The sequence below is a fragment of the Calonectris borealis genome, chromosome 12 (assembly GCF_964195595.1).
Source record: "Calonectris borealis chromosome 12, bCalBor7.hap1.2, whole genome shotgun sequence".
NCBI lineage: Eukaryota > Metazoa > Chordata > Aves > Procellariiformes > Procellariidae > Calonectris > Calonectris borealis.
Window position 1 is genome coordinate 3,227,176 of NC_134323.1, and position 288,358 is coordinate 3,515,533.

The 288,358-nt window shown below is 37.7% G+C and overlaps 5 protein-coding genes and 1 long non-coding RNA gene across 21 annotated transcripts; 4 read left to right on the plus strand and 2 right to left on the minus strand.

Moving 5' to 3' along the window:
- The first annotated feature begins 3,423 nt into the window (after positions 1 to 3,423).
- On the plus strand, positions 3,424 to 28,557 carry LOC142087168 (receptor-interacting serine/threonine-protein kinase 2-like). Of its 6 annotated transcripts, XM_075161041.1 has the most exons (14): positions 3,424 to 3,535; positions 5,130 to 5,217; positions 6,012 to 6,177; positions 8,454 to 8,607; positions 10,942 to 11,097; positions 11,239 to 11,387; positions 13,250 to 13,299; positions 14,417 to 14,578; positions 15,345 to 15,430; positions 16,968 to 17,036; positions 17,792 to 17,957; positions 18,860 to 19,012; positions 20,343 to 20,644; positions 25,693 to 28,557. In XM_075161041.1, the coding sequence occupies exons 2-14, from the start codon at positions 5,184 to 5,186 to the stop codon at positions 25,747 to 25,749; spliced, it is 1,704 nt and encodes a 567-aa protein (XP_075017142.1). In that variant the 5' UTR covers positions 3,424 to 3,535; positions 5,130 to 5,183; the 3' UTR covers positions 25,750 to 28,557. The 6 variants fall into 6 exon arrangements, with proteins under 6 accessions (XP_075017142.1, XP_075017143.1, XP_075017145.1 ...); XM_075161042.1 differs by lacking the exon at positions 5,130 to 5,217 and having other exon boundaries at positions 6,016 to 6,177; XM_075161044.1 differs by lacking the exon at positions 25,693 to 28,557 and having other exon boundaries at positions 6,016 to 6,177; positions 20,343 to 22,023.
- A 7,021-nt stretch (positions 28,558 to 35,578) lies between these two features.
- On the plus strand, positions 35,579 to 65,809 carry SLC7A6 (solute carrier family 7 member 6). Its single transcript, XM_075161061.1, has 10 exons — positions 35,579 to 35,636; positions 41,329 to 41,901; positions 45,680 to 45,805; positions 47,633 to 47,777; positions 50,327 to 50,450; positions 61,207 to 61,310; positions 62,370 to 62,466; positions 62,718 to 62,867; positions 63,602 to 63,785; positions 65,174 to 65,809. Exons 2-10 carry the CDS (start codon positions 41,370 to 41,372, stop codon positions 65,266 to 65,268), a joined length of 1,557 nt encoding a protein of 518 aa, XP_075017162.1. The 5' UTR covers positions 35,579 to 35,636; positions 41,329 to 41,369; the 3' UTR covers positions 65,269 to 65,809.
- Positions 65,810 to 67,225: 1,416 nt separating this feature from the next.
- Positions 67,226 to 73,217, minus strand: SLC7A6OS (solute carrier family 7 member 6 opposite strand). Of its 2 annotated transcripts, none has more exons than XM_075161059.1 (5): positions 73,030 to 73,217; positions 71,719 to 72,096; positions 69,629 to 69,829; positions 68,684 to 68,813; positions 67,226 to 68,211 (listed from the first exon to the last, which is right to left on the minus strand). In XM_075161059.1, exons 1-5 carry the CDS (start codon positions 73,186 to 73,188, stop codon positions 68,090 to 68,092), a joined length of 990 nt encoding a protein of 329 aa, XP_075017160.1. In that variant the 5' UTR covers positions 73,189 to 73,217; the 3' UTR covers positions 67,226 to 68,089. The 2 variants fall into 2 exon arrangements, with proteins under 2 accessions (XP_075017160.1, XP_075017161.1); XM_075161060.1 differs by having other exon boundaries at positions 69,629 to 69,826; positions 73,030 to 73,188.
- Positions 73,210 to 95,652, plus strand: PRMT7 (protein arginine methyltransferase 7). Of its 10 annotated transcripts, none has more exons than XM_075161050.1 (19): positions 73,210 to 73,296; positions 73,944 to 74,116; positions 74,940 to 75,006; positions 76,326 to 76,475; positions 77,917 to 78,025; positions 78,365 to 78,477; positions 79,689 to 79,930; positions 80,073 to 80,250; positions 81,402 to 81,529; positions 82,336 to 82,477; positions 82,972 to 83,055; positions 84,293 to 84,340; positions 86,105 to 86,194; positions 86,862 to 87,023; positions 89,446 to 89,520; positions 90,310 to 90,470; positions 91,606 to 91,702; positions 92,276 to 93,641; positions 95,334 to 95,652. In XM_075161050.1, the coding sequence occupies exons 2-18, from the start codon at positions 74,022 to 74,024 to the stop codon at positions 92,432 to 92,434; spliced, it is 2,100 nt and encodes a 699-aa protein (XP_075017151.1). In that variant the 5' UTR covers positions 73,210 to 73,296; positions 73,944 to 74,021; the 3' UTR covers positions 92,435 to 93,641; positions 95,334 to 95,652. The 10 variants fall into 10 exon arrangements, with proteins under 10 accessions (XP_075017151.1, XP_075017158.1, XP_075017150.1 ...); XM_075161057.1 differs by having other exon boundaries at positions 74,940 to 74,976; XM_075161049.1 differs by having other exon boundaries at positions 73,278 to 73,855; positions 73,948 to 74,116.
- A 2,445-nt stretch (positions 95,653 to 98,097) lies between these two features.
- LOC142087173 (uncharacterized) lies at positions 98,098 to 132,677 on the plus strand. The gene is made up of 5 exons (XR_012675353.1): positions 98,098 to 98,364; positions 117,110 to 117,214; positions 118,399 to 118,550; positions 124,168 to 124,217; positions 130,168 to 132,677. It is a non-coding gene; the product is annotated as an uncharacterized LOC142087173 (long non-coding RNA).
- Positions 106,062 to 169,206, minus strand: SMPD3 (sphingomyelin phosphodiesterase 3). Its single transcript, XM_075161062.1, has 8 exons — positions 169,107 to 169,206; positions 140,901 to 142,525; positions 128,733 to 128,808; positions 121,748 to 121,903; positions 118,372 to 118,461; positions 117,464 to 117,527; positions 111,946 to 112,108; positions 106,062 to 111,272 (listed from the first exon to the last, which is right to left on the minus strand). The coding sequence occupies exons 2-8, from the start codon at positions 142,236 to 142,238 to the stop codon at positions 111,171 to 111,173; spliced, it is 1,989 nt and encodes a 662-aa protein (XP_075017163.1). The 5' UTR covers positions 142,239 to 142,525; positions 169,107 to 169,206; the 3' UTR covers positions 106,062 to 111,170.
- Between the last annotated feature and the right edge of the window lie 119,152 nt (positions 169,207 to 288,358).

Below are 288,358 nucleotides of genomic sequence, written 5' to 3' on the forward strand. Positions count from 1 at the left end.
AATATCAAAGTGTAGTATTCACTGAACATGCGTCAGAGACTTTGGTATTTGGGTCATCTTAATGCTTCGGTCTTCTGGTACTGTGTCATTCTTTTATTGTGTATACTTGCTCTATTAATATTTTGTCTTATGCTGTGGTCCTTTAATGCTGCTTCTTGTAAAACTCCCATTTTGTTTTAAATTTGATTGTAACTGGGTTCACTCTGCGTGACTATTATGAGGGGAAGACCTATAAACCACTCATGTCTTAAACCGTGTTATCTTTTACGCATCACTATTATTCCTACTTTCAGGATGTTAAGATGTTAAGAACATGTTTGTGTTCCCTATATACTGTCTTAGCTTGTGAGTGAGCCACAAAAACAAGTTTGGATTGAAGAAGCAAATGTTCTAGTTCTTCTTGTATTGTTATGGTTATGTTTTAAAAGACCTTCTTTGGACACTGAAAAGTTTGAATACGGTGGTTTTTTTACAGTTCGTTCTTTGACACTCAGAGCCTCAGAGTTTTGTCTTCTGAATGAAATAAAAACTGATCTTTGGGTTTTTTAGATCCATGGCTCTTCTGAAAGACTTGGGCTGTCATTCAGCATGAACAAATGTACATATGAGAAATAACATACTGTGTCTGAATTCCTCCTGCAGTTATAGTCAGACACTGTCTGCTATGTGTAATTCCAATGATGCTGTGATGGCTGGATTTGCTCACTAAATAAGGACCATTATGTGAGCGTCTGCAGGATTCATCTTAAGTGCTCTTCAGATTACCTTCCTGTTCGTTGTTGTTTCCCCTTGCATATGGTTGGAAATGCACTCAGTGGTATTTCTGTTAGGATCTCAGTCTTTCCTGTCCTTGATGATAGCATGCAGTCCCTAGGCATCAGGCAGCTACTGTTTTCGGCAAGAGTTGTCTGTACTTCTCCAGTATCTATGTATTTAGGTATCTGTATGGCAATGAATGAATTCTACGCATAGGAGATTAGAAAAATTCAATGTCTGTCTTACCCATTCCTTACAGGAAGGTTTTTTTGTAACTATTTTCCATAATTGAAAAAAAAACCAAACCAGCAACTTACTGACAGTCAAACTAAACTTTAGTTTTCTTAATTTTGTCTAATTACTGCACAAGACAGCCCTTGTGTGAGCATATAGAGGTTTTCTCCTTGCCTATTATTCATAAGCTTTCGTATTATGTGAGAAGCTTTGAATTTCTCTGGATAAATTACATGTGGGTAAAATACTAACTGATTATTTTTAATTAACATCTTTAGTAATAATGATGTTTAATTAGTTCAGACCTGCACTGCAAATTGGCCTGTACGTTTCTGGTTTCTCCAAATATGGATTAAAATTAAGCTTTATAGTTTTATACTGAGGTTTTTTTAAGCTGAAAACAATAATGAAAAGGAGAAAACAAATGCAGGATTGTTCTAGTACTCTGCTTCCCCAGCACGTGATATTCTAAAAATACAGAAGTACCTAAGACTACTTTAAGTATTTAAGAATTTCTGCAAAATTAAGTCCTTCAAACTGTCTACAAAGCTCCCCCTAAGAAGTTTCTTTAATTAGTTGTAAGGATTTTGAACAGCTGTGATTCTGCTGCAGTACAGTCTGAGCCTGACGGGCTAATACTTTAAACAGGGGAAAACATTTTTAATGTACTTTTTATGGAGTGTAGACTATGGATACAAATGAATGCGTTGTTGATAAACCAAAGCCAAGGGGAGGAGGATACTGTGGCCACAGCAACTTGACGTGCTTCCAGCCTTCTCCAGGACTGTTACAGCCCACTTGTTTTACCTTTGCTACTTCAGCTCCCTCATACTAATTTCACTTTTGGAGGGGTGTGCTGGGCAGAGAAAGCTGATGCTGGTCAGATAGCTACAGCTGTCAGGAAATAACGCATTGTACATGCAGGCGTACTCCACGCTTCCTATTTGTAGTGTGCTTCCCCTCAGGCCACAGAGCCCTAGCCACATGATTTTTAGATATAAGGGACTTTCCTGTGATCATAGGAGGATTAGGTAACTGCCTTACTGCTTGTTCCCTCCTTGTTGGGGGGGTTAGGATTTGATCCAAAACCAACAGAAGTCCATGGACAGAACCTCATTGACTGACACGGGTTTTTAAAGTCAGACTCTATAAATAAAGACAGTCTTCATGGAGTGGAAAGTTTGAATAAATGTGATCCTGAAATGACTGCTTTCTCCTAAAGTCTCCACCATGCACCCAGCAGTCCCATCAACCTTCAGTGTGAATGTATATGCCGGGGGCCTAACAGGAACACAATTAGGCCTTACAGAGTTTTCACAAAATTAAAGATATTCTGGACTTTTAGCATTTTCTAGCCCAGCCTCCTGCCCAAAGCAGGACTACCAGCAGTGCTGGATCAGGTCAGCCATGGCCTTGCCTAGCTGAATCTAGAAAACCTTAAAGGATGGAGACTCTGCAACCTGGGTGGCCCATTCCAGTACTGCATTACCCACCTGGTGAAAAACTTTTTCTAGCATCTGGCTTGAACCTCTGAAGTAGAGACATCTGCCTGTGCCACTGATCGTTGTCTGCCACTATGGAGAAGAATTTGGCTCTATCTTCATAACTAACCTTCAAGTAGCTATAGGCTCAGCCTCCTTCACCTAACTAAACAAGACTGGCTCCCTCAACCTCTCCTTGTAACGTATGTGCTCTAGGGCCCCATCTTGGTAGCTGTCTACTGCATCCTCTCCAGTTTTTCAACATTTTCTTTGAACTGAGGGCCCTAAAGTTGACCACAGTATTTCAGATGCAGCCTCACCATTTCTGAGTACTGAGGCATAATGACTTCTCTCACTTTGCTGATTGCATTTCTAACGTAGCTCAGTATGCAATTTTCCCCACTCGTGATAAGAGCCCACTGTTGGCTCATGATCAACTTCGCTTCCACCATAACCCCTACATCCTTTTCAGCAGGGCTACTTGACAGCCGATTGATCCTTACTACTTCTTTGCAATCTAATGTTACCCCTATGCTTACCTACCCTCTAACCAGAAAACCAGCATTTTTCATCCTGTTTTAAGATCAACTTGACTTAAAAAGTTTAAAGGGATTTTGTACTTGTGCTGTTCGCGTGATCTACTGCAGAGATAAGCACCAGTTGCACAATCTGCACCAGTTGTACAGAAGCTCTACATGCTTCTGTATCTGGGCTGTATCCAATACGGTGTTTTTCTGTTACATAGCTTTCCCTCTTGGCATTCCTCATTGTGGAAAAAGCAGATATCCAACCTCTTTTTCTAATTGCTCTCATTAATTACAGGCGGTTACCAAATCAGTCTGTGAAAACCCATCTGCAGTCACTAATGAGTTACAGTTTGTATCTCCAACCAGGAAATTTTAGACATTTGCAGGCAGCCAATAAAAGGAGAGATCAACAACGCAGCTGACTCAGGGCAGGAAAGCTTGAGCTGTGTTTGAATGCAGTTCAAAGCCGACTCGCACTTGGTAGCTGCAGCAGTTTCACTCCATCGTCCCATAGTTTTTATGCCCGTATTTCCAGAGGTAAGTTGATTTTTGTTTCCAATTTCTTCTACTGAGACATCTGAATATTAACACAACATAGAGTTTCTTTCATACTAAGGAAAACATCTTCGCTAAGAATTACTTTTTTAAAATTGGCTTTAAAATTAGAAACCTGAAATAAATGGTTTTATAGCAGTCTCCCTCCTGCCCCTGCCTGCCCAAATAGGGGAATATGACAAAGTTGTCCAAGACTTTTAGTGTCTTACCAAAAAATAGCACGAAACCCTTCACTGCAAAGCTCACCTAAGAAATATTGGTTTTGTGGTTTGATAGTGAGTTTTTAAAAAGGGTTTAGGAGAAAAAGCATCCAGAAGAGCAGAATTATTGAAAAAATGGCTTTGGTACCAAACTTGCGATCTAGGAGGTAGAGAGAGACTTTGTTATCTGTAATTCCATGATAGTCCCATATTCCGTGATTAATCCCTCCAACTATTTTAGGAATCTGGGTAGCACCCTGGATAAATAAAAGATATCTCATTTTAGGGTTAAACTCTTTTGGAGATTATCCGCAAATCACTCTAAGTCTAGGTGTGGAAACAGATGTACAAACTCAGACACAGGGACAATGGTGCTTGGCATGTCATGGTTTGTAGCAGAGAAAGATTGAAGTGGTTTTCATTTTGTTTTTAGAAAATCTCTAGTTAAATTAGCTTTTGCAAATCCAAAATAGGAGCTGATGGCTAGGTTTTATTTTTATCTAAGTAGTCAGTTAGCAAGAGTTTAAAAAACTGTTACAGCTTTACTTGACTCAATTTTAAATAGAAGCAGATACTTTCAGGAATGGTTTAGATCCTATATTCATTGTTTAATCTTCCTTGTACTATGTTGAGTAAATTATTTTGGCTATTTAAATGATTATTTATCATAGTATATAATAAAAATGAGACATAACTTTGCTACTGCCAGCCTTCTGATTACCTCCTTTATATTTAGGATTTGTAGATCTGTGTGGTCTGTCTTTGCAACTTTAAAAGATAAATAGCTCATTTGGAAATTCATCTTCATTCAGAGCAATCTTTTCAGATTTTATTAAACTCTTAACCTGTCTGTCAGCCTCATACCATATTGGATTTACTCTTTAAGGAAACTCTAAGTGAGGCACCTAAGGCAGCTATTGCTTTCAAACTACAATAACAAAAACAAAAAAGTCAACTGTGCTTTCCTATCAAAATCAAATACTGTTAAAGCTGAACTGGTAAATAAGCTGCTGAATTTTTATTTGCATTTTGATTGTAGTTAGATGCGAAACTGAGCTTAGTACCCCTCTGTGATTGTGAAGGTACCTGCATGGCACAGCTTAGATACTGAGATTAACCAAAAATAAGTTGGTCATGAACTAGAAGCAGTTCAGCCATAAGCATAGGCTAATTTATCTTCATTTTTTTGTTTCTACTTTACTCATGGAGAACAAGTGATCTGCTTGAAGTCAGATTTTCAGGCCTTCTGCATCCCAGGAGCTCTTTTTGTAGAGCCCGTTTTCTAGAATGACATAATTCACACTCAGCAGTCCTTACTGGTTACTTCAAATTTTTGGCCCTGTTACTTCAGTTTTCCCATGTGTTTTCCTTTCTAGCCCTGGTCTACTGGAGCCTGAAGGGAGTATTCCAGTTTGAGTTCTTCTGACTCAATGACCACTGATCTTGCAGTAATCCTTACCAAAGGTTTTATCCCATCTGTTTTCTTTGTTTGCTCATTTTCCTCTTTCACCACTGACTTTTGGTTATTCTGTAGTCTAACGTAGCTTCACAGATGTAATTTAAAATGTTACTCATGTAGTAACACAGTGATGCTTTGCCGAAGTTCTCTCTAATCCATGTGCATTGCCATGCAACGTGTCTCAAACATTCAGATGGCCCTAGAAAGTTACAGTACAGACAGAGTATTGGCCAAATTAGCAGCTGCTATAAAGACACAGGTCCATTTAGCAGAGTTCTGCCAGCTAACAGCAGCAAGAAATTTGTCTTTTACCTTGCTTTTGCATTGACATGTGATGTTCTGTTAAAGAAGATATGCAAGAACAATGCAGAACAGACTTGCATGGGTTACTGAATTGCTTTTTTTCATGAAAAGCTGGGAAACTGTATTTCTGTCTAGCATGTAACTGTAAGATGCTAGTTTGTCGTCTACATAGTTCAGTATCACTTTAAAATCACATTTTGTATTATAAATAATGGTTCCACATTTCAAAGTCATCAGATGGAAACAATAATGAGCAATTAATTAACACCTTGCAGCCTCAGATGGCAAGCTATGGTCCAGACACTCCTTTGCAATTAGTGCATTTTTCCTGTCTTTATGAGGAAAGTCTGACACAGAGTGGTAAAAGGAAGCCTGTTGGATTAAGGTAATAGTTATTTGGGAAGTAAGGGGTGGTGCAACTTCACTGTACTTTGGTACTAGTGACAAATAGTAGTCCTTAAAACTTTCTTCTTTTCTGCCATTTTTTTTTCCCAAGCCAGCCATCAAGAAATGGCCAAATCATTACCTGTAGTAGCCCAGGAAGATTTGGATAGCTTTACCTTGACCAGGGCAGGCTCAGGCTTTGCACTCAAAGCCTTTCATATTTCTTGGAACACTCACATCTCGGTGAAGCTGCTGACCAGCCAGGACACTACAGAGAGGTACGTGTCTTATTTGGCCAACTAACCACGCAAGTGGGCAGCACAGATCTGCAGCGATGGCACCAGCATGAATCGTGGCATGCCCAGGATCATCTGATCCCTAAACATCTCCATTCCTAGAAATCCCAACTAGCCAAGAGGCAACTTGGAGGCCTCTTCTCAGTTATACTGAGAAACAAGCTCTATGGTTTTTTACAAATTTTTATAAAGTAGAAATTATTCCTGAAGTCATTAAATAATAGTCTACTATAATAATGTCTACAAACCCTGATCAGTAATACTCATCATGCTATGGTATTACATCTTTCTGGAGGTTTCCGAAGAGATCTCAGTTGAATTTAATCTAAAACAGCATGTACAGGTGACGGCGTAGAGAAATGGGAGGAGGGAGGGATAATGGTCAGGGTTTCAGGGCAGTGAGACGTGTACATGTCGTAATTATAAAAACAAGCAGTGACTGATGGGCGTCAGCCTACTAACCACAGAATTCCAGTGTGCAACACAACCACAGAAAGTTTCCAAGAATAACCACAAGCTACTTCTGATGAAGCAAGACCAAAGCATTTTAGGGAATGCACTGACCTGACTGTTTATCAAAAAAGGAGTGTCTGATGTGCAGCTACGGACTAGCTACTCTTGTTAACTGAGAATGCTGCCATGCAGGTGGCTTTTGTTAAAAGTAAAATACAAAAGTGTCATACTTGAATACGTAGTGTTTAATTTGTTCCATTAAAAAGGCAGGGGAGGAAAAAGCAGTATTTCATACAAATATTTTTAAATTGACAGTTTAAATTGTCAGTGATACTTCATAAACCAAATGCTGCCAGAATTTGGGAACAGTTAAAATTTTTAAGGTGGTTTTTTTGGGGGGGAGGGGAGGGAGGGAGGAGTTGCTTGGGTTTTAGATAATGGAAGTCCAACAGTTTTGTAATTGTAACCAATGTTATTTGTTTGGTAGCTTGTTTAAAGAAAAAAGTTTCCTTTGTCCCCTGTCCACATTTTCTTTAAATCAAACAAACAAACCCTAAAACAAAACAGTTCAAGTTACAGAAATCAACATTTTACTTTGCTTTGAATTTAACATGCTATCCTGATTTGGCACCTTTTCACTCAAACTTGCTCCCTAAAACTAAAGCCACTGTTCTGCTTTTCTCTTTCTACCATTCTGATCTCTTGTTTACACTACCCAGTGTATAGGAAAGCTGGGAGAATAAACTGTGTTTTACTCTGGCTGCAAAATGTTTAACTGTGTGCTGATGATAAATATTTAGATTTGTGGAAGTAAGTGTTAAAACAAGTGGGACTGTGAATTACTTCTAGTGATTAGTTTACAGGCTTGTGAATCAACACAGTACATATGAGAAACTGAAACTAAAGTCTCAATGTAAAGGCTGATTAGAATAATGAGAATGAGCTCCAGGTCTGTTGAAATCAACTGAATTTTGGATGAATTTCAATGAATTTTCAGCTCACAAGTACCCTAGAGTAAACAGATCTTTCAAGTCAAACATACAATTAACAAAAATTGAACCTGTAGCAGAAGTTCAGTTACTTCCATGAAAATGCACAATTGAATTAACAGTTCAGTGTTTCCTGTGCACAAAGGAGTAACTGTTTTAAGTCCTTAGACAACAAAACTTTATTCTTCTGATGTTGATCAAAGCAAACTTTGTTACCTCTGTAAATAAACTGTTTGAATTCAGGTCTACAATCCAACCACAGCTGAGCTTGAATCAAATTTGGCAAAGTCACTAGAGTGGTACTGCTTACATGAAATCTGAATTTGGCTTCACTTTTATATCATGCTATCACATGCTATGATATCTGATGGGACCATGTTATATAAATGATATATGATAAGCATGAAAGATCATAATTTCCTTGTAAATGTGGATGTTACTAATAGCAAAAGGATATAATACAAGTTCATGGGGACAGTAAGAGGAAAAAACTTGATTTTTCTTAATCTAGCATTTCATATAATTCAGCTTTCTCCTGCATTCGCACTTCAATCCTGCTTTAAACTGTGCTCTTATGTTCATATTAAAGCATCCAGAGGTCTTTCTTGTTATATTAGAAAAACACACTACACAAAAGATTGCTTCATTTTCTTAGAATTGTTTGGAAAATGATATAATATTGGTTTTATTGGTAAAATTATATTAGCTTGTATTCAACCATATGGTTATCTCTCATTTCCATATCCTACACTATCTCATCTCTAGCTGAAATTCCCTTCAGTCTGATCTGCCTCTAACCCTTGCTATTTTTCACAGGGAGTGGAAGTTACTACTTCAGGATATAGTAAATGTGAGACGCTATGAGTCTGAACATCTCCTGCCTTCTCTTGGGATTTACCAGTACCATGGACTTGTGGGGATAGTGACTGAATGGATGAACAATGGATCCCTCCACTCGCTCGTCCATGAGGTACATAAAAGAAGTCATCTTTTATAGGACTGTCGTGGTTTAACCCCAGCCAGCAACAAAGCCCCACACAGCCACTCGCTCACTCCCCCCTGGTGGGATGGGAGAGAGAATCGGAAGGGTAAAAGTGAGAAAACTCGTGGGTTGAGACAAAGACAGTTTAATAGATAAAACAAAAGCCGCGCGTGCAAGCAAAGCAAAACATTCACTGCTTCCCATCGGCAGGTGTTCAGCCATCTACAGGAAAGCAGGGCTCCATCATCTGTAATGGTTACTTGGGAAGAGAAACGCCATCACTCCAAATGTCCCCCCCAGCCAGCTCCCCCCAGTTTTTTTGTTCAGCATGACATCATATGGTATGGATATCCCTTTGGCCAGTTGGGGTCAGCTGTCCTGGCTGCGTCCCCTCCCAACTCCTTGTGCACCTCCAGCCTCCTTGCTGGCGGGGCAGTATGAGAAGCTGAAAAGTCCTTGAATTAGTGTAAGCACTGCTCAGCAACAACTAAAACATCAGTGTGTTATCAACATTATTCTCATCCTATAACAACCATAGTAGTGATGATATACAGATTTATATAGCAATTAACATCATACAATTCAAATCATTGGCTATTCTCACCCAAAATCAAATCCCCTTGAGGTACACATTGGACTTCCCTATCCTTCCGCATTATCTACCAAGTGCACCCAGGTCCTTGAGCATCTTCCTCTTGAGGATACTGAATAGTGTTGAACAGGGCTTGGTAGGCATAGGCCAGGCCCCAGCATGTTGTGGTGATTGGTGTCTCTGGAATTGCCAGGGTGACAGCATAATTTTTCCAAATATTTTACTAGTTTTTCAGGATTCTGCACTTGTTCAGGGGTGAAGTTCCAAAACATTGGAGGTGCCCACTGTCCTAGGTACTTGCCCATACTATCCCACACACCCTGCCACTCATAACTATCCAGCCTTGGGGCAGATCTCTGGGTGGTATTCCTAAATAGTTGTTTAACCTTAAACAAGACCTGAAACATATTCAGGAGACGTAGCAATAGGAACATGCTGGTTTGAACATCCCAAGGATCCTCAAAATTCTCAAGAGCTATTGTAACTAGGAGAAGAAGGAGAAGTTGAAGGAGTGGGGCAAAGTGTCTCCCTTTGTGTCCCCCATAAATTGGCTCACCAAGGAGAAAAGGTAAAGTGTGTAATTATTAATAGTTTCTGAGAGATGGTTCCCGAAGTATGGAGATGACGGCAATGCCGAGTACAAATACGAGATTAGTCTCACAACCAGTAATTTTATCATATCATAAGCCAGTGTTACACAGTACAGCAAAATTATAACCTTAATCCAGCACCCAGAGATGATAAACAGCACAACAGGGAATGTAAACAGCAAGTAAGGTGTTACTTAAGACAACTCTGAGAACAAGCACAACAACTCTGAGAGAAAATAAATCAAGATTGCGACCAGAAACTGTTAACCTAACAATGAATGCTTTTAACAAGTTTGTTTTAACATGCTCTGGTCAGATCTGTCATTATCTCAACCCTTCAGGCCCCATGTTGGGTGCCTGAAGGAGTCGGGAAAAGTCTATTGTCCTAGTTTTGGCTGGGATAATTTTCTTCCTAGTAGCTGGTATAGTACTGTGTTTTGGATTTAAGATGAGAATAATGTTGATAACACACTGATGTTTTAGTTGTTGCTGAGCAGTGCTTACACTAAGTCAAGGACTTTTCAGCTTCTCATACTGCCCCGCCAGCAAGGAGGCTGGAGGTGCACAAGGAGTTGGGAGGGGACACAGCCAGGACAGCTGACCCCAACTGACCAAAGGGATATCCATACCATATGACGTCATGCTGAACAAAAAAACTGGGGGGAGCTGGCTGGGGGGGACATTTGGAGTTATGGCGTTTGTCTTCCCAAGTCATCGTTACGTGTTATGGAGCCCTGCTTTCCTGGAGATTCCTGAACACCTGCCTGCCAATGAGGAGTAGGGAACGAATTCCTTGTTTTGCTTTGCTTGCACGCGCGGCTTTTGTTTTATCTATTAAACTGTCTTTGTCTCAACCCACGAGTTTTCTCACTTTTACCCTTCTGATTCTCTCTCCTATCCCACCAGGGGGGAATGAGCAAGCGGCTGGGTGGGGCTTTGTTGCCGGCTGGGGTTAAACCAGGACAGAGACAAGATTAATTACAAGGTCAGCCAAAAGAGAACAACCAGCATGTAAATTATGGACAGTAGTCACAATCAACCTGTTCTTTAGCTTCTGTATTGTACTTCCGTTTATTGTCAAATGAAAATGTGAATAGTAACAATTTCACACTACCAAAACCTGTATTTTGTGTTACTTAGCATCAACTGTACCCAGAGCTTCCATTTCCCTTACTCATAAGGATCCTGTTGGATGTGGCTGAAGGGCTGCATTACCTTCACAGCCTCGAGCCTGCTTTCTGCCACTGCAGCCTGAAACCTTCCAATGTGCTTTTGGATATGCAGTACAGAGCCAAGGTGGGAGCTTCTACTTTTAGCCTATTAATGTAAAATCCAGTGATTGTCCTATTGTTGCATGTATTTATCCTAATAGTCAACATTTAATACCAAGACTTGAGGTATTGTTACTAAAATTTACTTTTTCTCCCATCTCTGTAGATATCAGATTATGGTTTAACCAACTGGAGGAAATGGCAACTGAGGTCAAACCTGCAGAACTGCAATCAGAGAAACTGCCAGGATTTAGTGTACCTCCCTCCTGAAATACTTGAAGGCAGCCTTCCTTCCCAGGAAGGTGATATTTACAGGTGAATGGGATTTCTAAGGGCAGGTCACACCTAGTCCTTGCTACATTCTACAATGTTGCTGAAATGCTTATTTTCAAAGACACTACAGTAAAAATGCCAGATCTACATAATGCAGTAGGATAGTGTTCCACATAAGGCCAACTACAGCAGTGAATTAAATCTGAAATTCCCCATATTTGGTGAATAATATACCAAGGTTAAGAACTGTTCTCAAAGGTCATCGTATAAATATTTATATAATGGAACTAAATGTTTAAAAAGTGTAACATAGCTGCCGAAACTTTTTCATATACATTTAGAAACCTAATAAGTACAATTCACATGGTTTCTAAGTGTGAACTGTTGTTGACTTTAGTTTCAGGAAGAACTGTTGATGCCTAGTTGAGACCTAGGTAAAAATAAGACCTTTTTCTCAATAGTGTCCCATTAAGATCCTATGGAATCTCTGCTGGAAAAATTTACTGAACCACTCAAGCATTCATAGTTTTTAACTAAGGTGATTTATACAAAGGAAGATGATTACCTACTGCCACATCTCCCTTTTGGATATGTTACATGCTTCATAGTTGCCTCAATAAATGAGACCACCTCAAGTTGCAACTATTGTCTGTATGGACATTCATCTTTACAACTGGCATACAGAGCCTGTGGACTAGCATTATAAGTAACTTTTAAGCATGACCACACTTCTGCTCTCAAAGCTTTTATGGAGGCAACAAATTTAAACTCCTGCTTTATTGTCACAGAAGCAGGCTCTAAGATGAGTCAAAAAATGCATACACTTAAGGAGACCTATAAATGATGTGACTAATCTGATGTTGTTCATAAATACAAGATTTTTGTGCAGGAAGAGTGGCGGCTTACTTTCAGGTGGCATAATTCATTTTCCAGCATCTCACTCTTTTATACAATTTTAGATACTCAGATGTGACTCAGTACATGAGATAGGTGCATGTCTAGACAGTGGTACAATAGAGAAAACAAAAGTATGTGTCATATATGAAATATTACTTAAGTACATGTAAGTTACATGTGTGTCCACATTACATTAATACTTTTCTAGAGGGTATTTAAGTAAAAGCACTTTCAGATTTTATGTGCAAATAAGGCAGAAGAGGAGGTTCTTTTAAACATTGTACTTCAGCACTACAGCAAGACATATGAGTAAGCAGATAAGTTTATCCTAGAACTGCTTCTTCCCCCTTTGATTGTTTTGCTTCTGACTCATCGATAGCCTGCTTTCTCTCTTCCAGCAACCTCCTTGCTTCTGCCTTTGGTTTTGCAGATTGAGCTTTTTATCAAATTGTATTTTATACCATCTGAGTTGTGGGTTATATGTGTCGATCTATGGTATCACTGGAATACTTCCTAGGATGTTAGAAAAGGAAAAAGGCATTTGGAGCTCCATCAAAATTTGCTGAAGAAAATAGACACACAGTGGGTCAGAATCAAGTTTTTGGTAGGTTAACTGATGCACTTGTCAGTACCCGCTGAAAAGTCCAACTCTTTCAGTTGCTATTTAAATTACTTGAAAACAAAACAAGAGAAAAGAGAACAGAAGGTTCTGAAATTCACAAGAGCAAATGGAGATAAGCAACCTGAAATGTAATTCTAATTGATCCTATGTTTAAATAAAATTTTTTAAAAATTAATTCTGATCTATTATTTTATAAGAACAGTTCAGTTGAAAACTGAAACTTAATAATGCAGGAAAAAGGATCTCATCAAATTAGGAAAGACTTGGATAGACTTTGTCTTGAAAAACTCCTTTCTCTTAAACCAATAAACTTGCTCTTGGAAATGAGAACATAGATATGAATTGAAAACTGATGAATGGTCCTTCGCTGTTCTTTTTTTTTCAGTTTTGGAGTACTGTGTTGGGAGAGCCTAAGCAGACGGAAACCTTTTCAAGGTATTTATGCTCTTGTTCATGTCAGACTTAGTGTTGCCCTAATCTTTTCCACAAATTCCCTTATTGTAGGGAAATTATGATACAAACAGCACTGTCTTTTCAGATGTCCCTTTGCCTTATATTACTGTTACAGCACGTAGTTCCACGTTACAGGATGTAAAGATTAGAATCCCTCAACAAATCCTCAGTGTTTCCAAAGAAGCTGATCTTTCTGCAGGGGAAAGGTGTAGCTTCTTACCCCACTCGTATCATCTCTTTGTGCTTGCTGAAGCACTCTGTTGCCGAGTTGGGTTTTCCACTTATCTTTAGTGAGAAAGAATACCACTTTATATTTGACAGTTGTCATTTTAAAATTAGGGAACATTTTAGTGACAAGCAGCTAACTGAATGAGCAGAATGCTCATTTTTAAAGTTGCCGTGAGTTTCAAATCCTGATCAAGAAATGCCAATTCATGCTGAATTCTTTTAAGCAAGCAGGGAATCTTACTTTCTTCGATGAAAGTGTGAGCAGTTTTAAAGAACTTAGTTTGCAAAGCATTGTATAATAATTGTCACAGTCTAGGAATGATCCCTGTTTCATGGAGGTGGAGATCATTGCAAGGCTTCTTTGCTATGGGCTCAGTTCTGCATGGCAAGACTGCAGGACTCCTGTATTTTACAGGCTGAGGACCTTTTAGAAATACTGCGTAGAATAGTATTTTAATGTTCATACAGCTTATGGCTGCCATCTTGTGGCTGCTCAAAGTAGTTGGTGGTTTTTTTTTTTTCCCCAATAGGAGTTATATTCTTATAATGCAGGTGTAAGTCTTTATATAAAACTGTGTGCCTAGAATATACCCATAATAATTACATGTATTCCTGAGGTATCTGTGCATGTAGTTTACAATTACATTTGTGAGTTATTTTTTGAACAGAGTTCTTTATCCTGAAATGTCCGGTTGCAATAAGTAGCAATAGTTATTGTTAAAGGTTAGCATATCTAAGAGTGTTAATATATTTTTGCTTTCAAAAAAGCAGTCTTTGTTTTAGAATATTCAAAATAACTTATGCTGAATGTCATTTTAAGAGAGTTCTGAGGTCTAATATTTTGGCAGTGACATTTTCCTATAAATTGCAGGTCAAACAACCCTGCTGGAAATTTTGACAGGAATCCACAGCAGTTTGCGGCCTGGCATTTCAGCAAAGTTTATACCAAATAATTTGCCTGAGAGGAATAGACTGTTGCACCTTATTGCTCTGTGCTGGCATCAAGAACCAGACTGTAGACCACGTACTGCAGGTAAGGTTCAGGATTCGCTTTCTTTGCGAGACTTATAATGGAGATAGTCTTGCTGGGAACATTGCTCTAGCACTCTAAATCAATGACAGAACAACTGAAGTGGAAGTATCTTTAGATCATCAAAGTATTGTAGATGGTCTTTCTAACTGAAGCTTCCTACCTAGAAGCTCCTAGAAATGGCTTGTTTATCTCCAAAATTGTGTTTAGTATAAAGTAAAAATGAGTACAAATAAAGGAAAGAATATTATCAGCTATATATACTAGTTTAACAAAGATCAACCTGTCTTCAGCATTTCTTGATTCCAATGCATAACCAGTTCCCTTTGAAGTGTGCTATCATTGTTTACTTTAGTGGAATTGTTATGTTTATCATCTGTTTCTAAAAAGATAGCCAAGAACTGTTAAAATTGTGACATTTGGGGACTTTTCAGCAAATTTTCAAAGTTGAATTGCTGAGGAAGCAATTTGCATATAGCTTTATTGTGATAGATTTATACAGTCGTGTAAATCTTTTGCAAGTAAGTTCACTGCATCTGTGTGAACATCTAAGAAAATGTGATTTTAATGTGACTGTAACTGTTCTTTAAAATCAGTTCAAAAAGGAAACCAAGAAGAGGTATGAGGTGGAAGTTGTATTAAACTAATTCCATCTAGTTCATCCAGCTACTCAACATAATAGTAAAGTTAGTTGCAATACACTGATGCCTAAATATATACACACCTTCATACGCAATGTGGTATTTAAAATGCTTTATTACCCCTGCAGAATGTGTAGACCTTCTAAATGGAATTGTGACTAGTATAAATAAGGAGGCAATTTCCACTGCAATCTACAATCTGATGGATGCAAAGGTTAGTGCCAAATTAAGTTTTGTTCTCCTACAAGGACATTACTTGATTCTTTCAGTTGCAATCTTTGTAGTCCAAAACCAGGAAAGGTTTTGTCTTCATTGTTTTATTGGACATGCCAGAGAGCTGGAGAGTACCCTTTGGCACTTCAGGTTCACTCAGGAATTGTAGAAAATGGATGTTGTGTGGTTCTCTAGAAACCATGTCAATTGTTACCTGAGATTATAAAAATATGATAGCTTCTTTCCAGTCACCAGCTGTAGTCAGACTGGTAAGCCCATGTGAGTCAGAACAAATATCAGCCTCAAGCAGATCAGATTAGGGCTAGAATCAAGGACAATTTGTGTTGTATGTACTGGTAAGAAGATATTTATTCCAGAACCTGGACAGCATTAGTGCCTGCTGCAGCAATACTAGTACCAGCGCTTTTTTTGTATGCTTCACTGCTTCTAAATTGACGTGCTTCAGGCACAGACACTGCTCGTTCTAGGGTCTAAGAGAGTTCCCTGATACCACAGGAATGGATGGGGAACGGCCAACAACTGAGGGATACAGCTAACTCCCGTATATGTCTACATTGCCATGGGAAATCTGGCACAAATCTGACTGCCGCAAATATAGCTATATCCTATCTAGTTAACTTAGATAGTCATAATGGGAAAACTAGCGACACATGCTTCAGCCCTTGAACAAGTATTCTGACTCCATTTACACCCATGCTGTGTTGTCAGTTTCATTGCTGTGCTTATGTGAGTTGTTTATGTTAATGCATGCTGGATTATTTCTACATGTTGCAATCTCATTCTGGGATTATAGAACAGACTTGATCAATGTTTTAATAGGTGGCATAGTTATAGTTCAAGTCATTTTTTCTACTGTTGAAGTTTATTTAGGATTGTACTGCCAAATATTCCATAATCTAATGCTTCAATCTCCCTTGAGCAAGGTTTTATTTTTCTATTTACTAAATTAGCAAAGAGCACTATTTATTGTTCAAACAACTGAACTGATAATATGTCCAAAATGACTGTGAAAATGCTAGTGGGGATTCTTGAAAATTGATTGATTCGTAAGTGTTGAAATATAAAAACTAAAAACAGTTGAACAAATCTGCTGCAGATGTACAAAATGGAAAAAAGTTACAAGTATTGACACATCCTTATTGCAGACAGTTTGGCATACTAAACACAGGATGGCCCTGATGTTTGGATACTTAAAGGAAAACATGTTAGAGCTAGCCCAATCTCTCTCTCTCAATACAGAGCTATTTTCACCTTCCCCTGCACGATTCAAAACTGGGTTTTAAAATAAATTTGAAACAGCAGAAAGTAACAGGGTAGAGTTATGTGGCAGATTCTATGCCCACTTATATGTGTTAAAACACAAAATTGCTCTGTGCAATTTACTGTTACTATATATCAGCATACCTGAGAGTATAATATATATTGTCAGTATAAATCGTCAGTGTCTTGCTCCTGACAACCGTGAATTGAACAAACCATATGTATACTTACTAGAGATACGGTGCTATTTTTTCCAGGAGAGAGCACTTAATGCATGCAAAGGTTCAGAAATATACATGTTGCAGACGGGCATATGCAATTCAGAGGTGAGTACACGGCATGAGAGTCTTACAAGAGTACTTCATAAGCTGCTTGTTTCTCCTGCCAGCCCTGACAATGTGCAAGGTATAACAAACACTGTGGGGCAAAATGTCCCTAACCAGGATAACTCCATCCACTGTTTTACCTTCTTCCAAGCAGCCGACTCTGATGTTGCTCTTGCAAAAACGGCCTCTTCCACTTAAGAGTTGCTTTGAACCTCTCCTTGAAGCGGTCCTAATGAAATGGCCAAAATCTAACCTTTCTTGTAGTGTGTTCAAAATGATGGCTGGAAAAAGTCCTATGCTGAATACTAGCATTTTCAACCAATTTTCTTAGATCAAGGCCAATTGCTTTGTGATCACTCCAAAATACAGTTAACTCCCATTTTTGGCACTTGTGGCAGGCCTGCCGATATTGAAAGATACAGAGAGAGAACTGAAGCTCACAAGCCTGGATCAGAGCTAGCTTTAAACAGCTCAAGTTCTGGTGGCACCATGGCTACTGGCAGCATAGGCTGCAGAAGCAATGCAGGACTGCAGTAAACCCTAGGACAGTTAGCCTGCGGATCCGTGCTGCCACAGCGACCCAAGGTAACTAGCTAAAGTTGCATTAAGTGTGTCTGTAGGCTCAAGAGCTGCATACCCACCCTGCCCTGCAGTGTGATACTATTGCCTTATATTCCAAGAGTAAACTGCTTAGAAAAGGTTTTGGAGCAAAAGTTGCCAAGAATATAATTCTTCCCTCTTCTGATCTTTTTCAGGTCATCTGTTCACCAAAACCCAACCACATAATCAGCAAGAAAATTCCTTTTGTAGTGCCAAGCTTGCCAACTCTTCTGCTTGACAGCAGTGCAAATAATGCAGGAAGAGAAAATACTGAGACGGGTCTGTCAAATACTATGCCACAGAACACAACAACAAAGCAAGGTCTCTACCTTGAAACATACTCAGCTCCCACTATGCTAAGAAAAGGATAAATATTAGCAGTTGTTCCATATACGGATGTTATTTTCCATGTAAAGTTGTCCCTTCACAGAGTACAGCTGTGCCCTCTACTGGTATCATCTGAAGCACGAGTTCACTGCAGAAAACCACCAGAGGTGCCACAATACCTTTTGATTAAGTGTATAGATCAAAAAGCCTCTTTTGGTAAATTTTTTTAGAACCCTGACCTGTAATGTACAGCTGCCTTTCCCTCGCACATCAAATACTGCCTGCTGCTTTTGACAGAACAAGTCCCTCCTGGGAACCACACTGCTTTGTGCCACCAGGAATAACTGCTTTTTTGTAATTTGCTAATAAGAAAAGGAGATAAGTTTTGAAACGACTGTGTTGCTAGGAACATGTGAATGATTCCTGGTAATCACCATTCCTACATAAATAACTTCCTTTGCCTTTCCAATGTGTATTTGTCCTGTCAAACTTGTGTCAAGTGATATATTTCCTTAACAGCTTTTTCTGTATTCCTCATGCCTTTGGATACAAAAGTTGAGCCATAGGAAGTCAATTCACTTACAGCAACATCTGCATTTCCAAGTATTTTAGTTCTGATCAATAGCTGTCAGACTTACGGACAGAACAGAATGTTCCATAACTTCAGAAACAAATTCCTACAGACAGTGAAAAAGTCGGATGTGTGTAGTAACATACGCCAAAATCTTCCTAGGAATAATGATGTATTAACAAGGGCCCAAAGAACAGTTAGTAATAAGTGCACTCAAGTTAGTTTTCACTTCAGTTCCAATCCTCTGCAGTGGCTGATATATGTATAATGTTCTTTTGTTGTTCAATTCAGGGGTCTCATCTTACTCATCTTAAACTTTTTCTAGATCACCCAGGCTCTGACAGTAGAAAAACAAATTCCTTTTGCACGATTCCTTTACCTGGTTCAACTGCAGGCAAAAAAAGCAGTCAGCATAAGGACCCACCACTGGCTCTTAAGCACAGACCACAACGCACGCATTTTGAACAAGCAGTGACAGGTAAGACCCCATTGTCAGTTTGAGGTGGCAATATGCTCCTTGGCCAGATCTTGGTGATTAAACTGTTTAAAGTTTGGAGGACACAGATCTCTCTAAATCTTGTGCACATTTTCAGGTATTTAGCGTAATAACTCCTCCAAACTTGATACAAATGTCTCATGAGTCTATTTGCCTATAGCTGCTCCTGTGTTCTCAGAAGTTCAGGCATTGGCCACTGAGAACATTGGCTTGTTCTTTTGCAGGGTCATATTCAGGCCGAGTTCTGAAAAGACCATAAAAATACAAAAAATATAGCACACATTGAATGTAAAAGACATTAGTTGTTTAAGTCTGGGAATTTTTTTTTTCTTGTAATTTTAAGCTGTGTATTCTATACCTCTACAGAAGTAGCTATTGACTTCAGAAACACGTGACTTAGGAGGAGGGGGGACCATTAATTTCCTTACTTACATGGTCTTAGTTTTTCCTACTGAACAGAGGCAGAAAAGGCCAGCTTCTGATTCGTGAAGCCTGCCTCTGCCTGTAGGTAAAAAGCTCATAAAGCTTCCTGCTAACTTTTTGCAAGCTGGCCTATGACAGTTCTCGCATCTAGCTGGCCATTCTTCTCCACTTCAATTTACTTCTGAGTGATGATGTAATTTCTGGATAAATCAACAGACTAGTTCATGCAGGAAAAGTTCATCACAGAGCTCTACTGGCAACAATCAGAAATCAGAATGACAGAGACATGGCCTCCAAAGCAACAATGGCTTTATTAATTTTCTCTTGGTATATGGTATTTACTGTACACTAAAAACCCTAATGTCAGTACTAAGTATTCTAATCAGTTTGTGAAAAGAGACAGAACCCAAAGTTCTTGATCATTTTGCCAATAGTATTATTTTTGTTACTAGTTTGGCTTTGACATATATTCAAGTTCCCAGTCTCACAACACGTTTCAAACACTCCTACTACCCTGAAGTACCTATTATCTGTTCTTCCACTTTCTACAGGACAAAGTTTTCTCGTCTATGTTGAGCCAAGCTGCTTTGTATAAAATTTGATGCAGGTGCTAGATGAACAGCGCGAGACCTGAAAATCTCCTCCCCTTACACAACCTGAGCACTAGATAATCTTTAGAAACACTTTCTGTAATCTGATCTTCATGAGTTTTGAACAAAAGATTAAAGTACATTGGACTAGTTTTGAACAAAGAATGCAAATAAACTAACTCTTCCTACTCCTTTCCTCTACTAAGTTTATATTTCTGGTGTTGATGCTATCACTTGCTAACAACTTCTGGAAGAAAAGAGCACTTAGTTTATCCCACTTTGTTTCCTTTTCACTCAAGATCCTTGCTGCAAAGGAAACTGCTGTCAAATACTAGCCTGCCAGAGACAGACCATACTGAGCTGCATGACAGAAGGACGTCTCAACCACATCCTCGATGTCCTTCGCTCAAAGCAAACGTTGTCCCGAATGGATTATGAAACAATTACCTCTTACCCCACAGTGACTGGCCGTGCTCGGGCATTGTTGGACACTTGCCTTTGCCTTGGAGAGAGTGCAGCACAGGTTGTAGTGACTGCACTTTCAGTGACCAAATGTAGTCCTTCGGGACGAGGCAGCCATTGCCCAGACTGTCTTTCTAAGGTAAATAGGCTGTTGTTGTGACTAATTTTTTTTGCAGTTTGTTGCATGGATCAGAGCACTGGTAATTTGGAATGGCAATGATTCGTGTTAACTCCTTATAACCCATTGACTGAAGTCAATCCTTCCTATAGCCCATGATTTTACTCCTCTAGTGGAAAAAGCTAGCTGGATTAAAAGGTCAAGTCAACCACTGCCTGCAGAAATTACCAAGACTGGTATAACAAACCAGTTATACCTACATCCAATTTGGACCTCAAAGATGGGAGGAGTGCAATGTGTGCCAGAGCAAACATAGTTCAAGTCAGACGACACATTATTTCCTTGATTTTTTTAGAAGGGAGGAGAATGGATCATGACGTTTTGGAGGTCACACTATGGAAGAATGGCTGTTACTAAATCCTTCCAAATAAGGGTAGCAAACAGGTACTGGATGAGGAGAAAAAAATTACTGCCTTTCACTGAGCTCATATCTGAGCCAGCTGTTAGAGTGAAAGGCTTAAGAAAATCAAGAAATATTTCTTCAACAGGGCCTTAAGTAAGACTTGGAAATTTTATATTATGCATATGCGACAATGTGCGCTCGCAGCCCAGGCGGCCAACCGTACCCTGGGCTGCATCAAAAGCAGCGTGGCCAGCTGGTCGAGAGGTGATTCTGCCCCTCTACTCCACTCTGGTGAGACCCCACCTGCAGTGCTGTGTCCAGCTCTGGAGCCCTCAGCACAAGACAGACACGGACCTGTTGGAGTGGGTCCTGAGGAGGGCCATGAAAATGATCAGGGGGATGGAATACCTCTCCTATGAAGAAAGGCTGAGAGAGTTGGGGTTACTCAGCCTGGAGAAAAGGTGGCTTCAGAGGGACCTTATTGCAGCCTTTCAGTACTTAAAGGGGGCTTATAAGAAAGATGGGGACAAACTTTTTAGCAGGGCCTGTTACGACAAGACAAGGGGGAATGGTTTTAAACTAAAAAAGGGTAGATTTAGACTAGATATAAGGAAGAAATTTTTTACGATGGGGGTAGTGAAACACTGGAACAGGTTGCCCAGAGAGGTGGTCGATGCCCCATCCCTGTAAACATCCAAGGTCAGGTTGGATGGGGCTCTGAGCAACCTGATCTAGTTTAAGATGTCCCTGACCATGGCAGGGGGATTGGACTAGATGACCTTTAAAGGTCAAAGCTCCCTTCCAATCCAAACTATTCCATGATTCTATATAAATTATTTTCACTCACAAATGCTCATATGTTCTGAAAATGGGGCACTGATAGCAGCACTTTGGAGAGGTGGGGCTTAAAGTATTTACTAAATGGAAAAATGTTCATACCTTACATCCATGTAGTTCTCTAAGTATGGCTGCAGTTCAAATGTAAAATTAAACCTGGAAAAAGAGGTGCCAAGCTCATCATCTGGAACAGGGCAGAGGACCCGGGGCCGCAGCAGCAACGGCCCCGGTCTGGGTCCCGGGGCCCCGGCAGGGGTCCCAGGGCCCCGGGCAGTAACAGCCCCGGGCCCGGCAGGGGACCCAGGGCCACTGCAGCAACAGCCCGGGCCGCGGTCCGGGTCCTGCGGTCCCGGCACCAACAGCCCCGGTCCTGGCCCGGGTGCCGGGGGCCCCTGCACCAACAGCCTGGGTCCCGGGGCCCCGGCAGCAACAACCATGACCCCGGCCCGGGTCCCGGGGCCCCGGCACCAACAGCCCAGGCCCTGGCCCAGGCACCAACAGCCCCGGCCCCGTCCCGGGGCCCCGGCAGCAACAGCCCCGGCCTCGTCCCGGGGCCCGGGGCCCCGGCAGCAGCAATCCCGGCCCCGGCCCGGGTCCCAGGACCCCGGCACCAAGAGTCCAGGCCTCGGCAGGGATCCTGGGGCCCCCGGCCGCAACAGCCCCGGCCGCGGCAGGGGTCCCGGGGCCGCAGCAGCAATAGCCCCGGCCGGGACCCGGGGCCCCTGCACCAACATCCCTGGCCCCGGCCCGGGTCCCGGGGCCCCAGCACCAACAGCCCCGACCCCGGCACGGGTCGTGGGGCCCCAGCACCAACAGCCCTGGGCCCGGCAGGGGTCCCAGGGCCCTGGCAGCAACAGCCCGAGCCCCGGCAGGGGTCCCGGGGACCCGGCAGCAACAGCCCCGGCCCCGGCAGGGGTCCCGGGGCCCCGGGCAGTAACAGCCCCGGGCCCGGCAGGGGACCCGGGACCACTGCAGCAACAGCCCGGGCCGCGGTCCGGGTCCTGCGGTCCCGGCACCAACAGCCCCGGGCCCGGCCCGGGTCCCGGGGCCCCAGCACCAACAGCCCCGGCCGTGGCCTGTGTCCCGGGGCCCCGGCACCAACAGCCCCGGCAGCAACAACCGTGACCCGGCAGCATTTTTCAATCTACACTTTAAATGGGAACTTTCAAAAGACTAGATCAGTCTCTGCTAAAAAAGGATGTCCTGCTTGTGAGGAAAAGAAGTGCTGTCATGGTGTTTTGCCTGTTTAGAAGGCATAAAATAATCAGAGTAAAACAGATAATCATTCACTTGCAGGAAATATTAACAGATTTTTAAGAGAAAAACTGGCAATATCGTTGAAACTTAATTATCAGCTTTCAAAAATTATTCTATTCAGTTGTTCTGCTGGACAGTTTATACTTCTGTGAAAGATGTGCCAGCTGGCAGGCTATGCTGATGTTTGTCATTATGTTTTTGACATAGAAACAGTTTTGGCTCTTTTCTTGAAACAGCTGCTTAGTTGAGAATATAATTTGATGCCAGACCTAAGCCCAGTCTTAACTGTTAATTGCAAAACTGGCATCAAACCAGTGGGAGCACAAGTTATCTGTTTTTCCAGACAGATTTTTGTTCTCATATTTACATACAAAAGCATTGTCATAACTAGCTATGCTACTGCCAAAGCCTTGCTATAAATATTGTTAAGTTGATGTAGCCACATGCATACACTTCCTCATAACTCCCCCTTGTGTAACATTAACATTTAAATTTTGGATTCGTTGACAGTTGCAGTTGTTGGGAATCTTTAAGTGTGGTATTTTGAAGGGATGCTACTAGTTTATTGAAATGAAACTGCTGTTGATATAAAAAGTTTTGATACAAAACTAGAATACAGTGACCTGAAGTTAGCATAATTTCATTTTGTCTCACCAAAAATACATACTCTTATAAGGCCTATAATGTGTTGGCTATGTAACAAAGACATTAATGTAACGTGTTGACCACTGACATGAAATATCAAACTGCTTAAAGCTTATAGTATTCTGCTTGTATCCAAGCTAGTTCATTAGCTAAGATTTTTATTGTCCTTGCCTCTGTTCTGCGGTTCTCTTGATATCACAAAACAATATAGAATAAATGACACTGAGCAAGAGTAAAGACAGAAGAATCAAACTGTTCTCTAGTATCTATGGAAAGAAACAAGGCTCGAATCTGAAGAACGCCTAGAGTGCCAGGAAGGAAATATAAAACATGGGTAACTCTAGAAAATAGCAAAAGTAATAATAAAAAGAAGTCACTTCAGGACTGACTATACAAAGTGATTAGTAAAACTCTCTCTTGCAGTTACTCAGAAAAGACAAAACTAGAATTAATAGATGTTAAAAATGATAAGTCATATTCAAATTCTATGAAGCTATTTAGATTTATTAAAGGAACAGTAAGTGGAGTAGGCACATGGTTATTTTTCTGTCTTGATTGTAATATATTTTTCTTCTTGATGCTGGTTGCAGCTATCTTTTGCTGACTTATAAAAGGTGACTGTCCCTTGACTGTCCCTTGACCTTTTTTCTATCTATACAACACCTTTATCTTAGCTGAGATACTTCCTGCAATGTAAGAACTAGAATTTGTTTGAGGTTAATTTGTGGAAAATTAATCCGAGGTACTGGAATGAAATGTCTAAGAGATCAGTCCTTCCAGTAGAGAGCAAAACAAACAAAGCTATAAATACCACTCAATAGTTGTCACCAGTGCCTGTTAAAAAGAAAGTTCCAGAGAACAACAGAGGAAGACAAGAAGTGCATATTCATAAAATACTAATCTACAAAATTTTAAAAAGTGCATTAATGGACTGCTAATGTACACAGAAGAATTTTACATGAGTTAGGTAGTCTAAAATGTACAAAACCTAAAGCACTAACCAAAACATACTAAACCTCAAGGATTTTTATTTTATTGTTTCAAGTCTGAATTCTACATAACCCTGTAAACATTTTCATGCTTGCACAGATTTACTCACTTGAGCTATTCACGTAAAGATTTGTAAGGAAGGTTAAGTGCATATACAATACTTGTGGGACTGATATGTTAGGGAAGGACCCAATCATCATCAAGGCAGGCACAGAGAATTCAGGTTTCTTTACTGCTATTTATTGATTATAGTGCTATGCAGCTATTGACTATGCTCTCCTGCAGTAATATATGTTCTCTCTAAGACTGCTGAGGTGTTTTATGCACGAAGAAATCTTGTCTTGTGCTATATTCCCTCTCATTCTTTTCCTGTCCCCTTTGCAAAATGTTATAGTGGAGCTCAAAAGGCCTTAGCATAGTTTTGATTTTGTTCTTTATCAAAGGAAGTAATCCCTTGCTTGCCTTGCTTGGTACTACATTCCCTTTACTGAGCGCACGGTTGACTTGACAGCTGGTATGTCAGCCAAGTTAAACAAAACTCCTGGATTTTGAAGGTAAGTCCACCATAAATTCAACTACCTTACAAGGTCTGCAAAGAACATATTTAATGAGTTATTTGTGTTACATTAAATTTAGCATAGCTGTAAGAATACATTAATTGTACAGTTAAATTCAGTATGTGTTAAAGAAAGGCTGCTGGTAGTTGCAGCATTGCATTTTGCTTAATCTCAGCTTGACAAAAATGGTAGACAAGAAGCTCAGATGTACTATTTCCAGCTCTTGTGCTGATACGACAGAAATTTGTGGTGAGTATTTTCTTATTTCCTGCCTTTATTTCTCTTTGCCAAGAATACATCCCAAGTAAGAGTTACAGAGGTCTATAGCCTCAAACTGCCATCTTCACTGGGCTTTAAAGTTGACCTTTCCTCTTCCACAGAAGCAAGCAATGCATCAGTTGAAGAAACTGTGGACTCCTTCAACCAGAATTAAATAGCAGTGATTTAGAATAAAAACTTCTTCACCCCTTGAAATCTGATAACATCCCAAAGTATTGCAACACCTATTTCCAATTGTTGGTCGTGAACTTTCCACATAGCAACAGCAATATCCATATGAGCAGAAAGTGCAGCTGAATTTCACCCTTTCAGAAGTAACCTGGCTGTACTCCAGAAAGTTCCATACAGTTAGTCCTTTCTTTAGATTTCAAGGAAAAGCATTCATATTAGGCAACAGAATGACTACCAACATTATATTTGTTTTCCTTTGTTGACCAAAAAGGGCTCAAAGCTTTTTTTCAGCTCATTAGAATGTTACCTGGGGAAAAAAGGCTGAGAGACGTGACTAAGGAATACATCTGGAAAATTAAAAAAAAAAAACAAATGTATGAGACTTTTGACCTTGGAATAGCTGCAAAATATGTTCCCAACAGAATTGTCTTTATGCCACTCACATGTGCTGTGATAGCGTACTGTCACAAAAGAACAGGAAACTAGAAGGAAAACACTGTGAGGTGAATGCCTGCCATGTTCACTTGTGTGTGTGCAAGGTGCCGAAGTAACCATTGTTTTCCATTCCACGCTGGCAATGTTTTAGCTGGAAAACAGTATTCAGCTCTAAGCATGGACTGAGGAGAGCCCAGAAGAGAGAGGAAGGCTGATAAGCAGTGAGGAAACCTGACGTGTAAGGACAAGTTGATAAAATTGTGTTTGTTTGGTCTAGCAAAGAGGAGGCGAAGGGAAGATTTGTAAGAGTCTGGAGCAGAGGTAGTGAACATGCAGTGATGAAACAGAGGACCTGGTACCAACCAGTTGTCTGTTCTTACAGCTTTATGATTCTGGAATGGCTTTCAAGCAGGTGCTCAAAAAGAGTTAAAGGCCGTTATGAAGACAGTCTCCTTTCCCACATCCAGAGCAACTAGCAATATTCATGGAACTTTTTTTTACCTGAACAAGAGCTCTTTAGTTGACAAAATTAATATAAACAACAGCAATTTGCTAAGCCTTTTTCCTCAGCCTGTTCAGTTTATTTATACAAAATACAAATGTTTAAAGTGATTTAAGGGAGAAATGAATGTATTTTTGCTGGGAGCTATATAACATGAATATTTATAACTGCCCCATAACTCAATCACTATTTATTTCCCTAAAATCTACCTGTGAAGTCACATGCCTGTTAGAAAGTCAACTATCAGGAAGATGGAATAGAGAAAACGTGAATTAAAGAGCTCTGGGGATTATTTCCACCCTCTATAGTGTTCCTGTGAATTCTAAAAAGAAAAGAAGGCGCTCCTACTTTTTTGCTTCTATGTAGATCATGTTTGGTCATCTTCTCTCAAATACAATGAAAATCTTTTCCATCTTTATTAAAAGACAACCTTTATCACGCAAGATTTCTGTCAATCCCTTAAATGTTTGCTGAGAGCACCACTCAAACATGTAATCTTTTTCATTTAGAAAAATTAATTAAAACTATTTAAGATTCTTTATTACCCTGAACCTTCTCTTCTCTCCTTTGTCTATTTTTACAGTGGGATTTTCTTCGCATTAATATATTTTCTTCTTGCTTTTTGCATGAAACCACAGGGACATAAAGAAAAACTTATGACATACAATGTTAAAACAGAAACAAAATCATAGAAAAAAAAAATAGAATGTTATTTGTGCTGAACTGGTATGACCTCACACTGAAATTTGATTGTTTTTCTGATAGACTGCATGCCTCAGACAAGTTTTACTAAACCCTGTACGAGACAAAAAGATTTACAGCCAAAGAAATATTTCAACTCAGGGAAGCTTTCTGCAAAACAACCCAATACTCCTGTCTCCTCCCTTCTGCTCTGACTCCTGGCAGAGCTGGTTCAAATGCAGTCTGGCATCTCTGGCTAAAACCTGTTCTCTCTGCTAAAATCAATTGTATACTGGTATTCAAAGCTGCAGACTTCTTTGTTTTACAGAAATCTCTCAGGTATAGAATTAATGAAATATTCAAGAGAAGAGAGATTTGAATGCTGTTTTATATTATCATGTCTTTATAAACTAAAATTGGATAGTCTTTGATTTCATTTTCTATATGAGATAAATAATTGGGCTTTACCTCCTCCGCTGTTGCATTTTATTTTATTTTAATGTGTTTAGTAGGAATGTTTTCTGCTATTCCATTACTAGTATATCAATATAGCAATTTAATTCATTCTTAGCTGGTCTAAGACAATTATTTTTTTAAATTCAATGGCAACTCTTAGTTTCTTCGCCCAAGCTAGCCCCCAGCAGTGAAAGGTGTCGCTTCTTGTTCAGTGTTTCTTATATTCATCTTCTGTAGCAAGAGAAGGTACACACACTGTGGCCAGGCCTCTCCTGCTTTTAACAGTGCCAATTAACTGCACCGATTACTGTACACAGTGACAACTGAAGAGATAAAGGTTCACTACGGAATTGTTACTTTAAGGTATGCTTGGGCATGTAGAGAGGATATTTCTTGTGTGTTTTTACAGCTGACTATTTAATCACAGGTGTTTTTTCTTGGACAAAGGAAGCCTTTTTAAAGAACAAACCAAACTATAATCATCAGGATTTCACAGCTGTAATGTTACTGTACAGTATATACTGGATTTAACTCCAAAAACATGCAATGCGGCTGTCTTCTGATTGTTTCAGTACAACCACCTAATGTAAATCTGTCTGGTTTTTGTTTTAATGACAAAAAATTATGGGCAGCTATAATGTACATTATTCCAGCATAGAATAATCCAAAAGAACAATTTCTCCAGTGATACAACATATCAGTAATAAAATTTGTTCTTTGCAATAAGAATTGTTGATGTAGTGTGACACTGAGCAACCTACGTGATCAACTGATTTAAGTGTGAGGTGAGGACGCTTACAGGACTCCAACTGTAAAGTCCGTTGCATGACATGACACTGATGACTCATCTTAACAATTAACCTGGCCATCTCCTATAGCTTCAAAATAAGCTGAGGTCTTCTAAGTTTTCCCATGCTAGTGACACCGAGGTAAAAATATCTCCCTGACCTCCACAAGCAGTAATATGACACCCATAACCATGAGGTTTAGTTTCCTTTATCATACTGCCTGAGCTCTGACATAGAAGCCCAAGTGCTTGCTCTCACTTCGCTTACTCTTCCAGATTCATGTGAAACTAAAGACAATGTCACCAATGTTGCATAAGCGATCATGTCTCATTAAATCAATGTTACTGGTATTCAAAATGCTCTTAGCTTGTGGGATTTAAGCTAATAAAAATAGTACTGAAAAAAAACACCAGTAAACTTTAACAAAAGTAACTACTTTCTTTTGGAGCTAAAATATACCTATAAGTACACGCAGCACAGCTTTGAGTGTTTTCAAAAGTTTGATTTATGGCACTTCACAGTATGTGACTGGGAGGCTGAAAAGGCTTTTCATAGTTGTGGGGATCTTGCATAACTTGGGAAACTCTTGGTAGTTCTTAATTAGTCCACTACGATTTGCTCTGTGGGACACTGTATGCGCCAAGTAATCAAGAGCCAAGTGTGGAACAAAGGAGCAAAGTGCAAAACACACACAAATAGACTGCCGAGAAATAGTTTCTGAAAAGTTAGCAAAGCCAACCATAATTTTAATTTTAGGGCTGCATAACATCTAATATTAGCAAAGAATGGATTAGAAATTGGAACAACTCTGCTGGCAGACAAAAGACTAAATCCATTAATAGGGCTATCCTATTTATTGCAAAGGCAAGTGGACTGGCAATAAATCCTCCCGTGTTTCCATAAAATGCAATTTCCCTAATCTTCAAGACTCTCTTAACGTTAAAATATTTTACATCTCAATTTTTAAGGTGTACTTTTAAATATTGAGACATTCTGAAAAATCTTACTCACGGAACATGCAGTCTTGGGCAAGTACTGAGCAAAAACTTCAAGGGGGTTCTGATCTCTTATTTGTGAAACAACATGGTTTTATTTATTTTACAACAAATGCCTATGCTATATAAACTTCAGAATTAGAACTTTGTCACTATTTCCATGTGTTTAAAGCAGTACACATTAGTCTGTTCACTTTATAGGCAAAATGTATTAATTCAGGTCAACGTGCATAGGCATATCTGATTTGCATACATTGTGTGGGAATCTATACAGAAAGGTCTTTGGGTTTACGTTTTGGAAAACTTTACTTTTTTAAGACAGCCTAAATTTGGAGCAAATACAACTACAAATCCTGCAGAATTCTGAACGTTTTGGGAATAAAGGCTGTCCTTATCATCTGTTCACCCAACAACTGTTCCCACCACTGTAAAGTATTGTGCTGTTATAAGTTCTCTAAATAAAATGGGAGGGAACTCTTTTATAAAAGGTACAAATTTATTTGTATTGTACAAACATTTCACGATAATTCAGTAATTAGGAGAAAAGTAACAGGAGTGCACTGAAAGCAAAGATGCATCAGTGGCGTCAGTACTGAAAGAGTTGTACTGTAGCATGCTGAATTCAAAGTAGCTCTGCTAAGGAACATCTGGTTGAATTTAAATTGCAAAGTTTGGACTCAGCATGATAATACAAACAAAATGATGACATTGGCTTCAGCCTCTGGTAACTAACTGCTTGCAAATAGGGTATCAATGTAACTACTGCTGAGTATTATCAGAATCTTCTAAGCTTCCTTACTCCTGCTTTTAATCAGAGAGAGAGAGAGGTACCACAAGTGAAGAAAGTATATCAAAAAAGGACTGACAATTATATAGCAGAATCTGTAACAGAAAGGAATTTTGCTGTTTTGAAGAAAGTCTGAGCAGATGTACTAGAAGGCTGAGTTGCATAATATAAAAAAAACAACAGATGTCTTAAAACTGTCTCGTCCAAAATAAATTTATCTAAATACCGTGAAACTGGGTTACAAACACTACCACTAAGGACTTCATAATCTATGCATACCCACATACTAATTTCGGACCTGAAACAAGAAAAAAAAAATTATTCTTAAGAAGATATTTTTTACAGCTAGAAATCCTTCTTAGCTTGTTCTTCTAAAAAAGGCTGTTTTATTAGCCTTCAAAACAGACACGGACAAAGAGCATTATCTTTAAAAATCCCTGCAGCTTTTTACGTCTTGGTGAAACAATGATACTAACTCCTAGGTTGTTTTCCAAGAAAATGAAGCCAGTGATTCACCCACTCTCATTAGTAAATAGCCAGATCCTTATGAAGATAATTCAACGTAGATAAGACAATTTGTATCATCAAAGGGTAGGGTCTCAGAGTTGAATGATTTAGTTGTCTAAAAAATTAAGTCAAACCATTTCTTTAAAAATAAGTATAACTACAAAGGATTATTTTTTCCAAATAAACCCCCAAAATTGACAGGGAAAAACATGACATATTGCACATTTCACTTGTAATAGAGAAGATTACAGTAGCAAAAAAAAAGTGAAATGAAAATAGAAAGTTTGGGGCATTAATCAAAATAATGCTGAAAAAATACTGGAGTCCTTTGAAATTTATCTGAAGATTTGGATTTTGTTGCTGTTGTTTCTTTGCTCTCCTAGCAAAGTTTTACTGATAACATTTGAAAACTTGTCCATTCTTTAGAAGATATCTATTCCCACTTCCGCTTTGCAGCATGGACATCATTGAACAAAAAGAGCTTGTAATCATGTGCAACAAAGATATGTATAAGCAAATAATAAACTTTGATGAGAGTGGATGAGGCAGTGAAAAGGAAAAGGTACCTGAAAGGCAACAGAACCAGGTAGGAAAAATAAAATTAAAAGATGGGATGTTAAAGCTTATTTTACAGTCTGTTTTTAAAAAGTTGAGGTATAGAGAAGCCAAGTTTTCCATAAAAGAAGGCCTAATGTTAATCTTCAGAGTATTTAAATAAGAGTGCAGTTGGACAAGACAGAGCCATCCCACAGTTTCTGGTCCTTAAAGGGACATTTTCCACTACCTCCTCTTCTTCCTTTTCTCTCTGCTCCTAGCTTACTCCACATTTGTACTTTTGTGATTATGACAGTAAAAAACTAACCTCCACAAAAGTAGTTTTCTGCCAGCTTAGTGAGCAGAATTGCCTCACAGAGGGGGCCACACAAGTGCCAGAGCCAGTCAAATACTGAAAGCCAGTAGAGTAGGAGGAGACGTGCAGCTAGGAGCAGGGGAAGATAAATTTAGAAGCCTAAATTTAGACTTTTTTTTTCAATTGCCTAGCATTTTGGTGCTTGTAGTCACTCTCATTTGTAAGCAATACTTACTCTGTTTAAACCACCTACCGTAGAAGATTGTATGATGGGAACAGGAAGATAAAAAGAAGGGGCAAATGATCAGCTAATTTGTTTTTGTAAACAAAGTCACTCAGGTTTAACCAAAGAAAAGAAACAGAGGCACTTTCTTACACTCATTTTTCAACTGATTCTGTTGCTCTCCTGAAAGACTAGAGAGTACATGGTGGTGTTTGAGATGATGAAGGTTGAAAACTACAAAAAAGAATCTCTGCTTTTAAGTACTTATAAAAATTGTCATTTGCTGGGATCTGGCTAAAGCCACAGATTTACTGTCCCGTATCATTTTACGATCCCTACAAATAACTCCTGTGTCCACAGAATGTACATTTCGAAGGAAGCAGGAAAGTGGTCCCAAGACTCACTCTGTATGGCAAGATTTCAAAAGGAACCAACATAAACCCTCAAACACATGGCTGGAAGCAACATCTCCATGATAATTAATAGTGTAAGTTCCATGCAGCAATGAGTACTACTTGCATATACACAACACACCTTCAATGCTGACCTTTAAGGAGCTCAGTACATGCTCATTCTTCCATGAATTAAGTGCATGAGCAACACATTCTTGGGGGACTTACGCAGTAAGGATATGCTTAAACTCACCCTGCACACCAGAATTAATTTGTTAACAAGCACAAAGCTGATGACTGGGCTTCAGATTCACTTTGATTTAACAGCAATTTTTACCTTGGCTCTGTCATGTTCTAAAACCATTTAATGAATATCCTGTGGATTCGGTTTCCTTTAGTCTGATGCAAGTTCAATTTTGGTTTGTTTAGGGGAATTTAATCTGTTTATTCTTCAAGTTTTTTGAGTTGAATTACATTTTCTAAGATGTATTTAAGTGGAAATATTAGTCAAACAAAAAAAAGCAGATACGGCAAAACTCACAGACTTACCAAAACTCAGTTTGACTTTGTTCTCACTAGCTAAGAGAGATGTGATCTTAACTTGATAAATTAGTATCAGATAAAATCCTAGTGGAAACAAAGTCTTTTTTTAGGTTTTCTCTGCTAGTTCTTAGACAGTGCACAGTCCTGTATAAACATAACTTACCAGTGGCCATTTATGGAGCACCAGGGAGGAGGCATACAGTTTGTAGTGGTAATCTGTAGCAAGACAAGAAGTAAAGTCAGGGGTCCGGACTTATATTTGGCTTCCATAGTGAAATTGAAGAAGTAATTTAGAAAGTTACGAACCTTGCCAAAATAGACAAAAATATTTATTTGGATGATTACTGTGAAGTTTGCTTCTGGTCACTTGCAAACACTTTGGGAGCATCCTCTAGCCTTACAATGATGTCCTAATTTGGATCTCTCATACCAACCTCTACAGTATTGTAAGTTTTCAAAATTCAAAGGGTGAACTTCTATTTTGAAATCCCAAATGGGCATTTGTTCCAATAAATCTTTTTCAAGGTTCTAAAATAAAATGTCATCGTCTATACTTCCAGCATATGCCTAATAATTTGTTTCCTATGTCTTTTCAGCTGTCACCTATTTCTTGTTCCTAAAGGCAATTTTATAATTAGCTGACATTTTATGAGTCCATTTTTCGGAGGAATGAGTGTTGTCTCTGATAGATTCGATTTATGGGAAAGCTTAAAAGGCAGTCTAGCAAACAGCTGAAATCATCTGCATCTTTTACATTCACACTCAATCCATTTTTTGATTAATGTGCAAGACGACCGTTGCAAGTATCCGTCTACCTGAAAGACGCTGTGTTAGTATTTTATAACGGCAATCAATTAGTTTCATATTGTACAAATTTGAGTTATATTCCGAGGATGACTTCTATGTTTTTTTATCTTCTATCAATTCTGTGTAAGTGGCTTAAAAACAAAGAATTCATTCATCAGGGCTGTTAAGCTCCCAGAAGAAGGCAGACTGGTTTTGTTTGCTGCTTTGCAACATTGTCAGTAGTTTTAGGAGGTAATAGATTTAGTGTAGTTACCTCTACATGTACTTGCACAAGACCTAAACCCGACAAAAGTCAAACAAAGAGTTGAAACAAAGATAATTAAAGAGTTGAGATGATCAGGCTCCTTCAGATTATGACCTGCAAATGACAGTTTGTTTTGCTATGGTGCTGTATAGTTTGGAAATTAAGTCTAATGTAGTCCTCTCCCATATGTGCACTTAAAAAGCCAACTTTTAACAAAGACAACTTTCTTTACTCATTGTTGTCCAAACACAGTGTAAGGAATATTTGGAGATACTGGAGATATAAAGGAGGGCAGCAGCTGCTTTATATGCTGATTGTCTCTGTGACACTGACAGCAAAAAAACCCTCCTCGGTAAAACAAGCAAGCTTTGAGAGAGGAAGTAGTATGGAAATTAGAAATGTAAACCTCATGGTAATTGAACTGGACTCCACCATCACATTTACTGGCACGTTCATGGGTATTACAGTGCATAGTTTGCCTTTCTCTTTTCTTTTACAGCCTTATAATTTTTATTTGCCTGTAAGGTTTTTATCCCAGTATATCCTATTGAAAAAAATCCACCTCTGACTCATCTGTTTGAAACTGTAGATAATAATCGTGGACTGGGGGAGGGATAATTAGATTGTTTTGAGCGAGACAGAGACTATCATGTCTCCTGAACCCCGTTGTCTTTCCAGACACTGACCTTCTCTTTGCCCAGAAGGGAACAGCAAAAAGGGCAGTAAAACAACATTAAGAGGGGGCCATAGCCCCCTGGCTTAGACATGCTAAAACTAGTAACCTGATAGAGGAAGGCAAACAAGAAAGCCTTCCTGACGCTATCCCAGATAAGTCTGCTGAACAGCAAATTGCTTACTCACTATTATTTTCAGATCCCACTGGGCACTTTTAATCACGATTTTGAGAGATGCATTAGATGTACTTTGTTGGAGCCAAATTTTGGGTGCAGCTGTGCCCCTCTTGAGGGCAGGTACATGCTAACAGTAGTATTTTAGGGGTTCCCTTTTTATTTCCATATCCACTATGGCGGGCGCTTGCCACCTACTAGTGGTACCCCAAAGTATCACCAGGTTTAAGGACTTCGACCTCCTCAGGCCCCTCATTTTCGAGCCAACTCATGTGCGTGTAACTTTGTGCCCCGGGGTCTCACAGGAGCTCCGTGTCCCCGAGGCCCTCACCTCCCCGCGCGGACCTCGGGGTGAGGGCAGGGCCCACCTCCACCTGCGGCAGCCCGGGGCCAGGCCGCGGGCCCACGGCTCCTCCAGTGAGCCCGGAGTGGGAAAAGGCGCCGTTTTCGTACCGTCAGCGCTAAGCCTCTTCTCCATCTTGTGCCTGAGGAAAAGGAGAAGGATGGTTCCCAGCCCGGCAAAAGGCGGGGGAAGCGGTCGCCCATTCCGCGCGGGGGCGAAGGCTCGCCGCCCTCCCCACCCGCAGGGCGCGGCGGCGCTGAGGTAAACCCGGCGGGGTCGGGAGGCCGGGCCCTGCGGCGTCTCCCTCAGGCAGACGAGGCGGGAGGCAGCGGCGGTTTCCTGCCGGGGAGGGGAGGCGACGGCGGCGGCGGGCCCGGGGCCGTGGGGCGGGGCGGAGCGGCCGCCATCACGTGTCGTGTGGCAACGAGCGAGCATCCCCGGGACACGCAACGGCGCGGCCGGCAGGAGCGGAGGTAACGCGGGCGGCCGCGCCGCCGCAGCCGGCGGGGAGGTCCCGTGGGACGCCCGGGGGCCGGCACCGCGGCGAGGCGCGGTCTCCTTCCCACCTTGGGGAGGCTGCCGTGGCGGCGGGCAGCCCGGCTTGGCGCAGGGACTGCCGGCGGCGCAGCTTGCGCCGTGCGCGGAGGTTTCCGGCGCCTCTCCGCGCCGTCGCCTCCCCTGCAGCATCCGGTGCCGGCGGCCTCGGCGCCCCGGGCCGGCTGCAGGTGTGCAGGGTGGCAGTGCGACGAATTCCGTGTATTTATTTTTTTTAAAGGGTGCCTCAGCGGCAGCACCTGCGGATGCCTCAGCCCTGACAGCCCCGGGAGGCAAGCGGCTGCCCCGCGCCTCAGAAGGGGGGCAGCCGCTTGCCTCCCGGGGCTGTCCAGGAGGCGTGAAATATGTCTGAACCTCGCTTATTTTATAAGGAGAACAGGGTAACCACCGCTTGGGGAGGGAGGAGCGGCCACCGAGGGGCGAAATGACCCCAAATCCTCCCTCCTGCGGCGCGACGGCGGGACCCTGAGGGCCGCTCTCCCGCCGGCGACAGCCCGTCGTGTCGTGCACATCCCGGCTGGAGGGTGGTTGTCTGGAGCCACGTGTTTTATTTAGTTTGGCAGCAGGCGGGTATGAGGGTTGGTACTCGGGTCGGGTTGTAACAGGATGTTTTTTGGTGGCGGGTGCGTGTAATTATAACTGCTCTGTTACATTGCAGGGAACTGAAGTGGGCTTAGTAATACCCTTAGGCAAGTGTGTCTTTGCTTACTGGCGTTTGGTAGTGATTTTGATTGTTTATGTGTTTTTTAAGTGACATGTATTAAATGCAATCTGATTAGGTGTGACTGGAAGTTACAGCTAAAGAGTACACATGGGTATAGATTTGTAGGTAAGCGTGTGCCTTTTGACATTACTTTTCCTCTTCTTGAGTCGTTTCCACTTTTGTGCCCCAGCATAAAAAACATGATAAATTATTTTAACAAACTTTATTATTGTCTCTTCTGTCTTTACCTGGGGCTTATTGTATAAATTTCACCAGATGTTCCTTTCATTGCAGCTGCTTCATGCACTCCCAACCTCACTTCTGTCTAAATCAAGACTGTCTACCACATCCCTTGTTGTGAGCTTGCTTCTATTTTTTCCCTTGGAAATACAAAAATAAATTAGAAGGTGTGAAGAATATAGTGGCATGTTATTTTCCACTTGTAGCTAGCACAGTTCCCTAACTTTAGAGTGACTTGGTTTAAAATCTAGGTTAATATTACTGAGGTGCATTTGTCTAGGATTGGTACTTTAGGAAATTTTGAAAAGTTTCTGAGACATTGTAACTGAATATCTCTTTGTGAGCTGATTATAGGTCTTTCCCTTATTTAATGTTAATAGTCTTATTCAAGATTTGTCCGAAAATGTAGATAGTATGTGTATTTGCTGAACATCTCTTGTGCAGCTGTGTCACAGGTGTGTATAGTCAGGACTTACTGCCAACACTGATACACTATCAAATGAATAATTGACATAGTAACTTCTCTTCCATACCTTTTTACATGATAAACACACCTTGTGCTTTTAAAAAAATGGATGTTACAACCAATTCTATTTGATCAAAGGTTTGTTTTGGTTTTTATAGCACTAAAGGTGGTGTATTTGTGTATGCAAGCACAAAAGACTTAGTTGAACAGATTAGATCTTTACATTGGGAATTGCTTTTGTTGCAAGGGCTTCCTGTCTGCTAACTGTATGTATGGCAGGGAAATGATTCTTCTCTCACCAGAAACAAGAAAAACACATAATAGACAACACTAAGCCTTTCCCACTTAAATGTTCAGACTGTGAGGTGCCTAAATATATACATTGGCATTTCTGGGACTTAGAAACTTTGCCCTGTTGGTGCTTAACTCCCTGAGGACTTTCATGCTGTTTGCCTGTGTAGGGCAATCTTGACTCTTACCCAAAGGGCCAGTCATTGTGTTCAGAAATAGAAGTTTTACAGCTGGTATATGTGAATAGTCAAAGTATATATGTAAAGCTATGTTACAACAAGAGCTTTTTTATGCAATCAAGACAACTGCGGAAACAGAGGTGAGAACACTAGAAATCTTTGCTAATGTGCAGGTATTGTATACGAATATAGCAAAACGTAGTAAGCTTTTAGCAGTTTAGTATTTCGCATCGGTCATTAATCTGCTCGCAGGTTCACCCCAAGTGGAACAAATGACAGGTCAGCTGCTGTCCTGCTCAGTGGGAGAGAGGGGATCTTGGCGGACGGTTCCTCTTTCCCTTCTTGTAAAGGAGGGCCACCCTGTAATGCGGTGTTAATACTTTGCTAACGGCACATTAACCTTCATTAGCTCATTTGGTACATGGCCAATGTGTGATAGGCCTTATCAGAATATATATTTTTGGGGAGACAATGAAGTGATCCTCGTTTCAGGTCACTGTGTCCTGGTTTTGTATCAAAGCTTTCTGTATCAACAGCAGTGTCATTTCAGTAAAAAATCTTATGCATATCAGCAAAAAGATTCCTCACAGCTGCAACGATCAGCAAAAACAAGAGTTAAGAGACTGTATTGCACAAGGGTGAGTGATGAGGAAATCCATGTGTTAGCTTGTGTGAAGGCATAAGCCTGCATTAGCCACAGCAGTCCTGTGGCAAGGCTGGCAGCATTAGAGATAGTTCTAACTGGTTTTAGCTGGAGTATTATAGGATTGTTGTATTTTAGAAAATATATACTATTCCTGTCTGGTTCTTCTCTTCCAAGCCTGTCTTCTGTTTCTATAGAAATAATGGTCTTGTGACAGAATAATGGATTTTAATATATGTGGGTTTTTTCTCAATATTGCTAATCTTGACATAGCTTCAGTTTTCTCTAGTTTCTGCTCTCCCCCTTCCTTTTTAGGTTTTGGTTGTTTTTTTTTTTTGTCGGTCAAAGCTGCTGAGTTTAGTTCCGGTTAAGATTAAGTGCTTGTAGGAAAAAAAACTGCCAATAGTTTTGTTTCTGTCATAGAGGTGGTGTAATAAGACATGCGACTCAGGCAAATAAGCAATTCCTGCCCTGAAGGCTTTAAGGTTATAAAACAAACAAGGTTAGAGAAGAGAATTAAATGCCAAATCTTGGGTGAGCTGTTGCACACACCTTCGTGCAAATCCTAGTTGTCAGCAGATACCTGAAGTTGGGAATAACAAAAGCAGACTCAGAGAGGATGAAAGAGTATTGGGAGAAAAAATAAGCTAGATTGAGAGGATATTATGGTTGTTCTTTCCTGGGTAGGGTAGAGCAGGGCAAGAAACAGTCAAGGTCGTCAGTAACAAAGTAGTATAAAACTGCAGTCACGTGCTGCTAATTGAGGTGGAGACATTTGAACAGTGACAGGGGCTGTAGTTATAGGTAATTAAATGTACCTCTGAACTTCGGACCATGAGGTAAATCATGGTGGCTCTTAGTCCAAAACTGCCAGTGTGCAAACAAATCAGATTTGATTTGATTCGAATGATTCAATTAATTTGAATCAAACCAAATCATCAAAATGCATGAGTATTCAAAGTCATGTTTGTGCTTCTGAACAAGTCATACTTTTAAAGGTGTTCCAGGAAGAAATGGGAATGATGATTAGGATATGTGGAGTAAGAAGTCATACAGCTGTGTAGTTATCACCAAAACGATGTTCTACATCCATGAGTCAATTCTTAGCATATTACTCAGTTTTATCCTTTAGCTGGAAGGGTTGAGAATGAACATGGCATATTTTCAGACTGGCAGTCGGATGTCATAATAATAGCTGTAGTATTCTTATTTTTTCCACTGACATTTGTCCAGAGTGATTTGCCTTCTGAAATATGTTTGCAACTAGTGTCTTGTCCGAGTCAAAATAGAAATGAAAAGACTCAATTTGGAGTTGAATGTTATTTCTACGGGTCACAAGTGTTCTTTAAATCCACTTCTTACCATTAAATTAGTCATGAAGACATCTGCTTTGATTATTTGTCCTGCTGTTTTATACATTTATGCTTTCTGATGATTGCATCATATTTGCAATTGATTATTATAATTATATTAATTGACACAGTCATAACTGAACTTCCTCTTGTAAAGTAACTCAAATAATCTTCAAGCTCATAGGCCGCATATCTTTTTGAAGACTTAGCTCTACTACACCAATAACAGAAAATCACACCTTTAGAGTTACTCTAGTTCAGGGATGTCAAGTCAGATTTTCTGTACTGTAGTATACAGGTGTTGGCTTTATAATAAAGGAAGAGTATGATTATTAAGTTTCCCTGCAGAAAGGTGTGCCTCTAACTGCATGAGCAAAACCTTGTATGTTTGTATGTTACTAGATGCATAGACATATATGTAGTTTGGTGATTGCATACTGACCTTTCAAAATCCCCATACTCAGGGTTTTTGTTCTCTTAGTTGCCAAGTTTATTGTTGGAATAACAAAACCATTTGTAAAATTAGTGTTACCCCAAAAAAGTACAAAACCTTTTTTTTCCCCCCTGCTAGATCAGCTGCTTTATTCTAATGGACCCAGACTTCTTAATTTTTCTTTTCTATAATAAATGGCTGAAATATACACTGAGGGCTTAATGAGGGGCAGAGCAAATGTATGGTAGTGCATTCTGGTAATTATGTAGGGCCTATTCGTTATGCAGCTGATAACCTACTGATCAGAGGTGCATTTGCACTTGCAAACAGTCCTTACAAGACTGTTCCTTGAATAGATTATTTCTTACTTGAACTTCTATAAAATGGGCCTTATTCAGAATTACTGCTAATTACCAGTATATTCTTGTGCTAATAAATGTTATTAGCAGTAACTTGCTTTTGGAAGGCATGGGAGAATTTCCTGGAGACTTGAGAAGTTGTTGGTTCTTTTCCAAATGGTCAATTCTGAAGCAGAGGAAAATGTTTATTTCATTTCTGTGCTCTTAGGTACTGTTAAGTACAGTTGCTAATGGAGGAATTTGTATTGAAACTACTGTGGGTTTTTTCATGTACAGCGTGTACTCTTAGCCAACTCCCAAGAAATGAGGCAGTGGGAACTGGGAACAGTTTCGTGGAGGGGGGAAGGAGTGAGCTGTAGTATCAGTTAAAAGTCAAGAGATGGATCAAGGGGATTCTGGAGTAAGTATCTCTTCATATTGCCCTTGGCAAGAGCCCACACTGCGTTAATAAAATGTTCAACCTTCTTACTAGATCACTCATAACTTACATGTGTAAGTACAATAATTTGATTCATATTTTTAGTACTGCAATAAATCTATGTTCATGCTTAGAACTTCCAGCTTGGTCTTACAGTGCTTGCTTTTCTGTATCACCTCACTTCGCTTCTATCTGTTCTTTCTTCCTTTTCAACAGTGGAATCTCAATTCTGTCCTTCCTACATTTTTGGTTAGAGTGATTTCCCCCCACCCCCCCAAAGGTGGAAGTTCCTTTCTCAGCTTAAGTTACGTTGGAATTTGTCTCTTGCTCTGTGTGTGTTGGTTTTGCTGTTTATTTTAACTATGCATGGATTTACCTTTGTGTAAGAACAAATATGAAGTAACAAAAGGGAATTTCTCAATTTACATTTGAAAATCATAGGGTAAAAAGTAGAAAGAAGATTTGGCAAGAAAGTCCTGGGATAAAAAAATTTATAATGATTTCAGCTGTTTATATTTTGTTTTAGATTGTGATTTGGAGTCGTGGAGAATTCACAGTCTTTCCACAATGGGAGAAAGGACAGATTGTACGAAGTCGCATAGTTCACTAGCTGAATACAGCCCCGTCAATAAATCAGACAGGACAGATCCAAGTGACAGCTGTGAAATGCAGGATGGAAACCAAAATACAATGCAACTGAAGAAAGAAATATCTTTGATAAATGGGATAAGCCTTATAGTAGGCAACATGATTGGTTCAGGTATCTTTGTCTCTCCCAAAGGAGTTCTCATCTACAGCAAATCTTATGGATTGTCTCTAGTAATTTGGGCAATAGGAGGGATTTTTTCAGTCTTTGGAGCTCTCTGCTATGCTGAACTTGGAACCACTATTACGAAGTCAGGAGCCAGCTACGCATATATCTTGGAGTCTTTTGGGAGCTTCATTGCTTTTATTCGTTTGTGGACCTCACTCCTAATTGTTGAGCCAACTAGTCAGGCAATTATTGCTATCACCTTTGCTAACTACATAGTTCAACCTTTCTTCCCTTCTTGTGATCCTCCATATTTGGCTTGCCGTCTCATAGCAGCTGCTTGTGAATGTAAGTATTTCTTCAAATTTACTATGGTGATTTTTTATCCAGGGTTAAGCTTTTAATAAAACAAATTCTACCAAGTCCCAGAGTTGTTGCATACTGAATCTGCAAAGGTTTGAGTGACAGTGGGGAAAAGAACAATTTCCAGCACATGAATAACTTGCAGGTATTCGGTCAGTGAATTACCATTTTCTCACTCAGAAGCAGGACAAGGTATTTAACTCTTCCAAGTTTACTTACATGGGAAAAATGGGGGAAAAAGTTTGTTTTCCCTCAGAGAGGTATATTAAATCAAACCTCAAGATACTCTTGGTGTGGTCTAAGAGTTGTTGCAGAATAGCTCTTACACTATGAATTCTGCTGTAATTTATTTTACAATAGCTTCTCAATGTAGACATGCTTAAGTAATTACTCTGGTAGGGTTTCAAAAGATCATTCATTCAAGGTTATTCTTTATGCTCGTGATTAACAGTGACATCAAAAAGTTGTAGCTGTTGTAAAGCTGTTTTAAAAAGCAGCAATTTTGTGTGTGCACATAAAACATTGAAATGTTTGTAATCAGATAGCTAACTGTTAGTCAATATAAACAGCTGTCCACGTGCTTCAAATCAGGACTGTTCTGCTGTATCAAGAGAATGATTGTATTGCGTATGTCTTAATTTTAGGTATTTCCTATTAAAAGTATTTTATATATGTATTTTACATTTCCAGTAAACAGTGAAAAATATGTTTCAGAAAGTCTGTGTGGCGATCCTTCGTCATGTACTGATCATCATCGCCGAGCGCTGTGGAGTCTGCCATTCCCATTGGCCTGATGCTTTTATCATACAGCTAATACAGAAGTTGGGCTTTTCTACTGCCAGCAATATGCTACAGGGAGGAGATGTGCTGCTCCTAGCTGGTTCCTTTTTGAGGCAACAGGGAGTCTGTTGAAATAGCTCTAATGTTCCTCATTACAGTTGTCTATGTAGGATTAGAAGAGGGGAAAGAGAGAGAGAGCAGTAGTGTGTGCTTCAAATATTTGACATCTGTAACTAGTTGCGAACATTATAGCTTCCCCTTCCATTTTTGTAAGTTAATTCTTACTGTTGAGAAAGCACTAATGTGCTGGTCCAGGTCCAGGTGGTGGGAAGAATAAGCAGAAACTTCTTCCACAAAATCTGTCGGCTTACTCAGTTCTGTTCCTTCCATCTCCCTCCTCCCTTCCAAATGTGTGTCCACATTTTGTTGTGACAACTTCAGAAAAGAAATGAAGGACCTGTAATGTCATGTTCACATTCCTTAAACAGATACTGTCCCAAGGTATCCTGGCACATATTCAGGCGTGGGGAGGAATCTACCCTTCCATTTAAGGTATCTCACATCTGAGGGGAGTTAGCCCTTATAAAAAGCAGTTTATCCAAAAGAAAGAAGTTAAGACAAAGTGATTCAATTAAAATGATTATATAGTAGATGTAGAAAGACAATGTGATCTCCTTTACACTTGCTGCTAAGAGAGGGGATTTACCACCTTTTTCTTTATTGGAGACATGTGACAGCAAGATCACTCTCATGTAGGTGGAACGGTCCTTTAACGGTCCATTTATGGTTTAAATGCTTGTTCTGCCCTGCTCTAGGTGTCAGTGCTGAGACTCTCACCCCTGCTCTAGAACCTCATTTAGCTGTTCCTGTTAAAGCCTACACTGCTCCCTGGCCTGGCAGGGCTGCTGTTGTGTGTCAAATCCTCAGCTCTGGATACAATTAATACTTTATTAATGAAGTTGCTGGGAGTGGAAGTCTGAACATTGGTTAGGTACATATTGTATGTGAGAATGAGTGGGTTTGTTGTGGGGTTTCTTTTTGTTGTTTTTTTTTTTTTTTTAGCTGTAGTAATAACAATACTAGATCTAGTGTGAGATCAGTCTTAGTGTTATACAGCATTACTTTGTCAATCATTTTGGCAATGGCGGTGGCATCTGGTGCTACAGAACTGAACTTGATAGTTCTCAGGAACTTTAATTAGCTAAATGATAATTAAGTTGAAGAAAACATGAGAGAATAATTTTAGTAAAAGAAAGAGGGAGGGGATGTGGCTTATTGAGATTCTTGATTATCTATCTCTTTTTTTTTTTTCTTTTAAGATACCAGAGACAGAGTAGCATTTCATCTGAAGTAGAGACCAAGCCCTAACTCACTAAAATAAGGAGTTAATAATAATTACTCCCAATGAAAGTTGCTTAAAAAAAAAAAATTAAGGGCTGAGATAAACCCTGTGAGCAAATACTCTGTAGATAATACCGGTCATTAATACTGAAGAGCAGAGACCAAGCAGAGTTGTTTTTTTCCTGAGGGCTCTTTGGGAGCTGCAGCAGTCCTGACTTTTGAAATTTGATACAACTGTTTTTTTCCTCTCATCTTGCCAAGCTCAGTGGAATCTCGTTCAGCTACTCCACTTGGCCAGACTGTCTAGTATACTAGTGCCATGCTTTTGAGATCATTACCTTTCTTTTGTTATCTTTTTAAAATTATTACTTTTCTATTTTGTAACTGTGCTAAGTACATTTTTATCTTAATAGTATCATATTATTCTTGGATTATGGGAAAGGAAATAAGTTATCGCATCTTTTCATTTAATTTTGATTTGTTACTACCTTACTCCTCAAAAAATCAAGTTCAGTTTTTATTTATGTGCGTATTTAAAATACATAGTATAGAAAATTGTTTGGAGATAAAAAGTACAGTAGAATATAACCACTTTTTTACTAGCTAGAGAAAAAAAGATTTGGGGAAAATATTTAAACTTCTGGGTTGGAATCAATAATGTAATGATAATCTGGATAAGAAAAATATGCACTGCATTAGTATTCTGTTCAATGAAGACTACTGAAGATACTGAATCCTATTCAATATTCAGCATTTGAGTTCAGGCAGAAGTTGTCTGGCTCTCCACTTGAGGGAAAAGTAATAAATGCAAAAGCAAAATGTTGAGCGCCATGAGATCAATGTATTTCAACAATAGCTTGAAAAGTGTTTATTGGGGAAGTTGATCATATGAGTAAGTTTAGTCAGCCACTGTTAGCAAAATACTTGTGCAATCTGAAAGTCTCACTTCAAGTTCCATTATAATCTTGTGAAATAGGTCTGACACTGGGATAGAGGGAGGAATATATACAGAATACTCATTACTTACTACCAGTTCTTAAAAATCCAGATTAATGTTGCATTAGCTGTAAAGCATATATATTTGGTCAGATCTGTTCTAACCTCACTTAGTAATATGGTTTAATACAACTGGAAAAGAGTATTGAATCGCCTGTGACCATATTCAGTATTGCAAATACTCCATGGATGTTGAACTCATCCTCAGACTAACAAGGAAGGGGAAAAAACTTTTCACACACTATTTTAATATGTTTACCTAAAGGAATTTCTAGATAATCTTTCATTTATCAGAACAACATTGATACATTGAAATGAATTATGTAATTGTTTCTTTAGCTTCAGGATAGTTGCAGATTGCAGCTGATGAGGGGTAACGTTAGGAAAATAGGCATGTAGTCAGAGAAGGGGAAAGTCTTTCCATCTTTTGAAACAGTGTGTTTAGAACATCTGTTTCCTACTGTTTTGTTTAAACCAGTGTGTTTTCATTACCCGTGTATTTTGCTTAGTTTAACCTAAGTATTAGTATAACAGGTAAGTGCATATTTAGATTATAATTTAAAATCTTTGAAAAATGAATTAAACTAATATTGTTCAAATAGTCTTTTCATTTTTCTTTTTTTCCTCCCTCCTCCCCCCCCCCCAGGTCTTCTAACATTTATAAATTGTGCCTACGTTAAATGGGGAACACGGGTGCAGGATATATTTACTTATGCTAAAGTCACTGCTCTTATTGTCATCATCATAACCGGACTTGTTAAAATATGCCAGGGTAAGCTTATAAAATTAAAGCAAAGGTTTTTATTTATCAGTTAAACTGGGTAACTGGTCTAAAGACTGTAAAATACCTCTGTATGTGTTATCAAATGCCTCAGTACAAGCATAATATAACCACTCTGAAAATGCCAATAATACCAATATTAGGCATTATCATGATACTATGTCATGAGAAGCTATCCTATCTCAGTTGACTTTGAACTGGGTAAAAGAAGATAACTGATTGCTCAGCAATGTTGTTCAATTTACAGCCTGCAGTATGAAATAATAAAGGAAACAAAACCAGCAAAATACAGAGCTAGCAAAATACGATGGGAGTGGAGAAGGCTGTAAATTTCTGTAAGGAACATAGTACTTTACAATGAGATCAACTGATTTTTTTTTTTTTTTTTTTTTACAAAATGAATTTTGTGCAAGTCTAAAAGTGACTGAACTTAAAGTAAAAAAATATTTGTAAGAACATGTAAGTAGATTTGTGAAACAGCAGCTCTTTTTTTTGCTCAAATCCTAAGTTCCATTATAGCTGTTGAGATTTAGGAAGTTGCTAATTTTTTTTTTTTTTTTAAATTTGTGTGTGTGTTGGACATTGTGCCTTCAAGTTAGAGGAATTCTGAACTTAGTCTTGTTCTCATCCCTTCCTTTGGGGAGAATTTATTGATGTGTGAGCTTAAAAAAATTACCCTGCTTTCAAAGTTCTCGTAAAGGTCTTTCCCTGGCAATCTGGCAATTTGTGTCCTTTGCTCTAATCCGTTATTGTTGAAAGTCCAAGAGCAAGGTAATTATTGTGAATGGATCAAGAATATGCATATGCGAGCACCGTGCCGCAATGTTTAATCCTTAGCATATCTCCCATCCCTTGTGTAGATGCTGAGCTTGTTCACTACTAACTTCCTTGACATTGTCTCCCTTCTAACTCAGCAGTTACTCTGCCTATGCCTGTGCCAAGGGAACAGCAATGTCTGATTAGGATAAAAAAAGAAGTGAAGATATTTTAGAGGCCTCAAATAAAAAAAAAAATTCTATGATACTGTTTGCCTGGCCAGTTTTGATGAAGTCTAAACATTTCAGGATGCATAGTACAGGGCACGTTCTGGAGTTACATCGTTAATCACCTTTCTGTATTTGGTGTTTTTGTGTGTGTGTGTCTGCATACGTAAAATAGTCTGAATATATAAAACTGCCATTGATGAGCTTGTCTTGACTTGCTTAAAGTCAAAAGATGGCACAAGTTCTCACAAATACTGGTGCAAAAAACCCATACACTTTTTCTCTTAGCTTGGGAAAATTTTATCTCAAGTAACAATAATATTTTATGTTCTGTTAATTGTTCTCAGTATTGTATTTTTAATAGCTAAAACTTAAGCATCCCTTTAGTGGTTTGGGTTTTTTTGGTCATAGTTATCTAAAATCAACTGTAATCTTTGTTTTCTGCATAGGTTAAATGAAAATTTAAAAGGATATAGCAGGATAGAATGGATTATTTTATAAATATATATGTTATAAAAAATAACCTTAGCCTGAGTACTGTCATTGCCAGTTATTTGTAGCTTAGTCTGAACTTTCTGAACTTTTTGTGCCATTGTGGATGAACTAGGTGTTTAATTATAGAACAGTATCATCCACAGAACTTAATTTTTAGTAGTTTAAATGCCTTGCTTATTCTCATGGCTGAAGCGCAGAGTAGAATTGGAAAAAGGGCTTAATAAGCAGCTTTGAAAGAATTAGGGTTTCTGATTTTTTTTGTATTTGTGTGCCAAATTGAAAAAAAATTACTTGGTGTATTTTATTATCCTGTACTTCATTGCATGTCTTCCACACACAGGACATTCATCGCACTTTGAGAACGCTTTTGAGGGATCCTCTTTTGATATCGGAGACGTTTCCCTCGCACTCTATTCTGCCTTGTTCTCTTACTCTGGCTGGGATACGCTCAATTTTGTAACAGAAGAGATCAAAAACCCAGAAAGGTAAACGATTTGAGCTTGCTAAACCTGGATAGTTCCCAAGTTGCTTGTTGTGTGGCTGTTTTTCACTAATGCGTTCTGAGCTTATACGGAAATGAGTAGAACTGCTTATACTTGGATGGCAAGGCTGTGAACAGTCACTAGCAAAGATTTACTACTTTTAAACTCCATTAAAAGTGAGAAGAAAAAAAAAGTAAGGATGAATAAGTCTAGATGATTGCAGGATGCTGTATGCAGTGCTTGGTAAGCTTTCAGTTCAAGATGTTGCTACTGTTTATTACAATAGGTGTTAATATTGCAGTGAAACAGTTACATAAGCGTAGTCTGTGCTGTGTTTGTGCAATAATTCTGATTTCATATTTAAGAATGTTATCTTTTCCATGAATTTATGCTCTAAAAGTGTGACTGACTAATCTCGTTCAGTTGTGAGTCTGTAAGCAGACGGCTCTGTGTTAAAAATAGAAACCCATTTGATCATTTTTACCTCCTATTATAAGCAACAGCTCAGATTGCTACAAGTGAAAGATAAAGAATGGAAGAGAGGTTTTTTTTTAAATTCTCCCAACTGATGTTGACTTTTGCAGTTTGTTCTGTTACCCCTGAGTTCTATGCTTTGCATTTATTTAACCAGGAAAGTTATCTATTAAAAAGATAAAATAGCAAGTAAGTATTTTAATTTTAAAAATAGCTATTTTTAGTCAGACTGAATTTCAGGTTGACAGTGTTTCCGTAAATTGTCTTGCAAAGATTTGTTATATGTATTCAGAGGAGACGTACGTTTTGTGTTTGCATCAGTCATTTGGTCCTTCAAATTGTTTTTTTTCCGCTGAAAGAGCTCCCTTTTTGAGTGCTGTTACAGTGCCTTTTCATCTTTTTAAAGTTAGTGTATTGTTCTGTGTTATGAGTTGGATAACTCTTGTATTAGATGTATTGTTTTGAAAAATAGTTTTTCTCACAGGATATTCAGCTGATGAAAATTTCTTTAGATTCATTTGCTATTTATAGGCACTATATCAGTGCCTAATACAAGCTTCGTTCTTGGTAACAATTGTAGCTGATAAAGTGAACTTAAAATTTCAGCTTTCTACATTGACAGTTCTTGGGAGTAATGGGATGTTCCAGTAAAATTCTGTAAAATTACTCCAAGAATTACATATTTTTCATATTCACTTGATTCATAGTGCCCTCATGCTTGTCCAGTCAAAAGTTGCAATCCACAAGTTAAATTTGAAATAGTCCATTGGCTTTAATCTTGGGTGATGCGAAGTCCTTAAAATGCCATTTCAGCTTTTTGTTACATTATGTAACATTTCTGAATTAATTTCTAAGTGGTTTTCTAATCCTGTTCCTTCTCTGCGCTGAGGTTTACAGGTCTCACAGTTACTGTGAGTGTGCAACCTGGAAGCAGAGTCAGAACTCCCAGTTACTAATTTACTCATTTATATGGAGGGGATGTGGTGTGTGTTTGTTTTTCTGCTTCCACAGTATCAGATAGACCCAGCTGGAGTTCTGGGCCTCAGGAAATTTTTGAGGAAACTTCCAAAGTGCATTTCATTTTTCTGCTTCGTTGGGTTTTTGTAGGTTTTTTGTTGTTGTTGTTGAAAACCGTGTTCATGGCAAATGCTCATCCATGTCACCATGCCGTGTTTGATTTCAAACTGGGCAAATGTGAGAGTAACACCCTCAGTTCTGCTTTCCCTTTTGAGACATTTGAATATCCCTGCAAGCTTTGGGAAAGAATAAGGCTGAGAAAAGCCGAAACCTAAAATTAAAAGTTTGCTTCTGCTTCTGCTTCTGCTCTGCAGTTTCTCCCTGTGGAGCTGCAGACTGAAGGCTGTGAGTTTATCTCAGCTTTAAATTAAATCTTGTCTGTTTACATCTAGAGGTTTGCAGTGTTTTCATGTTACACTAGACTTTTTCTGTATTACTTTCTAGACGTGTGTTTCCTAGTAAGATACACCACATCCAGAGATTCACAGCTGTGCAGCAATTTTGGATCTGCCCTCTGCATCTCTATTTTCCACGTTTACGCAGCCCAGTTAGTTTGTTCTCTGCAGTGATGAGTGCAGATGAGAAGATCAGGGGTTTGTTTTGGTTTAGTGGATCTCCCTGCATCAGTTCTAGAAGTAGGTGCTAGAAGAACAGCAGCATTCCCCAGGGAGAATGAGTGCAGTGGCTGAGAGCTCTGCCCCTTTGGGTTCTAGTTGTGGTAATTAACAGAGCCAGTAGGAAATAATTTAAAGCATGTAAATTTGAAGGCTATTATTACTGATCTGGAAACTGATTTGAAAAGCAGTTGCATAGAATCCCTTTTTACACATAATTTAAGTTTTAAGTTATTGCAAAAAATTTTGTTTTTTTCCAGTATTCTATATTAGAATTTCTAGGTTTAAAAGAAACCAAACTCTTCCAGAGATACCTATTTTGAAATCTTTATTCTGTCTTCATACCTTTTATCTCTAAGGTAAAGGATGCAAATAAATAAGTTTATTCTGTTATTAATGGAATTTTTTTTCCTGGGTTGTGGGTTTGGGGTTCTTTTTGTCTTACAGGAACTTGCCACTAGCTATTGCAGTGTCTATGCCAATTGTGACTATTATCTATATTATGACCAATATAGCTTACTATACAGTGCTGGATGTCGAAGCCGTTCTTTCTAGTGATGCTGTGGCAGTGGTAAGTTGGCCATGTGGTATTTTGCTGTATTATTCACTTTTAACATTTTAGGGATGCATTTCTTTTTGAGGAACAAAACAGGAAAAATCCCTAGTTTGTTATAGTACTTCACTGAATACAGGAGGACAGAACACTCATCATGAATAATTTAATCTTAAATAGAAAAGTAGGTAATGAAATAACGTACAATAATAATATATTATTAGATTTATTAAAACAAGCACAGATGCATCTTGTTAATGTATTTTGCAAAGATGCTAATTAGACTTGTGCACGTTAAGCTGATTGTAAATTAGACTCATTAGTACATAATTTTCTTCTCTCTTCTTTCATGCTGCAGTATTTAGAAAGCTGGAGCAGTACGCAGAACAGTGTTGCACTGAGCTACATTCTATTGAGCTAACAATTGATGCAATGCATATCTGTAAATGGATGTGTTGCAGCTCAGCTATGACAAAATTTAGCTTTGCATCTCCTTTTTAATAAGTTAAATCACTGTCTTCCCAGCATTGTATTAATTCCAACAACTTTCAATATTTTGAAATTCATTATTTTTGTATATGGATGAAAGTTTGAATCCAATTAAAATATATAAGCTTCTTAAAGTAAAACCTGGTCAAAACATGTTTATACATAAAGCTAATCATTAAACAAAAATGAAGGGTTTTTTTTGCCCTGTAGCTAGTGAATTAATTGGATAGTTCTGATTACTATATCCTTTAGACTTGAGACTTGGAAAATCTAATCTTCTTTTTGGTTATTTAAATTGGAGGAAAACAAATAGCTTTCCTCCCTTTTAGATTCCCAATTGGCTTCTAAAATTTAAGTAGTTAGACAATGGACAGAGAATTTTAAATACGTCAAAATGAAGGAAGTATTCACTCTGTTCCCACGGAGGATTACTATGATTAAAAAGTGGCTTAGCAAATCAGCAAACTCTTGTTTCAGGTATTTAGGCAGATGATTCAGCAAAAGCACTTACTTGACTTTCTTTCGAACTTGAGAAATACTTATATTTAATGAAGCTTTCAAAATAGTTTATGGTTAATGTGGGCTGTGACTTGTTATTTTAAATGTGATTATGCAGATGTTTATTTCAAAATGTATTGAAAATACATAAATTTTAATTCTTTGCCTCTTTTTAGCTGGAATATGGAAATACAAAGTTGTCATAAAATATATGGTGAAAAACTTGGTAAAACACTTCAGAGTGAAACAACACAAGACAAGGACAGAAAATATTTAATTTTGAATCAGCATATGTTAAGGGGTAATAAAATCTCCAGGAATATTTATTTCTGTTGTAGGCTATGGTATCCCATATAAAGTACCTTCCAGTGACTCATAAAGGAATTTTAGTTCTTGTCTAGAATTAATTAATCCAGACAAAATTAAAAGCCAGTTGTCCACTGTCCATCCTGACATCTGTAAAGCAACACACTGTTGTTTTTTTCTAAAAAAGACTTGGAAAATACACTCCGTTGACAGCAATGAAATTCTGCAATCCAGCTTATCCCCTAAGAGTATTCTGTGCCTACTCTACTGCTCCTGGCCTTTGTCATCACAGAGGTTTATACAGCCGTTTGGGATGGGATCAGGAAAACTGATCCACCCTGGGAGATTGGGGGAGTGATTCACTGTGGGCCTGTCCAGTGTGTGTTGCTGTACACAGCAAGTGGTAGCACTGCAGCAGCAGCGGGTAGCCAGAAAAAGGAGGGACGACGGATGCCTGAACCTTACTACGCATGTGAAACCCAGGCCTAAATTTTTGTGATTTTATATACACTTCATTTAGTTGTTCTTTGACATTGTTGTTGACCAAAAGTGAGTATATATTTATTTTTGTGTGTGTCTATAAATTTATGTATATACACGTGCTGTGTACTTTTACATGAAACTGTAATACTCAGAACTGGACAGATCAGGACTTCCGCTCTAGTATAGGATGCATCAGGACATGGAGGAGAAAAAAGGAAGACTTAAGAATGATATCAATTCTTAGTCAATTAATTGCATGCAGAGATACTGGGCGACCAGGATAAGAATGAAAAAATATGTTTGTGATTTCCAAAGTTATTAGGGGATTTACTTCTTGCACTAGTTTTAATGAAACTTAACGGAATGAATGACTTTGGAAGTCTAGAGCTGTGCTTTTTCACTAGATCTCAGGATTGCCAAATACTTGCGCTTAAAAGTTTAACTAATGTTCTATCTAAAGGCATTTTTGCTGAGATGTCTCATCAGCTGGGAAACAATGGTCTGTTGATTGCCACTACTTATATCCCTTTTAGAATGACAAGGTGAAAGTGCAGCTGAAGTTTAATACTTAACACATGACTCATTAAAGGTTCTTCTTCATTGCTGATATGAATTTAACTGCCCAGTTTTATGAAACCAACTTTAAGCTTGACCTACTAATACATTAGCAAGTAGTGTGGGCCTCTGGAAGGATGTCTGTAGAGTGGAACAGTTGACACTGAGGACCTGACATGCACACTATACATCCTTCAGGGGTATTTTACTTTGGATTACCTCTCCTGAGGTCCCGTGGACTGAATGCTTATGTGTGGTTGGATTGCAGTAGGGGAGTGCAGTAGGTATGCTCTTAAAGTCCCTCTTCCAATTTAGCCTGTTCTAAAAGGGAAGTTTCCTTTAACTCTGATGCTAATGTGAACCAAAAAGCAGTAATTGGCAATAATTGGGAGAGTTGCTTCAAAAGTGTGCTTGCGGTCAAAATTAAAACACTCATAATGCACCCATAATTTTCTAGTGAATAGAGAAAAAAAAGAGCTAATGTCTGTAATGTTCTGTATTTGAAAACCCTTCTATAATACAGAAATGTAAAAATCTTCATGGTGAAATTTCTCTGGGTGGTGGAAGAGAATTTTATCCTCAGTGGAATCTTTAAGAAGACTTAGGGCATTGTGGTCGGTGGATCAATGAAGAAAGGAGATGAGAATTAAGCCATTCAAAAACTAATCTGGTGAAAATGAGCTGCTTTGATCTGCTCACATATTCTACATGTGATACATGATACAGATTGCTATAGTTTCCTTATTGCCTGCTATGTAGTTTTAGGGTGAAAATTGCAATAATGATTTTTTAAAGAAACATAGTAGTAATATTGCTGCATTTTAGAGCCTTTTGTGTAGCAAAACAGCAGTTAAATTTAATCTTTCCTCGTTGGTATTTTGGGAAGGAATGGAGTAGCTTTCTCCTATTCATTTCAGTCAAGAGACTTTGAGCTGGAAGGGGGAGGGAAGCTATTTCCAGTTTCTAAATGGTGAGAGTAAAAGTTATCAGTGAAAGGAATACTAATAATAGTGTATCTTTGCACATCACCTTGCATACTCTTTTTCTTGGTGGCTGGGAGGTGAAAGAAGTCTTACCAAGGGATGATACGGAATAAAATGATAAAATGTCCTTCTTTTACTTCAGTATTAGCTTCATTGTGGTATAGTCCCAGTGTTGGGGCTAAGAAACTGATTTTTTTAAGCTCTTTTTTGCTGAAATAATTTAGGTAATACAGCAACAACTAGCTTAGAAGTTCTGCAAATACTCTTCAGATGGTTGCCAATCATGTAAAAATCGCTTCCTTTTTCAGATTCCTGTCAGAGTTTCACAGTTGACTTCTGCTTTACCTCCTTATACAAACCATCACAACCCATAGTGTTAAGTTTTATGCATATGAAGCAGTTACTCTGTAGCACAAACACACTTAAAATAAATAAATAAAAGCAGAAATTTTATCTCACCTTCCCTTGTCACTGAACATCTATTTTTTTGCATCTGAGAGAGCCGTTGTGTTTTTTGTTTGTGTGTGGAGGACAGCTGGCTCCGCAAGCACTTTTTGGGCTGCTTCATCTTCTAACAGGAAAGAACATACTGGCTGCCAGTGCATAGCTTGTTACCTGCTTCCTGTGTTTAGTCACGGCTGAGGTTTTTTGATTGAGTTCATACAACAGGTGATATTTAGCAGCTTACTTCTTTTACTTGGAAAAGCTAAAAATGATTCCTGGTTGTCCTGCGTAGCCGGCTGTCATCTTTCTTGGAGCTGTACAGCTTTGTAGATTGGGGATAAAGATGACGACTTCAGCTGCGTCTTTGAATACCATCTTGTGAGTCCAGCATCGATCAATCCAATTTACCCTGGTATACTCATATTCTAGAGTAGACTTGCTTTCTTCCTCAATGAAACAGGAATGTGGGAGGCTGTGTGTTCTAGCCATTTTATTCTTCTGTGGTGTATAGTTTAACAAATGATGCATCTCTTTCTTCTGACGGAATTCAGCCAGAAATTCTTAAGTTACTGTTAGACCTTTTGGGTATTACTTCTCTTCCTTCATTTGGCCAGTCACTGGCTTCTTTTCTGAAGAGGAAAATCTGCTTGTCTTTGGCTGCCAGTGTCATGTCCACCTTCTTTGCTTGCACTGGCACCTTCCTTTGGATGAAATGCACATTCTGTACCTTATAATGGAAGAAGTCTTCATTAGGGACAGGCAGCTGCTTTTAGAAGAGAGCTGTTTAGTGAGTCATTTGCCTTTTTTCTTGGAGCTAGCTGTAAGTCACTACCAACGCAGCGCTCCTGCTGCCAGTTATGTAAAAGTTCCCTGGCTTTGGAGGCCAAGCTGAAAAGTTGAGCCAGAACAGAAAGAGTGCTACATAATATTTTCAATATGAGAAAGATAAGAGACCTTGGAAAACATTGAACCCTTATTCTACAGCTAGCTATTAAAAATGCTAAGAACAGGATAAACACCTGAGAAGATTTAGATGAAGTATCTTCAGCACCTCCATGAAGACATAAACGAAACTGTTTTACTGTTGGAGCTGGCATCTGTAATCTTAACGTGGGCCATGCAGAAGAGACCTGTACATGCAGTAGATATGCAGTATATTAATGCAGTAGAGTAGTGCTGGTTTCTCTTACCATGAGATTATATTGAGTGACCTAAAGATGAGAATTTCATGCTGGACCTTGTACTGCACTGGAACCTTTTTCTCCAAGAAAAGACGTTGCAGATCATACAAGGAGAGAATTATGTCTGTCTGAGTAGCATCAATCAACCGAATGGTGGTTGAAACAACAATTACAGGAAACCTGAAGATTTAAATTGTTTTCTTGTACAGCTTTACAATTTTCTGTTTCCAGTTGATGTGCACTCTCTTTCCTTTCTTTGATATATGTGACGTTAAATCTAATTTGGTCAAACTGAACAATGTTATACAATATCTTGACAAATGTAATCTATGGCAGTGGAAGAAAACTTCATCTCCTTAGTGGCTTTTTTGGATGTGCGGCTTCCTGATTGCCATAAATCATAGTTTCTTTGTTTCCTTTAGGAATTACCTCCTTAAAGGCCTGAGAAGCTAAAAATTGAGAAAACAGACTGTAGTTCTGACTGCCAAATCTTCCTGTAATGTGGGAATGTATTTATGCTCTGCCTCAAGAGAAAAGTCAAAGCAGAATTAATTGCACTTCCAAGATACTAGTCAGATCGTTCATATATATTAATCTCCTCGCCAGGGTAAGAATGTTACAGAACTGAGCCTGCAAAAGCTCACATGTGCGATAGGACCTTGAAATGAGCTACATAAAGAGGCTCTGTAGATGCCTTTTAAGCCTTGCTAGAAACACCTCATAATCTTTGGGTATGGTTTTGTTTAAGTTTCTTATTCATGTTAGACTACATTCTCTTTACATTTATCCATCTGATCAATACTGGTTTAGTGCTTTGCCAGCCTAGCATGTGCTCGCAGCTCCATATGCTCTCAGTGTAGTCTGGCATTTTTTGTGTGCCTCTAAGTGCACTTTTTGTGTGCAGCTAAGTGTGATGAAACGGCTCTAATCTTGTGATTTGTAACATAAATGTGGGTCTTTCTAATCGTCTGTGTGTCTGAACTGCTGGGTGTGAAGGAGTATCCTCTGTATTTTGTTGTGGCAGCTCTTTGTGCGGGGCAGTTCCCGCTGCTTTTAATTGAACCTGTTTGTACAGAACTGTTGCTTGGACCTTTAAAAGGACAAAAAAGTGTTCTTGCAAACCATTCACAAATTACCAGCTGATGATCATGAGATCAAACTAACCCAAGATAAAAATAAAATGTAGTTAAATCAGTCATTCATGTCTTGAAACAAAGCTGTAATTCAGTTTTTGACCATTCTTCTGGGAGTAATATAACATTTTAGTCATGACAAAATGAGGGCAGTTCAGCTGAGAAGCGCATAGCTGGAAGCTTCTTCCTTCATTATTATTCCCTCTCAATGGTTTGGGGAAAAAAAAAATCAGAACTAAGGGGAACAATTCCAGGTGCATGTCTTTCTACAGTGTGTGTGTATATATGCATATCTTACATGTCCAATGGATGGGAGGGCATAAAAGGACTTTATCTGTAATTGCAAGTGCTATATCAGCCACTGAATTCTCTTACTGTTTCCTAGCTGTTAGAAGCAGTTATAGTTCAAGTCTGGACTACAGGACTTGTCAGACTATAGCAGAGATGACAATTTAATCTCTTAATCCTTCTTGCTCTTTAGACTTTCTCAGAAGAAACCTGAGAAGAAGTCCATCCCCATAGTGGTGGCTTTCTCCTGTTATGGTGGACTAAATGCTTCTGCTATAGCTGCCTCCAGGTAGGCTCCTCTGTCATCCTCCGCATACCCTTGCAAATGCTCCATTCTTTCCCCTGTTGCCAGCTCATTTGTTTTTATAAATGCACTTCACTACTCCCAGAAGTAGTGGTAGTTAAAGTGGAATTGGTCAAGTGCTCAGATCAGAGCCGAGGTCTGGCTCATTTGTGGAGGATCCATGATTGTACAATTGCGGTTTTAGCAGAAAGCAGCCACTAACTCTTCTCCTTCCCCCCCCTTTTTTTTTTCTCTTGGTACGGTGCACGTGGTGTATGTACTTGATAACTTGATTGCTTTTTGCACTTTTCTCTGCCCTTCTTTCTTACGCAAAATAACCCTCTGACATATGCACACAGTTGAATGCTTATTGTGGCCACTTATACTTCAGTAACACTGCAAGAAACATTGTAGAGATCTTGGGTTTTCTCATTGTTCACAAGAGAGTATAGCTCAGCTTTGGAGAAGATACTTCTTGGCATCTATTAAAATGGGAGTGTTGAACGATTTATAAATGTATACTCTGAAGTATAAAAGTGTGCTTATTGTCTGAGTAGTGATACACGAACTTGGCTGATTTTTATGTTAGAAATGAGGGTGAAACCCTGTCAGAAAACACCTGCGTAAGGGCAGGTGGGTCTATACTTGTCATGTTAAGCTAGTTAATATCTCTAGAAAGTTTAGCCAACCTTCAGGTACCTTTCAACTTTGTTTTGCTGAAAGATCATTTTGCAGGTAGATCTATTTGGCAAACCACGCTGAACTTTCTAGATCATTCTCAATTAAAATACTCTTTTGCCTTATCTCACTTAGGGAAAAGTTAAGCTCTTGAAGTTAATGCTCCACCCTTTGCTCTCTCAGGAATCCCAACTACAACATTAGAAAGTACATTGGAAATGACGGTGTTTGGTGAAGGCTGTCACTAGGTTCTTCTCTCTTTCGAAGAGGCTGACTCGTACAGATCTAGGGAAATTAATTATTTGACTTTGAGCTGGATCAACAGTTGTTATACATCATATAGCTTGCATCCAGAATATATTGAATTTATAACATCTTGATCTGTGTATAATTTGTGGCAGTGATACCATAGCTTTGCCTTAACTCTTTGTGATTTTTACTGCTTGTATGAGTGATTGCTGTTTTTCCAGGATGTGTGAAACAACGTTAGCATATCTTAGAAAGGTTGGATATACATTATAGGATGGAAATGGCCTTTGAGTTAGTCCCACATCTGGCATTCCACACTGGCCCATTTCAAAATGATGTTTCAAAAGGAAATGGGAAATGCTTGCAAAGAATAAACGCCAACCTGCCTTTTGAGGGAAAAAGTTTCTCCAAATGACATATTAGCTAATTTGCATCCTGCAGCATAAGATTACATTCATACATTTTCTCTCTCTTCTTTAACTTTAGCTGTTAATGTTACTTACCTAAATGCTTATCCTTTAGGCAACCTTACTAAACATCTTAATTCTCTAACATCTTGTTGAGTGACTTCTGTATCTTAGCTTTGTATATTTAAAAAAAAATCCTCCAGCAGTTTTAACTTTGGTGTCTAGTCATTTCACTTGCTGTTTGGCTTCAGAAATCAGCAGTCCAGGTTTAAATCATCCTTTAAAATATTACAACAATTGCCTATTAGAATTTTCATCTTGTCCTCATTCTTACTTGTTCTGGAGAAGTTGTCTTAATTCATTCACTGGATCGTTATGAATTACGTTCTACTTTGGGAGACCAGGTTTCTCAGAGCTGCATTTAGATCCAATAAGGATCTGAGAGAAGCACTGTGGGTTCTAGTAATTATTTATTCTTGAGCAGCAGAAATCTTTTATATACAATAATGTAAATTAATTGTTGCTTGTTCAGTTTCAGTTGACTGAAAATGGGTAATCCATGGTATATAGAACACATTTCTTATGGCATGGTCTTCTGCTAAACTGATGTTCTGATTTCAGCATGAAATAGAATTCATACATGGATTAGTTCTTTTATACTTTTAATTTTTATAATTTCTGTGGGAATCTGTGTGTGTGCATTTTTCCACCCCTGTATTGAAGCTGTTTTGAGGGAAGCTATACTAATATGTATAAACTAAAAGAGCTCAGGAAGAGATGTGCTTTGGTAAGGATCAGGGTGACTAACACAGTTGATGCGTTGACTTTGAACCTTTTGGCAAGGTTCCCATTGAAGTGATTATATGCTCTTGCATTGTCCCTTAGCAGCAGGAAATCCTATCTGCCTTTGCTGAGGCTCAACTAAATTACACAAAAGGGTAGAATAAATTTTGCTTTTTAGTGTAGATGATGGTGTACAGCTAAGCAGAGTTGGATTCTGAACCTTAACCTGGATAACGTGCTGAACAAAGCACTTACTTTGTCAACCCAGACAAAGAACAGGAAACTTCAACCAGCCAAGCTTTATTTTATGTCAGTAAATTTTTCTGCATTTTATGGTTTGAAGATTGACATTATATGCAGAGTTTTGCCTCATGAAAGTCAATCATTCATTTCATGAAAAAAAATCTATATTAGGTCATTTAGGCTTTTTTGACCTACAAAAACATTCAGAAAACAGATCATAATGCACTGCTTTTGGTGATCTTGTTCCTGGAGTAATTAAATCAAAATTTGACCACTGTTAAATCCAGATAACTTTACATGCTACAAAAAAAAGGCCAGTTCTGAATGTTAAGCCACTTTGACTGAACTTCTTAGCTCATAAACGTTATGGTGAAGACCACTAGTTTAAAGGGGAGGTCAAGGGGGAGGTGTTTCAAAATACTAAAACATTAAAAACTGAAGAAAATTTTTGTAATGGAAAAGACAGACCTGCAGAAAGCTGAACTAGTATATATGCTTTTTGTGTTGAGGATCTTGAAAATGATAAAGCAAGAGAGAGCTAAGAAAGTGATTTAGAGAAAGGTTCATTAAAAGGTTTAGATTACTGCTACCTGCTGAGGTGTAAAGTGTTCTAATACCCACAAAATCTTTGGGGTTTGTTTGAGTACCACTTATACGTAAGTATGTACCTTTCTGTTTCTATAGTGATTTCATGCTGTCTAATATAGACATGATTCTTTTGCTACCATGACTGTTAGTTTGCTTCTGTAAAAGAAATCATGGAAGTAATTTAGCTATCAGTAGGTACAATTGGGATAGGAAGTCTTCCACCCACGTCTTCTGAACACAGCATGAGTGGACTTCTGCTTAACTCCGAACATGCTAATGTTCAGACATGTACAATGCTCAGACCGAGATGGGATTTAGAATAGCTGTCAGTCTTCATGTATTAAATTTCTTGATTTTTCAAACATTTTGTCTGATATTCTAAGTCTCTCTCCCTTTTTTCTCCATCCAGGAGGTTGAACAAAATTGACCAGGACAGTATCTTGCAAAGCATTACCCATTTTCATTATAGGTCCCAGATCACTGGCAATTGGTGACTCTTACCACTTGCTTTGAAACTTTGATGCTCCTGGCTTCTTCGTTTCAGAGCTCTGTCACGGAAAGTCACCACAGTTGGCCTGCAGTATTGTCTAGCAACATTAACAAATGACTGCTAATAAGATACTTGCTCTGTCATTTGCCATGTTGTGAGAGTAGAGCCCAGAGGCCCTGCTGGGGGAGCTAAAGGAAAAGGTGATATTGCTTAGGAAATTGAAACAGAAGGAAAACAAAATAGATTCCTAGAATAGTGTCTATAAACAGTAAGTGTGATGGTGGCTATGTTTATCATCTACAATATGGCACTTCCCTTTTTGGATATATAATAATATTTTTGTCCTTTATTCTCTGTAGACACTATGTTACACTTGAGTTCTGTAGTTCAGTTAGATAATAAAATATACTAGGATTGGTGAGAAAATTCTAAAAACATTTTGTTTTCCTTTGTGAGCATTATTTTTGTGAACAGAAAATGTGCATTCAGGTGCTTGGCTGAAGAAGTTTGTGCTTATTTAGAATCCATAAATAAATAAAAAAGCTGTGTGCTTCTTTGTGCTGCATTATGGATTGTCCTTACTATATTGCTATTTTTCCACACAAAATTATTACAAAAGCTTTGATGTCATTGTTTTACACATGCTTTGTTGGAGATATTTTCATGTTTCCTTTTTCTTTTCCCTTTTATTAGACATTTGCTGACCAGGTATTTGGTATCTTCAGTTGGACAATTCCCATTGCAGTAGCCTTCTCTTGTTTTGGTGGACTTAATGCTTCAATTCTAGCATCATCAAGGTAGTGCATGTCTCTTTCTGTTTGACAAATGCTCATAAGTATTTTTACAGTTACCGTTATGCTCATCTATTATGAGAGTGGCAAAAATACTTTTGTAACCGAACTTATAATGAATAGCCACAATAAAATAACAGACCTAAATAAACCTCTGTGTGTGTACATACACCCTTAAACACTGCCTTACTTCCCCAAAGCGTTCCTAGCTGTATGCAGAGTACAATTAAAAATCAAATGAATGTTGCCTGTGTGGTGAGTTCTCAGACCTTCTGTTTATTTGGATTGAGTTATCTTCCATTTTATTTGATACAATAATTCTACCAAGTTCATGTTTCCAAATGTATTTACTTAAAACTTACTGACTTTCCAAAATCAGTATCTTTAAATTTTCTTCCAAGTAAAAAGTTTTAAAAGTTGTATTGCTGTTAAGCTGCAGTCAAAAAACTTAGGGTACAATACAGAAGCTTTCCTCTGAGCACTGATTATGGATGTGACTAGTGAAAGTTTTAAATAGATTTATTCAGGCATTTTAACATCCTTCCTGTCCATTGTATGTATGCACAATGCCTCTGTACTGAGAACAAATATGAACATGAACTGGTGAAGTAGTCAATACAGAACAATTTGCAGTTGATAATAAAATTATGTGTGTTTGGTTTTTGAGCATGTGGTTGAGTGACCTCTTTTTAGAGGCCTGGTGATCTCTTCTGGTTGGCATTGAAAATTATTCTGCTATAAGCTGGAATGTTTTCAGCGCTAGCTTTTAGAATTTTTTTAAAACAATAGAAATTTATTTCAGTTACTGTAGATATTTTCTATTTTACCTGTAGGATTGTTTTCTAAAAATGGGTGTTAACAGCATGTTTCTAAAAGCTTATATATCTTTTAATGGTTGTTTTACAGTACATCTTTACCGGAAGGGTTGAATCCATGTTCCAGTTCAAAGGATAGAAATTCAGTGGTGTAAATACTTATTTTGACTGGTATTGTTTTTTGATATTCTGTAATACATTCTCTCTCACGTGTGGCCTCAACATCTGTTTTCTGATTTGTGTTTTTCAGGCTATTTTTTGTAGGATCTCGAGAAGGTCACCTTCCTGATCTGTTGTCTATGATCCACATAGGCAGGTTCACACCTGTGCCAGCACTGCTCTTCAATGTAAGTTATTACTGCTTTTCTTTTCAACTGTTCAGATGTCACTATATGAATTACTTAAAGGAAGACTTTAAAAAAGCACAAGAGAACTTCAGATTTATTGTCATTGAGGTGATTTCTGAGAGTGAATTTTGAGAGGCATAAAATCATGCCAAACACCAAGGTGTAAAAGGTGTTGCTTTCATACAAAAAGCAGCATAAGCAGTAAGTTTCAAACTTCTGTTGTTCATCTCACTCCTGTTCTTTTCTGACAGTGTGCTATGACCCTTATTTACCTGGCTGTAGAAGATGTCTTCAAGCTTATTAATTACTTCAGTTTCAGTTACTGGTTTTTTGTTGGTCTGTCTATTGCTGGGCAATTATATTTACGTTGGAAGGAACCAGATCGACCCAGGCCTCTTAAGGTAAGATTTAATTATTACAGAATTGTTTAAAATCCCTCTCTTTCACATAATGTAAAAGTAATGTCTAATATCTGGACCATACATGTTATGCCTAAAGGTTACAAATTGATCAGGACACAAAACATGGCTTTCATTTTATGTTGTACCATGAAAACTAGCTTGTCTGTTAGATAAGAATAAGTGATTATGGTAATAGTATACTCTTTTATTGTATGTTAGTTCAATCAGTAGCCCTTCTCTCTGTCAACTGGAGAATGTCGCAATAGGCTAAGATAGTAGTCAGCCTTTTTTCTTGGATTAGAAATCTCAAATTATGAATGCTTAAATCGACTAACTCTGTCAATATGGACAACATTTAGCTCTGATGGTGTTTTAGTTCGGTATCTGATCCTGTTACCACCTTCTCATACTTAAAGTTGATACGCTACAAAGTCATTCTTGTTTCCTGGGATTTATTAGATTTGTCTAAAACCACTTCATACTGTTATATAGTTTCTTCCAACACAGCAGAGTTACCATACTTGATTACTTTTGCAATTTTTAGCAGCAGTTCTGTGCAAGAATTATTCTGCAATTTGCTTATGGTTCCAAATAGCCAGATGTATAAGACAAAGAGCAGATAATTCCACAAAGTGGGGTTGAGAGGGAAAAGTCTGTAATTCTCACCAAAACATTTTTAACTGTAGACAGCAAATATTTCAATAACATTCTGTTCTGTTTTTTTCTGTCTCTAGCTGAGTGTGGCTTTCCCAATAATATTCTGCATATGTACAGTGTTTCTGGTGGTAGTGCCACTCTACAGTGACACTACAAATTCATTGATTGGAATTGCCATTGCTTTATCTGGCGTTCCAGTCTTTTTCTTGGGAGTCTATTTACCTGCATCAAGGAGACCTCAGTTTATCAACAAGATTTTAGGTAAGTTTCTTTATGATGGAGGTGGTGTTAGGAGAGAGGAAAATTAAATAAGTGCATCATCTCGGTTTGTTGATGAAAAGGGTTGTGGTCAGTTGACCCCAGCCAGCAGCTAAGTACCCACAGAGCTGCTTGCTCACCAGCACCCCCCAGCAGGATAGGGGAGAGAATCGGAAGAACAAATGCAAGAAAACTTGTTGATCAAGATAAAGACAGTTTACTAAGTGAAGGAAAGAGGGGAAAAACCCTGCTGCTGCAAACGCAATCACTTCCACTTCCCACAAGCAGACCGATGCGCAACTAGTCTCCAAGCAACGGCCACCTTGGAAGACACCCTCCAACACATGCACACACTTCTTCCTCTACCCCAGTTTTTATTGCTGAGCATGACATTATATGGCATGAAATATCCCTTTGCTTAGCTTGGGTCAGCTCTTCTGGCCACCTCCTCTCTGAACTTCCAGCCCATCTGGTTGCAGGGAGGGCAGAGTGGGAGGAAAAAAAAAAGCCTTGATAGTGTGCAAACACTGTTCGGCAACAGCCAAAACATCGGTGTGTTACCAACCCTGTTTGAGCCACAAATCCAAAACACAGCACCATATGGGCTGCTATGAAGAATGTTAACTGCATCCCAGCCGGACCTTTAAAGGGGTATACTGATTTTATGTATGTTTTTACACCCAGATTTTACTTACTGTATGTTTAAAAGACCATCCACTTTTCTACAGATTTTATCCTCAGTCTTTTTCTTAAGCAAGGTTGATGACTGTTAAAGGGCTGGACATTTCTGGTAATGCAAGCTAACTTTCTTGCTTTACTGAATCAGTTGTTTGAAGATGGATAGATTTTATGTCAGTCACAGATGGAATTTTGCCTTCTGTTGAATTGCTGCAGTTAAATTGTACATTTCTCTCCAGCAGTACGCTGTTGTCATTGTTACTATGTGAGAAAACCATGATGAGGGATGTGGAAAGGAAGGTTTATAGCATAATCTTAGAATGCAACAGGATGTGGTGCTGCAGCAGCTAGTGAATATATAAATACTCAGTAATCTTGTCACTTTCCTGTGTGCTCTTTGAAGTTGGTTTTTTTTTTTTAATTCTACCAATTTTACACTCTTAATTATAGAGAAAAAAGATTTTGCTTCAGTTACTTGGCAGGATGCCTAAGAAGAAAAGCACCCTAGGATAGCAACAGAACAGTTTTAAATGTTATCTGTTTTAAAAAATTGAGTGGAAGACACTTTTTGTATTAACTTTTATTGTTTGTTCCCCTTAGGAGAAGTGAGGCAGCATTCTTGACGACTAACTTTCAGTAGTCAGATACATGACGTGTAATTAGCCTTGAGATAGGTGGCTATTCTTCTGATTTATCTTCAATTTCCTATGCAGGTGCAGTCACACGAAACATGCAGCTGCTCTGTTACTGTGTTTTAACAGAGATGGACACAAATGAAGAGAAGAAGTTAGAAATCAAATCCAACTAAAATTTCAAAGCCATTACAAGAAACAGGAGGGAGGATAAAGCAATTATGACAACAAAAGGGAAGAGATGGAACTGGAAAAAATGGGAAAACTGTTTCCAGTGGTCTTTCAGAAACACTGAAAATGTACTTACTTGCAGTTGGATTCCTACATAAATCATGCCCTCGCGTCACCCTCCTAAACTGTGGCATATTTTCAGGGCGTGTTTTCATTGGATAATGATTACATACTCATTTCAGGCACACAAACTATGCATCAATACTGTTCCTTCTTCAGAATTGGTATTAAAATGGTAAGAGCTAATGGATCAAATTAGATTTCTGCAGAACCAGGTGGCAAAGTAATGCATTTTTAAGTTAGACTGAAAACCACTTTGACTCAAAAGACCAAAAGTCTTTTCCAGCTTAATTCTGATGGATGTTTGCATGAAGTGATTTGCTGTGCTATCTCAGTTCTTATCCCAGAAGACAAGTGGTCACAACAAACTACCTAATTTGTCATTATAAGCAGAAAAATGAATAAAGTTGTGCTATATTATTTAAAGACTGAACCAACCTTTCTCCCTTAAAGATAAGTATTTTATTCCGTACGCTATGTGGAAATGTGGTATCTAACTGATTTGATTAACATTTGATGATTCTTTCCTGTTAGCTTGTTAGTACTTGGTCAACTTCTGTCAGGCTTTATGAAACTTCCAAAATCAAAATGTTCGGTTTGAAGCTTTTAACCATTTGTTTCTGAACTGTTTCAGTGAACACACATTAGCAGTGTTACCTCAGCAGTCAGAAAATACCCTTTCTAAATTTCAGAGCTGTTCACTAGAAAATGACAATCCGAAAACTCACAGAACCAACCACTTTTTTTCTTCTATAGCAGAAGTAGAGTTCTGTGGCAGCAACCCTATCTTGAAAGCTAAGTAGCAGGGAGAGAAAACAGGAATAAAACCGGAAATAACAAGTAGTATTGCAATACAGACTGATGCTAATTAGTAGTATTTCTAATTCCAAAGCCATAAGCCTAACATCAGGACACTTTGATACTGAATTTTGGCGCAGCAGAAGATAACGTGAAGCCAGCCTGTTTGGCTAGCAAAGTGAGATATACTTAAAAAAACATACCTGGAATTTTTATCTTAGTTCAGAATGTTTACCTCAGTTACCCTGAGTTTGTCCACATGTGCATTTTTTTGTGCATTTCAGTTGAACTAAATCTTGTAATCACAAGAATATGGCTGAAGCAATGCACACTTCAAATGCTGCACCACATTTGCATCAGCCACTTGAATAATAATGAGAATATTTGGATTCTTGTACTCACTCCCTGACCAAGGTTAACTTAAACAAAAAGCTACAGATAATGGCAAGTGGTAGTAGATGGTGAAAACTAAGATGAAATGGAGTCTTGGGCTACCTTTGTGAAGCAGCATTGGGACTTAAGATGATAGTTAAATTCTAGCTGAGGAACTTTGTGCACAGTTGGCACAGGCACATAAACATGTAGGGTCTTCTCAGTATTTAATGAAAATTAGCATTTAGCTGTTATAATACAGCTTTTTAGTCTTTCATATAATTAGAATGAATTCAGTATCTAAGTTGAGACATCTGTCCAGTGGGCAGCATAACTTTAACAGGCTAGGGTGGTGGCACAGGTTAACAGCCATATTAACCTTTCTGTGAAACCAAGGAAAAAAATATTTTGCCCCCACTATCTTGACATCACCAGCCAGAACTAATTGACCTGAAGTCACTGCTGCAACCTACAGCTCATGACTGACATAGATCTAACATCCTATTAGCTATTTTTTACAGACTCTAGGAGAGTCTGTAAAATATTTCTAGGAGAAATATTTTGTGTGTCCAAACAGGTAAGATTAAATTGTTTTAAAGATGAATGCAAGTTAAAATGCTGACATGGCTTCATCTGTACCAATTCCTATGATCTTAAATGAGTAAAGAAAACTCAGTCAAAAATTATTTATTCACAATTTAAATGCACATACATTGTTCTACTCCAATAGTAAAATTACTGGAGAGAGATCCAGCAATAAAATGGACAGGTCAAGGCATTTCACGTGCTCAAGCACTTGTAAAGAAGGTAATTTGAAACTCAGGAACAAATACAGTAGAAAGCACTAGCATAGCGTGCCTTTTTCCAGGACTTTCACTTGCCATCACAGCAGACACATGGATCTTCTTGTGAAACCCGACACATTAGTCATGACTAGAAGGGCTGCTGCCAACCGTACCTCCATATATAATGTGGAGGTACTGTCGGTACAGATAAAAATGCTTGGGCATGCAGCTTTAAAAAAACCCAAAAAGTTCCTTCAGAACCTCACCATCACAGATGGGCAGAAAAATTATCTTAAAGCATATAGCATCTTTTGCTTGGAACGAAAATTTGTATTGTCAAGTCGCATATTCACACCCATCTGTTTAATATCTACTAGCTGAAGCTGGCTGCTCAGTAACAGCTCAGATCGATAGTAAAAGGTTTTAGCATTTACTGGAACCCAATCTAGTATCTAATACTCAAGCCTAGTCAGTAAGCATTAGGGTGAACCATGCCAGTCACCAACAGTTCCAAAAGACCAGACTGGCAAAAATTTAGCTTAAAGCACATCCATGTAAAGATTGGTTTCCTACTGTCCCAATGAGCACAACTTTTACCAGAAAGTGGTCTTCCACATTTTTGTTTGTTTGTTTGTTTGTTTTTTAGTTCAACATTCTTACAAATAGCCATCAGCAACTGTCTGGACTTCCAGTTCTACTGCAACAGCAGAATTTCATCTTCAGTATGCATTTCATCTTCAAAAAAGGGCTGTTAGTCAGAATCCAAATCCTGGATCTCATCATATCCAAATTCCTGTAGAACCTCCTGTCGGTATTTGTTCCATGTTCTTCTCCTGTAGCATTGGTCCTCATCACTGAAGCTCTCTTCAGACTCTAAAGAAAGAGCATCAACACTTTTAGATTATCCGTTCTTTTTAGTTAAACAGTTAGGTTAATCAAACTATTTTAAGCTTCTTGAGTAACTAACAAGTATGAAGTCTGAACAACTTCTGTATTAGGTGAGGTTTGAATTGTGCTTGGAGTGCACTGGGATGGGGCGTTAAGAAAGCAGAGGCAGTGTTTCACAAGCACGTGGAACCAAGTCATCTATTCCTTCTCAAAACAAGTAATCCTGTGCAAGTGCAGCAACCTGAAATGAAGTTCTTTATTTTGACTTTGCAAAAACAGTAAGATCCCCTGTAGTTCCAAGAAAGATGATCCTTCTCTAAGATTTAACCCATTATAAGAGCAGAACACCACCCCAGCAGTGCTCAGTTAGTTGCTTTTTTAGAAAGACAGCATGTAAAAATGGATGGAATTTATATGTGCACAGCATGAAAGCAAACAATATTTATGACAGGCATACCTTTTTCTCCATCACCATCTTCCTCAGGTAAGAATTCATCTTCATCAGGATAATCATTACGCCAGTTATTTTCATCATTTTCATCATCTTCGTCTTCATATATTTCCCCGGGAACATGATCATCATCTACCTGCATGTCAACACAAAAGATAACATTCACTATAAATATAGACACTCGGCATTAAGCATTTTTTCATCCACCTATGCAATACTATACAGATCATAAAGAGCCAAGAGACACTTATTTACTGCAAGCATAAGTTATTCAACAGTTGCACAAAGCACAGTGTAGAAAAAATTGTGTTGTCGGTATATTCACCATAGCATAGCAATCTGCTTTAGATGAACAGTAACAGTTAAGTCATGCATTTAAATGTTCCAGTTCAGCATTTAAATCAGGTTCCTGATATGCAAGTCTATTGATCACAGTATCTATACAATGAAGGACTAAAGCTTACATTTAACTTCCCAACTCCACAGTCACTGAAGGACAATTCTATTAAAAGAAAATATCTCATATTAAGATTAAAGTCAAGTCCTTAAATATTGAAAAAGTTGTGTGTGTCCCCTGCTCCTTTTTTTACCCAATCGTATTTACAACTATATCTTAATCGCTGCCTCCTCGTCACAAATGAGACATGAACTACGTAAGTTTACATTTGTGTGCCCAAATTTATTTGGCAATTTGAAGCCAGACAAATTCTTCTGAGTACATGAGCATTATCCCTTCAGTCTTCATTGTCATATCACAATTTGCTTGAATCAATAGTAACGTGGAGGAACACAGGACTGGCAGTTACAAAAAGACTAACACAGAAGTCACTGAGCATACGTGTAGAATCTCAAAGGACCTTTCTTGGCATGGCAACTTTTAATGATGGGACATTAAGCATGTTTATTTGTGACTTTTCTATTTAAGAAAGATCTGTTTTCCCACATCCTTACCAGTTCATACTCTTCTCTATAGGGCTGTACAGAAAGGATATTTTGGATCCAACCAGGGGCTGATGTTTCCATATAGTAGATGTCATAAACATACTCATCTTCTTTCTCATGGTGTTCTTTTTTACCATCTTCAGAAACATTTAAACGCTCACGGATCATCTCTACTGCATTGCAAAGAATCACATCTGGATCAGTCTTCCGCTGAGAAAAAATAAAAAATAAAAAGTGCATATTTCTACTGAAGCCACGTGCACAAAAGTCTTAGTTACAGCCAACGGTTTTCTTTGTAGACAGAAGCCAACAGCTAAGGATGACATTCTGAAATCTTAGACCGAAACACTTTCCCACTGGAACACTGATATTTGGAACATTAGCAACTTAGAACAGAAAGACACCAAAGAACTTTCCAATTAACTTAGTACAGCCAGCCATACCTTGTTTCAGATAATAGGAGAAAACAACTGGGACGAGTTCATCAGAAACTATTGAAGGGGATATGACTAATCCCTTAGAACTGTCCATCTGTTTCCAACGACATGTTGGTTGAAAAGACAAGTTTTAAGACAGCCTAAGCTTTGTAGAGCATGACACTTGCAACACTGCAGGGAAGATGTGCATACAGTAGCACTGATAGCATGCAAGCAGATTATAGTATACAAAATGTACAGAAGAAACAATGAAAATGTGACAGGATTAACAGGAAAAGGCTGATAGGCCCTACAGACAGGCTTTTTATTTCCCTTATTTCCTCACTTCAACATTAACGCAAACTTCTTCATGCTTTCTCCTTCCTAATAAATTATTTGCAATGTATTTGCTTTAGTGACCTGCACTTGAAGGTCTACACAGGCAGGTTTTTGCTGCCAATTTTTCTCTGCTAGAGCTTTTCAGAACATCTTTTCCAATTCACAGTGGTGTCTCCTGAACTACTTAAGTACTTTTCTGAGGAAAAGCTACAGACCAGCCTTTCATTCACTTCTAAATACTTAACAGAATGAAAAAGCTTACTTCTTGCTTTCAACACTTGCTAGCTCTAAAAGAGTAAGAGGAAAACTCTGATGCTACCTCAGTTTCATTTCTGTTTTTCTGATCAGCAGAGTGATAGATTAACAGTTAACTAACCGATCTCAAATGTCTGTCTGAACTACTTGCTTAAGAGAAAGTGAGAGTTCATACTAAAGTTTGATGGTAAAGCCCTGAAATAACCCATAAGAAATGCTGAAGGATGACAGCTGGTAGGGCTCTTCCTCACCCGAGTATCTTCTTTAACATTAAGCATTTAACTTCCCCTCAGAGCTGTGATGGGCTGCATAAGTAATGCATCCATGTGTACTTACGTACAGTGAAGGAATTACTAAAGAATGCATACACAGCCCTCTCACCTTCTTTTCCGTACGGTTACGAGTCTCTTCAATACAAAATCTTCATAACACTCTGTATGCAGGGCAACCCTACACAGAAGGCAGAGCTGCTTCGTACTTAAAACCATTCTAGATATTGATAACATAAACTGAACTGAAAACATAAACTTAACTCATAGTATCAATGAAAACAGGATGTAGGGGCTTAAGCAGCCTGTCAGACACCTAGAGTTCTGCTAAAAACAAAATATACAATAAAACCATATATTGGAATTCTGAGAAGGGGAGGCTCAAAAGTATCCTCTCCTTTAGTGAATCTTGCCTACAAGTGACATTCCTAGGCATCTGGGTGGATGAGAAGACATTGAATTAGATTTTTTCTTTTCTAGGTAGAGAAGTTGTTAATCAAAAACCTCAAAGATCCACCTGACAGATGAATGTGAGAATTTATACATCAGAACAGGGTACAGAAAAAACAGAGTGGTCCAAGCCCTTCCTGTAGCAGCCAACTCCACACGGCTGTCTGTCTCAACAAATTAGTGCACTTAAGGATCCTCATGAAAGTTACTCCCTATACAATATTCCAACTTGCAAATATCTAGATAAAGCTCCTATTAAATAGTGGAATACTTACAATGCAAAAAAACTTCCACAGCAGTCAGTTTGCCCACATGTACCAGTCAACAGTGATATCAAAGTACTTCACGTACACTAAGTTCGTTTGCTGACCTGTGGGTTTGCAGCAGTTACACTGGAGTCTCCCACCACCTCCTCTTCATGTTCAATATCAAACAACTGGAATTTCCCACAGCAGTCCAAACTCTTATCAACAGCACCGCTCTCCTTTTGCGAAGCATCTTCCGTTGCTTCAGAGTCTGATCTGTCACCATCAATCGATGCCTCGCCATTTATGACAGGTGCAACTGTTTCAGTACAGTTAGGTCGATGGCTGGCTATTACACGGTAACGGTTTTCCTTCCTTTTCACTTGCTTGGAAGAACGGAGTTCCTGAATGATTCGCTGAGTGCTTCCTAAAGAGGGTCGCAGACTTTGAGCTGCTTTGTCTCGAGTGATCACTTCTTGAACATATTTCTGAACCGGCTCATGCTGGGTAGAGGAACAAAACGAAGGAGGAATGTAATGACACCACCAACACTGTAAGTCCTATTCCTTCCTGAAAGTGATTAGTAACTACTATTACTGGTGCTTCCTATTTGAGGACCACAATACCAATGTTCCTAACAACATTCAAGTAATTTCTACTACTGCTTTAAGCAACATAACTATCATGATATTCTCTTGATATGGGAAAAGAAGTATAAGATATTTGTAAATTGTAAAACTGTTTCCATTTGATTTTTAAACACTATACTTTGTGGTACAGAATAACCCTCCAGACAAAAACACATGCCTTTGGAAGACTGTGATGGTCCTAAATTTAAGGCACAATATACTTTACAGTCTCCTATAAAGACCAGTTCCCAAGAAAGACCAGTTTTATTCAATATAAAAGGCTGTACAGTGGATGAAAGTTGTTAACCTTGTAGGGCTGAGCTTCAGCACCTCAAACAGCAGAAATTCAGGCTTCACTTATTGACTATTCTGTAGTCTGTAAGTGAAGAACAGTCTGTAAGTATAGGAAAGTCAGTGCTGAACACAGCTTTTCACGGTGGTGACTCTGCGCTACGTTCCCTAACTAACAACCTTAACTAACAGCCTGCTTTGCACGCAGGTGTCTGCTGCGCACCCAGCCGGACAGCAGCGAAGAGAAGGCCGCCGTACCCGTGTTTGTCACGACAGGCCGACATCTCGCATCGAGACGCGACTCCAGGCTACCAGCAAGACCTTGACGTCCACACGGGATCCTGAAAGACCCGCGCGGAGCAGCGCTGTAAACCCGGAGAAAGCTGCTTTCACAGGCCGCTTCGGGAGTACCACGAAACGCCCCGGCTGCATCAAACCGCCCCCGCCCGCCTGAGGCGCGGCCCCGGCCTACACCGGCGCGGGGCGGCGGCAGCAGCGGCGGCAGGGCCGCGGTACCTTGGAGGACACGGTCGCCACCAGCTTGAAGAGGCTCGTCTCCACCGGCTGGGCGCCGCCGCGCTCCGTGCGCAGCCGCTTGCAGGCGAGGAGCAGCGCCTCGGCCGGCTCCGTCCCGCCGCGCTTCCGCTTGACCCGCAGCACCGCCGTCCCCTCCATGGCGCCCGCGCGGCACGACGGGAAGGGGCGGGCACGGCCGGCGGCTCGACCCCCGGAGCCTCCCCCGCCGCGCGGTGCACGCCGGGCAGGTGTGGGGCGGCCTGAGGGGTAGGTGGCGGCGGCGGCCATGTTGGGGGGTGTGGAGATGCCGCCGCGCCGGCTCGGGCCCTGAGGGAGAGATGAGGCCGCGGCTTCTCGGGGCCGCTGGGCTGGTTTCGGGCAGGGGATAGCGAAGAACGTTCTCGCCGTCTCCCGTCGCAGCTCCCTCCCGAGGTGGGGGGAGGTCCGGGCTCTGCTGGCGGCCGGGCCTGTCCCACAGGTGGCGCCCGCCCCCGGCAGCGCTGCCGCTGCTCCGGCCTCGGCCTCCCCACGCGGCCCGGGGTAACAGCCGGGGCGGGTCTTGCGGCCGCCGGTCCCCTCGGCTCTGCCGCTGCCCAGAGTTTGCAGGTCCCTCCTCAGATAGGGTGTGGGGACCCCCCAGAGAGGGTGGTCGGCCTCTCCCGCCCGGCGTGCTTCGCCTCGGGGGGAAGTGTTTTTCCTTGAGAACTTACTGGTGATTTTTTTTTTTCGGGCCAAGTTCACTAGCAGAGCTGGGTGACAGATTTGAGCTTAAAACATCCTTACAGAAAAAGTGCAAGGCAGTCACCAGTGCTTCTGACCAAGGCAGGTGTAATAGGGAAAGTATATGTACCCAGACCTAAAGTGATGTCTGTTGTTTTCACTGGAAGTTTTGTGGTTTTTTTTTTTTTTCACAGCTAGTATTTTGAGTATTATACTGAAGCCAAAGCAGCAAACTGCACATAATACATAAATAACACAAATTGAGATTGATCATGAAGACTTTTTGTGGAAGAGCTAATCCAACCACTGGTGCAATGGAGTGGTTAGAAGAGGATGAGAACTATGACTACCATCAGGAAATCGCAAGGTATGCTGGAAAAAAAAGCTGCTTGTTCCACTAAAGCTAACAAAAAAGAGCAAACCCAACTTGTTTTTATGACAATTTTTGGTTTATCTCTGCAGAAGTTCCAAAGGCATGAGATGAACAGACTGTAGGACAGTCTAAATGTTATAGTGCCCTGTGTTGTACAGGGCAGAACGGTAAATGTAGAATTTCGTAAAGTAGTCTCCAAGTAGTTTCCGTCTAAATTTTTTTTAAAGATTTTCTGGGGTGCTTATCTTAATGCTGACAGTGACTGAGTTGTGGCAAAATACATTGACTAAATTTCTTTTAAATCCCCACTGCAATAAATAATTGCCAGTTGTCTGTTCCTGTAGTAACTTTTTAAGAGCTTAATGTAACAGCCAGAGAAGTTGGGAAGATTAGATTTTGGGGTATTTTTAAGTAGTGCGACCCATGAAGAAATGGGGACCAAAGAAATTTAAATCACCATTAGTAAGCTGTCTTTCATTGCTATGTATTGCTCTGTATGAACTTCCGTCTGTCCCAGCTATTATTTCACAGCTGTTTGTCCGTAGGTCTGTGTATTGGGTCCATTGCTGTAGAGAGGATATATGCCAGCAGTTAATTACTTCATTTATATGCTGATGACCAGATGACTGAAATGACATTATTCCTTAGATTTGGGAAACAGTTCGGATCCTCAAAGAACGTGTCAGTTATCTCTGCATTTATGGGCCATGGGGACCAGTTGCCTTAGTAAGAGAAAACAAGGAGGCTGTATAAGATCTAGCAGTTTTGTTGCACTTCGTGGTATGTAGTATTTTGACTGGAATTTTTTTTGTTGTAGGTCACGCTACGCAGATATGCTTCATGATAAAGACAGAGTAAGTAGAGAAGCAAAAAACTTTTCAATGGTGAGAAAATACCTATTTCGTTTCTCTTGAATAGCTGTCACCGCATGATTACACAGGTTTCTCTGAAAGATGAAATGATCAAATTTGTACCCTTTAAGATACCAGACCTGCTCTTAGATCAACAGATGCCTTCTTACGTCTGACTCTAGTGTTCTGTTGTTTACTGCAGAACATGATATTTACATTCAGTAGCTGATGTTGCTCTTCTATGTTTGACATTTTTGACAGAGAGAGCTCATTAGATGAAATTTCAAAGGCTGTAAATGTGAATCTAGGCTTCTTAGTTTTTATAGGAATGTAAGTAAAGTCTATCTTTATTCTTTTGTGGTATTTTTAGCTCTTACTTACTGCTTAGGATTGAAAAGAAAATTGAGATACCATACCTACAGGCATGATAAAGTTTGGAGTGAATGGTTTAAATGTTCTTTCTACTCTAGCCATTTAGTCAGCCATTTCATCAATAACCTTTTTAAAGACTTCTATGGTGCCTACAATATAAGTCTTGAATTCATATTGAATTGAAACATGCTGGTGGGATCAGGCATTTAATAAGCCATGTAAAGACAGTAAGTTTTGTCTAAGTAATTACAACAACTCTACTGGAATTATATATCAAAAGTGTTAACTAGAATTGTTCGGGAAGGGATCCAGCAGACTTTCCAAATTTGTAGTGTCCAAAGATAGCGTATTCTTTGGAAAGGAATGTCTTACAATAGGCTGTTATGGAGTAAATATAAGCACATATTTCAATATGTATACCGTAGCTGGCCGATGACAGCATTTGGGTTTTTTCCTATTGTTAATGCTGGTATGCTTGTAACCCCACTTAACAGCAGATAACCAAAAGCCATTATTTACACATGTTGCTTCTCATGTATGAATGTTTTTCAGTAGATGTAGAGAGGAATCTGAATCCAAGATACTTTAGTTCTTGTGCTGTCATAGGCAGTTTATGACTATTTGAGTGGTGCTGCAGGGGAAACGTAATCAGAAAAACAGTAGTATCTCACATGGATCTTATTATTATTTGCTCCAGAAAATATATTGCATTTGTAAATTATGCATGCGCTATAAATAGCTGACTGATCAATGACGATGTGAATATTGCAATTAAAAAATTGATGTACTTTAAATGGACTGATCCCTCCAAAACCACTTACTTGTGCTGAGAATGGCTTTGGTGTGACTGTATAGCATAAAGAATGTCTGTAGGCCTTTTTTAATTATAAACTCATAGTCGGAGAATGTAAGATTTCCGCACAAAAATTAAAAGTATAAATGGATAGAAAGTTGCTGATCTTTTTTTTCCTTCTCCACAGAATGTGAAATATTACCAAGGTATTCGTGCTGCAGTGAGCAGAGTGAAAGAAAGAGGTGAGAAGGCGATTGTTCTAGACATAGGGACTGGCACAGGACTCCTGTCTATGATGGCAGCTTCAGCAGGTGCAGATTTCTGCTATGCAGTCGAGGTAAGCATTTGTTACGGCTTGCACATACTTCTGCATGCCTGTTCATAGCCTCTTTTTAGAGCTTCAGAGCAGTTGTTCTGTCTGCATGATCAGTGGAGTGGATGCATTTGCTGTTTTGTATTGTGGCTTCTGAAGTGCAAGCTTGATACTTTTATGTGTCAAAAATACTTAGGTCTTACAAGAATATAATTGAAAAGGTATAGTACATTTTTCATTTTTGGGACAGTTTCTGTAAATGTACAGATTAAAATTACTAAGTCAAGTTTTGTAGTATTCTGTCTTCTCTACTTCTTATCAAAACTCAAGTGTGATATGGAAAACTTTAACAAAGTTTTTGAAAAATATGCATATTCTCTAACCATATTGCTGATCTTCATAAGTTTCAACTCTTGGAGATAGGTTCTCCGACCACTTAATCATAACATGGACCACATAGTCATAAAGAGGCTGTCTCATAAACTGATTTTGCCATCTCTTCGTCGTTAGATAGAGCAGCTCCTTTTTTATTGGCAGTTAAGAAGCATCCTGATGGTCATTAGCAGCCATTACTTATATTAAGGATAATAACAGTAACATTTTGGCCAGTTTAGCTTTTTTTTAACGCATTTGAAGAAACAAAGAGAAGATTCACTTGTCTGTAGGTCATAGTTAAAAGAGTGCTGTGTGATTTTTATCCAAGTAAAAATCTGCATTTTTTTTAATCTAGGATTTTATCCTATGATCATTTTTCAGGGACAGTCCTCTTTCATGTAGACACAGGAAGCAATCAGAGAGGGTTGTGCTGGTTTCCAAAGTGGCCACAAATGTCTTATCTTAAGTAGTCAGATTGTGTGGCTGAGTAGAATATTTAAAATTTTTGAGTTTAAAAACTGGATATGGATGTTAAGCCCTTTCAACACATTCTTCATCGTTCTATTATTTTCAAGCTATGTACTCTCTCTATTCTCTTTGTTCTGAAGGAAACAAAAATTCTCTTCACAGTTATGCTGTTAATAAAAGCAGATTTTTTGGCATACTTCAGTGACCATTTCAGTGCTGGTTGTTTTGGATTTATTTATTTATTTATTTATTTTCTGTCCTAAGCACATATAAGTCACTTGGGGCTTCTCTTGATGCATATATATCTTTATTTTTAAAAATAAACAAGTTTGTTTAATATAAATGCTAAAGTATTCTTAATGTGTATTCTTGTCTTTCTTAAGTTAAATTGGAGTAGCTTTTGGAGACAGCTGATACTTTGTAACAGTGACATTGGAGCTCTATGAACTTCTGAAGTGAGGCTTGCTGTGTTGTTTCATGGTAATGAACTTCAAACATAGGAAAAGATACAGAAGATGTTAAATTTTTGCAGGACTAAACATACTGCATTTTGTGTTGGTGTCCTTTCATTTTTGAAAGCTAATGTTAGCTTACCGGTTTGTTATACTCTTGCTATTTACAGGTTTTCAAGCCCATGGCTAATGCTGCTGTGAAGATAGTGGAGAAGAATGGTTTTCGTGACAAGATCAAGGTAATCAACAAGCACTCCACTGAAGTCACAGTTGGCCCAGGTGAGAAAAATAGGCTAAGGTTAAAAAAATGGGCAAGTACCTCAAAACCATGAAGGAATATGTCTTACTTCTATTTTCCATATGTTTTTAATTAAAACAAGCAAATCCTTTACTCTAGAAAGTAACACTGGAAATTTACTTCAAAAGGAAGTGTTGTAATAGTATTTCAGTAGTCATTTGTATTTCATAGTAAACTTCTAAAGGAAAATAATTTGCAGTCTTCAGCAGATTCTCTAACAGGAGTAAGTTTTTTTTTAATTAGTTGTTTTTTGAGGATAGCATCTTCTTGAAAGACTTACATGAAGTCTTAATATTACAATATTAAATTGTGTCTTTTAGATGGAGATATGCAATGTCGTGCAAACATCCTGGTAACAGAATTGTTTGATACAGAGCTGATAGGAGAAGGAGCTTTACCAACCTATGAGCATGCACACAAATATCTTGTACAGGTAAGAAAATAGAAATTGATAGTATGTCGCATTTATCCCTAGAGAAACTCTTGTGGCTTTTTTGGAGTAGGATAGAGATTATGCTTGATTTAGGCTTCTGTATCCTTCGTAAATACACGATCAGCTGTACTAATTTCTTATTCAGTGAATAATTTACTAGATTCATTTCTAGAATAAAGCTATTGGAGTTCATATTGTAAATCACAGACTCTGAAATTGCACTTAGTTAGTTTGTGTTAAAACCAATAACTTGCTGGCTAACAAATGTATTTCAGAAAGGCATCCAGTTCTGATTTGGAGCTTTCCTTAGAAGTTTGTTCCAAGATGTTTTAAAAAATGAAATTCTCCTCCTAAATTTGATGGGCTTCACTCACAGGCATTGGTTCAGGTTTTTTTTTCCCTAAGAAGCTCTTGCTACTCCACATGCTTTTTGCCTGTGGAAATACTTTGAACACTGTAATCAAATTAATATCCAGTTTCTTTGACATATAATTTCTAGGTATAATTTTAGGGTTTTCTCTTTTACCCTTTCTAATTTTTTCCTTTAATTAAAATGTGGATTGCAAAACTTTAGGTTTCTAGGTTTCATTTCACCAGTTTTACATATAAAGACAATAGCACTCCATAACGTTTTACTGCTTTCCATATATAACTCTAAATTGTAATTAGTCTTTTTTGTAAAAGCATTGTTCTTGGACTTCACAGTTAGCTCTTAGTTCACACTGGTTTTTTTAGAACAACTTATATGTTTTCTACTCTTTAAACATGTACATAAAGTTGTCATTGCATAAATATTTGAGCCATTGTTTTTCTTACTTACTCATTACAATCACAAACTCTGTTTTAATGTTGATAGCTTAGTAGTTATCTTCCTTGAGAAACTCAAGATAGATCTCTTGTTTCTGAATGAGAATGGAAATGCAAGTTTAATTGAGGCTAGTAAACTGACAATGTTGCATGGTTGATAAAGTAATCTGGCCTTGCTGAACTACACTGAACAGGATAGATATGTGTATTGTATTTCACAGATAGAGAAACAAAGAGAAAGTGCTCTGATGTTACAAAGTCTCTGAAATAATTTGTGTTTAAGATTTCAAAGCTCCCAGTCCAACTTTTCTTTAAATTGGTTCACATTTCAATTGATTTAATTCTCATGCATGTTAATAAGTCAAACTTGTTGAATGCGTTTACCCTTTGTTTTGAACACTCAGGAAGGATGTGAGGCAGTGCCTCACAGAGCAACAGTGTATGTCCAATTAGTGGAATCCAAAAGAATGTGGTCCTGGAACAAACTATTTCCTGTTCATGTCGAAGCAGAGGATGGTGAAAAAATTATTGTCTCCCCTTCAGAAATGGAAAACTGTCCAGGTGTTCCTTCTGTTTGCGATATTCAACTGAACCAGATGTCTTCAAGTGATTTCACTATCCTTAGTGATGTGGTGACAATGTTCAGGTAAGGTAGGCATTGTTTTGTTCAAAACAAAATTTTCCTGTTACGCCTTTTATATTAAGCTGTGTGTTCAGCTTAGGAAGCTAGTGAGAATTTCTGAAGAATGCTGAATTTTTTTTTTTTACAATTTCATGCTTCTCTGCAGTGTGGATTTCAGTAAGCCAGTAAGGAGTGCTTCTACCTACTATAGAGTGCAGCTGGAGCCTGTAAAATCTGGCAAGGCACAAATCGTACTTTCCTGGTGGGATATTGACATGGACCCCTCTGGGATGATAAATTGCACAATGGCTCCATACTGGGTAAAATCCACTTCTGCTTTCCAGGTAAAATACCGAGCCTTCAGATACTGTCATCAGATGACTATCAGTAATTATTTTGAGTGAAGGGCCATACTGGGTGTTTTAAGCAGCTGTCCCTTAAACTGTATAGGAATTTTGCTAATGTTTTGTGTATTGGAAGATGCTAAATAAGCAAATCATAGAAATGTTAACTGTAATATGTACCTGGTTTAGGTTTTCTTTAATGTAAAACTTAAATGTAAGCTTTAATGTAAAGCTTAAAAACTGAAGCAGTCTTCCAGGTATTTTTCTTTTATTTATTTATTTTATTTATTTCTTTTATTTCTTTTATTTCTTTTACTTTCAAGAAGTAAACCAAATATTTCCATATATTTTTCCTTAACTAGTCTCTATCCCTGGTCAAAATATTAGTCTGTGGTTTGTTTCCATGTAGTTCTTCTATTAAATTTCCGAATAAGTGTTAAGTTTATGGTAATATATTTATACTCCCATAAAAAAGGCTGGTGTGAGAAAATGCTGGGTTGATACTGGATAATTAGAGGAACAGGAGATCACTGTTAAATCGGATTCTTGTAGTTTTGTATGAATATATTTAATAGTAGCATGAACTTGGTCAAAAGGAAGCTACAAAACAATTGTTTGCACTTGTGTTTGAGAATAGAATTTGAAACTTTCAAGCTTCAGGGTATTCGGTCAGCTTAGAATGACTGATCAGCTTGGAATATTTGTAATGCAGAAAATAGCATTTTGAAACACAAAATAGTTGTGCTGTCATATCAGTGATGCTAAGTGACCTCATTTGATGCATGAGGCTCCAAACACTGGTCACTGTCAGCAATTCAATACAGGTTTCTAACATAAGTGAACTATAGAGGTGAAACAAAGTGTATTTTGGATTTGTTTTTCATTTGATTAAAATACAAGCTTAGCTAGTCAGCAAGCCAGTGGTCTCAGGCTTATTCTGTTGTAAGAAATGTGTATAAAGTACGTTTATTCAATATACGGTATTAGTCTTTATGCAGCCTTGCTAACGTGAACAAGATTCTTTCAACTAGTTGTACATCAGTGCTTCAAAGTTGTTCCCATTCTTACTAATTGATTTCCTGCTATTTGTTTACTTTCCATTTACTATTTATGAGTTACTTCCTAAGATTTTGTTTATCAACCCTTTTCAGTGGAGAGATCACTGGATGCAGTGTGTGTATTTTCTTCCAAATGAGGAGCCAGTTCTCCAGGGTGAGAAGCTGCACCTGACTGCCTGTCGTGATGAGTACTCTGTGTGGTATAAGCTGCAGAAAGCCAGGTAACAATACATGTGTATGAAAAAGGGTGGTATTTTACTCCAAGCTTGAGTATTTGCTGCTCTTAGAGCAGCTAATTTGTAGAAGAGCAAGATAAGAACCTAAAGACCAGAAAATTATTAAAAGCCACTTCATGTGCAATGCACAGGTGAAAAAAACACGTTATGCATAAAAACACAGTTGAGGTTTGGACTGCAGGCTCCTGCCTTATATTTGGTGGCATTCTGTGACAGAGAAACAAAAAACATTCATGCTTGATTCCTGGAAATCCTAAAATATAGCTCAGCTGAGCTGGCATATAGATAAAGGAGTGAAATAATTGCCATTCTGTCTCCATTTTCTATTTTCCTAGTCAGCACTGTCTTTTTGAGATTAATGCCTTTTGCTCATATTAAAAGGAGCTTAATCATGTTGGTTGTGATGACAATAGCAGCTAACATTTTTAAAAATCAGTGCCAGCTTTAAAAGTTATTGTCTGAATTTTATGTGCCTTTTTCAGATAGGAATCCAAACGAGCAAGTCTTTTCTAAAAGATCAAAGCCTAAAATACCTAACCATTACAGTTAGTGGGAAAGGTTGGGGGGTTCTTGGTTTTGGCTTTTAAAAAAGGTGAAAATTGGCCCTTTCTCTTCTTTTCATTTGGAAATGCCAAGCTTCAAAAACGTCCCTGGAGAACTAGTAAATTTGAACAAGTAACAGTGGAGCCATATGCATTAATGTGCATACTAGCTAAAATGCATAACTGTATCTGTTTGCGAAAACATGTTACTGATGCTGTAGTTAATACTTCATTGACATTTTTTTCCAGAGGAGAAGAGGAGAATAAAGCAGATGTTCGTGTTGAGAGTCCTGTTTGTAGATGTCAGGCTCATCTTCTTTGGAATAGACCACGCTTTGGGGAATTGAATGATCAGAACCGAACACGCCAATACATCAAGTCTTTGACGAAAGTGAGTGCATGTTGCCTGTAAGTTTTTTGGCTTCTGTGATTAGATGTATTGTTTTATTTGCAGTAATTATTTATGGAATTTGTTTCTCCCCTGTTAAAGGACTTTGCTCACAAAGTATATTTTATTTACCTCAGCAGATGTAAGTCGTATTTTGTCATGAAAACTTCGGTATTAATTTTTTTAAATTGTAAGCAGCCATTTTTGCACTGGAATTTGTAGCAGCTCTGTGTATTTGTTAGGAGGAGTATTGGTAGTTGAATAAAGACACCCAATACATTTTTGTGCAAACTTTTTCTGACCTCAAACAAGGGGATTACATGAACGTTTCTTACACTATTCTGTTCTGCTTTAAGTGGTTATATTAATCACTGTATCTCCCAGTCCTTATTTGATATGGAAGTGTATAAAGTGGGAAAAAAGGCCACCAAAATGTCCAGAATTTGAAAACTTTTTCATCTGGAATAGGAATAATAAGGACTATTTATTTTCTGTAGGTTCTGAAAACAGATAGTGTTTGCCTTTGTATCAGTGATGGGAGCCTGCTGCCTGTGCTGGCTCACTATCTTGGAGCAAAGCAGGTACAGTACTTTCTGTTTTTCTGATCTTTGCGTTTTAGCTTGGTGTTTTTAGTTCTCTCATATAGTTCAGCATTTCCAGCCGATTATTTAATTATTTCCAGTGCCTCTTCAGTGACAAGTGAGAAAGAGGCTCCTATTGTGTTGAAGTGGAGGTTAAATTCATCTCTGATCAAGCTGAAATCTAGGGAGATAATAATTACCACTTTTGATGTTTACCAATGTGTAGCCTTGAATGAAAGTGGTGTTCCTCATTCCTCACTGATTCCTGTCTGCCATCTTGTATCTTGGTGCCTTTGGAAGTACTCTTTCTGCTGACCTAAATGTCTGGCATTTTTTTTTTTCTTTTATGTTTGCAATTCCATAATTACATGTATTATCTAGTCTAAAGCAGAAGGTCTGTAAGAGCAAGATAGGAAGCAGTAAGAATACTGAGTCTGTGTGTAAAGAGAGCTGAGAGCTGCCTGGCTGTCTCGCTTCTGTATATACTTTACTTGATGTGTTCTCTCATGGGACTTTTCAAACTAAAATCTATTATAGTTGGACTGAGTATCTGGGAATGTGTAATGTAATATAATCCCAAGGAAGATGCTAGGCAATTCATAGAAATAAATAAACCTGCTGAGTTAAACCAGTGATCCATGGCCCCTGTATTTTTGTCTTCAGTAGCGGCTAGTCACAGATGATTACTGAGGAGAGAGGAAATGAATAGGGCATACAGAGATTTCCATAATATTTTCCTAGCCTTGTATTAGCATATTGCCTAACTATTCACTGATTTTGAATAAAACCTGATTTTTTTCTTACTTCAAAGGGCAGATGTGCATTGCACATCTGAGCTCTTTCCAGCTGATACAGTCAGATCATGGTACAAGGAGTAAGCAATACTGGAGGTTGATTCAGCACACTGGCAATATGCTTGTATTTGTTCAGGAGTAAATATATGCCTAGAGCAAATGTTAATATGCTATGTGCATCTTAAAAATGGAAAATAAATAATTGCATTCTGTTGGTTTTTTTCTTGTATGGCTGTGAAAACAGCATTATTTAGCCTGTAGTTATTGGGGGTGTTTTTGTTGTTGTTAAAAAGGTACATGACAGTGGGCTGTGGAATAGATGCATGGTTCTTACGAACTATGTTCACTAGGGCATCAAAATAGTTCCTTCATTGTTCATTTACATATTCTTTTAATTAAAAATCATAAAGCTAGTTTGACTAACTGTTGTGTATTTTCTTTAGGTGTTTACATTAGAAAACTCTGCTGTGTCCTGTTCTGTCATGGAAAAAGTGAGTATTCAGCTTTCTGTTAAAGCAGTAGATGAACTCCTGGCATGTCTAAGGCCAGAGCTGATGCCTTTGATTGTCCTTGCATCAATTGCTTGGAGGTTAAGTCAGTTTAATGAATGTATTTGATCACACAGTTTGACAAGACTGTGAGAGGTGGGATATGTTGGGGGGTAGGAGTTCTTATTTTTTCCTGGTATTTGTACAGAGCTTTACGCAAATACTTGGAGGAATACATCCCATTGGAGATACATCCAATCTCATAGCTTTAGCCACAAGCTGAATAGGCCACTGGGAAGTTGAGCTGAGCAGAGGGAATTATGGTTGCCAGTGCTTGATCTCTCCTTGCATATGCCTGTTGGTCTGTCTGCTTGAGCTGCTGCTCTGCTGCCCTCATTGCATTGGTGATAAAAGCCAAGCTGTATGTTTCTGAGGGTTAGTGGAATATGAGAGCATCCCACAGCTTGCACCAGTCTTACTGGGAAAGTGGCATCTAGCAGTTCTGTCGTCCAGCTGAGTCAAGTTGGGAATGCCTGCTCTGCTGTTTGACTCTTAGGAGACAGTAGGCAGTGGGTCTTAACTGCAAGCGATGTTTCAGCTGCTTCCTTGGGGTAGAGCACAGAAGGCCCTGCCAGTGGTGTGGAGGCTGTTCAGGAGAGGCAGCTAATGTCTAAGAAGTGACTGGAAGCAGCTTCCTGAAGTCATCATTTGGCTGTGTCTGTTTTAGTTGGCACTATGTATTTGAAAGAGATCTATCTTAGCCTGTGGCTTAGGAGTACAAAAACATGAACGGTAGGCAAATTAGAATGCAAACCTGGTCTCAGACAAGCCAAATATGCAGTGTATTCGTAGTTGAAGTAATTTTTATCTTTCTTGACTGTCCTTCCCATATGCTTCAAAGTACAAATGAATGAAGGTGAGGCAACTTTTGTGTTATCTGCCTTTTTATATACTTAATTGAAGGAATATGTAGGGCATGTGCTTTAGTTCACTAGGTGTGACATGTTAGCTCTAGGTGCATGCACCCTTCAAGAATAGACTTGTATCATCCTGACGAGTTATAGTAGGCAGTTTTTTAAAAATTTCTTTTGGCTATTGGTTTCTTTTTTGTTTATTTTTAATAAAATTATTGTTTTGCTATGGGTTTAAGTCTCAACTGTAGCTTTTGATAAAGATAGTGATGCAGTAGGTACAGTCTGTTACAGTACCTCTTATTCCATACTGCTCGCTTCTTTAATTCTAAACAATGAAGACGTGTTGCTTAGGAGTTAGGTAACTAGCAGGTGTTGTGTTTGCAGGTGTGTAGCATTGTTAGACCTTAGTAATGATTAACCTTGAAGTTAAGAACCATAAATGAACGTGGTCCAGATATGGCTCAGAGACAAACCTCGACCTTATAAGGAAAGAAAGGAACAGGTTCATGAAGAGTTTACTACCCTACCTACCACCAGAGACCACTCGAGACCCTTAAGAAGACCCTAAAGACTTTAATGCGCGTGTGTCTAGGATGATGTAATATTATAATTAGTTCTCAGAAATTCAATGAATATGTAAAAGAGAAACTTAAAATATGTATGAGAAGCATGGATATAAGCAGAAAGGTGATTAGACCAGGTGTGCTTGATTTGTGGCAAGTCCACCGAGCACCCAGGCCTGAATAAAACAATATTTCTCCTGAGCGTGTGGAATTGGTTACTTGCACGCCGGGCACGAATCCGCTTTTAGGACAACAATAGTATGCTACTTTTTTGTTTGTTTGTTTTTTAGTTTTTTAAAGCAAATCATCTTGAGGATAAAATTAAAATAATAGAAGCACGTCCTGAGTTGCTGACATCTTCTCATTTGGAAGATAAAAAGGTATGTTACAGTTGTCAAATACTGAATTTCAATGGGGTGGTGGGGAGCACAAGGTGAAAATGAATCTTGCTTTTCCTACTGTGCTACTGTAACCACAATGAATCCCATTATATCCCAGTTCATAGAAAATGGAATGAGTAGATGGTTCAGACCTTGTCCCACTAAAACTAAATGAGACTAAAGACTTTGGGAGGATTTTTGCTTTGTTTTTGAACGGGTATGACTTTCCCTTGCTGCATAATCTACGCCAGTTGTTAAGGCAGTTAAACTGGTTTAACTGCATATGTGCTACTAGGCTGTAGCTCTTCTTTCTCAAGCCACTCAGAAGATTGCAGTCTATTTGGAAGTACTAACATCCTTAAATTAAAAATTTCAAAATTCTATGACTCATTACAAAGCCTTCCAACCTAAAACTGCAATATTTTCTCTCAAACTTTGTTGCATGAGAATTAATTTTAAAATTTGCTAACTAAAATCACAAAAACATGTCTGCTATGCAGTATATGCATTATGTAGTAATTAAATCCTTATGGAGCAGTAGAAGTTTTTATCTAGATGACTTCACTTGCTATATTGCATTGTCAACTGTTTAAGATATAAACAATCTGTGTTATTGAGTTGTTGTTCTTTATTATAATGCTTTTTATCCCCTCCTTTCTTTGCCAAGATTTCTGTTCTTGTGGGAGAGCCGTTTTTTACTACAAGTTTGTTGCCGTGGCATAACCTGTATTTCTGGTATGCTAGGACAGCTGTGACCAGTCACCTTACCAGCAGTGTCACTGTCCTACCTCAGTCTGCTTCTTTGCACATGATGATTGTGGAGTTTCAGGTGAGATTGCTTAGAACTATCCATTTGATATTTACATAAATCCACTTAAAATTGAGTACTCTTCCAGGATTTTTTAACGACAAGTTTCTCTCATCTTAATACTGTCCACTTCATTATGTTTTGCACTTACCACCTGAGAAAAGAATATTTGACATCTTGAAGATGAGTTTTGCTATTTCAGCTATCTCTTGTCAGAAAATTAACTCGAGTAATTTTACCATTTTAAATGAAAGGGCTGAATGTTTTAAAATATTTCTTTAGATTAGAGAGAGATCGCGGAAGCATGGGAGAATTGTGGTTATTTATAAAATTAGATATTCTGCAAAATACCAGTTTTTAAAATGATGCTTTATGAATATAAGAGGCAGGATTCATAATTGCATGTTCTTTTTTTTTAATCACTTGAGGCTGTGCACAGTTCTAAATTTGAGCATAATAGGGGTCACATCTTAAAAATACTTTGAAAAGTCATCTTTCAGAAACTGTACAAAGGTATAAACTTTTTGCAGTTACTAAGGACTTGGTCAGTAAAGATTGTGAAGAGTTTACCTACAATGACAATGGAAATTAAATAAGTACTTTCATAATTAATATGCAAAGTTTTTCCCCAGTAGCTTAAGTGAGGGAACTTTTTAGTCTGAAATTGTGTAACTAGAATATATATATCTATAAATTTAAAAAAAGCCTATAATCTAATGAATTTTCACATAAACATAACCTTCAGTTTATCTGTTAAAAATGCCAGGTCTTTTCTCTCTTTTCTTCCCTCTGGCTGGTTCACCAGGTGTGTAGTTTTGTGTCTGAACCTTCTCTCCCTTAACAGTTTCCTTATTTGAATGCTCTTTAACCTTGTTCTCTTACTTCCACCTTTGATTTGTCCATGTGAAAATATGTATGTTCTTTTTCCTTCTGGGACTAATCAGCTATGCTGCATGTTTTTACATACCCTTCAGTTTTCTGCAGAAATGTAGAGAATTTAAACATATACTGAGTAAATAATGTAAATCTGAATCTTGTAATAGGAAGCAGATGTTTAAAACTAATCAACAGTAATGAGATTGAAATAAGCAGTTAATTTTAATTCCATGTTCTCTTATCTCGAGGATTTACTTCCCTAGAACTCAAAGCATTTTTTAATAAGTAAGCATTATTCATTTCTTGTTCTGGATGAGGAAACTGAAGCAGGCAGAGTGATGACTTAAGATCATTCAGCAATCTGGCAGCAGAATGTAGAGTAACATTCATGTCACCTGAACCTCAGTTTTACACTTTTATGTACAGGGTTGCGTTCAGAGATGATTCCACATAGCTATTTTGGTAGAACGTTTAACTTGCATTTCGTTCCATTAAACTATTCCAAAAGCTATTGCTTTAATTTTACCTTTTCCTCTTTGTGCATTGGTGAATCTAGACTCAAAGACTAGAGTCTGTGGTGTTGTTTTGATTTTTTTCAAAAAACCTCTGCATTTACCAATTCTTGGTTAGACAGAAGGAACAGACATAGTGTTGTAAGGTATTCTGCAGAACTGGTTTTGTAGGCTGTTCTGTTTTGTCAAAATAGGGATATGTCATTACAGTTAAGCAATTAGCAAAAGCTGGATCTAGGAGAAAGAATCTCATGAAATTGCTTCAGTTATAAGCTTGTTTAGTCTGTAATTGCATTTAGGGAGCAGGATGCTACCTATCTGATTTGATAGTTCTATCAGGTATGTCATTCAGAGATTCTTTATAGTCACTCTAGTTCCTGCTGTATTCAGGCATAAATTATGACAGCATTTATTTAAATTTATAGTAGTCCTGCTGCCATCTTGTAAAGCAGGAACATTTGAGGTTGCTAAGTGCAACTATGAACAGGTAATAAAATGTATATATTCACAGCTAGTGAATGTTCTTGTTCTATTAAGAGACTGTTAACGCAGTCGAAGAAAAGGCAAAAGTCAAACTGAATCATTGTCTGTCAAGTGGATTGCTAAAGTCGGAGAGGCGCGTAGTATGATGTGTCTAAAATGATTTTACTAATCTTCAGAGTGCTAAAGGGAAGTATGGTAATCCAATAGGCTGTAAGATGTTTGATGCAAGTGGGAGCACTTACCTGTGCTGGGTGGTGGAAATGGGGGGGCCTGTAAGGGTTTAATCTTGGCAAATCCATACCTACTCTAAAGTAAACTATGCATAGAGATGGTAGGAAATGTGGCTATTCTTTAGAGTTGAAAATTGAAAACAGTGGCAAAAGAATTAACTGACTTGAAAACATTTTCCCAGAATGCACTATCTTCTGATTCTTGCAGTAGTTCTAATGGTTAGGAATGTATAGATAGTAAAGAGTCTTTATCTGACTTGTTATCAAATGTCTAATCTAAAGCTAAAATTATTTCCTATTTCCTTTAATAAACCCAAACAAAATCCTCTTGTCTTTTTTTAGGACTTATGGAGAATCCGGAGTCCATGTGGCACCTGTGAAGGTTTTGATGTCCAGACTATGGATGATATGATTAAAGTAAGAAGACTAAAAATAGTTTCAGCACAAGTCTCAGCAAAACAGAACAAAACTCACTTTGGCTTAAAAAAGTATTTAGTGACTGTTGAAAAACTTGTATGTTAGGCAGAACACCATTGTTTTAGTTTTTCGTAAATACGATGGCTATTTAGTTCTTGCAAAACGGTAACTTCTGTGGAATGGGTTTTGGGGTTGTATGTTTCTTCTCATTTGCCAAGCTCTTCAGTGCTTTGCACTGTTTTGAAAATAATTCTGTTCATTCAAAAAGAAAAATACCGTTCTCAAAATTTTGTTCTAAGCTTGAAATCAAATCATCTGGGAGTTGTTCATAGATGAATCCCGCTGCCTTTACTTGCCCTTGCAGGTACTTTTGAAAGAGAAAAAGGCTTTTTGACTTCCGAGAAATAGATATGAAGGGTGAGATTTATCTATATCAATTTCTAGAGCTGCATTGTAGATATCCATTTTTGAGTTAGCTATTTAGGTTGCCTTTATAGTCATTGTGGAGGAGTACAGGCAGTTCTAGAGTAGAATTCATCTCAAGGGAGAAAAGTTAAATGCATTGTATTTTGAAAGTGTCCGTTTCTGTTTGACTGCTGAGGACCATAGTCATAGCAATTAGTTCATGCAAGTAGTACGTATTTTCCCTTGTACTTAAGAAGTGCAGCCCTGTTCTCTTGCAGCTTTATTACTTAAATACTCTGGGTTCAGGACACATAATTAACTTGAAAACAAGAACTGTTTGCCTTTGGATTGTTTTCAGACAGTTTTATTACTTTCTTTCTTCAGAATTCTCTGAATTTTAGGGAATCCAAGGAAGCAGAACCTCACCCTCTGTGGGAATATCCTTGCAAGTCACTCTCTGACCCTCAGGAAGTTTTGACGTTTGACTTCAGAAAGACTGTACCGCAACACTGTCTCAGCACAGAGGGTTCTGTAAATCTTTTACGGTGAGTTTTCTCATTGCAATAAATATTCTTGTCATAATCCATTTTTTTACCTCGTATTCAAGCTCTGTGTGTGTGTATATATATAATGTATATATATAATATATATAATGTATAGTTAACTAGGGGGAACATACTTGACAGTTTTTTAAAATGTGACCTAAAGTTCTGGAAGTTACTCTGACATTAATTTCCTGTGGCTATTCACAATAGGCTATAACAGTAAGGGTAACTTTTTAGATAATAATAATAATAATATTTCAAAAATAACATTTTTCTAGATGTTACAATGATTTAAAACTTAAACAGATTAATTTATAGTTTAGAGAAAATAAACCATTGTCTTTCTGTTTTTTCCTTGTTGCTGAGTTCTTGCAGAAAAAGCTCCTATTTAGCTTTCCAAATTATCTCTTTAATAGCTTTAAAGTGTACACTATTCTTCCTTTTAACTATAATTATGACAATCTTAATTTGTCACATGTCTTCTGAGATATTTTTCATTATAATCTAACTACAGATTGTACTTAATTCTGTTCAAACTTGAAATGCTCTTAAGAATTAAAAAACGGGAAAGTTATTTTTAACTATCTAGAGCTTATGTAGCTCAAACACTGCTGTAATTATATGTTTCTCTTCGTGAGACAAAATTCAAGGTTTCACAAAATCCAGAACCATCTGTGTGGGGTCTCTGTGCCTTTGCACTAGTTGTTGTGTTTACAGGCAACACGCTAGCATGACCTCTGCTCCTCGTGGAGCAGACACTTGAAGTGAGATCTGATATTTGGTAAATATTTTCTTAAAATTCAGAAACAATAGAAGCTGGGGTCTCTGAAGGAAGTACTCCCCAAATATGCCAAATAATTTATGCCATGTTATGGAGTGCCTGTTAAATGACTGTGGTTCTGAGCAGATTTAGTTATGACATATTCTCCTCTTCCTTGTCTTTTTTAGATTTCATATCTGTAAATACTTTAAAAGTTGCTACCCATTTACCAAATTATTCAGCTGTTCAACTTTTTTTTCAAGGAAACAAGTTATTCATGCTTTTACAGCTCTTACCTAAACTATGTGAGGAATGGATGCAGTGTTTAATCTGTCAGTATTGTATAAAGTAATAGGTTTTGATCCTCCTCCCCAGGAAAGGAAAGAGCCATGGAGCAGTTCTGTGGATGGAATATCATCTTGCTGCCGATATCTCTGTTAGTACAGGACTGATGCAAATTGCAAATGAAAAGGTATTTCTTCAATCTAATTTATTATATCAAAGTCTATAGGATTACAGTGCTGAAAAATGGGTCTCTGTTGGCCATACCTGGTTTATATAGTGCTCGTTGTTACACTGTTTGAAGACTATGTAGACAGAACTAGTAGAACTATCTGTTCCTAGTTTTTGGGGGAGCAGGAGACGTACCTTAACTGAATTGGATCCAAATGCTCCCATAGTTTTGAACCACATTCAGAACTTAAATATGATGCTAGCTCAAAGAACAATTTATTTATACAAATCCCTTTTCTCAGTTTATCAAAAGCAAAAATTTTGAGGGGAAGGATTTAGTATTTTTGGTATTCTCTCTAAATATTCTTTGACCAAATCAATTTTTTCGTCTGTGGCTTCAGTGTGCAATGTAGCATATGGTATTTCAAGTTATGCATTCCTATAATGGAATGGATGGCAATGGAAGCGATAACTATCTGATCATTGTATACTGAACTGGGAACAAGAACTCTTGTGCTCTTACTGCATTATTACTGTCTAGTAATAATATCGTAGAGTTTTGACTGCTTTCACTTTTAACTCTCTCCTGTAGGGAAACTGTGAATGGAATCCCCATTGCAAGCAAGCTGTCTATTTCTTCAGTTCTGTTATTGAATCAGAAACACTGTCAGACCTTCCTAGTGCTGTCACGTATGCTATAAATTTCAACACAAAGACAGGAGAGATTGCCATGGATTTTAAGCTATTATAAAATACTTTCCTTTTACTCATGTTGCTAAATGATAATAAACTTACAGTATTTTTTGTATGGCAGAGGGATTTTTTTTATTGTGCTCAGAGAGCAAACTGACTGTTCTGAAATATACTTTAAACCTTTTCCATTTTGTTTTCAAAATATATAGTTGGGGAGGCAGAGAGGAACCTTGTCTTAAGGACAGGTATTCTTGACAGGATTTATATACATATATACACATACCAGTGTGAAACTCTGGTATTTTGGGGTTTTGAATAATGTTATGGAGCTACAAAACAGTTGACTTGCTGGTTATTGCTTGGCATATCAGTGGATGAAGACACTAAACCTTTCACCAACAGTAGGTAGAAGTGAATTAAACTCATCTATTTCTAGGCTTTGCTCTTGTCACTGTAAAATGGGAACTAATCTTCAGAGTGCACAAAAAGAAATCCCAAGTCAAGCTACCTATGTATATTAGTACACTTAATAGGGAAAAGGAAACAGTTTAACTGCTCGCAGACTTGTGTAAGTTGTGGCTAGTATTAAACTGAAATGGTCAGCGAATTAAAGTATGATGCATTGATGTTCTGCTGGAGTCTGAGATGCTGCATTTCTGAAGAGACGTTTGCCAGATAGTGACCAAAGTCTGGAAAGGCGTAACTGGAAATTAGAAAACGTACATATTCAGGTTAATTTGAAGTGACAAAGGGATGGTAGTCTGACCAGAAACAAAAGAAGAGCTGTAGTCCAAAAAACTTGCAAATCTGTAGGAGATATTAAATATGCATTATGTGATCAAAAATGTGGCCTTATACTCATTCCGTCAGAACTCTGTCCAAATAATATCTGCCAGTTTAGCTAAATTGTATATTGTTCTGCAGTAGCACATGTCCACAACTGAGGTTTTCCTAGTGGCATTCCAAATCCTGTTGGCAGAAATTGTAGTGTGTGACCATGTGCGTGCAATTAATTCTGCTTTAGATGAACAATCAATTGGTGTATCCGTTTTGTATGTGTGACCTATTAAGGGAGATAGAAAGTCAATGTACTGCCTGTCCTAAATTATGTCAGCCAGCCGCAGGGATAACTCCACTTACCAAAGCTACTCCTATTTCCTCTGAGCAACAACTTCAGCAAAGTGAAAGGAGTGCCATGAAGAAGCCATGAGGGAGCAGGAGCCTGCTCTACTTTATTTTCCTGGTCACCATGATATATAGTTCTGGTGAGTAGGAATTTTTCCTCTTTTTCTTCCTAAGAGTGTGATCATATTTATAGACCTGGAAGTCATCTGAAATATTCCTGAATTTTTCAGAACTATTTTCCTGACCAAGGTCTTAATAGATGTAAGGAAGCAATGAAATATATGACTGCTGTTTTTCACTAGAACAGAAACCCTGCAGCTCCTACTGAGATCTGTGGATTTCACTTTTCAAAACTGTGCTTTTAAGATGCTTAACTTCAGACTCGCATTTCTTACAAACTTTGCTGGAATATATAGGTTGCTCTTCATTAAACAATTGTTTCTAATTTTGATACACTGATCCTAGCCCACAAAGTATAGTGGCACAAATCTGTTTGTTCTATGTTGAGAACATAAGCTGTACAATTGTAAAGGGAACAATAATATGGCCAAGCCTTTTAAATGGTAGAGACTTAGCCCTTTATAAAAATAACAAGGCACAGAGACAGTTGTGCAAGTCTGAATGCATAAGGCTTGCATTGTATAGCTTCTCTTCTCCTGGAGGAGATAACACAGCAGAAGAAACTTAGATGCTGCCTCCTGTGTTTGCTTGTGGCCTAACACAGAAAGCACGAGCTGCTGTTCTTGTTCTGCAGTCGGAATAACTTCTGAAGGTGCTTTGCATTTAACTGCACAAATGATTCTGGATCTTACAGAAGCATACAGTGTTCCAAAGGGAACACAGAACTAATAGACAGCAATATATTAGAATTTATACGTTTGAAAAAGTAAGATAGAACAAAACCACAACTGAATTTACAGTATTTTAATGTCTAGTGTTACCTTTGTCAAAGATAACTCTGTATGTATGTGCCTGAATCGTACTTCCTAAGAAAAAATAAAACAGATAAATTTGCTAAAATGCCAAAGGGAAGACATCCACATTGATGGGAATTTGTATGTTGTTATCAGTGTTATATATGTTGAAGATACGTGGACACTGCGGTAGATACTGTGCATGAGAGGTGACTGAGAGGTATCCTTTTTAAAGCCTTTTGGTATTGTGAGACTTGGGACTATTGAGATTCTCAGAGGTGGGTGTAGTGAAAGTGAAGGGCATAGGCTAGATGTAGTAGCTAGCATATCTGCAGAACTGTGCTTCCAGAACTGAACTGTGGCAATTAATATGAATCATATTATCTGCATGTGAGGAAAAACTTAAATTTCAATATACCTGGAGCAGTAATTGTATGACTGCTGTTCAAAAAAATAAAAAGGCTGGAAAGCTGGAGCGCTGAGCCTGTTTTAATTCACTGTGATCGTGATCGGCAATACTAATGCTTGCTGGTTATGCTTATGTATTTAGACAGGCACTGAAACTGCTTTGAGGATTTAGTTAAAACATGCTGGAAGCTGTTATGTTAAAGCAAACCCTTACCACATGTATGGTTTTCACGTAAGTCACGCTACTCATTAAATTCTGGTGCATACAAAACATAGCCGTGTTGATACGAATCTGGGTGACTTGGAGAAAGATTTGTTCATGTGTAATTAGGAGTATTTAGTGTATGTATCAGTCTTCCTTGGCTTCTGTGAATTCTTCAGGTTGGACTTAAAAACCTAGTGTGATCTGTAAATCGTGTGGAAAACAGCTGCTTATAGGGGGATACAAGCCATTCCTTATACATGTATGCAAAAACAAAAAAGTACTTCTCTCTCTGTCCTCTTCCACAGGGCATTTTACTGCAAGCATACACGTGGGGGAGGAAAGCCACTGTATCAGAAAAACACATCTACCCAGTAGCAGCATTCAGACTCCTATTTGTTCCCAGACCTGACAGAAGCATTGCCATGATGTGCTGAGCTGGAAGAGCTGCTGGCTACTGGCATCTTAATAAGCAGAGCAAGAATCCTGTTTTCTCTTGGAAGGAACTTACTCTGTGCGGCCACCACTGGCAATTTTTTTTCTAAATGACAACAGCTTTGATCCTGACTGGGCCTGCAGGCATAGATGCATGTTTTAATAGAAACAGGATCCCCTGCCACCGCTGAACTAACAGTATTACATTCATATATTGCATGAGAGCCAGTGTATAACTGGCAGATTTTTTAATATGGCACAAGAGATACTTGCACTAAAGATGCAATTTTTATTCAGGTATTAAAAATAATCATAAGCTACAAAGTTTTGCCATTCACATTTAACTTCCCTATTGTAGTTTTGCTGCAAAAATAGTAACTTTTCTGTAGCTCTGAATTGTAATGAGAGTTTTACTAATACTTGGTGGTTATCACGCCACAAATCCACAAGAGGGTGCTGAGAATCCACTTTCAAATTTCTAGCGCATTTTTCAGATAGTGTTTACTTCTAATAAAGAAAAGTGCACAGACTTGCAATGCAGCTGTCTCATCTTATGTGCAAATGAAATGCTTGTGATGTTATGAGATACACTGTACATACATGGACTGAGATGGAAAACTAGTACAAAAAGTGACAACTGCTAGTAAGACTAATACGGACTTGCACCTCCTATAAAAAGCAGGCAGGCAACAAAGCGTCTCATGCTGAATACACAGAATGAATAATACTCTTAGGACAGTGAAATTGTCATGGTCCTAATGAAGGACAAGTCTTGTATTTTAAAGGGTGTTTTCTAAGTCATGGCAGCTGCAAAATTTGTTCCTTTATTTGGAGAACTGGTACCTTTTGTCTGAAGACTGGGCAGTTCAAGGACTGAGATCCCGGAGCTTGCTTTTCTCCTTCATTAGTCCCTTTGAAACTGCTCTGTGTAGGCTTTCTGCATTTAACAAGATAGAGGATGCAGTTCAGGACTAACTCATTTAGTCACTCATCTTTTGTATTCTATTTGTCGTTACAGCTGGTTGCTAGGAGGGGAAGAGACTATTACAGCTTCCTAGTGTTAGATTTTTCCAGTGATAATCGTGAGCTGAATGCAATGGGTGCTTGTGTTGTCATTCTACCTTACTGACTCTGATGGCATTGCAAAATGTTAATTTGGTTTGGTACTTAATAATTTTAAAACTTCACACTTCCAAGCATTTAATGCAGATTAATGATGAAGATGCTTCTCAGAGAGAGGTATGTGTTGTTACCCCCATTTTTCAGATGAGAAAAAACTAAGTGTGCTTTGTGTGGGTGTTCGAGTGTTTCATTTGCCTCAGGCTCACTATAAGATTAGGGCCTCAGAGCTAAAAATGACTTGCTCAAGGCCATGCAGAATAAACTAATCCCCTGACTCTCTGCTTTAATCATTTGTTTTCTTAACGCAGTGTGATTTCAAATGCAGCCTTATGAGGTTTGACCGAGATACAGCAGATAAAGGCTCAGAGGCAGCAAATCCTGGGATACCTCAGTAATTAAAACCATGGGGTTTTTAACATATATATTAAAAAATACGTATTTATATATTATATGTAAATTATATTTTTAATATCTAGATTATATATGTATTTACAAGGCTGTAGGGCTTTGTTTTTGTTTTGAAAGGCTGCCATGAAGATGACCCACTTTTTTTTTCTTTTTTTTTTTTTTCTTTTTTTTTTCCCCTTCCCCCAGCAGGATTCTGTCTAGGATTTGAGAGCCCTAAAGATGCCTCTCTTGTGGACAGGGGCACTAATGAAAGAATGAGAGCTGATTATCTTCCTGTATGTAGAGGGAAAGCCCCGCAATTGCAGGTCTGATGGTGCTCTTTGCAGGGGCACGGTCCCAGGGTATCTTGGCTCTTACGTTACACACTAGAGACTGGCCACATAACCTTCTCTTCTTCCTCAGGGTTTTGCTGAAGTGCAGCTGTGTAACATACTTGCAGCAGCAGCCCGTTTGCTGTGGATGTTGTCTCTTGCTCCTGTTATCTTCCGCAGCCTCTGCTCTTGCTTGCCTTGCACATCACTCTAGGTGAAGCGTTGCACTCGTGCTTTGGAAGGAGCAGGCACTGCAGTTTACTGGACTCCTGCTTCTCACGGCTGATGGACCCTGCTGTATCTGTACTCCCATAAAGTGGCTGCTTGCTTCGTGTTAGAGTATCTAAGAAACCAACTATTCACAACCCTGAGAATCAGCAAATAAATCAAGCTGCGGCAATGAACGGGGTGGGAGGGAGAGACAAACAGCCTTTGCTGCAGCACTTAAAAACATCATATTTCTTCTCAACTGCAGTATTTCTAGGAACGGTTGAAGTTGACTGTACTGTCGGTCTACATGCATAAGCTCATGCCTACCTCACAGACAACTGCAAAGTCATTTATAGTGAAGGGCTGATGATCACATCACATCCCTCGCTTTAGGTGGAAAGGGCCGCGAGTGCATCCGGAATTAATTTGTAATAAAGCGACTGCCCTGGAGCCTCCCAACACCGAAGGTGAGGGAGAGGCAGCGAGGCGGCCGTTTGGCCAGCGATGCCCCTCGAATCTCGCAGCCCATCCTCCCGGGGCCGCCGGTCTCGGGGACCGGAGCGTCGCGGCCCTGCCGCCGCTGCCACCGCACCCGCCCGGCTCCGCCATGGCCGCGCGCCCCCGACGCCCCTTCTCACTCGGGAACGCGCCGGCCCACACCTGCCCGGCGCGCGAGCCCCGCTCCTGATTGGCCGAGCCCCCTCCTCAGGCCGGCTGGGCGCCATTTTGGCCTCCTGGCGCCTCAGGGGAGGGGACCGGCCTGTTCTTCACGCACCCGCCCCACCCTCCCCGCTGCTGCGGAAGAGGCGGCGAGGGAGCGGCGGGCTCGCCTCTGCGCCGCGGGAAGGCCGCCGTAAGCCGGGCCGGGGAGGCGTTGCGCTGCGGGGATGGGGCGGCTGGGCTGGCCTGGTCCAGCTGTTTGCGCCGTGGCGGGCGGCCCTGTGCGTCAAGCTCTCGAGCGGTTTCCAGTCAGGGCGGCGCGGGCTGCCGTCGTGGGGCGCGCCGGGCGGGCCCTCGCCCGTCTCGCCGCGGTGGCCCTTCCCACCGGGCTGTGGCTCACCTTGCTGCACCCGCCGGCCCTGCCGCCCTGGCGGGTCTGCGCCTCCCAGTGAGCTTTGTTGTTTTCTACATAAAATAAGTTGTGTCAGCACCTGCTTCTGGTCCACAGGTTTGCACTAGGGAACAAACTTTGGCTGGCTTAGAGGCCTGCTTTGTTTTAGAAGTCATAGTGGGACTTAAGAAACAAAAGCTCATGCGTTGAGTACGTCTGTGTAACTTTCAGACTGAGGAAGCCAACCGCACACGTGGGTAATGAACTGGTATGAAAAGAAATATTCATACCGTATAATTTTGTCTGCTGTTTTGCCACGTGTGTATATCCTGGTATGCTGGAACATTGTAGCAAGTCGTGAGTAAGCTGAGGACCAAGGCAGTGGCTTTGAATGTTCATGCCCCTGGTGTTTTAAAACAGCAGTAGCGTTTGGGGTCTCTTATCTCCTCAGTTGATAATGTTTAAGAGTTCTCCATAATACTTCTCATAGTCTGTTTCCTATGAGTGGAGCCTCTGCCCTATGGCGTTTTAGTGGAAAGCTTATGAAGAGGAAAAAATGTTTTGAACACACTTAGCCTCTTTCTGTAGAGGTATAAAACAAAAGGCTTAATTTTTTTTCTTTGTTTGTTTTAGTATCACTGAAATTTAGTTGCTTTTAGCTCTATCTTGCTGTAGAACTTTATTTTTTCTTCTAGATATGCCTTTACAAATAATAAAATGGGTCTGAACAGCCATTTTTCAAGCCATGCTGACTGACAAAAAGGCAAACAGTATGTAAGGGTTTTTTGTGGGTTCTGCCCCCCTTTAAGGTACCTTTCTGTGTAATGGCTAGCGTTTATTAGCTTTATTAGCTCTCCTTGCCCTAGGGGGAAGAAGGGAGAGGGCAATGGGGAATAAAAGGAAAACAGTAGTTGCAGAGCCCAGTTTTGGGTTAAACTTAGTGTTAATTCTGTTGTCATCTATACATGCAAGGCTGAAGACTCAGAGTAGGGTTCTTTATGTTAAAGTCTAGTCATCCCTGGTTTGTTTTAAAACATTCCCCCCCCATTTTAAAAACAACTTTATCATACCTCCTGTGTAGCAAGCATCCTGGCGTGGATTAGCCTCAGCTGCCTACATATACAGCTATCTCTGTTCCTATGTGTTTCCGGTAGTGTGCTCTCATCTGAGTGATTACAGTGGTCTTTGGACTCCAAATCTAGCAGTTTCATTCTGTTCAGAGAATTGAAGTGATGGTCTCTTAAGTGAGCCGGTTGGCATTGCTCCTCATAAAGCCTCGGCCTTGCTTAAAATCAATGGCCATCTCTTTCATTCCTCCCACTTGCCTTGTGCCCTGTTGACCAGGCAGACTATCCTGAGAGCAAAGCAGAGGTTTCAGAGGCTACCAGAAAAGCAAGCCAGGAAGTCTCCCGAAATTAGGCAGGCACTCGTGCTTCTCTTCAGCAAAAGGTGTTTCTACCAACAAAAATGTTTCGTTTAAAGTTTATGCTTGTGGGGCTGAAGCATAAAACCAAAACTTTATCTGAAGGCACTGATGAGGCATGGGTAAAGTGTGGTAAGATTACAACAAAGTTCTCTCGTGCAGCCTCTGTGTCATTAGAGAGCACTAATCCTGAGTCTCTAGGCATAGCATGCCAAAGGATGAAGTTCTTTGTGGAGGCAGCATGTTAATATGTTATGGTCTTGTATTGAAAACTGTGCTAGCATATTGCATTATGATGGCTTAGTATGTGTTTCTGTTTTGTATGATACTGTTAGGGAAGTTGCATCTCTTCTCCTTCACGCATTAAATAATTTTTTTGTTTTAGATTTTCCTTCACCCCCGCCCTTCTCTTTTTGCATAATACTGACTAGTGTTAAACAAAAACTAGCAGTTCCGTCTATGTTGCACAGCAGAATAAATGAACCGTAAAGTCAACTTCCAGGTTAAATGTTTTCACCCTCTCTTGCATTATCTTGGCACGTACCCTGCAATATTCATCAAAAAAGCCTTCAAAAAGGGAAGAAGGCAGAGACGAATCTAGGAAAGACTGTGTCTTCATATTTCCGTGCAAAGTAGGCTTTATGTTTGTTGTAGCAGGGCACTCCGCTCCACAGGTTTCATGGGTGTATACTGACGAAACATTTAATTTCTGTGTGTTTTCTTTTGTGCTTGTCATGGACAGGAAGCTCTCCAAGGCCAATTTCTTACTGTATTCGTGTGCAATGCCTGCACTGCCAGGCTATAGCTTGAATTTGATGCTTACAGATGATATGAATGAAACAGCGGGCAGAGGTGTAAGTATCATTTCCCTTCCAAAAGGGGCACCAGCACCTCAGATCATCTAAGCAGTTCTTCCTAAACGAGGTTAGTGTCAGGGTTGTGTTATGGAGAGTTGAACTCCTCTAATTATCCATTGTGGATATGCTAATGCACACATGCGGTTGGTAGCATGTTCCTTGTTCCACAGTGGCAGTCATCAGGTATCAACAGGCGTTTTGCGATAAGGATGCGACATGGCCCTTTTAGGTGCTGTTTAGCCCGTTCTCTTTCTTTGAAGCCTCCCTCAATGGCAGAACGTGTCCCCATTTAGAATGCTGCCATTTTTGTATTTGTCACGGTGCCAGTCAGCTAAGCCGTGTAGTCTGCCTGAATAAATAAAGGTATTTTCTCATAGGAGATCATCTGTTCAGATTGATGCAATGCCTTATATCCACTGCCAGCTTCCTGCTGCTTTCTTGGATGCTGTTGCCTTATCCCTTTGCTTACGGGGAGAATATTCCCCTTGTGTGTCTGCTTCTAGCTGGGAACTAGATACACTGCTCCATTGTTTACCTCCCTTTAAAAGCCGAGAGCTATGACTCTCTTTTTGAGACAGTCTGTATTTGCATTCCCTGGGTTGGCTGGGCAACAGCTAATCAAATAATTACATTTAAAATAAGGTTTAATAAAAAAAACCCTCTAAAACTAAAGGCAGGGTGTAGTCATGCTTCTCAGCAACAGAACTAGTCAGCAATGTACATACTGTGGAACATCTCCTAAATAACTAAGGGCCATTTAATCTTTCTTAATGTTCTTAACTTTTTTTGTTGCTGTATTTTTTTCCTTTTTAGATGCTCTTGTATCTTTATAGTATGTCTGCAGATCGAGTATCTCCTCCTTCCATTCCTTTTTTCCCATTCTCCTCTGCCCCCCCCCCCTTAAGTACGGTCTTCTTACCTAGAGCCTTGACAAGGAGCTATTCATGCTTGAAGAGTTTCTGCTAATAAGCGCCAGTTCTGTCCATGTTTAAAATGTGAATAAAAATATAAATTATTTTTTTAAAAGAATAAACTGAAGGTCCCAAACAGATAATTATGCTTGCACTTGTAAATAATCATTACCCCGAAGCAGAAGAAATTGTGTACTTTTCTCCTGTCCTCAAACCAAACACAGGACTGAGTGGGACCTTCTGGGTTGCTCTGTATAGTCCCTTCCTGTAGTAGGGCTCATGCATATAATCTCGTTTTAAAAATACATCGAACTCTTTTAAAAGCAGTGGGGTTTCGGAGAGGAATTTTTGTTTGTTTGTTTGTTTGCATTCCATTGTGGTCATTTGGAAGCTGGTTTTGAACTTGTCTGGTCTAGTGGTCAGAAACCTCCTTCTAATTGTCAGCCCTGGGAATCCAGGCCCGGACAAGGACCTCTTATACCAGATATAGAGCCACTGCCCAGCATTTGACCAGACTCAGCATTTCTTTCTGTCAGGATGTAATAAATGCTACATTTACAGCTTCTAATTTGCTCTAACATTGGAACACACAGCTACAGAATGATGAGGCTGAGGTTTTTGCAGTGAGGTGGAAGGACATTCAAGGTCAGCTGTGGGTAAGAGGGATTTCACCAGGGTAAGCACCGTTAGTTCATATATGCCACAGAGTTCCAAGAACACCAATCTAATGTTTAATGAAGTAGCATTAAGTCTTTCTTATGTGCTTATTGTGGGATATAAGACACGTTTTGTTAAAAGCCTGAGTTTGCTGTGGCTATAAATAGCTTTCTCGGCAAATGTGGAAAAGAGAAATTATATGTAACCAAGGAATAACAGAAAATAGGGTTTAAATACCTGTTTCATAACAGTCTTATTTTGGGGCTGAGATAATGGACCAGGCTGCATACTGAGAATTAGTTTGTCTTGTGTGATACACCTTTCATTAGAAATATATTTAGCATAGTGCTTGGCACCATGCTAGGCCTAGGATTTTTCTTTCAGTCGGTGTCTTTCAGACCTTGCAACTGCCTTGTACTCCTTGTTACCCTGAAAGTCTTTACTAAGCAATATAAAGCATTAAATGTTGGCTTTGCTGAAGCTGGTGACACTGTGGCACTTGACTTCAGGAGAAGTTTTTAATTGTAGAGAAAGATCTAGCTGGATTTTGCTGGGTATTCAAAATTCTGGGTTGACATTTGAAAGGTATTTAAGAACCTGTTGCAGCCAAACATGAAGAAGGTAACAATTACACCTAGTTAGATCTGAAAAGGTAGTGGAGATGTTACCCAAATTGTAGCAGGGCCAGGGTGTTCAAGCTGACAGTCTTCTGCTAACTTAGAAGTTCATGAACCTCTTTAATGAGAACAAAGGTACCCAATTACATTTAGTGTGGAAAGACGTCATCTTCCCTTCATCATGCTCATCTCTTTCCGTTCGTTGCAGTGGGATCCATTCAGAATATACTGCCATTGGGTGATTTCATGTTCTGAACTCCCACATCGCTGCTTTCAAATACCAGAGTGTTCAGAGGCTGCCCGTGCAGGTGCTGAAGTATGCGATGCTGTGGCAGCGTGGGAAACCCCTTCAGTTGTTTTTACTGCATCATCTAGAATCTTAAAATTACAGAAGTATTGTTGTGTACCATAGTTGCATCCTGAACTCTGCGTGAGTCATTCTGCTAGGCATTTGTGGACTCACAGGTTAAATGCGTAGGGGGGTGTGTGTTCCCGCTTTACAAACATGTTCCTGTCCTTTCTACAGGCAGCTCTGTTTCTCTGGTCTAACACTGCAATGCCTTAGCCATCAAACTCCATTTTGTATCATTAAGGCAGAAGGATTTATATCAGTTACTAACTAAAACAGTGTTTAATGTGCGTATCTGTGAGGCAAATTCCATTTTAGCAGGGTGCAAAGTGGTCAGAGATATCAATATTCAGTATACTAATGACAGTATGGCATTCAGGATCACATTAAGGTCTCTATTGAGCTCATCAGGCTGACGCATCTTGTTGCTGGGATTTGGAAAAGTCAAACATTTGCGAATAGGAGGGGGACTTTTGCGAATAGAAGGGGGACATCTGTCTGCTTTGGACACGAGCTGCCATGACTTGAGGAGCTTCAGCAGAGCTTTGCAAAAAGCCTGTTGCAACAGATGTAGTATAACAGTGAAAACTACTTGATCAATGAAGCTTTAGGCTTTTGTTGCAGCATTTATACAGATAAAGAATATTCTGACACACCTGGTTTACCAACTGTACTGTGGCACTTGAAGCAGTTTGGAGTTGTTCTGCTGGGTTTGGCTTTGGAGGCATCAAAGGTTTACTTATGAAAGGGAAAGAGAGGGCTTGGCAGTGGTGCAAACTGTGCAGGCGTGTGTGGGTGCGTATGAGATGCCCATGTGGGAAGTGAGGGAAGGTGAGGCATCAGCTTATGGACATTTCCGGAGGAACAGTGTAAGCAGGTGCTGGTTTCTAGAAATTATGCCATTTACTGACAGGAAAGCTAGCTGAAAGCTAGTATGTTAATTGGAACATGGGGTAAATGTTCCTTTATTTTATGGGATTATATTCAATTATCTCATCCCTTAAAGCACACAGGAAGACTGTAGCATTTTTCTACTACAGTTAATCCCCTCTTTCAATTTCTGTTTACTGTTTAGATGGTTCTTGGTACCTAGGAATCGTTTTCCTTGGCAATGTAGTGCTGGGTGCTGTATAAAAGACAGGACAGTGACACGGTCTTCTGCCCCAGAGAGTCAGTGAATCAGACAGGAGGGTGAGAGGACGTTACAAACGGTGAAGTCAGATGAATTGGGTTCACAGGTTGGAAAAGCCTCTACCAGTGTGAGAGGCAATGGTATCAGCATGAGCACTGCGCTGTGTATAGGGCTGAGCACAACCTCAGTAGCTTGCATGATTTGCAATAGTACAAAATGTTCGTCAGACCTATAAAGGGGTTTTTGGGGGGTCGGGGAGGAGGGAAAGGCAATGAATATGTGGCCCAGATTAAATGTTGACAGAGATTCCATGATGATCTTGGGTATCCAGACCCAATGTGTAACTATCCTCAGATATTTTTTTTCTTCTCCCATTTTCTTCTAATCTTACCTGCGATTAATGCATATTTCTTCCTGTCCACGCTTAATGGTCGTAAGGAACAGTTGTTAAATGTGCCCTTATGTAAAAGATGAGAAAGAGGATTGTTCTTTTCCTGCCAGTCTTCCTAGCAAGCCCTGCTCACTGATTTCATAAATGGCTGCTTGGAGCCTTCCCTAAATGTCAGGGAAAGTATGGAAGAAAATATGAAGGGCTGACAGATTTAGGAGTGGTAAATGCAGTATCTGGATTGGTCAAAAACAACGGTAGAGGGTAAGAGCATGTCTTTTGAAAGGCCATGAAAATGTAGACAAGCAGCTTGAATTTGCTGCAAGAAGGAGAATTGGTACATCAAAGTATTAAGTAGTCGAAGAAAAGGGCTAGAATAACAACGGTTTCCGCAGCAGTCTGAGCAGGAATATCCATGGGATAGGGAGGTTTGTATTTTAATAGGTGCTTTGCCAAGAGAATCTGTACAATAGCCAAAGAGGCAGATGGCATTGCAGTTACAGTGCTGACTGACAGGCAGCTGTGGGCACAAGTTCATAATAAACGACACTGCAACTCCTGGCGCAGAGGGAGCAGGAAGGAGTTACCATTTTCTGTACTTGTTCTTCTTAGTTAAATGTCTGGAAGATGCAAATTGTCCAAGAAATGATTGTGTTTTACCTTGTCATTCTATAGCACTTAATAGAGGGGAACCCACTCATGAGCTGTTCACATAATAGTGCAACGATGGAAAAATAGATTAGGTATTGCAGGAGAGGCACATACTAGGAATCCACCACTGGAAAATGAAGTCTGTCAAAGTATAACGCTATGGCAGCATCAGAATGCAGACAAAAATCACCTGTACAGCAGTGGAGAAAGCAGCAGAGATCCATCTCCAACATCCTGTCTCACAAGATGGAGTGGTTCCTTCCTGAGCTAATGACAGAAACCTGCGCGCTGTGCTCTTCCTTAATCACTTGCATTCCACTGATTTCCTCCTTTCTGCTTGTGGAAAAAGTAAAGTCTTTGAGGTGGGGTTCCCTACTGCCTTTTGTAAAGGACTTGAGGACTGTTCAGAAAGACTGAACCAGTAAAATGGATTCTTCTCCCTTGACATTGTTAAATCATTGGATTTCTTAAGGACGTGTGTACATGGGGGGTTTTTTGTTTTGTTTTTAGATAACTTTGACTGGGCAGTATGTAGATAAAAACCTGCTCTCGATTCAGGGCTTAGATAGCTGTTGAGACGTCAAGATACGTCAACTGCACAATACGAAATTGTTCTTGTGAAGTGGTCTTACGTTAAATCCTAGCAGAATGCAGTGTGGAGTGGATATCCTTGTACTTAAACCGTGGACTTGGCGTGAGGTGCGGGGTTCAGGTTTGCGGCCTCCAGCAGGCACTGTGAATGCTTGCGTGAAGGTTGCACACCTTGAGCAGGGTGTGTCTGCGCAGGGGGATGTTTGAGCAGTAGAGGCCAAGGTGGAGGGCCAGTTAAAAGCAGTCATTTCTTTCGCCCTTTATTTTCCGCAGATTCACTAGAACAGGCATACCACTGTGAGACCATACTTGACCCACCCACCAGACTGCATCTTAAGAGTCAGGTTTCTGTTAGTGACGTCAGACTCCACATCACAAAAACAGAAAAAGTGGACTGCACAGAATCGTTTGAGCCTTGAAATTTTATTATCGTTTGCATCAACCAGTTATTCCTTTCAGCACCAATAAAAGACAAAAAACCCTCCCTGTTGTTCAAAATACCTTCTTTTTATCAGGTCTGAGATTGTGGTTTTCTTGCAGGCAAAGAAACCAATGAAAGTATTTAAATTTTTATTTTTTTAATACATTTATAACAAAATGTCAGAAGGTGTGTGCTTACCATATAAAAACATTAGGTTCCAGAAGGATACAATACCGAAAAATCATTGAAATAAAAAAGGTTATTCTTATTATAGGATTTCTAAACCTTAGCAATAATACAAGTCTTTAAAAGCATCAAGATTGTATTTAAAACAAGATGGCATGGAAAAATGAGACCTTCAGTAACAATTTGACCCTCATTGTAACGGATGATAAAACTGGGAGTTTTTCAAGTGCTTGAATTGTATTTCTGTTCTCATCCTATAGTGCCAGGAGGAGGTAAAAATGCTTCATTTCCAAACTGATGATATGTGCTGACACTGGTGTGCTGCTGTGTGATCCCAGGGTGGCTCAGAGACCAAACTGGGGACAGTCAGATCTGCTTAGTCTGGATCACCAAACAAAGGCCATTTTAAAAAAAATTCTTTATTGGAATTGTAAGTTCCTTAAATCTTACTGTCTTACCCAACAAGTAGGACTGAGGGTCTAGCCAGACTAGCCAAGAGTGCTTCTGGGACAAAACCTTGTCATAATACTAGTACAAGAGAGGTAAACTCGTTATACAAGACAGTTTCTCAAGGGTTTCTCTACAGCAGACCATGCCTCAGCGGGCTGCAGGCCTCTCTTGGAGCCAGTCTGTGGTACAGTTTGTTTGGTTGCTTTAGACAGCTTCTATTAAGCATCCAGTTTGTGATGGAGTAAAACTAACTGGCCACCACTTGAATTAGTTATAGTAAACACTTCTTCACGTAGCATGAAGCTGCCCACTAGGCGTTACTACCCTGGTCCTCAGTGGCTGAGCTGTGGTGCAAAGCAGGTGGATCACACATCCCTCAGATCAACAGTGCGCAGATTGACTGGATCTGAATGTGCCTGAGAGGCTGCGTTCTGAAGGTTGTGTTTCTGAAGTCATCTAAAGGTACCAGCTTTGTAAGGACCTGACATGCTTGAAAATTCTGGAAGTTCTTAGTTTTCAGCTGTCCTCGTTTGTGTCTTTTTTTCACTTGTTCTAGAAGTGCTGTTGTAAAATGCAAATTGGACATGAGAAACAGAAGATGTTATCTAGCTTTTATAAAAATAGATGACACTTCATCTGCAGTATCCCTGTTGAGTGGCAGTTATTAAACCAAGAATAGCGTTATCACTCACTTCTTGAAGATACCTGAAATTCCTGTACGAAGTGGGGTAAGCATAGCAGAGCAAGCTTAACTCAAATTTCTTATAAGTAACATCCTACTAATAAATTGGGTCATGCTATTCTTAAGCAAAGTGGATTGAGTTCTGAAAAAGCTATCCAGGGTTTCATTTCCCGGGCATGGTCTGCTTTGCCTCCCACCCCTAACCCCCCCTTTTGTTTTAAAATGCAAACATTCTATTACATAGAATCTGTCTAAGGCTTGTAATGATTGATATCCTGCCAGTACAGGTGTTGTCTGAATGATTCTCTGTGAGATAGTATACGGAACTGTAGTAGTAGTGGTGTAGACAAAACTCACTTTTCTCAGGACGTTACCCTTCCAGAAAGGAAAGCCTGTCCTTGACAGTTTACCGGCAGGTATGCTCTCTGACTCCTGCAGGCGTACCAAGGCATCAGAAGGCACAGGATCAATGCAAAAAACCAAGGAGCATCTGTACAGTGGTGCCACAATGCTGTACCTCCCAGCATCACTCTCTTGCAAAGTTAGATCCTTAAGACAGTAAATTAGTCAGAACTACCTAGACTGATTAAATGTATGTGTATTGTTTAAAGAGAACATTTTACAACTATCCATTTCTTGATCACTGAGAAACTAAGAACATCAAAATCTAGAACAGTTTACCTCAAATTTGAAAAAATATTTCTCAACGTATCTCAAAAGTTGACAAAATTGCCTGGTTTTTAGTCAGCACAAAGCCACAGAACTAATTTAAAAGTAATTTAGACCACGTTAGTTTTACTGTAAATAATGTAATGTTGTTTGGCAGTAGTTCTATGATTACATCCCACACAGTGTCAAATTCAACTCCTGCAACTGATACTTTGTGAAGTTGATATCAAATTGTGATTTACATTATTAGGAAAGCTATTAAAAATACTGTACCTTATATTTAATCTTACTACTGAGAAATAGCTGCTGGACAGCACAGAAATTGCTACTGATACTGTTTGTTTGGTTTTTTTAAAAAGGTTAATAAAATACTAGCAAGGTAGAAAATAGGATTAAAAGCATTGTTTCAGGTACAAGTTTTTCTGAATTGGGTGGAGAGATAAGAAACCAGAAAAACACATTGCACATACGTGCACCCTCTGTATAAAGAGAAACATACAAAGTGGGAAACTGGTGGTGCACTGGGATAGTACGCTAAAGTCTCTGATGCTGTAAACTTGAATTCCTAATTTTATCAAAAAGGGGAATTGAGTCTGGTTTCATTTTTGAGATCCCATGGGTTACACTTGCAGACTACCCCATGGTTTGGCACAGTACGCTTTTAAGAGGCAGTCTCTGCTGAAGGGACACCAGGACTGGAAAATGAGGCATAAAACATGTCAAGACCAGGTGCAGTGGGAGAGGGTGAGGAGTGGTCTACTACCTACTTGGAATTAGCCAATGCTGTGAGTCCAGCACTTTATGAGTTTCTCTACTTGCAAAATCCGGCTGATCTAAGTAAAAGTTCTGTTGTTTACTGTAGCTAATTAAGCCAGTACCAGAGGCTGTGCGGACCGGGATTTCTAATTTAAATCTATTCTGATTTAGCTCAAGCTGATTCCTAGCAGGTGTAAACTAAACCAAAACAAGAGCATCTTCAGGAGTTTGTGGCCAGTGTAACTAAAACAGTTTACTTAATGCAGTAAGTGTAAGTACTAGATTAACTCTTCTCTTTTCAATACAGGGAATTTGTAATGTAAGAGGACATAACACTAAAATTGAACAGGAAGTAGGCAGAAGAAGCTAAGTATCTGTTAAAACGCAAGGGATCTCATAGTTCTCCCAGCAACACAAACCCTTCTGAATTTAAATTCCTAAAAAAATGCCAAGTCTCGTTACGGACCTGATTCTCAGCTTTTCATTATTTTTGTTAAAGTTACAAAGGCTGGGTAGGTCAGGTCATGGGGATAAGATGGCAGAGGGGAACCCCACATTTAAAAAGCTGCAGTGGAAAGAACACATAAATTAGATGGCAAGACCCCTGTTAAAGTCTGTGAGTGCATAACGAGTGGAGAATTGTCTCACAGACACAAACAAACTCTCTGCGCATAGGAAGTAGTTACCCAAGGCTGAGAGTGACAGGTCTGTTCTCTAGTAGCTAGCCATGCTACACTTTCCCTTTAAGTGTACTGATTCCTTTGGAAAATTGTTAGGTTGTCCTGCCTTATCAATCGTACACTGTTCTACACTTTTTCTCCCAAAATGTCACTTACGTTTATTTTAACTCTATATCTAGCATGCATTTTACAAGCTATTTCCCACTTACTCTTTCTAGCTAAGGCAGAATGTTGGCTCTGGTGTTACCAGTGGTACTACAGGAATCTATTCACTCTACTGTAACATACATATCATCCCATACCATAATTCAGAACTGCCCTGCGTATGGGAAAGAAAGAAAAGACATTACAAGGGAACTATATTTCTTCTTAAGGGACTAAGTTGCACTTAGAAAGCTAAAGGCCCAATTCTGGAGTCATTATTCAGACAAAACACTTTGTAATTTCAGTGGGAACACAGTTGGAATAAGGGTAGAACTGTGTTCTTAAAGTCTTAATTCCAAATCTTTTAAGTATCCTTAAATCGGGCAAGAAGATGCTGGTCTGCAAACTGAATAGAGTTTTTGTTTGTTTGTTTTAAGGTAATGACAGAAGGGTTTGCCAGTCCCCAAATGCCTTGCTTTGGCTGGTATCTGATTTTTGAACTCACTTCCGTTCTGATATTCCCCATGGTATCTTACTATTTTATCTCAGAGTGGCATGCAGTGCGGGCGCATGCTACTGATGCAAGCACGCTACTATAACTTTAACAGGCTAAAAAAAGAAAAAAAGCTTTAGCTTCTTAGTTATACAAAGAAATGATGCAAAAAACCATTGAGCAGCACTAACTCACAGACTAATTACAAACTAAATTGTGCTATATATTAGTATAAAAACATGTTTTAGTAAGAATGGCACTGGTTCAGAAGGAATTAGGACTTCCATCTTGGTTCCGTTCAGTCCACAGTGAAAGCATTGTAGTACAGGCCTGCCCTGTTGCCTGAGCAACTTGTGACAGTGGCTTTTGGCCACAACCCCTTCCATGTCTTCCCTTTGTGTATCCGCCATTGGTGGTACGTTCTGGGAGTAGCCCGGGTCAGGTCTGGTCATCTTCCCTAACGTGGCACCAGAATAGTTCGTTCTTATTCTCTGATATTTTCTTAGTATCGTTAACGTTTCCCTCTTCTAATCTCTCAAAGCTGGTCAGTTTTAAGGGTCATCTTCTCCTGTAGACACCATGAGACGCATTGCTACGGGTAGGTGGTCTGTCAAGCCTGCTAACTGGGTAATAAAGCTGAACTCTTCCACTTCCTGCAGAAGGAAAACAAAAGTAAGAAGGAAGGAATTGGAAAACTGATCTGTTATACCACAACCAGGACTCCTGCTGTGTCCACAGTGTGCATGCAAACAGAGCACAGAGAGGTTGAGGTATCATGCGCTAAGCTATGCTGAACTGCTCTATCGCCTGCTCTTCTGCAGCAACTGCAATGGGGTACGGTAAATAAGTGGGAACTAGTTTCTCATTTTCGTCATGGAATTCGGTATTAGGCAAGGTCCAACACGAGGAAGCAGACAGTGCACTACAAGTTCTCATTCTGGTTAGCCCATGTCAACTTCTGCCTGCGTATCATAGACTTGTAACTTAGGTAGGTTTTCATAGGCATAATAAAAGAACATCCAGACCCTGAAAAGACTAAAAAATATTCAGACTGCTGGCATGGAAAGCGTCAAGCCAAAACATTTAGTCTGGCGAAAGTTTAAGGAATGGAAACAAGGGTTTTTGCTTGTTTATGAAAAGCAGCATATCTACCAGTGTTACTACCAGAATCCCTCATCCTAAATTTGTTTATGTAATAGGCTTACAAACTCAGTACTTGCATGCAAAAGTAGAAGATGGCAAAGCAGCACGTTCTCCTTGGAGTGTGAATTTGAACCCAAGCATTACGGGCTGCAGAGCCATCTTTTTGTCAACTCTGAAACTCACCACTTTCCATTCCAGGTAGAGACCTTCTTCTGTATAGAGCATATAGTCAATCCTCCTCCCGTTTCCTTTCAGTGATGCCTTCCTCCCCTTTTGACTGGAACTGTGGTTCTTGCTGGTGGGATAGACTAAGTATCCTTTCCTTCCTTCTTCACTTTCCAGCACCCTATTTCATTAAAAAACAAAACAAGTGCTTTAAATGTTTGCTCATTCTGTCCCTTCGTGCATTACCCTAGATTCTCTCCAAATCCCCAGTAAGGGTGATGCCTGTCCAAAAGGACTGTTAAACTTGTAAAGCACATCTTCTTCCAAATGTGTTTTCTAGTATAAGGCTGTGCTAACTGCTGACAGTGCTCTTAAAGCCTCGTGGCAGGTGTGGCATCACCAGTGCTGTACTGGTGGAGCTACCCTTGTAGCCAGGAGAACAAACATCTGAGAGGAAGACCTTGCCTGCCTGCTATCTGTAGTGCATTGCAGCCCACAGCCCCTCCGTTGATTTCCAGTGTTGCCGAATCTAGCAGAGGAGGAAACTGTTTCATGGATTACTTTAGAACAAACCTGAGCACCTTGATAGAAACCTCTCCATTCTGATCAGAGCAACTCCTTCCAAAATTAAGACAACCAGCTTTACCGATGGGGTATGGATGAGGAATGGTTTTCAGGAGCATGGGTATGTGGTAGTTGGTTTTGAGCAAGCCTCAGCATCAGATTACTGTGTCTTGGACCCCAAGCTCTTACTTCACTAGTAATGACAGCCTTATTTATTTGATTGCTGTATATGACGCTCTTCAAACTCTTCTACAGCGATGGACTTACTCAGCGGGTGTGTGAGTACTGCCCCCATCTTGCACAGAGATTACCCAGCCCAAGACCATATACAGAAGCAGTCAAAATTAAGAATCAGTTTTCTAGGTACCAGTCTTGAATTCAGGCAAATAAGCTGCAGCTCTCCCATTAAAATTTTTAGTTTGGGTGCTTAAACCTTAACAGTAGGTTTTATACAGAAGGCTATTAAGGCCCCAACAACTTGATCTAACTTCGAATTTAGCCCTGCTTTGAACGTGACTTTGGCTCAGATAATCCACCAAGGTCCCTGTTGCTCTATTTTTACAACAATTCTATGCTGCTGTGCTGTTCTGTATTGTTTTGCTGTTGTATTGGATTTAAAAAGGAAACTTGGTTTACTGTCTTGTATTCTATTTAAAAGGCCTAGCAAAGGAGCGCTGAAGACAACAGACACAACTAGGCATGCAAAAGCAGGAGTTGCACACGGTAACTGCATGTGTAGGGCATTACGCAGACAGTTAATATCAAGTACAGTTGCAGCCATTTTACATGAAAACTGTGCATGCAGAGAGGGACAGATTAGGTTGTGGTTTTGCTATCATCTGGCTCAAAACACAAACTACTTTCAAAACCACCTCCTTGAAAATCATTATTCTTTACTTACCTGCCAAAACCTGAGCTCAAGGTTCTGTGGTTTCCCTTGTAAGAGTTGATTACGCCATTAAGCTACATCATCAACTGTCGCAGGAGAAACACTGAGCCATGAACTTGGGTCCTAGCAGGTACAAAGCCTTTAATTTCACCTTGGAAAAAAATAAGATATTTTTGATCACTCTATTTTTAAGATTTGACTTTGGATGTGTTTTATGGGGTTGAGTTTAGGAATTTTTTTAATGCATGCACGTGAGAGTACAGAATGAAGGAAAAACAAGAGACAAACACAGACTTCCGTGATGTGTTTTAATGTTTGAGATTCAAATGGTTTCTTTGTCAAATTTTGTCTCTTTGGAAGGATCTGAATGGTGGCAGAGAGGACACAGCACTTGCTACAGTTGATTACGTCTCAGTAGCGTTATAATCTATAAGTTTGGGTCAGCTGACACATACAAGAAGGACTTGATGTGCCTTCGAAAGATAACAATTACAAAATTCTGGTCATATAGTTACTCAGTCAGAACTTTTCTAAACCCCCCTTTGGACTTAGTGAGGTATTGAAGGTTCTTAGGAGTTTATTGTAGCCAGATCATGAAAGTAAGCTTCCTTTTATGTCTTGTTCAGTTTTAGATTGTCATCTAGTAACTCGTGTCAAATTAGCTTACTGTCCGCACCCCATTTGCAAGCTGATTCTACAAAGAGCTACTGCAAGTGATTCACCTCCTGAAATGCTTTTTCTAGGTTCAAGAAAGCAAGCTCTTTGATGGGACTGACCTCTTTCAAAAATCATATTTGTATTTGGAAAAGCTAATTAAGTAACAAAGTAGAAGAAACTGCTGATTAGCGCTGCAGTACTACTGCAAAAAAAAATCTTATTTGCATTAATTTAAAAGATGAATTTGTTTTAGCTTCAATTATGTCCTTTTAAAAGTCTGTGAATGCTGGGTATTTACTTAACCTGCACAACTGCTCACAGAAGGGAAATGTTAATTTCAAATACCTGAGGAAAACGAAGTGTAAATGTGCATGCATCTGCTGCTGACTAAAACTGGTACCGCTTTGTATGCAATAGTTTGCTGTTTGTCTCTACAGGAAGTAGACACAAGTACTGGACATCTGGCTATGCTGTGCTAACAGTTAAACATCACTAAGTATGATTGAGTTGCACAACTAAACCTGAATTTTGTCAGAATAATTGTCTTAATTAATAGGACACAAAGAAAGGGAGGATAAAAAGTAATTGGAACTTTATTTTTTCCTTGAAAGATTTTCAGTCCCAAATAACTCCAAAGTTTAAGTAAATGTGAAAATTCTGTCACGCAGCTCTCTGGCTGATGGTTTGTCGTAGTGCTGACCGTAGCTCAGTGAACAAAGGAGCACGAAGAGCAGTATACGTAAGGGAACCATAAAGCAAAACTTACTCCCTCATCATAAAGCTCGAGGGACCAGCTGTCTTTCAGGCGAGAAGCACCTGAGTTAAGGAAGACTTCCTACCGGTGGTGGAGCCTGTCACCCAGAATTGTGAGCCACTGTCCAGCAGGAGAGACTGGAAAAATCTGCATTTAAATCTTGTTTCTGTGCTGTAACGTGCTCTCCTGTGCCAGACTCTGTTCAGGGTTTAGAGATGAAAATGGGCTTATTCCAGTGCTTTGCTTGAAGGTGACAGTCATCTTTGTGAGATGAGATTATTTGTGCGTGTTTCATGAAGCCTTTCTGAGCAGAAGCTTGTGCGACTTGCAGCGCTGTGGCAGGGCCCAGATTGTTCCATCTAGCTTATTAATTGTTCTATAATTATAAATGGCTTGCTCATTATTTGTACCAAGTATGTTCTTCTAGTCTGGTGTTTTATGCATGCTGTTCTTAACATGAAAGAGAGATTTAAGAACTAGTTGTTCTGCTGCTTTTATGGCCTAATTAGTTTAGTAATGTGAACTACTTAATTCTATTTATAAATAGAGTGCTGCTGAAGAAGTAATTCTCTGGATAGCTTACATTGCCAATTTAAATGTCTGTTTTAAATGTCTGTAAAGCTTGATCAAGGTTTATTATTGAAAAATTTGAGAACAGATCAATTTTAGGCTGTACCGTTTTGCTGTGTATATGAATACTTGTTAGCTAGACAGTGCTTCACAGCTGCTGTGCTATTTAACATTTAAATGTCTTTAAAGCCCAGATTCCATTAATAGCTTTAGATTTTACTGAACTTATTGGCAATTTTTATGTTTACCAGTCCCTTGCAGAGATGGGAGGACAGGCTCTCTGGACCTCTCATGGAAGTGATGGTTTCTCTAATATATAAGCATGTCTACATAATGTTTTCCTTTAGATCTGCATAAAAAGCTAGTGGAAATTCCAGCCTAACAGAGAGTTTTTTCATCAGTTTAAGAGAATCAGAAAACTGAAAGCCACATATAGTAGGCAAAAAGTCTTACGTATATTCTGTTACCAACACTCAGGAATATTTTCCAGTTATCTCATACTGAGGTGCTGTAGGTAGCGGAAGTAATACTCTTAAATCTTTACTGATCGTTTGATGGCTCTTTATCTATCAGTCACGTATTTGTCAGTGGAACTTAATTGCTGAATACAAGTAACTCTTCAGGGAATAAAACAAAATACCCCAAAAGTAATTTGGTGGCAGATTGTCTCACAGGCCGCTTGAAAACACCGGGTGTTGTGTTTTGTGGTGGGGTTTTTTGGGGGTGGGGTTGTTTTTGTTTTTGTTTTTTTTTTTTTAAAAGAGCACCAAGTCTGCTGTTGGAACCATAAAATAGAATGTCACACCCACCTACAGATTTGCATTTGCAAACTTGATTGTAGCGCCAAATTACCTTACTTTTGCTTTCCAGAAATCCCTTTCACATGTACCAAATTGATGTTTTCAACACGTGAATAGAAATGCCTGGAAATTTTGCAGGCTCTTGAATGCACAAAGCGTGACTTGCGGTAACAAATCCTTATTTTGAATATAAACTAAACCCAGACCTTATGTCTAGAATTCCATTTCTTTGTTGAAAACTGATACAAAGAAGACTTCAAGGGGTAGCCTCACCTAATACATTCAACTAAGTGCCCATCTATACCATGCAACGTACTGTACTTAGTAAGTAAAAATGCCAACATAAAATGTACCTGTATAACGTACCATTTCCATTATGTGGGTTAACTGAAGCATCTGCACAGACTCAATAATTCAAATAACTTTACCTCTTTAATATATTTTGGTAATGAACAGCTAGAACATCATGTCATGATAATAACATATTTAGTCCATTAAACTAGCCTTCAAGGTAGAGAAGGTGCAAAAAGGATTATCACATTCATTAAGTGCTGCTCTAAAATGTACAAAGCTTATTAATCTCTCTCCACTGGCATATTATTTAACAGGTATTCAATAAATTTATCTTAAGACTTCTGCAAATTAAGTTTTTTTGTATTTCTTGTAAGTCCACTAGCTCAAACCAAAGATACCTGTTTCTCAATATCCAACACTCCTTAAAAGTAATGCTGCACTAGTATCACTGATAGATATTAAGCCATATTCCTAGTTGTGTCTGATGTGCTATTTAATTCCTCTCTGCGTTTGTGAGCTTGCTTTTTTAGGTGTATCGAATTCTGCAAGCTTTCTAGAATGTGTAATTAGTTGTTGGTTGAGGGTGGTGTTTTAAACTTCATGGGTTTTTTATTTGAGGAAAACTACATTTCCTTTTGTTGCCGTCTTTTACAGTGCTGTGACCACGGAACTGGCTGCCTGCAGAAAGACTTTCAGACAAGCTGTCCATGTACCCTTTTCGGTAGTGCTCGGCATTTCTTGTCCTGCGGGCCTGTCCAGGTAGGACCAAACACTGACCGCAGTTGCTCTCATCTTTTCACCCCTGGAAGCCAATTCTATTAGACTTAGAGAAGCAGCCCTTTGTTTCCTCTTTCCCAAGCACCCCTGAGTAAAAAATTATGTTGTTGTTTGTTTTTCTTTTTTACAGTCCATAAAACACCCTCAATTTGTGAAATGTTAAATAGCAAGCAGTGAACTGGCTTTGTAAGGAATTGTCTAAAGCACGAGGGAGGATTAGGAATTGCATACTTCTGTAGGTTATCTGGAGTACACACTTCTTCATCGTATAATCCTTCAGGATCCAACAAGGTACCTGTGAACAGAAAGGCAGATGTGACTGTCCCAGCATACCTCCTGTGACTTGCCTCTCGGGAAGCTTCCGGGGGCGCGGGTGTCCGAGGACAGCATCCATGTGGGGGAGAGGGGACTGCTCTGACTGAGAGCGCTTTGTGTTCACTTCTCCTCTCTCCAGACCTCCCTACTGCCTGCCACCTTTCAAAACGTTGCCTCCGCCCTTCCAGTTTCTCAGCCCCAATATCTCTGTGTTTTTTTTGTTTTTCTGCTACAACAGAGTAAAGCCATGTTATTAAACAGTTCCACATTCCTACCTTTAGTATCTTCACAGTTACAATTGCTCCTCTAGAGAAAGTCTAATTCCTTGATCTAAAACGTCACCAAATTCAACTGAGTTTCACCAGGTATGAGTATCTCAGAGTTCCATGAAATCTTTTATAAGACAAACCCTACAAGTTCGTAGTGTTGCTGAATTGCTTTGTTACACTCGTAGTATTTATAGAACACCAAATGGAACATTCTGATCAAAAGCTGCAGGCTTTCACTGCACACAGAAAGTACAGAAACAATAATTTGGCTTCCCCTCCTCCCAAGTAATCTAGAGATTATTTTAAAAGTAGAATAGGTGTGGGAAGGCATGCACGTAGCTTGATGCATAAGTTCTAGAATGTGGACTGAAGTATTACAATTCGACAAGACACTGCTAAGATTTATAAAATATATGCTACAGAAATACCCCTTGTAAATATTTGGTCTCCACCAAATTCTTACTGCCAGTTAGCTGAACTACCTCTTGCTTACAGGTGTCCTGCGAGTGACAGACAAGTAAACATTCATACAACAATAGCTAGAAAAGGTCTTACCGATTGCCCATGGTTTATCCTCCCCAGGACCAATTCGACATGGGTCTTTGTAGTGTGTAAACAGAGAATGCTGTTGCTCCAGCTTGTCCTCTGCAGGAAAAGAACAAGCCCAAGAAAAGGCACATCAGCTACGTGTTGTAAACTGGTGGATAACTGTGTGTTCTGCCACAACAGAAAAGGCAAGTCCTCCTTCCTACTCGGTATACATACATAGGGTGGATTTGAACCAGTTCAGTAATAGCTTTACTGCACAGCAATATCTTGTCTTGATTAGAAATTCCAACAAATGCTCGCTAATAACAGTGCTTTCCTACGAAGTCTTTCTATGAAAGACATTTTTTGGTAATTTCTAGCTGTAAACTGAACTGAAGGTTTTCCAACATATTTCCTTACCCTGCCATTGACATTGCATTGCTTACACCAGTACAAAACTTTTGTTGAGGTAGATCACAGAGAATTGGGCTGACTGCACAATGTAAATGGCTGTTGGTGGGCATATATATGCATCTCAGTAAGTCTGAAGATAAAAGCTCGTGCTTTACATGCTTCAGAAGAATTCACTGAATGTTTTCCAAGCTATAGTAGATAAGAGAAAGGACAGACAATTGATAATTTGCTTGGGATATTATCTGAAGCATTAAAGCCATTCTAAACATAATCAGCATGACCTAAGATAGATTACAATTTTGTCATGATTAATTTGCAACTGTGGCACTGATAGTGACAAGTCACAGCTGATGAGACAAACTTAACCCATCTGCCTGGAAGGCTTTTTATCTTATGCTAAAAGGTTTAAAAACATAATAGACTTTCACACAAGTCAGTCCAAAGCAACCTGACAGTAAGTAACTTTCTAATAATGTTCCCACTAAGTGTGAATTCACTGTATGAATGTTGTCATCATGTTCTGTAAAGCTGGAGGGGAAAACTGAGTTGCAGAAAATTTGTCATAAGCGTAAGGTCACTTATGGGCCTGGAGATCTTTGAAAACTGTACTGTCAATACATCTAAGAATAGAAGCTTGATATTCACTGAAACATTAATTACTTAATTACATAATTAATATCAGTCTGTGGAGTGGGAAAGAATACAGAAAATCATATACAGAATTACAGGAAGCTCATTATTGTTTTTTAAAAAAAAAAAAATCTTCAAATGTTCAATTCTCTGCAATGCTAACAAATGTCCCTAAAACAATGAGTAATGTAAAAATGAAGGAGAAAACTTTAAAACATTGCATTATCTTGCTTAGTGCATAAGGAAAGAAAGCAATCTAAAAACAAAAAATGAAATAGCCAGCTTAATTTCAGTTTCCATGCCGAGTGAATTTTAAAGGGGAGGGAGATGTAAATAAGCTGCAGAGATAGCAAAAAAAAAAAAGTTTTTTTATAGCCTACTTTTCAATCCTCTTTAGTAGTGGTTGCGATATTTACAACTATTATTTGCAAAAGCAAATAGGTCACAACAGCATTAATTATGCTCTGCACTTCTTGTGCAAGATCTCGGTTAGAGTGCCAGAACTTCTCAGGTAGAGAATACTGACCATATGTTCTGCCTCACAGCGTCACTCCTGTCTCTCTGTCCTCGTGCTGCACAGCCCCACTCTCTCTCCATTTGCAATCTGACTGGGCAGTCTCCCCTTTGGTATGCAGCAGATAGATAGATAGATTGTTTATTTCCTTGATGGACATCTCTGCCTCCAGGCCACTCCGTCCATCCAACAGTATTGCAAGCGAAACAGTCACATCACAGCAGATGTGTCCATTTGTATCCCCCAGCTTCTGTTTCCCTTCATCGGGACTGCTGCAGTTGCCTCCTCAGCCGGTCTGTGGAGCAGCCTGGCTAGCTGAAGACCTGTTATTGACCACATTTCTTCCTTCCTTCCCTAAAAACTCGCTACCAGTGCTACCATTATATTTTATCCTAATACGTGTTTGTTTAACTACAGTATTCTGTAGCCATTACCACTTACTGTTCACCTCCACAGAGCACAATGGATTCTTCTACCAGTCAGAGCACTTGCCAGCACCTTCTCTGACCATTCTGACGTTACTTTGGATCATACAGTTGAGACTCATTTATTTTTTGTACATATGAGCTAGGAACAAAGAACAGAAGGGCTGTGTTTTGGGTTGATGGTCTTTTCTGCCCAATTAAATGTTTCTCCAACTTTGCTAAAATCTTCCATTGCAAGTGTCTGATACAAGCCATGAGATTAGAGAATACTAGTTATTTTTGAGATCAGACAATGCTTGCTTTTTGTTTCCTAAAATTGTTTTTGGTACAGTTGTTGCTCTCAGCCTCAGCCACCTAGGCTTCTTATGAAGACTACAGAAGTCACGCTGGGTCCCCTATTAATCCACAAACTCTGGTCTGAATTGCTGAATCCCACTTTGAATGCTGCAGCCTGAGCTTACCTGTACACTGCATGTCTCCCTGGTAACCCAGCACAGATGAAATCCCTCTGATGAACCCCCCTCACCGTTCCTGCCTTGTGCTCTTTGTATCTCAGTACTTCAGTTTTGGCCCAGTCACACAAAAGGCCCTTTAGCCCATCAGCTTTGCAGGACGCTGGCCCTGGGCACTGCTGACCGTTTGCCAGCTCCAAACCAGCAGAGTCGATTGCCATCGTATAAAGCCAGCAAGGCGCTCTGCTGGATGCTTGAGCTGTACCGAGCAGGAAGGCAGAGAGGATACACAAACACGATGCTCTGCACTCTATGTTTGCAATTTAACTGTTATCAGAGCATAATTGTTTGGAAAAGGCTACCATCTCTGTGAACTCACCACCCATTAATTATGATTTTGTGGAGTTCTTTTTCTAGTACCCTCAGCATCCAAATATAGGAAACAAAAAAAGGATTAAAAATTTATTAAAATTAAAAAAAAAACAGAAGTACACAGCATCAGTCACTTTTTTCCAAGACTGATTGAGCAATGTTTAGTTCTCTCTGCAGCATTAATCTTCTGTGTCTGTGTATATGCACTATCAAATTATTTTTAACTGCATGAATTTACTACTTTGTCTCTACAAAAATCTCGTAACACACGTCTTTCATTAGTAACTAACATTCTAGAACTACAGGTGTCTACCTAATCCAAGTAAAGCTAAACCACTGGATCTGTCCTCATTATTGCTACCGCAAGTCACAAATTATTGCCCTTTGTGCCTTAAAAAACATCTTACTTAACAACTCAGCAGAGCTCATAAGTGTGAGCTACTCTCCTTGGCTCATCTCAAGGCTAGTACCTTGAGAAGTATCTGTAGCAATTAAGCCTCTCCTTGCAAAAGCCAGTCACAACTCACAGGAATCAAGAACTTTCCTGTTCCTTTTTGGAATAGGTAGACACCAGAAAAAGGAAAACCCTGTCTTACCAGAGGAGCAGTTATCAAAGTTGAGATCTCCACAGATGACATCAAAAGCCACCAGCTCCTCTGGATTGGCTGTACTGGAGGAGGAGGTAGATTTTCTGAATTCAGACAGCCAATCTTGAAGCATATCCAGTTGCTCACATCGAACAGTAGTATCTCCTGTGGCAAACAAACAAACAAATCACCAAAACAAGAAATAAGACCTCCTTTTAGCATGTTACTCACCCACATATTAGTTGCTAAGCTATTGCTAGACATCTTGAGAAAAAGGGTCTAAGATAAAAAATGGTGGGGTTAATAATATACTGAGTACATAGTGCTTAGCCCATTATGAAGTTCATTAGGAACCATGCTTTTTGATGATTTAAATATCTCCTTCTGGAATCAATCATGCTACGCACGTCTGGAGAAATAAGAAGACAAGGCATCTGCGCTGCAGACAGCCAGCCAAAATGATGATGAGGTGGAGGATGATCTGATGCACTACATTTATAATCAGTTCAGAGTTAAAATCCTACTTCAGACAAAACTGGACAGCATGTTCTGGGATAAACCACTTGATCTTTCTTTGCTTTGCTTTCTGATTTTTATAAATGAAAAGTTTAACTTTGAAGTGTTATTAGTAAATATACTTCAATGGTAAATTCAACTTAGTCATACTGTAGTAGTCCATCCGAGGAAGGGTTCTATTTGTGGTCAAGTAAGAATGCCTAAACTGGAAGTATTTTTTCATATTTTTGAAGGTATGTGTAGATACAGGTTTAGTTAGACAGTACTTCAGAAATAAAGAGCCAGATCCTTTTCACCAGTTGCAGGGAAGTTACACTAGGCTGCATGTGCTAAGGATGTGCCCCTGTTTTATAGGAGTGATATGAAAGGGTTGAGATTGATTGGTTGCCAAATATTTTTTGTTTGTGAAACCATCTGACACATAAAACAGCTCCTTAATTACAGCAACGAACCACACTTAATTTCAAGCACATTAACATGTGAGATGAAGTCTAAAAAAAAAAAAAAAAATTACTGGCTCTCTTAAAATGGTTACAGCAAAAGCTTGATGTGGGGAAAGGAGCAGGAAGAGACACATTCTAAAAATAATTGTTTACCATATTGTCTTTCCTTTCCTTTTGTTTTCACTGTACCTATAGATAACAGTTATAATTTTGCTTGTTTCAGACTTGATATGTCAAGTTAGAACAACATTACTTTTCTTCAAAATAAAAGATTTGTTTTCAAATTCCACAATCGGAAGGAAAAGCAACAAACCCAAAATGACTTAATCTGACTACAATTTTATTTTAACCTAATTTACTACTTCCTGCTACCTATTGAAAAGGTGTAAAACACAACTAGAAACATCAGTTATGTATGTCCAAAGCTGCTTTCAGTGGCCACTATGGAGATAGTGAATATTTAAGTCTACATCCTCACAGCTTGTTAATCACTCGTCTCAACTGCAGCTGTCACCAGCACGCTTTTATAGACTTCTGAAATGTGAACTCCACAGCACACTGTAACTGCGTTAGCATACGGACAAACTTTAGGCGTTAGGACTTCATTTTCCTACCACTATTGACCTGTGAAGGGTTGGATTTTCAAGAACATCTTGGTGGGAGGTGGGTGGGTGTCATTAAAACAACAGTTAAATACAAACTGAAACAAATGTTCAACCAAGCATGATTTGATATAATCCTAAATAATGAAAAGAAGTAGTGAAAAGAACATGACCAGGGAAGGAGAGAGCTTTAAGTAGGTTCTGACACTGACTCATCTCTTCAGACTGGTAATTCCAACAGCAAATAAACTGATTTTTTTTCTTCCACTCGTGTTATTCCCAACAAATCTTTACCAGTTGGGCTGTAATATAAAAGCAGGTACAATTGCTTCCTGGATCTATTTCCTAACCTACCCTACAGTTTCTAGTTACTTGTACCTCAAGTTCACATAGTACCATAATCACGCAGCTTGACACAAATCCAGACCAATGTATTCTTGGGAAAACCCCTTGCTACAAGAAAGCCCTACAGTGAAGACATAGCTAGACAAAAGCACAAGAAATAGGTCACTTGGAATAAACACAGCCTCGAGCAGGTGACACTAACCACAAAAGGTGTGCGTGACTAACATATACATTCTAGCTAACCAAAGATACAGACGAAATTATAGATTCACAGAAAGCATGAGCTTGAAAGGGACCTCTGGAGATCATCTAGTCCAACCCCTCGGCTCAAGCAGGGTCACCTACTGCAGGTTGTTCAGGACCGTGCCCAGTCAGGCTTTGAATATCTCCATGGTTGGAGGCTCCGTAACCTCTGGGTAACCTGTTCAGTGCTTAGTCACCCTTGCGATAAAAAACATTTTCCTTTGTTTAAATGGCATTTCTTGCATTTCAATTTGTGCCATTGCCTCTCGTCCTGTCACAGGGCCCCACTGAGGAGAGTCTGCCTCCATCTTCCTTACACCCTCCCAACAGGTATTTACACACTTTGGTAAGATCCTTCCTGAGCCTTCTCCTCCCGAAGCTGAACAGTCCCAGCTTTGTCATTCCTGGTGAAGCTTATTCAAATTCATGAACTGTCCTCCTTTTGCAGCATCTGAATCTTTCTATCCTATCTCCTCTCCTTTCTTCTGGCCTGCCTTTGTTTCCTCATAACATAACTTTTAAGCATGGTGCTTGTTGACAAGAATGCAGTAACATCTTGCTCCCCACAAAGTCCCAATTATATAAATTGCTTAACTGTCTAAGACTGGCTTTTATATCCCTGAACTGTCAAGGGTTTTTTGCATTTTCTGTGGATTATCCATCTAGCACGGCTTCACTAGGATGAGTGATAAAATAATGCAGCCATTGCCATATGGGCATAAAACTCAGGCAGCAACCTGTCACAGACCAGCGTGAAGAATGTAGCAAACCCACTTAAACGGTAAAAACACACAAAAGTAAAATTCTCCAAAACAGAAAAAACTCTTGAGAAAAACAAAAGACAGACAGGCAAAAACATTTTAGGAGGATCTTGTTAAAAGTGTCTGGTAACGTGCATTGCTATTATTAAAAAGGCATTAACTACATAGTGACATAACATCTCCCTCGGTAAGAATGCTGAGCCTTTGTAGCAGCACTGTACACCAGATAATCTCAGGGCCCTACAGAAAAATGGTAGCCTTAGAACTCTAGAAACAGATGACTTTCACTTCTTTTTAGAAAAAGTGTGGAGTTGTGATAGTCTGGCATCTCTGATTATCCCCACTAGAGGTCATAGAAGTAATTGCACTTCAGTACGCTACGTGGAGCCTGTGCAATGAAGTCAGCTACATTTCCATGACAAAAGATGGGATCCTCTAATGCAACTTGAATATAACTGTTTTCTGAGATTAATATTAAACTAACGGTATCCAGCTTACTGCAGCTACACAGCAGGTACTGCATGTATCTGTATGCAAAAGTTACTAGTGAGACTCAGTCTTACCAGCTCCCAATGATCAATAGCTTTGGAGATGAAGAGAACTGAACTAATCAGACACCTAAATAGAGGAGAAGCCAAACCTGAATCCAGAACAATCAGGGGAGCAGACATTTCAGAAACTGCTGCTGAAATGAAATAGCATCAGTAAATATTAACAGAAGAGAACTAGGTAGTAACTCCTAACACTCAACTTCTCCTTCTTCCAGCCTTCAGCTCTAACATTCAGATAGAATCACTGATCTGATTGACTGCCACCAGAGATTAATCAGAGAATACAGATTTGTGCTAATTGCTCTACACTCTTTTCCTCAGTAACTGGCCTGGAAAAATGCAAATAATTGTGTTGTGACTGGTTCCTGCCAATTCATTTCCGAATTCTTTGCAAATTCCCTTCAGCTTCAAATTTTGTGGAAGGATGAAAGGGTTGTGTGGGAAACCTCAGTCAGCATAAATAAATACTTAACCTTTGTTCATTATAGGGTAATCATACTTGCCCTTTCCATTCACTTTGGAAATGGTTAAGTAAAATCCTGACTTTAGTTAGAACCATACACTTCCTGAGGAAGACTGTTTTGTCCTACTCTGAAAGACGTTAGAAGGACCACTATGGTGGCTGAACAAAGCAGCTGACAGGCCTAGTCAGAGGAAATTAAAAGATCCAGTGGAGGTTTTTAAAACCAGAGTTCTCAGCACTGGTAAGCGCTATGGGATATATTGGCAGGGAACCTGGGGAAGATGAGCAAAAAAAGCTTATAAAGTGTAGGATGTAAAGCCTTGTCAAAAGGAAAAATTGTTCCCGAGTCACAACCAAAGGCTTCAGTTTAGCCATGAGACAGGCCGTGTCACACCTGACTGTGAAGCAGCTTAAGCAGACCCCTACACTTGCAACATACTTAATCCAGGGTAGGCTGAGAAAACAAAATAAAACCAAACCACCCAAAAAACCAAAACAACAAAAAAACCCTTTTATTCTGCTGCGTTACTTTTCAGCTAGGTCACGTCCCCAGTCAAGTGCAACACAGCCTACAACGGCTGTGTTAGCACAATTGAGAGGAGGGGGCAGGGGCAGGCTGCCATGGTGTGGATACGCCAGCTTTGCTGTTACAGAAACATATGTGAAATCACTGCCTGAGGATGCTTAGCACTGAAGTTACTCCTGATTGCACAGTTAGAATTTCAAACGCTGAGGGATCTCAGTCCTGAGCCAAGTTCTGCTTAAGCCGTGTGTAGGCTTGTGGGACTTGAAACCGGTGCTAGAGAAGCATGAGTTGCCAGTACCTGTACTGCTAATGACTAGATTCACACACTAAATGCAAAACAGGGAGGTGAACGAGGTTATGAGATAGCATCCAGCATGCGACATCATCTGGACCTGGGCTGGAATAGCTTGAGGTTTACTCTGTTTTGATGGCTTGGTGGGGTGTCTGAAAGGCATAACCCAAAGTGACTTGGGAGGTGGGTGGATTCCAGGCAGCAAAACCTGTCCAGAACATTAATCTGACTAATTGAAAAACATAAAAGAACCATGTAAACTTAACAGCCCCTTGGAAAATAATTACATTCAAGTCTCATTAAAGGATCCCTTCATTTGTCACTGAAATGCAGCTATTTCCACAGTGGAAATGACAAGCTGCTTCACAGCACCATTCAGTAATAGGTAGAGAATTGAGAGGATAAGCTACATCTAATTCTAAAGCTTTATTGAAAAAGGTGAATGTCAGGTCTGAAAAAATAGTCATTGCTCAGAACAGAGTTGAGCCAGCACATTTCTTGAAAAAAGCATCAGTAGTTCGTCCCTGACCATAAGCAGTTGGATCCCTTCATTTTATACTCATATAAGTATCAGAACTGCCAAATGTAAGTTCATGTGTCCTAGAAGGGAAGCCAAATTGCACTCAGCCATGACAAGATGATTTAACCTTTTAAACAGTGCTTGTTTTTATAGATACCACATCTTTATATCGTTGAACTGGTTTTTGCATAATTTTTTAAATGTGTGAAATGTTATGAATCAGATGATACAAATCAGAAAGCACAGCTCTGCCAAACTTATGAACTTTAGTTTTCCATTTCATTACATAAACTAATATGACACATCAAAGGAGAGTTAGACTCTTAAATCATTGTCTGCTCTATTTGAATGTAGTTTGAACCAGATACGCCTAAAAACATGAAGCAAGAACATAAGTAGGAAAATGAAAGGTTGCGTTTTACCCTTGAAGAAGCTTTAGGCTGACTTTGGAAATAGAACATTACTTCCTCATTCTTCTTCCCTGTCCCCTCTTCCTCTTTAATATTTTAGGGATTTCACAATGTGGTTTTCAAAGACTAACTGAGAATACATGACTAGGTAGTAAAAAAGGACAGGACTAAAAATGGAAGTTTATAACCTAAACTAGAATAGCAACAAATACCAGCTCCACAACAGCAATCTCACAGTACATTACCATAATTCCAGAGTTAAAAATAGAAAACCAGAGAAGGACGTTACATTGTTAAAATGTAGCTGAAAAATTCATTAATCTTCTTTAGAACTATCCAGTCTCTCTAATGTACTTCAGGGACTGGCAGTTTTGTTCCCAAGTCTGTCTCTCTGCAACTGCAGTGCTGACAAAGTAGAATGCTAGCTGCTGGACTGGGTTAACCTAGACATGCTGTAGCGCATAGGTTCAAAGTTCTACCATTTATAATACTTTACTGTCTTGCCTCAGTCTGCAGCGTACATGCTGTCTTCAAGCAGTCTAGGAGGGCTATGTTGTGCTCTCCAGCTCTCAGGAGCACAAGAATTGCAATTGCATCAAGTAAAACTAAGGATATCCACCCCTCTGGCTAAATGAAACTCTGATCTTACACAAAGTAAAGGTTTGTGGATTTGGCTTTTACTTTATTACTACACCTACTCTAAGTATTGAACTGCCCATTTGATGCAGAAGATAGGAGACATACATGGAAAATTTTCCATAGACATCTCCAAGAATTCCAGGTATTTGTCAATTTTAATTGATGAGTGTTCAGGTGAACAGCTAAAATGGAGAAGCATCTTGATTTCAAAATGTATGCATCAGAACACTAAAAATGGAATAAAATGACCCGAAGTTGCTAACTTTTCTTCCCCTTGCTTTCTGGACTTGGGTTGTAAAATGGGGGTAAGGCCACCCATCTACCTCAGTCTTGTTCTGAATATTAATATTAAAAGGAGAGCTAAGTGATGACATACTATCATAAAAAATGGTCATAAAAGGTCAATAAGATGGTTGAGGAGGAACAGGCTCCACCACAACCTGATAGAGCTACAGTGGGGAAGGAGTGGAGTCCGCATTTCTCACAGACACAGAAAGCTGTTATTAAAGAACATCTCATTCTTTTTTAAGATAATTCAGTGAAAATTCCAAGAAAAGCCTATTTGCAATGCACACTGCACTTTGTCAGAAATACTGGAGGAGCAATGCTTGCTACTTTTGCACAATACCACACCACAGGCCTAGAAATAGTGAAGAACTAAGATATGCAAATTAGGACAGTACCTGCAATAGCTTGCAAGTGAGTGCAGGAGATGTATCCCACAATTCTTTGGTCCTGAGGTGTACTTCCCACTTGCACCTGGAAAGGAAGGAAGAAATAAAAAGGTGATTAATGGAAGAGCTCGTACAACTCCGCTTCCAACCCCGGCTGTGCAGCCTTTGTACACTGTATTGGCCTTTTTCCATCGAGTTCCATTTTGAAAACACACACACACATATATAAAAAAACACCGGCTTACTGGGGTCCCACTTGCTGCTAACACACTGACTCCTTCCTGATCACCACTACTTCAACGCTTCGATTTTGATCTGCAACACACGCAAAAATTTGACTTTCTCCTGCTCTTCGCCATCCCGTTGGTTCTCTTTCCTAGTTGCATTGCCACCCTTTTGCATCCCAGCTCTTGTTCGCACGCAAGATTCAGGCCCACCACTGAAGTGCCATATAATACTAGTATTATCAGCAGTCTAATTCTTGGTATCGGTGTAAGAGTAGAATGCAGAAGGCAAAAACGCCAAGGGAGTCTGGGGAAAAGGATGAAACATGAAATAAATATTGATTTGACCATGTTTTCTCTATTCCACAGCAAGTTTTGGATTTTAATGGATTTTTTACATTCTTGTACAAAAGCGTTGGGGATTTTTGCTATGTCTCAGCAAAGTGTTTACACTTTTCAGCTCACAGAGCAGCCCCCATGTCTGTCAAACAGATGAAAACACAACGTGTGCCCCTGCTCTTACACACAGAAGAGGCAGGGCTTCCAGGAAAGCTGAAATGTAGTATAATTCCTCATCTATATCATATGCTACAATCTTTTAAAAATATATTCGCTGGTGGACACAGAAGCAAACTAGAATCAAGTTCTGGGTTAGGTTATCAACTCTGTTGAAGGTTTTGACAGTTCAGGACTTATACAGCTGCAAATCAAAATTCCCAGTGATTTGAGGATCAAGATTTGGATTGAGGCAAGAAACTAGTTTGAGCGTATGGTTTTCCTGTTGACAATTAACGTGGCAACACTGCATGGACTAAAGAAAATGCCCACAGAGGAGATTTGTACCCAGAGCTCAGAAAACAAAACCACACATGGTTTCTCCTTCACAAGGCTAGGCTGAAATTTCATCTGACACCTCTGAATAACAAGCAGAGCTCCATTTCATACAGACACAATTTTGTCAGCTTGGCTGGTTTTCTTGTTTTTCAGCTATCCAAGAACTATCTATCTGATTCATTTTGTAACTGGAAAGTCAGCTTTGCAGCAAGTGAATTTAGAAGTCATTTGTACTCAACAATGCCTTGTTAACTTCCAGTTTTTGTGCCAGCTAGAAGAGTATGTAATAAACAACTTGCATTATTCTGTCCTTGGTCTGTTCAATCCTCTTTTAGACAGTTTTCCAAATGGATATTGATGGTGTTCTTATTGCTGTTTCCATACAGTTAACCTGCTTCAAGGAGGGTGAAGGCAGAGGAAGACAAGGAAAATGCATGCAATCACTGGTGGATCTACTCCTAAGCCAGAAGATTCTCCTCAACTCACAAGATTGTAGCACAGTCTCAAAGGATATGCCGATCTGCTGGATGGCTTTTAGTGACTACTGCAGAAGCTTTGCTACGCAGACCTCTTTCTTCCTCCCTCAGGCTGTTTTGGTCTGAATATATCACAATGTCACAGGTGAATTAAAAGGAGCGTTCTCTCCAGTTTTTTATGCCACATATGCCATTCCAACAGAAAAGTGGGGAACCATTAGTTTATATCCTCTACTATCTAGGGCAGGCAGGTGTATGAATTATATTTTCCAAACTTAGTAACTCAAAATCAGATTTTCTCTTCAATACTGAAAACTATATATTGTAAAGTCTCTACTAGTTTACAAATTTGCAGTGTCTCCTGCTGCAGAGAAAAAGTGTGCATGTCGTACATCTTTCAATGCCATCTGCTGTAACCACACTGAAAAGAAAATACTGCACGTAAAGTTTTCTGCCTTATAGCAAGAATGTGCTGCTTATAAATCCTCTTACTGACTAAAGCAGATGGAATCATTTTCAGTGTCTCTATCCAAAAAGCATTAAAGATTTAAGTCTAAAAGCTGAACATCCAAACATAAATTATAGTCAGTTGAGAAAAAGAAGTCAATTCAAATTGGCTTTAGAATTTCCTGTGCAGCCTTAATGGAGTGCCTGACAAGGCCTCGTACTTATCAACCAATTCTTGCACAGGGTCACACTCATTTTCATTAATCATAAATAAATATGTAATATACAGTGTCCCTGTGTGCACAGATCTATACTGAAATGGACTTGGGATCTTTCGCTCTCAAAGAATGACAAGAAATGGCCTAGAAGAAAGCCGCTATGCGCAGGTGGGTGAGCGCAACAAACGCCCCTCGGGGTTACCACCACAGGGGGACAGTGCCCCAGGGCTCTGCACTTGCTAGGAACAACGGCTCTTTTACACACACCCCTGAGGAGAAAAGGAAGGGGGCTTTCATAAACACTCTGCTAATTAAAAAAACAAAACAAAACAAAACACAAAACAAAACAAAACAAACCCTCAAAAGCCAGAGCTGAAGATATTAACATAATTAGAATTTCCTTGGAAAGTGCCAGCATGCAAGTACATCCAACGCAGCTCGTCTCCCAGATTTCACATTTCCTCCAACTTTTTTGACTCTGGGGGTTGGTTTTTTGTGAGTGGCAGATTTGATGTAAACTTCCAACCAGAGTCATTTTTAATACAATCATAAGGGAGGCAAATATTTGTGACAACTACTAGGAGAGAAAATAAATATCCTTGCAGCCTCCTAGTCAATTCCCAGCTACAGTATAAGCACTAGTATATTAAATATGGTTTGAAATAAAATAGTAAGGAAAATCTGATTATTCAGTCTAATTTGGTATTTCACAGAGGGACGAGGACTATGGGATGTGCAGACAGGAAAACTACTTGACCTCTGGAATATTACAAGCCCTATAATTCTGCATAAAAACATTCCTTTGTGTGGCCAAATACTGTAGCTACTTTTAAACTGTTCCATTTTCAAGGGTATATTATATTGTGGTGACTCGGCCTGAGCAGCTACGTGGCAGTCCTGCAGCAAGACAACACTGAGCGTTCATTTCAGCCTGCAATGTGGATCTTGGCAGAAGGGTTCCACTTCCACAAACCAAGTCAGCTCTTCACAAATATAACATAATTTTTGCTGCTTAATACAGAAGAAATTTCTAAATTCACATTTTCAAAGAAAATATATGTGAGAAAGTAAGCCAGAGTGGCTCCTTCACCATAAGCCCGACGTAAGTTCACCTCAACTGTTCTACATTAGTAGCTCTATATCAATAATACAATAATACATTCATTGAATTACCCTTCTATAGGGAACTACTTCAGACACTGCTCTCTAAAAATCATTGTATAGTCTTAGTTGTTTCATGGACCACTCTTCTATGTCTATGGAAATTTATAGGAAGGTAATATCTAAATATGTTTATAAGTTCCCAATGTTTTAAAATAGTATAATTATTACAGGAGAAAAACGTATGTCATATCCTATTAAACTCTGATGTTACCTAGAGGTAAGATTAAAACTGAGAGAGCATATTCATGGTTTAATAAAGTGTCCCAATTATATAATTTTGACAGAAACAAATTAATATTTTTCAATATTATGCTGAAATATGCAAAATATATTCTAATTCTCAGTACATTTGCAAAAGTAACCAAACTAGTCAAACATTTGGAAGCTAGGAGTGGATTCTGATCCCTGTTACACCACTGAACATTACATTTTCGTAGCTGTTGGGGTGGGGGGGCATAAAAAGCTCATTACAGATGAGAAAGAGGCTTTTTTCCGTAAAGGGGAAAGCCTACTAAGGTGGTGTTTGGATTTCAAAATGCCAGTTTGTACTGCTACATATTTACATTTGTCTCTGGCCTGTAAATTAAATAAATAAGTGCAAAACTGACAGCTCTGAATTTTTATTTTCAGTCAGAGGACTGATTCTGAAATACACAAAAGTACTTGACATCAAGTATTTTTTATTAAAAGATTTCATCTCTACTCCATAGCACATTAGTACAATCTGTTGGAGAGACCGTGCTGATACTGTGCTGTACTATGCAAAACTGCGTATATTCCTATAATTGTGTACCAAAAACTTGTCCTATATGGACTAAGGAGTAGTTTGTCCTCCAATTAGACCGGTATCAGGTAATAAACAGTGCTCATGAAAGAAATCAAGCCAACAAGGCGAAGCAGAAAGATTCTTGTTGATAAGAAAAAAAATGTGATGAGTAGCAACAGTTGAAATTTTAGAGCTACAGTGAAGGAAATAACTTTAATTCAATCACATTACTTGCTATCATGGGAATTTTCTGAGCTAACTGGAAAATCTTGCACATCTCATGTTTACCATACTCCAGTATAGTAAGTATACAAAGCTGCAAACATGACAAATATCTTGTCTTTAACAGTTTATATTTACACGCATCTGTCCAGCAGTGCAAAACAGTTCTATCACATCTGGATATCAAGAAAAGCATCAACAGATACTTAAAGAAAAGACAGGGAAATGCTACCTAAGTACCAGGGGTATTTCAATACCAGCTTAAAAACATGTCATTGCTGTGTTAATAAATCATCAGCTACTTGGAAGAAAATACTCTTTAATGCTTAAAAATTTGGGCTGTGTTATACATGAGAAATCTCACTTGATTAAAGAATCAAACTAGATTCTCAAACACTGGCCAATAGTGTGTAGACAAAAACAAAAGGTTTGTTATGAGAGGAACTTAACCTTTAGTGACATTTTCTAGAAGCTTCACGCTGCCAGGAGGTAGCCATTCAAAAAAATCCTAAATAAAGTAGACAGTTTCTTAACTGTGTACCCTCTTCCTTCATGGGAAGCAAATCCAGGTGTGCAAACCAGAAGAAAGCTAAAATTTCGGTGTACTCCTGCAAAAAGCTCCACAGAGTTTATCACCCCACAATTTACATGCAGCCAATAAACCCAAAGCTGGGAAAGGTAAATAATCTGAATGCAACATTAAGGATCCTTCAGGGAGATGGGATGCTACACAGAAGAGCTCTAGCTTCAGCCGTTATAGTTTAATCACGTCTTGGCCTGTAAATGAGCAAAACCATTCATTTCATCAGCTTAGCTGACCATTGAAGGCGTCAGTTTTAACACTGGAATAAATGTGAACTGTAGTACTGATTCCCACCTTAGTTTTGAAGAGGGTGTGTCTCCAAAGTACACAGCTCTACGGCAAACAAATTTACAGTCATGATGAGAACCAAGCTAATGATGTTCATATTAAGAAGAAAAACTAGCCAGGCTGAAAAGCACACCTGCATGCTCTGTGGAAAAAAACCTCTCTCCTTAAAAACAAAAGCATGAACACTGCATTTGCAAAGAACATCATCTAAGCAGGGGCCTTGAGTTACTGTTTATCTTCGGAATAGAAAACCCCAGAGAGAGAGTAAGAGCAGGACACAGAAACAGACTTCACAGTAGATGTGACAGTGACTTACTCCCACAGAAATACTCATCTTACCATGTGTAGTCAATATTGTTTAAGTTCAAGGGAAGCTCCATTAAAAACACAAGAGCATGAGATTCAATTGAGTTACTGCAGATAAAGCAACTGTATACGCACAAGTAGCGGTATCTCCACACACATGCGTGGTTCAGACCTCCGGGGTTTGATGCTCTGAGACATGCTGGTAACAGTACCCTGCACCTCCCTATTTCAAATACTGTGGGAATATCATTATAGACATCCTACGTAATTATAACGAGCAAACAATAGAGTGAGGAAGAGAAAAGAAAGAAATGGAAAACAGCGTTTCTCTTTCTTTCCAGTACAACTTTTCTGTAATTTCCCAAATTGTTTCAACCCCTCCTGGACATTTTTTTCCATTTCAGCAATTTTCCAAGACAAACGGGAGGGTTAGCACCAAGAAACTAACTGGAATGGCCAGCCACACTGTGTGCCCAAGTCCTTGTTCCTGTTACTGTTAAGAGAAGATGCCAAGGAAAACTTGCAACTACTCACATTCACAATTCAAACATTCCTGTCCCACAGAGGTGACTTAGATTAGCGGTAATTTCCAAGAAAGATGAATTTTATTTCTGTACTTTGTGTTCTTTGTAGTAGTTTTTTGGTTAGCTTAGACATAGTGTAAAAAGATCTGTCTTATTTTTAAGCTCTGCCTTTTGCCTTCAGGGATATGTAGCAGCTTCCAAAGACGACGCGTTAGTTACATTACTAATTTTTTATTATAAATATATTATTTAAGCATACTAAATAAATTAAGTTTAAAAAGTTATAGAGGTCAGCTCAAAATTCTGTTTGGTGCTCTGCAATTCGTTCTAGCCACATTTGCACTTGATTATTTCAGAATCCTATTTTTCCCCACCTACCACGTGACGACAATTACTGTTCCATGAACTCAGAGAATTAGTTATTTGGCAAAGCTTCATTAAGCTTGTATGTGTGGGAAAGTGGCTGTAAATTGGTGCCATGAATGAATGGCTCTTCCTCTTCTGAAGAGGATGAAGCCCACAACTCGCATTCTCTCAAACCTGTGTTTCATTCTGCACAACAGTTTTGATTTGTCCCCATTAATGAAGGATAAAAAGACTGTGATTAATAACACTAATTATATCGAAGTGAAGGAACATGGTACAGTGCCATGGTAGGGTCTTTTTTTAAAAAGGTCTCAGGCAGTTTATTGGACTCTATCCAACTCCTGCATTAACATTTTATAGCAGAAACTGAACATGTGGAAAATGTTTAGGTTACCCTCCTGACTTAAATGGCTCAGCTTTAGAGTCACCTAAACAAGTTCATGAACAGCACTAGACGTTTCTTTCATACATCTTGGGATAACTGGAGATACTGGACAACTGATCAAGGACAAGAAAGTCTAACCACTGAAATCTCTAGATGATCTTTGACTGGGGTCAGAAAACAGCCCTTCCCTTTTCTGTGTAATCCTTAGGTAAAAAATCTTCCCCTCAGCATGGTGTGCAACTGCGTAGCAGACGTTGCCCCTTCACTCTCGGCCACAACACACACAAGTTGGCATGGGACAGTAAAGACAGCTTAAATTACCCAAGCAGAGTGTATCTATATCAGTAATATCAAAAAGGTTAATTCAGGGAACCCTCATTTTATCATACAAAGCAGGCACCTCGAGAGTAGCAAATAGTAAAAACTGTGCTTCAAAGCAGTTTTGCAATCAGAGCTACTGCTCCTTCTGCCATCTGTTGCCACCATATCAGCTCTTTTGAAAACAAGTTTAGCTTTGCACATAAAGCAAAGGTTGCTAGGTTTCCTTTAAGCAATGAATAATGACATGTTGTCTGCACAATTACTGTACTTCCTGAGAACGGCATTAATTTTCAGAGAATTTGAAAAGTAAATCTGTTAATAAGCTTAGGAATTAATATTAATTAAACACAAGTTTTTTCAGAAATTTAGCAAAAACCACAAGACATTTTTTCCTTTTGATTCCTTTTGATTTTGTTAGAATACTATTAGCTGTTCAAACTACCCACATCAGACTGCAGTTTTGCTTTTGCTCCATGTTCACATACTGTGTTTTAAGCAAGAATTCTTATTTTTGCTAAAATTCTCTCTCTTGACAGATGCCAAAAAACAGAATAATTTCCTTCTAAGAACAGTAGCAAGAATAGCCTTCTATGGAACATATCTTCCCATATCTCCCAGTCTCAGTGGGAGGAAAACCACTCCAAAACCTCTCTTGCGCTAATAGTCATTTTGAGAATAACACCTCTGTCATTCACCTCCCTACCCCAAGTATGCATTTATATGTCTTGTAGGGCTTAGATTTACGTTACAATTTAAGGGTAAGAGAGAGGCAAAATCTGTCAGCAGAAGTGACAGTTTTTATTAGATTGATATCTGGAAAAATATGGATAAGCTCTCCAATTCAGTAACTCATCAGCTCAAGTTAAGGATGTTTTCTGGTTTTATTACACTACTGTCTAAAACGTACACAGCATCCCTGAGAGACAGTGTAACTAAGGCTACGTGCTAATCCCTCTATCTAAAGATGAATGTTGACATTTTAAAACCTCTGAGTAAATTACAACCAGGTGATGCATTACACAGTATCTGCTCAGCACCCATTGATACCTTTTAAACTTGATTTGACTCCAAAATCATCATCCAATTTCTGAAAGGGACATATATTTTAGAACTCCCTTTAAATTCATCAAAACCGCTGTGAAAATTATGTATGTGTCAAACCAATAGCTGCAGAGTAACTGAGAACACTGCAATCTGCATCATGTTTTACACAGATATATACAAGCTGACTTTTTAGTCAGAATCACCAGCACAGGATAGCATCTGTGTCAGTCCCACTTCCCTCCTCTACTGTAGAAGAGCAGCACTAAGAGACAATTGGAGTTACAAAACCTACAAAGCAGACTCAAAGGTTCTTTTCTTAGGCGTTTTAAATTAATGTGAAATGCAATGCTAGAACAGAGAGTCACGGCAGAGTCTCCCAAGGGCACAGACTGTCAAAGTATGAAAATGGATTGGCTGATTTATATATTACTAACTTCTCCTCTGAGTCTTTAGCAGCAACTAGGAACAGTGGTTTAACACTTCAGACATGAAACTGTCACTTAGATGCAAGTGACATTTCCCCCCTTCTTATATGTTATTTTTTCTGTGACTGTGTCCCTCTTACGTCCCAATGAGACCCTCAGATTGGAGACAGAAACACTGCTGGAGTTTGAAGAGATCAAAGTGCTGAATGTAAATTAGTCCTCTAGTTATGCAGAAAATGGGCTTTACACAATAGCTACTCACAACTATGTCATCCTCATGCCTTCATCCTGACATGGAAAGCATCAGCCTGTACAGATGGAAAAACCAGTCTGTGATCTCTGTCAGGAAAATGCCAGCAGCAGCACCTTTTGTGGCGGACATCTTTAGGAAGAAAACAGACCAAGGCTAGCAAAATTCCTTTGCACAGGTCTCCAGATAGCTGTTGGGTAGCATGAAGTCAGTAGCATGAAACAGTGTTAAAAGCCTCTGTGATTTACTTCCAACTTCTTTCCTTGGTTGCGACACCCCAGGTGTTAAGCCACAATCAAATCACTTTACCTTCCTGCACTTTAGTTTCTCCTTCTATTAAGCAGATATTGACCTTTCTTTATTATACACTCTGCAACATGTGAATGAAAAGCAGTATGTAAGAGTTGATTGTTATTATAGCTACTAATAATAACCCTTGAGCTGTGTAAGTCTCTCAGGTAAAATAATTCTGTATGACTAAGCAAATCTCTCAAATCCTTCCAAATCTCCACTTGAACTTTACAGTCTAGGTGGTGAAGGCAGTGCAGGGAAGAGGGGGGGCAATGGAAAATCATTTCCTCTTCACTGGAAACAGAATCTATTCTGACAGGAAAAAATGTGTGAAACACTTGTACCTTGGCAGTAGGCATCTGCTTTGTAACACAACTTCACCAAAACAGTTTTGCCTTTTTGTTCAAAATAATTAAACTTTCATTAAACGTTTAGTTCTGAGACCTTTAATTTATCTCCTTAACAGTTATACTTGTAGTAAGGAGACAAACCATACTCATTAAATGAGCCAGTTTCTTTCTCTGAACATTCTTCTGAATTTGGATGTTGGGTCTTTCCTGAGGTTCAGAAAGGTTTGAATAACAGCTTCGTCCTCCCAACAAGTTGATTCATTAAGTGATTTTATCCATATTTTCAAAATATGCAAGTCTTCTCCCCTCACTCGCTTTTCACAACTTCTCTTTTTTTTTTTATGAACAGTCTTCATAAGAATACTTCCAAAACAAAACTCAATTGATGTCAATTCTACTTCAGAAATGGGAGCACCATGCTTTCCACAGGAGTCAGGAACTTAAAAACAGAGTTTGCGTAGAACTGAGACACTTAACTCCACCCCACTACTGAATGGAAAGCAATTAGGAGACTTGTTCTGCATGGCTATCTTACTATCTTTGAAACCACACTGAGATAAACTCTAATGTAGGACTGGATTGCATTATATACATACAAAATATTGTAAGAGCCAGTAAAAGAAGTATCTAAAAGCAGCGATATAAGCTGTCCATTCTGAATGGCAGAGTACTGCCTAGAATGACACCTTCCAACCACAGTTACTATACGCTTTGCTACCTTGCTGCTATCCCAGTGTAAGACCTCAAGACTTCTGAAGTTAATGGATTGATTCCCACTGACTTCAAAAACAAACCAGGCTTTTACTTACTGTACCTTTTGTCTCTGCAGTCCAGACACACTCAGCTGCTGATTAAGCACTACATCAAGAAAAACAAACCTTCAAACCTACTTTGTTTCAAAGCTAAAATTAAATAGATCATTCCTACTTTTTTTTGTCAAAGAAAGAAATGACCAATGATCACTTAATGTACAATTTCGACAGAAAGTCATTTCATATCAGGGTAGACTTAACTCGGAATGAAAAATATTTTAAATATAAAGTACAGTATGTCAGAATGACACAGACATGAGGAAAAATGGTCTCTGAGCTGGGCCAGAATTGTCATATTTAAAAGAATGTAGTCGTCTTTGAATCTTCGTAATAATTGGTCCCTATTCCCTGCTTGACTGTGCCATTATTTAACAACTCGAATCCATAATTAAGTTCATCATCCCAGTGGAATTTTGAAAAGAGGCTTAATTTTCTGCAAGAGAAATGGAGACATTGCGGCCTGCCTAGCAGGGTAGCAAATCAATGACTCAGCAATGGGCAGTTGAAAGCAGATTGGTTTTAATCTCTTAATCCCCAATATACGCCTATGTTGAAGGGTAGTCTTTGTGACCCTGGTAATATTTATACTGCACAACATGTATGTTCACTTTTTGCATGCAGCACTTTATGATGAAAAAAATAAACTTTAGCTGTTTATAAACACATGAGAGTACAGTATAGAAAGCTTAGACCCAGTTTTTGGAAACATGGATAGGCTTTTGTTTATGTCAAATGTATATGAAATACTGGACTACTATCATACTGCAAATTCTAATATTTGCTTTTTTATGCAAGCCACGATACCGAAAGTTTTTGCTTTATTTACTAATTACAAACAGTGGGTACAAAAAACCACACTGATCCTTATTAACAGTCCATATTCTTAATGGCTATTAATGGCTTTTGTTGAGGACTTGTGAGCATATGCACTAGAAAGTACATATAATTTGAGCACCTAATGTATTTTGCTAACATTAGGAAAAAAGGTCAGTTTTTAGTTAGTGAAACCCATTCCAAACTGTGACAAAATCACAAAATCTGAAATCCAGTATCCTAGGAGATTTTCAGATCTGTCTATGTTTGGGTCTACAGATTTAGATCTCTGCACAGAGTTTTGGTTCTTGATTAGTCACAAATTAGAAGAGCTTGCTTTCCAGTTTACGAAGAGCACGGCCAGATTCTCCCTAGAATTAAGCATGAACAGCCACTAGTCTTGGAAAAGCAAATCATCGCATGCAGACTTTTATTTCTGCTTTTCATGATTTACAGAAGTTTAAGCCCAGGCTTCCTGTTCTCACTACCATTAGTTAATTTAAGTAAACTGTGTTAGTAAAGTGAAAAACCACTGTGCTCCCCAGTGTCCCAGGCATTTTTTTTTGTTTACTCTTCTTTGTATCTCTCCTTAACAATTCTTTTGCAACTAAGAGAGAGGGATAGCCATACATTTCATTGCAATTCTTTCAGTTTTATTCTACTGGCATTTAGACTTTTGATTCCCACATAAACACACAACATGCGTAAGCTGGTTTCCAACAGTAATGCCCATTGCACTATACTCATGTTATGAAGCTTAGAATTTGTGCATTTTATTAAAGAGATTTCTGTAAAAAAGAAACTAAATTTACATGAAAACTACTTCAAATTTTGACACTTGAAATTATACTCAAGTTCTACCTCCGAAAGTCCCTCATCATTTCATGCACATCCATCACTTTAACACAGTATCTAGGCCACAAAACCTATATATAGGTTATATCAGGTAATCTAGATCTGAGTATTGCCTCTATGAACTCTAACAGAAATGTCCGAGAGAAAATAACATAACTTTATAACTTGTCATGTATATAGAGTCAATATTTATGGCTTCAAAAAGGCTCTTACCTTGAGAAACAAGGCTCCCTTGGAAGCCAAGGAGTCTGTTCCTCTTCCATTGGGGTAACAGTGATAGGCAGCATCCATAACAGGATAGCGGCTGGCAAAAAGTAGACCACTGTTCACAAACTTAAAGCTACAGCAGCCATGGCAACTGTAGACCCCAACATCATAGACAATGTATTCAAAATAGTGATGAAGCTGCTCTTTCAATTTCTCTGCAGCTCTTTTGTCAAACACTTCCTGCAAACACAGAAAGTCCAAGTTAGCAGGGAAGAAAGCAGAAATCTCATGATCAAAGGTCTCATCTGTATGTTTCTTTTTCCGCACTGAAGTCTTCTTCATGATTGAGGCTTTGTAGAGGAGCTTGTTGTTGACAGTGCTTTGGTCCACTGTACCATCTCCAACGCGAACTTTAACTAAGGACTCTCGTGAGGCAGAGTAGCTGTCTAAACTCCCAGAATCTCCTTCCTTCTGTTTGTGGTTAGGTGTTTTTGAGATCTCTGCGTCACCTTCCAGTGAGGGCTCTGCTGGGCCACTGGCATGAGCCTGGCCATTGACGGTATCTGTTTCTGTGTCTGACATGTGGCCATTATCCTCTCCATTTATGCGGACAATGCAAGTGTTTTCTTCTCCCTCATTTGGCTCTCCAGCTCCAGCTTTATCTTCTCTACTATCCTCACTGTTGTTTGAGCCAGAATTGTCTCCTTTATACTCCATTGATGTTGTCCTTTTGATGCCAGCATTAACAGTACGATTAGTGTTATCTCCACCCTGGGGGGAGACCAAGCTGCTAAAACTTGCTGCACTGATGGATGTGTTGGTAGGAGAATCTATATATATTTTGATCTGTGGTCTGCTTGCCCCATTTCGGATCCTCCGGCCAATCTCTTTAGCCCTAGCCTGTGTATTGAAAACATTATTAAATCTTGCCAGAGAATCTGGCAGCAGACAAACATTGGCACTGCCAAAGCAGAAGCTTTTCCCATTCCCTGCAGCCTTCCATTCCGTGAGCAGTGTGGCTCCATTGGCATGGTTTTTGTCTTCTAGTCTGGAGTAGATATATGGCCTTCTGGCTGACTGGAGCGGGGACCACAACAAGAAGCCAATCAGAGCAAAAGGAAGAGAGGCTACCAACAGTGCCAAGTAGATGGGAGTGGTAATAATGATGCAGAGTGCATGAAAATAGCATGGATCATCTGCTCTTTGACGTTTTTCATAGGTGGTTGGAACAAAAGAGGCCACAAGCCTATCTGCTAACCAGTAACATGGGAAAATCAGGCCCCAGGAAAAAGAATGCAGAACTGACAGAAAGCTGTTGGGAAATGGGGAAGTGTATAAAACCATTGCAACTTAATTATGACAACACTTCAGGGCCTACTACATGATGTCACTGTGTCACGCATCCATAAGAACACTGAGAGAGGGCTGGGGAAAAAAGGTCCAGTCAGGAGTTTGTTTTTTTCCAGTGAGAGTCAATAACAAAACTTTAAGAGCACCATTTCACTGTGTTGGAGTAAAAATGAAACAAGGCCACTGTTTCCGTCTGGCTTTTTGGCATCTATATTTCTCAAAGGATGTCATTGTTCACTGGAGGCTGCCATAACGAAACACTCCGGAGGCAAAAAGGAAATCTGTAAAAACAAAAGACACAAAACATATGTAACAGTTATTAAAAGTTTGAAGCAGATTTTCTCATACGAATTTTGTCTTACAGTCTAAATTATGTCCCTTATTTTGTTTAATTTAGCATTATTGATAGTCTGTTAAAGCCTATGGATCTAGGGCAACTCCAACAACAAAGGACTGGTATTTCTGCAAATGAAATCAGTACATTGACTATTTAATGCACATGACTAATGTCATGAAACACATTTCTATTATGAATTTTAGGCCTTACATTAAGAAATATAGTCTGGAGTTTCTTTTATTTTATAATCCATTCACACTAATATTTATATTTAGTTATATTAGCTGTTTTCAGAACCTTGCAAATGGTGTTCAGCAGTTATCTCTAGGCTGATCTAAAAGACTATTACATCTAGTATTTTATCACTGAAGTTAAATTTGCTTGAATTGCCAAAGTCCTTAAAAAAAAAAAAGTGATGTGATCGACGTACAATGGCAAAGGCACCTTGTATTTAAGAGCAGAAAACATTTATTTGCTGTAAAACATTATTTGCTTTGCTGCACTTTAAAACAAAATGGGTTGATTTAAATTAATGAAAATATTCTTCATATGGTTGAATATGGTTTCAAATTTTTAATTTTCAGTTTATTAAAAATAGTAAGTCAAACTACTTCGCTTTAATATTTAGGTATTTAATACTCATTATTTATTTCAAGTTGCAATTCAATTTCATTCAGCTACAGCCCACAAAAACTCCTGATATGATTTCCTATTAAAGGTTTCTTACATACAGTGAATACTTCAGCAAAATATAAATTAATCATAATTAACATCATTGTTTTTAAATTCCAATTTTCAGCTTTGAAGGAAACAATACTAATTGAATATATCAAATAAGAAAAACAGTTTCACGTCTCTCCTCTGAAGACAGATGATGTCTTTCAAAAGTTGTCTTAGCAGTTGAGCAATTCTGACCTGAGATATTTAGCAAATGTCATGATTAAACAAAGACATCAAATCATTAGGGGCCTGATTTTATAAAAAAACTTGGCAGTATACATACAGCTTACATACTTTTAAAAAGTAATTTAAGTCATTTTAACAACTTGTAGTAAGTTGAGGTTTTAACACAATTTTTGATAATATGAAATGTAAATTATTTTAAAAAAAAATTAATCAAACTTTAACCTTGAGAACGGTATCACCAATGAATGCAATGTCACTCTCCATAAACTGAAACTGTGACGTTACCCAGTAAAGCTAGATGACAGATGAAGGCAGAATTCTCATTTATAATGTTTCAAACCTAGAATGTAAATAATATTAAGCAGCACTGGATAAAAACCATTCACCAAATAAGCAAAAGAGAGGATGTATACTGGACCATGCTTCAAAACCCATCTTTGTTTTTGACATCTTGGAGAGATGAAAATTACATATGAATATTTATTGGCATAACTTCAATTAAAATTTGGGGCTCTCAGGGAGCCAAAATTAAGGAAATAGTAGTTTGATGTGTATTTTAAACATTCTGCAGGGCACCCAGAGACAGAAGGGCATTTCTGTTTCTATTTAATAGCAAATAAAACAATGATATGGGACACAGAAGAGAGAAATACAGTTTTACAAAGCAATGCCGCCTTAGAATCAGAATAAAAATGCAATTCTTCAATTTTCTCTCACCTTTTAGATTTCTGCTTCTTCAAACCAAGCCCTTGCAACTGATTTATGTTCCTACTGTCAGCGTATTTTCAATAGTGGTACACATGCAATACTAGACTGCCGACATAGAGTATACTGTACAGGTCAGAAGCGGTAAGTAAGGTGTTAAAATACATGGCTTAACTAGCTCTCTTTTTACCACACATATTTTTTGTTTATTAATGATAAGAAGATTCTTCCCTCAGTCTAGATTCCCCATCAGCAGGACTAAGAATAGTCATAGCATGTCAGATCTGCAGCCATACATTTTTGGTAGGCACCATGGCAAAGAAGAATTTTAATAAAGGAACAGATGAAGATGAAATAGTTTTGCAGATATTTCTTCCCAGAAGTGAAAGGCAACCCTGGGGCAAGCAAGTAAGTGTTAGTCTGAAAAATCTAGTAAGATGGTGTCAAGGGCTCCTAACAAAAACTGACTGGAGATAGGAATCAAATTCTAAAATAGAATGAGAAAAATCAGGTTGGGTGAGGACAAGATTATACAGACCTTCAAAAGCGAAATCAAGCAGTTGGTACCCAAATACTATGGAGAAAGAAGAGTCAGTAAGCACATGCATTAAAAAGGATGGTAGTACCACAACAGAAAACTACTGTGTCCTGTGCGTGCAAGGAAAGCTGTATCTTAGAGATCTTATGTAGAATCTTCAAGACAGAAACGATGCTTAATAAATATGCATCGACTGATATCTGGAAAAGATGGCCAAAACCTGACTAAATATAAAAGGGGGGGGGCGGGGAAGGGGCACAAGGAGAGAGAGAAGAAAAAGAGCTGTTTTACTGCAGCAACACACACCTGGCCTTCCAAGTGTAAGAATAACAACCCTGCCATTGCTCACAACCAACTGCACATTTTGCCAACACCAGTCAGTCAATTACGTCTAATGGGATATACGGTCCTGTATATTTTAGCCCTGATGGTACTATTTAGATGGAAATTGGAAAGGTTGGATCAAGGGAGGGGTTTTTTTTGTGTGTTTAATTATTAGCTTAGCATAACTTTCACAATCTTATGCACCATGTTTGAGTTTAAATAAATGAGTGACTAGTCAAGTGCCAAATAACAAATGCTTGGCATTTACTCAGTGCCAAAGGCATTTTGGGATGTTGATAATAGGGGGAAGCCTAGCAGATTTGTTTTCCTGAATGATTTTTAGGACTCTTTAGTAAGAATGCTAAAAAGAGACTCTGGCATCTACATATCGGATAGAGAAAAATAACTTAAAACCTGTCCAATTATGTAATTACCATTAGACAATAAAAAACTGTAAAGAAGTTATTCTGTTCTACTGGATGCTTAAAATGCTTATAAAAGCCCTGTCTATTTACATAATCACTCAGCGGACCAGAAAGGTTCTTGTTTACAACAGTGCCAAGGGTAAATAGAACCCAGTTGTCTGGGGTATGCGAAGTGGGGACGGACTGCAAACCTTATATTCCAACTTTCAGGCTAATGACCTTTCTGGTGAAAGCTGCAGTTGTGTTCCAGACTATAAGGTCAATCTGACTTTTACTATTTTAAAATAACACACCAGAAAAAATGCAGAACCACAATGGACCCATAATAATTTGTCTAATTAGGTCTTCTATAGATAAGTATTTTCTTAAGTATATGATGACAGGGCGTTATAACTCCTAGGGAAATGTGATATCAAGTGACAATTTTGTAAATAGAGTAGTCAACACCTGCTCGATGATGTGATGAAGTAAAAAAATCAATCCAACATAACTCATACCGGTTCTGTTATGGACTGCAGCATCAATAATCTACAAGATAAACAGCTGTCCAGCAAACCATAAAATGCTCAACTAAAGTGGCTTCACAAAAGCAATTATCCAGATTATGGGGACATACTAAATCTAAGGAATTCACGCTTACTGTAGATACACATACTATCATGTGTATTAGTTAAAAAGGAAAAAAAATGAATGCAATCAGAAATCCTTTCACAGGATAAAACTACACAGCAAGTGTCAGAAAGTGTCATAAAGCAAATTGGTTCAGATTGAAGTCTGTTTTAAAAACATTTACCTAGTGTAAACACTAAGGACTGAATGATGGTTCAAGGCCACATTGGTGACTCCTACGCTTCCTCTGCCTTAAACAGGGATAGTACCTTCGAAAATCGGGAATTTGCTGGACAGTTTTTGACCAGGTGCCAGCTGCATTCCTCATTGCTAGCCAGCTGAAGTGGGGAGGCAATAGGGATTTGAGTTGAGACACGCATTCCATCCATTTTATTCTATGAATTCTAATAGAATTCTCACAAATAATGAATCGTAAGTACAAAAACTATAGTACCACAGCAAGTTTTAAAATATGATAGCTGGAGAAAAGGGAGGAGGGAATCACGAGCTGGATGTCCTTTAAATTTCTGCATATTGCAGACAGACATCGGCACATCAAGGTCCTAATTAAAAACACTCTTCTTGCAAGTAAAATATTATTCTAATTTATTAATCTTATAGATGAAGGAAATGACACAATTTGCCAAAGCTCTGTTACAGACTCACTGGCACGCACATGAACAGGAACTAAGTTTCCTACTCTTGTCTCTTAGCTACAAAACCATATGCATGCTAGTGCCTCAAAGCCACCCAAAAAGAAAGAATTAAGAGAGTCATGAGAGACACATTTTATCTCAGCAAGATCTTAAAGGGTGAGGGAAGGCACCACGTGAGTCAACTCTGACTTGGAAAACATGACGTCAATAACATCTCTCCTAATGCAACGGTTTAGATGGAGCCTAAAGCTAAAGTGCCTAATTCCTTGTGATGAAGGGTATTACTTGGTAATCCAATGCTTTATTCATAGGGGTTTGAGAGATTAGGGAGAATTTAAGATATTGCAATGAAACAGATATTTTTGTATGCTGCAAAGACGTAAACTGCAGTCTTGTTTAGTTGTTTTTATTATTTTTTAAGTGTTTGAAGGCTAAAAAAAGACTTTATTTAATTTTTTTTTTATGGTGCCAGTACAGAACATCTCAACTTTAGTGATAACAAGACATCAGGTGGAAAGGTTTCAAAGATTTTTATGATTATAATTATGCCCAGAAGTATGCTAGAGACATCATAGATCAAAAGAGATGTTCCTAGCTCCAACATAGCTTGCAAACTAAATAAAGGACAATACAAGTCAATAAATGATAGAGAAACAGAAGAAAAACAACAAATGTTGCAATAATAAGGTTACGCAGACAGTCTGGAAATGGCCAGGAAAGTTTTAACTTCCTTTTTCTTCGAAAACTAAAATATACTTTCAAATTCAGGCAACTCAAATTTCTTCAAATTTGCTATTAACATCTCAACTCTATTTTTAAAATACATATAAATCACTGCAAGAACAGTTATTTTTTAAGAACAGCATAAAACTGCTGAAGTGACTGATTTGGAAAGTTACTCTATGGGTAACTTCACATAATAATTCACATAAATTCATTATAACTAGTTTTTTCTTGAATCCTGACAATCGCTTGGTCTTCAATGAAAGTCGTAGCAGTATGTATCTAAAATTGGATTCTAGAAAAGCAGTTTATTTAGACTGTGTTGACTTTTTGTTAGCTTTATTTCATTATTGTCATTGTAATTTGAAGCAAAGAAATACAGCTTACAACAATGCTACCACTACACCATGCAAAACAGCAAAAATTAGGCGAAATGAAGATCTGAGAGAACTGAGAGAATTCCCACTCAGACTCTCATCTTTGCTTATTAGACAAACCACAACTTAATCTCTGCTTTCCTCCATGGTCTCATCTGGTTTTGCTCCCACACACTTCATAAATTCTCTCTTTCTTCATTCAGTCTCTTTCCCCTGATTATTCTTATACATGCTTTTAATTAGAGACTAGTTAGTTCAAGAACTAACTACCCTTCTGGAAAAAAACCTACTCCAAAAGGCAAAATACACGTGAACTGTTTTCTGTGCTTGATTACATGACTGTAATTACAGAGATGCAGCCATCTCATGGTGTCAGTGGCTCTAATGGAGATGCTTTCTTGTTCCCTTGTGATCACTTGACAGCCTGATGTTTTAACTGAAATCCTGTCATCCTGTATAGGACTCATTCCATGAGGCAGTTCAAGATGTAGGGTAAGGGAATTTAAGCAGCACTTATTGGCCCACCTGAACTTCCACTTAAGTCAATAACAACTTACAACTTATGAAAATCTTGGTAAAAACTTAGTAAAAATGTGGATCCACTATGATATGAGAAGTTCAATTAGGTATATTGCTGATACTGATGAATAAAAGCAGTACCCATTCAAACTAAGGATTTGTCAGAAGGAGAAGGGAAGGAGGAAAGTATTTTTGCAGACTCGCCATTGCGATTTTCATTTACCAGTTTCTCCCTAAACTTTCTTCCTTCATTCTAAAGAAAGTAATCAAACATTGCCTAGGTATTCTGCAGCTTGTCTCTTTTATGTCCATAGGCTGCCATCAGGCAAGAAGCCATTATAAACAAGATGTCCAGCTTAATTGAACTAACCTGTACAAAAAAAAAATTAAGTGTGAATTTACAAGTCTCATTGAATACCAGTGATGTCAGCAGTTAAGTACGTGCCTGCAGAAAGAAAAAAAACAACAACAACAAAAAACCAAAACCCACCCCCACAACTTCACAGAGCCTGCTCAAGCCTCTGGTTTATGTAGTAAGGAATAGAGTTATGATGATGCAATCTCTGTCTAAAATAAAGAGGTATCGAGCATTTGGGCTAAATTTTCAAAAGGAGTCTTTGGAACCTCAATGATGCCTCTCACTGAATTTCTGTAAAAGCTGTGCATTTAAGCAAATACAGTGCTGTTATTAACCACAGCCTTGGTAGCTTAAGGGACCTGAAACAGGTCTATGAAGTCCATTGACAATTCAGAGCAAATCAGCTCTTCTGTACCTGAGCCCACTCTACTGGAGTTGGATCGGTAGTGAGAAAGGTAGCTCCTGTCACCTATAGGACAGCCTGCCCACAGTGAATGGAGGTAGTAATCCTGTTCATTTGACAAAAGATTGGCTGTAGCTGGTCTCCTGCTTAGTCACTTTAGCAGAGAAACTAAGCTTCATGCTGGCATGCTATCCTATATACCTCCTCATCCCAAACGGGATTTTTTCTATCACAGAGCTGAAAACTTCCTTCTGATCAGACTGTAAAACTTGCTTTGTGCTTTACAGTTAAGTGTGGCATGGCAACAGATTCTCACTTCCAAAAGCAAATCATCTCAATTTGGTAGTCCCAGATCATATTCCTAGGCCAAAACCCACACCCACACACCTTCTGCTACCTAAATTAAATTGGATTAAGTTTTAAACTCAATATTAAAATATAAATTCAATTATGTTAATGTATGGAAACACACATTAAAAATATATCTGAACAATTATAACCAGTGGAAAAACATGAAAAACATGACAGTTTTTGTCCTCTCTTTCTTTCAAAATGGAAAAGTGAAGCTGAATTAATTATTGCAGAAAACAACCAGCTTTTATATTCCTGCAAGCAACCTTGATTCCACTCTGACACAACAGATATTACTTGCTTAAAACTTATGTCTGGAGTCATAAATGCAGAAGGGATACATCATACCTCTCAAGCCTAGAAGAGATTTATTTTATACTTTACACATATAAATTGCAATCCCAACAATGAACAGACAATTGCTGTGTCTACACCGAGCTACACACCAGCTGTACTAATGGCTCCCAGCAGGTCTGACCCAAACCCAGAAAACTTGACCAATCCAACTCCAAATTCTAAAATATACCTCCAAAACTTTGTGCATTCTGTTATTTGAATGCGAGTGCACCAATACCAGCCTGTAAACACAACCTGACTAGTCAAGATACACGCCATGTGGGAACTTTTTCATAGGGCATTTAGTTCTACTTCACTGTAGGGCACAAAGACTCATCTAAAAATCTAGACTCTAGAAACTTTCATCAATTATTTTTATTTCAGTGGGAACAGAAGCAGACTGACAGTTTCTCTTGTATTTTAGAGGGGCCAATGCCACAAACGCCTCTAAAAATATCATGGTTATGCAAACTAAGTAACATAACAACCAATGCCAGGTATGATAGGCAAGGACATTAAAACATAAACTTAAGTGATCATTTGAGTAACTTCTTCAGGAATTCATACCAAAAAATCCTAATCAGCGAAACTGTCTCTTCTTGTACAGGAGACACAATCACGTATTTCCAAATTATCAATTCATATTTATGGCCTTAGGAACTGATAAGAAGTAGAATCAACAGCATATCCTCTAATGGCTGAAAATAACAGCAAATACTTCATACAGCTGTAAGTTTTCAGAAAAGCTTTGCTATCAGGCAAGATTGAGACAAAAAAATTCATCTGACCACTTGGTGATCTCACTCAGTACCTGGAAAGCTAAACACACTCTATTTTGAGACCTTATTTGGTGTACTTCAGTAGTGAGACAACTGCAGCATACAAATGCATGAATCTGTGACACTAAGCTCTGTTTATACAATAGAAATGGAATGGGCTCTATTTACAAAATCACCTTTTAGTGTGCTTTAGCCTCGTATTTTACAGGAGCTGGAGTAATTCAATAATGGCTAAATAAATCTAATCTTTGTAGATGGTTTGTTTAACAAATCTTAGTGAGATGGAACAATATTAGCTTTGGGTGCCCAAGACAGAATTGGAGATAAAATTTTTCCTACTCATCTTTCACCATCTAAAACCTACAGAGGCCTGACTGCACACATGCCTAGTCCATAAATTGTCAGGGGGCATAGGCTCCCTGTAAAATGAAAAGCTGTACTTTCTCAAGCAGCACGTTAAGCCTTCAGGCTTCTGGTTTGTCCAATATGGCTCATAAGACAGAATTATAAAGTAATCAATTTTCCCCAGAGTGGATATTTTTATACTGTTGAAGTTGTTCTTAACACCTGGCAAAGAAAAGTTACCTTAGCCTACAGTAAATCCAAAACAAATCCCTGCCAATAAATACCCGTTCTTCTATAAAAAAGCTCACCTACAATTCTCAAAATACTTTATAAAGGAAATTAAAATACAAGTCAACTGAATTAAAACACAGCTACCCCTATAAAGAAAATTAAAGTACACCTATTCATGTTCTACATATGGAAAATTGGAAAAACAGAGCATTTGTAACTTAAATACGTTTTCATGGAAACCCTGACTCCTTAACTCACAATAATTCCCTGCTCTACTGACAAAGGCATATTTCCTCAGGATTCAGAGATCTAATTGTATGGTGGATAATCATAACAGAATCAGCATTACTCAATACTCAACACATAAATACTGAATCTTTCCCCCAAAACTTGTTACCATATCAGTGCCTCTGACAAAAATGCAGGAATTCAAACTCAAGATTTTTTTTAAGATTAAATTGTTCTGAGATATATGCAACAAAATACTCAGCCTTTCTCAATGTAATGTTTGTCAGGATGTAAATGTAAGTCTATTAAAATTCTGTTTGGGAAAAAAAAAAAAACCAAACAAAAACAACCCAGAGCACTCTACACTTTTGACTTTTCGAATGTGGTAACAAATTCAAGCAAAAATATTTTGTTTATTCATTTGTAAATCCATTTCACTGTAATATACTAGTAGACTAAAGTACACCAATCCTCTCATATTTTCCTTTCCTTTCTTACAGAGTAAGACATAAAAAAAGACAGTTAGCAATATATGGTTTTTTTTAAATATCCCATCCAGTCAGTTTGTAATTTGTCTAAGAGAACAGTTGTTGCCATCTTTACATAAGCATGGCTGAATTTTGCTCAGATATTACAAAGCTATTCATCTCTCAAATACTTGTGAAGGAAATATTTAAAACCACAAAATCTGTTTGGTGATTTGTCTTAAAACCACTCCTAAGAAAGCAGAGAGAAGATTTTGTGCAGGTTTCTTCTATGAAGCTTCATGCCATGTTACAACTACAAAACACATCATAGAACAGTGGTGCAGACCTATTTCAACTCTTCACTGTCTACAATGGAGTAATATGCCACTCTGTTACACTGGGTATCTCTGGAAGAACAGTAAGTAATAGCTAATAAGACCCATGCCAAGAATCCACTTACTATCTAACTACACAACTCCACTTTTACACATTTGTAGAGATACCCTGCAGCATTTTTTTAAATGTTTGCCACCAAAATAGCATTCTTGAAAAAAAATCTTCTAGACTCTCACAAGAATGCAAAACAGAAGGACTGCAATATGTTTCCCACTTATCCTAAAACTTATTTCACTTTTTATTAAGCATTGGGTTATACAGAAAATGCTCCTCCTTCCTCCTTCCCTCCCAAGACATCCTGACAAACTGGGAAACATGCTCAGTATGTTCTGGACGGCTTACTGTTAGAGCACAGGAAGCAATGTTCAGTCACAAAGCATCCTTTGAAGCCTACTAACACTGCCTGATAAGAACCAGGTTTCTGGCACTCTTCACTAAATTGGCTAAGAGTTCCCCAGATTTTTCTCTGGCAGAACAGATCCTCACGTCTGGATGCTTCCAACCTTTCAGGTTCCATGTTTCAGAGATTCCTACTCCACATACATCACTGTGTTTTTGTGCATGAGTTGGGGGGGGATTTGGTAGAACAAAGTGAATGCAAAATTTGAGGGGGGTAGGGAGAAGGGAATCTTATTTCTGAGCCAAAAGATTTTATATCACTACGGAAAAACAAGAATAAAGGGAAATGTGATTTTTGTAGCGTGGACAAAATGGTACTTAATCCATAACACACCCTGAAATATCAAAATTATGTTGTTGTTACTCAAAGTGGTTCATGTTTAGAAAAGAAACAAGAGAAGTTATGCTAAATACGGAACATTCTAACACTTCTACCACTAAATCAGAGCATAGCGTAAGCCAGTAAAAGAATCTGACAAGAATTTAAAAGGAAAAAACAATGAACAAGTGAAAATGAGCAGCTACTTTATTTGGGTATGCATATCTGCATACAAAGTTCTCCTGTGGACTTTTATTTTCCTTAGAAATACAGTAATGGTTTATGTTTTTTCTGTTATTAAATGCAGCTGTAAAGATCAGGACAATGTACAGGTATTTCAGTTTACAACCCCGACTTCCATTTTTTAATTACTCTTGCAACTACAATGAAATCAGCAACTTTTCTACACCCAGAACGAGCAGGAGGGACAGAGTAGTTTATTTACATATTTAAAAGGAATCCCTGAAGTGTTCTTGTGATCACCAACAGATGATGCACACTAGATGCCTTTCTTAGCCATCAGCAGAAAAAAAATTGTTTAAATATTTTACGCTTTTTATGCTTTTAAACACTTCTACTAAGTCAAACTATTATCCGTTTTTTCATTGTGACTGAAAGTGAAATGTTTAATTGAAACAGCTGTTAATAAATAACCAGAAGCTGTGCACACGAATGTATGGTATTTCCAGATTAGATTTTCATGCATGATATTTTCCATATACTAGAATACAAGACAAGTCTAAATAAGATCTCAGTCCAAATAACAAAACTTCAGAGAACCACAAGCATTGACTCCAAAATAGACCTGGTCCTATCTCCAATATAAACTTAATCTCAGTATTACATTTAGGATGTAAAGCAAGCATCCTAGATCCTCACTGCTGCTTTGGCTCAGTCAGGTAAGCTTTACTGTTGCAACTGTTTAGCAAGAAGACAAGATACTACAAATACTGCTATTCCAGGGGAAAAAAACCTGAGTGCATTAAAACTTGGTCAAAACATGGTCAGAAAAACAAAAAAGCGGCATTTCTTTTTGTTACCAGATCTCTGATGCATACTCACAGTGCAAGCAACTAATTTTACCTTCACAAAGTTTGGTTTTAGTAGCTTCTACACAGCCATTACTACCATGGCAAGTTAAATGGGGTTTTGGTTTTACAAGATCTGCATGGATGTATTTGTCAGGTTTGGTTCTGAACCAACTGTGCAGTCCCTTATTTTTGAAGAGCACCCTTAGACATGTACAATTCCTGTATAAATTATTAGTGTTATAGAAGTGCTAAGAAGTACAGCATTCACACAATGTTTGTTAATAGCAATGCCTAAAGCTGGAAAGACTTTTGCTACATCTTCCAAACCAACATAGTCTTGTCTGCCATTAAATAAACTCAGTTTGCACTGTGATTCACTTCAGAATTCCATTTTTAAGAGTCATTTCATAAAGCAGAAATACATTCCTAAAAAATTCAATCGTCTTTACTGGAAAAGCAGGCCTTCATGTGTTGAATGCTATGATCTTGGAAATGAACCTATGATCTTGGAATTTTCAGCACTGAAATGAAATTCATATTCCAGTGTAAGTTTGCATTATTCCTGCATGTAACAGGATAGTTGTCAAAGAAAAAGGTGTAAGTCGTGGAATGCTACATTTCTGGTACTTTTCATCTCTTTGGCTTTGGGTTATCTCATCCCCACTACCAACCTGAATTTGTCACATGCCAGTATCTGAGAGTCTGTGTTATGAATGGTACAGCTTCGGTAATGAAAGTAACTGTATTTTTTTAAGGGCAAAGTGATCTTTATTAGCTATTAGTTGCATTTCTACCTCTGCTAACTGTCCCTTGCCTATGTTACACTTTGCAGGACATAAATTTACTCGAGTATTGCAGGTAGAGATGCCATTTGTTTGTTGGCCATGGCTTGTACTACTATATTGCCTTTAATAGGACTACTCCCAGAGGTAAATTTGGATTAGTGAAGCAAATGCATACTGGGAAAGTATCAAAGTACTGTTAGACAGAATAACATTATTTATATAATTCTAATTATTACACATCCCAAATTTTCTAAGATTTAAGGTGATGTAGAGGGAACATACTGTTAGAATCTTACATAATTCATCCTGATTACTTAAATAATTTCTTAAAACAGCATCCCCTGGATGCCTGTTTTTGAAGTGTTTAACGAGGTATATATAAAGAGGGTAATAATTATAATGGGGGTGTAATGAGCTTCACTATCAACGGGAGTCAAAGTACAGTGGATTTTTATCTCAGATAATTATTTTTATGTGCAGTAAACGCACCAGCAAAACTGAGGAAATAAAAGCCTTTGCATTACCTCTAGTGAAGGGAATTCACAAAAGAGAACTTTAATTTTTATTCTGAATTTGTTATATGAATCTGACAGTGGTTAAGCTGATAAATCAAGAGACCAGAAGCCTTGTGTATTGACATAGAGCTATACAGAACAGCACACGAAGCAGAACTTCAAATTCCAGTGTGTCTTGGCTACAGGTAACAAGAAACGACTTGTGTCTATGGAATTAAATGTCAAACTTTCCACACCAAAAGGACTCATTGTAATATGCTCAAGAGAAATAACTGCCTTAGCTACGAGTAGCAGACTGCTATCACAAAGATACCCGTGGACCAGCATAATCCACAAGCTACACCATTACCCAAAAGTGAATGACCTTTTCCTAGGGAAGTCATTTATTTACAAGCCATGTTCATTCACTCTTGAGCCCTACAGCCAAAACAACCACGAAGCTCCTGAATACTGCTGATGCCTTTTGCAGTAAGTGTTGTCAAGCTGGTCAGGGCCTGGGCTGAGATCACTGAACTCACACAGGACACTGAAAGCAGGTACCATCAGCTGGTTACACTATTCATTCTGGTTAACAGGATTATTGATCTGTTTTAATGGGAAATACTACAGGGCAAAAGCCATAAGGACGGTACATGCAAGATTAAACCATTTCATCCTTCCAAAGACAAAAAACACTTGTACTAAATAAAAGAGTTTGTGTTCTGTTTTTGTTCTATGTTCCATTTTTCCTAATGAATAATTTTTCCTTTGTATCTCTGGCTGTCTTATGCATTTATAGAAGTAATTTTGTAGCTGAGATCAAAATTACTCTCTGAAGTTATTATCCTGGAACTAACTGAGAATTATGACTGGCTCCACTAAGGCAAAGAAGCCCAACTGGTAAGCAGTGAAGACAGTAAGACTTTGCTGCTCGCTTAGCTGATAATACAACTTGATTTTCAGCATTATGAGAAATTAAGTAAACAACTTGCGTAGGTCCATCTACCATGGCTCATAGCCACAAATCTACAAAACTGATCTGCAACAAGTAATTTAGCCAGGTCTAAACCTTTTTCAGACTGTAGCTGTGGCTTTTCAAGCATGCCATTCTAAACACTAACTCTCCAGTCAGCTACAATCAGTGTCAGTCTCTGAAGAAACTCACATCATCTACTTATGGCAAAAGCCATATGAAAAAAGTACTTTGAAGCAAAACTTGACTTGGTAGAGGAAAAAAGATCAGGAACTTCAAACTTTGCATTACTCTAACAGCACAGATGCTGGTTATTTTATAGGACAGAGTTCAACCCAAAATATTTCTCTACTGTGTTGCGCTCAGTACAATATTTGGAAAGTTGAAGTAACAGAAACGTTTATGGGCTTTCTGGGGGGAAGCTTCTATAAATAAATTTTTAAAAAATCATTTTTTTTATATTCTCCTACCCACACATGTACCTCCTAAGCAACCTCCCATTCAGGCTCAGAACAAGATCCTCTTTTGTAATCTTGGGATATGCTTCAAACAATATGCTTGCAAACACAGATTAATACTCATCAGTACCAGTGCTATATTTTAAAATAAATGTCAGAGTAAAGGACTTGAATAATACTGAATGCAAAATGCTCACTTTCAATTTTATTACTACACACAAAAGGTGATACCACCTGTGAATTAAGTTAGTACCACAGCAGCTGAATGCCAGCTTCTGTCACCAGAACACAAGGGACTTGGATATGGGTGTCAGGTGCCACAAACTCCTCCAAGGGAGATCTCCTGTTACTGACCTTTTCTTCCTTAATTTGACTGCATTTCAAAATAAGGTATGTTAAAAACAACATTAGAAACGCTAACAGAGTAACATGCAGAGAAGTCAGATAGAATTGAATTAAGACAGCTTGTACATATCACCTGCAAGCCCAAACACAAGGAAGCACTGAGGTGAACAACTCAATCCTTACTCCACTGGGTTTTTGAAGTCTAAATGGATAGGGATGACTCATATGAATCTAAAATAAGAATTCACCTATAAAAATCTAGGTTTTAATATGCAGTACCACAAATAGAAATAAAAAGTTGCCCTCAACAAAGCGTATGGAAGGCTTTATAAATTAATTTAGTGATTATTTTCCACTGTGTAGAATGACCTTTTCTTAAATCCCGTCACTGCAGCAATCATCCACGTGGATCCTTGCTGACACTAACAGATCTCAGTGTTAGATTTTAAAATGTACTGATCCAAACACTGGATATTGTGTTTACCATTCTGGACGTACTCCTGACTGGGAATGGGACATCTGAAAACAAACGACTTCTGCATGCATACGTTTGGCTCAAAGAACCACTTGTGATTACTACAAACATACAAACCTCTGGCTTTATTTGGAGGGCAGAGTGATGGCACATTTTAAATTGTGAAAGCTTAGAATGCCACTGATCACATTGTGTCAGCTTGCTGTGTAAGCATAAGATTTCAGTGTCCAAATGCTTTAAATAATTACCATAACAACTGCATTTTTTCAAAAGAGAATAAGCTCTTGGATGCTATCTCTGGGATAATCAGAATAATCAACAAACCATGCATACTTTGATTACCAACTGTACTGATATCTTGGTTGTTTGGTACTTCAGTGGACTAACTTTTAATTCAGTCATCTCTCCAAGTTGCAATGTAAAGAGAAGAGAGCTTCAGCTAGTTCTCCTCTAACTACATCTTTGCTTGCTTTTACAAAATACACAATGCTTCATGTTAAAATTCCATCAGCAGAAGAATCAAAACAGAACTCTTATCACCATTAAGTAATTCTTATGATATGTAAAAATCATATTCCCTTACAAGCTAACTCACAAAGTACAGACTGCAGCATGTTTCCCAGACAGGCACCGAGTAGTCAAACCCTCACATATCAAACTATCACTGTCATCAGCGTACACACTGATTCTTAAAAAATAAATACATTTGTATCCTGAATACCCTCAGTCTGAACTCTCCAGTTACCTATAAAAGACCTGGTCTCTGTGTGAAGCAACACACTTGAGACTTCCCAGGAAGCACAAGATACAGTAGTAGTCATCAGCTGTAACTCTAGCAACGACAGGGAAAACAGTTGAGGAGGAGTATTTGATATTGTGCCTCATATGAGGAGGCTGCAAGCTGATGAGGTTTAACTACTGTAATTTCAGTTTCACATGGTGAGGCTAGGACAGACTTTATGCTTTAATTCAATGAAAAAAAATTCTCTTATTTATAAATGGATAATCCAGGCAATGTTCCCATCAAATACTCAAAGTAATCATAATGCAGGATGTATGACTTAACTTTCTGGTTTGCCTTATGATACAAACCTGTTAGCCCTAGTTTTTAGTGATTTACTAGCTATTGGACATATATGTCCCCATTTCTTTTTCCCTATGCCTGTGACCACATTTTTCTTTCCCTTAGAAAAATCCTTTGAATCACTTCTATTTCTTCTTATTTGAGGGAGTATAACTGTATGATTATTATTATTATTACTTTATGGAAATTCCCAAACAGGAACAGGTTAGGTACACCTACACAAAAAAGGTCATCACCAACAAAAGACTTTGCTATTCACACAGTAGGAAACCTGAATCTTACAACGTGCCTTGTTTTTAACTCTGCCTACCATTTTCCATTTCACAGTTTTCTTTTAATGCACGCAAACATGTAAGTTCTGCTGATACATCTTGTTTCTACTCATTCATAGTTATATAGCATATGACTGCTTTCAAGGTAGCACTTTTGCCTACTTTTAGATTTAAAACCCTACCTTCAAGACATGCTAATTAAAGAAAAATATTACAGGAATGAACCAGAGATGTGTCTCTTGTCACTAGTTTTCATCTCAAAGAGATAGTGGCAATGATGGAATTAAAAACTAACTGAACTGTCAGGCCAGGACTAAAGGGTGACCTCCACAATAGCCTAACATGTAATTCTAAATAACTTGTATTACTTTTTTTTATTGCACTGGTAGGAAAAACTTGATGACCAGAGTAATGACCGGGTTATGGCAGCCAATATAGGACAAAAGCACTGATTCACAAACTTCTAGACATGCTTCACCGTTTCTGACATCTCTGCATCATCCATGGTCCCAGTTTAAATGCTGCCCTGCCTTTGCCTCCTTACCACTGCACAACGTAAGCAGCTGAGACAGGGTGATCCAGAAACTGCTGAACAGCAGAAGCTGTGGCAGAGACACAAAGCAAAGCACATTCCTACCCCGCACCTGTCACATGCCTCTAGGCAAGCTCTTGGACCTCTGTGTGCATCTCCTCATTCACTGCCCAATTTCCCAGTCCAAGCTGACTTACCTGCTTGAGTTCTATGCTGTGTTAGACCTTGAATTTAGGCACAGCTTGTTAGGGAGGCACCTCGCTGATCAGGAGCCCAATGAGCAAATGAACCTGCAGCCAGTCAGCATATCAGAAGACAAGCTGCCCTCTGAAAATAGACAAGAATTTTATTCTTTGAGACAACAATCAGTTGTGTAATGTTAGTCAAGCAACTTTCCCCACTGAGATCACTTAATTTCTTGCCCTGTGTCTCATCCCTTCACACCACAAGCTTTTAGGAGTGCAGTAATTGTCTATCTTGGTGTCTTTGATGGACAAATTATTATTCATTGTATAAGATTTCCCATCATATATATAAAAAGATACATTTCATACTCATCACATTAAAAACTGACGCATTTTCATCAACATGATTAATGTTTGTTGTATTATCACTCGAGTAAGTATATACAGTTGTGGTTCGAGAACAACATTCAGCTCTAAAATAGCACTCTTCATCTGAGATCAATGCAAATGCAGCTGGTAATTCAGCTTTTGTGAACAGGTCATCAGCATGACTAGCATATTAACATCTCAGCCAAGGAGCAACACTTAGAAGCATTCTTTTAAAGGTTAATGAAATGGCTCAATATGTACTTCAGCAGTGATTATTTCCAAGAAACTGGTTAAAGGCAAATGGGCCTCACTTGAATTTTAATTCAAATTATAATTTTAATCTGAACAGTTAATATAGGTGTTGCCTGATTGTTATGAATATATGCTTGCTCCTGTTCCTGTTGTAACCCGCTTAGATTTGTTCAAATTAATTGCGTATGGTGTTACTGATTAAATTCCCCGGGAAAGGACACAATACTCATATATAATGACTAATTCACTCTCAGCTTATTAATTCTAAGTTCAGAAACATTACGTCAGTACAAATGCAGAATACATGAAAGATAGACGCTATACTCGGTTCACAGAGAAAGCGCATACCAGGGGTAGCTCATAGTAGCCATAACTATTTAACATTAAAGTTGTACTCTGTTATCTACTTGATTTTACATTGATTTGGCCACCCATCAAAATAATTTTCTGACAAAACAAATAAATAAATACATACACCCCAAACATCCATTTGGAAGCATTCAGCATATTAATATATCATTCACTGTAAAGACCCACATGGGAGCCCTCCAACGAATGTCATTACAGATAAAAGAGCATCAGTTCCAAAGACCTAAAGACTAAGGGAAAGAACAGGTTCATCCAGGCAGCCTGCCTGCTGCTACACAAAAGCTACAATTATCTTTCATATTTATTCAGCTAGGCTTTATGTCTCTTGTAGGGTAATCTTCACCTTTGCAGTCTGAAATCTTTGAGGGCTTCTTAGAAATGCATCCCCAGAAACATCAGACCCTCGAAGTAGAACCGCATCACTCCTCGAGTCATAATACCCCAGGTAACTGAACCCTCATTCACCAGTTTCTCAGCAAAGGCAACCAGCTAGCATTTCAGCTGCAAGAATAGCTGAGACCATTGAGTAAATGCAGAGACCCAGAATGACTCTTTCGAAATTAATGCTGTTGAACTGCACGTAGGAATATAGCAAACGGAAGAAAGAATTAAAAGAAAGGAATTCTTCCAAATTCTTCCTGTATCTTACTGATGGGAAACATAAATGTTAGGGCCAAGTTCTCCTAGCCCCATTATCTTCTAAGGAGAAGGTTTCCGTCTGCTGGAGGGTGCCTCTCAGTAATTTCTGGGGATTTCATTTTTAACCAAAGCAGGTTCGTTCAATCTAAGTCTGCTGAAACTCCTCAACTCATAGCTGGTATCACAGCCTGAGATACTGGAGGTAAAATTCAAAGCACTGCTAGCACTCAGCACAGTTTACTAAATATTGTCAAAGGGATTATTTAAAGCTACTCGTTGTCTCCCGCAGACGTAAGACATGAACTTAGCAAGAGATAACCCTTTGAATGCAAATAGCAAAGCAACATGAAACAGTAAGACACAATAATAAAGAGGCAAGCAACACTATATTCATAAAAACAACGCAAGAAGCTCCTAACAAAGAAATAATACTGCTTGCTTAACCAGCATGATTGCTGCCTATCTTGCACAAGAACAATGCTGATACAATATCAGAAATTCTGTACTAAATGCTATTTAGCATTTTTTGAAGTGTTCAGTAGTGTGCATTGTTTGTCAGATTTGTTGTTTTAAATGCTTGCACTGGAAATGCTAAGCAGAATTTTTTCTCCAACAGTACAGCTTTTAAGACAGATGTAGATAGTAACAGGAAAAAAACCCCAACCAGTATTGAGGTTACGCAGCATATGAGAGATGAAACAGTATCTGCTTCTATTTCTGTGGTGCTATATTTCTCTGCAAGTGTTAGGAAAGGACTGGCCTTGACAGAAATGTTCTGCATAAAGAAGGAAAAGACAGAGCTCCACAATCACTGGAGAAATACACAGGGATTTTTTTTTGGCATTTTTGTTATTTATTCTGCTTTATTTTTTAATTGCTACCTGTTTTAACATTCTGGAATTTATTATCTACTGTTCTGTACTTCCTGTATTGTGTGTTGACTTTATGGAGCATGAGGTAACCTAAATTATTTTAATTAAAATTTCTGTTTGCATTTACAAAGTTATTTAATAACTTCCTATCCTACTGCTCTAACTGTGTATTACTATAATTTAAAAAGGCATTTTTAAAAGTCTTTAGATAATTTCTGTATTACTGTAAATTAAATAAGTATGGGTACTATAGAAATTAAACATGACACTTGGAAACAAATCTTACAATCTCTGCTAGGCAAAATTCCCAATCCAATTCATAAAGCTTTACCGGAGCTATACCTAAGTAAGAGCTAGAGAAGATGGTCACAATAGTTACCAGCTACCAACTCTTAATAATAAATAATAATTTTAAAAAATTAATTCTAATGCATATACTTATTTTTTCCAAGATCAATTAAATTCTTCTCTAGGTATCACTGAAAATCATCTGAAGGTAACAGTTAAAATCCCTTCAAGATACACCAAAGTGAGCTGAATAATCTGTACAGACAGCAAGAAATGTAATTACCTAAAATCCATAAGCATGTGCAGTTTAAGAATATAGTTATGATAAACAACCTAACTTGACTTTTAGTTTTTCTACTATTCAAGCACAATCTCCTCCTAACACCTCAGCAGATCAGGCACTCTCAGTGGGAATACACAGCTGCAGCCAACAGAGACCAACAGTCACATTTTTCGTCTTCCCTTGTGTATTTTACTCTTGTAGGCCAGCTTTTATTCTTGCATTTCTGTGAGCAGCTCAAATCTGAGCAAGTGGGAGCTATACAGATCCAAAGACAGAATTTGTCCACCAGTCCTAACTGTGTTACGTGTTCCACTGGAGCAGATCATGACACTTACGCAATATTGACAGTAATGAAGCCAAAAGGCAGGAGCTGGGACATATGTCAAGAAACAATTAGGAGCACTGGAAAACTCGTCTTCAAGAGGGAACTTAGTTTGTACCATGCTAACCACGCTCATGACTTTCCTCACCTAAGACTTCATCTTTGTGAACTGATGAGTGTGTAGGTGTGCATGAACTTTCATGTATGTATTTGCATACATTAACATCAACTAGCAGTTTTTTTATAATCGCTTATAAGAGCTCTAGGAAAGAACTGGTGGATTTATTGTAGTGCATATCTGTATGTTTAATACTGCCAGTCCATCCTTCTCCATAGTATTAAATTATTTCTTTTATTCAGACAGAGGCAAAGTATTTTTACTTTATGATATAAAATCTTCTTAAAAACAACAGAAAAGAATTAAAAGTAATCACAGATAATATGAAAAGAATAAAAAATAAAATAAATAAATAAAAATTTGAATAAATAAATAAATAAATAAATAAAAAGTCAGCAGGAATATCTCTCTCTACTGTGTATAGAAATCCCAAGGGAGAAAGGGCCAGGGAAGAGGAAATTCCCTCATGCGTAAATCTTTTCTGGAGATGAATTCAATATAGTATGTGCCCCTGTGGATTAAGAAACTCCAAATACATTGAGTATACATTCACCTGTTCTTTTTTGCCCAAATATGGAAAAAAGATACATCTTTCAAGACACACTAAGATAGAAACAAGAATCTCACTCCTAAACAACGGACTGCCCCCTTTATGGCTCTGAAAACCTCCTCCTATTAAAATCAACTTAAATGCTACTGTAATGGGTGCTGATCTGCATAATGTTATGGTAACACATACAGTTTCTTTCTCTGAACAAAAGATGCTGTTTTTCCAAATTAACTTGAAATCATCCCACTAAAAATTGCTTACAATGAATAGCTGCATTACTAGACTATCCTTTCATAATTGTTAGTTTATATTAATCTTGAAGAAAAAGATAATCTACACTATGAAATGACATGTTCCTTGTAGTTCAAAATATTAGAGTTGTGCTTTGGATAGCCATTCTTCAATAGCCTTGATGTCCCTTCCAAATTGTAAGAGGTTTATACATGGTCTGTGTGCCAACCAGCGGCTCGTTTTTGCTTTCAGAAATGCACTTGGCAATAAATAAACTGTAAAAATTCTCAAGTCTTCTGAATCCTGTCCTTAGTTAATTGTAAGTGCTTTCTTTTCTCTCACAATTTGTATGCAATTCATTACACTTTAGCTTTTCTTCTTCGCCACAATAAAACCTGAAACAGTAGTTCACTCTCTTCTTAATTAAAAATATTTTTCACTTTGTTTTAAGGTTTGGGAAGTGCTTTATCTCTATTGTCTTTGGCGAGGGAGAGTACATGAAAAAAAAAAAAACTCTGTGGGCCTTTCTGCACGAGCTCTCTTTCTCCCTCTGTTGCCTACAATTGTGAAGGCTTTGTATTTGATAACCCAGATGGTCCCTTCTAGTCTTACATTCCTTAAAAAGGACACCAAGTACTGTAAACTGATGCCACATGGCATACAAAAAATCACAAAATTCTTTAAAATGTCATGTAGTTATTGAGCAAGTTTTATCCCCATTAATGCAATTTCACTAAATGAAAAATACCATTTTCAAATGCAGTTTGTGTTAACAAGCTCTGAAATAAAAAATTTAAGCTAGCTCTACTATTAAACAACAAAGGCATAAATGCAGCATATCTCTCCCCCAGATCTGCAGCAGAAGTAATACGATTATTGAAAATATATGCAATCCTGACAATACAGAAAAGCAACATGATGATCCTAAAAATAGTCACCAAGATGTATTTTTGTGTGGAGATGAGTATTTGACAAATACAGGAAAAGCAATCCTCCATCGCTATTATTATGATCTACATCTTGTGCTCAAAGGTTTTATGCTTTTTTGGAGCAACAACTGTCTTTTAATGAGATGTCAATATGCCAGCAAGCATAGTGAGGTCCTGACCTCATAGGAACCCCTTACATGGCATGTAATACAACTCATTTTGTTTGAGGAACAATTAGGAACAACACAACTGATCTTGTACTAGGAAACTGACTTTGTAGCCCAAGAGTAGCATTTGTTCCTGTGCATATTCTATTCGTTCATGGAAGTTATGCTGGTAATGGGTCGTTCAAGACTGATAAGAACTTTCAGATACATAACCCTGACTATACAAAAACACCATTAACACATGATGCCAACAAAACATAAATAACTTCAGCAGGGATCCAAGCCAACATAGTTTAGAAGCTAGGAATAAGCTAGTAAGGAAACACACGAAGAAAAGCACCAAATCCAGTTTGCAATAAATATGGGGATGAGCACTGAAAAATTTAATACACATTTACGTAACAGTCAACAAGGAACTAAAGCACTGCTCTCTGTTAGGCATCCGTTTCAGGGTACACTGCTCACAACTTCCTTTTCAGGGATCCAGATCAGGTATCCAAACATTCACTTCAGCCTCCTTATTACTAAGAATGCATTTGAGAAAGCATGAGTTTGTTTGTAAGCAAGTAGCTATTAGATTAAGAAAGTTTGTCCTGAAATTGTGAAACCAGTATGAAGTCTTATCAAAGGCTCTCCAATTGAAAAGCCTTTCTAAATCACCTTTGTTTTCACACGAGGGATTTTTAAAAGGCACAAAGAACAGTTTGGTGCTCAAATGCCTTTAAAAATGTCTTTGATAGAAAGCTACCAGGGAAGTCATTCAGTGTTACAGCTCTGACTTTTTCCAACACTACAAATCAGTGCTTTGTTCCTCTACAAAACCAGCATAATATATTTACGCAGTTTCTTGGAATTAAGAATGAAATGTACCCGTCCTCACACACAAAGCATCGAAGGTGGGATTTTCTGGTCTCCTTAGAAGTCAGTAGCTCAAATAAGACTCCATCTTTACCTCGCAGGGCTCAGAGAACTTAACTCTTATGTCAGTTTGTAATGGTGGTAACAATCCTACCCCTCCCTTGCAGATGCAGGCTGACCTACTTCAGCAAGACCAACAAAAATTAAAAATAAATAAATAATAATTTAAAAAAAATCAAAGGGAACATGACAAATTCTTCAAAAGTATCTGCAATAAATGGTAGTGGAAAGAAACCACAGCAATAAGCAAGAAAAACTTTGCATAAGCAAAAGAATTCTTTGCATGCTTACATGGGAAAGAAAGTACCAGGCTGTCATACCCACTATGAGCAGCTGCTTAAGAATATTACACACCATTTGGATGACTTTTTCCCCCAAGTTTGCTCACTAGAATACTGACTGATGAGAAGTTCAGTGACTGGTCCACGATGGGATTTACACAAGAATAATTAGGTTGCCTTCCTATAACTCAGTAACGCATGGTAAAACAATCGGTAACTCTTTAAAATTTTAAATGCTCCTGCTATGCAAACCCCTGCAAACATTGACAAAAAAAAGCATTTGTACAGCTTCTGCTAACTAAAGGAAGATGTGTACAGCTTCTGCTAACTAAAGGAAGATCTCGATGAAGCATGCATCATATGCATGCCACAAATGCGTAAAAGAATCCACTGAATAATCTTACAGGATGCAGTAAGATTGTTTTCCTGTTATCACCAGAAAAAAAGCACAAGTGCTGAAGAATTATGATTAAAAGCCAAATAATCCAAGATGTGACAAGATGTGTGTCTGAAACAAGTATTTAGGAACATAAGCCCTTTTTGAGGGTCTTGAATCCACTGGCTATGCCTGAATGAGTAAACAGCATGACAATGAAGAATCAAACTAGTTTTGTAGAAAAATACTGGTTTGATTTTTGCAAATTAGTATTATTGTCTGGTTAGCTCACAATTTTGAAATGAAAGCTGTCATGAAAAAACCAAATATTTCTGAAAAAAATCTCTTATGAAAAATAAGTCTAAGACATCCCCAAGCATTTCACCACCTTCAAGAGATTTTCAGTAGAATCATTAATTTGCAAGAGAATATTCAATTTTAAGGTAAGTGCTTCTAATTAGTGGGAAAGCCTTAAGGATCTTAACTCAACTATGGATCTTTGTACTAGAGAAGTGTGTGTGTGTAGATATCAAGGTTTATATTACTGGATGTTAGTTCTATCTTTGGGGAAACACATTTTTCTATAAAAGGGAAATGCAAATTTTATATAAACTGGGTCAGTAGAGAGGAATTTATTTTCAAGGTTTAGTATCATCTTTGGATTGAGACCAAATATCATTTGCAATAGATATGGACTTTATTCCAAAATCCATTTTCAATGTTAGCCTTTGAAAACTCATCCACTTCACTCTTCAAGGTCACTACTGAATTGGAAACATTTTACAGTAATCACTTTTATTTAAAAAAAAAAAAAAAAATCTGTGCCATTCTTACCAGTCATCACTTGCCAGCAGAGCTATGTTAAAGTGAGACCATTTTCAAATATATGCTGAAATCAGTTTCTGGAGGCAGAAGTGGATCCTCACAGGGGGCAGGGAATACAGTTGCTGATAACATGCTTAACTACCATGTGATACAAATGCAAGCATAGCCAACAGGTTATTTTGAATCTCAGGAGGCCAGGAGGCTTTAAGAAAGAGTCAGGAGAAGAACTTCCAACATTTTTACTTTAAAAAAAAAAAAAATTTAGAGAAAACACTAGGCCAATCCACCATTCTCTTCACATGTGGAAATAAAAGTTGTACATGTACGCTTTTACTTTTTACATGGAATATATATATATATATAAAAAAATGCATATATATTTATACTTATGCAATACATTTATATAATAGATATAATGTACATACACACACACACATATATATTTATCCATATACACATACTTTCCCTATCTTTTCATTTGCAGACTCTCCAATACAATTTAAAAGACTGATCCAGGAAGATGCTCTTCCCTTTTTTATTTTCTTTTGATCTAAACCTGTTAACACAAACCTTTTGTGTATCTTGAGTTTATTCTATAGACTGAATCTACAGCCAGATGAAGCAGAAGTATGACCCTAAAAAAATAAATAAATATTGCTCAACTGTTAAGGTAAAGTCTGATGAGGACTCTGTAGAGAACCGTATCTTTCAAAGGAGTATTTAATTCACAATAATCAGAGTACATATTCCAAATATAAGCACTGTTTTTAAAATGGGTATTCCAGCTGCCTTAAAGATCAACTTTCATTTAAGTGAAAGTGTGAACTATTCCTCAAATTTATGCTTCATAAAAACAAAGTGTGCAGAATAATAATAATTACACAAAAAGTACACAAGCTTGGGTGAAATTGTGTTTTTAAAACTGTATGAAAAGAAAGAGGTAATGTGTTCGACACTACCTTTTTGTGACAGTAATCTGCTTTACAATGGCAATTCTTGCAGCGTATCTGAGTGATGAAGAATCTGAGTACAAGATCATTATACTGCCGCCACATCCTCCCTTTAAAAAAAATATTTAAAAAAAATCATATTTCACCCTGATTTTTGTGTTCTGAGACATACTGTGCTCTCTTTTACCTTATTATTGGAATGCAATGAGTTGCAGTTCATTTTCATATCTTAGTCTCTTACATGTGCGCTCAGAAGGGTATCTAATCTCAAGTGCTTTAAAGCTGTATTATTCTATCACCTAAAGCATTGCATGGGGAAGGGAGTATGGGGGAAGAAAGATAGATGAAAGATTATTTTCTAAGGATGTCCTGGACAGGTAAAGAAACTGGCTGATCTAACAGAAAACTTCTATTCTTACAAACACCTGAAAACTACTTCATTTCTTAGCTTTTAGGCACCTGGACTTCAGAGAGGAACCCTCTGAACTAGACACCAGACAGTTTATACTGAAAATTACCTTTAGAGTTTAGAATTCAAAATAACTGATAACTGACAACATGAATAAGAAACTAGCTGGAATTAGCTGTTTAAAGATATTCTGTTACTTGGTTAAAACTCTGACAATCATCTCACAAGGCTGCAGAAAATTGTGCCACCCTGTTGGCCTCCATAGGCTTGTTCATCCGTTGCACACAGGCGTTGGTACTTTCAAAGGAACTGAGCAGAGCTCCGTTAAAGGCTTATCAAGAGCACTCACCTCATGGGGTGTTCTCAACCGTACAGTTTCTGGACGAGGTAACTACATGAAACAGTCCTGGAAGTAGATAGTAGAACACAGACTGGAGTCCTGCTCTCTGTCCTCAAGACATTGTGTTGTTCATTCCTTAAGTCTTCAACACTCTCTGAAGAATCATGGGGAGAAAATGACAGAGTGGAAACACCACCCAAAAACTTCTTATAGCACTGGTCAGGGCTATAATACCAGTAAGCTGTTGATGTACATACTTACTTTCTTCAAGCAACCTCAGCTAGTTTCCACCATTATCTTTTCAAAGAATCTCTTCTAAGCATTTCTTGTTTAAATTCTCTAGTATCAGCCCACAACAGTCATTTAACTAATGATTTTTTCACTTTCCCGACTTCCTCCACTAACTTATCAACATGGTCAGTTAGCTTTTTGTCCTTGATAGGATCAATGATAGGATCAACATGTCAGTTAGAAGGTGGGTGCTCTCCCCGCTGTCTAGGAAATACTAGCCCAAGCCTTTCCAGGATACAGCACTGCATATAGGGAGTATTAGTCCAAACTCCCCCAATATACAGCAGAAGACAATAAAATCACTCAGAGAAATATGCAAAGGGAAAGCAAAATCCCCAATTTTGGGCAGAGTAAAGATTTTACTAAAGCAGCAGCACTCAAATACACAGGGAGATGGGAGGTCCCTGTTTCCTATCACTAAACAATAGGACAACAGGAACAAAGGTATAACAACAGGATTTTCCAAAATACACCCATATCACCACTTTCATCTGCTTATATTTGGGGGGATTCTTATTTAAGGCTGCTAGCAATTTTTTGCCGTCATCTACCCAATCGCACTTACCCTGATAGGCTAGGTTAAAGGTCAGAGGACCAGCAAGCACACAGTTTGCCTTAAAAGGATTACAGAATAATGACTTCAACTGCAAAGGACCTTTCCTAATGCATATATAAACTAAATAACACTTGAATTATTAGGGTATGTGTTACTGAAGTCAAAGCTTTGCTCTGTCAGACATCTAGATAAGCACCAGCTGCTAAGTTTGGAACTGTCACATTGCAACTCTAGGTTTGGACTTGGGTTCTAACACTCTACTACTAGCCTTTTACATTCTTAGTTGCAACTTTCAAATATTCACTATCTTTTCCTATCGTATTTGTTCTCCTTTTTAATATTTTATATTAAATTGGTGCTATAAACAGGATTAGGCAAGTGGTTATACAAAAAGAAAACTGTGCTTTTATAAACATCTTTAAAATACAAACTATTAAAATATAAAAGAATAAAATAAAAAGGTGATTCATGTAGTACAAGTCTGCTATCCATACGCACAGTTAGAAAGAAAATGGATATATTTGTGAAGGGGTGAGGAAGGATTGTTAGGGAAAAGGTCAACTTAAAGAATTTTTCTCCTAATAGACACCAGACACTTTGCATACAGTCACCTACCTAACCACATCACCCTTTCTTTTTATACACTAAGTAACTCTTCGGGCTTTTTCCCTCTACCATTCCCAAGAAATCAATATAGTCCCACATGAAGATATGTCCCAATTGGGGATGTTATGATCACAGGTCTTTACATGCAAGTCCTTCACAGAAGACGTTTACAAATCTCCTCCAGTTACACTCCATAATCTGTGAATCTAAAGAAATGTGCTTAAGTGCCTCCCTTCCTTCCGATGTGGGTTCTATCCACCAGTCTTCATATACTTTTATTTACTGACCAAAATTTGTCTGCTATTTTGTACTATTAGATTCAGAGTGCCTTGATATGTAGTCATGCCAAGTATAATACCAAATGATCACCCCAAGACTTGTGTCGTCTTGTGTTACAAAAAGGTCCCAAAACCCCAATCCTGTAACACTGCAATATTGTAATCAGCTCTCTTACACTGGTGCACATATTTCCAGACGCATACACACAATCCTAATTCAAATGGCAATAGTCCTGTTATTTTTCTGAGCTACCCTCATCTTAACCCAATATATTGTGTTCATTTTAAAATCCTCATTTAGAAATTTTCAAGATTTATCTTCTACATCTTTTATCTTTGAAGTAACTTTTATTTTCTTGACGAGAGGAAGGAAAGAAAAGAAAGAGGGAAGAAAAAGAGGGAAAGAGATTATTCTGCTTTTTCCAGTGATCATAATCTTTCCTGTCTTGCCAGAAGCTGACTTACTAGAGGCTAACAATTCTAGAGCTTCTTACTCCCTTATAAACTTCTGTTAGTCTTCGGTTTCACAGCTCACCAATGCCCTCGGACATCAGTCTCAAGCACATCTTGAGTTTATGGACAACATGCTGCTTTCCTTAACACAAGAACTCCCCCAAAAAGAGCGCTGTTCACACCCATTTGAAATTGCAATAAATTGCATCAATGCAAATCATGGCTTGCAGGAGTTTATCCACTTGCAGCACCAGCAGAGTGGGTTGCCCCAAGTACACCAAAGGCTATAATCAGGGCAAAGCCTCTGACTTCCTTCCTCGTGAAGGAAGTGGGTGAAAGCAGAAATCATAACAATTTTACATATGTTGATAGGTTTCTCCCAGTGCCGCACAACAGCTCTAGAACAAAGAGCAGTTTAGCTCCATGAGGCCTAGCAGGACTGGGGATACAACTAACACAGGGCTGAAAGTTTTGACCGTTTTGTCACCCATATCTCCTGTACAACGGAATGGATTGCATGTAAGTTTTATACCCTGAACAATTAAAATCTACATTTGATATTCAAAAAAACACTTATCTGCAGCAAGAATTTTCCCATTAAGTTTGATAATGTTGACATTTTGAAAGAAAAATTTCATTTTCTTTCCAGCATATTCATTCCAATATCAGCTCCTTCCTCTCCGCAATGTAAACTAAAAAATTATATTAGTAGTTGGCACGTTTACCAAACCTTGCCAGTTTATCTTAACCGAACAGCCAAAGCAATAAGATGTGTGCACCTGCATAAGCACTGGTTATAAAGAAATCAGATTACATCCTAAATTACGAAGGCAACACACAGACTGACAAATTTTTAGCTAAGTTGTGCTATATTTCACATACTTTGGAATGATACAGTACATCATGAAGAATGAGTTCCAAGTTAAAATTTTAAGAAGTCTGCAAATGATAAGTAAAGAAGGTCCTTTGGCATTGAGAAAGAAAAATAATGAGCAGAAAATTCATTGTATAACTTTGTTTTCTACAACTTATTTCATACATGGTCTGAACCACAAAATTATAAAATTTAATAAATGGAATTAAGTAGCCTTTTTTGTTGGCTGAAAGACATTTCTTAACCCATCTCAAAATTCATTCATTCATTTGACGTTTTCAAGTGGTTTCAAGATACACTGATAGGTGTAACAGCTAAATACTCAAAATCTAGCTTGGGCTTAACAAGCTTCTCTCACCACATAACTTGTTATTTATTCTGTCATTGTCATAGTTCATGACTTATCAAACATGCAGCCAAGATTGAACTTCAGATCATGTAATTATTAAAACACATTGACAAGTTATTTCATTTCAGTGAACTGGTGAATTCAAAGTTTTCCTCCGCTCACTACTCAATTGTTACATCAACTTCAGTACTCAGACTAACAGTCAGTGAAGAAGGTCTAAATGAAATTAGTTCTCATACATTATACAAATCTTAAGTTTATTCAGTTACATTTAAGAAGAATAGGAAACACAGGGAAATAAAAAAAAAAAAAAATAGGGTTCCAGTGAAATGTGGAAAGCAGTAAAGAACATAAGAGGTTATGCTAAATAGTGGTATTGGAAGATTTTCCCAGCATCATGGCTGAGACTTTCAAGGAACAAAGGAGAGCTTTTTCAACAGCTGCAGAAACTAAAACCTGGACTTGAATTCTTGAACTTAGCAGTTGACAAAAAATGTCTTTGTATGTGTCCTGGTTTCGGTTGGGATAGAGTTAATTTCTTTCTAGTGCTGTGTTTTGGATTTAGTATGAGAAGAAAGTTGGTAACACACTGATGTTTTTAGTTGTTGCTAGAGTACCCTATAGTCAAGGACTTTTCAGCCTCCCATGCTCTGCCAAGTGCACAAGAGGCTGGGAGGGAGCATAGCCGGGACAGCTGGCCCAGCTGGCCCAGCTGGCCAATGGGGTATTCCATACCATGTGACATCATGCTCAGTATATGAATGGTAGGCATGTTCCAGGAAGTAGTGATCGCTGGTTTTTTGGGCATTGTTCGGTGGGTGGTGAGCATTGCACATCACTCATTTTCTATATTCTATCATCATCATCATCATTATTATTATTATTATTTTCCCTTCCTTTTCTGTTCTTTTAAACTGCCTTTATCTCAACCCACGAGTTTTCTCACTCTTACCCTTCTGATTCTCTCCTCGTCCCACTGCAGGGGGTGGGGGGGGTGGGAGAGTGAGCGAGCAGCTGTGTGGTGTTTGGCTGCCTGCCGGGTTAAACCACGACAGTATGACACACACTGTCCTGCTTGCACACATAATTCAAGACAAGCCACAGACTGTCTAGAATCCTCCGATAATAATAATACCCACCAGAATCAATTTATATGACTACAGTCATCACAGAATGGAGAAGCAATGCTGGTAAAATATACCACATAAAATGAAGAATTAAAAAATTAGGTAGGTGCAGGCCATACGTTACAGGGAGTTTTCCAGAAAGTAGAAAAAGATACTTTTATTTACTGACTGCAAGGAAAAGCACCCAGTGTCCTACTGAGATCCTTGTATTATTCACCTAGTTTTACAAACAAATACTGCAGAAAAAGGAAATTTCTGTTTACATATAGATTCCTGATTCTCTGGTTCAATAAAAATCATTAAACATTTATCGATTCCTCCACCTCTATTTTAGTGATTTACAGATAGGATCAAATTGTTAAAAATCTCACCTGCTGACAGTGACTATGAAAGGCTTTGGGAAAATGCTCAGTACATTTCCAAGATCAATTGATCAAGTGCTTTCAGAATCCAGCAGCAAAAACCAGGAATCTTGACAAGAGCACTGCAATCAGAGTGCTAATGGAACACATGTTGCCATCACAGTACAGACAAAAAAGGTGAAATGCTATTATTATTTGTTATTACTAAACCCTGCATGCCTGGATGCCCATTTGTGCATGCAAACGCTTGCACAGCATAAGCTTCAAGAAAAATAAAACTACAAGACTATAAGCAAAAGCAAAAAACTGTAACATAAATGTATAAACAAATAAAGGAGAAAAATCGCACAGCGTAAGCTCTCCTTGGTAGCTTACGAGACAATAGACCGTGAAATAAAACCCTGGGATAGAGTTTTCAGCTCAAATGTTGTCTTTTCTTTCAAAGGTCACCAGCATAGACTCCAACTTTCTACACATTCATGTTGAAGTGTTTTAGAGTAATGAATCCCTAAACAAAACAGAGAATGTTTAATAACATCTCTTACATACCTGTTAGTCTTTTTATGATGAAGACACCATATGTGATTGCACTTAAACTGCTCATCTCCTTACATTGACCACCTTGTATTCTGCATCCTTTTATCTCATCAGCTCTCCCATCCAAATGCAATGTTACTTTTACTGCCACTACTTTTTCATTATTTATATATTTCCTTCTCTCTTTCTCCATTACAATCACTCATGTTTAATTTAGCTATTGCTGTATATTTTGATGGACTGTTATATAAAGCTCCAGTTTAGTAAGTTTATTATATAAACATACTGTGAATAACAAACACACTGAATTACTTGTATGCTAGGACCAATGTGTGAACGGATTACGTTGATACTCTTGTATATCAATTTTTTCAAGATGAGCTGCATTAACATTATTTTAATTCTTGAATACTGCGACTACACTCTTCATAGCTAAACATGTTCAACAGCATTATTGTAAAATAGAATTAAGAGGGACAATTACATAAAATTTCCAAGTACTCTGACAACTAATATTACCAAAATGAAATTTTAAGTACTGGTGTTAAGACACCACCTCTCAAAAAGAAACAATAAATAATTAATTGGAAGAATTTGGTGCCTCATTAAGTACAGCTACCTCATTACCAGTACCAACACCAACATAAGACGTTCACACAGTTTAGGGTTTTTTCATTTTGTCAATAGCTAGCAAGATCTGCTAGCAGGGCTGAACCAACCAGTTTTTCTAACAGCAAAAGCAAGAAATCAAGCAGCACTGAGACCTGTCAGGTAGTGTCACAGGAAAAGTAGGAACTACTTTCCCCTGATACCAGAAATTACAAGCACATTATAGAGGTCTTAATTATTTTCTCAGACATATAGTTCAACTCCAGCTTTTTGCTTGGGCAGTAATTAAGTGAGGTAAATTTTATTCCTAGATTTTAGAATTGCATGGGGATACTCAACAGACTTTACTATCATCCTGGGAAGTCCTAATCACACAACTCTGCTGCACTGGCTTTAAATATTCAAAGAGATTCCTATGAAAGCAACCCATTGCCAGTTTAATATGACTGGTAACATTTTTACTATAATCCCCACTGCCAGCACTGGATTATGATCAACTGCGTCCAGCTCCTTTTTAGCCCATTCTTTGACTGCGATTTTCTCCTTCACTCTTCCTTTGCAAATCAAGGCTTATTTAGTAACATACAATCTCCATTTTAAGTACATCTTTCAGGATTTAAGCCTGAAAGCAGCTCAGCACATAAAGATTAGCACACGAGCTCATACTAGGATCAAGCTGCAAACTCCAAGGTTCTGGTCTTTATTTGACAAATGAATCCACTACAGGAAAATTCAAGTGACAATCTTCTGAAAACACTCCTGAAGAAAATGGGAGTGGATAAAGGGTAACACATGCTAAAGAGAAGGCATCTGTTTATTAACTAGATGTTGTAATACGCTTTCTATTTTTACAATGCAGTTAGAGTTCATATTTATGAGGCACACTTTCAATCAGGTGGTTAATTTCCGCATTCAGACAATCTGATATGTTTTAATTCAGAGGCGTGTCTTCATTTATGCATCAGAATACCAAGCTCATTTCCTGTGTAGTGGAAGGTAGATAGATGTAGTGCATAGAGTTACCACTCAAATCATGTTTCCAGGTGTTCTGCGTGACAATGCATGATGTAAAGATTAAAGTATCCTCTGTGAGCTGATTTCCTGCGATTCACAATTAAAAGCTTTGCATTAACCACTAGTTCGGGCTAAAAAATTCAGATTAATTTCAGGTACACACGACTCATCTAGCTGTCACGTCCTGCTGTTGCCTGGCTTCTTCCCATTGAAGTAGCTGCAAAAGTTGCATTACTCTCTACAGAAAGTAAATTTATACATATTGTTTTACAAAGTTATTACGTTTGAGGCCTGCTCAGTTCATTAGCTAATATGACCAAATGAAAGGGTTTTTTTTGAAAAACAGTCTCTTCCTCCAAGCTGGGTCACAAATGTAATAGCAGAGTTCTTGTTAACATAGTAGCAGCAGGCATTCAAGAATAATGTCATGCAGTCATTCCATGGGGCAACAGAAGTTTCATTTGAGTTCCAGCTGCAGAATTTGGCCTTATGCAATTCAGTTGTTAAAAGACCAACAGAAATCCAAAGTTGATGAAATAAGATTGCTTATAAGAAAAATTCTGCAAAGTTGATATGTGCTTATGGATGTTTTCATCAAGTGAAAAGTTCATTACATTTATACAGTTGATCTATACATGATCCCTAGAGGCTACAACCTGAAAAATATGATCTGTTCAAGGGAATTCTATAAAAATATGAAAAAGGTAAGTTTTAGTAACTTACAGCTCCAGATCCTTCCCCTCAGCTTAATTAATTCATACTTTTTACAGGAAAGGATTGGGGCTATGAAAATCTTCGTTAAGTCAGAATTACAACTCCCGTGCTTTCAGAGTCAAATTTTGTGGACAAATAAGGAGCCGGCCTCAACTGCTCAAGGAATTCGTACGTTGTATGGAGTCACAGGAAAATAGCTTACGGTGCAAATGAGGCAGTCCAAGACAGACTGTATCTACCAGACATATATCCAAGTCAGGCAATTATGTGCATCTCACATAAAATATATATATATATCATACAAAATTAGAGTCCATTATCTGTGTATTGTTTCTAGTCTGTACTATGTGTCGATGTAACAGCTGTTATGCAGCAGCTCCTAATTAGATTTTCTGCACTCCTTTCTATAGTTTAGCCTCATTAACGTGATGCTTGCAGATGTCAAGAACAACTTCATTGAGCCTGGTGCAATATAAAGACTTAAATACATGAAGCTCTGGCTGCCATCTCAGAAAAACACTCCCAGAAGAAACCACTGGTTGACAGGAAAGAGTCAGATGTGTTAGTATCTTAGTTATCTTTGAACTTTAATTCGTAAGTCTACAGTATACACAGCTGCACCCAGTAGATCTAAACCACAATCCACATGTTTTGGTTTGATAAGCTTCTATCTACTAGCAGACCAGCTTTTTAAATTTCATTGCAATATATATTAATCCCTTTTATAATTCCACATCACTAACAGTAATAGATTTAGTTACCTTTTTGGCTGAGATCTTATGTTTAAGCTGCATTTTCAATGTTTAATAATAAACACTGACAACGTGCACTTGCTGCTCTGCTGAACATTTCTTAGTATAACTGTGGTCTGGAAGGGAGGAAACCTCCTATAATGGGAGATTATATAAGCACAGTTACCATTAATTTCACTCTGTTGCTTTATGACTTTAGCAAAAATAAGTATGCAAAAACATTGCAATTTAGATATTTTTAATTAGTTAATGTTAAAGACTTTTTTCTTTAATATGACCCAAGAAAAATCTAAACAGACTACTAAATTTTGGAGCCACGTGAGCTTTATGATGCTTTCAGTCTAAATCTTCAAGACTGGCATTTCTAGTGCACAAAGTAACCTCTCAGAGACTTGAAAAAGTGTTAGTAAAATATCCCACAGAATTTCCACTTACATAACCAATCCACAGTCTTCCAAGAAAGTTCAAGTAGGCAAACCTGGCAAGCTCACCATATTATAAACAGCTCTGTCTGTACTGTGCATGTATTTGTAAGTGGAGGATTGAGAAACAAATAAAGCAGCAGAAAAAAAAAAGTGAGCTTACTATACATTGTATGTTTTGAAATGCCAAGTTCTCTCACACACCACAAATATAGGAAACTGTAGTGTGCATACAGGGGGAAAAGCGATCAACAGAAAGACCAGATGAATGCATAACATTAAACATACAAGTGGTAAAATATAATGTACATAAAAGCTTCAAATAGTGCACAGCCACATGGAAAGGTACCTCCCTACCTATCACACAGAGCTTAGTTTCACAGCATCCATCTCTGTGTGGCTACACCCCAGGGAACAGCGTTGGCATGGTAACTGCAGGCTCTTTTTTCCTATTAGCAGTCATATGAGTTTTTTGTTAGCTTCAGATCAAGTAAATTTAGACTGATAACACTGTTTATTTGGGGCAGAAAGGAGAAGAAGGGGTTTGTCTGTAAACACAATCAATCCTGCAGGAAGGGAAAAGCAGATGCACAGCTTAAATTAAAAAAAAAAAACCAAAAAACAAACACATAAGGAAAAAGTTATACATGGCTGTACTCCTCAAAACAGTGTCAAGAAAGAATATGCATGAAAAACTGTCAATCTGACCAGAGTCACGTTAAAGACAGAAAGAGCTAAATTTCATTTTTACTCTGGTGCCTTCATTATCAATTTCAGTAGAAAAGCAGAAGGGTGGTCAAAATTAGAAAAATCTTTAAAAAATAGTTCAGTGCATTTTAAAATTGTTTTTGTAAAGGAGGATGTTTTTCAAGTAAGTTTGACCCTAAGTTACCTCAATAGCCATCATATTTGTAGATCCAATTTTATATGCAGGAAAAATTTCAGTTTTAACATTTTTAAAACAAAGAAAAGAGTGCCTCATACCATGCTTCCATTATTTTTATCACAGCAGAGTAACTTGCAGACTAATGAAACACTACATATTAGAAGACTATCAGAAAAAAGGTCTGGAAATCACAATGCATACAGTTTAACCTTATCTGTAACAGTGTCTCAAGGATTCCCTCAATGACTGAGTGAATGATTACAGTGGTTTCTACAGATTACAAAGTGATTTCTACACTCCATTTGCACAATCTACACTAACTTGACCCAGTCAAAGTCACGTGATGCATAACAAATGATGTAAGAATTCATGAGACAATGCTTGCAGTGGACATGCTGTGGAGATGGTAAAGGACTATAATATATCCCCATGGCAAGTACTGACCAAATTAAGTAATCTTGTCAATCTAAAGGTTTATGTAACTTTCTCTTTTAGACATGCAAGGGTTTACTCAGTAGTTAGAAAATGCGCTGAATAAAATTATACTCTAGGCATTCCAGGCACCTATAATATGTGATGCCTCTTTGCACCACCATGTAGCAATATCGCCACCTCTTCTTGCAGAAACAAATAGAGAACATGATTCTGATACCTTCTGGAAATTTCTATGACTGTGAATTAGATGTGCCGTCACACTGGTATCTCAACTACTTTTGTAGTTTGAAGATCTATTTTGTTCTTCCAAAGTGTATCTCATTTGCCAAATGATGATGTAAGAAAGAGAGAGCAATAACAGATTCTTTCTTTTTTAAAAGTCAAATCTATTTCAAAAGCATTTTACCCATTTCTTTCATACTGCAGTCTAGGTGACCATTAATCAAATCTCAACTTCATTCTTTCCCAGTTCCTTACAGCTTTTAACAAAAAAAAAAGAAAAGCAATATAACTAACAAAAGTGTCTTGGTTGCTTGTAAGATCTCTCCGATGTCTCAGTTCTTCCACTTTACCTCCCCTATTCTCTAAAACATTAGATCTCCAAAACCACTGTCCTTTCTTGCTACCCACCAATAAAGCTGACCTTCCTCAAAAGCATTGAACATGCTTTGGCCACCATCTGTGGGGACAAGTGGATATGGAAATACTTCCGTGTTCATGTTCACATAATCTAACAATTGCTATCTGACAAAGAGAAGCCATAATGCTTGGTCATTCATGGTGCTGTGTGCCTAATGTTTGCAGAAATAGCATTTATAATGACTGTGGGTGTGCAAGAGGGGGCTGGTCTGTGGGTTTCATGCTATACTGTTACTGTTACTTTAGTGTTCAATTTTGTAGAGTTCAAAGAAAGTGCAACCAATTGTAAGCCAACGCTAGAGCAGTATAACACTTTCCTGTCTATTAGAAAAATGAATACTTTAAAACAAACAATTCTCCCTCTCCCAAAGAAAATCCTTTTATCAAAAACAAGAAGCTAAAAAAGAGGGGTATTATCTGTGTTTCAAAGAAATGTTTATGAGACAAAGAACTTAAGCAGCCTGGTGCATTTAACACTTTTACTACCAGGAAAAAAAATATGCAAACTTGTTCTGATTAGTACCTACAATCCCCACTTTTCTGGAGAGCCCAATTCTCACTAGTAAAGGTTATTGGCAGCATACTGATTAAGCAGGTATGGCCAAAAGCCGATCAGGAACCCAAATAAGTATTTAAGAGCTTTCCTTCTTAATTGAACAATAGGGTCCTTCATCTCCACTTGTGCTCAGTTCAGCTTCATAAGCCTCACTCTGCAGGGCTCTGCTGTTTCTTGTAGTGTAAAGTCCAGGCTTGTTCAGTGTGGGTTAACCAGTATTTCTGACTCACTGACACCCAGTTCTGTACAGTAGCTGTACAGTAGCTTTGGAATGAATTTGCCTTCTAAACATCTAATTTCTTATATGGACATTGAGATTAAAAAAAAAAAAATTAGAATTACTTTCCCATAAAGTTTAAGTGATACCACTCAATTCCATATTGTTCCCATAGGCCAGAAACACCTTCTTTAAATATTATTACAGAAATTAATATGATCATCTACTTCTTTTTGTAATTTAGCATTTTTAATGACTCTTTACCAGATGGGGCCATTTCAATTTGTGTAAGAAAGAGGACACCTTTGGTGCACAAAATGGAAGTGCAAGATTAACTTCAAAAAACCTAGCGGTGAAAGAGTTGTTCATTTGCAAATAGCAAATTGAGAACTTGAAGAAATACTGGGTGCAAATTTATGCCTTTTTCTATTATAAATTTCTTTTTAGTAAAGGTTAGAATTGTAGGCGATAGTGTTCACTTGCTTCCATAGCTACTGTAGTTCCACATGTAGAATAGTGTGCTAAATTTAAAAATCAATGTATTTCAGAGTTAATAAAAAGGATACAGTGGCAAGAGAACATGAATCTTAAATAAGACACAATTTCTTCAAATTCATTTTGGAACAGTCTATGAAACGTTTGAATGACAGAAGGCCAAGTAAGTACAGTATTCACATTTCAATGCAAGATGATCTATAAGCCTCTAGAAACTATTACAAAAAAGCTCAAACCCTGCTCAGGCACATTCATCAGTTTATTTTCCACACTAAGACTCTGACTAAAGGCTAAGACCATGTCTTGTTATCTAGGAAGGCTGGGACCAGTCAAGTAATGAAGCTTGTATTATATAACCACATCCTTTTAAAATTCAGAACAAAGATTCCTGTTCTCCATAACACCAGGTTCTCTTACCTGCATTGCTTTTTGGTTTTTGGGTGTTTTTCTCCTAAATCATTAGGAAATCTAGATGTATTGGGGAGTTACACATCTACATCTTAGCAGTGAACTGAGCATACAAAAACCATTTTTTTCTACAACTAAGAAAAAAGTTGTGACAACAATAAGTTTACCTCATTTTTAATATGAAATACCATGTACAGTTTTAAAACTGAATGCTGCAGTTAATATTTAAGTTAATTTTAAGTTAATTTTAAGTTAAATATTTAAGTTAATAATATTTAAGAACAGTTAATATTTAAGAAGCGCTCAAATTATGTAAAACTAGATATATAGAAAATACTGAATAGAAGACCTAGTTATCTCTGGAAGTTTCTTATCCAAATTACTGTTAGACCAGACTGATTATCACATTGAGATTTGACTGCAAATGACTGGACGTAATGACATAATACCACAAGCTATTTGTAAGCATTTCTGGATTTTATATGTAAAGATTTCTTTTCATATACATGCTAGTCTTCACTGTCTAAATTATTATGACCAAAGTCATTCAATAGAACCCCTTACAACATGTTATTTCATAGCATGGCTTAATCATATGCTATATCAAAATAAGATTTGGTAAAGGCAGTACAGGAAATAAAGGAAATAAGATTACACTAATTCAAACACTGAATAAAGAATGGAATGACTGTCTTAATTCAGGCAATTTGAATTATTAATGAACTGTTTGCATCTGTAGAGATTTACTCTATTAGAAAGATTTCCTCAACCATCTGGATCAGGAAATTGGAACCTCAACTTCGGAAAGGTCAGATGCAACAAGCTGGAAATGGCTGCTCTTTTCCAGAACTTATTTCTTTGACTCAAACAAAATTACCAGGGAGTCCACCCTCATAAGTGGGTAACAAAGTGGCACAGTAAAAAGAGTGGGATACTGAGACAGCAAGCTAAACACATGGTTTCAAAATTATTCTCAAATACCGTAAGGAGATGGCATTTCTACCATCGAAATACCATAGCAGCATCGCAACAGGTGCGATGTCAGTTTTGTATCTGAGTTTTGTATATGTCTGTCATCATTCATTACTAAACAGTCACAGCAAGAAAAGAAGTCCCATTTTCTCTGGCACCTGGTGCCCTCACCTTTCTGCTCCAAAGACGAATATTTGTTGTGAAAGTTGATAGGCCATATTGGTTTTAGTCAGCCCATTAACCACGTGAGAACAGAGAGAATGCTTTTCACTTACGAACAAATGTTGACTTTATTTGTTCATTCTTCACACTGGAGAATTCTAAAACTCACAGCATCTTAGATGTAAAATCACTCTGAATATGTAAATCATCTGATTTGCATATTAGTAGACCTCCAGGCTTACAATTACAATCTAATTTGTTCTCTGTACCTAGCAAACTCTACTTAAAGAACAGCACTATTTGTCAATGTCTAAATTTGACTGAGACTCCCCATGAGAAATTTGTTGCTATTATTGCCAACATGGCTAAAAGAAAGCACCAGTCCTTCGCATTAGATATTTTAACCCTTTAATCTTGCTTAATTATATTTTTTAGTAAGTCTTTTATGTATTTTTTTTTACCTCTCTGCATGCCATTCTTTCGGTAATTTGCCAGTCATCTTTACAGACAGTTACTTCCACTTCAGAAAATGCCTTCCTTCCTTCTAATTTTACTCTTCCCTTTTAAACTGCAACCAATATTCAAATCTTACTTTATTTTGGAATTGCAATGAGAGAGATAATTCCCTTCCACAAAGCCAATAAATATTACAGAGATTCAGGTAAAGAAATAGAGATGATCTCTTAGGGATTGAAAATGTTTTCGCAGCCTTGATGTTAAGATTTGTACTCATGACCAGAGGTTGTCTCTTCATGACAGTATATGAGATGCTATTAGAAAAAACACAGGTAACTGTGTTTTATTTATTTATTTATTACACACAGAGTGTACTGTAAATAAGAATAAGTAACGATATTTAAAAAAAAAATCTAGTACCAAGCTTCAGAATTTTACATACCGAAGTTAATAAATAATCCCTGCATATATGTCTCACCAGTTGCTCAAAGATCCTTATGCCTTGTAATCAACACAACCCTCAGAAGGGATGCATATAATCAGAAAATGCTGTCATTGATTTAGGCATACCAGTTGGTAAATATACATCAAATGTACCTTAAGAGAGTTCTACTACCATCTGCACTAGGAAAAAAAAAAAATAATCACTTTCTATGATACTTTAAAGTCAGCTGGCTAATGGTACATGGATAATTTTCCCGTCCATATTGTAAAAAACTATTATAGCTACAGGATCCTGCACACTCAAGCACTGCAGCTTCTAAAACTATGTAAGCAGAAATCTTGCAAGTAAGACAATCAGAAGATAAAAGGGACAGGTGGTATTCGCAGTATAGCATCACTGGAGCTTAGAGTAACCACTTCCCTAATAGAGTTCCCCCACACCTCATCCTATCCCACTGCATCTTTTAAGCATCTATTAAATGACATAGCAATTCTCATTATGTTCTTGGCAAATCTTTGCCATCAAATCAAGTATAGTATTCCCAACAGTAATCAAAAGTTATGTTTCCAAGTCTGGATTCACCAGCACGTTTGTCATACATAATAGATGCCTTAGATTTTCCTGGTGAGTGTAAATCACAAAAGTCAAATAAATTGCATTACATTTGTTTTGTACTTCCAGCTGCATCACTCATTTGACCCTGCCATTCGTTTCTGCTACAACTGAGATGGTCCACACTTCAAAATTTTCCAATTATAATATTCTTAAAACAAACAAACCCACAAAATAAAAAAAACCCAAACCCAACCAAAATATACATTTTTACCACCAATATGTTTGCCTTGCTATCGTTCATATGAGACATGTTCACTATTCTTTCATAAATTTCAGTAATGCCTGTTGAAGAGGAAAGCAAGAGAAACACAGCAGATTTCTGCTGGAAAAGAATTATGCAGCAAAACGATTTTCAGAGTTGTAGGTATTTACCTTTGCTAAGCAAAGCATGAGAAAGGTATATGGCAAAGCACGGTCATTAAAGCAGTTTTCAGTAATCAGGAAATCAAAGGTTTTACTTTATACTAATGCATCATTCTTGACATTTAGCTATATGGTTTTGTTCTACCATCAAGTTCCACAAATTCTAGATGGAATTACTGAGTACCTCATGCACCGTACGTAGTAATCAGGGCTTTACAATTAATATTTCTGAAACAAAATGTGCTGTAATTACTTTAGAAACTTCTTGTAAAAGAACTGGCATAAGCAAAATGCAATGTACAACTGAGTTCCAAGTTCAACAGTTACCACAAACACTTGTCTGAAACCCTTTACACAGTTCCACACCATCCTCTACAGAAGACTGCATAGTCTTATACAGTCACCATTTGAATTGTGTAAATGACCATATGGCACAAAAGTGATAAGACAAAACAATGACTGCTTTTCATTGTGCCTCTGAACTACTTTGTTCTGAAGCAGCCAGCCAGAACGACAGACATACTCTTCTCCTTATTAGTTTTCAGAGGCACTGATTCAACATTTTGTATAAGAACACAGAAAAAAGTGAACTGTGCAGAGGCATCTTCAATCCGCAGGTATCAGTAGAACACATTAATATCCTAAAAGCTTCCAAAAAATTTATTTATTTACAATATTAATACCTCAGCTATGTTTCCAAAGTTTATTTAATATGAATACCCCTAAACAATGTTTAAGGTTCTACAACACATCAGAAGTTTCAGGCCTTTTTTTTTTTAAAGAATATCCATTTTTCTTTCCCGCATTCAGCAGCCAGCTATGGATATTTCCAGCAACGTGCTCAGCACCCTCTTCCCTCAGCAGCAGTGTTCAGCACATTACATTATCTTACTGACACTGCAGATAATTACTGTAGTTTTGCAGAGAGATCTTGACTGCAACCAGTTCTTGCTGTACTGATGGAGAGATGTACTGATGCAACTCTCTATGAATGCTGACTGCATCAGAAGACAGACCCTTCCAAGACCTATCAGGGAACACATATCCTGGCTTCGCTGGACTGAAGATACGGCTCCTAAAGAAGTTCGCTATGTTACTCTATTAACATCAATAGGAATCACACAGGTGAATATTCACATCAGGTCCTGCATACATACATTTCTGATTTTAACAACTAATGCCAGCATACCAAAGGTAAGAATAGTTCTGTAGTCAGGGATTAGTCATATATAAATGATTATGAATAGGTAAAAATAATTTGGCTATTCAAATAAGGCTTTAAGGAAGAAAAAGTTTCTGCAATGCTACTAAATACAGATCTTTATCTTATAAATACTCATCTCTGCTTCAGCAGGTCAATTTACATGCACAAATCTCTGTAAACTCGAGCGCTATAAACAGCTTTCTTGAAAAGAAAAAAAAGCCCCCCCAGCAGTCTGCTTTTATAAAGACTCCACAGCTACTTTTATGTGTAAACATTCCAGAACACATTCCATTATCAAATTCTTGAGAAGATTTGAAAAACAAAACCAGACCAAATGACATTGCCAACCCTACTAGTTTGATGTTTCCTCACAAACCCATGACTATGCTGTCGGTCCCCGAAAATAATAATTTCTGACTCTAAAGAGTACTGCAGCATAGACAACCTAATGCTCCACAAACTATTTCTAATGCAAAACTTTCAAATTTAATACCAGACAACAAGAACTTTGTATATTTCCCAATAAATATATTGCTTTCTAATTTTAAAGACCTATTTGGAAATCATTATGCAGCAACCCTTTCTCCTCAGTGGGATTCAACAACAGATTAGCAGCAGTTAAAAACCTGAGATTTGTACCCTGTGGTTAAGCAAAAGAAAAAGTCATGCTGCTTGCTAATATTTTGGTCAAATCTGACTTTAAAGAAAATAAGAAGCTTGGGACTACTGACTGTGATTTAAGTACTATTCTACATGGGACAAGTTCAACCTTTGCAATATAGGATAAATTTTTGATGACAGGTTCTAGAACCGTTCTAAGGCTTTCTGCAGGGGAACAGCTGGACATACAAAAGTCATGCTGCTAATCACTGCAGCCGTTTGTGAACTTGGTTCACATACAAGTGAATCCGATTTCCTGCTGACTTCTCTAGCAATTACATTTGGCTTTATACAAGCAACACCTACAAGTACAATTTTACAGTTTGACTGTGAGTATGGCTGAGCTGATTATTTTAACTTGAGCCCACAATGTCTGTGAATTCTTGTGATATTAAAAAAAACCAACTATTTGTGGTTATGGACAATGTTATGGTTTCCAAACACAAAAAATCCTTAAAAATTGTGAGCCTATTGTGAAGATCTCTGGAAAACTTCAACAGAAAAAGAAAGCAACCTAGTAGTAATCTCCCCAAACAATATAGAAGAAATAAACAAGCTAAGTGGATTATGTTGTTTACAAAAATATCTAGAAATGGTTTTCATCTTTCTCTGTATGTTCAGGAAACGGACTTCAAATTGCTGCCCCTTTCATGGCAGTAAAGCAAGCAGTAGTAGCAATGTTGTTATAGTCGTAAAAGCAATGTTGTTATAGTCGTAAAAGCATTATCAAAGCCCTTCATATTATGAAGGACAGATTTCCTTTCCAGGTTTTATTTCAGAAGGGATCAGACTCGTCCAGAGACTGATCCCCATTATGCAACCTCTTCTTTCTGGGCAAACAGCCTCTAGGCAACCTCTAAGCACCCTATTCAGTACAAGGTATGCCTTTAGTCCAATTCTTCGTTTTCCTCGCGCCTGGTTGGGTACAGCTGCTGGGCCTCCACACTGATGTAAGGTCAGGTTTTGGCTTCAAAGTTTGATATTTGGACCATTCTGATTTCTCTCCCTTGGAAAGCCCCTATTCAAACTGTGAAGTCTTTGGGCACACCCTGTCTTTCGTACATCCTTATAAAAGTTATCAGGAATTATTCTGGCCCAGTAGCAGCTAGAAATTATGGAAAAAAAGACAGCAGGGAAAAAAAAGGAAAAGAAAAAAAAGGAAAAAAGGAAAAAAAAAAGTACCCGATATAGAATGAAGCAAACTGTAACAGAAATTAAATGCAAAAAAGTAATTAGAAGTTTGTAAAAAGACAGCATTTCCCAAAGAAAGCAAACACACATATCCTTCCCCCCAAAAAACCCATCACACTATAGGATTCGAAAGACAGTCTGCACTAAAATAAGCACAAAGAAAGTGATGCAAGAAAGATGAGAGAACTTTCCATGCAAGTGACAGGAGAGCTAAAACATGCAGTGTAAAGCCTGTGGGAAAGAGCCGATCTGTTCCCCCCACCCCACTTCAAGTCTTGCAATTACTCAGACAGAACTGCTCGGTTACATCCGTAGACTAATGTTTAGATTCTGGTTCTGTCTGTGGCTCTTGCTCACAGTCCGCTCTGACATTTCAACATGTCATTTTTCCCTTCTCCATCCCGCTGTCTTGCCACATGTTCTTGCCTACCTAAACAGACAAGACAGACTTTTTGGGAGCAGACAGTGCCTTCTTGTGTTTTTGTACAACACTGGTTAAAATTACTAGTCTCTAAAAGATCTAAAGTGTCCAGAACCAAGATTTTGGCATGGTTCAGTATTGCAGTAGACACTGATCTCACCTTTATCATGGCTACGCAATCATCTGAAAGTACATTTGGGTTTAGGTTTTAAAAGAAGCCTAAAACATGCAAGATTGTGTCTTCTGTGAACTCCTGCTAAAAGCTCTGTATGAAATTATTTTCTCAGGTCAGTAGAACGTCTAAAATACTGAAATATTTCCTCAAAAGTGGAAAACTTTCAACTAAGTGTCTGCCCCCTCCATCTTAATTTTGGTTCAAAGTCATCTGCTTAATTTTAAATAATTGTATTTTGATTTTAGGGCTTTTCTTCTCCAGAAAATAACTGAAAAAATGGATTTTTAATTAAAACCCTAAATATTTCATTTTGAAAATACAAAAATGTAAAGTTACATTAATTTTGGTTCAAAATTGTTTTTTCTTAAGGTGGGAGATTAATGGAAAACAATCCTATTTGGCAAATGATTTTGTTTTCAGTTAATCCATATTTTGACATACAAGGGTTATGTAGAAAAAATCATCAGGAAGGTCCATTTCCTTTGTCTACAATATTTTTCAGTAAGAACTGATGATGAATCAGAGTTTTCATAATCAGATTTTTAATTTACAGAGGTTTCAGCCTCTTGGGGGAAAAAAAGAAAAAAAAATTATTTGCCTGGAATACAGAAGGGATATAAAGATCCTAAATGCTGCTTATCCTGTGGCACTTGCCTCGATATGGCAGAAGGGGAAGGTCACTGGAAAAAAATCCTGTTGAATTTTTAAATGCACAATAGAATTTGGTGCAGAAGAAACATGCAAGGCCTATAACCCAGAGGTCAATGGACTAAAACCATTCTCTGCTACTATTTAGCACCCTACCATGGCACCAGGCCTAAAGCCTGGCTTTTGTGTACAACTGGGGCACCAGCCGAGGTCCCACCTTCCCTCAAACCAACAGAATTATATTATCATTTGCAACATTTCCAAATACAGAAGTACAGCATGGCAGATTGTGGAGGTTTGTGTTTTTGCAAGGTATTAAGGAAAAAACATCCTGTCCTCTTTCAAAGCAGAGAGTCCTGAGTAGGAAGCATATCAGAGGAAACGACAGAGTTCATATTACCAGGTTCAGCTGAACCTAACTTCTGTGAAGGTACAACTCAGTGCTGCAGCTGAAAAGGCAGTCTTCTCTCCATGTATTGCATTCCTGCCATCTACTTTGTGCTGGTGCTAATGGTGAGTCAGGTCAGCGCAGAGGGAAGGCAAGCCTGCACAGACAGCAGCAATGTGACATTGGATTGGCTAAAGTATATCATGAAACCACCCTCAGGGATAACCAAACAGTGCTCCCAGCTAAGCGTGGTATATTGATATCCGGCTCACTCTCAAGTGTCATTCAAAATGCACTTTCCCCACTCCCTCTCTATTAATTTGAGTTCAACACTCGGGGCCAAGGTGAGAACCCAGATTTAGGGAGAAATGGTAAATGCTGCTTCTCTCAACTATGCAAAGGCTGGGAAGACACAGCTATCAAGTACCTGGTCACCATCATCAGGTGAATAGTCAAACATTTGGACCAATAGACCTAGTTTAGATTTATACTTCACATATACAATTAGCCATACAATTCCATTTTTATACTACATGGATATTAATAACATTGTTACAACTGTAATCATACAGTTTGCTTTACTGTATACGAGTTCCCTGCATATTACATTTACCTTACTAAGCAATAATACATTTCATTTATTCAATGACATATGCGCTATGCAGTCGTCTTCTTAGTTGGTGTTATTACAGCTGCCAACCACTTGGACTAGTAATAAACAGTTATCGCATTATTTTAATGGATGGGAACTCAGGTTTTACTGTACACGTGTCAAACTACTACCATAAAGCAACGATTGTAGCATACTAATGAGCCACATTACCACTGGCTGTTCTCAGAATTTGATTATTCACAATCACTTACCTTCACTTAGGTTGAGCATCAGGATTGTTCAGCACCAACTCTGTTCAGAAGACAGTGTACCTGCCTGAATTAAGTAACCTTTTTACTTTGCATAACTCACCTAAGAATTATTCAGTTAAAAAAGCTTAGCTCATTTTCAGATTAATGAAGGAATTGTCCCCACACAGGTTTCAACACCCATTAGAACATCAAAGTCCTTAGTGGCCTCTCCATACTCATAGGAAATTCAGCTTGGAAGGGACCTCAGGAGGCCTGTAATCCAACCTCTGGCTCAACGTAGAGTCAGCTATGAGGTCAGACCAGGTTATTCAGGGTTTTATCGAGTCTCAAGTCCTTTCATTAATGAGAACAAGGATAAGTGTATTTAGCCCATGCATACAAACACTCTTTGAGCTAGCACAGTAGAAGCAAACCTCTGTACCAGGAGCATAGTGCAGAGAAATCTGAGCTGGATCCACATGATCCAGGTTGATTCAGAAAACCCTCTGTGGGCTGAGCTGATTAGTTTCAGCACAGTTCACAGTGAAATGACTACAATATTTCTGGTCCCCTATATAAAGCTAGGAAGCAGGCATAGAACTTGGGCATTTGCTCCTCTTCCTTTAAACTATTAGCTAAGGCCATCAAGAAAAGTGCGTATCCATTTTTTTCAACTGTATGAATAAAACGAAAGTACAATTTCTTCAGGAAAAAATACCCAGTTAACTCAGTCTATTTCCCAGGCTTGGTTCTTCATGCACTGTTACACAAAAAGACCATGAAACGGAGCAAAAAAACCCATGCCTAAACAAGATGTAAGGTTAGTGCTTCATGTTTCAAGCCTTCTTTCAGTCCTCTCTTGTTTCTGCATAAGACTATTGTTTCTTAACCAGAAATTAGATTTATAGAACTCAAAATTAGTGATGAATAAGTAAACATAATTTTCATCAAATGAAAGTTAATAAAAGAATCATAACAATCTAATATTTGAAACATTTTTAGAACAGTCTGTGTGTAAAACATCTAAGTATATAACGTTTTTCTCTGTACAGGTTGAAAGAAATTAGATTTCCTTTAGGAAATCTATTTTAATAGATGCAGAAGTAAATTTTGATGTGTATAGTATACAAATAATAATGATGCTGATAGAGAATCGGTAGCACATACAGGATTTTGCTAGTAGGAAATAAATTCAAGGACTAAAGCTGCAGAAGAGGGAGAGGGGATAGATTTTCAAATTTCTTGCTGCAGTTCACAAGATTAAAATTTAAGCAATCCAGAGTGAGAATGAGAAACTTTATATTCATATATTTTTGGCTGTTCAAATTTAGTCTCCTGTTAAAGCCCTATTAAGAACCTTTCAGAGGCAAACAATGGGCTTTTCAAAAATAAGACAGCAAATCTCTGATAAAAAGAGCCAACTTTGAGTCAAACAAATGAAGATTATTAAACATTTTTTTAATAACTGAAAGTATAAAAGAATTTTTCTCCTTAAAAATGTAAGAATTCACACATAGCTATCAGTCAATAAATATCAATACATTTAAGGGAAAGCATTTATTAGTTTTCTATTTTAAATTGGTTTTTATGTGTCTGAAATAATCCAACTGTATATTACATAGTTAAAATAACAAAGTTCCTTTGTATATAATTTTTTTAGGTGACTGCCAATTTTGAGAAGTGATTACATTTCACATACATAGAAAAGAGTTATAAAAGAAGTTACATAATGAAAACACCTTCACTAGATAGGTAAAGTCCCTCCTGCTTGTACTAAGTCTGAACAACAAATTTCGCCTAACATAGTAAAATAAGAGAATCCACCAACCCTGAACCATGGGCTCAGAAACTACAGCTAAGGAATTGCTTCAGTGCAGCTACTACTTCAGCCTACTTGCTGGAAAACTACCAAGCCTCTGAACATTCCTTGCAGCATTTTAAAACCAGAGGCAGGGGAGAAAAGAAACAGCCAAAAAATGGAGCATCAGCTGCCTGACAGAGACTAAGCACTCTCCACTCCCTTTAATTTCAATTTCTAATTAATTTTTAGACTAAACATCTACACGAATCCTGTGACTACAAGCTAAAAAGTTATTGCCACAATTTATTAGCCACAATCTTTTTCCCATTGAAGGGAGCAGCAAACAACTTCCATCAGTGTTAAGGGAAGAACAACAGCTGCTGCTGTTGTTGTTACATCTCTTCAGTGCTCAGTTCTTGGCCTGCTCCTTAGAAAAAACCATTGAAGAAAATTATGCAGTTTCTGCTCAAGTTTACTACCACACTGGCTTCTAACCAATTACTAACCAGACAAATACAAGTTAGATATTCAAGGCCTATGAACAGCTTTCCCCTGTTGTGACCCATTTGGTAGCTGCAATATATGAGAACAGAATGTGGTCCATGAAAGGATCACAAAAATTGATTAAAAAAGAACACTTTTCCTGCAACACACACATTCATAAACACGATAAAATGGGAGGGAGGAATGAAGATATTCAAGCACTAGTCCTATTTTTTAGTAAAGAAAAGCCTTTGTGATTAGATTGCAAAATACCACATATGGATTTTTCATGACTTTTTTTTTACTTTTCTGTAACCAGTAAGATCACTTTAGATTAAAGAAGGTGCACTACAATAAAGAATGATGTCTGCAGGTATATAGCGTACACAAAAATGCCTGTATAGCATGTGCTGTATAATCCTCATACAAACAAAGCAAGAAACAGAAGAAATTTCAGCCTGAGAAACCAAACTTCTGACACTTCCCAGGTCCTTCAGCAGGATGTGTGCCAGACAGTAATATTAAGCTTTGTATACTCTAGGAGAAATTGTTCCACCCAACAGAGACCTTCAAGTAAAACTGTATATTACACATGTGAAGCTAAGTAGTGGAAGATGTACTATATTTTCCATGAAAAAAAACCTTAAATATCTTCTTTACTTGCAACTTCATATGTAGTTTTCTACACGCAATTCATTTTCTACTGTAGGTCTTTTTTCCTTCTCTTACAAACAATAACACTAAAGTCACTTCCCTTAGCATACAAAAATGTCTTAAATTTCCCCACTCGGTCTCTTTAAATTCTAATATAGATCAAAAATTCATGAAAAAAACCCGATGTCTAGAATACAAATTATGGAATTAGATAATTGTGAAAAAACTGTATTTAACTGCACTCTCCCAGGTCCTAGTCTTCCAGCTGAAATTGGCATATAACTAGAAAGGAACAGACTGAAAGCAGTCTGGAATTACAGATTCTATCCTCTCCCAGAAGCCTTTACTGGTGCAACACACAAAAGGGTTGAGACTGACTTGCAAGCACTGGGCAGAAGCAGCACCATCTCTGTAACGGAGGCATTCCTGTCCCTACCATTACATTTTGTTATTGTAATTTTGTGGATCTTTTATGAGGCCATGCCCTGCCCACATTAAAGCAATGAAAGTGTATTAGTTAAAATATCAACTGAATATACAATTAAGAGGCATGGGAAAGTGGTCCCCATATATTCCTCAAGTTAATTCCCTTTAGTTTAGAGAGACCAAGTTATGCACCAGGTTGCATATTATTATTACTACTACTATTATATTGCAAACTATATATATGCACTCCTTACATTGTTCAGACTCCAATTATACAAGTTGATTCAGAGAGACTATACGGAAATCAAGCCTACCACATGCAGTTATCACTGTGCTATGCCTAAAAGATTTGAAGTGCTTTAGAGCTTATATAAAATGGTCAAAACCACTCAACTCATCCCACAAACAAAAGGAGCACAGATTTTCTGGAAGATGGCAGTAACTGTGCAAAATTTTTGCATTTTACTTGTAGAAATGGGAAGTAAAGAAGGAGCTCTCTAGGTAACTAGCACTCTCACAGTTTCTATGGATGCAATTAGTATGTCAAGGCAGCTATAAAATTTGCTCAATCCAAAACAAGCCTGTAAAGTCTTAAAACCTAACACACTAATTTTACATTTAGTATTTTATCCTCCTGAAAAGACTATATTAACACAAACTGGGACTGGAGTCTAAATTAACAGACACAATAAACTTTAAAAGATAGCTGCCTTGGCAATAAAAGAGGTATATTTTTGCTAAGTAACTCACTGAACTATAGTAAAAAAATTTACAGCACTGAAAAGAGGACTTTTGACTTCACAACAGACTTTGGAAGAGAAGAGGTCGCCTCTTGCTATATAGCTTACTAGTGTTGATGAAAGCCTACAACACAGTATAAAATTTTTTCAAGGTCATGCATTTCAAACCCATGAAAAGCAATCTGGTTAAACTCAATTATCTGTTTATTACCATCTTAGTTCCAAACAACTCAAACTTTATATCTGAAAGCTTTAACTTGGGCCTTAAAAAGTATTTAAAGGAAAATTCCTTTAAATTTCTCCAATTCCTGAGTGAATTGCTAATGCTGAGAAGTCAATGATTTTTTAAACCAACTCCAAACTTGATTATTCATACTCTAATAGTTGAACTACAGCAGCATAATGAAAAATGGACACTACCAGATCCACACAACATGTAGACTAGATTTCAATAAAATCAGAAATACCATAAAATCAAACTGAAGGCTTTAGAAATCTCATGTACCACAGGACAGTAACAGGAATGAAATGGTTACAGCCTTTTAAGCCAAACAGAACACAAAAAAACCCTTCTCTACAGCTTGGTTGTCTGCAAATAGCTCTTAACATTTCAGCCAAAGAAAATATTCTTGCAAACAGCCAGTCCTACAAAGATGCAAAAAGCATTGTAAAACACAAATACAAACTTAAGGAACTACTGCAGTAAAGCACTTTTTTCTTTACATAGAATCATGCTGGAAATCAGAAGGAGCTACAGAGGTAAGTATCTGAGAAGCAGAAGCATTCTTTTAGTGATGTAAGGGATTCAAAATATTTTTTTCCTGTTTCCTACTCCCCAGTTAACTCTACTAAAAGCATGCAGGACAGACTGATGTTACTTCCAAAATGTTCTTTGTGCATCATATTAGTCAAAATTGCTCCATATCAAATACCCTCAAGGTACCTTGAAGACAAAAAAACCCCAAAACATTATGGCCAGTATGAGCAATCGCCTTTCTAACTGAAATGGCTCAAACCTCAAACAGCATGTAGATACCTTAGAAAAAAATTAATTAATGACCAAAAGTCTTTCCCATAGAAGATATGACCATGAAGAGAGCTTCACAAGGAAGAAAAATACAGAAGATGTCCGTATGTGTCCAGCAGTGCCTGTAAAAAAAAATTCTATTAAAGAAAATTTCTTTTCCATTGTGCTGCCTGGCATTGTGCCTAATTACTGTGATAAAAAAGAAAAATGGATGAAAAATGATCCTGCACAGCTTTACCTCTCTATAAGCTCTTTCTAACTTGAAAATTATATTTGCTCTCAACAAACATTAACTTCTCTGTTAAAAAACATCTAGGATTGCTGAGAGGTTAACGAGATATATTTCAAGTAATATTTTAATATATTTTATTATAGCAGGACAGTAATTACATTTTATTAATAAGCAAGCAGTAAATCCAAAGTTACACTTTTTATGGACCTATTCCCCTAAACATCTCCAGTCATTTTATAATAATTACCTCAAAGTCTCTACCCAAATAAAATTCCGAGTGGAAATTGCTTCATATCCAGCTCCCAGAGTGTTTGGTTCTGACTCCAGAAAACCGATTTAATGGTAAGACACTAACTAACCTGAGTTGATTTAATTTTCAACTCTGCATTTTGTGTTTTTTGGTTTTTGTTTAATTAAAAGAGAGACTCTCAAAAGTCTCTAATTCCTCTATATTGCACTTATTTCTTGGCCTGAACATGCTGCTATGTCCATTCAAAAGATTATCTGCTGGTTTGAGCATCCAATCAGTTCTATAATTTAACATTAAGCCTATTTAACAGATGGTTCAAACTGGGCTCCTAAGTGTTTTACCCATCATCACAGAGCAAAGCAGTGAATGGGAGACAATGATGCTATAGATCCTGCAAGTACCTCCACAGAATTTAATACACTTTTGCAGTTCTCAGTTAAGTTTAACAGCAGGTGGGCGACTAAGTAAGCAAGTCTCTGAACTGAAACAGTAACTGACATCAGTCTAGCAACTCTGACATCAAACTCTTTTTTTCCTTGAAGTGAGAGAATAGTTAACAAAAGCTACATATATTTCTATTAGAACTTCTGATATAAACTTGAGATATAATTTAAAAATTGACAGCTTTACTTAAAGGAATTCACCTTGAGGGTTGTTGCAGGATATCAAGTTGTACTTGTCTCTTCCACTGCTGGGGAAAAACGATGCATAATATGCTTGTTCTGTAGCCTGTCAGCATTCTATTTTACTAATTCTGTCAATGAGAAACCAACACTATGTTTGGTTTTTTCCTGACAACAGTTCAATGGGGACAGGCAACAAGCTTGAAGACAGCTCAAGAATGTTTAATTGCTTTACAAAATGGGATGCTACAGGACTCACCCTGCGTGCAAAGTAGCAGATGGACAAAATACCTGTCGATTCCAGTAAGTTTAGGACTGTTCCCTACATCATATTCCTATTACACTGCACAATGACAATACTTTATGGGAAGAGGTCAGCCCCTTTACTGAACAAATGACACACAACAGACGTTAGGAGCATTACTGCCACTATGTCCACCTCCTAAAGGTTAGCTATAAAATCAGCAAGGTACCCACTGAGTTATCCAATAGATGTATATTCTGTTTCCTAGCATGAAAAAGTCTATAGAAGGTAGTCTTCCAGTAAAGCTGCAAAGCAAGGCAAAAGGAAAGAATGTGGGGGGGGGGGGGGGAAGACAATCTTAGAAAGACAAAAGGGTTTTTTCTGCCAAAAGTTAATCATTGTTTTCTCTTTGGATTGGTAAATATTAGCTATGAATATTAAAGGTCTTGCATGACAACATTTAACATTTTATTTGTGGTTCAATCTGATGAGAAAACATGCCATATTTTCTTTACTTATAGTGACCTATGTATCGAGTATTTTTTGCTAGTAAAGCATTTTAAGGATTTACTTTATTTTCTGTTTCCTCTTCCATCTCAACCCTTTGAAGGGCTTTAAACAGCTTCCTGAAGTCATCAAAAACTTAAGATTTGCCTTCAGCCTGACTGCGACATGCCCAAATTTGCAAGTACCATTCATAATGAATCCACAACTAGGTGGATTTCTCCTTACTCGCAGGTTTCAGGAGCATGGCTTTTCCCCCATTGTTAGTTGCTAGCTATAATAGGTTTATATGGATTAGCTGCATCAGTGTTGTGTCCCTGATAAGCTGTGATGCTAGGTAGCTAATCATCTTCTCCCTCCTTTCCATCACCCTTCTCCAATACAAGTTGTTCTTGTCTTTTTTCACCATTCCCTGACCTTACAGACCTATTGATCTTTTAACATTTCAGGAGACAGCTGTAGAATGTGTAGCAGGCTATTAGTTGTCTTACTGCATCTTAAGAAATTGATGATTCTGTTATTGTCTAAATCAAACATAATCAGATATATAATTCCATCTTGTAGCTTTAAGTAACCATTACCACATCGTAAAGGCTACACAGTTAAATAAGTGGCTCTGTTCCTGAATCACGTCAAGAACTGGTGTTGGATTAGAAGTGGACAAGACAACAGAATGACTCTGGTCACTATGGGTAGATTTTCTTACCATACTCTCCCCAATTTTCAGGCCAAACCTGCTTTTACTGTAATCAATTTTAGGGAATGAACAGATGACAATGCAACTTTCCCAACATTCTTAACTGCAAATTACTAAGGAAAACAGTATTGACCTGTGGAGTAATCCTCTTCTATACCAGACCATGCTTGTGAATCTGTACCTTTCTCAAAATCAAAGGGCAAGAGCAGGATAGAAAGCAGAATCAAGCAGACCTAGTGCTATTCTTCCTATCTTGTAAGTCATTTCTCAGAAGCAGAATACAAAGAACCAATCAAACAGCTATTTAAAGGAGCTATCTCACTATTATGAACCATAGTGAAAGAACCATAGTGTAAGCTACATACATTTCAATGCAGAGATAAAATTGTTCTGTATGGTTGTTGATAGGGTTAAGTATCATCTAGGAGATAATGAGCACCCTCTGTTCTTGCTGAATATCATTTTGTATAAAATAGCAATGGAAAGGATTTTCCTCATTAACGAACCATGATGGGGGGAAGAATGAAACTTAAGACAGCTAATTTTTCCAGGACGATAATGTTCTTCATTTTTAGGTCATTTGAGTTCCATATTAATTATAGAAAGATGGAAGCTTTACAATCCCCCTGCTACCTCTCTCATTACATATGTAATTGTAAAAGCTACCTTGCTGTAATAAAACATTAATCTCTGTACTTCCTATTATGGGATCACAGACTCGTAGTGATGGATGACCATGTGTCAGAGCACATTTCCACAGTACACTGTAATACCACTGAGTCATCATTTGGAATGTGAAAGAATAAGTCCAGAATCTTAGCTAGACTACACCTTCTTGTTTGTTTGTTTTAAACCAACTTGCTAAAGTCATACCATATACAGATACCTGACATGTTATTTAGGCATAGTCATACCTCATTGAATAATTCTGCCTATGCACAAATACACAGAACTGGAACTATCTTCTGAAACCTGCCTTCCTTGCAGTGTTAAAGGCAGAATTCATTATATCCAGAACAGTAGTACAGGACATGGGCATGAATGTTATGCAGATTTAAACAAAAAAGACACTTAATCTGTTATGCAGATTTAAACAAAAAAGAGATACTACTTCATTGCAGTTGATATCACAGTACTTGCTTTGTAATGCAGTAATGACTGAACAGAAATTAGAACACTTGTTAACTTATTTGAAGATATATCGATGCAGTTTATTTCATCTGCAGACCTGCAGAAAAAAAATTTTGGCACATATCTTCATTCAGCTGGTGTTCAAATGTAATTTCTAATGTGGCTTTTTACTCTTTTTTTATGTGTTGTGTGGTCCAGGACAGCCACAATCTACAAATACATGTGGAAGATACATTTATCTATTTACAATAGCTACTTACAGCTATTCTACAGCTTCTAGATTAAAAAAAAAAAAGACATACTAGACTGAAAAAGTATGTCAGTCAGCAGCTTTCACTAGAAGAAGTCAGTAAAAAGAAGCAAACACTTGATTCCCAAGTTCTCAGAAGACTGGACTTAGAAAAGTCTAAACTCAAAATGACTGTATTCTCTCAACCTAAGATTCCTAAATCTTTAACTAAGAACAATCTTCACACAGAAAGTTACGTACAGTTCTTTCAAATATCCTACTCTCAAAGCTCATTGCCCTGGTCATGGACATTACAGCGTGCAGGTTAGCCAACTTAAAAGTCTTAAAATAAGAACTCATTTTAATTTTTGGAGAAAGACAAAAGAAACACTGGCTCCTTGGTCCTTTTATCTGAAGGAAAACTGGGACCTAACTTTAGTGCTACCGACAACAATTTTTTGTAAGATGAATACACATAAATATCCAAATAAGAATTGTACAATATAACCAATGCACTGGCACAGCTACATATACACACACAGAGGTACATATATTCTCAGCAAGTTCTATGCAACTTACATAAACAGGTCTTCTGGAAAGAGGGAGGAAAAAAAACCAAAACAAAAAAACCTCAAAAATGTAATCTATGTTATGTATCTAATTGCATATGCATAATCCATATAAGTATGCATAAATCAGTCTCTCACACACACTACTTATACAGAATGTGCAAATCTCCCACACCTCTGAAAAGAGAAAACAAATTGCAAAACAACTTAATTGTTGATTCTTACAAAAAGGAAGGTTTACAGTGGGAAATCCCAGCCTTTGGATCAAAACAGTCAAAATCAGCATCACATTAGTATCAATGGGATGGTGTTGCTTTGCCAATCTATGTATTTCTCTAACTCAAATTATGCATGTATACATGTATACCCTTTACAGAATATCTTCCCTTATCCTATCCAACACAAAATGTTGAGTTTCACTTAGCCTTCAGTGTGTCCTCTTTTATAGGGCCACACCAATGTTAATTAAATTAAAAAAAAAAAAAGTGTTTAAAGTTCTAACTAAGCATTTAACATTTTCAGTGCTTATCCAAACTGAGTTATATATGAAGTTATTTTACTTTCTCAATAATTATCAAGCAGAAAATACAGAGCAGTAAGTATTTATTTTTAGAGAAAGATCTTAACATTATGTAAACTGAAAAATAAACGTATGAAATTCACATCTTCAGGTTCCACTATCGCTGGACATTATTCACATAATAGGCTTAACAACTACTTGTGGAGGAGTGACTGTAACAAATAAAGGGTGCCCATGATCATTTATCTTCCGCAAAAGCAAATGTGCTTTGTTGGGGGACAACAGCCATCTGAGAGACCTATGCAGTGCTTTTGGATTAAGGGTAAAGAAATCCACGGTAAGACATTTACTGTAGACATATAAGCAGGACACAGGAATGGCAAACTGATTATTTCTTACCATCATTCCACAAAATTTCAGTATTCATAACCTAACAAGTATCAGCCTTTAAAGATTAAAAAAACACTAATTTCTTTAGTATTTTATACTTCCTATCACAGTTCACCTGAGCAAACAAGACAAGAGTAACCAACTGTTTGGAAACTGCAACTTTTCTTGTTATTTACATCAGAAATTATACGTCTGCTTTAGTTTTTAAGTAATGCTACAATGCTCTCTTTCCCTAGACATGTTGTTTCTTCATATTTTCTTTTAGTTCTGATTTACTTTAATTAATTGTTGCTTTTAGCACAAGCATTAGAATTAACAGTATAACATATCAACATCCACCTGACATCAAGAAGAAGGGGTAAATATAGACAGTCAATAACCACATGCTCCACTTCTAAAATGAAAGAATTTTGTTACAAATAGAACAAGCATGTCTTGCTGGTGCCACAACTCTTTCTGAAGAGGTGACAGTCATTTAGCTGTGCTATATGTTAGTAACTGCAATCTGTTACAAGTGATTAGTTTTTGGACGAAACCTATTCAAAGAAAATCTGTTCTATGTTTAAGCATACTAAGGACAGACATATGTAGTTTAAACATCATCTGAAGTGATATAAGACACAGCCAAATGTGTTGTGCTCTTCTTCCCCTACAAATACATCCAAGAAGTTTTATGGGCATAACAGGGCAGACTGCTCTGATCTCTGTAAAGCAGCTATTTTCACTCAGATTTACAAAGCTGAAATGAACTGCACACTGAAGTACTTCTGTCTTTCCACTGACAATAAATGTTGTACGGATGATTAGCTCAGATGCTGTGTAGACAATGTGTTTATACTGTAGTTGCACAAAGCTAGACAAGTTGAATATCCCTCACAGATGCGTAATCTGCGTGTTTTTCTTGGCCTTCAAAACTACTTTGAACTATTCTATTTTGAACTTTCTGCCAGAACACCTGTTTCTTTGTCCTTGTTCTCTTGAAGATATAGCAGAAAAGGTCACTTGTACTAATGAATCCATGCCAGTTTTAAAATTTTAACCGTAATTAAACAGTAGAAAACCACTATCATGAACAGACAAACAACTGGGTATTTAAAGAATGGCTTTGTATTTACAGAAAGCACTGGTAGTTAAGAATATTCAAAGTTAACAATTTCCGTATAAGGGGACAGCACAAGCCTCATACAACTCAAAGACTTAAAGCCAAATAATGCATATGCTTTCTAACTATCATCTATAAATTGGTATGTTTTCCACAGATAATTCTTCAGCTTTTCTAAAGGCAGGAGGGAACAAGATTTCAAAACGTCACACAGAGAAAACATGCAGTAACATCAGAAACCAGATCTTCCAGTTCCTAAATCTTACGTTCAGTCCATTAAGCCTCTTCAGGTTTTTTTCACGAACCACAGCTTAATACAAAGACAGTCTAAATAATGTGAATTTCACCCCCTAAAACTTAATTAAAATTAAATTTCACTATTTTTTACACCAAGGATTAAGAGTAAGAATGAAGGTTCCATACAGAAATGAGAGAAAAAAAGCTGAAACAATTCAAGTTATTTTGCCTTTGTCTGAAAAATAACAGATTTTTTCAGAAGTCAGATTTATAGCAAAGGAAAATGAGGAATTGTGAAGTGAACAGTAGAGCAGAACTGATTTCTGAAACCAGCAGAATCTTTCAAACAGGATTTACTAAGGAAAAGAAAGCATGCTACACAGAATGCTATCTCAAATAGGGATTAGAAAGAGGAAGCTCTCATGTAAATTCTACTTTTCTATAGAGACAGATCAAACAACTAGAAATCTGCCAGTTCCATGAGATGTCACCATTAAAGTGAGAAAAGGTATAATATGTCTTAGGGGAAAAGTACTCCCCTGGTGATTTGACACTTGAAAATACTTGAATTTCTGATTCTAAAACAGTACGCTGAAGACATTAGAACCAATAACGACAGTTTTAATGTTATGTCATTTTTTTCTTTTTCAATGTCCAGCAGTAAAGAATCAAGGATACAATGGTGATTATCAGTGGACAAAAATTGAGGAATGTGAAGTATTGCTAACGTTTGAGACAAAGCCATAACTAAACTCCTAATACTCAGGAAGAAAAAAAAATCTCTACTACAAACTAAACATATGTCTTATTTCCCTATGCGTTCTTTTCCCCCTCTCTAAGAGTGTTTGCTATTCTCTCTCAATTTTTCTGATAAAAACATGAAAGAGATTTGTCATACAAAGGGTAGCTCCCAGTTATAGTGGAGAGCCACAGACATTTCAAAGAACACCTAAATCTTAGAGGCAACAAATAAGTCTAGCGACAAACACTGTTACAAGTATTTATGACCTTTAATCTTTTGTGAATTCTTCTGGTTCTGAAAGCTGGAGTGCAACGCCAGCTTATATGCAGGTGTTTATTGGCTGACTATTTGACTTTGAAAGCAAAAGGCAGATTTAAGCCAGATGCTAATTTATTATTTCCTTTATTTAAAACTTCATATAAAGAAGTCATCAAAACAGTTCTGGAGAGAAACACAGTCAAAAGAAACTCTATTTTGGAATCCAGATCTCCTATAAGTCGCATATAGCGAAGCAGATGATACCTGCACACTGAAGTAATTCAGAACTACCTGCTCATCTTACCCATCAGAAGCAGTTTCTCCAGCTTCAGACTTGCATTAAACTTTGAAATCAGAATCTTCTTACTTTTAAAGCAGTACTATCACCCCAAAGGATTCTACACTATTTTTTTAGCTAGTAACTAGGTATTGCTTGCTGCCAAACACTAGCAAAATAAGCACTAACTAACGTATGCCATGTCAGAATCGGCTCTATCTTCAGGCAAAAACATCTGCAGTCTCCACTGCAGCCCAACTATCCCAGGAAAAGAGAATAGCTGAGTACAATCCTTAGAAAAATGCAGACATCGCTACAGTACTTTCTAACAGCAAACAAAAACATACTGCAGAAAGGAATTAGTGCTTTTCATGTGAGTTCCTCAAGCCCTCACTATTGCAAGAAGTGCCACGGACTCCTGAGCGACTTAAATTTTACAAGTTTATTTCCAACGAAAAACTGTAACTGGGGAAAAAAAAAATCTATTATGCACAATGCAACCAGGTCAGTTATGCCCAAGAAGAAATGAAACTACTTGTTGTCAATATTTTCCAGAACCACATAAAACAACCTAGAGACAATATTTCCATTTATTAGGACCCAAATCCCACTGTATTTTGTCATAAGTTATTCAGGCAACACCACTGGAACACAAAGACAAGATGTTGGGATGAAATTTCTATTTGCAAAATAGGTTGGATTGCTACTTCTACCAAAATCCGAATGGAACACAACAGATTCTTCCACAGTCAGTTCTTCTTGTTTTAGTCTCAGTAGTCCTTGTGTATAGCAATCCTTTATATGTATTACATAGACTATTGTTTGGGTTTTTTTTTTTGAGGGAAGGGTAATGAAAGCAAACAAAAACACCGAAGTGCAGGTTATCATTTATTCCTGCTTCCAGCTTCATTTTTGTGATGGTAAACTTTGTGGGAAGAGTTTGGGGAAGGCTATGGCATGAAGATGGACAATCAAAACGGTCATCAATTTCCCATGCAATACAGCAGAAAAAAGGTCTAACGTTCTTTTTAATTTAATGTTGATCTAATAGACTTAAGATTAGCAACCCTAACATACTTTTTTCTTCTAAGGTTCCAGCAAATTATATGAATTTTAATGAATCTCATGAACTCTCTTAAAATAAAAAATAGCCAGGGAGTCTGCTCCCCATGGCTGAAGAGATGAGCTGGAAATCTGTGCTGTATAGGCCCAAATGACAATGACAGATGATAAAGAGAGAAAAATTAAAAGAAAATTTAAAAAACTAAGCCACTTATTTGGGGCTGTATAGTATGACTTTGTTTTTAAAAATTTAATCAGTTCAACAATACCGGCAGAAGTGTGTATTTCTTACAAATTTTAATCTACATACCTGTAGATACTTCTATCTAGGAGACCAGTAGGAATTGTTCGCTGCTGATCATGGTTTATATGTGTCATCCATTAGCAACTTAAACTTTTGAAGTTATGAACAATATTACTGTACAGTCTTAAAGACCTAATAGTACTTCTTGATGCCAAAGGATTATTTAATATTTTATAAGGAACATAATACAAATTAAAATAAATAACACCTTTCATGTCTTGAATCACTAAAAGCTACAGGGATTCACATGGTATTTTTCAAAGTAATAGAGCACAAGACTGATGCTCATAGCTCCATTAGAAACATTTATATGCAAAACACTGCCTTTTCCAATCATGAATTTCTTTTGAGATTCATTATTGCCCTATAGTACTTTCGTCTGAAAAGAGACTCTAGGGAGATGACACTTTCCTTGCTTAGCATTGTTGTAGCTGACAGAATGCATAAAAAGCAAACCGCTTTTTCTCCATCTTTCAGCCTCAGCCAATCAAATGCAGAAATTCTTGGCCTCTTCTAATCTTGAATTCTGGATTTTGAAGTTTACAGAATAATTGTAGCTTTTGAGCACAGAATCATTTTGTCACATAGCCCATTCTAGCTCACATAAACGCTACTGGTGCCCTAAACACCATTAATAAAAAAAAATTTGTTCTTTGCATTGTAGAAATGTCAGTCTGATTAAAAATGATTGCATATTGTTAGCGTTAATGCACATTTCATTATGGAGAAATGATCCCTGATGGCACCTTACACTTACCTTCCTATCAAAAAATAATTTATACCTAGAAATGTTTTCTTCTTCTCTCTCGAGCTAGTATTATAGGCCCCTGCCTGGATTCCTGGGCCCTGCTGTATTAAACACTTGTACAAAAAGACAATCTCTGCACTGAAGAGCTTACAGAATCTTTCATTTTATTTTTAGACAACAGCACAGAGTGACTGGCAAGTACAAGTAACAAGATGATTTTTAACATCATGATAAGCACTGTTTAATCGCTGTAAAGGCTTTATAGATATCACAGCAAATGAGAGTTTCAAAGGGATGGACTTGAAAGGAAGGAAGGTGACCTCAAGGGATACTTAAAGGCAGCTTCTTCTAAACACAACGGAAGGTAAAACAAAAGAGGCTTGTTAGAAAGCTTGATAAACAACCAAGACACTTTGACTGCTCAATTATAGTTCAGAATAAAAACTAACAGCAAGTGAGGCAAAAGATAAGGCAGCGCAGACCACAACTAAGCAGCTTTGTTTGGAAGTAGCTGGAAAGATCCTGTCACAAGAATACTGAAGAGGCATGTAAGGAAACCATGCAGGGTGGCTAACTCAAGGACCAAGCAAATGACCTTAGCAGCAGAGTTCTGTATTGATGTCAACTGCACAAAATTGGATTCAAGGTTCAAGGGTTTCTCAGAGTGAGGCAGAAGTCTGGGATTTGGAAAGCTTTTTTGGGGGTTCTGTTTCTGTTTTTGCTCCAGTTCAGTGCAAGATACTGTGGCAAGTTATTAATGGCAACAGCATTTAACATCACCCAAGAGTTCAATGCTTAAGAAAAAACAAGCATTTATTTCATTAACAGTGGCACTTCAAGCTACACCTATACTATTCTCTTCACCCCTGGCTCCTTACTTCTTATAAAAGCCCCATGATTTGAGAAGCCACCTAGAAAATAAAGGTCTATAAAGGTCAAGAAAACCCAAGTACCAGAAAGATACTTCATCATATACTGGGACAGAAGAAAAGCCAGAGTTGAACAGGCAGTGTAATCTGGCCCAAGTCTGCAAATAATACAGACATCTGGGCTGGCATCAATTCAAGCTAATGCAGCCATATGGTGTGGCTCAGCCTTGTGTGGACACAACGGGGCACAAAGAAACTGAGTTTCATTAACGCAGCACTGGGGGTAAACTAACAACCTCTGCCTCTCTGCAAGCTCTACTACCTTCCCAACAGTCTACCACATCCACTGCTAGCTCAGCAATTCTGTACTGCACTCCATTGCTCTATGTTATGTACCAACAACTAACCATGTTCAACAGTAACTACAGCCATCTGTTTCCCTTTTCCAGGCCCCCACTGAAAACATTTCTGACATCAGCACTGTCTCCATAGCACCTAGAACACTTAAGTGAATTTTTCCAGTTTTAAAGCAAACCAGAGCAGAAAACTGGACAGATTTAAATGCAAGATGACTTTTAATAATTTAATAAACTACTCCAAATAGCAAGGAGTAACTAAACTATGTGCAAGTCTATTTTTCATATGTTCACAGAAATTTTGACTCAGCCAGTGTGAACCTGTGCAGCCACCAGAAAGGATTGTTTTGCACTTCTTCCCTCCTGCTACATGCATTTTCATCATATCCTTCGCACTGACACTAGCACCTCAAGCAGCCCTGCAGTCAACTAAACCAAGGAATTGATGCAGCTAAAAACTGTATGTAGCAGCACTGATTTGCATAATTTTAAAAGAATGTGCAGCTTTTGCCTTTGCTTCTGCCATTTTTCTTAGATTTCACTCTTTACTGTACCAAAAAAAGTTATTTCCTTGTTGCTCAAGTTATTCCATTTTCTCTGGCCACCAGTCTTCTGTCAGTCTGTTTTTTCTTCAGAATGGAAATACTCATACTTTTGAAGCAGTATTAAATCATCTGATACCGCACATGTAATTTATATGGACTCTGCCCCCTATTGATAGTTATTACCCCTCTGCTTCCTCTAATCCTTTTAGTTTACTGTGGCACATTCAGAACAGTCTCAGTGCAGTGATCCTACAGCAGGCAGGAGTTTCTCTAAAAATGTATCCTGTAGGATCCCATAACAGTCAGTCTCACAAAATTCTACTCACACAACAGAAAGGACATTTTGGAAAGGCACAGAAAGTTAGTTTCTAATATCTTAAATGACAGAAGACAGTTATATTGATTTTATACCAATGGTAGCAAATATTTGTATTTTCTAGAGCACAAATAAATCATTTGACACTATATATTTGATTTTCAAAACATTAAACATTAAAGCAGAAAATATGCTTCCACATAAATGCAGCTTAGACATTATTCTCACAAATTAAATAAACATTATGATACCAAACTGCTTGACCTTGTTTCAGTACAAGTGCTATGCAACTATAGAAATTGTAGATATCTCCGAGACAAATTCCAGTCTGTAGTCTGGATGAACAGGTGATGGCACAGTAATGTTTAGCACTAATGTTTCTCGGGGACTCTTTCAAAGTAGCCACTTAAGAAAAGTGGCCTTTTGATAGATATCAGTGCAGTAGATATTTTTTTTTTCCTTTTGCCTCATTTAAAATTCTTGCCACACTGCTCTGGGTGTGTACCCTTCATTACTAGGCCACTTCTTACCTTCATGCCTGTAATTGGAGAGTAATAATGCCATAATGGGCTCACAATGTCAGTGAGGTCCAAGCTGAATCAGATTCACTGTATTAGCCTCACCAAATTAAATCTTCATTTGCAGAAGGACATTCAAGGGATACAGATGTAAAAGAGAGCTGGTGGGGTTATCCCCACCAAAAGCATGACAAAGGAAGCTGAATTTCATCATAAGCACATAAAATATTTTTTGTCCAGAATGAGGCTTGTGACTGCTGTGAGATTTCTGTGATAGATTTTTTTACAAATTTTGAATACCTTCAGTCTTCGTGATGAAAGAGGAAAGATTTATAAAACATACCGCTTCTCAACCTTATGTATTTACCACTGTGACAACTGTGTACATACCATAAAAGACAGAGAGAAAGCACAATGACCCAATGATGTGTCTGGGAAAATAGCTTTCACCAATCTACAGAGTAATGTACAGGCTATGCGTTGTAATTTTTGGGTTCAAGTTCTACATTTAAAAAAAAAAAACCAACCATGAGATGAAACATTAGCAACTGCTACATGAAATTGATATCGATAATTTTAGCATCTCCATGTCACACTGACTTCAGAGCCCATACTACGTGTGTTTACTAGCGTACACGTATGCAACATATGCAACATGTAGAAGGATAACTGAAACTCCAGAACTTTGTGTCCAGGCTAACAATGAACACAAGAATATTTCTCAAAGCCCAATCAAAAACTTTTATATTGAACTTGCTTGCACTTGACACCAACAAAACAGAATAACGTCACATCATCACAGCTAAATTGCAAGTAAAATACAGTCTCCATTCAATGACATAGACAGGCTCTGAAGCAAAATGGAAGGACCTGTATATGGAGTTCACAGAGTGGTGACAGTGTTTATGGGCAGTTCTCTTCATGCAAGTTTTTTCAATCTGTACAATCACCATACTATTCTAACTTATTAAGTTTTTTAAAAGCCTAGGATTTGCTCCAGCTAACAGTGGTAGGCTAGAAACAGCATGATGTCTTAAGTCTCCAGTTCATTTTTATGAAAGGTCTGTACAGCAGTTATCCTAACAACAATTCATCTTTTTTCCCTTATCAGCTTTATTTGAATGTTTCTGAATCTTACCACTCTGAGAGTTATTGAATTAAATTTAGCCATTTTGAGTTTATTTTCATTTGTTTATCTGAGATTCACTCAGCTATTCTGTAAGTGCAACATCCGCATATAGACCAGTATCCCATGCTTCCTACATAAGAATTACAGTATTATAGTCTGCTTAATCTGGATTATTTAAAGTCCATATTTAAACTGTGCAAGCACAGCACAGAAGTAGTACAATGCATGCAAAAATACAGCTCTGTTTTGATTTGTTTTGTCTTTTCTTTTTCCCTCAGAAGTCCACAGAAAATTATTCATTTGTTTCTTCAGTTGCAACAATTAATAATTCATTTTCCCAGGGCTTATGGAGATGGAGATTGTGTATAAAAGAAGTTTTGTCCAAAGGCATACTAAATTATTATAAAACAGCCATGTTAATATCTCCTGCATTTAAACCAGAGGATTTAGTTTTTCTGTAACAAATCATTTTCTATCAAATAAAGTTGATCAATATTTGTTTTTCTGCTTCTACAGAAGGACTACAGCAGGACTAGAAAATTTTACAAGGAATCTTGCACTACATTCCCACTTGGGAAAACAGGCATATCATACAGAGCTTCTATTCACTAATACGGCATTGCAAAGTTTGTGGAACTGCAAACTAAAGAAGAAAAAAAATATACCTAAGGTTAAGGAAACTATCTTTCTGTGGCTTGACTTGGCACACAAATTACTTCCAAATCCACTTACAAAAACTTTGCAAATTCATAATTATCATTTGTGTCCTGATAATGAAAGTAAGATATTAAATCCTTATACAGAATTCACATAACTACAGTAAGTACTTCTCATAAATGCAAAATAATCTCCAACCATGTAAAATTTATTTAACTATTCAATATCTAATCACACATAGTGATTTTTAAAGGACCAAAGACAAGGCCAAAACATTGCACGAATGGACAACTAAATTAATTTCAAATTAAAGGAATTATTCAAAAACAGAACTAAAAATCTTCTACAGTGCCTGAATCTGCAATAATAAGTCACATTAGCCAGAAAGACCACATGAATCAATATTACTACCCTGTAATAGCTCTGCCAGTAAAAAAGATGGCCGACTGAAATAAGTTTTTTCCAACACAAAACATTCATTTTGTTTGTACTGCAACTATTTTAATACAGGACTCAACACTGCTAAATCCCAGTAAGAATTGCACCATTGGTTACAGTGAAAGGGAATCAAAGTGTTTACCCCAACCTCTAGGCCAGAAGGCAGCACAACTCTAGAAGCAATGGTGGTATCTCAGAACTTACATTATTATTAATGGTTACTTAATTAATTACTAATGGTACTTAATTAAAGCATTTCATTTCTGTACTTTCCCAAACACGTAACATTTTGCACTCATATAACTAGCAGCCTCCCTTTCACAAAAGCTTATACTTTAAAAAAACACACAGCCAGAATGGAAGTAGCAAAACAAGTTACCTTCACTGCTAAGTTTGGTCTCAACCTATAAAATTATTTGCCTGCACATACCAGAGAGCTCAACCCTATCCTACTCTGTGCTGGGTGGTAGCTTTGGGGTACTGAACTGAGTGGGGGCTGCTGTACAGCTTTTTTTTTTTTTTTTTTTTTTTGGAACATGTTATTACTGCCCTCACAGCATTCTAAGAATGTCATGCTTAGCTATAGGGACCAGATTTTCAACAGATCAGTTCAGTTATGCACAAATCAAAATGGACAAATCTTCACAAGAGCTCAGAACAGTCAGTGCTAAGCTCTTTTGAAAATCTGTCCCCAATTTAGACGCCAAGTCCTTGAAAACCTGGCTCCAAGCTCTTAAAAATCTGTTTTCATATGCTCAAAACCAACACTGCAGCCACTAAAGGTTTTGGCACTCCTGACACTATGTACTTCTACCAGGGGAGGAGCAAGGCAAGAAGCAACCTAGAACAGACTGAATAAATCTACTGAATAAATCTACTTTAAATGACAAAGCTTAGTACTACTACTACATTTACTGGCACCGTCCATGGGCCAGTTTTGGGTTTAGCCCCTCTTTTATTTATATATTAGTCCTTCTGAGCCAGATCTGAGACCTCCTCCTTTTGCCAGTTCCTCACTGATGCCAGCCTAGGGTGTTGCTAGTGACAGTAGATTAGAGCCAGAACAATGAGCTGGCCTGAAAGAAAATGCAGCAATCCCTCACATCTTTCTTCTCCTCTAACCAAATCAGGCTGAATCCATGTAAATTAATTGAGTTTACATGACATGGGCAAAAAAGACAACAATAGAATATTCATCCAACTGATAATTTATACAATTGTGAAAGAGAACATAGCCGTTTGTTATATAAGTGGAGTAGGATGGTATCATTTAGCTTTAACACACGCTCCAGGAATGACTTCCTAAAAGAAACTGCTGTGCAAAATGAGATTGAATTATACATTTTGAAGCTTTCACGACTTTGAACTTTAATATAAAATATGGAATACGAAGGCCAAAATTCTGCCTTCAGCACAATTCTTTGTACCAAAGACATGAATAAAAGTTGTTTTGTTATTGGAGTTTCTTTAAGGATATTTTAATTTAGCTGTACAGTAGTTGCTCACACTTTTATGTTCAAATGGAAATCTAAAATGACAGCTTTGGCCAATTCATATAGTTATTACACTAGAAAGTCAGTTTCCATTAGTTCCCTGAACTGCTATATAGAGAAAGTAGAATCATCAGACCTTTTTGCATGCTGTGATCAAAGCTATAAGAAGTCTCCAAGCATCTGTTAAGGAACTCTTGCCTTTAAAAGATATGCATGACATCTAATGTAGAAGTGTGTAGCTTTTTACTGCTACCACCTGCCCTGATAATTTAAACAGGTTATTTCCTTAACACAAACTCTCTTTACCCCAGTTACAGATTGGGGTATAGACTTTTTAAAAAGGCAATGTTAATTCTAGCTTATCTAAACATAGACGATTCTTACGAGACAACAAAAACATCAGGGACTTAATGTAAAAACCTTCTAATACCCTAGCGTATAATTACATTATTCATTAGCAAGTAACTTCAAGTGGGTGTAATTTAATGTTTCCTTCCTGCCCCTTGAGCAAACACAACACAGAATAGTTAATCAATTTAATCCCAAACTCCTAAAATCCACTGTCTCAATAAAATCTGATACAGAGACTCATCAAGAGCTCCACCCCAGCCTACCCTCAAGGATCAGGAGGGCTTACCCAACTTATAGGTTCACTCACTTAAGGGGGGGGAGGATGGCAGATAGACTGTGCTCCCTTCATTTTTCAGTAAATTACGCAGAAAGAAATTGCCCTGTAAGACTCACTTATCATCTGTAGTTCCTTTTGACTAACTCCATGTTTTGTGAGATGGGCTGGTTATTCATGAGGTGCGCTGCAAAAAGGGCACATCCGTCCCGATTCTCACCTCAGACCTCCCTTTCAACAAAAACAGTAACCGGGTTGCTTGGTACAGTCTGGGTAAGGATCCGCACACCGACAAAAAAACAAAGCCTTAGCGTTTTACACAATCTCCCTATTAAAACATTGCTTATTTGGTAACAAATTATTTAACAAAACATTTAATTATTTAATGAAGCTACTGCTGTTGAAACACCTTTGCTCCATGCTGCCGAGCAGGGTTAATTTCCAACAATGACACCGGAGAAACAGAACTAAGAGAGCTTTACAAACAGAAATCCACACTCTGAAAAGCAGGGTGACCCAGGAAACCCGGCAGTGGCAGGCCACGCCTTCCCGCACACTGACCCTCCTCACACCTCCCAGTCTTCCTCAGCCTCTCCCTCAGCTGCCGCTATTCCAGTGCTCGTCCAGGCTTTTTTCTCCCCTCTTTTCTTTTTTTTTTTCCCCTTCTTCTACACGACTAGAGTGATAAGGCCAAGAAAGAGATGAACAAAGGAAGCCAGTTTTGGTTACTGCCTACAGGCTTACCTCCTACAGGCTTACCTCCCCTGAGGAGATAGCACGTTCAGAAACCGAACCGGTCCTCGCCGGCTTTGAGGAAGCTGTAATGGCGCCTCCACACTCCAACAGGCGCGGTAGCGGAGAACCCGCTTTCCCGCCGCCCTCACTCTGATTGGCTGCTCGGCAGCAGAGGCGGAGACACCGCGGGAAAGCACCAACCAGAGGCGAGGGCAGCGCTGGGTAACGGCTGTGAGGCCGAGGAGAGTACAAGATGGTGGCCGTTGGCACTATGAGACGCTTTGGTGAAAGAAAGACTCTCCTGTTCTTGGGAGCCAGGTGCCTAGCTTTGCTGAAGAGTGAAACATCGGTTGGTGTTCTCCAGATAACATAATCTGTATGTTATTCTTCTCAATGTTGTATTTGTTCGGAGGTATCTAATGTTAGCTTCAGAAGTAAAGTGTCAGTGCCCTCTTGAGGAATAGCCTTGCTTTACCTTACCTGTATCTTTCCAATACTATGCAACAAACTTTTAACACCACAGTCAGTTTTTAAACCAGGAAGAAGGTGCCTTAACTGATGTCTTAATTGATTATGATTAATAAGCCCTGCCATCTTTATTGATGCCAAACTGCCTGGCTGGCTTGCTGACTATTAGCCCACTTCTACCACTATTAGCCCACTACCCACTTCCTAAACTGGGAAGTGACTAAGGTACAGAATCAGAGGCAGAAGTTGACTGCATTAAGTGAGCGCTGCGTGGGAGAGATAATAATGCTATCTGGCATGTAGAAGAGCTGCTCATGTTACCTGTTTGGCCTTCTGGCATTTTTATTACTTAGTCCCCCCTGGCATTTCCTTGTAGCAGCAATGGCTTTCCTGCCCTCTCACTGTTCCTTCACGTAGCTGCTGCCTGCTGGCAGAACTGGAATGCAACAAAAAGCTGGGAAAGGGAAACTTGAGATGGCCTGAAGAAGAAGGGAAATACCTTGAAAATGTGTTTTAATTTTTTATATATCTGTAGATAGTTAGATAGTGGGGTGTGGCGGGTTTTTTTGGGGGGGAGGCGGAGGGGCGGGCGGGTTGAGCTCTCTCAGCTCTCTGTGAGCCTGTTTCCACTTAATAGAAGAGGCTTCCCATTGATATACAAGTTCTCCATATAGTTTTCAGAGAGAATTGTTTCATCTAAGGCTTGTACTACCTGCCTGTTAAAGTAGCTTGATTAGTGGTAGATTTAGGTAGTCTTGCTGATGATGATTCTTAAACTGTTTTTTTTTACTCTGAACTGTAAGCATATTAATTAGTTTTTGTCAGTTACACTGACTTTTTTTTGTCATTCTGATGATGATTTTTATGCTCATTATTACATTAGTGGTTTGTTTAAATCTCTTTTATGCACCCAAAAGTCTGGGATGGGCACTTCATAATTATATTGGCTTTTTGCATTAATGTGTGATCTATAATGTTTTGGAGCCATCCCATGCTGCTTATTTAATTAGGTTGCCTGGCCTGTGTATTAAAAATCTTTCTGCATCTTGGAAAGTAATCTAATTTTCCGAATACCAGAAAGATAATCTTATTCTGTAAGAAGTTTGACAGGATTTTTAATATTCTACTTGTCCATGCCACAGCCATTTTTCTTCTGTGGTAAAAGTCTCAGCACAGCTTAAAGAATTTTGGAAGAGCTGTCTTCAACAATGAGCTTTTTTTCTTGAACTGTACGGGTTAAACACTCTTAATATTATACAGTACATGTTTCATGAAAACAGCATGTACTGAAGTGTATATCTGTGCAGTAATGCAACCCTAAATACATAAACACCATCACAGAACTCAAAAGAAGGATGCAGTTTTCCTCTTGTTCTCAATGATTGGCAGCAGTAATGGGCTGGAAAAGTGGTAAGAAAAAGTAAACTGGCTAGTCAGTAGTCGATGTAGAAACTATTTTTTTTAGGTGCCCATTTTGGGTATTATTATGCATCTCTTTTTTCTGAGAACTATTGCTTCTTATGATGGTATCAAGTGCTAATAAAATTTGAGATCAATTTTCATGAGACTTCAGGGACACCTCCCTGTGCATGCAAAACTGTTCAATTCTCAAACTTGTTTTTCCTGCAACCCCCACCCCTTGTATATTTAAGTCACTCTATTTCCAAGAATATGTTATGGGCAAATTTTCCAGGGTTTTTTTATAAATGTGAAGAGAAGTGGATTGTTCTAAAAGTATTTGAAAACATGTGGAAACTTGATTGCAAATTTTAAGTGGGTCTCAAGGTATTGCAGTTGTCTGTTACGAATGTCTGGAATCTTACTAATAGTAAATCTGTAGCTGTGAGAAATGCAAGCTCTGTGGAAACTATTTTCTTAGTAGACAGACTTTAAATAGGGGGGGAAGGGATGGTGTTCACAATTCTTAACTTCTGACACTGTTTTTCGTGTTGAATACCAAGAGCTAACTTTTTGCAAACAAATTCTAGGTGATAGATTTATCTTTTCAGTGCTTATGTCTATTGAGCATTTTCTGTATTCGTTTGTGAAATCGCTTATACATCTCTGAACTATTTACTGCTGTTTTTTCAGGTAATGCTTGACTTTTTAATCATTCCATTGTCTCTTTGCTTCTGCACTGATGCTGAACTGTCAGGCTTGGGGCCTTATACATTGCCTGCAGTTCAGCACATCATCCACAATTTTATAGAAACTGTTGAAATTGCATGATTCCTCTCACTTCACTGATGTGCTTGGCAGCAGTTCCTTCATGGGTATAACTGTTGTTTTTCCTCTCTACTGAATGTTCTAGCTCTTGCAGTGTCAGTTCCTTCACCAGCCATCTGTCTTGCTGGCTCACTCACTACCTTAACAGCTCTCCTTCTCAGACTAGATGCAAGTCCTAGTGAGTACGCCATCAGCTGTTAATTTTTTATTCAGAAGCTTTTAAAACAATTGTTGCTGCACACAAATATCCTATATTTCAATCCTCTCTATTCAGTTGGCACTTGCGATTGCTTTCTTCAGCCTCCTCCTTTTTCCAGGTTCTTTCGCAACTTGTTTGTTTATCGCTTATTTTCTTTTCCTGAAATTTTTAGAGTAATTTTCTTCAATTTGACAACCTAGCTTGCTCCTGAATTCTGTCTGGAAGGTGCATGTCTGAGTGCAAGGAAAGTCTAATCCAGTTCTGTTTGTTGTTTCCCAGTAATTCTATTCTTTTACATAAGTCAGGTAATAGCTCCTGAGAAACTTAAGATTGATATCTTTTGTCAAGTTAGAGAACAACTTCTTTGTAGCAGTATCAGTGTTAAAGATAGGATAGATTGTCTTGTGGCTCAGGGGCTGGCATATTGCTAAACAATCTAGCAATCTTTTTGATGAAATGTTCTATTTGCTTGTAAGCCAGTCAGGCCTGAATGCAAAATTGCTTTATGAAGCCCTGAGTGTATAGTATCCCTTATTATAGTAGCAGTTTGTTTTATTTTCGTACACTATACCTGCATTATAATCTGCCAATAGCTAAGGTTCATTTAGATAGTGCCTAGAGCATTATAAACCACTACTTAGTGTTAGTGCAGTTTTCAAGGGTAGAAATGAATCACACAGGTAACAATTTCAATAAAGATAGGTTCATACCAGATTTTTTTTTTAATGTATGCTGGTAAGCCTTTCTCAGACCCTCTGCTCCTTTCCTGGACAAATTCAAATATTGTTTATTGCTAGTGCCAATTAGTCAGCCAAGCATCTGTAGCTGACAGCTGTCCTTGTGAAGAAGACCCCAGGAGATTAAAACTCCTGGGACACTGATTTGCATGTTAGATGTTACTGTTTGTCATCTTCTAAGGGTCTTTCATACGTGTTGTTTCTTAATGATAAAGAAAACTGAGTGTGCTTACAGCGGTAACTAATAATTAGTAAGATGGATTTTATTTCCCAACTGTACTTACGGCCTCCAGGATAAATTTAGACCTGACATTTAATACCTCTAGTGAGGGACTGTCTACGTCGGGAAGGTTTGTTTCCAAACTAAACCATTGCAGCTGAAACAGGTCTTTTCCCATTGTGATGCCATTAAGCTGGTAAAGGTGTGTTCATAATAGATAGGTCTGTTCTGGACTAGGAAGTTAAAGCTATATTACTATACTGGTAATACAATTTACGCTAGTATAATAATTCCAGTGGTACAGAAAAGCTTGTAGTCTTACTAAAAGTTACACAGTGTCTTTCTGGCATTGCCCAGGCCTTTTCTGTGCAGTCATTGTGCACAGAAAGTGAAAACAGTCAAGTAAGACAGCAGCATGGAAGAGAGTGGGAGTGTAAATTAATTTCTTTTCTGTCTTTCTCTCAGGCAAGTCAATTTTCTGCCCCCGGGATTTGACTTCCAATAAGAAGGTGGCATAGTGCTAGTATTGGAGGCTGCAGAAGTTGTCTTCAAAACCCTATTAAGTGAGGTTCTCAAGTGTGGTCATGACCAGCCTTATGATTAAGTATGACCATGAGAGGCAGATGAATTTGAAAATGTCCAGAAGTCTGCAACTGTGAACTGGTAACTAACAAACTTTTCCTCTTGTTAAGTGAAGCTGCAGATATCTTATGCTAAAAAGTGCAAGTAGTCAAACCCAGGAAAGCTGCAGACAGAAGCTGGTGAGCTATCTTCCCTCCTTGTTACGAGGATGTACTCTGTAGCCTGGGTTCGAACTAAGCATTATCCCATTAATACTAAGGAATGTCATCATTGCTAGGTGAACACACTGCCTATGTTAATTTACTGTGCTGGAAATAACAAGTAAACTTGCTACAGAAGAATAAAACTATTCACCAGAATGTGATTGGAAGGGTATTTTAAGAGCAAACAAAATCCACTTACATGCTAGGCTAGAAGGAGCTAGCTGCTACTTAGCATCCTATTAACGAAAAGGAATCTCTCAATTAATTCCCTTTGCAAAAAAAAAAATGATTAGGCCTCAAAAGACTTCAAAATTTTGTGCTTTAAATAATCTCAGTTACTAAAGAGAATTCCTGCTAACGAACCAGTCAAAACTTCAACGATTATAGTTATGGAAGTGTGAAGTGAATAAAAACTTAACATTTGCATTAGGTTAATAAAATCTTTCCATCATGGAAAATACATAGTTTCATCATAGTTTTTACATTGTATTCTAATTAAATAGATTTACATTTTATTAAAACTGTCTGAATAAGTCATACTTCCAGTTGCCAAGACGTGCTCATCTGCAACATCCTAAAGTAATAGAAACATCACTGTGTAGAGTTTATTAATCTTTTTCATACTTTCTAAAACAAGGCAGGATGTTCCATTTACTTATAATAGGTTCAATAAGAAGTTAGATTAAGTAAGTTTTTCCATATTCTGTAAAAATGAATGATACGATATAACTTGTGTTATGGTGCAGACATAAAAACTGCGTATAGGTAAGTTCTGAATGGAGAAATCTGGAGCTGAGCCCTGCAGCATTGACAGAAGTAGCTCTTCAGAGGCAGATTATGAAATTAGAGCTGTAATCTCTGCTTGCCATAGAGTTAATATGCAGTCTTTCCAGGGCTGAAGCTGTTTACTGGTTTGTCCATCTGTCAGGATTTTCCTAGCTTCCTTGAGAAAGAAATACATACATTTGAAACTGAGATTGCATAGAGGAAAGCTTTCTTTGTGGATATGTTACAGAACCCTTTCTAAGAATTGTAGGTGGCTGCTGGCAGACCATCAGGTGAAGGAGTGAATGGGTGTAATGGAAGTAGTTATTTACAATAACGAAACAAATTAAAAATCCTTTTTCCCCTCTTTAGTGTGACAATTGAAACTTGTTTGTGTGAGAGACAACAGTGGGGAAAAATAATAGTCAAAAGCATTAAGACCTGAGGAGAATGAGCTGAATGGAAGCCTATGTGGGTTTTTTTTGTTTGTTTGTTTCTTTTAGGGCTGGGCTTAGCTTTTTCTTTCTGAGAAAGTTTAGTATGGAAAATCTGCAAGGCTAATGTATAAACTAAACTTGAAGGACCTTACCATTGTGAAATAATGAAATCAAACATTGTATCAGCTGGCAGAGATGAACTCTTCATAATTGTTTTAAGTTACTTGCACAGTCTGTCTTGGAAAGTCAAAACAGTGAACATATGAAGGAATACTTATTTCATGCTGACCTGGTAAGGTAGTATTCTGCACCTATAGATGGACTTTTGTGTTCCATAGCCTTTTCTTGCAGGACCAAAATGCAGACTAATGTAATTAGATGTATGCATCAGCAGCCTATGTGCTATGTGTCAGAAACTTTCAGTAAAGATTTAGCTGTGCCTGTACCTTTTCACCTTATGTACCTTGGATACATTACTGTTTTGCTTTGGAAGACACAAAGAGGAGAATATTGGGCTAAAGCTGGAGGTTCTGAGAAGTGATCAGAAGGCTGGCTTTTAAAAAGTTGCCATTATCTATTTCTGTCACTCATGTTATTTGAAAATTAATAGTTTAACAAGGAACCTGAAATGACAAATTCAGGGCCTTCTCTCAGTGAATAAAAATCATTTTATACCCAAGATATGCCCATCCATTTACAGCAGTATACAATTGGAATTAGGTCTGCCAGTCTGTGGTAGCCAACTTCTTGTGCTTCATTTCCATTGTACGTTGCTCTTTAAAGGAGTGCTTATCATATAGCTCATACCCTGGCAGCAACTAGAATAATCTACATAATTGCACCTTATCAGGACAGGCTTTTTTCAGTAATTTTTCCACCTTTGGTGTGGGAGTAAAAAAAGTTTCCCCAGCACTAGAAACAATGAAGTGCTCTTTTTAGACTGTACAGTCATCTTTTCTTTTGCATTGTCTTGCCATGTTTGAAGGGTACATGCAGCTTAAAGTTAAAGCTTTATAGAGTTTTAAGTTTCATCATGAAAAAGTGATGGTATGTGCATCCTCTGTGACTAGTAAGAATCCTCATCTCCAATGTGTGTCAGCAAAATATGCATCCTTATGCTCAGGAATTAATTATGGGCACTAATTGTCAGGGTTTCTTCCTCCCTCTCTTTCTCCCTCAAAGAGGCACTAAGGGATTCCAACATGAATTTTTTCCTACTTTCCTCTCATTCATGGGGACAAGAGAATACAAACTTCTCTCTACCCCCTGAACAGATTTACTAACATATCCCAGCCCACACAGAAATAATAAAATTAACAAGATTCTTAGCTTTCTTCATTGGTCTCTGCCAGTTCTTTAGCTTGGATAAGAGACTCCTGTCTATGTTGTGTTTTCTAGACTCTCCCTGCCTTATCCTTCTGGTGGTAGGGTCATCAGTGGAGTTCAGCTTTGAGCTGATGATACATTTCTACAGAAAAAGCTATGAAACTCTGATCTCTCACTGTATGGCAGTACTGATTTCACAGAAGTAACTGTGTTGAGAAGTCAGGAACTGGTTAGTTTTTGTTCCAGTGATACTTGAAGTGTGTCAGGGCACACTCACTATTTTAATGTATCTTCCCTTGTCATTTTTCACTGAGACAGAATTTCTCATTGTTTTCAATATCAGTGAGAGACAGTTCTGCTTAGCAATATGGAAAGGGTTGGAGTAGCCTGGATAGAAAGCTACAGCCCCTCAACTGATAGCTGCTAATTTTTTTTTAAATAAAATATCTCTTCTCAGGCAGGGTTAACTCTGCCTTTTCTCCATCCAGTAACTGCTTAGTGAAGAAAGAAAACAAAGTTGCACAACTTCCTGAGGCGAGTGATCATGAATCTTTCTGCTAAAGTTTAGTTACCCTAAGGGAGTCTATGGATTTTTACCCCTTTTCCCAACATGGCTTTGTCAATGTTTGAGTAAGTGAAGGTAGTAAAGTGACTATTTAACTCCTCTTTTGGCAGAGAGGAGATTAAAGCAAGACCTCCTGCTTAAAGTGAATAGCTTCCACTGTACTTGAAGCAGGTGGGAAAGAACAAAAAAAACCCCAAAACTTGTGTTGAAGCAAAACTGTTAATCAAATGTTACCTTGTTTAGAAATAGTCAAGCGGGACAGATGGAATCCTGTGATTCTCTCTTCTCCTTGAGTCAGTTTTTAAAATATATTAAAAGCTTATGTACTTTTGAGTGGTAGATATGGCTTGTCACTTTAGAGGTTATTTTTGCTATTGTTAATACTGAAATAGATTGTGCCTGAGTTACAGTAGTTGACAGAAGTCTTAAGTACCACAGAGAAAATACTTGCATTTATTATCTCAGCTTTCAGATTTAAGGAGCTGTATGTGGTTAAACTTTGAAATTATGTAACAGTAATAGAATCCTGTTCAAGTTGATGCCTTTTAGCAAGCAAGGGAGTGGGGGGTGATATGACGGTACAGTATGTAAGACTGTACATGTTAAACTTTTTCCTTAAGTGTATTCTTTAAGACAGCATTCAGCTACCCAGAACAGTGCCTAGGACATGCTCTCTGCAGTTTGCACTGAACTCATAGTGCATCTTGTGGTATTTTTCCCATGAGACAGTGATGTACTTCATATTTAAATCAGAACTTCTCAGTTTATGTTGTCTAATTGTAACCCATTCTCTGGTAACATATTTCTGGAGTAAACATCCTCTTGATTATCTGAAGAATATGCATTTTGAATGATCTCAGAACTGAACAGGGTTGTTCAATCTTGTTCTAATTCTGTAGTTGAGCTGTGTCATAGGTCATATGCTAGTTTCCAAAGTGCAAGTTTCAACAGATGCTGTGGGAGTGTTAAGAAAGGGCATCTTTAAAAATCATTTTGCATATTTTGAGGATGCCAGTTAAATGTTTATTTGCTCTCTATTTGCGATGCTGAAATCTTACTGCACTTCCAAAGCAAAGATACCAAACAGTGTCACCAGAGCTGCTCTCTACCTGCAAATGTAAGCAAGAATAGTCCCTATCTGCAGGCATAAAGCTAAGTGGACAGGCAGAGGCTAAACTTCTTATGAGTGGAAAATTGTTTGTGCATAGATGACTCTTCTTTTATAATGTCTTAGACATCTTGGGTCCAAATCTAAGGACGACTGTATAACCATCTTAAACTGAAGCTAATGGAAATTCTGGCTGTTTCAGAAATTTTAAAGAATTTGGTCCTGTGTGTTTCATATGGAATACCTAAGATGGCTGTATTTGCAAATTTTATCAAGTTGCACTTTTTGAGGACAAGCACCAAGAGGTTTAAAAAAAAAAAAAAAACTTTTTGATAGCGGCCTCAGATAAGTCTCAAAAAAAGCAGAATAAGTTATTCTGTGCAGTTCTCACAAACAGGTGATAGGCCAGGCACATCATCTATGCTATTTGTAGAATAGCAGGTGAGTAAAGAATACAAATGACAAAGTTAGCATTTAACCTGAAGCCTAGTAGGCCAGCAGCCAGAGGGAATAATCGTCACACAGACAGAACAGCAGGCATGCTGCCCAGGCATCTACTCCCATTGAGGAGACTGGGGTCAGCTCACACACAGAGTGCTTTCTTTCTGTTCTTTAAATATACTTGTTAAACCTCAGACTTGTAGCACAAGATTCAAGACTGAGAGATTTCTCAGTCTCCCTCACCTTCACTGAGATTTTCTATAATCATAAAGTTGCTTGCTTCTGCTTTGACTTAAGAGGGTGTTTGCTGGTCACTTCATTAAGGTATGGCAGCATTCTGCCTGCTTTTAGAGTAAAAGCTGAGTGACCCTGACAGTGTAGCCATCAAAGGACAGTATTTGCATGACTAAGTCAGGAATTGCCAAAATTTGGTGACTTCCAGTGGATAAATACAACCTTATGTGCACGGCTTGCCCTCTATCCCATCTTCTTCCTCTTCTTACCCCCATCCCAAGCACTAGAAACACGCTTCAGTAGAACGTAGTCGAGAAGGAAAATTTTGTATTCGTTGCAATTTTACATAGATACTATCCCCAAGCTACACGTTTCTCAGAAACTACTTGTTCAAGAAAAAATAAAATGGAAGTGAATATTTCTGCACAAATCTTTGTCAGCATTGTATTGTCAGCTCAAATTATGGACTGTTCCTTTTTACAACAGTGGCACAATTCAACCATAGTCTAATGTCTTCCCAGATTTTACAGTGAGTTTGACCTGTGATACATAAAAGTACATGATTATAGCAGTCATGCTTGGAGAGCGGCTACGATTTTCTTCTGTTTACTCCTGAGTGTTGCAGAGAACTTACTACAAATGCTTAAAATCTATAGTTAAATATTCGTAAGTTAGGAGCTATACCTTCAAAAGTTACTGAGAATATTACTTGCTACTTGAAGCAAGTCACTGGGATTACTCCTGTTAAGTTAGCAGGCCCTCTCTTGTAAGAGGAAGCAGTTCAGTAACTGTTTGTTGCGTTGTGCATTTAAATATCTTCTTTGAAGGGTAGACTTGGGCGTATCATACTAACAATTTAAAGACATCTATAGGGATAAGTAAAATCTAGTTATGTTTAATGCCAAGCATTGCTAGAATTCAAGCAGAAAATTGGCACTATACAATATATAAAATTATTTTTTCTTTTTTTAGAGTTGTAGAAAATATATAGGCCATCTCAGCCACAATCCAGGGAACAGAACAGCATATTAAAAGTTTGTTTTTGGTAATACAGGGTACTTTGGCTCTCCTTCATAAATGTATGTGTCTTGTCACGCTCCCTCATACAGATAGCAGTAAAAAAGCACTAACCTCTGCTTTTCAATAGCACATGTTGGTTTTTAACTATAGCATTTTTGTACAGATTGTGCTTATAAGGATTTTTTTAATCTTTACAAAAAAAAAAACCTTACTGCATTGCTGTATAGTGTGATCATAACAGTGGCTCTAGTGTTAAAAATGTTTCCAGGTCAGTTTTTTGTGCAAGTCTTTTTGAAAAATAGACTTTGACTTAAGTGTAATGGAAACATTTCCATGACTTCAGCAGTCTCCTATAGAAGTTAAAATAAACATTTCCATGAAGAGATTGCAACTTGAGATGTGCTGAATGCATGATAACTGGACAGGGAAAGTTGCAGTGGATCCTACATTAGAAAAATATTGATTGTTTATTGCCTAAGCTGACATGTAAGTAATTAGCATAAATGTTCAATTTGCAATAGCCTTTAGCGTAAACAATGTCGGGGTAACAGAAGTGTCCTTTTTAAAATATTTTAGGAAGACCAGATCATTGGTTCTATTAAAAGCATGCTTCACTACCTTCATTAGCACAAAGCAGCTTTGTCTTTGTCCTAACTGACCAGGTAAAAATATGAATGTGGCAGCAAGCACAGCGTCTTGGTTTATGAATTATGGCAATGTAGGGGTGTGGTCAGAGCATGCTGCTTAGCTCTTCTGATATTTTAGTGGCTTCTTAAGGGCTGTTGCAAGCAGCACCAACTGAAAATATACAACTGAAATGTCTACAGTGCCCTTCTGGTATTAAGCCTCTTTCATTCCTACCCAAAAATGACAACCTATTTTAAGGTTTAACAGTGTCCTTTCAAATTAGAAGCAAACTGCCACAGTGAGATATTCAGACTGGGTTAGGCAATGTATGCTATGGTTACCATCACTAAACAGAGCTAGATCTGTTAAGATCAAAATGGTTGGCTTGTCACTCTATAGTAATTGTTCCCAGTGGAAAAAATTCAATAGCAAAGCTTAAATCACACATAGCTGATCACATGCTCTGAGGCTTCTGTGGTGCTGAGACTAAAAGGCAGAGGTAGGGAGGAGCTTTGTCAGGAAATCTTTTAATTCTATGGGCGGGGGGGGGAAGCTTGGCTTGCATACAGTCATATGCACAAATTGATTTTTAATTTTACAGTAATGCGCTATTATAATGGTTAACTCGATTCCAAAAAGGCTACTTTTAAGGGCCTGATGTTATGCCCCTGCATGTCCAAGGCGCCCACTGGAAGGAGTTTTCTTGGATGTGCGATGACTGTGAGATGGTACCCAATCTGTTCAACTTCTTTTTATTACAGTAAAGCACAAAAACTGTTAAACTACAGCCTATGTAAGACAAATTGAATGCATGCTATCCTGGAAATTAGTTACGTACATCAACCTTAAAATCATTAGTACAAAAAGAAGTCAAGTCAATGAAATATGTGAAGTACTAAGTTTCTATGCAGACTGGAGAATCTTTAATAACATGGGAACTGATGTGAGTCCCATCAACTTGCTTTTAAACACCTGCCTTACTGATGCCAGCAATTGCCTTTCTGGCTATTCTTCTGGTTTAATAAATGGTGTAGTAACACGGGGAGCAGGGGATGCCTTATACACAAAGAATTTCTTTCTTGCTACAGGGCAGAAGTAAAGTGTTAAGAGTATGCTAATGGTTTTCTAAAGCAAGCAATTTTTTAATCTTGGTTTTAGTTCTTCACTTTCTTCTCAAAATCAGCATAGAAACTGTGCAAGTCCTGGTCTGGCTGCATGCAGTCTCCTAGGTTAAACTTTTCTCACTGTCTACACCCGAGAAAAGTGCTGAGTTTCCGTTTTGCGAGCCTCCCCCTTCCCACGCCACCCTGAGAAATTTTAAGTCAACCTGTATTACCAACACACAAAAAAAGTGCAGCTGCAGCCTACTCTATCTATACAGTCTTTTGATAGCTAAGGAATACTCACCAATCCTTTGACAACAAGCTACTACACATACAAGCAGTTAAGAACACTTGCTGCTTGATTATGCATGTTTAATATGCTTGCTCAATTCCCTATTCATCACCCAGCACTAGGAGGAAGCCTGAAGCATCAGGCATAGCAGCATAATGCTTGGCTGTAAATGACTTCATGTAGGATGTGACTTCTCATTTGGCCTTAAAAATCAGTGGAATTTTTTCCTCCCTTTTCTGACACCTATTCACAGAAACACTGTGTATGCTAGTCTGTGTCTAACCTTCTGCTGCTTGTCCTAGCTTTTTGGTGGGGTAGTAATCCATCCAGAAATAAGTAAGAAATTATTGCTGTACAAAACCTATACAAACACTACAGCTAAGGAGGGTACTCAAGGAAACCATTTTGCAGTCTTGACTATAGCACTACCTTACCTGTATGACAAATACTGCCTTTATCTTTTCCACGGCTGAACGATGAGAATAGGAGCATGATTCCAAAAGCAAATGAATATATTTAGGTGGGTTTTTTCTACATGTAACTAAGCACAGATATTTGCAGTTAACCAGCCATCCCTCTCTTCCCTTCCCCACCCCCCGGAAATTAAAACAACGAAACTACTTAAAAAGCATATAAAGCATATGCACTGCACCGCTTTGTTCCCCGAGGTCCGCCTCGCGGTGCTTGCTCCCTGCCTGGTGCCAGACAACTCGCGTCCCCGTCAGCCTCCGGCTCTCGGGTCGGCGAAAGCCCCTCGAGCCGGGCCCGGCGGGCGGGGATGCAATGCGGATGGGTGGGGAGGGAGAGGCTTTACCTGCCGCGTTCCCCCGCGGAGCCAGGGGCGCCTGGAGCTGTTGCATCCACGCCGGGGCGCGGCGGGCGGGCGCTCAGAGTGCCTGGCAGAGGCGGCTGAGCGCCGGAGCCATCGCCGCGGTGGGAAGGGAGCGCCGCCGGAGCCTCCGTAAGCCGGGGGGAGACTCAGCACCTGGGCGCTGAACAGCTCCACGGAGCGCCACAGGCGGGGCCGGCGCCGCGCTCCCCGCCCCTGGGCGCGGGAGGGCCGCGCCGCCTCCCGCCTCGCTGCGCGGCGCTGCGGCCGCTCCGCCCCACCCCGCTCCCGCCGCAGGCGGGGACCCAGCCCGCGGGAGGCGGCCGAGAAGAAAGGGCGGGAATGACCACACTTCCCAGCCGCCCGCGCGGCGGGAGGAGAGGGCTTTGCTCCCGGGGACAGCCGGGAGTTGTAGTCTTGTCGCTTGGGGAACGCTGAGCGCACCGGCGTCGAGGGCTCGGTTGGGCGGTGCCTCCCGCCGGGCGCCGTGAGGGGGGCTGACTAGCGGCCCCCCTGGAAGCCGCCGGCCTTGCGCCTCTCCCCCGCTGTGGGCTCGCGTGCGGGAGAGAGGCGCTCGCGCCTGCCGCCTCAGGGCGGGGCGCGCGGGCGAACCAGCGGTTGTCCGCTCCCTCATGAGCGGCAGAGCTCCTCCCGCCTAGCGTTTCGCGGTGCCGAGGCTGCCCCTCACTGGTATGTTGTCAGTGGGTAGCTGCGCGAGTTGTGGAGACTTCTCAACAAAATACTTGACTGTGTTCTTTTTTGTTTCTTTTCTTTTTTTTTTTTTTTTTAAACAGAAGTCTAGGATACTACAGTCTTTCCGTGGTGTTAGGGGCTTTTTTAGGGGAGGAAAAAAAAAAGATATTACAGTTCTTATGGTCTTTGAGAAAGTCCTAAAAGCTGTGCTCCCTTCCTCTCTCCCGCCAAGATTCAGAAGCTAGAAGATACATGTAAGCAGCTAAACAGAGTCAAGACTCTTGCTAATCAAGAGCAAAGCACTGCAAAAAAATGTAACAAAAAATACTGTAACCCAATTGCAGCTGGCTTTCAGAGAGGCATCTGTAATACCAATGTTTATACAGGGCTCTTCAGGTAATGATGAAGCATTTTATGAAGCAGGGTGCGTTATTAGTTAACTTACAAATGAACTGATGCAGTATTTCCAAACAGATTTTCAATTTACCTGCTCATCAAAAGAAAAAGTCATTATTCAGTGCAGTTTTAATTAGAAATTAACTTACAGTTTTGGTAATGACCACAGTAGAAGAATCTTTCAAGAGTTATTTAAAAAGAGAGTTAAGGTTAATGAGTTAATTCAGAAGTTTGAGTGCTAGCCCATCTCTTACCCTGAATTATGGGGTATTGGAAGGTGCTGAAGGCTTGCATATAGAATCCTGTATGTTAGGGTTGTATGCATGCCCCTGCTATCACTGCTTTGAAACCCTGATGTCCCACCATTGCCCTCATCTAGGAGAAGGTTTTTAGCAACTGTGCTGGAAGCTAGCAACCAATATGACAGAAAGCTAGGATAACCAAATTAAACTAAGCAGTATGTTTTATTTACACTACGTTAGCAAAACCTTCTGTTGGGTTGTCTTCATCCCTATGTGGTTTATTCTAAACTAGTGATGCAGAAGTAGTTAGGTTTACTGCTTCTTTTTTTCAGTGGCTAGATATTATAATGATTTCTCATCTCCTTTCAGATGGTTTCTTGGATAGTTCTTAAATGTAACAGGTTTCCTTGATAGCAATGGGATCACACAGCCACGCCCTGGTGAGCAAGTTCATTTCTGCAGCTATCCTAAAAAGGTGAGAAGTTGACACTGGCTCTGATATTACGTGTTGCATAGTGATTCTTGGATTTAAAGTAATGTCAGATTGTGTTGTAATGGATGCCTGCTCTGATACTACGTTATATGCCACCAGCATACCAACTTGATCACGTAAGTAAAGTCTGTGGAATACAGACAGCTGTTTGATAATTATTCTAATCTTTGCTACATGATGACTTCTAAATTACTTCCTGAAGTACCTTCCCCAGTGTTTTCACAAGACTCACTTAGATCAGAATTATGTATTCTCAGTTCCTGACCTGAACTTTTTGGCATTATACAGTTGTAGCAAAGTATAGTAGATAAGTTTAAAACAGTATTTACTTTATTCCAACTTTTATTTGACTGAAGCAAATTGTAGGTGTGGGAAGTATTTATGGAACTATGAGGCAAATGGTTCACTTTGAATAATGACTCTTGAGATTATTAAAAATTAGTTCTTGGTATAGTAAAGGACAAATCATGAAAAACAGTTTCTTCCTTTTGCCATTTCCTTCACATTCAAGTAACAATAAAATGTACTTCCTCAAAGCTGGGGCTTTGGTGTGCTATTTGTGCTCCCTCCCTGGGAGGCATATGCTGTATCTGAGACAGTAGGAAACTTGCACTGATAAATAGCCTAGCTTGAGGTAAACAGTATAGTTGAGGAAAACCTTCAGTAGTATATGCAGCTGTAGGGCAGTCCCAAATTACAAGACCACAAATAAACAAACCTTTTGGTGCTAATGTGGAGGAGGGCCACTACAACTCCCTGCTCATTGCTGTTTGTTTCCCCGCCCCATTAATCTTAATGAAGCCAAGTTTGTTCTTTCGTTAGCTGAAAGGATCCTACTAAAGCAGTAACCATTTTCTGCTTTTTAAAGCAGAAAAATTGAAATAGAGACACATCCAAAATACTTTCAAAATAGTTGTGAATAATCTAAATATCTTAATTCAAACAGTAACGCAGTTCAGATTATCTTTCAATTAAAGGATTTAGTGACTAAAGCAATTTTATACAAGTTGCAGGTAACTTAGTCCAAACCTCAAATCTTACATCTTTCTTACTCTTCTCTTCTCTTTTGTGCCCCCAGTTCTATAACTTTTTTGGCACCAAATAGAAGAACAAACATCATTTTGCTTCCAAATTCACATGGAAATTCCTGAGAACTACCTTTGAAACTGGAGTTAAGTCTGCCTAGGTTAAGTTTGTTACAGTTACACATGGTTCCAGACAGAAGTAAAAGTGGAATATCTTTATCGAATCAAGTATGAAAAGTTCTTTAAGATCTTACACAGGCAGTTTTCAGCCGTTCAAGTACAGATGAAAAACTGGATTCATGCATCTAGGTTTCTGCTACCAGCAGCTGTAGTGTGCTGTTGTCAGCAGCAACCAGTCTGCTTACCCTGCAGACGGTGACTCCCCTTTTCCTGCACACATAAAACAGATTCAGGGAAACCCAGATAGAAGATTAAATTTCTTCCCAATTTCAATGAAATTCCTGCATTTATCTCAGCAGCTCATCTGTTTTATGAAGGAAAGCAAGAAAATATTACTAATGTTCTTTTCTACACATACCTCAATGTGTTGCTCCTTTTCAGTTTGTTGTACATCCAAATTCTTATTGATGGGCTTAGTAAACGTTTAATTAGACATACTGAAGGATCACTGATCATTCTGTCTAAGGATGGCCCAATTATGCTTCCAAAGGTTTTCTCTTATTAAGTGAAAGAACAGCAGAGGTCATGATTCATCCTCACTACCTCCATTTTCTCATCCTTGGTAAATTATAACCATACAGGATCAACACTTTCCTTGCCTTGCCAAGAAATAAACTGACAAATTAAATAAAGGAAGAATAGTTTCTGTCTAGTTGATAACAAAATAGAAAAGCAGAGGTTGTGCCAAATGGTGTAGCTAAAATAAATGGCACAGCTTTATACAGTAAGAGCCTCATATAATTGAAAGGATATATAAAAGAATAAATTCAAGCTATTTACTCAAAAATGCAACAAACATTTTAAAAAATCCGTCTTAGAGACAATCTTGATCTGCCCTTAAGTAGTCACTATCTAAATACATTTCTGAAATTATTTTTAGATCTTCCAATTCACATAGAGAGTACTGAAAACTGATTTGAGATGTTCTGCATAACTCTTTCATGATTCTGCCATTTGAAGTTAAATGTTTTATCAGAAAGAGATACCATAGCACAGTATTCTATTCATGTAGTTGTAATGGTTTGTTTATCACTGTTCAAGCATAGATATCAAATATACAGAAAAAATAGGCTGAACTGAGAAAGCAGTTGATTTCAGAATATCAGTTAACAAACCAGGAGCAAAAAAGCGTGAAATAGTTATAGATGTGCAAGACTTCAGAGTTATGAAAGGGGAAGTGTCAGACAATAATGCTAAAAGGCATTAATTAGACAGTCCAGCCTTTTCCGGTAATTCTCAAAGATTTGGGGACTCCAAGAAGACGATCAAGTTGACTTCACAGAAGGTGACTACAGCTGTCGTGTTAGCAGAAATGAAATGGAGCACAATGCAGTACCTCTAATTGTGCTGTATTGTTGGAAATCAGTCAGGTAAGGGAATTAAAGTAGAGAATGAAAGAAGCAGAGGAAGCAACGTTTAGTGAAGACTAAGGCAATGGGGTAGGTATTGGAATTATTGCCTGCAAGTTCTGTTCTGTCACTGCTATGAAAATATATTTTTTAGTTATAATATGATTTAATTGTATACTTTCATTTGTTAGTGTCCACAGCGGGAAATTAATTTTCCAGTCTAACTTTATGCCGTGGCTTCTGATGCACTCACTGTGGAGCCTACATGAAGAGTGAAAAACTTGAGTCAGGAATATTTTTTTTATAAGAGAGAAAAACCTATGCCTTGTTCATCATAAGGCAGCTGACCTTTGTGTAAAGAAAAGAAAATTGATTATACTAACTGTCCTGCTGTCAGCAAGGAAGGATAAGGAGTCTCATAAAGACTAAACTATATCTGAATATATGATGTAGGGTACACATATAGGTATATATGATGTATATTCTAATATATATCCCTAGGATATAATTCCTAATAGTAGGAGGTAGAAGTTCATCAAGAGAATAAAGTGAGGTTGGTTTTCCATTAATAGTGTTGTATTGATAAAAAAATATATTTTACTGGCAAGGTCCCTAAAAAGCAAATTTGCTTAATCTTTTGCTACACCTTTAGTTTTTCTTCTGTAGTGGAGTGGCATTTCAAGTCTCAATTTCTGAAAGGCAGGCAAACATGCCGTAGCCGTATAATTAAGTTTAGTAAAAGGTATGTGCTAATTAACCACCAAATCCTTTAAAAATCAAAATATTATTTAATTCAGCTTCCTAAATACACAGTCAAAATAATGCCCATAAACACTGGCTTTCAATATTACTTGGATTTGCATGACAAGAGAGTAGCAATTGCTTCTAAATTCAGCTTACCATCAAGAACTGAAGGCCTGTAGTGTACAAAACCACTATTGCAGCCTTACAAAATTGATTTTAAATCACTTATTGGACCATACAATCGGAAGGCAAATTACCATAGATTAAGATATGAAGACATCTAGTAGTTGAGAGTTAGTATTCTCATTTGGTATTTATGGTACATGAAGTTAGCTTGAGGCTGCCCATAATTTATGGAGGGAATTTTTTATTGGTATGGATGAGAATTATTTTTCTTTTAGGGAAAAAAAAATGCAATACTTACAATCTAAGAACATTTTTGACCATGACAGGTTATTTCTACTGCAGTGTAAGGGAGGAAAAAAAAATACCTCTCAGTGTTGTTACTGGGTGCAGCCCAACAAAGCGTTCTTCAGGCCACTATCAGAAACTTCATTTTAATCACTTTTATGCTCTTAATTACAAGCTTTTTTATCAAAAAGCAGTATGTTGTTGAAATGTTTCATTAATATAAATTGCAGTCAAATCAACTATGTAGAGCAGATTGTATTTAGAAAATGTTGAGAGTTAAAAATAGCATCATTAAAGCAACTTTCTTGTACTTTTTTTGTCTTAATATTTCTCTCAACTCTCAGAGACAATAATATCACACTTAATTTAGTTAGCTATCATCAAATACCTAGTGCTAAAAATTTTACTAAGTTCAAAATCATAAGAGGTTTTGTTACCTCTTATGAGGTGACCAGGATGGGTGATTTATCCGGTATCTGGATGATATCTTTAGGGAACAAGATGTTTTGGGGTTTGTAGGTAGGTTGTTTTTTACCTCATCAGCATTGGAAAGCAGTCTGAAAACTTCCCCCCCCCCCCGACAAACTGAGAAATGTCTTGAGACCTTTCTAGATCATAGTGGAAAAACAGGTAAAAGTGAAGGATTAAAATTAGAGAGTAACTACAGAAAAACACATAAGCTTAGGTTGAGGGCACACAATCCATGACTGTGTTCCTTGGTAGAGTGTACAAAAGACAGCGAAGCAGGAGTCAAATGTTTATTTTCAGCTTCAGATCTTTTTGTTGCTCAGCAAATTGAACAATTATGGTTGGATCTTTGGTTGGGTCTTTATGGTTGGGTCAATTTTTAAATAGCGTACTTGTCCAGACTAGTAGACTATGCTTCAGATTTCTGAAAGAATGGGTATCCTTTTTCAAGTCCTATTGGCCAGGATAATTGTAGCATCCAAGTGAGCAACAGAAGACGAAGATAGCTATTAGCCTTGTCCTAATAATCAGAAACAGTGGGGCATCTCATGCTCTTGTCCTGTGAACAGTTTTAGTGAAGTGTAATAGATACGACAAACCTGGTTTCACTGGATAAATAAAAATGTCTCCGATTTTTGATCCTCCTGTTCAGAGCTGTACACTCATTTGTATCCCTTCTTGTTCACTGTCCATCCTTGGGAATGCAGACAGATTCCTTCATTATTAGATTTATATAACATATAAAGATCCCCAGTAAAGGGGGCCATTCCCCTTCATGTAAAAAAACCCAAAACAAATGGGAATCATCACGTGCCCAGTGCATGAAACACTCTTATAGCTGAGTTACTAAATGTAAGGATTTTTCTGATTAGTTCTTTGTACTTTTGAGTGATTACTAGTTTATCTTGATTTTTTGAAATGCTTGTCCCTTCTTGATTTTTGGGCTTGCCATTTAATCAGAATTGAAATTAGTATCAAGTAATAGGTGTAATCTCCTAACTTGATTTTTGGCAGTTCTCTCCCCTTGCAAATATTGCCAAGTTTTGAGGTATTTTCTACTTAGGACTTAAATTTTATTGATGATTTCCCTTCACTTTTAGTGTTTGAGTTTCCCTTGTGGAGAGAAGGGATACGCACAGCTTCTGTTTAAAGCTTGAGAAAATAACATTAAAGCAATAGTTTGTCAGCAAATCTAAGAATTTGTCCTTGCGTTTGGCTTTAAAGCTCTCCAAATCATGCTTAATATTTATTTTTCTGGATAGCCCAGTGGTGGGGGAACTTATATGTGCCTACAGACCTATCACTCAACACTTAGGATATATACTTTAACAACTTGGAAATTTAAGTGACTATAGAGAAAGTGGAAAATTCAGGTAGAAAACCAAGTTGTGATTTTGTTTTTTGAATGAATGAATGAATGAAGTGTATTAACAGGTCAGATATTTTAACATAAGGTAGGAGCTCTGTGGCTTTTTAAACCTGCTGAGAAATTGTTCTGAATTCTTTGAACATGGTGCATTTGTGAGTTAGATTGCTACTTTCAATATTTTGGAAAAGTTTATTTTTATAGATGTTAAAATAGGTATCAAGGAACACACTTCACTGCCAGCCATCAGTAAAAAGCTCCTTGTTTTGGAATATATTACCAGCCTCTGTCTGTGAGATGTTTAAAATACTCTTCTGGGTAATCACGTAAATGATGGGTTGCCACAGAAATAGTGAGTGTTCATTCTGAGATGATTTTCTTAAGTGGTTCAGCAAAATCTCCATTAAAAACCTTCATGAAAGGTTACTCACTTTCAAGAAGTTAGTGACAAGGCATGATTTAATTAAAAATTTCTTTTATGATTTTCTAAAGTCTGCCCAGATGTTTGACTTAAGATGACATCGTAGAGATAAAATGTGGAAAATGTCCCAAAGTTCAGTATAATTGATGTCCTATAACGTGAGTAACTAGATGGGAAGCTTTTCAGTTATACTGGATGAATGACCAATTTTATAAAGGGTTTTCAATAGTGCCGATATCCAAGAACAATATGAAAGACATTTGGGCTCCAAAAGTTGTTTGGCTTTTGCTCAGAGAAATGAAAAATATTAAGATTTAGTTTGTGACTTGTCATTGAAACCATTCCAAATGAGTGGCCCTTCCCAAAAAACTGAGATTATGAGATAACTTCCACCCCACTTCACATCTTCCTAAAGTCTCTGTAGCACTTTACTTTTTGGGGTTTTTTTTGGAACTGTGTAGCAGATACTCTTGTGCAGCAGTACTGCTTTTGAGAGAAAGAGAAGAAAAGGAGGGCAGACAGGCAGATGGGAGAGGAAAGACAAACAGTTCTGCATTTGATACACAGTGCTGTTCATGCTGGATAGACATAAGTTATGATTTGGAACACAGAGGAGTAAAAAACATTATTTAAACAACTTAGCATAAATTAGGCAAAATGGCCATGAATACAGAAATACTTCAAAGGGAAAAAATGGTTCCTGAATAAAATCTTAACAATGATTGTATCACAAGAGTTTTGTCTGTCAGAGAACAAACACAATGTGAGCATGTTATGCAAATACTGTGTAAACATGAGATCCAAAGAGGATAACCTAAGATTTTACAGGCAGCTTTTAAAAGTACCAAGGAGTTGTTTTAACCTGTCGCTAGCCTTTAGAAGGGCAAATATCTAATACCGTTGTACTGAACTAATCCATAGAATAACAGGGAAGTGATTATCACTGAAATGTAATTTTTCCATCAGATATCAACAGTGCTCTAATGCTAACAAAGGCCGAAAATTCAGTCTGAATACTTGTTTTCCGATTTTGCATCTTTTCACCTCTGAAAACTGCTTTTATTTGAATGCCTAAAACAGTTTTATTAGTGTACCTAAAAGTGGAACTAGAGCTAAATTTCCAGTTGTAATTTCAGAATTTTATTCTTGATGCTTTTATTCTTGGGGGTGCCCGGTGCAACTTTTTTATGGTGGACCATTCTGGTCATTCTCTAAAGGTGTTATCTTTTTAATGAGTCAGGCTGGATCACTTCTAGAAGAGTATCTCTCTAGGTTTGACTTCAAGAACACAAGCTGGAAAATATTGACTGGACTCTATAGTTAATATTTCAGAGGTCCAGTTAAATTGTTTTACATAGTTCAATGTTTGTCATGTTTTCAAAGAACAGCACTAGTTAAAATGTGCAGCATCTTGTATATTTGAAGCTTCTTGTTTCTGGTTCTTGCTGTTCCTAGGAAGAATGTGTGTACCTTTTATCAGATATGATCTTTTATTGGAACTCCGCTTTCTAACAGAACCAGATAATTTCTTACCCCGCGGACAGAATGACTTGACCTTCTTCTGGGCCCAAAACATGTTTAATAGCAGTAAAGACTGATAAGCTCAACTTGCCCTCTGTGTTGTGACAAACACTTCACAAAAATTCTAAACTCCAAAATGTTTCTCCTTTTTTTCCTCCAAGTTCAAATCATGTTAATAAGGTCCAGCCAATCAAACAAGGCTTTAGAAGATTTGAACATTATCCTTCACAAGGAAAAGTGAGTAAGCTAAATGAGGGATGCTGGGAAATGTTTGTATTGCTTTCTCCTTTAAAAAAAAAGAAAACAACAAACAAAAACCCAAATGAATTTAATTTCTGGCTGACTACTTTTGGCGATGTCTCCTATATCTCACACTAAGCTTCTAGGAGGATTATTGATTGTGTATGGTAGCAGCTTACAGTTTCCACATTAGCCCTAGGAGGAAATTAGATGATCTGTAAGTAAATATTGTAAGCATAAAAACTGTGCTGAAGCCTTTCATTATTCATTTGAATTGGATGTTTTGGTTTTTAGAAGACAACTTCATTGATGTTAGGGGTGGTTTTAGTGTTTTGTTTAATGTTTTATTTATGTTGGAGTATAAAACTACTTATTATGTTACTTTTTAATATAAGAATGTTAAAATATCATTCTTCTTTTTGTGAGCTATTTGGGAAATGAAAACCAAGTATTTGCCACTTTCATAACCCTTCAAAAATATTAAGTTTGTGCAAGATTTAATTAGTTAAGCCTTATTAGGCAATAAAATAATTTTACTTAGCATATTTGAAAAGCCAGACCATTAACTTAGATACCTAAGCATAGATCAAGTTGCCTACAGTTGGATATCCAAGTTGGGAAATTTCAGAATCCTTTGTAATTCAAATTAGTTTAATATTGAATAATTGCCATAAACAGTTTGCCTTATTAGGTTCTAGTAAAAAATTAACTTTGATTCTCAGATTAATTTTGAATAACAGATTATTTCAAGAAAATTTAGTCTGAGCAGAGATTGTTAACTAGTACAGGGAGGGGGGAAAGCATTAAGCTAATTAAAACAGGATTAATTAAGTATTAGTCCATACTGAAGCCATATGCTGCCTATCTGGTGAAAAATTTGCTGTAATAAAAAGTTAGGAAAAAGTTTAATGAGATTCATGAAACAGACTTCATTATCTGCTAAAACAGAAACCTCTGAGAAAATAATATTAGAGATGAGACGTAATCACGTAATGAAGCAAATCAAAAAATCAGACCCAAGTCTAGAATTGAGCAGCTTCCCTATTTCCTTATAATTTTCTTGATGTAAAAAAAATACATTTGAAGATATTTGTGGCTAGTTTTCTTTGGTTTGGGTGATCTCGCTAGTTGGCTTTCTTGGTAGATTTGTTTGTTTATTGAAGATGAAAAAAAGTTAAGTTGTTAAGTAACTATGAGCTGTCCTCTACCTCCCAAATACTCTCTATTATATGATTCTTTCCCTTCTGTTTTTGGAAGAAAGATTTCAGCATTTAAAACTGTATGGTTTTGATTGTTTTTGATTTAAGATGTTCCCACTAGGTGTTTAGTTTTAAAAACCTACTGATTATTTAAATCCTTAATTCATAGACATAATTCAACAAGACAAAAGACAATCAGGAGGTATAATGAATGTGAACATATGAATTTGGTAGAAATCTCAGTGACTTGCTGACTCAGAATTTAAGAGAGGTTAATTTTTTTCTGATATGACATAGTATTCTCTTCCAGTGAAACGTTTTTAGTTTGTACGATCAGAGAGATATTTGTTTTTCAAGTGATAAACTGCCAAGTTCCTTGCTTTTGTCTCCTGCAGACACTTGAGTGCCTTTTTTGAAACTGTTAGCTGTGGTAGGTGCAAAACTACCTCAAACTGTACAATAGGTTCAAGATCATCTCAGCTGCAGGATATTGTTCAAGTTAAATGCTAACTGAAGACTAAAAACTTGTTCCAGACTGGATTTCTGTGCTACATACTTCCTTTCTCCAATGCTAACTGAAAGAATATGAAGATGATATTGAACGCCCTAATTTATTTTTCAGAGTTCTTCTATGTGACATCCTCCTTGAATTTCCAGTTTTAGTATTTTAGCAGTTTCACACCCTGTGACATAAAAAAAGGATTGCATCAACAAAACAATGTAATTAGTTTCCTATGATTTTATGATACTTTCCAAAATATCTTCAGTTAACCAAAAAATAAAATGGATTTGAACAGTAGACAAATTGTTATTAAAAGGATTATGAACTTTTCTCTATGCTGAGCATTTGCCACAAACCATTTAGATGTGAAATTGAGAACGAACAGAAATGTGTTTTCATTTAAAGCCATTTAGATAACTTCTTGTTTCTCCTTCTCAACTCCATTTTCTTTTTTAAAATTGTATTTTCACTGAATTCTGAATCAAGAATTCGATTGGGCCGGGGGGGCAGGTTATTACTCCAAGGAAAATTTTCCCCAGTCTATCACTAATGGCTTTCATAAAGGCATATGCTCTGAAAAAGTAGCAAGTCAGCAGTTCAAGAGAATATGATAGTAGAAGTGCCAGAAATTGCAAGATATTTAATCACCATTGCCATCGGAATATTTCCTGCTAAAAACAAGCTTTCCAATACTTAAGTTGTGTATTTAAAATCTAGAAGTTCTTATGATACAATTCTGCAATTTTAGAAGTGTTTACTTACCCTCTGCTTTAACAGGCAGATAAGCTTGTCAATCCCTTAATAATTATTTAATAAGAAATGAGCCCTTTAATATTTACTTTAGTAAGAAATTTGTCTATGTCAACCAAATACAAAGATGTGATGTTTATCTGTATATATGTGAAGGAAGTGTTTTAATGGATGTTTTAAAAGTTTATGCTCTGCATTATTCTTTCAACTACATTTTAAGTAGATTGCTGTTTGTTTGGGTGACTGTTTCCTAGGTATAACAGTAGTCTTGTAGCTGTAGAGTTTTCTGGCATGAAGACCCTTGATTTTAATCCCCAAAGAACTGCAGTATTAAGTAGCTTATTTATGACCAGCTTTGTACATCCTGCTTTTTTCCAACTTAAATTGTGAAGGCTTGGTAGGTTAGCACCCTTTAGTCTGGAAGAGAGACAACTAGAGGGAGTAGGATGAAGGTCTAAAAAAATTATATTAGTTTGGAGAGAGTGAATAGCGATTGTCTCATCAAGTACAAAGAAGGGGCGGTCACTCAGAAATAACAAGAAGCGTATTTAAGACAAACAAAAATATTCTTTACCAAGATAAGCTATAGTGCACCTGAGAATCTGAGCTAATTTACATATTATGAACTGATTACTGTGTTCCAAGTTTATGAAGAGAATAGAATGTATACAATCCTGCCCTAAGATTAGGTAATGTATTTTTGGAGATGATTTTCAAGTGGCCCTAAGGCATAGTATTTGTCCATTGCAAAAACAGTTCTGAAATTCAAAATCAGAGCAGATTTTAGGAGACGAGGAAGTAAAGGTTAGAAAAGCTGGGTAGCTCCTTATGGCCATGAGCAGTAGACTGGCTGTGTGACAATATTAGTATATAAGTAAAATGATACGGTTGCTGAACAAGTGCATCACAAGTCTCCCAAAGATTTAATACAGATTAGCACTTTTCTTGAAAGTGCTAGCATAAAAAGGCCAAGGAATGAATGGTTGTAAGTATTTAACTATTTCTTTACACTTCATCCGAAGTGTTGGATTTCCTTGTGTTGATGAGGTATTAAGTACCTCTTATGCTAATTATATACCATTTGGGGCTGAACAGTTTTGTAAAAGGAATTTGACAGTTTATTGGAACAGGCCTGCCTAATTTATGTTGTGCACTTCCCTAGATCATTGGTGTCAAAGGTTCTGTCACCTACTTGGGCAGATGGGTGAAATATCTTCCATTTTCAAATGCTTAGAATGCCCAAGTAATCAAGGGAATTCTGCAGCTTGTGCAGAAATAAAATAGACTTTTTTGATCATCCTTATGTGTATTTGTTGAACACAGTATGAAGTTAATTTATGCAGATTTTTATAAAGGATAGGGAATGAGAACTGAAAAAAGCATTAGCTCATCTAATAGAATTTTAAAACTTTTAGCGTAGAGTTTGCTTTAAATGTTTGTTCTTAATGAGAGCAGGCTCAATATTAGCCAAAAGAGGTGGACTGACTGTTGGGGTTTTCATTATCTATTTTTGTGCATTGTGTCCAGAAGATTTTTGTCAAGATAAGTATGATTTCCTCATTAAGCTTATTTACCACCTGGCGGTTCTGCTTTTATTAATGCTGTGTGCTTTGCATCATAAAAAACTTATTTCCCATATCTTGCAAGTTCACTTTTTTCCAGGTCACTTCTTCAGGGCTGAACAAAGCATAGGTTCAGAGCAAAGAAAGGCAGCACAAAACCGTTCCATTCTACCAACATACCTTTGTACAAATACCAGACACACTCACAGACTCTGCTCTAGAAGATCACTTCACATTTATGCACAGTACTTACGTACCCAGGAAAAGAGTTTGGGCCCTCAAGAGCTCATCTAAACAAAAGGTTACAGTGAGGTAAATACTCAAGCTGGATTAAGTCATATCAGCTCTTACTGAAACAGTACGTTTCAGTCTCCTCTGCATCCCAGCGAAGTCCAGCAAATAAAAGACGTAATACTGTCTTATGTTTTAGAAGTTCACAGGTGGGTTTTAGAGCAGAAGTTGCTCATCTGTTCGCTATGAAACTCCTGCAAGCAGGTGCTATCCAGTTTCATGACAGAGATGAGGAAATGCAATTTCTAATTCCAGGAATCATAACTTAGAATTATCTGACTTTCATTTCAAACCTAAACTAGCTTGACATGATATTAATTCTGATTTGTATATTTATTTCCTCATCTAACAAAAAATTTTCTTTGTACTTGATTCTGTCTTCCTTCTGATGTGAAAGGTGCTCTTCTGAGGTGAGCTACTATACAACAGAGTGACAGTGGCTCTCCTAAGTTGTCTGGGAAACTGAACATAGCATCTAAACCATTTCCCTATTTTCTGAATCCAGTGAGGTGGATTGATAATAATGCCATTACCAACAGTTGTATGCCGTGGCACTGATACGCTGTTTGCTTAGTTGATTAAGACTTGTTGCAATTATATATATGCATCACCCAGTTGTCACTTGATATCAAAACTTACTGGGAAATATATTTACATACCATTTAACCTAACTCTGTAATATAGAAGAGGTACAGAACTAACCATAGGTCATGAGCTGAAATAAGATAGCTGTTCTTCATGTTGTTATTAAATCAGAGGGGTTTTCTGTTTTCTTGACATCAGAATGTTGTCATTAGGCATCATCTGCCAAGAATGATATCACAGGACCAAGAGAAATTAGATTTTCAGTCAGGAGACTAAAATAAAAGTGTTGAAAAAGACTTGTAGTCCTCTGGAGGACATAGATAGTGAATAACATTAAAGTTTGGTGTTTTTTTTTTTCCTTTTCCTCTATTTTAAGATAACTGGGTATGGAAAGTATTTAAGAATGAGCCAGCAAGTACAAAGACTTGATATTCTGTACATATTCTCAGACAAAAAATTTAAAAATCATGTATGTTCTCATATGCACTCTACTTATTGGAAAGGAACGCTGCACAGTTGTCAAGTCCTTTTATCTGTTTATTAACAAAGAGAATGTGAAGTGGACACATAATTTCTCCTGCAAATGAGAGAGAGTATCTGCCAAATATCCTTCTTTTCATTCCTTCTTACTGTGTGTATCTTGACAACAGTGTATTTTGCATAGCTTCTGTGTGCAAAAACCATGGTGGGATACAACACAAATCTTGTTATTTCTTGAAAATTACTGTCTGTGAGCCAAAAAATAGAAAGAGCCACTATCAGCAGCACATTGAGAAATATAATCTCTTCCCTGAACTTTGCCATTTTGCATTTGAGGTCTGATGTCTACATGATTTGCCTTCAGGGTGCAGCTCCTAGTATTTGTTGCTTCATGAGTATTTATCTCTTAACCTATGAAATCCCATCAACAAGGAAGTACTGGGGTAAACATACTGTCTGGATGGCCAGTAGCTTGGATGTTAGGAGCTAGGTTTGAATTAACTAAACCAAGGATTTGTATCTGAATTAATCAGTGAATACCTTGGCTGCAAATCAGGTGTTTCTGAGACAGGAGTCCCCTCTCCTTATACTTCCATGAACACCTGTAAAGTCTTGATTTCATTGTGATCTGCAATGGATTTGTTTTTCATGTCAGAACACTGAAGAATAGGAAAAACATTACCCTGTCAGCTTTACTTTTAACAGTAACTCCTCTTTTTCCACTGACTAATACAGAGTGTTCCTAATTTCAATAGATTTTTATGAGATTGTTTTAGACTTATGTACATGCTTCATTAAATAAGAGTTAATTTGGTATTTGAAATATGCTAGTTGTCTTGCTCATTTCATAAATTCTGACTTGCAGGTTAAGTTTCTATTAAAAGGCATAGCATTGAAACTAATCTTCTAGTAAATTAATTAAATGGTCTAATGCCATGAGCACTGTTGAAGTTTTAATCAAATAAAAATGTAATCTCTGCGCAAAATGTTCCCATCTCCTCTCACTAGGACAAGCTATGTCTGGTTTTGTTTACTTTTTTCTTGTACTGCTTTGAATGACCTGCAGCAGGGATCTTCCTGGCTGCCACAAGAATTCTCAAGAAACGCCTTATTTCAGATGTGTCATTATTATGTAGAACTAGCATCTTTTACAAATAATTAAGATGTTCACCTTTGTCATGTTTTCTTTTACCCTCCTTTTGCTCGTATGCACTCTGAATTCACTTGGTATATCAAAACAATATATTTTTCCAATTCTGTGATCTTCTCTCTGTTTTATCAAGCTGAAAGACTGAGTTATAGAACGTGGTAAATATATCCAAATATAGTATACTACAATGTAACATGAAATCTAGTGTAGCTCTTACTATAACTAAAAGTAGAAAACTGAAATAAAGTCAGTTGCTTGGTGTCTTAAAATGGGGTCATACCTTTGTAGGCAATTCATGTGCAGGAACTGGGAACAACCCACAAGCATCATGGAGAAGGAGGACTAAAGTCTTCACAGCACAATGGCTTTCACAGAAAGTAGCGTTTAAAGCAGTTTTGAAAAAAGGTCATTATTTGAGCCCCTAACATTGACTTCACCAAGACAATAAAATAGATATCTTTCTCATAAGTTGGGTGTGAGAACTTGCTAGTTTTGTGTTACTGTGGTTATAGCCTGAAGGAGGCTCAAAAACATGCACAGAAATTCAGACTTTGTTGTAGAATCCACTTTTTTGTTTAGAAAGGACTACCTTTTCTAATACATGTACTTCCTATGAACAATCTTCTCTGAAGCCTTCCTCAGTTCTTTTTAGCTGTGACCTTTCTGTGTTCATTCTTGTCGTCAGAGCGGGTTCTGCAGGGCCTATTAAGTCTGCCATAGTGTTCTCTTCTACTGACAAATACTATATACCATTTTGCCTTCTCTCTTCCGTAGGCTCCCAGTCCATCTTCTGATCTGTAAAATATTGCTCCCAGTATCTAGAAGCAGAATTGGTAAAGAGTTGAGAAGTAGATTTTAGAGCCTTCTGGAAGACAGCCACTCCTAAGCTGACATAGGAGATGAGTTTTTTAGGTTTTTCTGGTTTTAACTACAGAACTAAATTTTGCCTTTTTATACATTTTAGTATGCTTTATACTACATTAATGTTGTTTTTTTTAAAGAATGTGTTGTACAACTTTCATCTACATAGCAGATGAAGACTTGGAGCCTAACACAATAAAGCCCTAGTTTGTCTACGAAGTGGATTCAAAATTCCTACTCTTTTGCAGTCAATGTCGGATACTGGCCAGCATCAGAGGTGAGACTGAGCTAATCAAAGGCATAATCAAGCAAATATAACAATTACTGTTCTTTTTAGCTTCTTGCTCAGTATAGTAAAAATATCATCAGAAAGGCCTGATTTTGAAGTCTTTGCTCAAGTAGATAACTTAATCCTCTGTGTATAAAAAATCAGTGGAACAGTATTTAAGTCCTAAGAAATGTAAAATAGAAGTTGCTAAAGCATCTGTCACCCTGAATAGATCAAGATTGTATAAGGAAAGAGAAGTAGTCCAGCAGTCTTTGGAAAGCTACTTTCTCTTTTCAGTTCTGAAATGTATACGCAGATGTATTAGACATAAGTGGTATGGTTTTGTGTGAGATTGAAATCACTTTCTTTGCATCACTTGGGCTAATTCTTATCTCTGCAATTATATTATGGAGATGAGAAAACAATACAAAAGACAACAAGAATAATTTAATTTCTTCAGTTTTACCAACTAGAGCTCACAAATGTCTACATGTGAGAATGCAAAACTGTGGCAGTTCTTAAGCTTAATTTATGGGTGGAAGGCAAATGTATATTCCATAGTATCTGACACCAGAATGAAATATAGCAGCAAAGCTACAGACCTAAGGATGAAATCTTCCTTGATAAACAGCAAGAAAGCTTTGTTTGACAACAGGCTGAAGATAAGCAGAAATGAAATTCTTTCTTTTGTCATTCACATGAACCTTTTTAATCTTTATATGCTGGCTTTTTTGAGAGGACCCTAAACAGTCCAGAATTGAGTTTTGACCTTTGTTTGCTTTTTGTCAGCCAGAGTCATTTCCAAAAGAGGTTTTGTAATGACTCGGTAGTATGTGATTTCTTGGCCTGTAAGTATGTGTAGACAAGCAGCTGACTGCTTGAATTAGCAAGACTAGCAAGAATTCTGATTGAATGAACTGCAGTTATAGTTTTCTTGAGGTTAATGTTAAAGGATTTTTCTATACTGTTCTAAGCATTCACTAGCCAGAGAAAGCTTAATTAGGTGTCATAGTAACACTTTGTCTAATTTGTCCACTTAGCAAATCAGGAACATATACTTTCACATGTACTAAACATGACCTATTAAAAAAATGTAGTGATCCTACCAGAGAATCCATGGGATTCAATAATGCATTTTAAAACCATGGAGAGCACTACGCAGAAATGGGGTTTGATTTTACTGAAGTACAAATGGACTATAAAATACATAAACCAGTAAGAACTCAGGCTATACTTCCTAGGAAGCTGAAGGCAAAACCCAGCCATTTGTGATCAGAAGTTTCCAACCTGCTGCTGGTCTGACACTGATGCATATGCAGTACTGTGATTGTGCTTTTCAGAAAACTGGTCTTGTTTGGTGAAGATTTAGTTTTCCACTCCCAAATTAGTTACCTGTACATGCCTGTGCTGGTGGAAGGGAAGGGGCTGAAATAAACATCCCTTACAAAAGAGAGATAGCAGGAATGCAGAAGCCCATATATAGCTCACTTTAAGAGTGCATTTCCATGTCACTTTAGGGATTATGCATTTGTGTTCTGTTCGACTTGGTATAAGCGGGTGCTTTCCTTGGGTACAAGTGCTAAGTCTGTTCCGACTGGCTTGATACTGATAGCTGTTGAGCTGCATTAGCATGGCATTCTCCTTCGGCTAACACATCCCTAACTTGAAGTAACTGAGGCAGATGAGACATTCTGGTATGATACTGCATTGATTTATGTAGATATAATGTTCTTTAAATCCTAGAGGATATCAGAAATCAGTCAAGTGGCATGGATAACCTTGGTAGAGCTACCCTTTCTTGCTAAGCTGGTCTGTTCAGCTGGAATAGATTTCTTCCTTTAGATCTTTTGAAGATGCCAAGTATTTCTTTCAGCAAGAAGTCTATTATGTTCTTGTTTGCTGTGGCAGTATCACAGAGCTGGCTGCTACAGTTTGCCAACCTTGCTTATTCACAGGATTTTGATAGCTGTTCTGTTAACAGCTGTGTGTGATGACAATTTTCTTCTTGTGGTATGTGGTCCAGTAATGATTAAAGTAGAAGGACCAAAGTTCTGCTTAGGTTATGACACTGAGTAGTTCCAGCTTTTAAAATCATTTTTACAATTAAACTACATGGAGTTTGAGTAGCAACTGCAGTGGCTATGTTGCACTCAAGGCACCAAAATCTAGCTTGAAACAAACTGACTTGTGATTAACTACTGCTGAGGAACACATTTCTACACTACTTTGTAAAATTTTACTTTAGTATGCAAAAGTAGTTTTACTGCTCTGCTTTCCTGTGCTCATGATAATTGTCACCATCTCTGCAATTATGTTGAGTTTTGTCACATAGAAACAAGTTTAAAAGTTTTCCCAAACCATGGAAATTAAAGACTAGTGACCATGATGTCCTAGTTTAAGCCAGTTGTACTTTTTGGTTTGTGGCATCTGTGCAGCCAGCAGGTAGCAAGACAGTGTTTTAAATCCTTAATTTCCTGCTGTTGCTTAAGCTTTATCTTTCTAATTCTGAATTTACTGCCTGTCTGTATAATAATAGCTAGCACTTCTCATAGTAAAACACTAGAATTACTGTGATTTTTTTTAAAGCAAAAATGTTTACTCTTAATTTATCAAGTTAGGGGAGTAATTTCAGAGACGAATGTGGTCCAAAACATCTTTGCTAACTAGTGTATTTTGATCTTCTAATTTAAGCAATAAAGAGTGAAACTGAGACCATGGAGGAGTCTACCATTAGTTTAAGGAGAAGCAAGCCTTGCAATTCAAGCCTTCTGCTATAGATAGACCTGTCATTCAGATCAATTATGAGATCTTTAATTTGGACTCTGCAGCGACTTTTATATAATTATGTTTTCTTTGAACTGCATTGATGTGGGTCACTAGCAAGCATTAAAAAACAAATCTGAAATCTGAGATGCTGTGGTTACAAAGAAAACATTGAGAGCTGCAGTCATGACAGTGTAATTTCTGTCTCCCTTGATCTCCTGGGAAATCATAACAAATGAACAAAGAGCTTTCGGCTTCTGAAGCAAGAGGAAAGAATCATCATCATCCTTCAGGGAGCGATGGGAAATGAGGAAACTGCACTCTGTTTTACACCATTAAGCTTTCAGTTAATACGTGGTCAACTTCGAGGTTTATGTGTTTTAGAAACAGTTACAGCAGAAGACTATCAGTATTGAGACAAGCAGAAGAAAACTTACAGATATGACTCTTGTTCTAATGTTGCAGAACCATAGTATTTCTCAGATTTATGTGCCATGTGTTCTGTCTTTTCAACAGTATTCATTATTGGTGAGCTTCCAACTGGTGTCTTTCTCAGTCTTTCTGAGACTTTCTCAGAAGAAAGTCTCAAGAAGGTGCTTATTTATTGATAGTCATTCCAGTTACCTTTCCAGAAAATAAAACTGTTTGATGTACTCTTAACTCTCAGATCAGTTCCTTTGATGTGACACTTTCAGATTTGGTCCCAGGTGAATTAATTATTTCCTTTTTAGTTGAAACTGTTAGAAAGTTGCGTGAAGACACAAATGTGATTGTGTTTAAGGTCCTATGCTTTGCTTTTGTAACAACCAAAAGATCCATTATCAAAACTCAAGTCTTCCCCTGCTGAGGCTGCTTCACCTTCAAGGACATGGAGGTGCTGGAGCGCGTCCAGAGGAGGGCAACGAAGCTGGTGAAGGGCCTGGAGCACAAGTCTTATGAGGAGCGGCTGAGGGAACTGGGGTTGTTTAGCCTGGAGAAGAGGAGGCTGAGGGGAGACCTCATCGCGCTCTACAACTACCTGAAGGGAGGTTGTAGCGAGGTGGGTGTTGGTCTCTTCTCCCAAGTAACTAGTGATAGGACAAGAGGAAATGGCCTCAAGTTGCGCCAAGGGAGGTTTAGATTGAACATTAGGAAAAATTTCTTTACTGAAAGAGTGGTCAGGCCTTGGAACAGGCTGCCCAGGGAAGTGGTGGAGTCACCATCCCTGGAAGTATTTAAAAGACGTGTAGATGAGGCCCTTAGGGACATGGTGTAGTGGGCATGGTGGTGTTGGGTTGACGGTTGGACACGATGATCTTAGAGGTCTTTTCCAACCTGTATGATTCTATGATTCTATGATTCTATGACCAGTATAAGATAATGAAGGTAGTCTTAGTAGAACATAGGACAAGTCTCTTTGTGGAAAGCTATTTATTTATTTTTATAACATCAAAATGCCTGCCTTCTGTCTGTCTTCCAGAAGCAATACAGAAAGGTTGGCTGGGATGTGATGCTCTAACATTCCCTGGAAAAAATATGGCTCCTTTAGTTTTCTTGGTCAGTGTCCAGGTTTGTGTCAGTACTGGAAGGTCAGGAAGCACTCCTAGAAATTCCTTTTTCCTACAGTAAAGGATATAGCTCATCTAGTATATTTGGTATTTGCCCATTTCGTCTCTATCTAGATGGTACACAGCCAGCTTACGTTTTATGGTTCTTGTGTTCTCTATGCACACCTAGGCCAACAGCAGGGAGATGCTGATGTTTTTTGTGCAGGTACTAAAAAAAATGCAAATGAAGGAATTCTTGTAACATTAACTCAGTAATTTGCCAAAATACATTCTAAAATATCTTAAGGAGTTTAAACCATCTCTAACTCTGAATAAAGTATCTGAGAGCATAGGTCGCAGCAAAGGATTGTGCACACATTTCTTTTCTTACAGTAGATAATGGAAGAAATACAGATTATTTACCCACCACCACAAGTTAGCAAAAATCACTCAGAGTACACAAGAGACTGGAGTAAAGATTGCCAATTCTAGAAGCATTGCACACACAATTTTATGGAGGTTTTTATTTTAAACTGCTGTAAAGCATATGAGGATTAGTTCAGTAATTCAGTAAGTGTTGAGGAGATGAATCGTTTGAGATGCAGAGATTGCTACGCAGTGGGAAGTCCCTTAATTGATCAGAATGTGATATTATGTGGTTTTCCAGTATGAAATGACAGCTTATATTACGGAAAGCATTTTCTAATACTTGTTGTTCTAAGGACAATATTTTTAGGAAACTTAAACCTTTCTAGCTTTGATTCCTTTCTCACCTAGCTGAAAACATGGTCCTGATGAGCAAGGAAGAGCTTATGTTCCTTTGTCAGGGTGCTTTTTTAGTGGTTGGCATTATAGATAGTAAAATTATTTTTGGTATTATTGCTGATCTCTAGGGTGAACTATTCCTTACCACAGAAACTGACCGACTCCCATCTCACAGGTCCTTTAGCAGAAACCATTCAATTGTAGTCTGAAGATAAAAGTACAGTGAGTCTCTCTTCAGATAAAAATCCCACTTTGCAAAAATGCTACAGGTTCTAGGGACTATGCAACTTACAGTATAAATAATTGATGGTTTTCTTACTAAAAAAAGAAATACTTTTTTCCTCTTCAGAAAAGTTTCTCAGAATTGTGGAATTCTGCTAAAAACTTGTGAGGGGTTTTAAAGGTTTAGGTATTTGCCTTGAAATACAGCAGGATAATGGAGAAATTTTCTAGCTAATACTGGTCACAAGAAGGTTATTTTTCCATAGCAATTTTATGCATTATCAGCTTTTTAATTGGTCTGGAATTTCTGCTATCCTTTTAATGCCTTTTACATTTCATTGGGCTCTGGAAGACTGGTCAAGTACCCAAAGGAATGAATGAGTGGCATAGGTTATATTCATGGATTCAAGGATACATTTTCTTTAAGATAGATGTGTGCAGTGATGGAATGAAATTACAAAAAGATGTTTTTGGACACTTCAGTCACCTGAATTGGAGCAAGTTGTAAATTCTGATTAGCTAAGATGGAATGATCTTAGAGCTACATGTGGCTCACTTGTAACAGCCTACTTCTAACCTAGGATGTAATTTTTATTTCTTCCTCTTACTTTCTATTTACCTGATCCTCATTTTCTGTGACTGGGTTCTTGAGATACTACAAGATATTATTGGGGATAAAATTTTTTCTACCTCCATCCTCTCCCTGCCACCCCCAGCTTGTGGTTTTATGGCCTGAAGTTTTATGGTGTATCTTAAATAGCACTTTAGCTGCTTTCTCTTCATTATTCTTCCATAAATACGAGTGGTTGGAATCATAAATTCAGTATGAGAAGTATGGCTGATGTAGACTCCTTTTCAAAATTTATAGTTGAGCTTTTTATGAACTTTGCAGAAAGATTGCATGTGATATAAAACAACAGAAGATTGGGGGGGTTGGGGGTTTTTTTAGGATAGGTTTGCTAAAATTGCTCAAATCCTAGATCATGTTTAGTTAGAATTCTGGGAAACAAGTAATAAAATAATCATTTCAGTGTTCTGGAGTTTTGCCGTAGAATATCATACTTTCAAAAACGGATGACTAGGCTATTAAGATTTGAACGTTCTGATCAAGTTTTGGAATGCAGCAGCAAAAGCATGTCTGTCTTTGTATTAGATTACAACCTTTACAAATGAAGTTTCATAGAATCATAGAACAGTTTGGGTTGGAAGGGACCTTTAAAGGTCATCTAGTCCAACCCCCCTGCCATGGGCAGGGACATCTTCAACTAGATCAGGTTGCTCAGAGCCCTGTCCAACCTGACCTTGAGTGTTTCCAGGGATGGGGCATATACTACCCCTCTGGGCAACCTGTTCCAGTTCCACGCTCATCGTAAAAAATTTCTTCCTTATATCTAGTCTAAATCTACCCTCTTTTAGTTTAAAACCATTCCCCCTTGTCGTGTCGCAACAGGCCCTGCTAAAAAGTTTGCCACCATCATTCTTATATGCCCCCTTTAAGTACTGAAAGGCCGCAATAAGGTCTCCCCAGAGCCTTCTCTTCTCCAGGCTGAACAACCCCAACTCTCTCAGCCTTTATTCATAGGAGAGGTATTCCATCCCCCTAATCATTTTTGTGGCCTCCTCCGGACCCGCTCCAACAGATCCATATCTGTCTTGTGCTGAGGGCTCCAGAGCTGGACACAGCACTGCAGGTGGGGTCCCACCAGAGCAGAGTAGAGGGGCAGAATCACCTCTCGACCAGCTGGCCACGCTGCTTTTGATGCAGCCCAGGATACGGTTGGCCGCCTGGGCTGTGAGCGCACATTGTCGGCTCGTGTCCAGCTTTTAGAAGTAGAAGTTGCTACCAAATCTTCAATTTAGATTCCAAAACAAGTACAGATTCAACACAATGATTTTTGTATACTATATTTAGTTTTTTATTTTCTTTCGTTATGAGAAATACCACCTTACTCCATGACTGGTCTCATTGCCTTGAGTAGAGCTAATAATAGTTACAAATACTAGATTAATAATATATACTTTTGAGAAATATTTCAGTTGTCTTTATGAAAAAAATCATTGAGGATTATGATAATGAATTTCTATCAGTTGTAAAAAATTACTTCAGAAAACCCTCAAGGAAGTTGGCATGCCTAAAAAGAAGGGCAAAGCTGACTATGAGAAGCAGAAGGCATCTTTCAGAAATCTGAATTGCCTCCAAATGAGGAAAAGATAAAAGATCACAACTCTAGCAGTTTAAATGTGCATTGCAATCCCTCTTTTGACTTCCCGTATAAGTTTGCACATGTACCATGCTCATAATATATTGTACAGTGAGGCCATTGTTTTGCTGGATTTTCCAGAGATCAGAATAAATTCATATAGGAGGACTTTCACTTCCATGTGAATAGTCCCTGCTCTGATTTGTGCTGTTGGAGTACAGCAGCAGAACTCTTAAAAGCTGGCTCACAACTTCAGCAGTGCTGGCCAAGGGGCTCCACAACTTCTAAATCTTTGTACCTTGAATTTAAAACAAAACACACAAAAACCCCAACAAAAACAAACCACCCCTTTCCACCCCCCAAAAAAAACCCCAAAACCTCAAAATATCATGTTTGTCAAGAGAAGAATAGAACTTCAGGTAGCTGTTGTTCTCCTGTAAAGGAAATAACTGCAGCAATGAGTAAAACACAGTAGAAAATAATCCATACTTCAGGGCTTTCTAGTTGACTTTGGGTTTTTTTTGGCTTTGGACCCAATTCAGACCCAAATCAGTCTGATCTTATACTAGCTGTTCATTTTGGAACTTAAGCAATTCCGCTCTTAGTAGAAAGGTGATCTATACAGATATCCTTTTCATGGCAGAAATATCAGTTTTGACACAAAGAATGCTATTTTCTACATTCCATTAAAAATCTTTGTTGTTACAAAAATGATAGCTTTTTTGAGCAAACTCATGCTGCAGTGAGCACTCATATTGTCAGTGTTGCTATACTATTTTCACTCCTTTTTCTATTTAGAGAGTCAGGTTACCATAGTGGGTTAGCCTCAGTAATTCACACTAAGAAATATATTCTAAATTTTAACTACATATGGAAATTAAAGTTGTTGTTACTCCTTGCCTGTCAATTATGTAAGAGCATAAGAATTACTGTACTGGATTAGACCAACATTTCTCAGATGGCTTGGAAGGGAGGATCAAAGGTTGTTTAGTAAAATTGTTCAGAGGAGATGCAAGAACTGCATAAATATAGGATTATTGATACAGGTTGCTACCTATATTACCTCCGTAAAGACTTTGTGTGCTCTTGTCCTCAGCTTTGTTGGCTGTATAGTTATGATATTCTCAAAACATTCTCCCACCAAACTGAATACATGCTGCTGAAATGCACATGCAAATATTCGTTTGCAGAAGATGTAAATATATATGCCCATGGAATTTCCTCACAGAAAATATTTAATGATGTGCAAATGGAAAATCCTGATTTAAACCAAATACTTTTTTTGTACTCTGATCTGGAAGTAATTCTGTTGTGTATCTGTTGTGAAAAGAGTTATTTATCTAAATGTGGTTGAAGAATAGGCCATTTTACTCAGTGGCTGGCTTGATTTCACTTTCAGTACATGGTATCTGAAGGCAGCAACGATCATGAAGAATGGAAATTAATTTTTTTGAAACTATGCTGAGTAACATGTCAGCTGATTAACAATGCGTGTCTGGTACAAGACTTGTAGCTGGCTTAAAAGCTCCAAGAATAGTTTCATTGAAAATACTCTGAGTATTCCCTTTTTTTAGGTGGTTTAAAAGGTTTAAGTCAGTTTGAGGTGTATACTTCTGTTCATTAGTAATCCTTCTGAAAAGATTGAATTTTTAAAAATGGTGCTCCTTTAGGGACTTTGTACGAATACCGGTTCACACAAGACCTATTCCTGAAAAAAAATGAAGTTTTTGGTCAAGTTTTTGCCCTTTAATAGAGGTTCATTGGAAGGTACTGTGTAATACCAATTCCTTTTCAGTGAGATTGCACCAATGAGCATTTTGTTTTGACATAATATATTCACACTGTAAATGGTGCTGCTGGCTTCCCCCATTTGCCAGGCTGTTCGCATCCCACCACCTTAGATGCTTGTGTTTTGTAATTCCCTTGGGGCCTGTGTTTTCCCCAGGAATGTTTTCATTTGTCTGTGATAATGGAAATGGCACCTAGCAAGGAAGCCTCCTGGGCTGATGATATTCCTCAAAAGCTCAGAAGTTTTTCTGGAATATAAATTCCATAAGCATTCTTAGTTCACATTTGGCTTCTTTGTGGACAGGTAATAGTTCATATCAGACATATATAAATACATATTAAAAGTTCTTTGCAAAAATTAAATAACTTTCCTGCATCGAATAACACCCCTACCCACCCCACCCCACATTGTAGATATATAATGTAGATAAATATATAGTATAAATAATACTTCATATATTTAACTGTGACATTTTTCTCCCTACTTTTGTATGTGGTCAAAATCTGTAAAAATTATATGGTTTCTTCTGCATCTACTTAGGCTTTCAAAATCATCAGGTGTCTGTATATCACCTTTAGACAGATGTTTTCTTCCTCACCTATTTTTTCTGTGTTTCTCTCTACTTACCCCTCTGTTTCTTCTTCATCTTTCAAAATTGTCCATAGCTACTTTGTAGTTACATGTTTGCATTTAAAAAGTTCTTAGTTTGTGAAGTGAGACAGATAAATCTGTAAATATTTTGCATTAATAACACATTCTAAATATGTTGACTTTTAAGAGAAGTATTTTTTATTTACAAAAATACTTAAAAAATATAAAATACTACAAAGATAAAACTAAAATTGTTTTCCAAAGCCAATTTAGTTTTTTATTAAATATACATTTAATCCTTTCTAAATAAAATTAATTTCTGCTAGTTAAAAAACAGTAAATCTGGGTGTTCTTCAGAAGTATAAACCTGTACTTTGAATACTGTATACCTATGCTAAACTTGAAAAATATGTGGTAGGGAGCCTTGTAGAGTACTTCTGCTAAATACTGATACTCGGTGTGTTTTCACTGTACAGGATAGCACTACATCTCACATATCAATGTTCTTACCATAATTCAAAATTTCTGATCTCCTAGGCCCTTTTTAAACAAGCTCAGTCCTTCTGTAGTTCCTGTTGATGTATGTGCAAGTATCAAAAGTTTTAGCTTTCACATGTTGCCTGGTTTGCAAGCCAAAAGTGGAATGATTTTGTGTGGTGGTTTTTGCCTGTAATTTTCGTAGGATTGCTGATGTTAATGTAGCTGTCAATCTTGGAAATTTAGCCAGGCAAATAACATTCCTGATCCAAGGTGCTTATGAATAACTCTTTGGGATTTGGTTAATGGAGAGTTTGGAAAACTTTGCTTTACTGCAGTGCATAGGTTTTAGAAACTGGTTTGTTCTTGTGAGATTTGAGGGAGGAAGGGGGACAATACTAAAAAAAAAAAACAAAAACTGAAGTTACTCTAGAAACCACGTAAAAGTGGGTAATGGTAAACTTGCCTACAGAGCACTGATGAGCATATAGCATTGCTTCACAGTGTTAATTGTCCATCTTGTTAAATCATACTAAATTTATTGTTAGCATAAATGGCCAGAGTAATCTAGTTTCTTTTTTTAAGAGATTTGAATTTTTTTTTTCATATTTGCAGTCTGGTTTTGAGTAAAGTAGGTATGTAATCTCAGAAATATCTGGTGCTGCAGGTTCTGACAGCTGCGTTCGCTAGATTGAGGGGCGGGGGAGAAGGCAAAGAATGTCTAAATGTGCTTAGACATTGAGTATCTTATATGCCTTCCAATGTGTCAATTACTTGTATTTGGAATATTGAGAACATAAGGTTATTAAAAGTCCCTATGTCAGTAACTGATTCGTATTGTACAAGTAATGGATCTCCTCTGTAGGGAAAAAATTAGTTTAGTGCCTAAAAAAAATTTTTTGGGGGGATCTTTCTGCATCCTACCCTAAAGTGTATGTCATGAAGAGCTGTGAATTTAGCTTCAGTACTTGATTGATTCCTTCTCGCTGAAAACTGAGTTGGATGCTCAGAATTAATTTATGCTGGAATCTCACTGCTTCCCAAGTAAAATTATTCAGAAGTGGAGATTTCATTACTTTGCTGTTTTCTTCACAGACTGCTGCTGATTAACCAGAGCTTTAAGATTTTCTTTCTGTGTCTGATGAAGCTATTTTTGTTTCTTCAAAGTAAAACCTGCTGAGATGGAGTGGCAAAGGCACTGATGATATAAATGGCACACTGTGTCAGCTCTTACCTCAATCAGCTTTAAATAAACATTTGTTTCACATGGTGAAACAATTAATGTAAACACAAAGTATCAAATTCAGCTCTGGAATGAGCCAGTGCCTGTCTACTGACTCCAGCTGGTTTATACCAGTGTTGAATATGAACACGATTATGTCTCTCATAACTGGTGAGGTTTTCAAATGAACCTCCCTTCGGACAGACATTGGTAAAAGATGATCTAACAATAGGAGAAGGGATAAAAGAACAGTATTTGGAAAATTAATCAAGGGCTCAGAGTTGGGCAGGGACTATTGGAAACAGAAATAATTTTACTATGCTGAGAATTGTTTCTTAGGAAGAGTGATGAAACGAGGAGGATTCATCCAACATGCTGTTTTGGCTAATATGAAGGCTTAATAGAAGACATTTTTGAGAGAGGAATTCTGCAAAGGCAGCTCAATGTAAGAGGTGAAGAACTATGCTCTGTATTCTATATACTATAATATATTGAATTTCAATTCAATATATTGAATATATTGAGTATCAAACTTATTGAAAGTTTCCACAAGTTTAAAGGGTTTTTTTTAGGAGAATGTGTAACACTTGATCAAACACAGGCTAGTCTGACCATCTGTAATCAAATGGGCTTAGTATGCTTACTGTGCTCTTCTTGACTCCTTGGATCTTCAAAATTTAGCCATCTCTCATCTACATAGACAATTATTTAAAGGCTGGCTTCAGTTCCCTCTTTCAGCTGTGAACAATCTCAAAATTTCAAACAGGGAAGAAGTATCCAGAAATAGAACTATGAGTTAAGAGTGTTTTAAACACTGTGGTGCTAATGACTTCAGTAATAGATGTGTCAGTACTATTTAATGATTCTTACTTTACATAAATGAACATTACACTTTAATATGGAGATTCAACCCAAATAGCCCTTTTTCATGAGCAGAAAGATGTTGAACTTGAATGTTTTTCATGTCTATGCAATAGGCAAAGCTGGAGTTCTAAATTATTTTGGGGGCAGAGACCTTAAATTTGGTCACTGCTAAGTGGTAGTGTTTACTCTGTAAAAAACTCTAGCCACAACTGTGTCCACGAAGAACTTTTCCAGTCTCCCAGCTGATCTGTGTTTAGATGTCTGCCATGCCATTTTGGGAAAAGAGATATTTCTGTAAAAAACCACAAAATAAGATTCTTTTAAAAAAAAAAATCAAAGAATGCTTTTTTAAAAAAAAAAATGCAGTACTTTTACCATCCCACTGGCTGTCTAGTTAGGCACCTTGTTATTACTGCTGTGTTGGAAGTAAAAGCAATAGTTCCTTTTTTTTTGTAACAGATGACTGATTTATGTATACTAGATCAGAAAAATGTGCGCAAAGGGTGGGGAGTTGATTTTTTTTGTTTCCTTTGTCTCTGCCCTTGGGTTTTGATATATGTCATTAAGATATACCAAAAAAGGTTTTAGTTTTATAAATGAAAGGAAGCTTCCAGATTAGTTCAGTAAATTTGGATTCTGGACTAGTCAAAGAAGCATTTTCACAGGAAAGGCTTGCTACTTGTGTTGAAAGTAACATGAATGTTGTGAGCCATTGTTTGGAACACCTTCATTTTCCTCAGTCCATCCTATATGCAGTCTGCTCCAGGCAGATATGTTTGCTGATATGAATCTTAGAATAAATGGGATAAATTTGGCGTAATCTTTTAAAACGTAGGATTTAATGTTTTTTCTCCCTGTCTACTGCTAAACTGTTCAGTGTGTAGTCAAATAATTTTCACAGTAGTCCTTCCCAGCAATCACTTATTCACTACAGCTGAACAGTTTCATCTCACTTAACTCATGACGTATGACTAACCAACTACTTCACAGTGAAGGTTGAATTGTTTGCTTGATCTGTAGTTCCATATTAAAGGCAAATGCATTTCTAGAAAACATAAAATTTATCCATAACAAAGGAAGGTATCCTGAAGCCTCAATGCAAAGCCAAATAAAGATATTTAAAATTATAACAGGAAGACTCTAACTTGTTGACCATACCAGTACAGTGAAAATGTAATTGAAAGATCAGTTTGTCATACTATTTATAATAATAAGCTGTATTTTGAATCCTTCATCAAAATAGTACTGTTTCATTTTGCAAGGCTAGCCAAGGGAAGTGAAGTTGTGCATATTTAGTACAAATATCACTGAGTTTTTAAATTTTTTTAAATTGAAAATTGTTACATATTCTCTATATCCCAAGACATGGCTATATAAATGGAGATTGCAGGGCTTGAATCTCATTTTCTATAGAGGACTTTTACAAACAAGGCCCTGTAAATTCAAGGATGGTTCAGTCATGGAATTAGAGTAAGAATATATTTATAAATTATTAATATTGAATTATGTAGACCAGAAATACTGTCTTCATTGTTCTGCTTCATATGATGAACATATACATTAGCTTTCTCTATTATCTACAGTACGTGATATACCTTCATTGCTACACTTCTTTCTTATTCAGTGACATTTTTCCTTCTTTCATTCAGTTTTATCTCTAGTCATAAAAGGTAATCTATATTTAATGTGGCTGTATCCAGCCAGGGGATTAAAAATCTAAAAATATTTTTACTCCAGCATGTGCCTACAGGCTTGTATTTCATTGCATTCACTGTCAGAGCAGAGAAGGATGTGGTCAGGAGGAAATTGGCTAGTCTTTTGATCAGACAGAGTATTACCTGAATCATTTTAAGAGCTGATGGGGAAAGGTTTCTTCCCAGACCAAATTTGCTTTGCTGAACAAGGCAGCCTACATTAAAATGTTGTTAATAAATAATATCCTGTCTCTCAAACCCCTCTCTAATAGCTGTACGTATATCCTAAGGGAGAGTGCTTGGAAGTATTCCATATTAGTGTCTAAAAAGTTCTGTTAAGTGTACTGTGAGCTCCAGAAATTTACTTATAGAATAGAAATGAGTGAAGGATGTATAGACTATTTATCTCCCACTGAACTGTGTGTTGGGAAATTAATGATTACTAAGTGCCTATACTCAGCACTGATGAGGCCGAGTCTAGTGTACTGTGTCTAATTCTGGGCTGCCCTCTACAAGAGAGCGATTAAACTACTGGAGAGAGTCCAACAAACAGCCACGATGATGGGTAAGGGACTGGAGCATCTCTCCTGTGAGGAAAGGCAGAGAGAGCTGGGACTGTTTAGCCTAGAAGAGAGAAGGCTCCAGGGGGACCTCAACAATGTGCATAAATCTCTGAAGGGAGTGTGTAAAGAAGTCTGAACCAGGCTATTTTCCGTGGTGCCCAGTGGCAGGATAGGAGGCAGTGGGTGCAAGCTGAAGCACAGGAGGTTCTGTCTGAACATAAGGAAACACTGTCTTTTTTTTTTTTTTTTTTTTTCTCCTCTTACTGTGCGAGTGACTGAGCACTGGAACAAGTTGGCCAGAGGTGGAGTCTCCATCCATGGAGATGCCTCAAAAGCTGTCTGGACACAGTCCTGGGCAATCAGCTATAGATGACCCTGCTTGAGCAGGAGGGTTGGACAAGATGACCTCCAGAGGTCCCTTCCAACTTCAACTATTGACTAATTCTGTGAGCAAAAGGTTTCTCTCTGCACTCTCCATTAGGATTGTTGCAGGTAATGTTGCATGCTCAGTTAAGCTGATAGACTGTCAGCTTCAGTACATCAGGCATCCTCGTTTAATTATCTGGTAAGACTTCTGCATGTTGTCTGTACTAGTGGCAACATGTCTCACTGAGCTTTATGATGCACAGGGGACAAATTTGGGATCAGAACTGTACAAAAGTGCCTGATGCAGGAATGCTGTAATCCTGACTAAGTTCTTTTTGAATACTTACAGTGAAAGTTTTATTGTAAAAAAAATTTTAAAAAAAATTTACTTGAGGCCGAAATTCTACATCTCCTGCAACAAATGTGTACTCAGTGTTTAACAGACTCTGCCTTTTCTGCCTTTAGTGATTCCCAAGTTTTACTTTTCATACCATGTAGAAGATTTGTCAGTAGAATTCTGAAAATATTTACTATAATTGAGGCAGCTGTGAACAAATAGAAAACCATGTTTGACCTTGTGAACATGAGTTTAGAGATGTAAAATACCATTTTGATGCAGTTACATTTATGGTGTGGAAAAATGTCCGTTTCTATTTTGAAGTGCAGACTGATTGTATAAACAGGTATACTTGCAGTCTTAATCAGTTTTTGCCATCTTAATGGAAAAAGATGCAAATACTCTGCTTTTATCTTTCTATTTGAATGTCTGTAAGATTCCTTGTTATATTTTACTATGTACAATAGGTTTTAATGTTTATTCACTAAATGTATTAATGACTAAAATTGTAGAAGACAGACTTCAAATGAGGAATAAATATTTTTTAATCTTGCTGAAAATATGTGTCTGTATAGATTGCTGTTTTTTAGAAATTCATTGTAAGTAAAACACAAAGGGTACTGCTCTGAAGAACTGGATTGATTTAAACGATATAAACTTGAAACAACCCGCTAATTCTGTGCATTAACGTGCTTAGTGAAATAAATGGTTAACCTCTTGTTCTTCATAACGCCCCCCTAAAAATCCTTAGATACGTTTGCAAAATGTTACCTTTTTATTTATGCCATGGGCCCATGAAAATCAATCACACTATTCATGTAAGGTGCAATTTTCTGGATCGGTTTCCAGTTATTGGTCGATTAATGCAGTAACTCTACTGTACTGAAGTCACAGGCAATTGCTCCTGGGTGCTCTTGCATGCTTAGTGATAAAGCATAAATATGGTGGTAACCAAAGCTCATCTATTGCTAACATTGATGGCTGAGTGAAGAAAGATAACAGCTTGAAAGCAGGTGTCAGAGATATAAGGGCAGGAGATATAAGGAGCAGTGCTGTTGTAGCAGATCCTAAGTGAAAGACTAGCGGTTTTTCCAGATGGGCAGATGAATTTGATACATGTTGAGGCTGTTTCTGTTTGTTGCTGTGTGCCCCACCGTGCCAAGTATAGTGAAATACAATGAAAGCACAAAAGCTATCAAGAAAATTAACAGTTGCCTACAAAAGACACCTGTAAGAAAGCAAGCTGATTTTCTTATGTATGCAAAATCTGTCTGGATTTCACAAAGAACTGGTTCTTTCCCATTATTGTCTGCATTGTTCTGTGAAGGCTTACTCTAGAGTCCCAAGAAGGTTCAAGAAAGAATTCATTAAGTAACCTATATGCAAATACCATAAACTTGGTGAATAGTTGTTTGACTGAATAATAAGGATTTTTTAAATTTTTTTTTTCTTTCCCAGTCAGTACCTTAAATCACTAGTCTCTGCTGGTACAAGCATAAAAGATAGAGTGTAACAGAGTTCTCCCCACCTTTCACGCATGTTCCATGTAGCAGGAGGGAACCAACAACATATGTTAAGATAATCTCTCTGAAGTTGCATATTTAATTAACCTACCAAAGACAAAGATTCTCTCACCTACTTTCCCTGAAATTAATAAGAGATGCAGCCCCAGGTAATTAGTTCAAAAATGAGCTATATAAGTATTTTGCAGTGAATTTTTTCCAAGTGGTTTTTCTTTGAGTTCATTCAGCCTTTTATGATTTTATAGTTCATCAAAAAAAACCCTGTAATTGCATAGATTACTTGTCTTGAAATGTTACAGGTGTTTTTTACATGCTTCAGTTTTGCTCCTTTGTGGAGGAAAGGGACTTTTCCTGCTGTTCGTATATTGATAGCTGTAAATTATATGTGCATGCCTGGTTACTGGTGTAGCTAGAGTCCTAGGGAAACACAAGGTACTGATCTCTCTACTTGATATTTGGAAAGTGAAAAGAATGCCACTTTTGATGGACTATTGCTGTCCAAATTCTAATTGTATTGCTGTGCTTTATATTACTGCATGTTATCTCTTCTTACCTGGTTTTCATATGTCTTTTTACCACACAGTGCATTGTGATTAAGTTCAGCTTAGAAAACAGTATATTGTGATATGCTGTAGAATTATTAAAGAAGGTGAAGTATTTAACATCTATCCATAACAAAGTATTATGGAAGTCAAGCTGACTGCTGAAATATGCCTAAATTAGTCTATTCCTATTATGGTCTATTTATTTTAGCTATCCTTGCTCAAACCAGACACTTGGAAAAACAAACAAACAAACAAACGAAACCAAAAAACACCCAGCCAACACGACTTCACTGATCATACTTTGTTTCTGTTCCAAGTCACAGCTCAATGCCTGGCCTGAGCAAATGAGCCAGGTTGGGGGCAAATGTGCCAGGGCCCAAAGAACAGGAATCGTACGCACAGTCATTTCCAACTTTATGCAGCAAGCCACATTTGCAGAGAACACTGTTGGTTTTCTTTCCACTGGGTTCTTTTCAAATGGGTGAGAATCAGAACCTTGTTTTTCCTCTCACATAGTTTTATATATACTTACTGGGAAGTGAGTTATTACCAAATATAGCTTATAGGGCTGCAGCAGAATCTTTCCAGTCTGGCTGTCTGCCAAAAAAAAAAAGTTTCAGAAAATATAGGGCTATCATATTTGCCTGAGATTTACTAGGAAGTTGTATGTGTATATGCACTATGCAGCATACATGCAGTAAGCCTAATGTTTCCCCAAAAGGCTGTACTTACTATGTTGCTGATATATTTTTAAAATTATAATTGTAATTACTGTATTTCTGAACAAATGTATATGCTCATTGTAGTAAATCAAATACATTTCGGAATGTACATGCATAACAAACATATGTGGAATTTTTTGACATATGGTGACCTGTTTGGTGCTGCTGTGTGTGTATAGCTGATGTGACCTAAATACAAAATAAGTAGGGTACATATGTACATATGAATAACAGAGTGAGGAATCCCAGAGGAACTGAGAAAACCTCAGTAGTCAGAGACATGCAGGGATAAGCTACATAAAACCTCATGACTAAGAATCTGTACGTTACAATTCTTAGGATCTGAGGAGAAATGATTAATGAAAGAACTGTACAGGAGTTATGTGTCTTGGTGACTATGTATTATCTGTCCAGCAACAGCTAATGTCATTATTGGTATTCATGAACTATACCACCATCAACATTTTGTCTGTTATAATTTGCTGTGTTCACAGATGGGACTTCTAAACAGACGTTTCCAAGTATAATTCTAGTCATAATTCAGTTTTCATAGTACTTTGCATAAATGTCTATTTTTGATGATACACTGCTCTAACTCATTACAGCATTTTTGTCGGTTCTAAATTGGGCGAACTGACAAGAAAAGCCAATTGCTTTTCATATAGTATTATTGATTTCTGAGAGATTTTTCACAACCAAATTGCACAGACACATATCAGAGGGAAACACAATCCTGTGTACAATTTATGTACTTCATGGTGTTGAGCAAGGAAGGCTAAGTACAGAAAATAGTCCTTTATAGTTAACCTGTAAACCTATTGATTTGAAACACCTTAATTTTAAGAAAAACAACTGTCTGCTTGGCTAATCTACCTTAAGCATTGCGGTTATCCTTATAAAGAATAAGCTCATTAATATTTAAACTACACATTAGCTGCATCTCTTACAAGGAGATAATATTCCCCATAACTTCCATTAATTATAACCAAATTAACATGAACTGTGGATAACTGATTGGGAATAAATCTTTCGTGGTTCAAGCTAAATCTTAGTAAAAGTGATAACAATACTTTTAATATAAGTAACAATTATGATAGTTACTCCTTATTAACTGTACACTAAGAAAGAGCACTCCACTGATGTTGCTCAGCTCAGCAAATTGCAGAACACATCTGAAGTAAAAGTAAATTAGTACAATGCCAATGGGTGTAATACCCATTCACATGTGATTTTCTGTTCTTCAAATAGTCCTGAAAAGAGCCGGTTTAGAGAATTAACAGAAAGTTATTATGAAAAACAACTTCCTCTCATACTGTCAGAGAGCACAGATTACAGTAGATTTTGTTTTGCTGTTGTTTCACATGATGCTTAGACCCTGTTTGGGCAAAACTTCAGTGTCTTAGGTGAGACTTAGTATTCAAGTGTCCTCTGTTAGAAAAGTTAAACATGCAAAGCTTTCTTAGGTCGAATTTGTTCTGGCAAATACTTACTGGATCAATCTGATGTTGTGGTAGAGATGTCAAACCAAAGGTGTACAAACTGTCAGAGAATCACAGGATGGTTTAGATTGGAAGGGACTGCTGGAGGTCATCTTGTCCAACCCCCTGTTCAAGCAGGGTCACCTAGATCATATCCAGACGACTTCTGATTATCTCCATGAATGGAAATTTCACAACTTTTCTGGGCAACTTGTTCCAGTACTCGGTCACCTTCACAGTAGAAAAATGTTCCTGTTCTACTGTTTTACCACCTTTGTGCTGAAAAAAATGTAATTTGATCTGGCTGAAACTTTTCGTGTTCCAAGCTGGGTCTGTTGCCCCTTGTCCTCCAAGAAGAATCTGGCTCTATTTTCTCTGAACCTCGTCACTCAGTAGTTGAAGTCTCCCCTGAGCCTTTTCTTAAAACTGAACAAACCCTGTACTCTCAGCTTCTCCTTGTATGTCATGCGCTTCAGCCCCCTGATCGTCCTGGTGGTCCTCCCTTCCTCCAGTCTGTCATGTCTTTCAATACAGAGTTGCCAAAAATAGGGGACACTGCTCCAGCAATAGTCTCGGAAGTCGTGAACAGAGGGAAGTAATCACTTTCCTCAACCTGTTGGCTGTGCTTTTGCATAGCATGCAATTGTCATTCTTCACTGCAAGAACACAGTGCTGACTCATATTCAGCTTCTTGTCTTCTGAGATCTTTACTGCAAAGCTGCTTTCAGTCCAATCATTCCACAGTCTGTACTGTTGTATTTGCATTTGTTGAACTTCATGAGGTTCTTGAAAGCCCATTTCTTCAGGCTGTTGAGGTCTTTCTGAACAGTTGCTGTAACCTCCAGCCTATCAGCTATTCCCCCTGATTTTATGTTGTCCGAATTGCATTCTGTCCTATTATCTAGGTAACTAAAAAAGACTTTGAACAGTATTGGCCCTGGTATTTGCCTCTGAAGGACAGCACTAGTAACTGGCCACTAGTTGGACTTTATACTGCTGATCACAACCTTTTAAGCCCAATGGTCCAGCCAATTTTCTGCTCTCCTCCTAGTCTACTTTACCAGTCCATATCTCACCATTTTGGCTGTCAGGATACAATGGGAGACTGTGTCAAAGGCAATGAGTGCAAACTGAAACACATGACGTTCTGTCTGAACATAAGGAAACACTTTTTTTACTGTGCGGGTGACTGAGCACACCAGAACAGGTTGGCCAGATAACTCAAAAGATGTCTGGACACGGTCTGCTCTAGATGACCCTGCTTGAGCAGGAGGGTTGGACAAGATGACCTTCAGAGGTTTGTTCCAACCTCAACCACTTTGTGATTCTGTGAAGTAAATATCCAGAGGAACTAAAAGTGTGGTACACTTCCTAAATTGAGACAAAGCTCAAGTCTGATGTAATACATGAAAGAAAACTGTCAGTGCTAGTCAGTATGTGTGTTTGTGGGTTAGGAAATACGGCATCCAAAACCACCAATGATCCCTACCTGTCATAATGTTCTGTGGGATCATTAACTGCTTATTTTAGAGTACGCCAGTTTTAAAACTGATGCAACCTAATTTGGGGTAGCGATTGGATGACCCTGGAATTTGGACAGTAGTCTTCTTATCCCATATTGCTTTCACTTATGATTTTGTTTTATGTTACTATCCACTTTTATATTGTAAATGAGCCTAAATTTGAGCATACATGCAATAGCTGTGATCTCACAGAACTGCAGTATTTACATTTACTTAATACCTGTTGATTTGTTTCTAATATCAAGGTTAAAATATGCAGTTGCATAGAGACCTATGTTAATTATAAGCTTATGATATCTAGCTGTACTTTCTAGAGAAAGCTTGCCTTATGGATAGGTTGTCAACTGAACCTTTTCTCAATACAATCCAAATTTTATAAGCTGCCACGTAGAAACCAGTTTTTCTGCAATGACCTGACTGGGCAATCTGAAGAAGCATTCTGTGCCTTATTTATTTGTTTTTCATACGAAAACATAATTCCTGCAGGGAATTCTATTTCAGCCACGGAAGGAAGGCCTGTTAACAGCTCTTCCTTCTGCCTGAATGTTCCCCTATGAATTGCTGATGGTTAAGAAAGCTCATGGTGACAGAACAGGAGACAGCAGCTTTGTGCTTAGATGACAATAGCCTGTGTCTGTGCTCAGTGCAGCTGGCACCATTAACTACCTATCCATAGACTGAAGTAAAAACAATTATCACTGCATGCATTAGAATGATGAAATTCACTCTGTTTCTATAGTAACCGGAGTGACAATTTGTATTATGACCTTAAGAAAGTAGAATGTGACCATTTATTTTTTTATTTTTTTCAGTTTTACAAGGAGCAGCAATTCACAGAGAAAATAATGTTTAAGATGATGCACATAATTGACAAAAATAAAGGTAAGATGTGCTTTACCGGTAACAAAAAGATGCACAGCATACATTCAAGTTGGAATGTTGATTTTGATTTTTAAGTATTCTGTTATGTAGAGACATACCCAATTTAGTGCTGTTTGAAGTAGATTCTTCTTTTTCTGTTTATTGCAAATAATCCTTAAGTGGAAGCTTTACAAAAAAATCAAGAGTAAGAGAGAAAATAAAGTGATGGCTTTAGCAAGACAAAATTTTTAAATTGTTTTGTCATCTGGTCTGACTTAAGGTATCATATGAAAAAAGTTTTATATTCTGAGCTTTTGTCTTCAGAAGGACGTTGAGGTATCAAAACTCTGTAAGAGATTACTTCGTGGATATGTTTATTATACTGCAGCATTTTTAAGCCTATCCAAGCTAGCATTAATCTAGGTAGTTTGTTTATTAGTAGCAGGAAAACTGTGGCAAAATGTTGAACAATCCTAGCTACGATTGGGAGGATGTGTCTTTATTGATACTTATGAAGTAGAATATTATACTATAGACCTATGAAGAGAGTAGAGTTCCTGAATTCTTTAGACTGATTTCAGCATTCTGTCTGAATATTGCTTTGTTTAAAAATCATCTCCCTTTACAAAAGATATAGCATGTTTAACTGTGCAGTCATTTAGTAACAGGCGTAATTCTTGAAGCATTTAATAATTTACAACCTTCCCTCTCCCTACATACTTGTCTCGCCCAAAACCTCTTTCCTCATTATGTGCTAAATATATAGAGTGCTTCTATGAGCAACACTGGAGCTAGGATCGTCTCTGCTATGAGTAAAGGATTATGGAATATCTCTTCAAGTTACCTAAAGCTTCAGGAGCAGGAAAGTAATCCATGCCTGTTGCTCTTTCCTTGCATGTAGCAGAGATAATTAGCAGACAGAAGAACTTAATTCTAACTCTGTGCTAAAATATCCTGTTCAGTCACTTGGTATTCTTTCTTTAGATGTAGTAGTTAATTATTATCTTGAATTTATAGGTTGTTTTGTTTGTTTGTTTTTTTATTAAGGTTAATGATTATCTTGATTGTAATTCTAGGGGTGTCTATAACCATGTGTTTTAGAGAAGTTTTTAACCTCCAGCTAATTTTGAAAATTCATTTCACTGCAGTAGAGCATAAAATAAGACATCATACTATATCTTAACATCCCTTCCTAAGCCCAGGCTTAGATTGCTGATTTAACTGCATTTTTTTAAGTGTATGGCCGTTTTAAATTTTTTTGTATTATACATCCCAAACTTAGAAATAGGTCTTTTCTGTACCTGCAGTTATATAAAATAAACACAGACATTCTTCTTTAAAAACTGGAAATAATTTAATTTTAGATTATAAGCAAGCATTTTGTTCAAAGTCTGAAATATTCAAGTAATATTATCTCAATTTCTAAGAGTATTCAACTGAGCTTATCAGAAAAGTTAAATAAGAGTAAAAATGCTGAATATTTCTACCATCTAGATTTACACATTAAATACACGGTCAGTTATATCAAAATAAATCTTGTAGTTTATGAGCCAGATCATACATCACATGTGAGTTAGGAGATTAAGTGACTGTCACCAGAGCAAGAAAGGAAACTACTTAAATAGAACAGGAAGAATGAAGAAGACTGCTTTTGTTCACACAAAAAGAGCAATACTTTAAATCCACCTAACACAGTTCCTCTTCTGAAGCACAAATGGAATAAAGAACTCTGTTTAAGGCATATAATGGCACTTCAGTTTCTAACTTGGTGAGATCAAGTGTGGCCTGAAAAATGGAGAATTCTGGTTACTCTAATTGTACATTCTTCATTTTGATTTTGATGATTCTTACGTATGTACGTTCTGTACTCCTGCGACAGTTCATCTCTAGATGGAAATATCATGGAAGATTAGCAAGAGAATTTCTGTGGAATAGAGAAAAAAAGGAATGTAGGTTGCTTACGCTGTTCTTGGAATTCCAATGATAGGATTAAGTTTTCATAGTTACATAGTTATTTCACTTATTTTAGCTTGCTTGTTTGTAGAAAATGTGTAGAAATGTTCTTTTGTACTTCCCTGTTTTTTTGTAATTACAAAAGCTGGTATATCCTACTCAAACCGTGTAGTATTTCCCAATTACTTTGGCGTTGCACTTCTTGAGTTGACTGCCTAAAAAAGGCATATGGGGCCAAAAAAAAAGGAGAATTTTGTGAATGAAGAGTTAAGGTTACAATTGGCATGCAGGTACTATATAAACCTTCCAAATTCCAATTAAATTTAGAATTTAGCAAATCAAAGTCCAGCTAATAATAAGATCCCTAGAAGAATATATGAGATTAAATAGTTAAACTGTGAACACTCGTGAGTGCATCTTGCTTTTTAAGCCAGATATTTTCCTACCATAAAAAGCTGAAGGATCATAACGATGGTTAACCAGTTAGATTCTGTTCCCACACATAGCCATACATCAATAAAATATTATTGTGGAAAGATTTATTACTTTACATTTACGAACACTGTGTTGTAATAAGCAGTAAACTGAAGGTAAGGATAGGTAATCACTGTGTTTTACCATGGCAAAATTAATAGCTAAATATGTCTGATTTTAGTTAGCACTTTGGTTAGCATGTAACCAGATTGACTTTATATTTTAGTGACAGTTTTCTATTTGCTGAGCATCTTTTTGTTCATTCAATTTTTAGACTATAAAATCATTCTTTCTTAATCCCTACGTCATCACAGTTACAATACCATCATTAACATATATTCCATTTTTTTCCCCCACATTGATAGATATGCAAATATATGTCATTGTTTACTCACTGATCCTTCAAAAACAAACACCAGTGAAAAAATTAAACTACACTTCTCTTCACCTCAAGAAAGTCTTCTAGTTTTGGAAAATCATAGAGAGGATCAGGGAACAGGATTCTTTTCAAACTAGGTGTCCATTTGGAAATTAAAATGAAAAAAAATAGAAGTAAAGTGAATGAATCGCAGCTCATTTTATTCTGCTGGATATGATCATCTAGGACTACATACATAATATTTGCAGTTCATTCCTGTTTGCCATCTTGTTTGCCTAAAGAATTCTGTTCAAGATCCTGAATGTTAACACATGCCTTGAATTCCTATTAGTATCCCTGTTTAACCTCTACTGCTACAAAGGTTCGTAAATAGTTCTGCCTTTTGGCATGGAACTATGCAGAGAAAGAGTCTACAATGACAGCCTTCAGTGATGAGCAAGTACAGAGAAAGTTCAGTAAATAAAGTGCAAGATTGTGGTTCCAGTTTCCAAAAGTATAGGGTGGAAAGGCTATATGCAAGACAGCTGTGCCAGCTTCTAAAAGGTACATGGAAGAGCAGAGATTTACAGCCTCCTTTGAGTCCCAATAGCCATTGGGTAGCATGGCTTTCAATATAACTGGAAGTTTCCATTCTGTGGGTTTAAACATATGAATTTCAAATGAAGTCTAGGGTGGCTTTGATCTGGTAGGATTTTATTAATTGGAATCTATTCCTAAATCTTCCTGATACCTTTGTTTATCTGTAGTCTTGCCTTCTATTCTTTATAAGAATTATTCTTAAATTATACAGACCTATAAAAGAGGAAAATATTTTAAAATTTAAGTAATGAGAATGCCAAAGGCTAATCTAATTAATCATCTGATTTTTACCCTTGCTCCACCATTTCTTCAACATCCTTTAAAATATTAATTTGATATAAAACCAAAATGTCACACTACTTGCATATGCATATGAATGCAAGTCATGACTTCATGGCATATGGTATTCAGTTAAGCCTGGTATAGTTAACATATGTCTAAGTAAAGTCTCTTTCTGGTATTAAATATTTAAATTTATTCATTTGCATTTTACTGTGGAGAAGATGACACTGGGCATTTATGGCACTTACAGAGATATCATTTTTCTTGAACAAATGGTTCCTGTTTATTTAAACCTTTCAAGAGAGTTACTGGAAAATTTTTGCTGTGCGGAATGAAAGTCCAAAATCTCAACTGTTGACAATAAATTCAATTTGCAATAAACTGGAGTCCAATCTGACTTACTGTCATGATTTTCACTGACTTTTAGTTTTGTAGGTACTGGTCCTATATTTACGACATCTCAAAGAATGGCAGACTTTACAATGTCTCCCTCTTCTGCTGTCATTGCATGCTGTTCTATACTGAGGGAGTTCACTGACATTTTTTTGAAAAAGATATGGAAAGTAGTATGGTAGTCTGCTCATTATACTCTTAAGTGCTTTACCTTTGATTTCTAGCTTGTTTCTAGGCCAGTATTAAATGTGTGAACATCTGCAGTGTCCAGCAGAGTGCCTTGCATAGTTCTTTTAATCCCTCATTCTTGATTATGGTAAGCAACATTGGGTCCCAGAACTGAACTGCTGGCTTGTCATACTGCAAAAAGTCTGGATAATGAAGCTTTCCAAAAATTGGACTCACTTCTCTAACGTTGCCATAGCAATATCATTCTGCAAATTCCTAAGTGAAAGTTTTTAACTTAATGGGAATAACTTAATTAAGGAAGGAGCACTTAAAAGTTCTAGATCTACGTGTTCTACTTTCCTAGACATCCATAATAACAATGTACTTTAACTTGAATTTATTTTAGGAAAAGGAATGAGAACAAATAATTCTTTAGTGGTAGAGTATAATGTGTTTTAAATATGCAGTCTGCAATGAGTGCAAAAAGTGGAGAACACCGTTTGTAAAGTTAAATTGAAACACACTAAAAGAAAGTACTCAGGAACTACACTCTTGAGTGATAGTAGTCTTCTGCTCTTAGCTTTATTTCCTCAGAAGAGTAAATTCAGATAGGGTAGAGGAGATCTGTTCAAATTAAAACTGCATTGTTCGGCTTAGGATTAGTAAGAAGCTTGAACTAATACCCTGAGTTTGAGATGTTTTGACCTAGACAAAATCTCTGGGGCCTCAGCGTCCCTACAATGTGATATAGCAAAAGGCTTTTCAGGAACTCACTTTGGGAAACTTCAGATTGTACTTCAAGTTGGGGGTACAGGCTCATATCTGACTCATTTTTATTCTCTGGTAAGTCCAATCATTTTCAGGTTAATTTGTTTGCAGTATACATAGTGCTTTATAACTGAATAGGGGAAAGATTGTTTTCCTGTAAAAGGTAAAGAATTTATACCATTTATCCAAATACCGATTGTTCATCTGATGATCATGCATATGCCTGCTGAAAATATATTCACCTAAGACCTGCTTTTTGGTTCCATAGCATTCTGAAATGAAGGTTTATTTGAGTTTGTTGTGCAAAGAATGGATGATGCATAAGCGTCAGTTTTGGATATTTGGGGTTTATTCACTGAAAAGTATTCTATCTACTACTGTGAACAGATTCCTAATCCAAGCATGTACATTGTCTTTTTTTATTTCCTCTTTAATCAGCTTTGCACTGTGATCAACATTCCAGCTTTTGCTTTTTGCTGATTTATACACTTGGAATGTTAAAAAGAAATACATCTTTTACAAAGAAAGACAAAAATCAGTATTGTCAGGATAAATCCACCAGATCTTTAGCTACCTAGTGTTTATTAAGGATGCAAAGCTAATGAGTGCACTATGTTGGCAAATCTGTAGGGCTTTTGTTGCTGCAAATAAGGTAGTACTGCAGTACAGTCATTGCAATACTGTGGTTGCAGTAAGAGACTAGATGACAACTTGCTTGGAGTGGTTCTAGTTTTTTACAACTATGTTTTAAAGGAAAATGTTTTTCAAATAGCTATTCTCCACACTGTATCAAGGATCATATTTCACAAGAGCTTAATTCATATTTAGATCCAAATTAAACAGTGATATTTTAAAAACACATAAACTGATTGGAACTTACTGGTTGATCAGCATTTTAGGAAACTTAGCTACTTCCTTTTCTATCCTAAATGGAAACTGCTGACTTCTTTGAAAAATCTCTCCCTATAATTGTATACTTTGATTGCTAACAGAAGGCTGAAAGTCTGGGCTTGAAATGGTAAAGTACAAAGCACACAGTTTCAGTGATTTTTGAAAGAGTGGCTTTTTAATCTGGTTATTGGGTTTCATGTTCTTTGTTCTTCGCTATTTAAAGTTTGCACATATGGTTGTGCTACTGTATGATACTACAGTGACCTTAGAATAGTTAGCGGTAGTTATCCTCAGCGCATAGACTGCTGTCCTTATAGTACAGGAGTATGTCATTAGTTCAGGGCTATGTTATTATCTCTGAATCTTTTTGCATCCTTAGATTTTCTGCTTATAAATTTAACACAATCACTAACTAGAATAACACAAGTAAAATTAAGTCTTCTCAAGCCAATTTGTAATTGTCAGCTTATGTAGCCATACAGATGCTGACTAAGGTTAGAGATACATCTCCCTAATACTTATTATTTGTATTTGTATTTGATTTGTCCAATCCTAGGACATAATGCTACAATTAAAACCTAATTACTATATAAAATATGTTAAAAGCACCCTAACACTGTGACAAGACAACAGTGAACATGGCTCTTTCATTAACAATCTGTTAGCATCAGTTGTTCATGAAGAAGCTAACCAGTTTTCCAACTTCCATTTTGCCTCTTAGGTTACAGGGGAAAAATGGCATACACTAAACTGTCTGAGTAAGAGTGTAATTTTTTTGGAAACTGAACCCCGTCGATGGGTAGTACAAGCCAGCACCTTTCTTTAAAAATAATGGAATTCAAGGGATTATGCTGGTTATAGCTATAGCAGTATGACAGGAGAGAGGTTATCTTTAGATGACATTATCCCAGCTACTATTTTGTCATTTCAGAGTCCCAACACATTTTGCTAAGGGATTGTTTTATTTTAAAGACAGAGGAAACTTCCTTCTACCACAAGGACAACATAAATCAGCATGTGTGTATTGGGAAGGAAAAAAAGCCTGTATTTTTGGTTTGCCACAAAGTTGTTTGCAATGCAAAACTGCCTGTAATTTCAACATACAAATACAAGCCTGATTACTGTGTTTGAGGGAAAGCTATTTTTGACAATTTGACCTCGAGTGATACAGTTTGAACCACATTATCTTCATGGAGCCCACATCTTTGTAAGGTGCTGTTGCTACCAAAATAGCTATGGTTAGTATGTTGGTTGCCTAACTGTTCTTAGAGCACCATGGGCTTTTTTTCCTATGTTAGTGGAGAAAATCATGTTATACAGGTAGAGAGTCTTATTCTAGGCTAAGTATCTACCCAGAGAGAAGAAAAATCATGCTAAGAAAATCAATAAGGCTGTAACTGTTCAACAACAGTTATTTTTGCATAGCAAAGGAACTAGATGTTAAAGGACTCTTTTCCAGTCTTGTTTTTACATGTAAAATGTTGAATTGAAATGTTGAACAGTGAGATTTATTACCCCAAGGTTGTCTGGCCTTACCAGTTTAAGACATTAAGCAGTGGAATAGACTTCTGAAGAAAAATGGCTGATGTGGCAGTAACGGAGAGAAATTCAGAGTTAGTTAAGAGTTAAGATTAAATATAAAGAAAGGAAAGCATATCAAGGCATTTGAAGGCAGCCATGGCAACCATATAACTTCTCTGTCTTACAATTACATTGTCATTTAAAACATTTTAGGTTTTGGTCTCAGTTTAGATGAAATTGAGTTCAAAAAATTATTTTTCTTTTCCGGAAAAAATTACATTTTGTCCTATCTCCTAACTCTCATTTCCTTGCCTTTATATGAAGGCAACTATAAGCATTGTTTTCCACTGACTGAATTATTTCCTTACAAGATCTTGCTTTATCTCCCATTTTGAAAGGAGAGGCTCTCTTTTTTTATTCTTAGGGATAGAGTTTAAAAGAAGTGCATGCCAATTCTTACTCAAAGATTATTTTGCGTTTTATTACAGGATTCATGCATCAGACATCAGTGTAGCTTAAAAATACTCTGCTGCCAGATTCCTACTTAAATGTTTTCAAGCTGTTACAAGGCATATGAAATACAGGTCTAATTTAAAGGTTTTTGTGCAACCATGCATCACAAATATAATAACTAGGTGAATCATAGATATTTATTTACAGATCTAAAAATACACTTAGTAGTTGCCTTGTAAATAAAATATACTGGTTGCCTAGAAAGCTCCAAACCTTGAGCAGTAAAGCTTTCACCATAGGATCCATTGTGATTAGAAAAGGTTACTGTTAAAAATTATGTTTGCAGTGCACAGTCATGACGTGGGGAGAACAACTGCACAAATAAATTTGCATTTTTGGGACTGGAATCTTGGCTCTTTAATGGAGAAAGAAGGTAAAAGAGAGAAAAGACCAATAAGTTAAGGAGTTGCCATCACTTGATAACTGGGTGGGAGGAATCACTGTGTGTTTATTATGATCCATGTCTGGTGCATTTCTGATATGTCTGATCATAACATTTGTTTATGCAGATAAATGTTTAAATATCCAAATTGAGTCCTGCACTGCAGATTTAGAAGTACAGTGTACATAAGTATGAACTGTGTGAAGGACAAAATGCAATACAATATCTCAATGTTCGAGGTAGATGTTAGTGGGTTTGTAGTCCATGAATTCTGAGCTTTCAAAGGATATCAGTCTTGAGTTTGTTGGACCGATGTTTCAGTTCTATATAATGCTAGTTCAGTGATACCCTTGTGTCTCTTCCTTATCTGTATTGTTCAGCACAGTAGTCTTGTCTGGAGAACAAGACAAGCTTGAAAATGATTAAGGACTATTCACGCAAAAGTAAAAACAATTATTAACATACCCGTAAACCAGAGTTTATTATTATCTTTATAGTCATTTTTTGCCATATTTGTGAAATCAAACTGTGCTGCCAAAGACTGTGGGGAAGCTAGTAAATGAAGGCTGTGTGTTAAGGTGAAGGCTTATTTTTATTTTTGTGTAAAATTCTTCCGTTGATAACTGGATATCTCACACAAAAATATATAGGAATTCTACCAGCCGTTGTATTTTAAAGAAAAAAATTCTTATAGAATCATAAAATTAAGACCAAGACATGTAAGACATGATATAAATAGCACCAGTGTAATAAAATCCCTCTTAAATAAGAAACAACATCTTTAGAAATAATTGTATTTCTGTAAGAAGCAATGAAAAATTTGTTTATTACAGGTTCATTAAATACAAATAGTTTCTGATATGTTTTCCATACAATAAAGTGAAAAACTTAGTTTGTGTGAAAAATTAATGTTTCTGATATATATAATGTTTTACTTAGTTGAAAATTGTTTTTGTTTACATGCCTTTATCTATAGTACATGTATGAACACTTATATTACGTTAATTGATTGAGGCATCTGCTAAAAATAATGCTTGCTTAGCTTCTGAGCTTTGTGGTTTATTTTATCTGTAAGTGATCTGACATTACTCATGAAAAAATGAGGTCTGGAGAACTACAGCTCAACTTTATAGTCTTATTAATTTTTAATATGAAAAAAATCACTGTGTTGCTATCAGTTCTGAGTTCCAAATTTGGTAATTACATTCGATGCTATAAATTGTGAATTAAAATAATTTTTTATACAGGGATGCATCAGTAGTGAAACTAAAACACGGTGGTATTATTTTGCAAAAAGTTGTGGAAAAAAAGCATAACTTAATACTTATGACTCTCCTGTGGATACTGAACTACATTTTAGCATCAGCTAATGTAATAGATGTTTAATATATAATAAAACCCGATAGGATTAATTTACTACTAAATTGAAGAGAAACATCTACCTATGAATACTGTATGAAATTCATTCTTCAAGGGCCTTTTTCAGAAGTTGACCTAGCGTATTTAATTCTGTTATATCACCTCTGTATCCTTCAGCCACCTGTGAAGAACAGAATTGAAGCACACCTTATGAAAATAAGAGAAGGAGATGATATGGAACTGTTACTCTATTGATTTAAGGAGCTTTTTAAATTACTAGTCTGGTCTAGTGCAAGCAATGTTTGCTTACACTTCATTACACATTTCATGGTGTGATATGCCATCTAGTGTTAAATTCCCCAAAAGGAGCAAAACCCTGCAAAATCCTGATACTAGCTTCATCAACAGTACACTTTGAGAGTTAGTGGATTTTCTGAAATGTTAGGTGTTCAGGAATATACTGTGTATATACAGTAGAGTGAAGAGACGATGTTTATTTCTGTTCTTAGTGATTGTTTATTTTAACATTTGCCATCTAGTACTCTGTTCAATAACCCTTGCTGTCTGTGGATACGTATCTATTAAAAAACTCTCTTCCCAGCTACGACCATGCAGTTTGACGTTTATGCCTCAGGTAATGTTGATACCTGCAGTGTCCTTTGTAAGAGCACACACCTTATGTTATGTTTACAAAGAAGTTAAATTATAAAGGGAAACAGTTTTCTAAGGGCTTCTAAATGCATCTAGCTGTGTAGGGAAAAAATTTAATTACCCCACAGATTTTGTAAGGAATACTCATAGAATACATTTTGTAATGCAATGGAATATCCTTGTAATAAGCTGAATATAACCACATTGAATTACTCTGCTTCAGTCATACAAACAGAGGTGGGATTCCATGCATTCAAGTAGAATGTTGCTTAAAAAGTGTGTTTTTCTGAGGAAGAAAAGGCTTCTGTATTTGAGGGGGGAGAAGGAGTTGTCAAAAATTTTTAAAACTGAGGCTAACAGTGCCACAGTGAGGCATTTTCTTTCCTTTACTTAGTTGAAATACAAAAATATCATCTTCAAAAATATTATCCCAATGTTTGGAATTAAATGTTCAAAACTCAGGAGCAAATTGTGCAGACGAGTTAATTTTCTCTGAATAAGGCAACAAAAACTGGGGGACATGGTTCTGTCCCCCTCAAATCTTAGCTGAGATTTAAGCAAAAGTAAAATTTTAAAAATACTTCCTAAGTCCTATTTCAGTGAAGGTTTTAAACATGTTTATTTGCTTTGCTGAATCAGAGCTATAAAGTATCTTTTTCATTGGATGCTATGCTATATATCCTTAAAGTGTTCAGTAAATAGCCATAACTTACAGATTTTGTCACCAATCCACATCATGGATTTAACTAAAAATTTGTAATTTGGTGAGCATTCATTTCAAATTATGTATGAATTTCAATTCTAACAAACAAGGATAATGGGTTGAAGAGATTAGATGTTGATATATTCAAGAGAGATGGATTGAAATACACCCCCATAGTGATGTTCTGCAGTAATCTTAAGATTCTGATTAAACCTGAAAAAGAACTCATAATACCTTCCCACTTACCATCCATCTAAAAATCGTTCTTGCTTTAAGAGAACTGAACCTTCCCTCTAAAAGCCAACATTTTGTCCTAAGGGCAACACCAGTGTGTAAGTGATGTTGAACTAGAACTTTTAGGTTGAAAACTTCTTAATTCATATGAGCTTCTGAAATAATACTGTTAAAAGGCATAAATTAAAAAGTTTTCAAAAATTGTTATTTTAAGAAAATGAAACAGAGCCTTGATACTTTAAAAGGAATGTCTTATTGCTTAGTAAGCCTGATCTTCAAAACAAAAAAAAAATTACTTTTAGCACTTCTCAAAGTATCTGAATTCATTACATTCATTACAATGGACATTCCCTATTTTGATACGTAGTTGGGTATGTCAGGCTGTTGTTGGCTTCTTAGAACATACTGTGAAGCTATTTTGGTGTTCAAATCCTTTTACAAAGTTGATTTTATTAATTCCTGGTACTTTTTTTTCCCTCCTCACACAATAACTCACATAAGGCTATGTCATTCTTTTTGATCAAAACAAGCAGGGAGAAATGAAGAAACTCACTATATCCAAGCTCTTTGTGTTTCTGATATTTCTTTTCTGTATTGTGTCAATTTTCTAAATTAGCCTCATTTTTTAACAGTTTCAGGCGAAGCAGTGTAGAAGCAGCTTGTTTTGTGGTCTGGCAGCCATCTAATTTGAAATGGGAACTATTTAAAGTACTTGTCAGACAAATATAACTTTCTCTTGATTCTAGTTGAAGAAGGGAAATGGCTTTTATAGTGAGTAATCTTACTATGATGGCAAACTTCAGAATCACTGTATTTATGAGTTACCAGCAGCTGAAGTAATAGGTATATATGGAAAATATTAAATGGCATCTCTTACAAAAATGTAATACACTATTTGAAAGATAGTATCAGTTGAAATAGAGTAGAAAACTGCAGATCTTGCTTTTTAATTAATTGAATGCATTAAGTGTAAACAGAGTAACTCAGAAATCTCTTCTATTTGTATATGTATAAGCCAATTATAACACCACTTCTGTTGCGTGTTAAATTTTGTAAAAACTTGAGTTGAGTCTTCTGGGTTTCTGTAAACTATGCTATACCCATTAGTAGACCTTTTTACACAGCTAGATGTGAATCTGTGGACATCAGTTTTCATTGATCCAGTTTAGTTTGGAAGTCATAAACTTTACCTCCTAACAATAAAATGAATATGACTCTTCCTTTAAAAGGAAGATAGTGTTTCACTTGTACAACACACCAGCTCAGATAGGGGTTGAGAACTGATCAATGCATTAGAGTATCTATAAGTCATAGAAAAGTGAATTTTGCTATCATATAAATTGCAGGGACAATTTTCCAGAAGCTATTATTTGCTTCTTAGAGCAAAGCCAAAAAGTGAATCATACGATTCACTGTCACTCAACCAAACGGGTGTTATACACCTGTTCAGTGGATATTCATATAGGCATGCCACTCATACTCACAGTTTTTAAACATTTATTAAGTATGCACATGAATTTAGGGTTATCTGACTAAAATTCTGATTTACTGAGATTTAAAAATGTTATCTTACAAAATTAGTTTTTATGGGAATTATAATTAAAGTAATAGTAAGAGTGTGAAAGAGCAAATTGTTCTGTTCTGCCTGTAGATCATTAGAAAATCTGTCTGCAGAATTCTAATTTCACAATATTTATTGGTAGTGGTGGTGTAAGTATTGTGTGTAGCAGAAGGAGCTCAGCTTGACTGTTCAGATACCAGATGGAACTTGAGCTGCTGGCAGTTTAAAAATTCTATATTTGAGTTACAAATTCCTGCAAATGTTGATGCAGAGAAATAATCGTGGAACAAGAAGAAATCAGAAAAGTGGAAAAGTAGAACTGAGCTGAATATATTACCTTCCACTTCAGATAACGTTTTCTTGACACTGCCAATGTCTGACTAACAGTTTGAATGTCGAATAGAGTACAATATGGCTTCTATACCTGAGGACAGGATGCTATTCATGCAAGTTATTAGTTTATAGAGTTCTTCAATGCATATTAAGTCTTACTAAGACATGAAATACCATTTTTTTTATGTCAAGACCTACAAAAATCTTTAATAAAATTTTCATGGACATATAAAAAGGAGGAATTGATGAAACAGATTTCTGGAATACTGCTACACTGGCACAGTCTTTAGCTATTCTTAAGCTCCTGGCTGCCATGTACCTTTTAGTTTCAACGCTTTGGGGGATGTAAGCTTTTGAAACACTATACTAGGATGTAAAGGTTATATCATATCAGTTTACAGAAAACATCATATCTGCTACTATACAGAGTAGGAAAAAAATAAACTGCAAAGTGGATGTTTTGAGGGATTTTGAACGAGCAAATGAAAATGTACCTCATTTTGCTGTAGTTCATTTACGGCATAGAACAAAAAGCAGCGATGGTGTCTAGTTAGAAAAATAATATAGTGTTGAATATAGCTTTGTAACTTGATTCTAAGAATGCTAAAACCATGTCTACAGTCTTCAGTAAATGCATGTTTAAGGGTTTGGGATAATATCCAGGGCAAATTTTTACATTGGTTTTCACTTGACATGCAGATTAAACTGACAGAACTAGTTTACAAGTGATATAAATGTATCCCAAACCAAACTTGGGTTAGGTTATCATCTTTGAAAACTTAGTTTCACTTTCTCTGTAGATCACCTCAAATTATTTCCATATCATTCTACTTGTCATCTGCTATTATTGATAAAGTACTGCCTGACGTAATTTGGTCTCCTGGGCAGTCACCTCCCCTCTGCCAGCCACGCTATACTAAGGATCTGAAACTGAACCAAGGAGAGCAGAATTAACTGTTAGGGGTGCATTTTGCTTGAGGATTCCCAGTGGCCTCTTTTCATGAGAGAAGTGACTCTTATCTCTTATGTTGCCTTTTGAGAAAGTGGGAGGAAGAAATACACATTCCGTTTTGTTGAATGAAGAAATAGAACTTCCAAGTATTATTACTGTGGCTTTGTATGTATGTAGGTATCCCTGTTGGAGGAAATGTGTACAGTGCTGTGTGTTTTGTCAGGGGCTAACACTGTGAGAGAAGGTAGACTGCAAAATACACAAAAGAGGGTTGAAAAGTCTTGAAAAAAATTTACACAGTAAGAAAGAGAAAGAAAGAAAGAAAGAGAAAGAGGTATACAATGGGCAGGAAGAGTGAATGAGCAAATGAGCATTATGAATACATTTAGGCGAAAACAAAACAAAAGGGGGGGACCTGATAACAAGATAGGCAATTACAAATGAAAGGTGAAGAATATAAAAATGAGGGGAAAGAGTTCTTACACACCTGGAAGGCTGCACCTGGAAACAAGTAGTGCTTTGTAGAATTCTTAAAAACAAAAAGCGTAATGGAAAATTGTCAATGGAACCTCATAGGTCAGGGCATATAAGACTTTAAGTTAGCCTTATGCTTTGGCATATTTGCTATCCACCCTGACATAACATGTACAAAAACCATCCAAAGATGTGCTACCTGTCATGTGTGATCTCCTACTTTTGTTGAGAACCTGTTCCCATAGCAACATTGCTATTGCGTTATAGCCTAGGTACCTAAGTATAGCAAATCAAATTTACATTTGTATGTGTGCACATACTTTTTTTTGCTTGAATAAACACACACACATATCGTGTGGGTATTCGGATGGCATATTGTATGTATCTTTCGGAGCCCAGGACACTTGGTTGGGATCTCTTCTCATCCAGAAATAAATGTGTACCGTAACTTCATGAAGAAATACATTTAAATAATACCACAGACCCTGAGGCTGAAAGACCTAAACCTATAGATTAATTTCGTATTAGCTGTATATTTTGAAAGGTTTCAAAACACATTTTTGAAGAGAAGAAATACTCTGTAGAAGTAGATTATGTATTTCAAACCTGAAATTCTGTCTGTTTTAAAGATTTACATTTAACTTGTGTATATGTAAGTTACATCTTGAGTTACAAATGTTGTGATAACCCAGTTTCAGCTTTGTACAGTTCTACATACTGGATTGCTTTAATGGAGAACTACACTGTTCTGTGATCACGCCTTGTAAACATTGTAATTATGCTTTTTTCTAAATAATCTAATCAGGGTTCCCTCTATTGTCATTTTACCTAGCTGAGAGAGTTAAATTGGGTATTTTGAAAGGTAATTACAGTGACTGGGTTATGGAGCTAGAATTCTAATGAGAGGTTTTGGTGTTACTGAGAATGCAAAGTGTGTTTAACAATTCCTGATCCAAATACTAGGGAGCAAAACCGGCAAGTGAGAAAGTAATAAAACAAAACATATAGTAAGCTTAGAGGGCAAAAATAAATTTTATACCAGCTCTCTTCCTTCATGTATTAGTGGGAAATATCATGGTAGTATGCAGTAGTAGGAAATGTAGCATGCCGCAGCCATCTCATACTTGAATTCACTTGAATACAGTGCAGCTGTAGTTCCACATCTTTTTCCAGCTCTTTCAAAAAGCTACTGAGTGTTTTCATGTAAGTATAGCAGCTGCCCAGCACAGCTTGTCTCTGAGTCTCAGTTTTACCATGCAAAACAGACAGTTGTTTTTCAGCAGCTGCAGCAAAAAGAGTGCATTATTTTCTCACAGGTGAGTTTAGTGGAGTAATTAACAAAGCATTAATGTGCCTTTTATGTGATCTTACATAACAGCTTTGGATGCTTTAAACGTTCCATATTTCATACAGTACTTTGAACTACACTGTGTATTACATTTGTAGAAGGATATGATAAAATTACAAAATCACAGTATGTATGAATTTATTAAGGCTTAAGCTTTCTGCATCTAATCAGTGCTGAATCAGTTATGATTGATAGCAGTCATGCTAATACATCTTCAATAGTTAAGGGGCTCCCTGACTAGTACTCCTCTTACTCTTTTTCCCCATCATCAGTATCATTTAAGGTACTGCACTGTCATAAAGAAAACTAGCAAGAATAGGAAACAATTGTCCTTTGCTTCAAGCTTTAGATGATGTGCTAACATTCTTTTGGTATGTACAAGGCAATAGTGATTATTTTTATGTATCTGCTGAAGAGAAGACAACTTCTGTGTACTTTTGTAGCAGTTACAGTATGAGTTGAGTATAAGGCTTTTTCTTTTTTGTAACTAAACATTATAACAGACTCTTAAAAGAACTGGAACCTCTATTGATAGAGACTTGTAAAAACCAAATTACATAGCTGCTGCACGTGGTTTAGGTGTATGTGATGTAGCTTCATTGCTGGGGGAATGTAGATGAGTATTTCCTGTCACTTTCCTGGTTTTCTGTTATTCTGATGTGTTTCCTGAAATGCAGTTTTAGCCTGTATCCAAACACTACATTTTAGTGCCAGCCATGATAGCTGTTGATGTAATATTACTCTGTAATTAAGTGCTTTTCTTTGAAGGTAGGGAGATAATAACTTTTTAATGAATTTCCTTTTTCTAGAAAGACTTATTACTTGATCCAAGAGAATTATGTGGTGGTGGTGGGTTTTTTTAATTGTATATATAAATTCCTTTTTTTTAGCCATTGACAAAGAAAGAGGAAACATGAGATGGAACATATCAGAAATAAGAGTAAAGGAAGAGATTGATGTGTTGCAAAACCTCTTCAAGATAATTTATCAACATTTCTAAAAAATATTTAACTGTCAACTATGGTATGAGACTCCTTCTTTAAGAACTTATTTCCAAGTTGAAGGAATACAATGAACTTACTTTTAGATTCATAAATCCAACAGATTTTTAGTTATTGCAGATGGGTCACAAATTGAAATATTTGAGGAACTACTGTTCTAAATATTAGCCTAGATTTTTAAAAAGTTTAGATTAAAAAGCATGGTTAGTTTGAATTCTGCTTCTGCCTATTGCCTTATTTAAAAGAAAAGAGATATGGCTGGCAGGTTTTATTGAAGTGTGAGACAGAAAATAGTGGATGTGGAGAATTACTTTCATCTTACTAGAATCTTTTTTGATATAATGCTGCCCTGAGCAACCAATACTTAGGAGACTCTGTAAACCACCTGATAGGAATAAACATTGGCAATTTTTTTAAGTCATTCTAAGTCCAAGCACATCATGAGCCTTATAATAATGATTAAAATACATATAAAGCAAATTGTGCTACTTAATATAAAGTTACAAGAACCTACCAGACACTGTGAATTACTAAGTTACCTGCTGTTTGCCATTCTCTATGCAATATGTCTTAGAGTATAAGTGTCTCTTAACAAACGTGTACTAGTGGCTCCGAAAAAAATGCTACAGGGGGTGGGTTTTTTTAACCTAGCAAAGAAGTCTGAACTCTCTTTCTAACTGCATGAAGCAAAGGTATATTCTTTTATTACATAAATTATTAGAAATAAATTACCCAGTCCTTTGAATAATTTCCTCTACCAGTACAGAATAAACAAGTATATGTAAGTTGATTCTAGCAATTCTCCAAGATATAGTTGTGTGTCTGAGGCAACATTTCCATAGAAATCTCTTTATTTGCCCTGCACTAAGGGAGTCCATCCAGCTTTGGTAGAAAAAGTAAAACCAAAAAGCATGAATAATGCAGTATCGAGTATAATTTGTGTTACACTTCAGCATTTTGCAATCTTCAGTTTCTGGGGACATTAACATTTCAATCTGCATACATTTTTTAATGTGGTAACACTTGATTGATTAAAAATATACCAAGGTTCTAAACCACAGCATATCACAGTGGAAACCAGGCTTAGTAGTCTGTGTGATGCATTCCCGGAATCAGGTAAAGTGTGCAGCATTAACTGAGAAATTTTTTGTATTGCTTTTTTTTGCTTTTAATCAGGTAGTGATGAAAATATAAATGGTAGCATATGTAGTAATAATAATGTAGTAATAACTGATCCAAAGCTGCAAAACAGTATTTCTCATGCCAACTTTTTAATGTAAACTTGCACAGATCACTTAACTCTGCACCCCTCCCTCGCTTAATCCAGCTGTGTATGATGATAATGCTACTTGAGTGTCTTATGACTAACTGTAGGTTAAAACTGAACAAACTTTTTTGTCTGATGAAAAAGTGGGGAGGGGTCTCTGTTGATTTCAAAAGGAACAGGATGATATCCAGTGTTTGTGTACTATTATATAAATGCTAAATAGACATCCAAATCTGATTATTTTCATTTACAGTTTCCTACATGAAAAACTTGTAGCCCGCATTATCTGCTTCTGTGTCTAGCTGCATTAAGTACCTCAGAACTAAGATCAGATAGGTTATCTTATAACAATATTACCTTTCCAAAAGAAATTACATGAAAATCCTACTGAATTCTAGAGATACATATTTAAGGGTTAGCAGATTGTTTCTGCAGGGAGGTGCCTGCATCAAATCAGCCCTGATCTGACAAGTATGTGTTGCCATGGCAATGGAGACTATTGAACGTTAACACACTGCTTCAGCTATGTGACAAATATGAAGTCTAAGATCTGTGATACACATTTTCATTTTTTAAAGCATGTGTCTGCTATACTTTTCCCTTTAAAATTTGATAGCAGTGAACCATTTTTTTTCTTCTAATATTTTCATGGGTTGCAAGTTCACTTTGGCAAGCTTCAAACTTGCCTACAGTGTGTTTATAAATAAAACTACTGCATAAAAAAAGGAAAGGACAGTGTTTTACAGGTTGCGGGTTTATTGATGCTCCTGTTAAACACTGGAAGCTTATATACTATTTCATGAACGGTTTTAATACAATTCTTTGTATAACTGATGTTAAAAGGCAGCAAAATTGACTTTACAGTAATGATGTTCGGTGTTAAAGTAAAAAAAAAAAAAATTATGTATGCAAGCTGTATTAACTGTCTATATGCAATGAACTGTCTATTTCAAGTTAGCTTATTTGTCTTTCATCCTTTGCATGTCTTGAAAAATAATTCTCTGCTAAATGACAAAATATGACTTGAGTGTTTGTAGAGAAAAAATGAAAATTATGATCACGTAAATGAGACATACACCTTAGCTTGTTTCACCCTGCCAGTGTTGCTGGACATGTCTAGAAAGGCAGGAAGTTTTGGACACTAGTCCTAAACAATATCTGTTCCCTGAAAATTTATGTAAATGCTCTTTGAGCATTTGAGTGTATTCTTTCCTAAACACTGTCCTTGAAGGTCTATGTTAAGGGGAAAAAATGGATGGGTTTTTGGTGTCTGAATATGGCAATCCCTTTTATATCCGATAGTCTACTGCAAATAAATTGGCTTTCGGTGAACAGTTTTGCTTCATAGGCATTTCTGCAAGATAGATTGGCTTGATTCTGTGTGAAGAAGCTTGACTCTGCAGTCTCAGAAATACATGCTCCATTGTTTTCTCTGATAATGAGATTAAACACTTGTTATTTTTCTCCCTTTCCTTGCTATATTCTTTTTTGATCTTGTGACTGCTCATTTCCCAAATGGTATAGAATTCTTTCATTGTATACACATGAATCCCACCACACACCCTGCTTCTACAACTACTATGCCCCAGTAAGAGGATGTGCCTCAAAAGACCCAAGAGGGTCTAGGCAGATTTTCAGTTCTCACCAGACCTGTATTTGTATTAACCTCACTTCATGTCATAAATCTTTGACAGGTGGGTTAAAGATCAATTTTCCACATGTGTTTTCAGGGATTGCTTTGTAAACCGTCGAGTGCAAAGGCCATAATGATATTAGTTACCATGAGCTTGCTGTCAGAGCTAATCTAGGACAACTGAGGTTTGTAAACAGGGTTTTTTTGTTCAAAGAGGACATCAATGAAAAAAGACTGTGCTTAAATATGGAACTTAGTGGCAATTTCCACAGGTTTTACATTGCTGTAGTGTAAAGCATATGGAATACAGTAATTTCATTATCTAACAAAAGAAAAGAATTTTTGATCTGGGCTTACACCTAATATACACAGTGAGTACAGACAGCATTACCCTTCCCCCCAGATTAACTCTACTGCACAATTATTATAGAAACTAATGATTTTCTAGATTTCCTTTGGAGCATACCTTTAACAATTTTTACTGTAAAAATAACATATCCCTATATCTCAAAGGGCTTTACCACAGTACACTAATAATGACTAAAAATGTTGTGATGTCTCTCAGTGACAGTTAGAAATTTACTTTCATACTAAAAAATTATAATTTAATTGAAGAATTTTTTAAAAATTACATTTTCTGCTTTCGATGTGTAAACCACTGCTGATTTGGAAATTTCTCTGGCTTTGTAAATGAAAGAAAATTTCCCTCCTCCCTATTTAAAATTTTCATAAATATTTTTTCTCAGAATTTTGCAGTGTTTTAAGCAGGCATTCCAAAAAGTATTTGCTTAATAGACAGTTAACTGCATGGTATGGAAAACTGACATCTCCCAGATGCAAAACTTTTGGCAGGAACCTATTTTAATTAATTAAAAATTAATTTCTTCACTTACCTAGTATTTGTATAGTAATGCTGTTACTTAGGAATACAAATTTTTTGAAGGTGAGCTTAGCCTGTATCTGATGGAAGTCTATTTTATGTGATGTTTTGAATTTGAGTCTGAATTCAGAGAGAAATCTAGGTGTTTTCGCTCAGATCAGTCTCAGATGCTTTACTTTTGGGGCTTTGCTGGGAGGGGCAGGGGGAGCAGTTTTTTCAGAACAAATTATTTTTTGTCTTAAAATGAAGGGAAAAATTTGATCATCAGTCAGCCTTAGGAGTCCTGTGTTAACTTCTAGAGTAAATTACAATGTTATTAAGAATTTTATAACTTTGCTTTGTATTCTGCAGCAAAAGCAGTAAGCCTGTGTGCTTGATGAACTTGTTTGCTGTAACAGAAAAAAATATAATATATAGCTTTCCTGTTTTAGTTTCCAACTGCAGAAGACAATAGTAGCACTTAAATATAGAAAATAATTTGTAAAGCAAAGTAGCAAATATCAATCTTTGTAAATACATTCTTGTTTGTATATTCAACCTGTCTTAATCAATGCTTATCTTCTAGCTGGCAGTTACATGAGGAAAAATTAGTCTGAAAAGGAATACCTTAGTTTCCATGGAGCTACTCTAGTCTTTATGGACGTGTTTGTAGGTTAGAACTGTACTGTAGGTAGAAAAAGCAGCACTGAAATAAATGGAGAGCAGAAAGGCTGTGTAAAAAGATTTTGAAGAAGAAAGAAATTAAACAATAAAGAATATTTAGCATTAGGCACTTCACAGGTAAATATTTCTACAAGAATCAAGTTATCATCAGATCACCTTGTCAGGTAGATAAATATTTCTCTCTTCTTAACCTGTCTGGATTTTATTTGTGAAGAGTCAAAGACATTGCATATTATTAGCAACATAGAAATAAAACATCAGGAATTCCTCAGTCATTCTTTTCTATTTTGTAGTTTTGTGTTTAGTTAGTGCTATATTGTGCCCCATTATTTCTGAGCTAGCCATCAGGTGTAGGGTAGGAAAGTTTCCATCAGCTCATGGGCTCATATACCTGGTTCTAACAATTCTGAATGAATGGAGTAGAACAACTTCATCTAGTCTCCTGCTTGGGCTAAGTATCTCAGTGAGTGGTTTTCCTAGTAAAGACACCACCTTCCCCCCAAAATCCCAACTAACCAAAAATACTGTTGAGCCCAGCAGCAACACAATTGAGGGACAGCTTCATTTTTAAAAAAAAAAAAAAAAATCTTTCCTCTAGCAGAGAATCACCATTTTTATAGTGGAATATAAAAAGTAGCAGTATTCTCATTAGCTTTGCAGATTTCAAGATGCCAATTCTCGGTGGTCAATGATCTTTGTCAAAAGGCAATTGCATCTGACTGGACATTCAAATCAATTGATTGCTTCAGCCAGCATACATGCACCCAACTGTATTTGAACTAATTGAGTCTCCCCTGTAAATCTAATTATAATTATAAACAATATCATCAAGGGCTCATTAAGAGGGTAATTACTAGTTTTGGAAACATCTATAATGAAACCCTGCCATTCTAGAACTGCAGTTTAAAGCCACAAGCTAATTTTAAAGTGTCATCTAATAAGTCTCTGGAATAAATGTAGTTCTTTCAGGCAGAAGTTTTGCAGATTACCAGAAATAGAGAATTCAGTAACAAATTATAAGACATGCTTTCTTCTATACTTGGCCTATTATTTCAGTGCGAGTCCAACCCGAGAGTGAGCAGAATTGACGGTAAAGCTAATGAGACTCTTAAATGTAGTAAGCTCAGGTTTGAATTTTGTGTAAAAGGAGAAAAGCATAAACACACAAATTTGGAATCAATTGTGACTGCTTAAAATGCAGTCATTGGTCAAGGGTATAAATACAGTCTGTCCA

Excerpts from the sequence above, each read along its gene's own strand:
- LOC142087168 (XM_075161041.1), top strand. The coding sequence starts at position 5,184 with ATGACCACTGATCTTGCAGTAATCCTTACCAAAG. Across the intron at positions 11,388-13,249 it reads CAGGAAGGTGATATTTACAG|TTTTGGAGTACTGTGTTGGG; the intron begins GTGAATGGGATT and ends TTTTTTTTTCAG. Across the intron at positions 19,013-20,342 it reads TTTTGAACAAGCAGTGACAG|ATCCTTGCTGCAAAGGAAAC; the intron begins GTAAGACCCCAT and ends TTTTCACTCAAG.
- SLC7A6 (XM_075161061.1), top strand. The coding sequence starts at position 41,370 with ATGGGAGAAAGGACAGATTGTACGAAGTCGCATAGTTCACTAGCTGAA. Across the intron at positions 41,902-45,679 it reads CATAGCAGCTGCTTGTGAAT|GTCTTCTAACATTTATAAAT; the intron begins GTAAGTATTTCT and ends CCCCCCCCCCAG. Across the intron at positions 61,311-62,369 it reads TCAATTCTAGCATCATCAAG|GCTATTTTTTGTAGGATCTC; the intron begins GTAGTGCATGTC and ends TGTGTTTTTCAG.
- SLC7A6OS (XM_075161059.1), bottom strand. The coding sequence starts at position 73,188 with ATGGAGGGGACGGCGGTGCTGCGGGTCAAGCGGAAGCGCGGCGGGACG. Across the intron at positions 72,097-73,029 it reads TGGCGACCGTGTCCTCCAAG|CATGAGCCGGTTCAGAAATA; the intron begins GTACCGCGGCCC and ends TCCTCTACCCAG. Across the intron at positions 68,814-69,628 it reads ATAGAGAAGAGTATGAACTG|GTAGATGATGATCATGTTCC; the intron begins GTAAGGATGTGG and ends GTTGACATGCAG.
- PRMT7 (XM_075161050.1), top strand. The coding sequence starts at position 74,022 with ATGAAGACTTTTTGTGGAAGAGCTAATCCAACCACTGGTGCAATGGAG. Across the intron at positions 78,478-79,688 it reads CACACAAATATCTTGTACAG|GAAGGATGTGAGGCAGTGCC; the intron begins GTAAGAAAATAG and ends TTGAACACTCAG. Across the intron at positions 84,341-86,104 it reads CCTGTTCTGTCATGGAAAAA|TTTTTTAAAGCAAATCATCT; the intron begins GTGAGTATTCAG and ends TTTGTTTTTTAG.
- SMPD3 (XM_075161062.1), bottom strand. The coding sequence starts at position 142,238 with ATGGTTTTATACACTTCCCCATTTCCCAACAGCTTTCTGTCAGTTCTG. Across the intron at positions 128,809-140,900 it reads AGGGAGCCTTGTTTCTCAAG|GTGCAAGTGGGAAGTACACC; the intron begins GTAAGAGCCTTT and ends CTTCCTTTCCAG. Across the intron at positions 121,904-128,732 it reads TCACTTGCAAGCTATTGCAG|GAGATACTACTGTTCGATGT; the intron begins GTACTGTCCTAA and ends TGTTTGCCACAG.